At 44.3% G+C, this 288358-nt stretch overlaps 1 protein-coding gene across 2 annotated transcripts; it reads left to right on the top strand.

Annotated features, from left to right (window-relative positions):
• The first annotated feature begins 46171 nt into the window (after window positions 1–46171).
• On the top strand, window positions 46172–222364 carry COQ8B (coenzyme Q8B). Of its 2 annotated transcripts, none has more exons than XM_085625773.1 (15): window positions 46172–46413; window positions 95988–96173; window positions 98056–98415; window positions 99279–99345; window positions 103833–103910; window positions 109268–109390; window positions 117744–117829; window positions 139665–139805; window positions 159451–159532; window positions 167268–167361; window positions 167772–167913; window positions 182656–182763; window positions 212545–212610; window positions 214178–214264; window positions 221928–222364. In XM_085625773.1, exons 2-15 carry the CDS (start codon window positions 95991–95993, stop codon window positions 222246–222248), a joined length of 1938 nt encoding a protein of 645 aa, XP_085481899.1. In that variant the 5' UTR covers window positions 46172–46413; window positions 95988–95990; the 3' UTR covers window positions 222249–222364. The 2 variants fall into 2 exon arrangements, with proteins under 2 accessions (XP_085481899.1, XP_085481898.1); XM_085625772.1 differs by lacking the exon at window positions 46172–46413 and adding an exon at window positions 48019–48155.
• Window positions 222365–288358: the final 65994 nt, after the last annotated feature.

Genomic DNA, 288358 nt, shown 5'->3' with positions numbered 1-288358 from the left:
AGGGGGCTTCTCAGCGGCGCTCGGCTATAACTTTGCGGTAGGAAGGTGCCGGATTAGTCTCCCCGACTACCCGGTGGGCCTCCCTCCAACAGGTGCTATCATGTATATTGGTCCCAAGATGGCTGCCAACACTTCTTGGATGAAGTGCTGACAGCCAATCAGATCTCACGATGAGATGGGTGGTTAGGCTCCTCCCAGATACATATGTGATTTTAGTTTGATTTTCTCAGGAACTACTGAATGGATTTACACCATTTAAGCAAAAGGCACGACTCTGAACCAAGGTCTACCTTTCTGCCAAATTTGGTGTAATTCTGTTCAGCTGTTCGGGCTGTAGCTGCGACTAAAGGTCCCTATGGAAAATTGCATGGGGACAACACGTTTTGGGACCCCCCTTTTTTCTCAGCCGCCGCTTGACGAATAACCCCGAGACTTTCAGGATAGGAGCGGACCGGAGCGGGCCACGAGTTTTGACAATTTCGCAAAGATTCGTCAACCGGCGCCAAAGTTATTCTAAATAGAATGTTGCGGATTTCCTATGGATAATAGTTCCTAACTATAACCACCTACTGGCGACTGCCAGTAGGTAATATATATATATATATATATATATATATATATATATATATATATATATATATATATATATATATATATATATATATATATATATATATTACCTACTGGCGGTCGCCAGTAGGTAGTTCTAGTTAGGACCACGTTTCCATAGGAAATCCGCAACATTCTATTTTGAATAACTTTTGCGCCGGTCGAAGAATCCTCGCGAATTTTTCAAAATAGGTGGGGCGCTACGCTCCGCTCCTTCCCTGAAAGTCTCGGGGGGATTCGTCAAGCGGGGGCTGAGATAAAAGGGGGGTCCCAAAACGCGTTTTTCCCATGCATTTTTCCATAGGACCTTTAGACAGGGCTACAGCCCGAACGGCTGAACAGAATTACTAGAAATTTGGCAGAGAGGTAGTCCTCAGGTCAAGGAAGTGCCTTTTGTAGGTTTGGTGTAAATCTGTTCAGTAGATTCTGAGAAAATAGCCTTTAAATCAATATATATATCTGAGCCAGCTTACGGTGCGCTTACGGTACGCTTACCGTACGCGTACGGTGGCGTGCGCGAGCGCGATTCTGATTGGCTCTTAGATCTTAGTAAACATTCGAATCGGTCGAAACCAGGAAGCGGCGGCCGCCATTTCGTGTGTTTCACTCAGAAAAAAAAGAGTGATAACAAGAAAAGGGGGCAAGGAGGAGAGTTACAGACCCCCTAACATTTGTAAGGGGGTCAAAGAAGGACAGAAAAGTACAAAGAAAACATTTATTGATTTTAAAAAAAATCACGGGGTACGCGTACGGTAAGCGTACGGTAAAAAAAAAAAAAAAAAAGAAATGAAAATCAGATTTAAGTGTTTAGATATTAGGGGGCTCTAAAAAGAGCCGTTGTGTTTATGAAGTGATTTTTTTGTGGTACCTACAAGTAAGTACCGATGCAGAGTCTAAGGTTCAAGAGGAAGACTCTGTTCCCTTCATCATTGAAGTGTACACCATCTCCTCTATAAATGTCTTGCATGTCATAACGCAAGTTGTTGTGGTAAATGGAACCCATACCATAGTCACGGAGGAAAGCAGAAACAGATTTGTTGACGTGCTTTCTTGCTTTGTCAATCTGCGGACAGAAATGATTGGACCAGTTCCATTTTTGCCTTTGGCATATGTTAGAAAACACAAAGGCAGTTTTAGGGAAAAGTGAAAACAGTTGTGCAAAGGTCTCCTTCATAAGCATTTCCAGACCTACCCCAGTCAAAGTGCCTAGGTCATTGCCACCACAGTGCACTATTATGAGGTCAGGGTGTTGGATGTGCATGAAGGATTTCACCAATGGCATCAATTGGTGCCACTTTAACCCTCTCTGACCAATCCATTTAATGTCTACATTTGGCAAAGCAAGGTCTCTCACCATATCTGTTTTCTCTGCATACTTTTCACTCCAGAAGACATAGCTGTGCCCTACAATCCACACTGTGAACATCTTCAAAGGAGAACTGGATGCACTCAGGAGGTGTCTTTCAGTAGAATGGCAATATGAAAAGAAAGACAGTTTGGAAATGGAGGCATACATATTTTTTTCAAAAAAAAAAGAACTGATTGGCTGTTTCATACCATTCTAGAATAAAAACTAGGCTGTATGTGTAAATTAATAGAAGCATGTTTTGTATTGGTACAGAAAAATGTGTTACCAAAGAACAGTACTATGGATTTGCTGTTAGGTTTGAAAAGTCAAGCACTCTTGCTCTGTGGAATTGAAACATTGTTTGGCGAACTTCTGACCTGACTCCACACAGCAGTGTTCCATGAGCTGTTGCTATGGTAGCAGGCAGAAGTCAAGTTGGGGGAAGGGTACTAGGCAGAAGTCAAGTTGGGGGAAGGGTACTTTTGGAAAAGGGTTGGTTTTCAACCAATAGAAATGTGTGATTACATTTGAAAAAAAGGGGCAAGCACTGAGATTTGAAACTAACATGTATATGTGTGGAAAAAGAGAGGGAAAGTTTGCCATTATCTGGTTCTGCTGAGAGGAGAGAGGTGTAGAGAACAGAGATCCTGGCTCTGATAATCTGCTGTTTGAGTGCCACATTTCTTTCACAACTAACTAATTTTAAAGGTGAGTTTAGAGTCTGAGAGGGGATGTATATGGTAAATTAAGAAATGAATAATAGAAATGCAATTCTTTTTGTTGAAGTTGTGTTTATTATTTTCTGTTTTGGGAGAAATTTAAATGTGAGGAACATGTAAAATAATATGGACTATGTTTTCACAATAAATTAAGGTGTACTGATATAATAAAAGAATAGTTTAAGGGTTTGAGGTTGGACTCAGTAATGCAAATACATTCAGCATCACTAAGGCTGGTTGCCCTTGCTGGAGTGTAGGCAGACACCCAGGTTACAAATGATGCTGGTCTGAAAAAGCAGTTTGGACATGTGCTTTGTAAAAAATCTGAAAAGTGGATTCATAATGTGTCAGTCTGTAAAAGTGTTTATCACTTGCCAAAAAAAAGAGCACTAAGTGTGCTTTCAAATTGGCAAAGAAATTTCGTTTTGTGACTAATGTGAAAACATGACTCTGTGTGCAAATAGGAATTACAGGCAGAGATTTATTGCGTATTGCTCTGGTGATTTCACAGTTGCATTAGATGGAAAGGGGGAGACATTTTTTGGTGCAGAAGCAGACTCTTAGCACACAGGTAGCTGCTTACCATGTGGAATCATGCACAGTATTCACAAGCGAGTGGGGTTTGAGGTTTCAGTCAGTAATGCAAATACATTCAGCATCACTAAGGCTGGTTGCCCTTGCTGGAGTGTAGGCAGACACCCAGGTTACAAATGATGCTGGTCTGAAAAAGCAGTTTGGACATGTGCTTTGTAAAAAATCTGAAAAGTGGATTCATAATGTGTCAGTCTGTAAAAGTGTTTATTACTTGCCAAAAAAAAGAGCAGTAAGTGTGCTTTCAAATTGGCAAAGAAATTTCGTTTTGTGACTAATGTGAAAACATGACTCTGTGTGCAAATAGGAATTACAGGCAGAGATTTATTGCGTATTGCTCTGGTGATTTCACAGTTGCATTAGATGGAAAGGGGGAGACATTTTTTGGTGCAGAAGCAGACTCTTAGCACACAGGTAGCTGCTTACCATGTGGAATCATGCACAGTATTCACAAGCGAGTGGGGTTTGAGGTTTCAGTCAGTAATGCAAATACATTCAGCATCACTAAGGCTGGTTGCCCTTGCTGGAGTGTAGGCAGACACCCAGGTTACAAATGATGCTGGTCTGAAAAAGCAGTTTGGACATGTGCTTTGTAAAAAATCTGAAAAGTGGATTCATAATGTGTCAGTCTGTAAAAGTGTTTATTACTTGCCAAAAAAAAGAGCAGTAAGTGTGCTTTCAAATTGGCAAAGAAATTTCGTTTTGTGACTAATGTGAAAACATGACTCTGTGTGCAAATAGGAATTACAGGCAGAGATTTATTGCGTATTGCTCTGGTGATTTCACAGTTGCATTAGAAGGAAAGGGGGAGCCTTTTTTTGGTGCAGAAGCTGACTCTTAGCACACAAGTAGCTGCTTACCATGTGGAATCATGCACAGTATTCACAAGCGAGTGGGGTTTGAGGTTTCAGTCAGTAATGCAAATACATTCAGCATCACTAAGGCTGGTTGCCCTTGCTGGAGTGTAGGCAGACACCCAGGTTACAAATGATGCTGGTCTGAAAAAGCAGTTTGGACATGTGCTTTGTAAAAAATCTGAAAAGTGGATTCATAATGTGTCAGTCTGTAAAAGTGTTTATTACTTGCCAAAAAAAAGAGCAGTAAGTGTGCTTTCAAATTGGCAAAGAAATTTCGTTTTGTGACTAATGTGAAAACATGACTCTGTGTGCAAATAGGAATTACAGGCAGAGATTTATTGCGTATTGCTCTGGTGATTTCACAGTTGCATTAGATGGAAAGGGGGAGCCATTTTTTGGTGCAGAAGCAGACTCTTAGCACACAGCCAGCTACTTACCATGTGGAATCATGCACAGTATTCACAAGCGAGTGGGGTTTGAGGTTTCAGTCAGTAATGCAAATACATTCAGCATCACTAAGGCTGGTTGCCCTTGCTGGAGTGTAGGCAGACACCCAGGTTACAAATGATGCTGGTCTGAAAAAGCAGTTTGGACATGTGCTTTGTAAAAAATCTGAAAAGTGGATTCATAATGTGTCAGTCTGTAAAAGTGTTTATTACTTGCCAAAAAAAAGAGCAGTAAGTGTGCTTTCAAATTGGCAAAGAAATTTCGTTTTGTGACTAATGTGAAAACATGACTCTGTGTGCAAATAGGAATTACAGGCAGAGATTTATTGCGTATTGCTCTGGTGATTTCACAGTTGCATTAGATGGAAAGGGGGAGCCTTTTTTTGGTGCAGAAGCTGACTCTTAGCACACAGGTAGCTGCTTACCATGTGGAATCATGCACAGTATTCACAAGCGAGTGGGGTTTGAGGTTTCAGTCAGTAATGCAAATACATTCAGCATCACTAAGGCTGGTTGCCCTTGCTGGAGTGTAGGCAGACACCCAGGTTACAAATGATGCTGGTCTGAAAAAGCAGTTTGGACATGTGCTTTGTAAAAAATCTGAAAAGTGGATTCATAATGTGTCAGTCTGTAAAAGTGTTTATCACTTGCCAAAAAAAAAGAGTAGTAAGTGTGCTTTCAAATTGGCAAAGAAATTTGGTTTTGTGACTAATGTGAAAACATGACTCTGTGTCCAAATAGGAATTACAGGCAGAGATTTATTGCGTATTGCTCTGGTGATTTCACAGTTGCATTAGATGGAAAGGGGGAGCCTTTTTTTGGTGCAGAAGCTGACTCTTAGCACACAGGTAGCTGCTTACCATGTGGAATCATGCACAGTATTCACAAGCGAGTGGGGTTTGAGGTTTCAGTCAGTAATGCAAATACATTCAGCATCACTAAGGCTGGTTGCCCTTGCTGGAGTGTAGGCAGACACCCCGGTTACAAATGATGCTGGTCTGAAAAAGCAGTTTGGACATGTGCTTTGTAAAAAATCTGAAAAGTGGATTCATAATGTGTCAGTCTGTAAAAGTGTTTATCACTTGCCAAAAAAAAGAGCAGTAAGTGTGCTTTCAAATTGGCAAAGAAATTTCGTTTTGTGACTAATGTGAAAACAAATGTAGTAATATATTTAAATAAAATAAAGGAATTTTTTTTTAGTTTTTTTCAGGTATTGCTGAAGAGCAGTGAACAAAATTTAAGATGCCTACAAAATCCAGAGTAAAAAAAGAGCAGAAAAAAAACCTATATTTGAAGACAACTGGAGGACCTAAGTTAGTTGGAGATGCTCATGTTGGGAAAAAGAAAAAATCTTCTGGTAAGCAAACAAAAGATTTTCTAAGGAACATATTCAAAAAAAGGAAAAATGTACAAAATGTCTGTACTGGAAAGAATGATTTTAATCGAAAAGGACAGGAAAAAATTGAGAATTTAGTTAATGCAAATATACCTTCTGCAACTAAAAAGATAAACTTAAACAGAAAAACAGCGTTTAAAGAGATACGTAGAAAAATGTTTCAGAGGAGATTTATGTCCAATTTGATAAAGGATGTGAAGAAATATAAGCAAAAGGCAAAGTTTTATAAGAGAAAAAAAGAAATTGAAGCCATTGCAGCAAAGGCATTAGAATTAAAAAGGAAACTATTCATTTTAATTTTGAATAGGATGCGTACATTAGACAAAATGGTTAATGTACTGAAATCACATAGCAAAAGGAAAAGAGTAGTGAACAGAACAAACTTTTGTAAAGTGTTTTTAGGAAAATGGATGCATAGTTCAAGTAGTGAACCTTTTTTTAATGAAGAGAGTTATTTTCAAAGTAATAGTTTGCTGCATGCAGTTGACACCAGAGGTCGTGCTTATGAAGTGAAAAATGGTTGCATAATGGAGAAGGAGATAATGGTTCCAAGAGATGAGATACAAGTGATGGCGGATGAGGCTATGGGGAGACGTCCTAAAGCCCCAGTGTACACTTGGAATTGTAGTAGTATTTGCACTGTGCGTCAGGAATCTATTGATAAATTTTGTGAGTTTCTAAGAGAATATAGCAAAAAAAGTGTGAAACAGAAGATTAAGGTGCTTCAAAGTCTAGATCCATGCAGAGTGAGAGAGAATACTGGTGTGCAGGGTCATTCTCTGGCTTGTCTATCTAGAAAAGTGTGTAATAGTGTTTTCCATCATTTTAGGATGCTGGCTGTTCATCATACTGAAATGAGAAAGTTTGTGAGACGGTTGTATTTTGCTAAAAGTCCAGCAATAAAGTTAGATGAATTGAATAGGGCTCTGTTCCGTGGAACGGTATCAGATGTAGAGAAGGTTGTTGATGAAATTCAGTTTTGTTACTTTGGTCCTGAACAAAACAGTGCAGAGAAGGACACAGTAAATGAGGAAGAAGTGGAAGAAAATGTAGAACCCTCTGTAAGTAAGACATTTAATGATCACATAACAAAATTTGCAATAATCTCTAATGAAAGACCAAATATTACTTGTATTTGTTGCCGCAGAACTCATTATAGAAAACAAACCAGGTATGTTGATCTCTACAGAAAGAGTGAAAATGAAGATAATTATAAGTGGAAGGATTTTGCCACCTATATATTTCTTGAAAATTGTTTTGAATTGGGTGAAGTTCAGCGTATTTGTAAATACTGTTACAACAAGTTAGAGGAAAATAGAATGCCGACCAGAGCTGTACATAATAATTTAGAATTGGATGCTATTCCTGCTGAACTTTCTGAATTAAATACATATGGGTCTATACTCATTCAATGTGTTCATCCGTTCCAGACCATAGTACGTATGGAGCCCAAAACTGGTAAATTACCTCCTTCAGATTTACTGAGAGGTTTAAAAGGTAGAGTGGTGTATTTGCCCTTGGATTTGAAAAAAAATATGGAAACTATTGATGCCGATACTTTGGAAACTGAACCATTAATTATTCTGGTTAATGGTGTACCTACAAAGAATAAGAAGATTTGGCAGGAGCTGGTAGATGTACGGAAAGTACAAAGAGCAAATTTGTATTTGAAAAGGAATAACAAATGGTATGAAACAATTTATATAGAAGAAGAAGAAGAAGAAGATTTACAAGAAGACACAGAAACACCAACTGGACAAATTGAAAAAGTGGACAAGTCAAAGGAAGAAGAAATTTATGAACATTTTAGCATACATCCTCTTCATTCAAAAGAAGTTATGGGAGACAATATTGATCTATTTCAGATGAAGAAAGCAAAAGGAACTCCCGTGAGTGTATGGGAGGAGAGCTTGGAAGCTCGATGTTTTCCCCAGCTGTTTCCTAAAGGAAAAGGAGGACGATACGATGAACGTCCGGAACAGATTCCAGCTTCTGAGTATCGGACTACAAGACTATATGCTGAAGATCCCAGATTTCGACAAAGTATTCCTTATTTGTTCCATCTTTTATTTGAAAGCGACTTGTCTGCACTGTCTTATGCAGTAAATCACATTTTAAAAAGTGGAGTACATTTACAAAATGTGTCTGCTAAGGATTTTATGGAGAAAGTGCAGCACCGAGATGATCATTTGGAAACACAACTGATCAATCTGATGGCTTGTCAGCGTGGGACAAATGAATATTGGTACCGACGCCATGGTGAATTAAAATGCATGTTACGGAATTTAGGAACTCCAACATGGTTCCTTACCCTAAGCTGTGCCGAGTACGCTTGGGATGATTTACTGGATTTTCTACGAGAGGCAAATTCAAACATTAAAAACATCGAATACAAGACAGCAGGAGAACTGTGCTCATTGGATCCGGTTAATGTTTGCAGATATTTCAATCATAGATTTGAGGCTATGATGTCCTTCATCTGCAATAAAAAAAATCCACCTCTTGGAGAAGTAGTGGATTTCTTTTGGAGAAAAGAGTACCAGGCAAGAGGTGCTCCTCATATTCATATGCTGTTGTGGATCAAGGATGCCCCAAAGTTTGGAACAGATACTGATGAAGCAGTGTTATCTTACATTGAAGAATATGCAACATGTGCTATACCAAAAAGCACAGAAGAGAAAAAGTTAAAGGAGCAAGTTTTACGTTTCCAAAGTCATCGGTGTGGAAAATACTGTCGACGGAAATACAAGAGCAAAGATAAATACTACACTAAATGTCGATTTGGATTTCCTAGACCTGTTCTTTCAAATGGAAGAGTTAACAGTTTTATGTCAGCTGTGAGACATACTATCACAAGAAAATCACCTAAGAATACCTACAACCTTAAAAGAAAAGAAGAATCAAAAAATATAAATGACTACAACCCAGTGATTTTATCCATGTGGAACGCTAACATGGATATACAGTATGTAGCTGACAATTCCATTGCTGTTGCTCGATATGTAACGTCTTACATTACGAAATCAGAAAAAACAGAATTGAAGGAAATGTGGGAAGAGATTTCTCACGAGAAAACTGTCAGTAAGAAGCTGTACAGTTTCAGTTTGAAGATGTTATCGCATCGAGAAATTGGATCCTACGAATGTTCAGATAGGTTATCTTCTGCAAGTCTCTACTCGAAATCAAGAAGAATAATTTGGGCAAGTTTAGGCCTTGCAGCAATGAGAAATCGGGTACTGAAATCTGTTGGAGAAATTGAATATTTGGCCGAGAATGACCCAGAAAGTACAGATATTTTGAAATCAAACATGTTGGATACATATTACCCAAAGAGAAGTCATCATCTGGAGAACATGTGTCTCTATGAAGTGCTGCAGAACTACATTTATTCACGGAAAGCCGCAGAAGACATCAACAATGGAAAATATAAAGTCATTGGTGAGGAAGGATGTTTGGTGAAGCAAACAAAAGGAAGTTTGATAAATCACCGGAAGCTGAGTTGCGACACTACTGACAAAAAGGAATTTTACTACTTGGCTCTTTTACAGCTGTTTAAACCATGGCGTACAGAGGATGAACTACTGGGAGAATTTCAAAGCTATGAAGATTCATTTAATGCTTGCAAAGACAGCATACAATGCAGAACATTCACAACTTATCTGCAAATGTTAAATGAAGAAATTGAACAGGAAACTACAATTGCAGCAGAAATAGCTAGAGACAGTTCTCAGGACAGCCAAAGTTCAGGAACACTCAGTCAAGATCCCCTAGGACAACCAATCGTTGAAAATGAAGCATCAATAGCCATGAATGAAGTGGAAACAGCTATGAATCAAGCTCAAGAAGAATTTATAGACTTACAAAATTTGGAAAGACAACTGAATCAAGAGCAGCAACAAATTTATGAAGAGATCAGAAACAAAATTGATCACGGATTTCTACATGAAAAAAAAGAGTGCTCATGCACATCATTTCATCCAATCAGGATGTATGTAAGCGGACAAGCTGGAACTGGAAAAAGTTTCCTTATAAAAGTCATCAGAAGCTACCTACAGCAAAAAACGGATTCTACTTTGTCTTGTGTGGTTACTGCTCCAACTGGGTTAGCAGCATATAACATAAAAGGAATCACTTTACATCGTTTGCTAATGTTACCAGTGGAGCATGAGAACAAAATACAATACAACAAGCTAACTGGAGAAGCATGCTTGGAAGTTTCAAGAGTATTGAAGAAGATGCAAGTTCTCATTATTGATGAGGTGAGCATGGTATCAAACTTAATGCTTGCCTTTGTGCATTTAAGAATGCAGCAAATTCTGAAGTCAGACTATGACGTGTTATTTGGAGGAAAACACGTCATAGTTTTTGGAGATCTTTTGCAACTTACTCCAGTTAAAGGACAACCAGTGTTTAATACTGTGACACATGAAGACACGAAGAAGTCATTGGGAAGCATCGGTAATACAAATATTTGGTCCTTCTTTGAGTACAAGGAACTTACAACTAATATGAGGCAAGCAAACGATGAAGAATATGGAAGTATTCTGAAAGATATCAGGATTGGACTACTCACAGAAGCTGGCAAAAAAGCATTACAGACTCGGCTGCTACATAATTTATTTCCAAAGGAAGAAATAGTTGCAGAGAAGATATACAAGAACATTGCAGAAAACAAAAGTGTCATCTGCTTAATACCAACTCTACGTGAATGCTCAATATTCAATGAGGAGCTTTTGAAATTGGAAAAGGAAGATATCAGGAAATTGGAAGCAGTGGACAAAATTGAGGATGGAAGAATTACTGTCACATTAACAGGCACACTGAAAAATAAATTGGATTCACTAGAGAAGATGATTTCCAAAACAGCTGGATTAGAAAAAAATCTATATGTTTGCATGAACTGTAGAGTATTTTTAAGGAGAAATTTGGATGTTGAAAAAGGTTTAGTTAATGGAGCTATGGGAACAGTTGTGGGTTTTATTAATTATCAGAAAAAAGATGGAATTGAATGTTTAAAAATAAAATTTGATCAGATAGAAGAAGTTAAAGATATTTGTCGTTGTACAGTTCGTTTCATGCTTGTGAAAGACTTATATGTACGTAGGAAGCAGTTTCCGTTTTCTCTAGCATATGCTGTAACTATTCACAAGTCTCAAGGATTGACTGTAGATTGTGCATTTGTGAACATTGGTTCAACTGTGTTCAAAGAAGGTATGGCATATGTTGCTTTGTCACGAGTGAAAACATTATCAGGTTTATTCATGATAGACTTTGATGATTCAAACGTTAGTGCTGATACAAACTGTGTAAAGGAGTATAATAGATTAAGAAGAAGCTATGCTCCTCATTTAGGTCAGTATCCTGTGTTGGAGAAACGTGTAGTTTCTCGTAAAAGGAAAAATGAGAATATCTGTAATGAAGATGTAGAGAGGAGGAAAAAAAAGAGGAGTGATGTAATTGCAAGCAAAAAGAATAAGGAAAATGAAGAACAGGTTGTAGGATGTTATTTTGAAAATAGCTCTGGTGTCAACTGCTACGCTAATGTAGTGCTGAATGTTGCATTTTATCTGGAAAGTTTGCAAGAGCAGATAATAGTAAATCAGGGAAAAAGATTCTGTACTGTGCTGAGTCTCCTTTTTGAAAAGCTGAGTAATGATAAAACTCAAATAGAAAGTGCTACTGAAATTAGAAAAGTTTTAGATGTATGTTCAGGACGAACACAGTTTTCTCAAAATGTACAGCAAGACGCACAGGAATTCTTGATTTATTTTCTTCAGGTACTGGAAGAAGAAGGGGTTAACATTGAAAATGTATTTGGTCTCTCTTATAAATGGGAACATAGTTGTGAAAACTGTTATAATATATGTGGCTCTAATGTTGATTCTGAAAGGTTTATTTATTTAACATTGCCAGAGAGTAAAACAGTCACTTTTGCTAAATTAGTTAAAGATGCTAATCATAGCATGCAATGCAGTGAGTGTAAATCTGACATGTTTTCAACATTAATTTTAAAGGAATACAGACAGTATGTAATTTTAATGATGCAACGATGTAGAGCTGATGGTTCAAAATTGGATACTTTAATAAAGAAGTTTACAGGACAGCAATTATCAATTTCAGGAAAAACTTTTGTAACAGTTGCAATAATTTTCCATGATGGACCTACTGTAACTTCTGGTCATTACACAGTTTATCTTGAATATGAAAAAGGCTGGACACTGTGTAATGATTCCCAATTGATTTTTAAGCAACGTTTGCCTTTTGATTTAGCAAATTCCTATCTAATCTTCCTGAAACCTAAATTTTAGAGAGATTTGACAACATCTGGAGAAAACAATTTTACCATTTTATTGGATTACCATTTGGAATTTACAAATAAAAAGATTTAACAAATTATCATTTGGCCTAATGGAAAGGTAACCAATTGTAATGTGGAATTTTTCCATTTTTTAAGGAAACTTTGGAAAACCAAAAATTTAGAAAAAATCGGTAACATCTGCACAATTTAAATTTTGGAATGTTATTGGATTGCCATTGGAAATTTTTTCAAAAAAGATTTTTAAAATTACTATTTGGCCATGCGGAAAAGTAAACAATTCTATTGTGGACTTATTTAATTATTAATTAATCTTTCGGAAACCAAAATGTTACAGAGAAACGGTGACATCTGTACAATTTAAACTTTTGTTTTTTATTGGATTACCATTGGAAATTAAACAAAAAAAGAATTTTAAAATTACTATTTGGCCTAAAGGAAATGGAACCAGATGTATTGTGGAGTTATTTGACATATATTATTGTGATTATACTTCTGAAACAAAAATATCAGACGGTATTTTAAAGAAATAAGTATAGATATTAGATGATATTTTTTTAGAATATTATGCATTTCTTTAAAGTTATGTTTATGAAAAAAGAGATTCTGGGCTTTTTTAAAAACAATCTTTGAGATTGTTAATTTTTTTTTGCCTGCTGTTAAATGATGAATGCAATTGCTTTCACAATTTATAGTGAAATGCAATATTTTCTGGAAACAGCAAAAAAAAGGCAAAAATATTTTTTGAAAAATATGTAAATATGTGTACTGTATTATTAAATGTTTTATTAAATATTAATACTTTTTTCTTTTTTTTCAGATTGAGATAGAAAATTTTCGAAAACTATAACCATTTTAAAAGCAATTAAAAATAAATTAAATGAATAAATCTTTTTTTGAGTGGGTATGGTAAGTCAATAATGTCATGGTCCCTTTTTTCCACTTCTCTACAATCACATTTGCAGTTTTTAATTGTTGTCTCTCAAGGACCTTGTAATGTGATAATTGATTTTTAGTGTTTTTAAAAAAAAAATAAAAATTACGCGTACCGTACGCGTACGGTAAAAAAAAAAAAAAAAAGTTTAAAAAAAAATATATAAAAAATAGATGAAAGGTAAGGTTGGCTCTTAAAAGAGCCGTTGTGTTCATGCAGGGACAGAGGAAAGAAAGATTGGGAATATTAGACGGTACGACAAGTGTGCTGATCTATTTTACTGTTTACTAGGGAAACACTGGTCTCCCTATAAGTAATTAGATCGTGACAATGGGCGCACCGTACTTCAACCCTCGCAAACCGAGGGTTAATTTCCAGAGGACCAGAAAAAGGAGCTGCTCCCCCCAAAGATGAAGGGCTCACCTGACCTGCAGAAGAAGGACTCGGCTCTGCAGATGATGGTCCAGGCTGAGCTGCTGTGGATGTGCTTGGTTGATTTACTGAAGGGTTACCTTCAGTAAGTCGAGCATGTGTCCTTCTGTGTACATCCTTAAGGTGTCTCATCATGGTGTGATTCCCAAAGGAATACTTCCTGTCAGGATTACCTCTTGAAAGTACACGCTTACACAGCTTGCAAGTCACTAAGGGTGCATTTACCTTTTGCTGGCCTTCTGGAAAAGTAAAATAATCCCATACGTAAGAGGTCTTTTGTTTCCTCGCTCTCTGCCTCAAGGTAGTGCTGCTAGCCTCACTCTCAGAAGAGCTCTGCTGTTCTGCCATCGTATCACAAAGACAACCCAGCTCCTTCTCCTAAGGGATCACAAGCAGAAATGAGGGGAATGGGTGTGGTGTAGGAGAGTTCTAGAACTGAAAGTAGTTTCAACCAATCAAAAGTTGTGTTTCATGATCACATGACCTACCGTACGCTTACGGTACGCTTACGGCAAAAGTACGCATGCGCGTAAAAAAGACACATGCTTGCGCGCATGCGCATAACAGTCACTCCCCGACACTTCCGCGTAACGTGACCCACGCGGAGTACGCGCGGCTACGCAAATTGCGTAACTATACGCAAACAGCGTAGATAAATTACGGACATTGCGTAAACCGTACGCTTACCGTAAGCTTACGGTACGCGTACTAAAAAAAAAAGGAAAAAATGTATTACAAATAAATTTTACCTGTTTATTTTATAAAATATATTTAAAAAAACATATTATAGAATTTTAAAAATTTAACCATAGTCTTTAAAAAAGGATAGAAAATTAAAATAAAAATATGTAAAAAAAAAGAGAAGAAAAAAAAAAAATTAGCATTTAAAAAACCTTGCAAATTCACTGAAAAAACCATGGGTTTCACACACGTTATAGTTAGGAATTAGCATTTAAAAAACCTTTGAAATTCACTGAAAAAACCATGGGTTTCACACACGTTATAGTTAGGAATTACATTTAAAAAACCTTAGAAATTCAATGAAAAAACCAAAGGTTTCACACATGTTATAGTTAGCTGGACATTTCACTCGTAAAAAACCAATGAAATTCCCCCGTTATAGTTAGTTCAGCTAACTATAACTCGCGCGCCCGCAATGCACTACTGATGACGTCACATATTACATCACTCATGACATGGTCAGTGACATCACTCATGACATCACTGATGACATCTCAAATGACATCACTGATGACATTATCCTTGTGACAGAGTGGTAGACCTCCTCTCACCCTAATATAACCTTTGATACAAACATTCAAAAATAGACACTAAAATTTTCAAAACAATGGACATACCAATAACAGTTACAACAACCTATTCAGTAATTCTAAGATCCACATACACATCCACTCATCCACCAACAATCCTATACAGTCACTCATACATGTACTCACACATCATATGTACTCATACACCTAAACATCCTGTAACACAATCCCACTCATCCATAGAGTTACTCACACACATAGTCACTCATGCTAATAAAGAATCAAACATCCATTTACTTGCATATACAGTTATACACACACCAGCACACTTACTTTTACAGAAACTTACACATACTTAGTCTTTTTAACAATCACTTATAGAAACACATACTTATTCATACAGGAACTCTTCCAATCTCTCACTCTCACATATACTCACTTATAAACAACAATAGTCACATATACTAGTTTAAAACATATGTAGTTACTTATGAAGACACTATTGAGACAGTCATTCACTCACTAACACACCCATGCACACACTCATCCACCCATACAGTCCTGCACACATGCTGTCTTCAACACATACAAACAGTGAGTCACTCATTCATGCATCTATGCACTACGTAATACCCCCCACCGCACCATGAAGACACTCAGACACTCATACTGATACTCAAAAAAACAACTATTAACCTATATAGACACTCATGTAGCTACTCACCAACCCATGCAGCCACTTATATACAAAGTGAGAGACTGATACAGGTATTTACACATTTAAACATTACTCACTAAGCCATGTATTCAAAAAGATACACTTAATCAGTCAGTAATACAATCAATTTTTCAGAAACAAATCATCAATTTAGACACTTATATACTCATTTATTCTTCCATCGACCTTGAGATATACATATATTAAAACATATTTAATTTTCAGAAAAACACACATTCACTGGATGATGTCATCAGTGATGTCATTTGAGATGTCATCAGTGATGTCATGAGTGATGTCACTGACCATGTCATGAGTGATGTAATATGTGACGTCATCAGTAGTGCATTGCGGGCGCGCGAGCTATAGTTAGCTGAACTAACTATAACGGGGGAATTTCATTGGTTTTTTACGAGTGAAATGTCCAGCTAACTATAACATGTGTGAAACCTTTGGTTTTTTCATTGAATTTCTAAGGTTTTTTAAATGCTAATTCCTAACTATAACGTGTGTGAAACCCATGGTTTTTTCAGTGAATATATATATATATATATATATATCTATATATATATAGATATATATATATATATATATATATATATACCCAGCACGATCCAGCATTAATCCATCGAGAGGCATAAGCAGGAACGGACCACCACACAAACAAGTCTTGTTTCAATCTTGAGTGCTTTATTCCATATTTTCAGCCAGCATGACGCGTTTCGACCGGGGAGCCCGGTCTTGATCACATGACATGCCCCGACCACCCACGTGTTTAAATACAGGTATGGTTGAAAACCGGCTCCTCCCATGAGTAAATATAAACAACAGACTTAAAGACTTTAGAAATTTCTCATTCCATGGTCGCTGTTACGTGCACACATTTGAACCAACATATATTTTTTGCAATCAAGGAAAAATGTGTGAATCCAAACAAATATAAATATAAATATAATTGCATTTGAATCATGGTGGGCAAGTGCCCATTATTTAACATTTGTATATTTGTTTGTACCCAAAAGGGAGCATGTGTATTCATATTCATGAATCAAAACAAATATAAATGTAATTGCATTTGGATCCTAGTGGGCAAGTGCCCATTATTTAACATTTGTATATTTGTTTATACCCAAAAGGGAGCATGTATATTCATATACCAGTATTTAATTTTTGGTTTTTCTTAATTTTATACGTGTTTTTCCAAAATTATATCTTTGTAAAAGTAAAATAAATTCAAAGAACAATTGTTTTGTGATTTGATTCATTACAGATTAACCAAGTTTTTTAACCATTCATTTAGAATAATTTTAAAAAAACCCACTTTTTTTGTATTTAAGAGGTATACTGCATAGGTCCGCAAATGTATACTAATTCATTTTTTTCTGATTTCTTTCGATATAAAGTGCTAAGTGCAAAAACAATCAGTATCTTAGTGCAACAAATCGTGCGCTTCCCCATTAAAGTTTAACATTAATACTTAAATACCAATGATTAAATTCATAACAGTTTGTTTTAGCGAATATCATATTTCATACTCAGTTTTTTCAGTTTCTCTAAAGCTCCTTAACAGTACAGTACATAACAATGGTTTATAAATAAAGATAAAAAACCCATGTGCAAACAGCAATCAACAAAGCCACCCACCTCATAAATATCAGATAAAAACCAGTAAAACCAAGTAAAACTAGTTAAAATCCAATAAAATGAAGATCGTAGCTCATATAAAAAACCATCCACACACGATTAAAATATCAATCCTAAAACCATTGTCATAAATAGTTGTTAATAGACTTCTAATTTTTCGATCAAGGGTTTAGCAGCAAGTTGGAGGTACAATATTCATAGACTAATTTCTACACTTTCACTGAATCCTTATAAAAATACATAAAATTCTCCACAAAGTATCTACAAAAAGTTGTGTAAGTCTTCGCCAGTGTTTAAACCGTTTGGCATTTTAGTATCTAATTGAACAATATATTGGCTTTCCAGTTTTCGTAATTGTTTCTCTCTGTTACCACCCCTGATGGATTTCGGTACGGCATCTATTACAAAATATTTGAGGTCATTCAAATTGTTCTGATGCACTAATTTAAAGTGTCGGGCCACAGGGTATTTGGAATCGGAGTTAACAATAGCCCGTAGATGCTGAAGAATACGGTTAAATACTTGGAGTTTTGTACTGCCAACATATTTCAATTGACAAGTGCATTCCAGGACATAGACCGCATAATCAGTTTTACATGTAAACTGCCCTTTAATTTTACATGTGTTTGTGGAGAAAGCGTCTAAAAACTCAGTTTTGTTAATGCCAAATTTACAAGCCCTACAAGAGCTGCACTTATAAAAACCTGTCTTATTTGTTAACCAATTTGTTTTTTCTTGTATTTCTGGACTAGTCTTTACAAGTGCATCCCTCATAGAGGGTGCTCTTCTAAATGTAATTGATGGAGAATCCTGTATTTCTGATGATAATGAAATGTCAGATTTTAAAATAGGCCAGTTTTTAGTAATAATACGTCTGACCTGTTTGTGATGACAACTATACATAGTTATTAGTCTGACCGATGATTTTTCTTTGTTGGATTCATCATTACTACATAGAGGAATGACATCTTTCTCAATGTTTGTTATCGTTGTGTTTGCAGGGCTCTGTATTTTGGTTAAAGCAGTTTTTAGATCATGCATTTTGTAACCTCTTGCTAAGAATCTCTGTACTGATTCATTTAGGCAAATAGTTAAGTCTTGTTCGTTGCTGCAAATTCTTTTAATTCTAAGAAATTCCCCATAGGGAATACTCTTGATCAAATGTCTAAGGTGGGTGCTACTAGCATGGAGAATCGAGTTTCCCGCAGTTGTTTTTCTGTGTAATGTTGTGCATATAGTATTGTCGTTGATATATATCTCAACATCCAGGAACTCTACCCTCTCTTTGCTGATGTTTGCTGTAAATTCCAGGTTAAGATTGTTGATATTGATAGTATCAACAAACTTTTGTGCGGATTCAGTGGTGCCATGCCACACTATACAGACATCGTCAATAAAACGCCACCATCTTACTATGTTTGACATGTATGAATCTTCCAGGGTGTGGTTCAGGACATGCTCCTCCCACCAGCCTACATGAAGACATGCATAGCTGGGGGAGAAGCATGCTCCCATCGCCACACCTCGTAGTTGTTGATAGACTTCTTTGTTGAACAAAAAATAATTGTTATTTAGGCATATATGTATCATGGTTAATAACATTTTGTTATGTTCATTACATTTCAAACCCCTGTTTTCGAGATGTTGTTTTATAGCATTAAGGCCATCTTCATGATTGATGCTGGTGTATAGGGAGCATATATCCATCACAATAAAACAATACTCACTGTCCCATGTAATCTCCCTAAGTTTGTTGAGAAAGTGGCCAGTATCCTTTATATATGAAGGAAGCATTTCTACAAAGTCCCTGAGAAAGAAATCCACATATTTAGACATGGATTCCAATAATCCACGTTGAGCGGATATTATAGGGCGCCCAGGCACAGGGTTTACTTGTTTGTGTACTTTAGGTATAAAATACAACGTTGGAGTATATGGATGATCAGTTTTCAAAAAATTGTATTCTTCTTTACTAATAAGACCCATTCTTTTCCACTGTGCTAGTTCCCTAAAGACCCGATCTTTTACCGCTCTTAATTCAGGAAATGTTGCCTTCCTATAACATAATGGATCCCCAAGATGTCTGTAGGCCTCTTTTATATAGGCATCACGTGGCCAGAGCACAATATTGCCCCCTTTATCTGCATTTTTCACAATTATGTTATTGTGCTCATTGATTTTCTTAATTAATCTCGAATATTGTTGTTCATTATAACTTCTATGTTTATTTTCACACAGTATATTTCTGTTCAACGTTTTCAATTCATCAACAACACAGTCACTGAAAATGTCTATAGCATCCCGTGGCATAATTGGGATAAAGGTTGATGGGGGACGGAAAGGGCTGGTGGCAGGGCTGGTGCTAATAATCCCCATTTCACGAAGCTCCTCCTGTGTATTCCCCATTATTTCATCTGCATGGCCCGCTAATGAATAAACATTTCTCAACATAGGCACATCTGATACCTGGAATTGATTACTTGGTTGATTCTCTATATATCATTATAATTTTCAAAACTAATGGGGCGCTACGCTCCGCTCCTACCCTGAAAGTCTCGGGGGGATTCGTCAAGCGGGGGCTGAGAAAAAAGGGGGGTCCCAAAACGCGTTTTCCCCATGCATTTTTCCATAGGACCTTTAGACACAGCTACAGCCCGAACGGCTGAACAGAATTACTTGAAATTTGGCAGAGAGGTAGTCCTCAGGTCAAGGATGTGCCTTTTGTAGGTCTGGTGTAAATCTGTTCAGTAGGTCCTGAGAAAATAGCATTTAAATCAATATATATATCTGTAAGCGCGCTCCGTGCGCTTACCGTAAGCTTACCGTACGCGTATGGTGCCGTGCGCGAGCTCAATTCTGATTGGTGGTTACATGACTGTAAACATTCGAATCGGTCGAAATCAGGAAGTGTCGGCCGCCATTTTCTGTCTCTCGCACTGAGAAACAAAGGTGGGGAACGTGAAACGGGGGCAACGAAGAGAGTTGCAGACCCCCTAGTGTTTGTCAGGGGGTCCAAGAAGGACCCAAAAGTACGAAAAATAAATTTAATAATTTAAAAAAAAAATCACGGGGTACGCGTACGGTAAGCTTACCGTACGCGCACGGCAAGAAAAATAAAAAATAAAAAATAAAGAAGTAACAATCACATTTATTAAATAAATTAAAGGACCCACAAGGGAGAAAAAAACAAATGTTACTGCGTAAAAAAAGGCGAGGTGCGCACGAAGCGCACCGAGCGCCCACAGCGCGCGCACGGGGCGCGAAGCGCACCGTGCGCGCAGGGTGTGCGCATAGTGAAAAACCAGAAAAAAAAATACAAAATAAATACATAACTTAGCATTTAAAAAAACGTACAAATTCACTGAAAAAACCATAGGTTTCACACACGTTATAGTTAGGAATTATCATTTACAAAACCTTGCAAATTCACTTAAAAAACCATAGGTTTCACACATGTTATAGTTAGCTGTACATTTCACTCGTAAAAAACCAATGAAATTCCACGTTATAGTTCGATCAGGTAACTATAACTTGCGCGACCGCAATCCACAATGTGTAATTTCAGATGTCATCATTGATGTCATGAGTGATGTCACTGACCATGTCATGAGTGATGTACTATGTGACGTCATCAGCAGTTTATTGTGGGCGCGCAAGTTATAGTTACCTGATCTAACTATAACGTGGAATTTCATTGGTTTTTTACGAGTGAAATGTATAGCTAACTATAACATGTGTGAAACCTATGGTTTTTTAAGTGAATATATATATATATATATATAATGCTTTTCCTATGGAAACATGTTCCTAACTACCAGGAGGTAGTTAGATAGGATCATGTTTCCTTAGGAAAAGCGTTTTTATGACTTGCCTATATCTTTATTGCCATTTGGCAAATCTTCACGAAATTTCCACCAAAGAGCGCCATGGTGAATCTTGTTGTAGATGGAAAGTTTAGGGGCGATTCGTGAAGCAAGTGCTGAGAAAAATGGGGGTCAAAAAAGGGTGCGCTTGCAATGCTAATTCCCACAGGACCATGTCAACTCGCCTACTGCTCAAAACACTGAACGGAATTACACTAAATTTTTCCAGAAAGCTAGATTTGGTTACGCAGATCATGCTTTAAGTTATTTGGTGTAAATTTGTTCCGTAGTTTTTAGGAAATTAAAGAAGAAAAAGTTAGTGATATCTGTGGTCACGAAACCTTCGCGAAAAAAGACAAGCTTAAGCAAGGAAATGCACAGCTCTGATTGGCAGCCAACACTTCAACCAGGAAGTGTTGGCAGTCATCTTGGGACTCAGCTTCACCGAGTGCCCCCCCAAAAAGTTAAAATAAAGAAAAGGGGGCGAGGTAGGAATACCCTGGCTCAAATAATATAATGGAGGGGGTCCGTTGCGGCCCCCCAGCCCCAGGGGTCACCACCTTCCTGGGGCTCAAGTAAAGATTGGAAGGGGGCGCGCATTCCTCCTCCTGGAGCCATACATGGAACTGGTTACTGCCACCCCTCAAGGCCGGCTCCTGTGTTGTTCATTGAAACTTTTGGAATGCCAGCTCGAGCCTGGAATGTCAGGACTCTCATGGGAGTGTCATGGATCATTCATTCCGTGGCGGGCTGGCGAGCTGACTGTCAGTGGTTTTGCTCAAGAATACAAGAACTGCAAAAGCTACTCCGTTTCTGGAACTTGATACTGGTGATGAGCGACTACGCCTGATTGGGGACAGGCACCAAGAACCACCGATTCCCCTGCTCATAAGCATTGGACCCCTCCATTTTTGTCAGAGAAGGAGGAACCAATTCTTCCATGGAAAAGATGGAGGAATCTTTTTGACTAGTATATTGTGGCAATTGGTGGGGAGAAATTTTCTGCTTTACAGAAAGCAAGCTATTCTATCACACAATTTGAGTGTAAAAGCGAGGAACATCTATGATAGTATGGATGTAATACCTGTTGGCAGTGGTGATAGGGAACCTTCTTACGTTGATGAAATGTCAATGACTATGTTGGAATGATACTTTGGACCTCACATTAATGCAGTGTTAGAGCACCACAGATTTTACACAAGAGCGCAAGGGCTAGCTGAACGAGTGGGTAGTTATGTGGCATTGTTAAAGACCCTTGCACGTAAGTGTGAATTTGGAGAACTGCCTGATTCTCTGGTAAGAGATCCATTGGTGAGATGCACCAATAGCACCAGGGTGCAAGAAAAGCTGTTGTCTGAGAATCCGTAATTGGCTGACGCTATAGCCATTATTGAAGGAGTTGAGAATACATCAACTTGGGTAAAAGAAATGAGGTGATGTTCATGCTTTATCAGACACCGACAATCATCAATTGTACACTGATAATATTGCTAAAGTTTCTTCTAATGTTAAAGGAAAAGGGACTTTGAAGGACACACATGTTGTGCACAACTCTGAATGGTTTGCACAGTTGTTTCCTGAACGTGATATGCAACCATGGAGTTCTAATCGTGACTTTCATGAGAAGAGTACCAATGATTCTCAAAAGGCAAGATGTTATAGATGTAGGAGTTTTTCACATCTATAGAATAATCCAAACTGTTATGCTAGAGGGTCGGTGTGCAAGAAATGTGGTATTAAGGTGCATTATGCTCGGGTGTGTAGATCCTCTGGAAGGAAGCGGGTGACTGAGAAAGCTGCTGAGGCAGTACGTACCATCATTTTGAATGTCAATGATAATGATAGTGAGGTTGACTCAGGGAAGGTGGAATGCCAGAGTGTAACATTGAAGTGGATAGACGAGATTTTGGGGTGTTGGCTGATTCGAGCTCACCTTTTACCATGATTGGTAACAAACAGTGGGATGAAAGCGTAGGATTGAATAGTGTGGTGCTGCTTCCTCCTGATATTAATCCAGTCAGTTATGGGGGTTCATGCATCAATTTTCTTGGATATTGATGTAGTGAAAATTTAATTGAAAGGCAGACATACTTTTGGAAAGGTGTATGTAGCTTAAAGGGGCGACTTGTTTGGATGAAGACATCAGCGTGATTTGGGTATCATTTTGAACCCTGGTGCCAGTAATCCCAAGGACCAGGTTATGTTGGTTGATTACATGGGTGGAGGAGAGAAATATTTCAACTTCCAATCGCTTAGAATTATGTCTAGACAAGCAGACCCTCCCACATTGGACAGTTTCAAAGCTCTGGTGGAAATTCCAGTTGCAAGTCATGTGTACAGGATATAGTTAGTAGCTTACAGTTTGTTGCAAATAAAGAACGGCATTGAAGAAAATGCACGTTGATTCCGTTGCCGCTTGGAACGGAAATGGTTTCAAGTGATTCCTATGGCTTGACTCCAGGCGCTGATTTACATTTCGGGCACACCCTTATAAAGTGCTCACAGCAGAGACCGGTACAGTGCACCAGTCCCCTGAACAGGTAGACTCACACCTGCACCGGGGACAGCGCAGCATTGAAAGACAAACCATGGTTTTAAACAGAGGGGTTGGCCTCAGGTGAGACAAGCATTGGTAAAGCCAATAGGTCTCGCCTTTGAAAGGCAACAGCCAAACGTTTGGCTTTGCTAGTGGTTTTTGCTGTTGGTGAACAGCATCAGTATAAAAGAAAAAGAAAATGTTCATGGACGATGCTGAACAGCATCAGCCAAAATGACTGACAGAAGATTGATGATGTAATCATTTCATTTCATTTCATAAAACTTTATTCGGTTTTACAATGTAAAAACCATAAAAGTCACAATAAATATACACATCCCATAAATATATACATTAAAAAAGTTTAGAATTCACAACCTTGAAACAAGAAGAATCACAGGTAAATTATGACAGGTGCGGTAAGCAAGTTTCAATGCATCAAAAGGAGAACACACTAGAAACATACTTTAAAACTATGAGTACCTCCTCCCCCTAGAGTGACTAATATTCCAAGCAGGCCCTGGTTCTCACCAGCGATTTCAGGTAACCTACAATAAAAATTATACATCCTGGTTCCAGCAGCTGCAAATACAAAAGTGCTGGGCGAACCTGGTTAAAATCAAGCCTCTTGAGAAGGGGGAGTATAAAATGTCTCCGAGGTACTTCATAGAATTTGCAGAGGAACATGAAGTGTAGCAGATCCTGTGGAGATAGGTTGTCGCAGCCACAGGGTGCTAACACCTGACCTCTGCTACTCCCTTTCGGGACGGCAATTAAAAGATGGAAAAAATCAAGACGAAACCTATACAACAAAAATAGCTCATATGTGGTCAGTGTTCCCAAGAGGTATGGCTGTGTCAGTGGGTGGGTTTTTAGGGTCAACAATTTACAGATGCTTGGTTTACATCGTTCCTGCTCATCCCTTTCAAGTTTCCTTGTGCAAATGAATGCTTTTTTGACCAATTCAACATCCTTTTTTGTTATGGTTGATGTAATCAGGCAGGCGCAGGTATGTGTCATCACGCTATGACGGTCATTGTATTTAATGTATTTTGTCAATGCTAAATAGCATCAGTAATAAGAAAAAATGTTGCTGGTATTCACTAAAAGCTTGGCGTGCATATTGATGTTTTTAGTATGTGGGCTGGTTCATTTTTCATTTTAAAGAGGTAGAAGGTCTGGTTGCAATATCGCTTCGCAAATGACATACATCTGTATCTGATTAAGCTTTTATCACCCATTCCTCACATTTTAAGTAGCACCTTGCGAAGTTAGCTTGTGTTTCTGTTCTGCTACAAGAACACACTGTTGAACTTTGCTTTGGCAATAAAAAGAGTTTAGTTGATAAACACAGAATTGTGTGAATGTGCCATTTAGTTTGTAAAGATTTAAAAAGTGCAGGTCAAATTAGCATGACACTGCAGTAAAAAAAACACATTCCTCTTGGTATTGACAGTGCTTAACATAATTCATATAAAAAAATTATGAAAATATAGGCGACCACAGGAAACAATAAGATATAAATAACATAGATAAAGAAAATATATTCACAAACGCTTATAAGGTGCTTCAGCACCTTGTCACTATAGAAAGCGCTATATAAATGAGACTAAAGTACAAAACGTAACAATTTGAAGTAAAGCATACAAACAAATCATCCACAACAACCTATTAGCAATATAACATAAATAAAAGTATGCATGTAATAACAACATAAAGCAGCAGACACAGGCAGTGTTGTTGTCTACCTTTAAGCAAAATGAAGGACTAAACAGTAACCCACCACCTGGTAAATTTAAGATAAAAACACATTCATATTATACTCTAGTACAAATGAAGTAGAAGTGAAAATAAACATTAAAACTGTTTCATTAACAACAGATTCGCATCAATGAAAGACAATGCCAGTGTTTGTTGGTTTTTAGGTAAAAGACGTTAGGTTGATAACAGTTGATTTTTTACATATGATCTGTAGTGATTATTAAGCTAACCGTCTAATGTATGGTATAATGTTCCTACTCTATCAAAGAGTGAGATGCATATTGTGGGATTTCAAGGGTTGATAACCACATCTTGTATGATTGTTCAAATGTAAGAACAATAAAAGCAATAAACAGTTCTTTAAAAAACAACAGCTTTGCATACTTCAGAAAGTGTAAAACATACAATACATTGCTGTGCTATCATTAAAAAGGGAAAATAAAAGTCATGTTGATTCCATACTTGGGGGCTTATTATGATGTCAGTAGGAAAGCCTGTCCGACCGAATCGTCCTCGGAAACATTCGAAACCGACTTGCCCGTGAGCTCTCCGACTGCCATATTATGATGAATAGCAGGTAAAACTCCAACCGATTCAGTTAAAAACCATTCCGCCCGACCGCGTTGGTCGGAAACAAGTCTGAACTGACCGAGTCCGTCGGAAAGTGCAAGTCATCCCCATCCTAAAAAAAAACCACTCTGAATCCTGCAATTCAAGACAGTTTCAGACCAATCTCCAATATTCCTCTTCTTACGAAAGTGCTGTAGAAATGTGTGCAGCTTCAACTAAGCCAACATATCGTCAAATTCAACTTGCTTGACGAATTCCAATCTGGTTTCAGGGCTGGGCATAGCACTGAAATCTCTATCCCTCACATTGTAGATGACACTCTCCAAGCTCTTGACCAAGGCAATACCTGTCTCTTGATCCTACTGGATCTATCTTCGGCATTCGACACAGTTAACCACGAGAAACTAATTGAACTCCTCGAACACAGAATGGGTCTAGGAGGTACCGTCATCAAATGGTTTGGTTCCTTCCTCCGGAACCGCTCCCAGAGATTCTTAGTCCACAGTAACCTATCTGCTTCTCCCCAATAACAATCGGTGTCCCTCAAGGCTCTACTCTGTCCCCTACCCTCTTCAACTTCTACCTTGAACCGTTAGCTGAATTACTCCGCACTGCCAATATCCCCTTCCATATGTACGCTGATGACACTCAGATCTACATCAAAATCTCATCTCTATAGGAGATTACTTATCTGAATGACGCACTGAAACTGACTGTTCAATGGCTCGCCAAGAACCAGCTCAAACTGAATGCCCAAAAAACTGAGTTCCTTCTCATCTCCCCCCCTAAAAACACCAATGACATCCTGGAATGGACTAACTCAATCACAGCACTTAATTGCACACCGACCATAGTGGATTCTGCTAAATCTCTCGGTATAACCTTGGACAACAACCTGAATATGCGTGAACACATCAACTTGATAGCCCAAACTGCCAGATTCCACCTGAGCTATTTGAGAAAACTAAAACACTTCCTTGAAGCTGAGGACCTAAAAACCGCAGTTCAGGCATTAGTTATCTCCAGAATTGAATAAGGCTGTTCTACCCTATCCAGCCTACCAAAGACTTCCACGGCCTCTCTAAAAGCTAGGCTCTAAAACATTTGACCACATCTCACCACTTCTGAAGGCCTTAAACTGGCTTCCTTTTGAAGCCAGAATCCAGCTCAAACTGGCCTGTATCATGCACAAAGCACTATACATGAACTCCCTGGCATATATCGCCCAGAAAATCGTGGTATCTGGGGGATCCAGAAACTCCCGGTCCACCAGTGACCATGTTCTCCAGCCACCCCACTTCCATAAGGAAAAAACTTATAACCTTGCCTTCTCTGGGGCTGCACCAAGAATCTGGACCTCGCTACCGTCCTCCATCAGAAGAATATCTTCTCTTTCAATTTTAAACAAGCATTAAAAATGCAATAGGTCTCGCCTTTCATTAAGTTAAAGCCATTTGCTTTGCTATACAATACTATAAGCAAATGGCTTTAACTTAATAAAAGGCGAGACCTATTGCATTTCCCAGGGCACTATCCAGTCTTTTTGGGCAGTAGTATTTCTTGAATGAAACCGAAATATCCAGTGAGTGAAGTCGGCGATCCTCTCAAGAGGAATGCGTGTGTCACCAAGCAGTGCCTCGAGCACTGGAAGAGCACAGCATGCAGTCCACTGCGAGCCCCCTCATCCCGGGGCAGAGTGGCGGTGCATGACAATGACCTGCCCTGGCCTCTCCGCTGCGAGCCATCTGTCACTTTAAGCTGAGCCACTGCGGAGACAGAAGCCGCGGAGTTTAGGCTGAATAATTTACAGTTTTACCCTGGCAGCAGCTTACTATGACCCCGCTTCAGGATCATAACAATGCTACTGTATGTGGACTGGGAAAAACGAAAAGGCAGACATCGATGTGCTACACTCGGTGATCCACTCACCCAGCCTGGGCAAGACACTTGTTTAAAGAAATACAGTGAAAAGCGTGCAATAGAAACCCGCCAGTATAAGATGAGCTCTCCCTCCGCCAATCAGCATAGTAGACAATCTGTTGACTTCCAGATGAGGGTGAAGTGATGAGTATAAGAGAGAACCTTTTAAGCTGAAAGCAAATGAACAGTTTTTGGAGGCCGATAAAAGGTCCGAAAACCGAAAAGAGGGTGACCTATTGATGTCTGTGGTGTGGATGCATTTTGTCAGTATGGTGAATATGTGATGAAAGGAGATGGCACTTGCCGTATGCTGTTATCGTAACCATATAATTCTTTCAATCTGAACGTTCAGTGCAAGAACCTAGTACATGCACTGAGGTGCAAAGACAACTCCAGTTATCTTGGAGCAGCGCTCCTCAGCAGCAGCAGAATCCGTGTGAAAGTTCACGTCCCATCATTCGCGACAACACTCAAAGCCCAGGGGTGTGTAAAATGACACCAGCTCGGTGATACTGCTTACTTCACCCTGTTTATTAAGCACGCGCAAGTCGACATAGGATTACGTTATTTCCATCATTTGAAAAGGTTCTTATTGGACTACCCTTGAGCTCAGGTCTCCAAACGCACATGCCTCATTTGCGATTGCACCATTGTGTATTACACAATAACTCGTGTTTGCATGGCTTATAGGGCCGAATTGTCCTATTGCAAAAATTATAAAAAACAGACTTTACAATTATGCAGTATATGGTTCTCAAATATACAGAGCGAGGAATGATAGAAGGCTGGCTGCAATGTCAGGATTCAAACTCATGGCCTACAGATCCCTTCCTTCTGTGAGTTACCAACTATCAGTCCTCACACACAGTGAATGAGAAGGAAAATACAAAAAATCAAACGTTTCCAAAAAGTAAAAGCGTATGTGCAAGACAAGGCTCCTACTTGGCCTACTATTTAGTTGGTCATATTTTTTAGAAAGATCACTATCTCATTTGGGGTTACCACAATAAAGACTTTTCTAACATTAACACAGTACAGCATGCAGTTTCAAAAGACGTACTATTCAATACAGTCACAGTTAAAAATAATTTTTATTAAAAACATTTATTATAGTTAATAAAGTGCTATGTGTAATTTTCCTCCCATTAAAGGTTACAATCTAATATTAAAAATGAAAACATCATTAATATCAGCAGTGCGCATCCTTGGAAGTAAAGCGTCTCCTGAGGTTAGGCTGACACGTCATGGAGAGCCGTTCTCCCGCACAAAATAGAGCTGGGAGGCATTTCTTGTCTCCGGGCTGGAGTATCTAGGAGACCGGGGCGCCAGCTATGCAGGGCAGGCCTCTTGCAGTAGGCTTCCTTTGGCATATGTCACAGGGCACTGGAAAGGTCGGAGGAAAAGCTCGAAGAGCGTGGAATCTGGAGCATGGGGGCTTCTGAAAACTAAAACTGCTGATATATAATGAAGTTAACAGCACATACACCATCAACGCGTATGGGAGGCGACAGAAAGGGCTGTCTTGCAGAGAAATACAGAATTTGAATGCAAAAGCCCATTCATTGCCCGGCATGACCCCTCAGCAATCCATTCAACAATACTACCCTAAGAGGTAGTATTGTTGTATAGATTAAGCAGGGAGTTAAAATACTTGCTTTCCAGAACCATGACTCTCACATTCTCAAACAGAATCACGCGTTCAGGGTATTAGAATTGGAGAAAAGTGAAAGTAGAATCACTAAATCAACAAGTGCTCGCCAGGCAGCCTCTGTTTATTTTTGCATCGCGCTTTCACTTTAAAGTGAAAGAGCGATGCAAAAATAAACACGCGGCGCCCTGTCTCCTTTTGAGATGGCCCATCCGGACTGGCCCTCATGGCTTGTTTATCTAACACGCCTCCTAAAGATAAGAAATTGCTTCGCAACAGCCAGAAAGCAGAAGAGCCAGTCTGGATGGGCCGGACCAAAAGGCGAAAGGGCGGTAACAAAGAAGCCTCATTTTCAATGGAAGGCCACCATTTATCATAAACAATGACGCCTTCCAATGAAAATGAGGGGCGGGGCTTCAAGCCCTCTTCTCAAAGTCCTCCTTCACAATAAATCTCGCCGAGCAAGCAGCGCATGCATGCGCTGCAACGCTAGGCGAGACCTAAAAAGGAAGCTGATACCTTCCTAATGAGCAAATTCCTCCCATAACTCTCTTTTGTCGCGCACACCGCCTTGTGCCTTTGCTTTTCTTCCTATGCATAATTTCCTGTTCTGCTTGGTTGCCCTTTCCTTGTACCGATTTCTTATTCCTTCAAAGATTCTCTCTGCCTTTTGCTGTCCTATCTCCCATCATATATAATTTTTTTTTTTTTTTTTGAAAAACCTTTATTGACATTTCGACCAATAACAAGTATGGGCCTACAACCCCCGGGGCCGGCCGCTAAGCAGTCAGAGTAACAAAAAACAATATTTATCACAGGCGGCACCTCGGGGAGCAGAATTTCCATGCTGGTATACTCTCGGCCACTAAACAGCCCAAGTAGGAGGCCATGATACAATAGGTTTTCATTTTATAATAAGGGAGAATGGAAGGATCAGGTGCCAAACAGTTTCCCAGCAGCAAGAAATGGCAGGCAGAATAATAAACGTCCACGATAAACAGCAATTTATCTAGTCAATGGCGCTGAAACAAGAAGTTCAGGATGTGGAGGAATATCACGGCCATTTGCAACTGCAGTCCCCTGCCCTAAAACCCAGAAAACACCACGGAAATTGTGGCACACATGAAAACGCAGCGATTAACGACGAAGGAGTTCTACCATGCTGATCCCGGAAAAGAAAGACAAAGAAGAATAAGAGAAGAAAAAGGAGGCCATGGAAAAAAGGAGGTTAAAGACTAAAGGATCCCCTCCCCCAACCCCCAACCCTGCACCTCTGCAGATGAGTACGGCCCCCCCCCCCAGCAGCGTGCCTGTCGCCCCGGAACCAGACCCGAAATATAGAAGAAACAGAGAAAGAGGAGTAGGAAAAGAAACCCCACCAGACGGGGGGGTAGAGAGAATATTAATAAACTGGAGGAGGGCCTTCAAAACATGCCCCCGGCTTCTCCCTCCCGCACAATTTGTTTTCCCCTAAAGCAAACATTAAGCAACACAGAATCGACCAAGTCAAAGAAGAATGGGGAGCATTATGCGCCTAGTACACTGACAGTTATGCCGTGAGAGCACGCAACCCCTGAGCCCGCCCGCCTATTAGATGACTACCTCTGAAGGATCAGCCTTATCCTTGGCCACTCTTTGCGAATCTACCCGTGCATACCCATCGACCCAGTGCCATGTCCAATGCTACAAAGAAGAGGAGCGTCCCAAAGAGAACAGGAAGCGACACACACAGGTAGGGTGGAAGTCTCTGGTCACCGACACAGTCAGCAGTATGGAGAGTCATCTTTCCCAGTGCTGCCCCAGGATCTGCACCGCACACAGGGTCCAAGAAAGCGAAAGCAGCCAGAGCAGGCGACCGTTGCTTGAATGTTGCCTGGGTTTCCGGAGGCCGCGCACGGGACAAGGCCACCACCCCCCTCTCAGATCCAATACCTCCGGAACAGACCAGACCCACAGCCAGCCGATCACACGTTAAGATACTGTCCGGAGTTTCCAGCTGGTCACTATCCACAGGGGCGGCCACGACACTGTCCTCTTGTGTGCGGTGTAGGAAGTCCCTGTGTACCTGGGGACAGGCAGGGAGCAACTGTTCCAATGCTGATGTCACCCCATCAAGCTTACTCCCCAATACCCAGGCGCCGTGAACCAAGGTGGAATGGAGGGCACCGAGAGCTTCAAGAAGATCACCATACCCCAGCACAGCTCTCGGCGCTCGCACCGCGATGCTCCTCATAGGCGCACACTTCCAATCGTGCTGCGACCCAGTGTACGGGATAGTAGACTTCGTCCTGTCAAGATGGCCGCCGGGTAGGTCCAACCCAGATTGGGACCAGGACTCAGGGACAAGCGCCTCAGGTTCCATGTCACTGGAATCAGGGTTTCGGGGGCAGGCAAAAAATATATCCGGCGTGTGGTCACGGGCAACAGTCACCCCCTCCACGGACCTACGCCCGCGAAAATCCGAGAGCAGTCCGCTAAAATCCGGGCTAGTTACGGGCGGCGGCCGGGCGGCTCGCCGGCGAAGGCAGAGACAATCACCGGGGAATCGTGGAGTAGTCACCTCGGGCATGCACTCGTTCCGCTACGCTTAGTGGTAGGAACGACCACGGCGAAATGTAGGCCGATATTCACACCGCTCCGGCTAGGCCGACTCCACCCAGTCATCAAAGGCCGCTGTTGTTGAACTGCCGCCCGGCCATGTTGTCCACTCGAGGTCCCGGTTCCAGGGTTGCACAGGCCGCAAACTTCAACTGGACATTTCTCCGGCGATACCGCCGCCAGAAACTTCGGAGTCACACGATCGGTTGCCGCTATCATTCACCAACACGGGCATATAGCGCAGGCTAAGGATCTCATGCAGGATATATGTACGGGATGCGGAGGTTCACAGAGCCGGGAGCCTACGCTGCCGTCCCGGTCGCCATCTTGGCTCCTCCTCCTCCCATCATATATAATTGCTGGTTTTCTCATTATATCACTTACATGTCGCTCTGCTGATTATTGTATTGTATTTCTTATTGTATATAACCCTGGTCTTTTTCCTAATGTAGTCATTTCCCTTATCCCTATCCATGTGTGTTGCCCTTGCCTATCCTGTACGCAACGTGTTATCCCTGTAAAGCGCTCTGATACCCTAACGGGTCACGTTTGCACGCTATAAATCCTCAAATAAATAAATAAAAATAAATAAATAAAAGTCTGTCCCATAGGCATCCCAGTTACGAACATGCATCGGTTGTCCCACCGAACAGATTACGATGCATCCAACGCGGTTGCAGAACTGTGTTGCAGAACCATGTCAGTTTGTGTTCCACATGGCAAGTGTAAAATACAAAAATCTGTCACAACAGTAAGCATCATAGGCAGCGCAAAAAAAACCCATTTAAATATTAGGCACGCCCAGCAATCCACCTTTATAGAGACCAAAGAAATGACCATGATCCTTTGATCATACAATACTGTTGGTAGCCCAAGAGAGGAGTCCTTGTCTATTCCCTTCTCTCAGCCTTGCACACACTCACGCACTGCATCCACCCCACTACTTGCACATATCACTTTTTTTCAAATCCTTTTTTCAAACACACCCTCTATTTCACATTCATACTCACCCTCACCCTCACCATGCCCCAGAGAAAGCAGCCACGTTTTAAAGATAATGAGTTGATAGTGCTTGTAGATGAAATCATCAAAGTAGAGCCACATTTATTTTTTAATCACAGAAGGAACAGAGTCTGGTAAGTAGTTACTTCACATTCCACTCAAGTTAGCAATCACACTTCTGCAGACATCTCTGTAATGGACCCAGTTAACTAAATGAACGTTTTTAAAATAAAAAAAAACAATGGTCAATGAGCATGTGATATGTATGTAATATCGATAAACCACATACCTGCAATGAAAATGAAAAGGCTTAAAACTAATGCCATGTACACACTTCTTCCAAACTCACAACAAGGCGTTGTGCTCCAAACACCAGTCCCCTGTGTCAGCCATCTTGCTAGTACATTTCCACTCACTCTCAAGAAAGCAGAGTCCCAGGTAGGTTGGTTGGGATGGGTGGGAAAGAGTGTGGATGACAGAGCCTGATGGGAGAGGTAGTCAGGGCAAACACTCCTCCTCCCACCCAGTCCTCCAAGCCCACCTGGAAGCCTGCTATCCTGACAGTGAGTGGAAATGTACTGGCAAGATGGATGACACTGGGGACTGCTGTTTGGAACATAAGGCTATTATGGGAGTTGTGGTCAAGTCAGACACCAGGCACCAGTGTCGGATATCTGGATAGTACACTTCCCCTCATTGTCTGAGCACCACACTTCCTGGTTCCCTGGTTGGGCTGGGTGGGAGGAGGAATGTTTAATTTGACTCCATCTCCCATCAGGCCCTGTACTACACACACTCTTCCCACCCTGCCCAAACAGCAGCCCTGGAACTATGCTTCCATGAAAGTGAGTGGAAATGTGCTGCCGAGATGGCTGACACTGTGGACTGCTGTTTGGAGCACAAGGCAATGAAAGGAATTGTGGTCAACTCAGACAACAGGAACCAGTGTCAGACATCTTGCCAGTTCACTTTTTCTCATTGTGAGGACACCACTCTTCCTGGTGGCCTGGGTAAGCTGTGTGTGTGTGGGCCCAGGCCTTATGGGAGTTGTAGTGACAGCAAAGACTCCTCCTCATACCAAGCTGGTGTGTGTGGGCTGGGTAAGGGTGATGGTAGGGGTCGTGTGGATCCACGCCGTCTAGCAGCTGGTGCTGCTGATGATCACCCAAATCCTCTCCCGAGTGATCAATGTCTATGAGGGTTACCAGGGAGAAATGGGCCAGGTAATAGGAATCCTCCGGAACATTGAGCAGCTTCAGGCAGCCAAAACCAATGGCTGGACACATTTAACAACAAAATTGATGACATGACTGGGGTGCTGTGGATATTGGAACCAGCCTCTGCCAGATTGCCAATCACCTGACCAGACCTCCCTGTGTGCCCACAACATCTGTTGCCTCAACATCTGAGCAAGCCACAGGGAGGGACGTGGATTCTGCGGAGACTCCCCAGCACCCCAGGAGGTAGTAGCTGTGGGTTCCCCACCCAAATGTGGGAAGGGGCTTCTGAGGAAACATCAGTGAGAGTTGGATGTCAATGCACCACCCCGAGGAAGTGAAAATGTGCTCTTGATATTATCTAGCGTGTGCCAAGGGTTCACTTTGTTGACTGTCATACATAACTGCCCTGCATCGGATGGGGGGTCAAAGTTGGACTTTGGACTCAAATAACTATGGCTTGTCTTCAGTGAATTTCATCTACAAACACTATCAACTCCAATCTGCAAGTTCTTTTTTTTAATGTGCGCACACCATCATTGAGTGGCTTCATTTTATCACTATGTGTACCAAAATAAACCAGTTTACACAACAATACTTGCTCATGTCTTGACTTTGAATCCAAAATGTACATATAGTAACCACCTCTAATCACAATGATGAGTGTCGACAACATAGGTAACCAATTACTTGTAAGTAGTAAACGAAGTGCCAGTGAGTAAATGAACTTTGGCACAGCATGATAGATACACACAACCACGTTATCACACACACTGTAGTACACAGTACATATTCATTGGAAGTCAGTTGTCTACACAACTATCACTATTTGCCAGCCCAGTCTACAATCATTTTTAGCAAACAAGTTCATTGTGGTCAAACTTTGATAAGAAATCTTTTTGGATGTGTGCTATAAGACAAGGCACACCTCAATGTGGAACACATGTTTATTCTCCAGATACAACCCGGCGCCTGAACACAAAGTCAAATCACATCACACAGTACTGAATGGCACTAAAAACAAAATCAACAGGCTGTCAGGTCGGAAGGAAGTGTGTGCCAGGAAGTTTTGCAACATTTCCATGTTGGTGTCTGTCATAGCATTATGTGTCTGGTGAGGTCACAAGTTGCAAGTCTACTCTGCAGATGACATGGAAATGTACCCTGGTAAAAAAACCCACAAAGAACAGAGTTAGGAAATCAGGAATAAGATAGCACAATTCAGCAAAGTATGTTCTCTAAAGCACACAAATGTCAGTGTGAACACTAGCTATGCTTTATGGTAACACGGTACATGTTGACCTGACCGTTTCAAAAACCACTCTTAGAAAAAACATCTGGACACTTATCATACACTCACAAGCATAGATACACATTGTCCACCTGCAACACTACAAATAATTGTGGTTAGTCACCTCCTCTCATTGCAGTCCTACTTTCATTTGAAAAATTTGTGGATAAGCTGTTGTCTCAAATCAACATCACCACTGCCATCATGGCCCAGGCATGGATCCTCTATTGGTGGCACCTGCTGTTCTCCACCGTCCACCATCCGAGCTATGCCCTTATGTATAGCCACGTTGTATAGAATGTAGCAAGCCGTGATTATCTGGCACACCTTTCCTGGGGCATATTGGAGGGCTCCTCCCGTCTTATCCAAACACCAAAATCTGGACTTTAGGAGGCTAAAAGTCTTCTCCATTATCCGCCTGGTCCGGCCATGGGCCTCATTAAAGCGCACTTTTACTTGGGGTGACTGGGCTGCGCAGTGGTGTCAGTAACCATGGCTGGTTGTGGTATCCAGAGTCTCCTACACTGAACACAGAAAAGACTTCAGTTGTCTGACAACAGACCACTATCTGACATACAACCAACACACACTACAACATAGACATACAACATGGTGGGACGACTTCTGTAAAGTAACACAATGCTATAGCAAGTTGTATTATTTTCATAAACAAAACAAATACAATGATGTTTTTTTAAAAAACATAGACATACATCAGCTACCAACAAGCCAGGCACAGTCAGGTTGCAGTTGAGCCATCAAACGGGAGATGATGCTGTTACGCAGGGTATATGCGTCATGTACAGAGCCAGGGAAACGGGCACAGACCTGTGAGATGATTGTCAGCCAAACACGCCACCTGGACATTGATGGAGTGGTAATGTTTGCGGTGGCGAAAGACCTGTTCATTGGCCCGTGGTGGGATCAAAGCAACATATGTGCCATCAATAGATCTATTTACATGGTGTATCTGTCCTAAGGCATAGAAATCACCCTTGATGTCAGACAACTCTCCTGGTTTAGGAGACTTTATGTAGTGGTCCAGGTAACAGATCATTGCCTGGAACACATCCCGAAGGACGTTGCTGAACAGGGGCTGGGGAATTCCACTCAAGGTTACCACTGTGTTCTGGAACGTTCCTGTGGCAAAGAAATGCAATGCTGCGATTACCTTCACCTTGAGGGTTAGTGCTGTTGGATAAGTGCGACCAGGCTGCAAATGAGTTGACAACTGCTGGCACAACTCATCAATTGTTGCCCTTGTGAAACAGTATTTATTGATGATGTCCTGTTCTTCCAATGTTTGCAGGTCTGGAAAGGGCCTTTACACTGGAGGCTGTCTGCGGCACCTATGTGTAGAGTGTAAACACAGTTGGTGTTATCTCACAATGTACCAAGCAACATGCACTTCGACAAACAGCCAATAAAAAATGACCACACCTAAAACTAGATGTCATTGGCAATACACATTTCAGTGAATAAGGTTGACCTTAGATACATATCACAACATTCTGATCCTTGCTAGACATGTTTTAAAGGTTTGATGACCCAGAAATTTGAGTACAGTAGTGCAAACTCCACTAGTGTCCATGATTGTTTATGTTAAGCAAGCAGGACATACTGCACAACTTTTAGGTTTGTGAGAACAATCCTATGGTTCATATGTACACAATATAATCATGTAATGCATATTTGGGACACCACATACACACAGAATAGCACAGTGTATATTATGCACACTGCTGACCACAGGGTGGACACAGTCATTTTGTCATGTCTGCATAACACAAACCATTTCATACACAAACCATTTACTATGTAGAAGTTCCATAAACTGCAGTTGTCCACTTAAGTTTAGCGCACAAAAATACATTAGAAAACCACAGATCAAAGCTAAGCGTATGTGGCTGCTTAATGTCACAGTATAGTTATTCATTGGAAAATGCTGTATCCAGTACTTGAAACACACACCACCTTTCAAGTCTCTAATCACACAGATAGCACACTGGGTCACACTGTCCTGTAATGCAATGACTAGGCAAAGAGCGTTCTTGATATGCCCCAAAAACACATTTTGACTGTGATCAACCCTAAGAGGTTTTGACTGTATGAACTGAAGATCGCCTCTGCAGTTTAGATATCAGTCTGACGGAACCAGAGAGAGTGCACTTGCCTGCACTGACTGCATGATTCCTGGACCTCCCCAATTCTCTGCTGCTGTCCACATCCTCTGGGAGCTACTATGGCACGCTATACAGAGCGCAGGGCCCCAACATTCACAGCAGAGGAGAACCAAATGCTGATGGACATGCTCCTGCCTCTGTACAGGCAGCTCTGTGGCAAACTAGAGGAGCAGGTGAGTGATGATCACACTGCATTGTCATTTGAGATGTGCAATGACCATGCACTACTGGCATTAGAAATCTTATAATCAAGCATGTAAACTGTGTTAGAAATGTTTTAAAGTATTTATATAACTGTTCTTGGCAAGTACTGCTGCTGTAGAAGTGTATGTACTGGCGTAAACATCATGTTACTGTTCCCATGGAAGTGAGTCATCACTGTACACTGGTGAAGAGCACAGAATGCCACTTTGCTCACCTTTAGACAGTGTGGGCAAGCTGCTCATGACCTATGTTTACCAGTATGTGTTTCTGTACATGTTGCATGTGAACTAAGGGTCTGTCACTATGTCATCCTTACAGGTCAACTCCCATCAGAAGGCCAAGCTGTGGAGGATCATCGCCTGGAAGGTGCGTTCCGTGGGGGTCGCCTGTCGGCGCAGTCACCTTTGCGGGACACGACTTGAGAGGCTGGACCAAGAAGATTACAAGAGTCCAGCTGGGCCTGTCACCTCCAGGCAAGAGGGGTGCGTGGCGCACCATGACCCCCCACACGCTAAACATCCTTGCGGTGGTCTTCCCTGGCCTGGGTGGGATGTTGAGAGGCAGACAGCAGCAAGGAGGGGTGAGTGTTTGCCATTTTCCACAACATTTTAACCCATGCTTTTCTTTTTTCAGGTTGTAAGACACACAAAACCACTGTTCAGTGTTAAAAGATGCATATGCACAAGGATAAGTGGATGCATGGTTATGCCCCTTCCATCTGGAACATGTGAGGCTTATATGCTCTGGGTAGTGACAGTAGTGCAATGCCCATGTGATCTGAATGCATTACAACAACATGTAAATAGGGATAACGTGATTGTTCAACATGTGTCAGCACATTGACTAATATCTGAACTGTTATCTGTGTGGTTACACCAATCTGTGAAGTATGTTGTTATTGGAGCTCTCTAGTGTAAAGCCCATGCTATACATCCAGGTAGCAGGTGATATCTATGTTAAGGCCTTGGTGGGTATTAATGTGTCAGTGTACCAATGTTTGGTCCCAGCCCTGGTGCCCAGTGTAGTCCAATGTATTCCATCAGCTAATAACGGGTTTGCTAACTCATGTCACCTATCACACTGGCCTATCACATGATTGGGTGTAAGAATCCCTTCTCTCTATTCCAAAGAGTGAGTCCATGTGTCTACTCTGTAATAGTGACAACACATGACATTCTGTGGCTAACAAAGTTGTTCACTGGTAGAAACAGGCCTTGGATTTTAAGGAATGACATTAGATACACATTCACAACAGTTCCTATGTGTGTAAATGCTCTTCACTGGTCATACTTGATGTCTTTTTAAACCATGTGTTTGATGCATCACTGTTAGATTCAGAGATGTCACATGTGCATAATTTTTAAGTAAGCTAACAAAATGAAATGGTGTTGCTTTTACTTTGCAACATGACAAACTGGAATGCACGCAGTGTGAGATAAGTCAGGGCAACTCCTGTCCTGCCTCCTCTGTTGCTTAACAACAACCCAGCAGATGCTGATGATTAGGGATCACCTGCCCCAGATCCACAATAGTCAGTCAGCATCCATGTATCCTTCACAGTGTATTGTTGTGGCCTATATATCTCCCCATAGTCTGAACGCAAGGTAGATGTTTCCTAATTCCTGACTGGATTGAATCTACCTGTACTTGATCTGGCAGCGGGTGCAGTGATCAATAACCCATAGGCTGGTGCAAAAGATAATCTGAGTGATTCTGCACCCAGCCACGTTGACCACTCATGCGTTGGACAGCCTCCCGCCCATTCTCGATAAGGCCTATGAGCTTGTACTTGCCCACAGGTGACTGTATCTCTCTCCAGCCACCTTGAGTGATTGGAAACACCCACAATCCATGCGGCAATCAATTTGATGTACATTGTTAAAATCCAACAGTGACCTACCAGAAGTGATGGCCTCACTCTAAATCGTTTCTCCATGCTTGCAAGGAATTGTTAATCCTTAGTACAGTAGTGGCGCATCACCTGATGGTGCACCAACAGCATCTAGTGCATGATGTCCAAAACCTTTCTATCCCAGATGGCTCCACAACGCTTAACATTCATATGCAAAATAGGGTGCTGTAGCTGGTCCAGGGGAGGTGTCCCTATGTAGCCTGCTTAGTGCTGGAATTAGTGAAAGCATTCACTACTGTTGATTGTGTATACATGTTTACCACTAAGTCCCAAATCGGACATTGCAGGGCATCTGCAGCAACACATATGTCTTTTTCATACCAAGCCACCTACTCAAGTCAAGTGTCACCCTCTTTTAGATTGTGCAGGGGGACTTGTCAGGGCTCTCCCCTTTCCCCACTACTCTTTGCCTCGACAATGTAGCCACTAGCCCAGCAAATTTGTCAGGGGTGTTAATCATGGTGAGTTTATCTGGGCAATGAGGTACATGGAGTATCAATTGATGCAGACAACATGCTGCTCTATATTCAGTATATCTGCAGGGACATTCCAGATATTTCTATGAGACAATCAGATTTGCAGGAAGTGTTGAGTTTGTGTGTTAACTGGGCCAAGTGTTGTGTTTTTGCCCTCTGTGTGGAGTATCTTCCACAAGAGGTGATGGCGGGTGGGCAGAGTGTGATGCGTAAGATTAATGATTTTTGGTACTTAGGGATCTGTAACTCTCTTGATGCAAAGTATCCCATGTGCGAAACTTAGCAGAGCCATATCCTCATTACGTCCGCAGATGTTTTTTTAATCACTCTCCTAGTTTCAGGCCAAGGATGGATTTCGCTTTCTAAGTTGTTAATGCTCCCCTGCATCTTGTATTTTTGCCATCACCTAGCAGTGGCTATGCCTCGTGCCACCTCCAGGGATTTGGACAACATGCTGCGAGGGTTGATCTGCAATAGCGGCATGATTAGTGTGGCTCTGTGGAGGCAGCATCTACCAGAGTGAAGGATGTCCAGGATATGCATTTTAAGAGGAATTCTATCTGGCAGAACCACTGCAATAGCCGGTGTGAAGTTTGTTTGTGAGGCTGTTGTACGAAGTGGGCATGTTACCAACATGCAAGACACATGAGGTTGCGTAGTCAATGTTGTTCCCTGAAGTGGAGCTGACAGGCTGGTGAAAGTGCATTTTTGGGATTATAGGCCCTGTGGCTCCTGAGGGACATGAGCCTGTAGTCTCCATCTGTTATTCTGCACTCCCTAGCAGTTTTCCATGGAAGGCATTGTTGGGAAGGACTAAAAACATGGAGAGACATGGGATTGAGCTCATTGGGGGACCTATTCAGGGTCCAGGAGCACATTACCTTTGGCCATTTGAAGTGAGATCCTGACATTCCATGGGGCCACTTCTTGACAAATGGCACACTGATAGGTAAGAGTCACAGACACTGAATCAGCACATTGCCCCTGACCCACACCCTGCATGACATGGGTGGAGTTCGGAGACTGGTAACCTTCTTTGTTGATGTGTTTGAACACATAAATAATGACCCACAGTCACCTGCTCGCTGGCTATGGGACACTGATGTTTTACAAGCCCTCCACGACCGAGGAGTATCATTACACTAGGCACTACCGATGTACAATATCTTGTGATGCCAAACTCAAGTTCATTCAATTTGACATCTGGCACAGGGCATGTCTCACTTCAGATGTCTGACCCTGAAAGTCTGTGTCCTGCCCTTTGTGCCCACAATGTAATGCACCTATTTTGAATTTGATACATATGTTCTGAGCATGGCTGTATGCTGCAAACCTGTGTTCCCGAGTTACAGATGTACTTGGAACAGTGAGGGTTTGGTTCAACCTCCTTCCATTGGAGGGGATGCAGGGAGGGATATTCCTGCAGATGATTCTTTTAAAGGTATCCAATGAAAAGATGGATTTGTATATGCTCATCAAACGCCATGCCATGGTCGAGGTCACAGACACGTGGTCATAGACCTATCAGAGGTGGTCCGGACATGGCTAGATGAGCCAGCTGCTCTGTCATGTGAGGTAGACTGGCTGCATGATATTTCTTCCTTTGTTCACATGTAGGAGTGTCTTTTAGAGTTCACATACACTACAATTACAATGTTGACAATGGCTACTGTACTAGAGGCCATGGTCTCACCCTCATGTGTCGGTTGCTGACCTTCTAAATGCACTTGATCCCTATGTGCTCTTCTATCTTGTTATGGGTATTTTGTTGTTTAATTGTGTACCATATGCTCCTGTTCAATGATGAATGTTTGTTATGCCCATCTGGCCAAATCTGCATTGCCTGCTTAATAAACGACGATTTACATCCATTCCAGTGTGTGTCCAGGACATGATAATGAGCTGATAGTAAGGTTTTGGTTTGGATGTTGAAATTGCTTGACACTTGTGTGCAGGGACATTCATTGTGCCATATGCCAGCAAACACATTTCCCTCTCTCTGTCTTTTGTATGTGAGAAATTGTCTTAGTTTGAAGAGTGCGGTGACTCCAAGTGGGACATTTTGATACCATGTCCTGACTGTAAAGGTAGGCATCCTCTCTCATGCCTTGGTGGCTGGCCTCAGTGAACAGTGGTGGAGGAATAACATGGGTTTGTGTAAACCTGGCCTGGCAAAGCATAGGGGGGGGCCAAGATAGTTGGGTCCCAATGTATTTGAGTGCGGTGTGCATGCTAGCAGACCTGGGTGCATGCTAGGGATTGTATGTAAGTGATTCATCTATCTGAATCTTGCTCTGGATCTGTGCTGGATCCTTCACATGTTGTTATTCCTGTCACATCCAAAATCCCATTCTGGTTGTCACTCCCTATGTTGACCTAGCTATGTGCCCTGCAGTGAGGCTGAGATAATGGTGGAGGTAGGCTTTGGTGGATACCTGCTTGGACACTGCTGTACTCATCAGGTCACAGGATGTGGGGCTGCGCGATTGGGCTGATGGGGGAGTGGCAGGCCAGGTTGGACTGTAGTAGTCAATTTGGTGTTTAGAGTCATGTATTGATCTGTCAACAATTGGTGCATCAGGTAAAGTGAGGTGTGAGATGGTAAACAAGCTAGGCCTAGGTTTTCCATCTGATTGGCTGGATGTTTTGTATTGCTACTTGGTAAATCAGCCATATATTTTGACTTAATTTTCCTGTGTGGTTAATACATGTTGTTGGTTAATTTCAAGCTATACAAAATTAATGATGTGGTCTTGCTGTGGTGTTTGGAAGATGGAAATGTAATTAGGATAAATGATGTCACTTCCTGCAAAGTGACTTCCTAAGACATAAGATGTTGTGGTCTCTATATGCGATTCAGATATTTGGGTTCTGCCCAGGGAAATGATGCATGTAGGTGCCTCCATGGTGCCAGTGCATATGTCTCTGTGGACATGCCTTTGTGAGTGCATTGACGTTTTGTTGCCCTGTGATGGTTTGTTGTGTGCTGTTGTATACTCATTCATTGATTTCGTTATACATACATATCTGTATCTATGGGTATTCCTGTTCCAAAGTAAAATGTGTGTTTCTCCCAGTATTTGGCGGTCTGACTGTAGATACCTGATGGTGACATTCTCAGATTTGTCATGCACAACATGCTACGTAACATTTCTACTCTATTGACTTTCTCAGGGTAATTAAGTTAATCTGTAGGGGTAGGTGTCTTACATACCGGCAACGACGACCACTTCAGTTCGGGTTGTAGTAGTAGTCATCTTAGATGTATAGGAGAGGGATTACATGTGCAATGGACTCAATAACTGCACATCAGAGGTCGCAGGAAGCATGTTGTAACGAGCTTCAGAGTTGAAATACTCCCCTTCCACCGGCTCTGACGAGGTGGTTGGCCCGACAGATTCGGCACATAGGAAATACGCATCGTAATGGGGTGGCTGGTTTTAGACTCAGAAGTCGCTCAAAGCGGCTCTCTTCAGCATTTCCGAAGGCTTTGCTGTTGGATTTTCCGGTCGGAATCGAAGTAACCGAGCCGGTCAGTAAGTAATGGATTTTGGGCATCATAATGCATCGGTCGGAACAACTGCATTTGAGGACGAGTCAGTTGGACTGACCACCTCTGACAGGCCAGCTGATGCCCTTTCGAATGACATCGTAATCCCTAATGTACATTGTTTCCGCAGTCGGAATTATGAAGTTGGTTTCTGACAGGTTTTCTATGTTGAGCTTTCGACATGGAAAGCCTGTCGGAAAGCAACTTTCAGGGGCCCTAGCAGGTCCTCCTTCTCTCCTGGCCCTCAGGTTGTGGGCCTGGGGGGCACCTATGGTGCCCACCTGTAAATTCCTGTACCGTGTGGCAGGCACATCACGGTGCCTGCCTCATGGTGCAGGGATTTGCAGTAACTCCCATTTCTCTATGGGAGCTTGTGCTGCGCTGGTTTTTGACCGTCACATAAACTCTCATTGAGAAATGGGAGTTTGCAACCGCACCAGGGGGCTCATTACAATGTCGGGCGGAAAACCTCCGCCTGACTCGGAATCAGGACGGACTGACTTGCGGTCAGCGGTTCTGACCGCCCGATTATGATGCGGTCGGATTCCCATTGTTTCCTATGGGAGCCCATCTTATGCCCAAGTACAGGACGTAACACAGGCTCCTATGGGGAAATGGTGTGTGTGTGTAAAACCCTGCACCCTGTCGCAGGCACTCCATGGTGCCTGCCACACAGTGTAGGGTTTTACAGGGAGGTACCTCAGGTACCCCCCTCGGCCACCAACTGCAGGCCGCAGAGGCTAGGAGGCCCTGCCAGGGCCCCCAAAGTCACTTTCCGACAGCCTTTCCGTGTTGGACAGGCCGATGCAGAAAGGCTGTTGGAAATCGACAATGTAATCCAGATGTCGGAAACACTGTCCATAGGGGTGGACGATTCTGTTCCGACCAACACGGATACTTCACGAGTTGGTCGGAACCGATTCGGAATAACCGCGTGGTTTATGTTTGGACCGCGAACATTGTAATCAAGGGTCGGAATGTAAACTGACCGAGGAAGTCCGAAGGGCCCTGATGCGGTCAAGGAGATTCCAACTGTTGGGAAGAGGCTTTCTGCTTACATCGTACTCGGCCCCCATCTGCGGCTGCATCGTAATTGCGACTGAAGGCCAGCCGGTCCTGCAGCCACAGAGATGTTGGTTGGAGGCAACTCTGACCGACATCATAATGAGGCCCTTAGATCCATCTTGCTTTTAAGTTGGATGCTTCAGACACTTTATTCTGGTCATGTACCGAATTGAAGCCAGAGACAGATCAGACTGAGGGGAGGTTAGCCCAACTCAGACACAGAGCCATACCACACCGGTGCCTGACACAGAGATTGGTGAGAGGCCTCACACCTGAGAGAAAAGTATGACACTAAGCAGGGGAACACAGATGGGTGCTGTCACAACCGCCCAGTCACAAATATTCAGTTTTAGACTACGCCCTAGATGATCTATTTATCCTATTCATGAGAAGGGTTCCGCCGCCAGTCACTGCCAGGGTTTTTCTATTGTTCGGTTATTACTTTATTTTATTATTCTGCTACATTCCATCAGTTAATACTACGGAAAATACTATTGCATGCAACAATGCGTCTCGAAAAACAGGGTGGGGTTTGTACATACTGCAAACTGGTCATAATGTACCCACAGTTAGATCTAGAAAAGGGACGTATGGACAGATAAATGGATTGCCAAGATATAACTTGCAAGCAATAGCCTATCTATAATATACTATACCCTGTAAATGACAAATGCGTGATATGATCTCTGTTCAATGTAACAAATAAAGACAAGTTAAAAAAATAATTTTATTTCGTAAAGATATTTTTATTTTTTATTTGGTATTAAGGTCTTCTCATAGATTCCCCGTTCCTCGTTTATTTTACATTTGATTATCTATAATTATTACTCTCCCACGAGGTTGTAGTTACCTGTGTTGACAGCTGATGGTAAGATAAACAAACCAGCCCCCTTTAACGCTTTACAGAGCCCCTAACTGAAGGGCGCTATTAACTTTTGACAGGCGAATTTCTAGGAGCAGACAGCTCTGCTCCGTGCTCTGCTACTTCTGTCTGCCCGTGCCGAGGCAGAGTTGGGATGTCTCGCTCCTTGAGGGGGCGGGGCTATAGAAGAGGGGTCTGAGCTGGCCAATAGGGCAGAGCTCCGGAGATTGTCGAAGAGCAATGGGCAAACGACCCCAAGGGGATAACAAATACTACATAACACCGCACACTGCGCAAGCTCCCTGTGCGTGTCACGTTACGTGCAACCGGCGCCGGAGCGACAGGCAGTTCCTGTAATGGAAAATGGCACGCTTGCTGGAAGGTCGAATATATAACATCCGGAGATTATAGGAAGAGTGTCCGCACGTTGTGACTGCCTCAGCCGCCAGTACTTCTTAAGCAGAAGGGCTGCACGTGAGTCCGTTTATTCTGCTTAATACACAGCGGCGAGGCATTCGAAATGTAGTGCTTTACTCGTGAAAAAGGGTGAAGCCGTCTCGACTCACTGCGTTGTACATCATTGAATTAGGAACACTAAAACTAGTGGACACCCCCAGAGTTTTAAAGAGTTGCCACGCCTATAGGGGAATTGTACATTACCTCGAGCGCATGCATTTAAAACCTTTTCGAGAAGGTTGGCACCGGTCTAAAACACAGGTCTCTTAGGGGAGCGTCGAGCCAGGGATTTGGTTTGTATTATGAAAGAGCGCAAACTGAGCCATTAATAGGATTATGTGACATCTGTGGAAGTTTAATGAACATCACAAAAATCGCGTGCTATAAGTTATGTTTATTACATATTATGTATACATCAAGACTTTACAATGAAAGCATTTTTGAGCAGCTATGTATTGTATAAGTAATCTAAAAAAAGCGCAACACATTTCCATTACGGAAAAAAGTGCTTTCCGTGCAGTTATCCAAACCGGTACTTAAAATCGTAAACTCAAAACTAGAAGTTCGTGAATGCTGTGTGGTGTTGTTTAAAAGGCACGATTGGCTCAGCGTATCGTTTCCCTTGCTATTACCAGAGACACATTTCAAAACACGGCAATGATTTTTAGGTCTCGCAAGAGACATTTTATATGTGGGATTTTCAAAGTGCTACCCACTGTTTTGGCTGGCCTAAACCTTGAGTGCACGATCACATGCACGTGCACAGCTGCTTCCACTCCCCCCTCCCTTCTCTATAGCTTTGGCTCCTTTGAAGCACTTCAAAGGGTCCGCTCCCCCGCCCCAAGCGCTCGCGCCCACGCTCCGCCGGGCTTGTTGACATTGTTGTGCACTCGTGCTTTCAGTTTTCCCTTTCTCCTCCCACCCTGCAAGTCTCTGTCTTGCTGCCCCCGCCCGACACCCCTCCCCACCGTCACCGCTGGTTTAAAAGGTAGGCTCCTTTCAGAGTTTTATTTTATTTATTGACATTGTTGTGCTTGTACGTTTGAAACCCAAGTATGGAGTTTCCCCAATCCATCTTGCCAGAACGCATGCCTTCATTTATATGTTCACAGTGTGATTTACGATTTTTTTTAATTTACTTGAAATGTTTTGTTTGTGGCGCTGCCTTTCTGCCCTCTGTGCCACTCGTTTTCCATCTTTTTTTGTTCCTTTCTGCCCTCTGCTCCTCTCGTTTTTGTGCCCGTCTGCCCTCTGTTCCACTCTCGTTTTTGTGCCCTTCTGTCCTCTGTTCCACTCGCAAAGGGTCCGCTCCCCCGCCCCAAGCGCTCGCACCCACGCTCCGCCGGGCTTGTTGACATTGTTCAATCCATCTTGCCAGAACGCATGCCTTCATTTATATGTTCACAGTGTGATTTACGATTTTTTTAATTTACTTGAAATGTTTTGTTTGTGGCGCTGCCTTTCTGCCCTCTGTGCCACTCGTTTTCCATCTTTTTTTGTTCCTTTCTGCCCTCTGCTCCTCTCGTTTTTGTGCCCGTCTGCCCTCTGTTCCACTCTCGTTTTTGTGCCCTTCTGCCCTCTGTTCCACTCGCAAAGGGTCCGCTCCCCCGCCCCAAGCGCTCGCGCCCACGCTCCGCCGGGCTTGTTGACATTGTTGTGCACTCGTGCTTTCAGTTTTCCCTTTCTCCTCCCACCCTGCAAGTCTCTGTCTTGCTGCCCCCGCCCGACACCCCTCCCCACCGTCACCGCTGGTTTAAAAGGTAGGCTCCTTTCAGAGTTTTATTTTATTTATTGACATTGTTGTGCTTGTACGTTTGAAACCCAAGTATGGAGTTTCCCCAATCCATCTTGCCAGAACGCATGCCTTCATTTATATGTTCACAGTGTGATTTACGATTTTTTTAATTTACTTGAAATGTTTTGTTTGTGGCGCTGCCTTTCTGCCCTCTGTGCCACTCGTTTTCCATCTTTTTTTGTTCCTTTCTGCCCTCTGCTCCTCTCGTTTTTGTGCCCGTCTGCCCTCTGTTCCACTCTCGTTTTTGTGCCCTTCTGCCCTCTGTTCCACTCGTTTCCCTCTTTTTTGTTCCTTTCTGCCCTCTGCAACTCTCGTTTTTGTGCCCTTCTGCCCTCTGTCCCACTCTCGTTTTTGTGCCCTTCTGCCCTCTGTTCCACTCGTTTTTTTTGTGCCTTTCTGCCCTCTGCTCTTCTCGTCTTTTGTGCCCTTCTGCCCTCTGTGCCACTCGTTTTTGTGCCTTTCTGCCCTCTGTGCCTCTCGTTTTCCACTCTTTTTTTGTGACTTTCTGTCCTCTGTTCCACTCGTTTCCCTCTTTTTTTTGTGCCTTTCTGCCCCTCTCGTTGTTTGTGCCCTCTGTTCTACTCGTTTTTTTGTGCCCTTCTGCCCTCTGTGCCACTCGTTTTTCCTCGTTTTTTGTGCCTTTCTGCCCTCTGTTCCACTCGTTTTCCCTCTTTTTGTGCCTTTCTGTCCTCTGTTACACTCGTTTTCCCTCTTTTTTTGTTCCTTTCTGCCCTCTGCTCCTCTCGTTTTTGTGCCCTTCTGCCCTCTGTTCCACTCGTTTTTGTGCCCTTCTGCCCTCTGTTCCACTCGTTTTTTTGTGCCTTTCTGCCCTCTGCTTCTCTCGTCTTTTGTGCCCTTCTGCCCTCTGTGCCACTCTTTTTTGTGCCTTTCTGCCCTCTGTGCCACTCGTTTTCCACTCTTTTTTTTGTGCCTTTCTGTCCTCTGTTCCACTCGTTTCCCTCTTTTTTTTTTTGTGACTTTCTGCCCTCTGGTCCTCTCGTTGTTTGTGCCCTCTGTTCCACTCGTTTTTTTGTGCCCTTCTGCCCTCTGTGCCACTCGTTTTTCCTCGTTTTTTGTGCCTTTCTGCCGTCTGTTCCTTTCGTTTTTCTGTGCCCTTCTGCGCCACTCGTTTTTTTCCCTTTTTTGCCCCTTTTGCCCTCTGTCCCACTCGTTTCCCCACCGCTGTGCCCCCTGTGGACCCCTTCCAACACTACATATTCACCAAAGGATTGTGTGTGTGGGGCTCGGTGTGTGTGCGTGTGTGTGTGTGTGTGTGCGCGCGCGCGTGTGCGTGTGTGGGTGTGTGTGTGTGTGTGTGTGTGTGTGTGTGTGTGTATAGATGCAATAGGTCTCGCCTTTGCTAAAGCTATTGGCATTGTAAATGACTATGCCATTTATTTATCTGTTTTAAAAACCAACCCATAAATAAAAAAGTTTGTCGTTTACAATACCAATAGCCCCAATTTATGCAAAAGGCGAGACCATTGCATTGTAAATGCTTTTTTTGATAATTCAGTAACTTATCAATGGTTTGCAACACCAACTGGTGTTACAAACCAAGCCATTGATACATCGTGTTTCACAATTGCGAGGGAAGCCCCTTTGATGCCCATTGCTATCGGCAATTCAGAAAGAGTCAGTAAAACCATTTTACAGTCTGGAAATGCTTTAATGAATTGTTGGCATAAACTCTGCGATTCTGAAAAAAAATGCAAAATGGCTTTGTACATCAGGCCCTTAGTTCTCTTCTAATGAGACTCTGAAAGACCGTTGAAATAAAGCCTCTCAGAAGTGCCTCTTTGATATCAAGCCGACACCCTTATAATATGTTCTGTCTATGCTAAACCCAGACCACACCCAGAAACTACTGGATTCATCATAACACACCTGGACTGAGGCTCTTCTTTCTAATCTAAAGCGGGGCGCAAATTGAACTCTTATTTAGATTCTGGCATGCAGTACAACATGAATGCAATAGATTGCAAAATCTCATCTTTCACCACAAAAATGGTTTGCATGTGCAGACGTCGGACACGGTCTACTTGAAGACTAGCTTTAGAAAAAAGCTGGTGTGCTGTACCATTCTCTCAGGGCAGCAGGGACATTAATCCACCCTGGGTAATACCTTAGTAGTGGGAATCCAAGCCAGCCTGCTGCTTCTAAAGTGTTAACAGAGGCAGATGCTCCTCTCGCCCACATGAAAGTACAACATGAGTACTCCTGCCAAATTCACAGCACTGTCTCCTTTTCAATTTTTAATAAATGGCAGTAGGTACAGATTGACATTAACAAAGATAAATACTGAATGGGCCTAATCTGTTTATTTACATAAACCCGAAATATCACAGGTACAAACCCACCACTCAAAGATTTTCTAGTTAACGACCGATGCACGTGATTGTCAAGAGTACTTATACATCAAGAAGTGCAAAAATGCTCTTAGTCAGAGGAGGAAAGAGAAAGCAGCATTCTGGTACTTTACGTTTCTAGCCTTATTTTACAAATGCCAACACCGAAGAGTCTTTATGTATCAAGGTCCAAAGGTGGTGAAAGCATTGTGCTTTGCCAACCAACAGGGAAAGGACAATCAGAATATCATTGATGCTAGAATGGTAAGCTGCATCTGTCAAAGTGATTGAAGAGCTGTAGCTGAAGAAAAGTAGGGTTTGACCCCCCTTATCATTTGGTTTCTGCACATTTTACACTCAGATTCCATGAGTAGATGGAAAGCTGCAGACAAATTTATCACCACCATCGGGACCGTGCCCAAATAACAGTGACCTGTAATAATGCCTACACATATACGCTATCATATGAATGTTCCAGGGAAGCTAAAAGCAGTAGCGGTTGCTTGGATATATTTAGGACAACCAGGGTATTTGAAACAGATGATGCAACCTGGGTCTGTTAAGATAGCACACCTTTTTTAACCACACCTTTAAACTACATCAGAAGGTCAAACATGTCCACCAAGGCCACCTTGACAACTACAATTCCTGGTGGCATCTAAGCTATCTGTGAACCTGGAGACCCTGTGTACAAGTCTAAGCCACGATACAGCGTAGAGGAAGTTAAATCAAGAAAGAAAGGCAGATGTAAACCAGCATTTGCAATGCAATAGGTCTCGCATTATAAAAGTGTGAGCATCTGGCATTGCTAAGAATAATGCAACACTAGCTATTGGCTTTTTAAATGATAAATAAATGCCATTATGTGTTTTTTTATAAAATAGATTAAAAAAGGCATTGTCATGAACAATGCCAATAGCTTAAACTTTTGCAAATGCGAGACCTATTGCATTGCAAATGCTTGTTTTAATTGCAATGATAGCTTTTCATTTTAGGCATAGGTCTGACAACTTGAAAAGTTCCAAATCGCTGGTGAGATTTTTGCTTCGTTAAGTGTGACTAAATGTTGCGTCAGACTATGTGACAGTAGAACTTGATGTTAAATGGCTATCGTCTAAAAGTCTGCAAGTATGCTGTTTACGATCAAATGGAGGAATACTTCGGAGAGCAGCTGAGTAATGGAGTGTCAACCAGTAGACCTCCAGACTTCTTGCTGAGCTGAGATACCACTGAATACATTAAAGTGCTTCAAGCTATCCCCTCCCCAAATGCACACTAAGGGGCATATTCTCAAGGACTTATCACCGAGTTATCGGCACTTTATCGCAGCCAAAGTCGCGATAAATTTATCACCCCATTCAGAAGCCGGTGCTAAGCTAACAGCCCATAGCACCAGTTTACCTGCGATAGCAGCCGCAAAAAACATCACCACAGATGAACCCGGCAACTATCGCTAATGAGATGCAGAGTAGGCATTCCCGTGCAAAAAGCTACGTCAACCCCACTTCTCAACATTCTCAACGACCAGCCAGATCAGCGATAAGTCCTCAAAACATGCGAAAAGGCGCGTTGGCTGCAGGAAATTAACACCAGTTCCGACCTGGTGCAAAGTCGGACGACAGCCTGCACCACAAAAGGGAGCCCAGCCCACAGCCACACATGAAGACCAACAGATTCCTTCGAGCCACTGAATATGTGGCCCGGACACCCAAGAGGGCCACAACACCCACCGCCACCACCCCCCCGCACCCCTCCCCCGACCAACACTGAGGCAGTGCAGACAAAGGCAGCGACCCCCTGAAAACGCACCAACCTCACAGACCCAACAGCAGAGAATGTAATTGCCCACTACATGCTCAAAGGGACAACCATCCTCTGCATCCTAACCACCATTGCCCACAGGCTGACAGTACCAACACAACCAACATCCCACCTCAGACAAAGCTGATGGCCGTGCTGCACGTGTTGGCCTCTGGTACCCTCCAACCAACATCCGCCTGAGAAGGAGGAGTCACACAGCTAGGCCAATCCAAGTCCCTCACAACGGTCATGGATGACACCATCAGCTTGGTACCCCACTATCTATACTTCCCACACACTGCGCAGGAACAGCGGGAGACCAAGCAAGGCGTGTACGCCACAGCTGGCTTCCAGCACGTGGGGGGGGGGCACACATGTTCTACTAGTGGCCCCTGGCAACACTGCACACAATAAGCACAACAGAAAGCACACTTATCCCACCAATGTGCAGGCAATAGTGGACCACCGGGGAATCCCCGCAAACGCCGTCGCAAACCACCCAGGCAGTGTGCATGATTCCTACACCTCCCGACAGTCCATCATCAACCTGCGCCACCAGGATGGCACCTACGGAAATGCACTGCTCGTTGGCCAATACCAAATGCACACACCACACACCTCAACTCCACAATCATACAACACAGGAAATGCACACGTCACAAGCTCACATACAACATGCACACCCACTAGACCCAACTGCACAACTCACTGTGGGAACCTGGGCCAGCCATGTACATTAGCCATCAACGGCATGGCACCTCTGCCACACAATAGCAGAATGTCAGAAGAGGTGGGGACAAGGCATGTGTGAAGGAGGCAAGTGACCAATGAATGAGACTGTACACAATACCAAGTGTGGTGTGGATGTGCTGGCCAGACTGCAGTATGCATAGTGCACACATATCTATGTTGACACACACCGCTGGTGTTTGGAGTGTAGTGGACAGTGGACGCAACCATTTCACCCCAGCCAGTGGGGAAGATCGCAGAAATGTAGCCTGTGATGTGTTCCCCCCCCCCCCCACCCCCGTAAGCGTGAGCGGAGTGGGCTGGCCCGCCGGACGCCAGGCCAGCGTAGGGGAGTGAATAAAAGACACGTAACTCTGGGCGTGGTCCTCTTCCGGAATGCCCAACGTCTCTGCCAGGGGGGCGCCTCTCACACGGCCACGAGGCCGACGCTGTTGCCGTGAGCGGAGTTTCCAGCGATCCTGTGCGCCTGCTGCACCTTGGGACGGTGGTCCCCGACCCAGTCCTGCCCGCCTCTGTGCACCCAGGCCTTAATGCCCACCTGCCAACACCGACGTTTGTCAAAGAGGGCCCACCACGTGCCGGTGCAATCTCCAAGCCCGAGCCCTGCGACCTTGGCAGCCACTCCTTTCCTGTTGACGTACCCCACCGGCATACAAAGCGGACAAGTAGGTCATACATTTGGAAACTGAGTCTTGATTACACCATGGCAGAGCACATTAATTATGTCTGAGTGTATATCACTATACACCCTTGGATGTGGTACCACCAGGTCTGAGTAGTACATCCCACCCGCAGATTCTGTGGGCCCACGCGGACTACTGCTCTCTGCCTATGCTGCGCTCGAGTAGGTCACAGAATTGGAACTGAACATTGATTATCCAAAGGCAGTGTCCATATCATTACCTTCAAGGAGAGGCGTAAGAGGATGACGCGTTGCATTTGGTAGGAAAAAAGATCATCGTTACGGAGGTGATCGAACACTACCTACAACTGCACTGGTGTCACTGACTCTGTGCATTGCGAGCCTACGACACGTGGCTGTGGCCCACTGCTGACCGCTGCCTCTAGCCTACACTGCGGTCCAGTAGGTGACAGAGTTTTGATTTGGCAATGCCGGAGTTCATATCAGTGTACCGGCATCATCGCAGACTGCAACCCCTCTCAGCCTCGGTGCCACTTAGTCTGTACCTCAACATTCATGGACACTCTCTGGCCGTACATTGGTGGCGTTTGAGTCTATGGACTAGGGAGTAGTTTTCATCCTCATGCAGCTGATACCGAATTGGTGGTGGCAACGAGACTGTCGCTTTTCACTTCTCCATTTGCTGCTTCCGGATAGCTTCTGCCCTCTGCATCATGCCCTGGAGGACACCTTCCACTGTCCCCCGTAACCCTCCTCCACATTCACCTTTGTCATCGATGAGGACCAACTCAGTCTGCGTGGCCCTACCTCAGTGGACCGCAAGTCACCGTCCCGTGGCTGTGTGCCTGTGCTGGCCGCTGCTCATCCGGGGCCACTAACTGTGCAGCTCAAGTCAGGGACCCTGTCTGAATGAATATTGGATGACCTCTGTGATGGTGGTCTTGGGGTCATCGACACCATGTGCATGTGGCCCTGCGCTGTCCGCTGCCTCCGGCCTCGACTGCGGACCACCAGGGCTCACACATCAAAGCGAGTCCTGACCGGCCCGGACGTCGCATCACTGCAGGAGGCACACGCCACCATCGCCAGGGCCAACTCCAACCACTATCTGCCAGAGTCGAAACATTGGTACTGGCAGACTAACAGAGTTGCTCAGACCTGTCGTGGATGCCATCATCTGCCTGATCCCCTGCTCAGCACTCCAGGTGCCATTGACTCAGTGCACCGTTACTGATTGAGTTTTGTGCTGTGGAGAGGTTGCGCAGCAATGTCACCTCAGGCAGTGTGGGAGACCTGGGACGTTGATGGGGAAGTTGTAGCAGGTCTGATATACAACACTGCATCTGCATCAGGCATAACCCAAAGGAACACAATCCTAGACATTTTTTTCACATGAGCGCGCTCCTCTCTAGTGCCCCAACCTCAGTGCACTGCAACTCACGGACACTTCTGTTTGTATGTTGGGTGACCTCTGTACTTGCTCCGGCTACCTCCATGTTGCTCCGCAGTTGACTCTGTTATGCAGGTGTTTTCTGTTTCCATTGCACTGGAGTCCACTGTTCAAGTTGTTGCCAGCGCCAAGCACTCCGTGCGGACTGGCTTATACTCACCCCACACACATCCAGCACAGGCGTCACTGTACATATGGTCCTACCAATAAAGGGGCCGGGCGCACGTGCCCGTAACCTAGTTCAACATAATCTCTGCATGTGTCCCTGTGGTCTTGTGGTATGCATGAGGGCCCTGGGCCCTACGACATTACATTGTGCTGTGTACAGCGGATGCAGACATGTAACCGCAGGCAGCGGGTCAGAGCTTGGACATGTAGCTTTGTCGTCACCCACTCAATTCGTAAGGGGAGTGGACTGGGCCGTCGTACGCCGAGCCAACGTGGGTATGTGACTGATATGTGCGTGCCCCTGGGCGTGGTTCTGTACTGGGAATGTGCATCTGCATGTGTCTCGATGGCAGTGTGGGTCTCCTTTGTGGGGTGTAGGTGGTCCCTGAAGGGTAATAGACACCCACGTATGTGATCTAGTTTGCTTTCCATGGGTTCGGGCCACACCCACACCTGTTCGGCCACCTCCTTTTGGCGTCGGTGAAGTGTTGTGAGCCAGCCGTGCTTGCGGGTGCTTCGTGCTCTGTGGTCTGTTGCAGTGGCTTGGTTCTCCTCTAAGTGGCTTGGCTGCCCTGGTCCTGGTGGTGGGTTGCGTGGGATGTCCATGGGCTGTTGTAGGGCGTCAGTGTCGGAGGTGTGGTGGTCCTCTCCGGCATCACTGAAGTGTGGTCTTCTGTGCTCTGCTGGAGGTGTTGTTTGTCCCTCTGCAGTGTGAAGGGGAAATGCATGTTGACATTGTGTTGACATGTATGTTGGCGCATTGTTCTTGTTTACATGCAGACTGTATGACAATGCACATTGTGACTGTTTTGGAGGTGCAGGATTTAGATGCGGGACAGTGTATATTTGGACTACATGACGGTTGTGAGGTTGTACGCGTACATTTCCATTTCACAGTTTCCAGCTCTGTCAGATGTAGTAGGCCTGTTTCTGCGCGTGTGCGGAGCCAGTTGTGTCCTCTGTTCTGCAGTGTCGGGGTTCAACATTGTACCACATTGTCGTCAATGTGGATGTGCTGTTATTGCTATGTGTGTATGCTGCAGTGTGCCACGGGGATGAGGGACATGAGCCTGGGTATTTGTGGGTGTGCAGTGTGCTACACATCGTTGTGCATGTGTGCCATTGTGCCCATCTCCCCCCGTCCCTGGTCGTTACTCACCCTGTCCTTGTTGCATCAGGTCCTCTCGTGCTGTGTCCGTGCTCCCACCCCCTTGCACCGTCTCCTCACTGATGGCTGGCCTCCATTTCCTCCAGCGCCTCCTGTGGCGCAGGTCTCCCACCTGCTGTCGCCGTTGCTGCCTTCCTGTTGGCAGTGGCTTTGGGCCTGGTTTGGGTTTTCACATCATGCCAGCGCCTCCTCGACACTTCGGCTGCATTCAAGGTAGTCTGATTGTGGGTCAGTTGCTGGTAGTGTTCTGTCACCACCGTGACGCTGTTCTTGTTTACCTGCGGACTGCACCCCATCTTCCTCTCCTCCTTGGCCTTCCCCGACCCCGTTGTTCGTTGCTGGTGGTCTGTGGGGCTTGTGAGGTTCGCGTTGGCCTCTGCGCTCGGTCAGGGTGCATCCATGTTGCTACGCACGTTTGATTGTTTCTGGTGTGATTTTCTTGTTCTGCTTTTATAGTCCATTTTCCCGCCAGACACGTGGGATTTGCAGGCCTGTGGCTGGTTAACTTCAAGGTGCTCAACTGTAGCCTGTTATAAACACCTAGAGGCTACTCAGTACAAAGCGAGCATCATCCAAGAGTAATATGCTGTGATATGAAATACAGAAACACACATGCTGGAAATAGCTACCACTCTAGGGGAATGCAAGATTAAGTAAAGCATGTGAAATATAAACAGGAACAAAATCAAAGCCATTGATTACCCTAACATCAGGACCACTGCAATTATGTGGCAGGAGAGGGCTAAATTATGTGGAAGGGTGAGTAAATTACATGGCAAGAAAAGGCCCATGCGGCATAATCTGGCACATTTTGAAATGGTATTACTTCATTTTTTTGAGTTTTTAAAACTTGGTAACACTGTTTGGGCACTGGTTACACCCCATTAGTACCAATTTAACACCCAAAATTAGCAGTGGGAAACAGAAAGTTGACTATTCCAGCTTTTCAAAGGGCCTTCCCACATGCAGCAAGACGCGTCGCTGCATTTTTAGTAACTTTTGAAACGTTTGAGATAGAAAGCAATTTTATGCAGCAGATGATCGATTATGTGGCAAAAGCATCAAATGCATAATTCTGCAGAAATCACCGCTGCTGTACAATCGCATAATGCCAGTGGCCCTGCCAAACATGCAGCATCAGACTGGGAAAGAAAATAGACCCAGTACCAAAATCAAAGGGCCCACTATTACTGAGTTAATTAGCTAGAAAAGTGTCGCATGTTAGCAAACTGGGGCACTTTTAAACTTGTAAAGATATGCTGCGTACATTTTTTGTAAGGTATGGAAGACTGCACTGATTTGAGTTTGGTGCAGGCAATGTTTGCTTTATTATCATAAAAATCAATAGTAAAAACCGTCTCACCTGACCATAAAGCAGGTCAACAACTTGCCAAAACAACGGCCTACATACTGACCTGACAGCAGGGCTTTAGATGGGATGAAACAAACTGGGGGTGTTTTACAAAGGGGAGTTGCTGATGTAATTAAGGGTGTGGCTTAAAAACATGTAAGCTATAAATCTGTGCTTAGCCTAGTCTGCCGCCTGACTGGTATTTTGCTGCCTCTGTCATTGCCTCCAGAAAAATATTGCAACAAATAAAATTACACCTACAACAAGCCAGGACAATTGGCTTTGTCAGTGGTTATTAGTTGCATAAGATGAATAGGCAACATCTACGGCTTCCTTGTATATACTATTGAAAATGCTCCAGTTCTGACATGATGGGACTGTGAAAGAATGATTCGCCTTGGCGAGATCTATTGTTGTGGGTTTTGTGTCCAAAGTGGGACAGGAGATGTGCACGCGTAGTGACAGAAGTAGTGCACGCGCACGGCGTCTCTTCCCTGGCGATCTCAGCTGCTAGTCTCGGACGATTTCAGCTGCTTGTGTTTTTTCAGCAGCATGGCTTGACCTTAAATTCATATGAGCGCCTTTTCTGCCATCTAGTGGCTCGATGAAGAATTGTTATTGTAAAATTAAAAAATAAATTCTTCAACATTGCCCTGGCGAATTCCAACGAAAGTTGCTCTTACACATTAGACACTCCCTGCTATCGAGCTAAAGACGGGTTAAGGGCGATGTTTGCACTAAACGCTGTTTATGAGTGCAGTAAACTCTGTCAGGCCACCATGGCGGAATCATATAACCCAGAGCCCTGCTGTTGGCGCATCCTGAAACAGGCCCTGGCGTGGTTCGGCGACGCATGTCTTTGCAACATTACAACTCATTAAAGAACAAGGACTAGAGATGCTATTTACATCTAATGCCCTGCTGTTGATTGATTGGCTGCTGTGATCACGTGCCGAAACAGACCCTGTAGTGGCACTGCGCCATCGCGCGTCTCTCCTGAAGGCCCCAAGGCCCCTCCAATAGGAGCCCGCCGAGCACGACACCATATGGGCCAGGAGAAGCCTCTGAAAGAAACCTGTGACTTCATGCTGCTAGATCAGTGCGTGCCTCACACAGCACCTGGGAGCACTATATGCGGAAATTACATATTTGCACTATTTGCCATTCCTTGTTCGCAAATGGACATTACTTTATAACCAGAACCAATACCTCATCCTAACTGCACTGTAGGCCCTATTTACTGGCCATTCGTAATGCGGACCTAGTAGCCAAATGTTTTCATCAACGGTGCATCGTCTTGGTCTAATGTTCGTCTGTGACATCTTTTTTTTTTCACTCGACATTTTAGGTATTACGAAGATGTCAACTAGGGATTCTTTTCAGTAGTTTTTGTGTAAGCAGCCAGCTTGTACATTAATTTGGGAGTGTGTTTATCTTGCATATAGAGGGGTCAGAGCTGGAAACAGAAACAAGCATTTGCAATGCAATTGGTGTTGCGTCTGCGAGATTTTGAGCTATTGGCATTGTAAATGGCAATGCTTTTTATTTATGTGTTTAAAAAAAGCTGCAATAATAAAAGGCATTGTCATTTATAATGCCAATAGCTCCAAAATCTCGCAAATGCGAGACCTATTGCATTGCAAATGCTTGTTTCACTCTGAGGATGACGGCAAAAATGGAGAGCGGGCCGGTCTCATTACCTTCTTTTCAGAACTTTCCTTCATTGTGCAGACACTGGATCAATGTTTTTGCAGGTGAACTTAAGGACATTAATATAGGGCCCCTTTTGAATGTCCATTTTAATTCACTACCGGATCTGAGACTCGAGTGATCCAGCACACTTTAAACCTGCTCCATCCACTTTGACACTCTGATTCTCTTCCTCTGCGTGCACCGCTTGTCTCACTGCCGTACACACACACTATTCAGTGTGTCTTACCCCTTTAATCCCCCTCTCTGCTCCCTTTCCACTTGTCCTAGGTAAACATTTTCCATTGTGCTGCGCCAACATCGCCATTCAATCTTTTGCTCTGCGCCCAGCAGGATATTCTGCTTTTCATTGATACAGGGGCAGGGCACCCTTCACAGCAAGGGCACTTCAATAAACTGTCTAATTGCTGCCAGCAACATGGAGATGCAGCCAATAGGCCCACAGAGACCGGCCTGCAGGGGAGATAGTTCAAGCAAAGAAAAAATTTAAATTCTTAGTGGGTCCCCTGGGCCTCAATAGTCTGGAGTCTTTAACCCTTTCGCCGCGGCGGGAATTCCGCCGCGGCGCTGGGGGGGTGCGGGGGGCAGCGCGGTGGCGCTGTGCTCATGACGGAGCCGCTCCGTCATGAGTCACGGTTGAGCTGTGCTCATGACGGAACGGTTCCGTCATGACTCCGCCCATTTGCGTTGTCCCCCCGCACAGGCGGGGAAACAGCGCCGCGTAGGCGGAGCGGCCGCCAACGGCCGTGACATGACGGAACCGTTCCGTCATGAGCACACGGCAACCGTGGCTCATGACGGAGCGGCTCCGTCATGAGCGGGGAAGGGGTTAAAGGTGCGAGGCCCCACGACTGCGAGCAGACGCGGGGCCCTGGGCAGCTGCCCACGCTGCCCATGCCTAGCGCCGGCCCTGCTCAAAGGAACCACCAGACATGACTGAATACAGCGGTTCTTAACCTGTGTTCTGCGGACCCATCCAGGTCCACCGTGCATACTCGGGGAGTCCAGTCCGTGTCTGTTTGGAAAATAAAATTATTTTAGCAGACTAGTAAGGTACGCACACATAAAAAAAGCAAAATATTAAAATGAACATTCTAAGTGATCTGTAAATGTGAAGGATTTAGAAATTCGAGGCCAAACATTAAGTTGAGATCCCTAGCTTGATTCATGGAAGCAAGGCAAGTGCAACAAACAAAATCTAGTTTGGACGATTAGTAGCCTCAGATGAAGCACTGGCATGCGCCGACAAAAAAAGAGCATGAATTTAGGACAAAAAAGAGAAAGTGGTATGCTAGAGTCTAGCATATCATATTTTCTTTTAGAAATGAAACCAAATATTGAAAAGTTGCAACCTTCCTATTTGGGTAATGGTTTGGTGTATTCGTGTTTGTCATTTTCTATATGGTTTTGGGGTTCACATCTTAGCGGTTGCTGAGATGGCAGTTCACTGCTGCCAGTAGTGACTCCTTGGGGAAGTCGAAAGGTTAAGAATTGCTAACCTAACAAGTAAGAGCTGTTTCTCAGTAGATTGAAAACCAAAGAATCGGCGCAAACAGCAGCTCTCTGACAGTAGCAGGATTTTAAGAATGCTGATGTCGAATTTTATCTGAGTGGGAATTATGCTAGAACTTGGATATTCACTCACTTTTTTGCCTATACATTCCTCTCAGTGAGTTACGCACCCGCTCTAGAGATCTGTCTGTAACCTAAATGACATGCATGCCTTAACTGTACATGTTCTGTGAGTGATCTTTGTAATTATCTGTCCCTTCTTCATGGAATGGACCATTGCATTTGCTGCCTTCTGTGAGACAGGGAAGCTTGCCTTGCTACTGCATGGCTGTACATTTTGTGTGAGGAAAAAAGCTTACACTATTGCTGCCTGACTTCCATGTGTCATATGGTAGGAAAAGCTTGTGCTACCCTAGCTGTACCCCCCTTTGAAGGAGGGACGCTTGCACTTTTTCTTTCAATGTGTACCTTCCTCTATGAAAAATGGATGCTTCCACACTGTCGCCCTATCTTATGAAACAAGCATTGGCATAGCCAATAGGTCTCGCTTTTGGGGCCTTATAAGTATTTAGTTATGCAGCACAATATCCTTGGTGCAACAACATCAACTGTTGCATGGCTAAACACTTATAAGGTCTCAAAGGCAAGACCTATTGGCAATGCCAATGCTTGTTCCTTTCAGCCATAGTTTGACATTATTCAGTGATTTTGACAGGACTCTGTGTCCGTTGATAAAATGTCTTCATCGGTGGCAAAGTGGAAGTGAAACCGCTGATACCTGGCCGCTAGGGGGTAGCGTTTGGTGAGCAGCGAGACAGGAACGCATGCCCCCCCCCTGCACATAACGGTGTAAAGAGCATGCCTTTAATATAACACTCTCCGAGATGTACCTGGGGCGGTAAGATAGAAGGGGCGGCGAAACTCCTTAATCCCACACACCCATTTAACGTTGGCAAGTGCCTGTTTGTTGAGGAAAATATGAATGTGATAAATTAAGTGATTAGCATAAGTAAAGGTCACCCCTCCCCCTTACCTAGTCACTAACATCAAATCCTTACCGGTGCTGTAAAAATACAAACTGCCGGGGAAAGCACAGCCATTTTTAAGCAAAACTAACCATTTGCACGCACTTTAGAGTTGATAAAATCTAACTGTTCTTACCACATTCCTGCATTTAGTTCATGTGTTATGTTTATACAGCACTCAAAAGGCTACTTTAAACGCTAGTATAACATAACATGATTACAAATGTAATGTACCACGTCACACATGTTTTTATGTGTCTGACATCAATAAGATAGGTTGAAATACAAATAAAAACAACGTAAGTAGCTTAAGCATGCCTTAATTTGTGTTTCAGCATGCCAATGAACATGTACACGCACTTATAATGTTAGCCTATATGAGTATTTTTTTTAAATATTCATACAGTATGCTTGTGTTTGTAGGTTCACTCATTGCTTTAAACATACAAAAATAAGTGTATTCACATGAATATGTCTCCTCTGTATGATTACAGCGGTCTGTTGTTTTGTGGTTAACTGTATACACTGTATACATCTACATGTATGCATGCATACACACATTATATACATATTTACATTGTTAAAATATGTAGCTTAACATGTACAACACTTTGATAATGTCATGCCTTGACCCTCCAAATTATCCTTCAAGGCACAAGGGAATGAATAAGTAGAACCATTGCATTTAATATAAGAGGAGCGAAACCTTAAAAGGTTTAGAGATATGTTGTGGGCAGAAACATGTGTGATTGAGGGTGGTAATATGTTTGCATTCAGAGATGCTGTAGAGTTGTCTGTCTGAAAAACAATCCCGGGTTTTGGCTGAATGGCAGCAAGGCCGAGCCTAATATCATCAATAAACAAAAAGAGTGCCAATGCTGCACTTAACTCTACTAGAAATTAAACAGTGAACTGAATGAAACAGTGCCACTAACAACCACTTTCATTAAATTGGTTCTCTATTATCAAAACATAATTTTAGCAAAGGAAAAAACCAACAGTACAACATTAACATAGATATTTTCATACTTTAATCATTTACGCAACACCACCACTTCCATATCAACCACATATAATTCTCAGACACACTCATCAAGCATACTCAGTGGACATCATATATAACAAAGCAATAATTAAATGCAGTAAATGGACATCCAGGCCATCAACAAACATAAATTGACATAATTGTGACACACTGCACTCTTTTATGTAGAATAGATTGGCCGAAAGCGGAAAGGTCTACGCGTTTCGAATCCCTCCACAACAGGGAGGGATTTGATGTCCATTTACTGCATTTAATTATTGCTTTGTTATAAATGATGTCCACTGAGTATCCCTGATGAGTGTGTCTGAGAATTATATGTGGTTGATTGTGATATGGAAGTGGTGGTGTTGCGTAAATGATTAAAGTATGAAAAACGTCAGTATATAAAAATGTCTATGTTAATGTTGTACTGTTGGTTTTTCCTCTGATTTGCTAAAATTATGTTTTGATGATAGAGAACCAATTTAATGTAATGTGAAAAAACATTTTGGATTAAATCCATCTGAAGAAGTGGTTGTTAGTGGCACTGTTTCATTCAGTTCACTGTTTAATTTCTAGTAGAGTTAAGTGCAGCATTGGCACTCTTTTTGTTTATTGTGGAGTTTTCTGTGGCTGATTACCAGTGCTTAATTTGTGCAGGTGTTTGCTTGTGTTTGGCACAGACACATGTTTTTAAAAAAAACTTTGCCACATATTCACGACAGGCTGTTCCAACCCCAGCCTATTTTTAAAAGAGCGCAGTAGCAAAGTGTTTGCAATCTGATATACATTAAAAATGCACAAAAATGCTATACAATATAATCAATTTTATTCCCAGACTGCACTGAATGGGATAGGCTGAGCTTAAGCACATTAATATTGTTTTCATTTAACCCCTTCGGTGCTCATGACGGAATGGTTCCGTCATGACCCACGGTTGAGCTGTGCTCATGACGGAACCATTCCGTCATGACCACACCCGCGCAAGATTCCGTCAGCACAGCGGCGGAATCTGCGCAGCATCGAAGGGGTTAATAAGTCTATTCTGGTTCTTAAGGCACGCCATAAACAAAAAAAAAATCTGTTTACAAATTAAGATATAGAAATAAGTCCCCGCAATCCAAAATCAGCTTCTTATAAGTGACCCGTTTACAGAATAAAACAAGCGCTGATGCTGTAGGGAGTGGGTCCGGGGAGCCCTTAGGCCACAGGTTAGGGGAGCACTGAGGCCATAGGGGTGGCAGGGGTTCAGGGGAGCACTAAGGCTGCAGGGGGTGGGTCCATACTAAAACATTAATCGGATGCATGCCATAATTTTCAGGAAATGTCTGTAATAGACAGCAATAAATTTTTTTGCAAATGCTTTTAGAAGTTCTTTTAATATTTGCGGACTATTAGGCAAATAGAATGATGTTTAATATTTGTGACGTGATCCGCAGCTTGCAAAAGCTAACGCTGTTTTCTAATTCGACGTAAACCATTCAGAATAGCCCACACTGTCCCTGAATCCAGGCCAGGTTTTGTGTACGGACACACATCTACAGGGACATGGCACCATTTTTGTGAAATAAAACAGAAGCAATAAGTTGGAAATCCCAGAGCAGCAGAGAGCGAGTGGAAGGCGCAGCCCTAGGTTTGCAGCGACTGTAAATTGTACTTTAGCGATCCCACTGGAGCCAGGGGGAAGAAAAAGTAAGTGTTAAAATAAGGCACGAAAAGTTGCAGCTGAGGGAGATTACAGCAGCGAGGTTTCAGATATCGAAAGGAAGGCATACACGACGCAATGTGGGCAGTGTGTCATTAAATGATGCTGCCGTTGTGCATCATAGATGCGGTACCAAGAGAGACGGATCGCAAGACAAACAAGTCTGGATTACAGGGGAAAGCAGCGGCGCCAGCAGTGCTGCTTAAAGTGTGCACGATGTGCGCGCGAGAGAGAGACAAGCCGGGAGTGGTGCGTGCGTGCGCAGTCTGCTGTTTTTGGAAGCACATACTCGTGCTTGTGGCGCGCTGTTGCGCACTCCCGCAAGCTGTATGCCGCCACAAGCACGAGTATGTGCTTCCAAAAAGAGCTGAACGACGACTAAAGGTCCTCCCAAGCAGTGCATGCACACTGCGTAGGCGAGACCGAAAATGGATATATTGAATGTGCATGTATAACATGCTCTATGTACCCGGGACTGTTTCACAATACCTGATGCCTAGAGTTCTGAGCCAGGGGGCCACTGTAGGAATGGTATTCATTTGCTGAAACATTTCTACTGAAAAGAAAAGCATGTCTGTTACTCAGCTCTCCTATTTTTAATCGTGTGAAAGGGAGTCACCAGTAAAAACCATTGTTAGCTCATCCACATACTATTGTAATATAGGTATGATAGTTTAACAGCAAGCATTTAGACTGAAAGGACACCATCACAAACAAACTAGGCACCATATAACAGTATAAGCAGTGAACAGTAGTGCTCTTGAATACTTCCCAGTGCTAGATGCAGAACCTACTGATGAACCATAACACGCTAGGTAGGGGAGGTTTCCGCCTCTTATGTAGGCACAAGAATATATTCTAATTCGATAAGAGATGTGGCTGTTTCTGTAGGTTATGTTTACAAAGAGTGTGCAATAGTTTATCTCCGCTCTCTCTCTGTCATTACGGTTTTAGCTACCAGAGCGGTTCCTATTTTATATGTTTGAGATAAATGTGTTATCGCTACTGTCACCTGTCCTTTACTCAGCGCACTAGAAATCTTTGCATTACTCAAAAAAATTAGCATTGACGATGCTTGTTTTGAGGCATGTCACTAAAACGGTAAACCCTCATAACACGAGAATAGTGTTTACTTCTGTGGTTTTGCAAAGCTAGCTGTTTTTCAAAAGGACTTGACAACTTTGTAAAATTTTCAAACATCGTTGACAAGTCCCTCCATTTCATTTATAACACCCTCAGCCGATTTCGGTATTTTAGCCAGCAAAACTTTGCATGCTTGGGTCTCAAGCCCAGTATCAGGAGCAAAACTACAAGCCCCGCAATTCAGTATGCTGTTAGCTGAACGACAGATAGTATCATATGTCATAGTGCCTTAGGTTACTTTTCAAATTTACGCACCACTAGTTATAACCTTAGTTTATAATCTAAGCACCACCTTCAATTTGCTACAATCTCGCACCTCTGTACAAAGTCTTATCACCTCACTCGCCACACTACATTAGTTGTAACTGGACACTCTACTATGTACTGTATTCTCTAAAATTGTCATTTCAGATGTTATAAGTGTTGTTATTAATGCTATAATTTCAGATGGTATAAGTCATGTAATATGTGTCTAGGGATGTGGAATTCCTACAGCCTGACGCCCAGGACATATTGTTTGGGGTCAAGGGTAATACGTTTTAATGTGTATTTTGTCCTTGGGACAAGTAGGCCTAACCTCTTACAGCACAAACTCTGTCTGCCAGTTTACAGTAACACATTATGGATCCGGGAAGAGCAATGTCTGCAGTTAAGGTAATATTTTTGCCTGTGTGTTAATGCTGTTCACACTTGCATTTATGCTTCATTAATGTAAAGCCTTTATTATTAGGGAATGTTGTAAACTTGTACTGCCCTACTGACAGCGGTTCCGGTATAAACGTGTACACACGTTTTCACAGCTTAGCAGTATGAGGCTGTGTGTAATGCTCCCAGAATGCTCTCTGATTAGATACAAATATTTGTAGAAGCTTGACAGCAAGATTCTTTGCTTCAAAATAAAATGTTCACAAAAAATATGAAACTAGGAAAAAACATTTAGCTAAACTACTGTGAAAGTTTAGGTGGCATTTCCCTGCAGAGTCATTTATAAAATGTGTTGGTGCATGCTAGTATTTACAAAAAAGATTCCTAATGGAAAATCAGCTAAACCTTTTTCGACAAGATGATAGGAAACATAAAAATAAACAAGCATTGGCAAAGTCAGTGGGCCCAAAATTGGCGGTCAGCTTTTTGGTTTTGTCAATGCGTGTCTTGTTTTGGCATGGTTTTGTAAAACCATACTGGCATGGAAGCTGGCGGGCCCTTGCCATTATCACAAGCATTGGCAAAGAGAAAGGAAAAATATGGTCTCAAAAAGCACACATTGCCACATTACTTCCTGGCACGGAACAAAACTACTTTTTTGTGCCAATATGCTTCTTGTGAAAGAGCAAAATGCTGTTACTCACAGTGAAGCAAGCCTATAGAGAGAGAGACATAGAATTTTAATAAACACAAAAGGTCATGGTTCACACCAGACCTAATTAGGGGCCCATTATTAAAGAAATCTCAAAAGTGCACCCATGGTATTTGTCTTGGCATTCTTGCAGGTTCATGGTTTTCGTGAATGCACAAGAATTTACAGAAGTAGGTCAAGAAATCATAGTCCTAGAAAATATTTGGGAACTGCATTTTAGAATGACTAAACATGCATGTATAGATTTGTTCATGGTTTACGTCTGCCATTGTCAGGAGTAAATTTCCAACCTTTCTCAGTATGGGAAAAGATTACAGAAGAGCTGGTGAAAACCTTTGAAACATGCAAGTTAGTAGGTTTGCACAGACTCAAAAAGGCATTCCAATCCTGGAACAATCGCCTAGCACTACCTTCAACCCCAGTATGTAGATCTGCCAAAAGGTGGCAAAATAATGGAAATTGCTAGTTTTCAAACCCTACCATGGTATTATCCCTGAGATAATTGGAGAGGCTTTATCAGAGCTCTTTCTATAATGAGATTGGTGCCATAACTTGTCACTACACTACATGGCATGAAAGGGACAAGTGGATTTTGTTACAGGGAAAGTAGATTTATGAAGCAACCTGCCCCATGGACAAGTAGATATTTTATTAAATTCTACACCCCTGGAAGATGGTTGATTTTGGAGGTGGTTCACTGCCTTTGTTTTTGCCGATGACACTTTGTTGCTTTCCAAAACACACATGGGCCTCCAGACGCTTATGGATAGGTTCTTACTTGTTTGCAACACATATGGGCTAGAGCTAAAGACCAAATTCATGTTTAACTTTAATGAGAAGCAATTGGGTGGTGCTGTTGGATTAGGTGGTGCCCCTCTTGAGAGAGTATTGGAATTTAACTGTATGAGGATCAAACTGTTGAAAAAGTAGTCCTGGGATCCCCAAATCAAAAAGAGACACTCATTAATCAATCATAGAGCATTTGCCATCTTGAGGTTTACCAAAAGAACTCCATCATACCCGATCTCCCCTGTGACACAGATTCACAAAGCCCAAGTCAAGAGCGCTGCATTGTACGACGCTGAGCTGTGGCGTCGTAGCGACTGCTCGCTTCTTGGAGTGGGTGAGAGCGACTTTATAAGGGATTTTTCCTGTCTGGGCTGAGGGACTGCACTCCTGCCTTTCAGACTGGACCTCATCTGTAAGCCAATCACGGAGGAGGCAGGATTGTAACCCTTATTGTAATGGATTCGGGTATGACTAATAGAGGCCACAAAGCCAAACAGAGAAGTCCTAAGTGAGGTCATTGCCTTAAAAAGTTGACATAAAATCCCTTGGCCTGGTGTATGTCAAACAGACCCTTAACAGTCTAGGAGTCTGTGGAGTGCCCCCACAACCATTAACACCAAAGCTAAAAGCGTTGTCAAGTGGGCATACTGAGCAAATATTACACTTAGTGAGTCCGCCGACACCACAGGTAGCAGGATGAAAGCCTTATTCACACACAATAATGAATTTGAACTTCAGCACGTCCTGGATTACTTCAACCCGCTCCAGGTACATTCACTTTATTTGCAGTGTCATTATGGTGCCCTCCCTTTTGCTACCTAGATCTCACAATGGGCTTCCTCAACTGACAAGTCAATACTTTGTCCGGTCTGTTGTTGTATTTATGAGTCGGAGGAGCACGTCTTTATTTTTTTTGTATGGCATATTCCAGACTGAAGCTTAGGTGGATTGCCCTAGTGTGTTGAGCTTTGGGTCTAATGGAAAATTTTAATTCACTAAGTATATGTAAATGGCACACACGGGTGTCTGTGGCCTTTGGAGTGGATAGATTAATCAAGTTAATTATGAGAGGGGGACCCTAGAAAATGATGAAGGGCAGGTAATAACGGGGTAAGTCAAAGGTTCTGAAAGGCGCCTGAATTTTCGGCTCTTCGTTTCTCATAGTATCGTTTTGTCTAATCGGATGATACATGAGTCGACCACCTATACGACCATATCTGGACAGTTGTTCCATCTTGACCGGAATTTGTTTGTAGCATGTTTATTGAATGAATGTCTGTGTGTATGAGTTGAGCTATGTGTGGGACATTGAATAATTTTTAGGCTAATAATTTTGTTGTCTTCATTATTGAATGAATGTATATGTAAAAATTAACCAAAAGTATTTGAAAATATCCTATGTGTGTAAAAAACAAAATAAACAAAAAATATATTTTTGTATATATAAATCCTGTCTGATGCATTTACTTCTCTGTCCTGTTCGTTCTGCCCCAGTTTAGTGTTGTTTGGATCTAGAGACCTATCCTTTAGGCCCTTTTACATACCTTTGGGCGGGTGTTCCTTTTCTTTCAGAACTTTAGATTAATCAAGTTCACATGGCCGAAGCGTGAGAAGATTTTCGATTCTATTAGATCCTAGTGTTTGTAACAGGAAAGGTAGCTTATTAATTTGCTTAATTTGTAAGCTCGGCATTTGAGTATTTAGCAGAAGGATATTGCTCATTTGAACACTGCTAATATTTTATTTTTTTTATTGTTTTTAGCTTGATAATATGTGTGGATGATTGTATGTTAAGGCAATGTTGTAACTTTTGTACTTTGTCGATGGATTATTGAATTTGAACTGACAATACACTTGAAAAATAGATGGGCAAAAACTAGTTGTGACGGCTGATAAGGGGGCACCCAGCACCATGTTGGCTGACATAGCTGGTTACAATGTTTTCCGAAAACCTTTTCCTTGGATAAAGTGGATATCAATCCTAAAGCTTTTTGTGGATAAAGATATTGATATGATTGGTTATTTTTTGGGTCTCCTGGAATATTTGGTTAGAGAAATTTGCATCAAAGTGTACATTGCTGTGAAAGGTAAAAATATTGTTGAGTGAAAAGATCTAGCCAGGTTGGGCTTTCTGTTGCGACTGAGGCATGAGAATCCTATTTGCCTTGATAACATGCCTGTTTTGTTTATGGATGATCACGAAGATGTCTTGCAGGCTATGGTTAAGAAATATCCTTATGTATTAAAAAATAAGATAGGTACTGTCAGGACGTTTGAGCACTGCATCAAGTTAAGTCTGAAGCAACACCTATAGCTCACAAAGTACGGCCTGTACTATGCAGTGACCTCAAAGCCTTGCTTGATAGTCTTTGTGCGAAAGGTGTAATTCAGCGCATTAACTAGTCTGAAATGGGTTTCTCCCATTCTCTTAGCCAATAATAAAAGTGGAGATTTGCATTTGTGTGGACTTGTGTTTATTCAATCAGAATATTCTGGTTGATTGTCATCCTCTGTCCCACATACAAGAGATGCTGGCAAATGTTGGTGATTTGAAATTACTTTCCACCATTGATCATCATTTGGCTTACCACCAAATTCCCCTTGGTGAGGAATCACAAGATCTCATGACATTTACCACGCTGTTTGGTGCCTACCAGTGTTTGAGGCTTCCATTTGGACTGCCATTGACGCAAGCGCCTTTCAAAAGACTATGGTTAATTTCTTTTGCGAGTTGAAAAATGTACAAGCCTTTCAGGATGATATTCTTGTTTTCACGAAGGATAAGCAGGAACATTTAGTGGTTCTGGAGAGTCTGTTCAAGTCCTGCACAATAGAGGTATGACTGCAAAAAACAATGAATGTAAGCTACTGACTCGGCAGGTGGATTTTTTAGGGCGTACCATTTCAGCAGAAGGAATCAAGCCTAAGTTCTTTAATCTTGAGGTTATTCAGAAGGTTCCTCTGCCCTCAGACAAGGATGCTCTGCGCTCATTCCTGGGACTTTGCAAATGTACACATGCTTCGTCACAATATGCACTGGTTGTGCAGCCTTTGAGATCCCTTCTGAAAAAGGGGGTTAGGTTTGATTGGGTGTGTGAAGCATTTGAATATGTTAAAAAGTTGGTGGGTAATGCTCCTGCTGTCAGGCCCTTTTTTTCAGAAGGGAAATCCTTCATCACCGTAGTAACATATTTGATAGCATTGTCCATGAAGGACACATTGATATTTCTGCCACTTGTAAAAAGGTCAGAGAATTTTACTGGTGGCCATCAACAAATGCCCAAGTTAGAGCTTTTGTCAATGCTTGTCCAGAGTGCATTGTATCAGATAAACATTGGGAGAAAGTTTTACATAAACATTGGGAGAAAGTTTTACATCCAATTCCATTACCCGGTGGATCATGTGTCAAGGTTTTCTTGGGTTTTACAGAGCTGTTCCAAGTTTTATCCTCTGAGAAAAGGTATCTTATTGTGATGATTGATATACTTTTCTAATTGGATACATCATTCTTTTGCGGATTTACCGAATACTAGAAATGTACTACAGCTTATTACTGAAAATGGTACATAGTTTGTAGCCAAGAAAATGAAAGATTTTCTTAAACAATATGATGTAAAAAAAACATCTTCAGGTTGCTCTTTATAGCCCTGCAGCCAATGGCTTGGTGGAAAGAGCCAATCGCTTTCTCAAAGAAGGGGTCCAGGCAGCTATCTTAGTTGGTTTTAATGTTAGAAGGGTTCCTCAATGAGAACATTTGGTGGTTGTGTTCTTATCAAGAAACCCTTTAAGGTGATGAAAGAGATTCAAAATTCTCCCAACATATAAGAGTTCTTGAGTTGAGCAAAAGTTCTGTCTCATTACATCTGAAAGGTTGCTGGAATAAGTATCGATTAGTTCCTATTTCTGAAAATCAAGCTGAAATTTATGATTGTATGCAAAAGACTGGTAATGACCTTGGTGGTGATGCTTTTGTTCTGATGTTGTCCTCAAAACATTGCTCAACCAATACCATCACTCCTGAGGAGGACAAAAAGGAGCGTCCTTGCCACTCGCATCAAAGCCAGTTCCATCCGCAGTAAGGAACTACTCAACATCGTCAGCGAGTTTTCCAACCTCTTAGCCACTGGAAACACCATCACCCCCTCCCAGGAATTCTGCAGCACCCCAGTGGATTTCTACCACGACACGCTTTCCAACATGTACAAAAACATTGAGCCACAACCCACCACCGCCAACCTCCTCAGTCTCATCGCACCCACAGATGCCAACACCGACCACCTGGGACCAGCTCACCACACAAGGCACATTTGCCATCACGAGCTCAGTCCAGTCTGAAGCATCCCTGGACTCCTGTCGATACCACATCTTCAACCTCGGGAGCAAGTCGATCAGCAACTAACTCAACACCATCTTCAACACATCCATCGTCACAGCGAACTCCCCAATGAATAGATACACATGGAAGTCAAACCGTCAAACCCCTTCTGAAGAAGCTGTCCACCGACCCCAGCGATCTCAAGAACGTCTGTCCCACCTCCCTGCTCCCCTTTCAGAACCATCAACCGCCAACTCGCGTAACACCTGAAGAGCAACAATTTTCGGGACGTTTCCCAGTCGGGATACTGCACCACCACAGAACCAAAATCGCCCTTATTGCTGCCACCGACATCAAAGCCTTGATCCTCCTCAACCTCTCAGCATCATTCAACAACGTATCCCACCACACCCTTATAAAGAGGCTCCACCCGTCGTAATTCAAGCAGAGACCCTCAAACTTACTTTTTGAACAACTTATGCACACTTTTTTTTAAAGAATGCAGCTGCTGACTCAAGTCCAAATGGTATGCGTACAAACTGATAGCATCCTCGGGGGTGTCATAAACGTGATTAGAGACTTACTGTCCTTATGAAGCTTTATCTGGTGGTAAGCAGAGGACAGATAATTTGAAGGAAAGCACTCCATGCTGTTTGTCACCGTCACAAATTCATTAATTTTAAACAGAGAGTCTCTCAATTACAATGTTGCTGTTAAGATTCCCGAGATCCCCACACAAGTGGTTCTTCCCATTGGCGCGTCTGGCTACCACCAATGGTTCAATCGGTTCAGAGACCTCTACCGGTTCAATGACCCTTCAAGGAGTAGCGTCTCAATTTTGTTATTTACTTCTTCCATCAAAATCCACTGAGTATCTCTGACCTTTGGCACCTTGTGGATAGCATTTGTTTTAGCTCAATTCTGCACGAAACGCCTTTAAGTGTGCCAATCTTCCCTGTAAACACTTCTGGGTAAATTTCTTTGAAGGCTATCCTTTATGCTCCTCACCCCCCATAAGTAACACTTGATCATCACCGTTGGGGTCCAAAAGTATGTTTAGGGCCCGTGGTCAATCCAACCACGAACTAAAGACCCCTCTTCTACCTAGTAAAACTTGCACATTGCTTTTCTCCCTTTGAATTCAAATGACAACCTTCTAAATCCAATCATAGGAATGGAGTCTCCTGTAAGACTTTCAGGGGCTATATTTGGTTAAGATAATGAGTTCCCTAAAACTCCTGCAAACTTCCCCTTCCATACCCTTTTATCCACAACTTTGTAAGGAGAACCAGAATCCATCATACTAGGGATCTCTACCCGCCAATTTTTATGTCGCACACTGGTTTAGATCTAGAGTGTTTACAAAGGAAATTATTACCATCATAATGGAGACATGATCACCATCATAATGTTCTTTAATGCCAAGCACACAGTCTGTATGCTTATGGTTCGCCTCTGAATCAGACCCATCCGAGCCTGTATCAGAGTCTGAGTCCTCCTGTACTCTGGCTATAGTTTTAGTAGCTTTCCCTTTCCTACACACTTTGGCAAAATGCTCCTTTATACCACACTCTATACATTTTTGGTCTTGTGCAGGGCATTTGTTTCATCTATACGTCAAGTGGTCCTTACTCCCACACCTATAACAATGCCTCTCCTTATTTTCATTTACACTTTTCTTAGTATTATCCTAAACTTTGGATTTGTCCCGCTTGACCTTCTGTTTTACTTTACAGTCCATCTCCATAGACTCCTCCTTAGAAGTTGTCTCAGCCGCCTTAGTACATTCATAAGAAATTTCTGCTTTTTTAACTACTACAATCACTTCTGCTAAAGAAGCCTCCCCATATATCCATAACCTCTCCTGTATATACTTGTTGTTGACCTACATAATAATCTGGTTACGAATGAGCTCATCATGCAAAACCACAAATCTACACGTAAGAGCATATCTCTTAAGAGCTGAAACATAGTCTTCCACAGGCTCCAATTTGTTCTGCTTTCTCCTGAAAGAATTGTGGCTGTCAATCGCAATACACACTGATGTCGAGTGATATTTATTTTTATACTCTAATACATGTTTGAAAACATCAGAGTCCCTAGAGCTGCGAGGATTATTCTCCATAGTATTGTATACAATGAGCTCATGCGGACCTAGTGAGTACAAGCATATTTCCTCTCTTTTTTTTATTGCGACAACTCCTCTTCAATGGTATCAATATAGTTAAGAAAATACTCTTTCCACTCATGCCATTTAATGAGTGACTCACCTGCATTAGTTACAAATGGTGGTGATGGTGAGGTGGAGTCAGTGGAAAAGTATGAGAAGCACACATGATTCAACAATTGCCCCCACCATACACACAGTAAATGTGGTTATTAGCTTTGCAAATTGCAATTAAAGGACAGATCAGGGTAATGTCACTTCCAAAAGCCCCAACGTAAGGCGATCCTCTTGAGCGATGAAGCCCCTGTACTTGCTCTGCCACCGTAGAAGGTAAAACTGCACGCCACTGTCTAGCACAAGAATAGAGGAGCTGCGTACACATGGAACACACAGAGCATATCCAAAAGGTTGGTCAAAAACACATTCAAAAGCAAGGTATTGGGTCGTGCTAGAAAGGATTCCACATCTCCTAAAGACTGTTTAAAATCATACCAGCTGCAAGCACAAGGAGTAAACCGAGCAAAACACTCTACCCACTGCCGGTTTCCCTGAGAAGTAGCTGCTTTTGTGTATTTCTTTTCTTTTTTTAAATAAGTCTTGCTTCCTGAAAACTTCCTGAAAGCACCCATAGATGCACTGACTCTGCGTGCGTGCGAGTGCCTGCAATCTTCAACAGCCTCTGAGCTCCCAAACAACTGTGCTCCGATGAGCACCTGTTGAGATACTTCCTCGGACCACTATCCAGACTCTGCGTGCGTGCGAGTGCCTGCAATCTTCAACAGCCTCTGAGCTCCCAAACAACTGTGCTCCAATGAGCACCTGTTGAGATACTTCCTCGGACCACTATCCAATATGGAAGTCATGTTGTGTGAGTCAGACATTTGACGCGAGGAGTGGAGGACCACTGCTCCCACACTGCCCTGCTGCCTGCCAGGAGGCGTTGTCGCCATTCTATGGCGCCCGGAGGCGCATAAATCAACGCGCGGCTCCCTGCGAAGCCCGAGCCAAGGGCGGGCCTGTTTGAGCCCATTCGTGACCGGAAGAGGCCGGGCAGGGCCCACTCCCTAAGCCTGATGCTCCCATAACGTCAGTCCAGGAACAGTTTAACCAGATATATGGTATATTGTGGGAGAGGTGTTGTCATCTGGGAAAAATAGTAATCCTCTAAAGTGTTATTGCTATCCCCCAATACGTATTGCAAGAATGAATATGCGAGAGGGCAAAGGGAGAACTGTGCAGCCCTCCGGTATCCTGGTGGGGACTTTGGATCAATTCCTGATTAGAGCCAGCTCAGTCCTTGCGAATGAAATAGCATTGACATAGCGTCACTTATCACTTGAGCCACAAATGAGCAGACGTTCATCCTGGGGTGCCCTGGCTTCTGCTCGTACCCCTGACTGTCCTCCTCCTGCCATAGATATCGATATTACTGATAAAGTAAGTGATCTTGGACAGTCCTTACATGAACCATTGGGGGCGCAAGTTGGACTGGGACAACTTAATATTTCACCATCTGATGAACTGGTTGATGTGGCCATAGCAAATAATCGAAACAGTCCTACCCCACGTATTGCTACAAGATCTGCCTTCCATGGTAAAACTGACTCCTCTGCTATAACTCCAGATTCATCACAAAAGAGCAAGCGGGGAGGGGGCCCTCAGAGACAGAAACCTGCAAAAATCCAAAGGTTTAATAAAATCGGAGGAACTACATTATTGTCATCTCCAAAAATGGTGGACAGGCAGACATGTATGCCTGGTGATGTGATTTTGGATTTTTCTAGTGATTCCTCCGTTAAAGCTAACAATGCTATGTGGACTAAATTGGATAATCTAATTGTGTCATCTTTGTCCCCTATTATCCACAGGCTCTCAAAAATTGAAGAAAGGCTAACTACTTTCGAATTGAAAGTTATGAAGAATCTTTGTAACCTAGAGGGTTCCTTAGTCCCTAGTAACAAGCTAATGGCTAACACATCTAAAGAGTTGAATGATGTGGTAGCTGGAAATCCCCCGCCCCCCAAACCTTTTAGTATATAGGCAAAAACCATCAATGCCAACGGCATCAGGGGGGGCACGGGGATGTTGTTGGTACTCATGTTATTGCTGCAACGTACTGTTAAATGGTAGCGGCAGTTTCAGTCGATATCTTCCAAGTATTTTGCCCGGCGATAATCGCCTCTCATACCACTCGATAATTTACCAATAAAAGAGGCAGGCGCCGGAGACTGGAAGGCAGGAAACAAGGTTTTATTCCGTCGGAGCAGAACACATCAGATCAGACAGCAAGGTATCGTCACGAGGTGCTCTAACTGCATCTCTGAGACCTGGTCTCTTATACACTGGTTTATTGCTTTATTACACATAGTACATTCTTGTGATTCCCTTGATGTGCGGGGAAATATCCCCTGAAGCCCCGGTTCAGATCCGATCCCACACATAGATACAGTAGAAGTTCCCATCCTACCCGCAGTGGGAGATGGCTATCGCGCAGCAGGGAATTCCGCTAATTCCCGGGGGTGTGTGCAACTGGCCGGGTCTCAGGGGGTAGGGGCTTTGATTCTACTGTAATCCCTTTGATGTGGGGTGTTTCCTTTACAGTAGGGGCAATAAACTGCATCCGCAGGGCTAGGTGATGGCCTGGGACCAGTTCGGTCAATGGGGCGCAGAGGAAGGGGGTTATCAAAGGAGAGGCATGACCATGTATGGGTTTGTCGGTCGGAAGTGGTTCCGTAGCAGGGTCGCGCAGAAGGAGAGGGTTTATGGCCTGTATGAGAGAGCGGGGGTGGCCAGCGCGCGGGGGATGCTCGCAGCGCCAAGGGGACCGCGCTGGCGATTGACAATGAGTGGGGTGTCTAAAATGGCGGCCGTGCATTCGTTGCGCGTGGTGCTGGGGAGGGGCAAGATGGCGCAGATAATGTTCAGTTTGCGAGCTAAATTTCCACAGTCCTCCCTTTTAACATATCTCGCCAGCTTGTCCGGCCAATATTTGCCTTTGTTAGCCTTTCAGTTACAGTATCGTCAATGTTCGTCACACATTTTAAAGATACAGAGTCTTTAGGGTAGGCAGGAGTAATCTGACACATTTGTACATTGTCTCATACAGTTTGATGAAGCAGGCGAGGAGGAAGTACATTCAAAGTTGCAGTATAGTTGTGTACATGGCTGGTGTTGTATGAATGTTACTATACAAAGTTACATTTCCTTAACTTCTCAGTGTACAGTCGGAAGTGATTGATGCAACATCATGAAAACTTGATAAGAAGATAGTTAATATAAAAAGGTGGTTGGGAGAGGATTTTCGACTTTGACATGGGTTCTTCTTTCCAGTGTCCTTTTTATAAAGAGCTATCACTGGTAAGCTCTCATTGTTGTTCTTCTTTCGTTGGCACTGTTGAGCACCGGCGGTGGAGCTAAGGTCCAGCTCAAATCCAATTTCTCACGTTGCAGGGTGTGATCATTCATTGTTCTCCGATCACAGCCCTGTTCCTTAACACAGTTCACCATAGGCACTTTGAGACAGGGTACCTGCCTTTTGTTCTTCTGTGGGTGGGTCAGATTCATAATCCATATAAAAGATGGTGAGAGAGAGAAGGGTGTGACGTGCTTCGGGACGCCGAGGGAAGAGGGGGTGGAGTGGGGTCAGATCAAATATGTGGACCAAGGGGAGCAGAATCTTCCAGCACTGGGCCCATCAATCGGGCCCGACGGGTTGAGACTTCAGGCACGCTGGTCGGTGAGCAGGGGGCCTCGAGGTAGCCCCTCGCGCTTATCGTCCTGAAAAAGGTGTCTCGTCCCATGCCCTTTTTGCTTCGTAGCCTCCCCCTTGGTCGATGTCATAGATGTTCCAAGGTCTGCAGCCAGGCTGTGCGTCACGTCCGACCCCTCCCTTCCGATGGCAGCACGTTATCTTTAAATGGGTACAAGAAACAAAAGTCTTAGAGAGTTGGCAGGGAAGACATTTACATACTTCATCCTCTCTCCCAACCACCGAGTAGTTGCGGACATGTTTTTATCGGTTGCTGCATGATTGGTGTCTCTTAACTCTGATGATAGTGTGTGCGTTACTAATCTTATCAATTATTGTTGTGGTGCAAGTTTCTGTGGGTGTCCCTGTCCATCGTCTGGCCCCCTAGGTGTCGATTCCTGCGCCTGATACTGGTTGTAGGAAGCCTGACATCGGTCAACCTCCTAGTATATAAAAAAAGAAATTCGAACCGGCTTCTCCGGCAGAGGCTCGTTCGTCCCAACACAAGTTTTGTTACTACATATTTCTTTCCGAGGACTGCTAAGTTTATAAAAAGAAAGTGCGAGGTGCTACTGTCGCGGGTTCACGAGTATCCATTTCGGGGAGGAACATAAGCTAAGCATTATTTTTGCTGGTGACAATAGATAACCCTTTATCAGTTTAGGCGAGGTTTTATTAGTGAATAAGGTCATCAGCTGTGTCGTTCGAAATACTCTGAGGCGGCTAGTATAGGGCTGGGGTTATCTTTGGGAGAACAGGGTGCTTTAGACATATTACTTCGGGGTAATTGGGCGGGAGTAATTCTGGGTGGTGGAGATGGTGTCCTTTAAGAACAAAAACCACTGACATATAGTCCCCGTGTTGTGGGTCAGATTGGGGGACATCAGTCGTCTTACCTGTCCTTTCCTTCTCAGCCGATTAGGCTTAATGTTTGTAAAAAGGAGAGGTAGTAACGTGGTAAAGTATGGTCGTTTTTGTTTCTGTCAATTTGTTCGAACACCACTGTGTTCAGGCCAATTATACACTTACCAAAGGGGTGTATGTCGTTTAATTTATTCAAGAAGAAAAGAGGGCGAGAGAGAGAGAGAGAGCCTTTTGCGAGGGAGGGGGAGAGAGAGAGAGAGAGAGAGAGAGAGAGAGAGAGAGAGAGAGAGAGAGAGAGAGAGAGAGAGAGAGAGAGAGAGAGAGAGAGAGAGAGAGAGAGAGAGAGAGAGAGAGAGAGAGAGAGAGAGAGAGAGAGAGAGAGAGAGAGGTGCATCAAGTAGGCTATTTTGGCATACACACGACATAAAACGAGAGAGAGAGAGATGGGTAAGATAATAGGCCACTTGGTGCACATACAACATGGGGTAGCATGGGTCTGTTCCATGTAAGAAAACACAAGCGGGGAAAAGACATAAATTCGGTGATCATGTACACACAAATGTCGGATAGGGTATGACAGCACATGCAACAAGATGGAGACTCAGGGTTGCGTCGAGCACGGGGACCTCTCCTTTCCTGTCCTCTACTCCTATGCACGCTGCGTACCTTTAGTATTTTGTAGTTTATCTTATGGGTTGTCTGACCCTTTTATTCTCCTCCCTTTGATCGGTGGACGCACACTTCAATCATACAATGACGCTCTCTTCAAGTGACCCAAACATGAAATGCATACACATTCATATCGTATAGTCGTAGTATACACGCACAATACAGTTTTCCACGTTTCCAATGATGATCTGTAATTTTTCGCACTATCTCGCAACATTTGTCTATGGTTTCCCTGATATTGAACTTGGTGCGGTCCGTGTCCACTCCACCTTTCAGTCGGAACTTCGTCGTGACCTATAGAGGGGAAAATAAGAGGGGAGGGGAGGTGCAGTAGTAAAAATACCTTAGCGCGTGTAGACACGAAAAAGTTCTACCTACCATGTACCAGGCTAGCCGCAGGAGTGTGTGATACCACGGACTTATTATTCTCTAGGTCGATGCGAAGATGTTCTAGTTCATTCATTTCCTGAATTCGGGTTCCCTGGTCGTACATGTATTTCTCAATTGGTCGTATATTGTGGTGCAAGATATCATACCTTGCGTTCGGTATATACCTTATAGTTGATCATTGATTTGACAACTCTTTGAAAAGGACAGGCATGGTGGGTACAAATTCCGTAAAACAAAAATGTGTTAGGCAAATCGAGTTTGTATTATCGGCATGCTTTCGCTTAGGAGTAACAATCATTTGTTCAAAAAGGAAAAAACTTTCAACAACCTAGATGATTAGTCATGACACTGATTTCGTAATTCCTTTTTTTTTTTTAAGAAGCCCTTTATTTAAAACAATGTCAGTATGGAAATACGGGCCTACAGCCGCCATAGATCGGCCACGGTGTGAGAGGCGTCGAGCAACATGAGCAACACTAGATTAATATAAAAATTTGGTTCCCCCCTTTCCCCCACCATCATGTGTGAAAGTATCGCATACATATATATGTCTTTTTAACACAAATGTCACGTGGCTGGAACGCCACAAGGAGTTATAGGCCACTCCTACATCAGCGCCATCTTGGGGCGGGGTCGGGCCAGTGCACAGTCTAAGTCTTTCCATGAATTTAGCAGTTGAACCAGAATTCCTTTCGGTGGTTCGAGAACCTTCGTTAGCGTCAAGCTTTGCGTCAGCATGGCGTCACTGCAACCTTGTAGCAATGCCATGGTTCGTTCTTAGGGCGGGGGCAGCAGGCGGGTTCTTCCGCCGACGCTTTACTTTCTCACTGCACCAAGCGGAAGCAAGGCGGCTGCCGCCCGGGGGAAAAAGAGCAATGGCGGTGGTTTTGTCCTTACCGGAAGTCCGCAGGAGTCGAATGTCAAATGACTCCAACCAATTCTGCAAGGCTGAGGGGAGCGTTCTGTCAAGGGTGGGGCCCATGCCCTAGCAAACAAGCTTTTGAGTCCAGAATTGTCTCACGGTGGGCCAGGCCTGGAACCGGAGGGGTCGGCCGCCGGAGTTCAAGGGCAGCAGTAGCAGCAGCTCCTCGGTACAGTCACCGGAGAGGAGCCAGCAGCAGTAACAGTAGCAGATCGGGTGGTGCTGCCACCGGAGTGGCATCAGTTGCAGCGACAACAGCAATCCGGAGGACATCATCATCGGAGTGGGCCCCTACTTACTTGGCTGCGGGGGCCCACTCCCCGCGTCGGGTGCTAGCGGTAGTCCTGGTGAACCCTGTCCTTGGGTGGTTGCCTGGCGGCCGCGTGCAGGGGTGCCGGCTCAGCCGAACGGCGAATGAAGTGGCAGGGCGCAACTCAGCTGGCCGACGTGTGAAAGGCGTGGTTTGGGGTGCCCTCATCTGATGGCGAGCCTCCACCTGGGGAGGTGGGGGAGGTCCGTTCGCGTCGCCTCCCCCCGCCAGGGCACCCTCCGTTATTGAAGGAAGAAGTGACTGGGAAGACCCGCACAGCGTGCCAGGGTGAAATTCAGCAGGCCGATGAAAAAGATGGCTGGGTGCAGCTCAGCTGGCCGGAGAGTTAAAGGCGGTTGGGATGCCTGGCAAGCCTCCACCTGGGGAGGTGGGGGAGGTCCGTTCGCGTCGCCTCCCCCCGCCAGGGCAGCAGCCATAATTGAAGAAAGAAAGAAAACGGGAAGGTCCGCACAGCGTGGCGGGCTTCGCCTTGGTATTTGCCAGAACTTCGGCGCTTCGTATAGCCTCCGGCCTATTCGCACAATCGCTCGCCACTGATGTCAATGGATTTTTGCATGGTTTTTATAGCCCAAAGTCAACTAAGAGGGACCGCCCAAAACAGGCCAATGTTGCAATTTCGAGGAAGGAGAGGCGAGGACGGTGTCACGTGGACGTTAAGGCTTTGGGATGGAGGTTGCAGCAGACTGTTATGTAAATAGTTGTTTTTTTTAAAACGTGTTTTATCCTGTTCATTTTGCCGGAATGTTGTTATACTTGTAATTTATTAAAAAATGTTTGACCATACTATTTCGCTGGAGCGTTGTACGTATCAGCGATCTGGTTAGCGTATTCGGAAAAAAATGGCATTTGCTCGATTGCACGTGATCCTAATCAAGTGTGGTGACGTTGATGGTGGGTATCAACAAACTTCCGGTTGTGTCTATTGGGGTCCCTATTTTTGTTCAGTTCCAAATGGACCGGGCACTGGGATTTCCAGTGTCCGAACCCTCTACAGAATGCACATTGATTTCCATCTAAGTCTCTCCGTCCGTTGTAGGGTGTAGATGCATGGTCTCTAGGGGGTTTCTGTCCTGGTTCTCGCTGTTTATCTATGGTATCGAGTTGTACCCAGGTATATCCGAACGGCTCAGCGTGGTCAACTTTCCGGATTTGTTTCCACACATCAGCCGGCAGACATAGCCCAAAGAACAAGTCGATATCTGCTAACGTCATTATCGTTGAGCCTAAGGCTGTACCTAATTCAGTGTAGAAGGCAGTCGGGTTCTTTCTCAAGTCGGGTAGGGTCTTTCTAAAGGTCAAAATATCTTGCCGGTCCCACGGCTGGTAGACCCAGTTATATACAACCCTTCCCTTCGCATCTTGGTGGTTGATGTCGTCGTGTGTTCCCTGACCCCGTGGGGGGACCCAGTAGGGGGCAGCTTCTTTAATGGGCATCATGGCCTCGGCCCTTCCTCCCTGGGGCTTAGTTGCCATGGGGGTTTCCGTTGTGGTTGTCTGTCCATGTTCTTTAAGGTGTCGGTAGACCTCGAGTGTACGAGTGAAGAGGTTCGTTACATCGCCCTCTCTTTCTTCCCCAATGTCTACCTTCCTATATAGGGCCGCTAGGCCTTCGGGACCTTTATCGTGGTACCTATTCTCATATGTATTCAGGGTGCGATAACAGAGCCGTACGACGAAGTGTCGTCTGCGGCTGTCGGCATACGATTTATACACGTCCGTTATATACTCCTCACTTTCTTTTCGCTCCACCAGCGTCCCTACTATCTTGTCAATTCCTGCTCGTTCATCTTTAGTTAACCGATTCATTCTGGTGGACTCTTTCTTTCCTATCTCATGGTCGTCTAGCGTTGTAGTCGACGTTAGGTTCAGTACAAGAGGTTCAGCCGGCGCGGAGGCCGTGAGGGCCGAGGCCCCTGTACTGCTTTCGTTCGTGTTCGGGGGTTGTGGGTGTTGCACTACTGATTGGGAGGGTGCATACGGAGGGGGCATGTAAATGGTCGGGGGACCTAACAGTAATTCGTCATTCGTTTGCTGCCTGGAGGACAACACAGGGTAGAGCAAAGAAGGGGACCTAACAGCGTACTGGCCTGAGGTTTCGGGCTCCTGGCTTAGCTTAGTTTCCCTTCTCTCTTTTATGTCTTCTTCTAACTTTTTAGCGGCAAGGTGAGCTGCCTTTCGTAATTCCTTTTCTGCTTTTACTTCTTCCCTCTTTTTCCGTTGCGTCGCTTCTTTACGCCACATGCCAATACTGTCAAGCATAGTAGGCGTCGTCTTATTGCTACGCAGAGCTACTTCTAGCGCTTCTATCTTGCGATCGTCGAAGGATCCCATCAGTGGCCACTGACTTTCGGGCTCCTTCTTGGTATATTTATGCCACAGCTTGCTATAAGCCACGGCGACTAGTCCATATTTAGTGAACATGTCCTTATTAGGGGTGCCTTCCAGTGGAGCCGGGTGGTTCACCTCTAATAAGCGGTCCGGGCAGAACCAACTACCAATCAGTGGGGAGAAGATAGGCATGACGGGTTTCAACGGGGACAAAAGTCAGCACTACCTATCTTTTCACTGCTTGCAAAGACTAGACAGAATATCTCTATTCCTCGTTATTTGTAAGCAGAGAATACCTCCAAAGAACCAATATCGAACAACTAGTGTTCGGACAATCAATCAATCAATCAATGGGGAGATAAAGATAGGCACGACGGGTTTCAATGGGGACAAAAGTCTGCGTTACCTACCCTTCACTATTTGCAAAGACTAGACAGAATATTCCTATTCTACGTTATTTGCAAACAGAGAATATCTCAAAAAGCACTATTCTTCAAAACAATCAATGTTCGGACAATCAATCAATGGGGAGATAAAGATAGGCACGACGGGTTTCAACGGGGACAAAAGTCTGCGTTACCTACCCTTCACTATCTGCAAAGGGAGAGAGAGAGAGAGTATTTCTACTCCTCCCCGTTTGTAGACAGCGAATATCTCAAAAGAGAACAATCAATGAGCACAATCAATGAGCAATACTAGTATTCAATCAATCAATCAATTATTTCGCACTTTTGTCGTGTTTCACGACCTTACCCGGACCGCATGGACAGTTTCTCGTCTTCCGCCTCCAGCGCCCGATCGTCCTCTATTCTCCGTATTTGCCGCGGCACTCCTGATGGTTCCCAGTCAGGACCGTAGATCACTCGAGAGAGGTCTGCTCGGAACCAGTGAAGTTCGGATGATCGGCTGCCAGACGAGGGTCTATTGGGCAGGAGCTCTCCCGATCGTTGCAGTCGTTCACTCTGTCGTCGGGACCTCTCCCACTGGATCCACGTGTCGCTGATGGGCCCCACGTTTGGGACGCCAATTGTTAAATGGTAGCGGCAGTTTCAGTCGATATCTTCCAAGTATTTTGCCCGGCGATAATCGCCTCTCATACCACTCGATAATTTACCAATAAAAGAGGCAGGCGCCGGAGACTGGAAGGCAGGAAACAAGGTTTTATTCCGTCGGAGCAGAACACATCAGATCAGACAGCAAGGTATCGTCACGAGGTGCTCTAACTGCATCTCTGAGACCTGGTCTCTTATACACTGGTTTATTGCTTTATTACACATAGTACATTCTTGTGATTCCCTTGATGTGCGGGGAAATATCCCCTGAAGCCCCGGTTCAGATCCGATCCCACACATAGATACAGTAGAAGTTCCCACCCTACCCGCAGTGGGAGATGGCTATCGCGCAGCAGGGAATTCCGCTAATTCCCGGGGGTGTGTGCAACTGGCCGGGTCTCAGGGGGGTAGGGGCTTTGATTCTACTGTAATCCCTTTGATGTGGGGTGTTTCCTTTACAGTAGGGGCAATAAACTGCATCCGCAGGGCTAGGTGATGGCCTGGGACCAGTTCGGTCAATGGGGCGCAGAGGAAGGGGGTTATCAAAGGAGAGGCATGACCATGTATGGGTTTGTCGGTCGGAAGTGGTTCCGTAGCAGGGTCGCGCAGAAGGAGAGGGTTTATGGCCTGTATGAGAGAGCGGGGGTGGCCAGCGCGCGGGGGATGCTCGCAGCGCCAAGGGGACCGCGCTGGCGATTGACAATGAGTGGGGTGTCTAAAATGGCGGCCGTGCATTCGTTGCGCGTGGTGCTGGGGAGGGGCAAGATGGCGCAGATAATGTTCAGTTTGCGAGCTAAATTTCCACAGTACGCGGGAGACAAAGAGGGTGCGTCAGGGATTATTTCCAGTGGTCTCTTTCAGGCCAGTTCCTGTACCCAGGGAGGGGAGGAAAGTAGAACATCGGCAGTGACTGTGGATGATAACATCCCGAGTTCATTAGCGGGACTTCAAAGCCAAGAACTCCCACGGATGTATAAGGGAGTGGATGATAGCTTAGCCTTAAATTGTTCTCAGGCCTTACATCTCCCTCCAGCTGCCTCCCCCTTGGTAGTGGTCTTGCAAAATGTTCCAACTTTTCAGGATGGTCAGATTGAAACCACTGATCAGCTGATGGCCAAAACCATGCATTGGCTTACAACCCAACTGAAGAAAGCGGGGGTTCGGGATTGGGACATCTGTAATCAGATGATTATGGCTAGATGTTCTGCTTGGATAGGACATACTAGGAAGACTGGGAGAGGGGACTGTGTGGTTGCAAATTTTAATAACGGGCAGGTTGTGAGATTTTTGTTAGAATATATAGGGAATACTAAAGTGTCATTCCAGTAAAATCTCCCTTCTGCCACTAGGGTTCTTTTATAGACCCCGTCATTTAACTTGGAAAGGGTGGTCAACTCCCTGTAAAATAATTCACCAGAGAGTATTATATGGAACCACACAGAGACCACCCCATTTAAGCCTAGTTAACAGATTTGCTCCTCTGTCCGGCCTAGATGGCTGTGATTGACTACAGTATGTTAGTCCGTCCCTGTCAGAAAGTAGTTCTGTTTGGCCCCCTGTATTATCCGCGAGTAACATGGCCACCCGGCTGGATACTCTACATCATGTAGGGAGGAATTTGAACCAGAGAATTACTGCTAGCGAGGAGAGTATTGCTGGAGGCAGTATAGGGCTCATCAAGAGAGCTGAGTCAAACCCTGCAATTGATCTACAGCAGGAGCACCTACAGATAATGACATAGAATGTTGCTGGGGTAAGGAATAAATTGCAGGATGTAAACTGGCTCAAAAGTATCCAACAATGTGATGTGGTCTTAATACAGGAGACTTGGCCTACAGATAATTTTTTCGTGAACGGATTTAAGATAATTTCAACAAATGCTATCCCCTCAAAGGCAGGTAGGGCCAGTGGGGGCTTAGCAGCATTAATACCCTTGTCTTCTAGGCTGACTCTTAATTTTTTTTATATTAAGGCACCAAATTTCCAGTTTTTATTTTTTTCGGCAAAAGGTCTACAGGATATAATAGTGATAAACTTTTATAATATTTTTAATGCTTCGAAACATGAGGTTATCTCATCCTTAGATGAAGAATTGACAGACTTTATGAAGAGCACAGGCCCAGATTGTTCTTTAATTTGGGCAGGAGATTTTAATATTGAATCCTGTAATCTTATATCGGGAATTCAATGCGGTTATGAAGAGGAACTAGGTAGTGCCTCTGCACACTTTCCACATAATAATTATGGGGAAAGTATAAACCTTGTCATGTTTAAGCACAATCTAGAAATTACAGAGAAGGATAAAAATGGGAGTGGATGTGAGGCTAGGGGTTCTATTCATACTTATGAAGGAGCAAGATCATCCTCATGTATTGATCACTTTATAACTTCAATAAATCTCAGGTCTCTGACATTCGAATGTACAGTTTCTTCAAGTTTACTGAGTGATCATCACCCCCTGTTATTGACCCTAAACTCTCCCTCTTTTAAAAAATCTGTATTAAGCACTCATGCCGTGGATATAAAAACGCAGGGTGAAAATGGGATTTCAATTAAATGGGCAGGTGTTGATCCAGAAGTTTTTATAAATAGGATCTTGCCAAAAGTTAATCATCATATTATAACCTGCCTTGATAAATGCTCAAACAGTTCCGATATAGTCATGGCCTTCCTAAGTATTTCTAATGTAATTTCTGATAATTTACGAAGGAACTCGAAGACTAATGTATCGCATTTCCCAAGATGGTCCAATGTTCCAGATTAAATAGAGATTTAAAGACTGCCCTAAAAACTATTCAGCGTAATAGGGATGAGATTAACTCTCTTCGGAAATCATATAAAGAAGCCCTGACAGAAAGAAAATTGGAGATCAGGGAAAGTGCCTGGGAGAACCTATTTAAAGCCGCGGAGACTAAAAATTTGATTCTTTTTTGGAAAACTTTGGACCAACCATTTTTTTAAAGATGTCCAATCAGCAAGAATTGACACGGTAGTCACTCCAGCAGATTGGTTAACCCATTTTGAAGCAATATTTAATGAAAGACATCAGGACATCACAAATAATGAGGATAAAACTGCCATAATTTAAAAAAACACCAAAATAGAAAGCATAAGTAAAGAGGAAATAAGAACAGCCCTCAAGAACAGCGCTAGCGGTAAAGCGGCTGGCCCCGACGGGGTGCCAATAGACATATTTAAATGTAATATGGATTTTTGGTTACCCGTTTTGCATAAATACTTTAATGCCACAATTGACAGGGTGATACCTGCCACCTGGGCGGAAAGTTTGATAGTCCTCCTTTTCAAAAAAGGAAATATGAGTAGTGCTAGTTGTTATCGCCCTATATCTTTGCTTGATTCAACATCTAAAGTTATGGGCAGAATGCTGTTGGCCAGACTGGAACAATGGGTAGGAGCAAAAAACATTCTATCTGTAGCTCAGTATGGCTTTAGACGAGGCGTTGGAACAATTGAACAATGTTTGAATTTAGAACCAATAATAGGAAAATATACATCCGCAAGGGAGGGCTGCCTTCACATCTGCTTTGTTGATTTGTCCAGTGCTTTGACTTGGTAAATCATTCAAAGCTATGGGAGACGCTGGGAGGGATGGGTGTCCCCGAGGACATTATTGGTTTCTTATCTCAAATCTATGCTCGTCTTTCCGCAAAGATACGTTACGGAATACACGGAGAATGCACAAAGCACTTTAACAGTACACGTGGGATTAGACAGGGCTGTACCCTCGCTTCTCTTTTGTTTTCACTTTATATAAATGGTGTTGATGTTTTATTGCTGAACTTGGGGGGCAGATGTCCCCAAGATTGGTAATCGGCCTACGCCCCTTTTGAGGTACGCCGACGACGCAGTCCTAATCTCAAGGACAGTGAACGGTCTACAAATTTTAATGGACAATTTTACTAGTTTCATAACAGAAAAATCCTTAAAAATCAATTTGAGCAAGACTTTGGTCATGTCCTGTGGTAAAAAGAATATTAAAATTAAAACTCACTATATTAATGGGATACGGATTGAGAGAACATCTACCTTCTGTTATCTAGGTATCCTTTTTAACAGTAAGGGCACTTGGGACACACATATAACTTTATGCAAAATGAAATTTGTGAAATTAGTTGAGGCTATCTTCAGATTCTCCCATAAAATTGGCAATAAACCTGTACGGGAGATCCTGAAGTTATACGAAGCAAAATGTATTACAGGGAGTTGCTATGGGGGAGCCTTATGGGGTCAGGCAGATACGACGCCGATACACACCCTTGAAAACAAATTTTTAAGATGTTTGTTAGCCGTACCTGCCTCCACCCCTTCGATTATTTTGCATACAGATACTGGCACATCATATATTCATGATCTGATTAGTTTGGCTACTCTAAATTTGTGGCACCGTGTCTGGAGTAGGGAAGAAACTCATTTTACGAGGGATATTCTATTAGACTGTCTATCCCAAGACCGATGTAAGAAAATACCCTGGTTAAGTTATATTAGTGGCCTTCTAGAAGAATGCAATTTGGCATTGAATTGGAATCAACCCGAAGATATTCAAAAAATTAACAGGGTCGAATTAAAAAGGAGTCTTTTGAACGCTAGGACTGCGTCAAGAGATGTGGTTTCAAGTACTAAGATAACCATTGTCTCCTATTTTGAGGGGCCAATTGCAAAGGGTATACAGCCATACCTCGTTTTTAAAACAAATGTTCAGCATAGATTCTACTTAACCAGACTACGTATGAACACATTACATTATTTTTTTGCCTTTCCAAAAAGGGCAAAGTGGGGTGCCAATTTTCCAAACTGTCCATGTGATGGTATGTCCAAACAAAGTACCCTTCATTTTTTACTTTTTTGTAAAATTTTACATAGAAATTAGAAAACAATTTTTACGTCCAATTTTTAAAGAAAAATCCCTGTATTCCTATAAAGCCGCTTTTAATTGTTTACGAAATTTGGAAAATGTATTTGCCTGTAATGCAGTAATCTGCTATATAATGTCGGCAATTAAACAAAGGAATGAACTCGTTCACTTAGAAATTATGAAACAATATAAAGTGTATTTTCGTTATGATATGTATAATTATATAATTATGTGTATTTTAAATATGTAATTATGCTGCTTCTTTTTGGTTATAAATGCATTTTTATTGTATCTTATAGTATGCTTTCATGGACATTTTGTATGCTCCGATTAAAGATTGAGATTGATTGATTGATGAGTCGGGCCGCATCACCAGTAACCTAGCAACCCTTGTTCCTTGCGGTTGCCTCCTGTGAAACTGATGTATGCGTACCCCTCAAACTTCTCCACTGCCTCCTCAAATACTTTGCGGTGTTGCTGCGTTTTGGTCGGCCTCCTCCTGGTGCTCGAAGTCCCCACAGATCCACATGACAGGCCACCTCAGGAAGCAAACACTCCACCTCCGCTAGTGCCACTCAAATCCACCTCAACAGCAAAACATCGAAAAACAGGATCCCAACTCGTTACCAAACTTGTTGCTTAATAATGGTATTTATGCAGAGGTACATGTTAGCTTCTTTATTTAAGAAATGCGCAGAGAGAGGTCTACATGACCTTTCACCACAAAGTTCACAACCAACTCCCAACTGCAGCACTCTCCCCAACATTTGCTTATTTTAAAGACCATAACAACCACATGCTGTCTATCGTGATGCCGGTGTCAGCGCGTGGTTTAAAGTTAAACACAACAAACTTGGAATCTTTGGAGGATCTGCTTCTTGCTGAAGTTCTTCTGCATCTCTGATCAACAAACATCTCATAATACTCTGAAAGTTCTGGTTCCATGATGATGGCAGACATCACATAATATCACAAGTGATTATACATTTTCTTCGCAGTCTTACCTATCAGGTTCATGTTGCTTGACTTCATGATTCTTCTGCCAGAGCTTTACAACAGGTCATTGGATAGGCAGTTAGTGAATAGTCTTTTCTTCAAATGTTAACAGTAGCCATTCTTTTGGCCACATTCTTTGTTGAGATAATGCTTCTTTGCAGGCTAGAGGCTGACCCGTCTAAACTGGCGGGGGCAAGTAAGGTGAAGAAAAGAAGTTCCTTTTTGTGCTATTGATATTTTATGGATCTAAACCAGACACAGAATGATCCATGCCTACACCTTTCCCCCTATTTGGGAAGTAGACTTCCAGTAATTTTGTTAAACATTTTTGTAACCAAAATGTTTATATTTAGCCACAGAACACTTTAGATACATGCAGGTTCGACACACACTGCAGGCACACCTCCAGAAGGCGATCACCCCCTAGCCCCAACCCACCCCCCCCCTCCGAGTCCTCTCCTCTCGAGGACAGGATATTGGGCGGCTATCTGCCGACAAAAGCCATTTCGCTAACTTATAAGAAGCTGGTTAATCATTCCGGTGAGCCCCTCCAAGGCCTCAGAGAGAAATGGGACAGGGATGGCATTATCCTAGACGAAGAAGACTGGACGGTGGCAGTGGCCTCCCCGTGGGAGGTGGCTATATCCACTAGACTACGACTGGTACAGCATAAAATCTTGCACCACATTTACATAACAGGGCCATGCCTAGTGAAAATGGAGAGGGCGGAAGCCGGGGACTGTAGGAGGAGCTGTGGGGATGAGGGAACATTTCTACACATACTCTGGGAGTGCACACATATACAGCACTACTGGGGGAAAATACATGACATTCTCAGTGAAGTACTCGAACTTCCCATTCAGCCGGAGGCCAAGCGTTGCCTGCTGAATGTGTGGGAGCCCACAGACCTTAACAACAAACGCATAATATGAGTTACGTTAGGATTGATGGTAGCGAATCGCAATTTTGCCCAACTCTGGGGGGTCAGGCAAGCACCGACGGTTGCAGCATGAAAGAGGGACATGGATTAGGCATGTTCCGAGAAAAGACAGTGTTTGTAGCAAGGGGATGCCCCAGGAAGTGGTCACACATATGGAATGACTGAAATGTATTTCGAGGCAATATATGTACTCCCCCGACCACCCTGACTCAGGATGATCCACCATCGCCATAACTAAGTTACTAGCTTATAATCATAAGTTATGCACATACCTGATTCTAAATGTCATATTCTATGCATATTCTATACTATGACATACCTTGTAATGTCAATCTTTGTTTTGTTTGATAAAAAGAAATATAAAAAAAACAAAATGTTTATATTCAGTTTTTTCCTTTGTAACCCTTTGAAAATATGACTTTTGCACTGCATATCAATGGGTAACTAAAATATTGTCCCTTTCTGACTCGTTTATCTATTTTGGGTGTCTCCTGAACTGACATTTATGGTGAGTGATAACGTAAGTAGCCTGCTGCACTGCATACACATGCTGAGTTTGAAAGTGCATCAATTGTCAATTGTTTGTGATGTGTTGTGGTTCTCGTTGGAGGCGCATGCCGTAACCAGCAGGCTTAACTTGACAGACCTTGTGATACAGACAGTGATCGCACAGTCACAGGGGAGGGAACAACCTTTTTACTTTCTCCTTAGAAGCCACACCTGATGTCAAGTTAGTGGATCAGGAAATAATGCGCACTGCTTTGCAGTTAACTTGATATTCCGACTACCCATCCCAACTCACAAAGATCATCCCCCCCCCCCACCAAATGTATGGCAAACCAGCAAGGCTACCTCAGCTTAGAAATTGCAGTTCGCTCAGTTGTGTAGCTTTATCTCTAAAGCACAGAGTTGTACCAGTAGTTGATGGGGCTGCAGTAGGTACCGAGAATGTCTGGCCCATCCTCTGAGTTCTTCCAGAGAAATAGTAAAGGAGGAGTCCTCTGTGGAACCCAGTGGAAGCAGGGCAATTAGCTATTTGGGCTAAGGTACTTTGAATTTCTGACCCGGGCTGGGACAGGTAAAGGTTGTTTGGTTCTCTCTCCGTGCCTCCTTAGGTCCCGATCAGGGTTGCTGGACCGTGGGATGTTTTTGGGATCTATTGAGTCTTCCACCAGTGGCATTTTACAGGTGAAAGGACCTCAGTAAATGTTCTGACAGGTAGTATTTCTTTGTCATTCTACAGTTATACTGTTTTTCTGCCATTGCCAAGAAACCTGGATCAAAGGGCATTCCCAGAGTCTCTCTTCGGTGGCAGTCCATCACCTTCATGGAATCACCAGTTCAAACATCTGGCATTCAGATGCCTCTCCAGTTGTCGTGCTATTTCTGAGACGATCCAGTTTCTAGAGCTGGTATCAGAGATTCTTTTACAAGGGACAAAAGGGAGGGTATGGTTCTGCTAACCACCTGATGCATAGGGGTGGTGACGGTGTTGGTTACTCTGCCATTTGCCTGAGGAGTCCTCTATTGCAGAAATTATGCCTACATCCGTCTGTCGATTGGTTGCAATACAGACAACCTTTTCAAGGGTCATCATGTTGCACTTAGCTCCTGATTCCCTTATTGTGGCCTGTTGCATTGATGCTCAATGTCCAGGCTTTCCAGGTTACTAACCTGTTTATGACATTGGTAGGGTGGGCCATTGTGCATTTTGATATTTGCTGGTATTCCATGTATGTCTAGGATTCTGTCCAGCTTTGACTGCACTGCTTCAATGGCAAGGGGAAGGGTGTCCGGGCTGGTTCCTCCGGTTATCCTGAAGTATAATTTGTGTTCGTCTAAGATAAAAAGGAAAATTGCAGAAACCTACATGCACAGGATTCCAAGGAGTGTTGTTCGTCATTTCAATGATTATAGATGCATGCCTTTTGGAGGGCCCTCGGCCATTGAACTGGCTGTGTCCTCTTACTCCACTAGCGATCGTTCAATGGAAACCATAATTGCTCTCTACTTTTAGCTTTAATCTTTGTATCTCTCTTATGCTAGTGTGAGACCACCATGGTCAACCACTTTACAGAGAGAATCTGCATAACAAATTTTCATTATTGTCCCTAGCATGCTATTTAAGATCAAGGCCCGTTTTCTATTTTCCTCAAGGAGTGTCTTCCACTTGGTTTACCAGTGACTGTGGCTGATTGGTGGGAGGCTCTTGTTAGCTGCTGTCTCTTGATTGATTTCCTCAAGGTGCTGTATTATGTACGGGTGGCTGCAGTCGTCATTTGCACATGCTCCTCCTAATTGGCTCCCTTGTCGTCTTCCTCATTGGTGGCTATCCATAGATTGCGAGACAGTTATTCTGCTACATGATTCACTTCTGCGAGGAACGCAGAGGCAAGTAGATATGCTTGGAGGTATCCGCTTCTCAGGGCTAATTACTGGATTTGGGCTCACCACCTGGATGAAATATACCACAATATCATGTATTTGTAGTGCATTGTGTGAAACAAGAATACTGAAATCAGAATTCCTTTGAGGTCAAGAGGTTCTTTCAATGGCAGTTGCTGGTAGCCCCTCTCCTTTATAAGGCCTCTTCTTGGTGAGCTAAATAAATAATGGTTGAATACCTTCAAGATCCAGGTCTTATTACGGGCACTAAGTGAAAAAGGTAACTAGTAGAGGGGGGTGGTCAGAGCTACCAATGGAAGCCGATCCAGATTGAGGGTGTTGGCGTAGCCTCTGCTGTTGTGATTGAACATGCTGGAGAGTCCAGTGGGGCTAGTGTGGAGCCTGATCCGGGTGTGAAACAGTGCAGATGCGTCAGACCCAGTCGAAAAATCCCAGCAGAGATGGTCCAGGAGAAGTATGAACTTCACAAGAACGATTAGGCCCAGCACTGATGCGTAAACGACGCTGAATTCAGCACAGCTATTCACAGCCTATTTGTTGAGGCTGCAGAAAGAAGTCACAGTTCTGGAAGCTGACACGCAGGAGGAAACTTCATAAAAAGCCCTGTCTGAATTTGCTGATGATGAAATTTGAAACGCTGGGAGATATGCAACTCGAGTGTTTGGGCGCTGTCTATGCCTGACCCAGGGTCCCTCCAGTGCATCTCTCATTCCTCATTGGCTAACAATATATACACAAAATATAAGTTAAACTAAGTTACTGTAACTTTTATAACCCCAAATGACTGGGAGTGGATCTTCTTTAGTGTCGTTCAAGCCTAAAGTATGCCAAAGGATAAAAACAGTACTTTTTTGGCCTCTTGAAGTTATTAACTACTTTCTTCATCATTCTATGTATGGACGGAGGTTTCAAAACACCTGCACAGAAAGCAAACCAGTTTAGGCTTGAATTTCCTCTGGTGAATGCTGGGTAGTTGGTTGAATGCAGACCAGGAGCATCACAAGGCATGTTAGCAGCTCGATGATGTGAGGAGCATACATTTTATGTCAGAGGGACTCGAGGAGGGTGCTGCGCTTGTGATATTAGCTTTGTAGGCCACTGGAGAGTGAAAGAACCTTCCCCCTGAAGTAACTCGTAGCTGACAAGGAAACTATTATCTGCCTAGTTATCTGTCATGACTTTGGAAGTATGAACTGGTCTGTTGTAGACTGGGTCTCACTAAACATTGTTCCACCACCTTTTTCAATTTCAACTTCAAAAGGATTCAGTTAGTAATCATATTCTTTTCTACTGTTTACTGATCTGACACTTGAGATGGCAAAACTGACGTGGACTTTGTAAAGTGCAGTAAATAACAGTAAGAGGAATGCTTTGAGGAGAAAAGTTTACACATTTAATGCTATGCAACCCGTGTGCTTACGAACAGGTGTCCTTACCATATTGTTCTACAGTCATGTCTCTACATTGCGGCCCTTAATAAGTCTTGAAGACTTAACTTGAAGTGTAGCCATTAACCCTTATGTTAAGTAGCTGCTAAAAAAGTGGTAGCCGCTTTCAGTAATGGTGGACCTGGCCAGCAGCTTCTGAGGAGATCAAAAGTACCAGCATCATTCCACTTATATTGCAATCTTCTTTCTAACTTGTATCTGTAGTTTGTCCTGTTTGAATGATGGGAATTTACTGTTAACTGTTCTTAAGACTCAAACTTTCTTTGGCAGCGCCCCAGATACGACACTCGCAATGTCTAGTGGAGAATTCATGATTTCATTCAAAAAGAAATCTGTTCTGTGCCAGATTTCTGTACATTTGCTCACTGTTCCCTAATCGACCAATATTTTTTTAATTTCTTTCAGTGCATGAAGATGTGGCGTGAGGTTGGTTACATGGTAATGGGAGCGGCCCGCGTTGGGCAGGCTTTCGTGGAGACCCAAGGCGAGCACGTTCGTTTGATAGCTTGTAACTCCTCGTTTGGCGACGGACTGAGGAGTGTACAAGCTGTGACAGAAGGCTGCGTGAGCTCGTTCTTTACAGGCAGACAGGTAAGTTTCAAAACAGCATTCCACATCGTTTTAAGAACTTTGTTACTCCAGATGGCTCCTTCTGTTTATTCATCCTGTCCCATTTTCAGTAATTTCCACTGTACTCTTTTGGTAGGTAGTAGCCTCAGGAGTGCTGAAAATTAGAAAAGTGAATTGACTGGCCATCCCTTTACTGTGAATTTAGCAAGCAATGTGCCACCATCACATTTTATCATATCCATGCTGACCATTGGCCACAGCTTTAGATCCTCTCCTCGCAAACTACCAAGCTATCATTGTCTGCTTGTAGTGCTCTTTCTCTTGGCCAGGAAGGTAAACTAGAGTGTATATGCCAAATATGCCCTTAGAAAATAAAATATAGCTTTAGATATGGAAATCTTTCCACACATTCAGGAAAAGAATATGCCATTTGCGATTTTGAATGATCACAGTTCTCAATTGCAGTTGATCTGCATTGTAACTTTGCCAGTCAGTAGACTTTCTGAAATGGAATCGGTCACGTGCATAGTCTGTATTATTTAATAATTCTAGTCAAATGTCTTCCATGTATTTGCGAAATTGATTTTTCTTTTGCCCAGGACTTTGCCTTGGAAATTGTACTTTCAGTTTAAATTCTCAAATGACGCTTCATCACGTGACAAGATACAAGATAACTTCGTACACGGCTTGCATTACTAAAATTCATTTCTTAGAGGCGGTGGTGGCCCAGAATTGTGGTGTCATTTATTCATTAATTTCAGAATGACTTTGTTATGCTGAACAGCTGCATCGCCGTGTAGGGGGGTGGGAGGAGTAATTGCAAGTATTTTGAGAAGATAGGGGTTTATAGTCTGACTTGAAGAGCTAATATGCCATGGATTCACTCAGTTTAAGGTCACCTGTGATTGGAAGAAGTTGGATCAGATCACACAAACCCTGCAAAGTAACCTGGTATGCCTGGTAAGAGTTGGTGTATATAAAATTGTTTCTGCTTCCTGGTATCTCGAGCAAACAAATAATAGAATATAGCCAGCTGACGGATCAGCTGACGTACTGCTATAGATGACTATATGACGAAGGCTACCCAAACAAAATGCAAACAGAACACAAAAACAAAAATAAGATGTTCTGTACTTGTATCCAGATTTTTGAATCCGAATTAACAATGCCTATTTTCTTTCTGTAAAACTAATAAAAAAATGTTTATTCAATTAATTGGCATGCTTGTACTCTGCCTTTGTTCAGTAAAACGTAACTATGCACTAATACTTTGTGGTACTTAAACACAGTTCAGTACGTTAAGCATGCGGTATAAATAAATAATTAAAACATAAATAAAACAATCCTTGTTAAACATCAGATGCTCTGCAGGCATGTTACCTGCCTCATTGTAAATTAGAGGATCTTTTTTTTGCTTTGAAACTTTGTTTCCCATTAATCTCTCTCGCTTGTCTCTCTCGCCTCTCTCTCTCGCTTTGTCTCTCTCTCTCGCTTTGTCTCTCTCTCTCTCTCGCTTTGTCTCTCTCTCTCTCTCGCTTTGTCTCTCTCTCTCTCTCGCTTTGTCTCTCTCTCTCTCGCTTTGTCTCTCTCTCGCTTTGTCTCTCTCTCGCTTTGTCTCTCTCTCGCTTTGTCTCTCTCTCTCTCGGTCTCTCTCTCTCTCGCTTTGTGTCTCTCTCTCTCGCTTGTCTCTCTCTCTCGCTTTGTGTCTCTCTCTTGCTTTTTCTCTCTGTCTCCCTATCTTGGTCTCTAACTGTAAGTCTCTTGAATATCCAGAGTGCTGAGCGATCCTGTTGCAGTTAAGATGATTTCATGTTCTTTCAGCGTTTGCTTGTTAACGTGTAAATTGCAGTCTAACTTTAAACAAATACAGTAATGACAACATTGGTATGTGCTTTCCTTTCAGAGGGGCCACCAGAGAGTTAAGGAACCTTCATCGTTTGAGAAGGAAGATGTGTCTGTGTGGAGCATCACCTCAGAAGAACCTTCGTCAGGGGGAGATTTTAAGACCAATTGTGATTCCTCCTCTCTCAAAACTGACACTCCGGGGCAGTATGACCAAAGTGCAGAGCATCCACCGCCCATGGGCCACACACAAGGAACTAGTTTTAGCTCCAGAAATCTGAGTGGAACAAGAAGTGGACAGAGCCGGACTTCCCGTCATTATTCTACAGTAAGGGGACTAACAGCAGAGGATATCAGAAAAGCCAGGGATGCTAAGCAAGCCAAAGAGCCACAAGATCTGGTGAAGCCTGCCAGGCAGAAGGTAGCTGCTAACACTCACTATATTTAAAGCAATATATACAAGCTCTAGAAGCTTCAAGAAGTCTGTCAACTTGTTTTTTTTTAACTTGTTTCTTCTGTGTATGCAAGCTGCTTCCATTGCACCCTCTGCTACTCACTGTCAAACACAACAGGCCTGTTTCCTTTGGGAATGTTCCTGCATACAGCTGAGGCTTTATGTAATGAGTGCCTGCAACTTTCCTGAAAACACACTGCCTGTAGATTTATACACATAGCTTTTATAATGCAAAAAACTTTCACTTAGGACCAAAATTCACAGCAGCCACAAAGAGTAAGATCTCTACATGAAGTAAAAGAGTCCCTACAGGAGCGAGTGTTGCAAGTGTAGCTTCGAAGTATTTTAGCAGTGTGGGACCATTGTTGATAGTAAGTGGATTTTAAGCTAGGGTCCTCTACCATTTGAGTACATGTATTGAATATGTGTAGTAACAGAAATGGTCTGCACTCCCAAGTTGAAAAGTGTTGTAGAATAATTATTATTTCCTCCTGTAAATCCTCCTTAATTATGACTTTAAGGTGGTAGAATCTTCAAAAAAGTGATGTGATCTATGCGTAGTTTCTTCTCAAGCCTGCTTTGAAACTCTGCCATCACATTTTACTTCCTATATTTGAGCTATTATGGTATATTCAGTGCTGTTTGTGTTCTGTCTGGTCTTAGTTAGGGCCAACGTTGTTTATTGCTGGAAGATCCTTGCTTTTTAATTCACCAAGTAAAGGTGTGACTGGTTCTTCGCATGGAATACCAGTGTTTCTTGCTCCTTTAAGATGATTCTCTAGTCCCAAAATATGATAATCCCTATTGTATTTCTCCTTTCGATTCCAAAGCTGAGTGAACGAGCTCGAGAAAGGAAAGTACCTGCATCAAGAGTGAGCCGCCTCGCCAACTTTGGAGGTAATGTTTCTAAACAACCTTGGAATGTAATTCACAATTTGATAGCACAGCATCTTACAGGAAGACCATATGTTAATGTCTTCATTGCTTCCCTTTGCTTGATTCTTACTGCTTTTGTTTTTTAAATTAACATTTCTTTAACAATTGTAGGGACTAAAAACTCTGTATGTATAAAATATTAGGTGCAGTACATATATTTAGGAAGAGAGGGACGAATGCAATGTGCACACTAGAGTACAATTTAACCCAAAAAAACCCCCACTGTTTAGATATTTAAAAAAGAATGAGAAAATTACTTATGACTGGTGGAAAGTTGGAATTTGTTACTACTTTTTGTTAAATTTAAGGAGCTTTCTAAAGGGTTAAAAAAAAATCAAGCTAAGATATGTCATGGTTGAAGGTTGTGTTAAGGACCACAACTTTTATTTTGGAGGCATGTAAACTCTTTAAATAATAAAGAATGAAGAGTTGTACAGAAGGACTCTTTCAAGATTGAGACTGGATATTGATTTGTTTGGCTCTGGCCTTCTAATAAGCTGTTTACATTTTCCTCATTGCTAGTTTTGACCTTGGAAGTCTTCGGTTCTTTGCCATTTTTCAGCTGGTCTATGAGTTTCCTGTTGCGTCCCTACCTTTGCACCATGCAAGGTTCTCCTCTAAGTAGTAGCAATCTCACCAACCAGACACAAAAGCACCACTGCTTCCTTGGCATTTCAGTAATCCTGCCCACAGATGTTTGCAGAAAATAAAAGATAGATTACTATTTGCATTCACACCAAAACAACTGCCCAGCTGTGGTGCTCCGTAGAAGGCATGTATTTGGGCTATTGGTGGTATTTCTCTTCAAGACAAAGAGATTTATACTAAATCCTTAGAGACATTGTGGTGGGGTTAAGGTACCCAGCTGAGATATGGATTAATTACATATATCTATAAAAGTACATAGGGAGTACTGAATAAATGAATTAGTTAAATCTTTTTGTAGTTATTTACTAAACAACTGTGAAATGTAATTCTTCTTTAATATTGGTAGGCTATCTGGTTTTAAGTTTTAACCTATAATAACGGATAAAACCCCACCGGAAGGGAAATAGCCCTAACATATAAACACTGAAAACACCCCCTGCACAACCACAAACTAAATGCCATTCAAGGAAAGGAAAAGCAGAGTGAAGGAGTCATTTTTATTTCTTCCTGAAGGGGCCAATACAATGTAACTTTGTTCTATAAGGTAGCAGTAAGAAAGACTGGGCTAACATTATTCTGCTTGAGTTTTGTTGTTTAGGGATGTCACAAAAATATTTTTTTCTTCCTTTTTTCAGTTTTGTGGTCTCTGGTCTAAAGATACAGGAGTTAGAAGCATATTTTAGGTTTTGTTTATTTATTTTATAAACTGTAGAGAATCGGGAAATATCAAAATCATATTTGACTTTTTGGGCTATGTTTGAATCTTTCACTGTTAGGAAAAATGTAGGTTTCATGTGAATCTTTGCGAATATGTAACATCACATTTACCCACGGAGAATGGGTAAAAACCCTTGATACATCAGCCCCCTTTTCTAGTGAGTCAGTATTGATAGTAGGTGTATTGCCAAACACCTCAGGCTTTAAACATTCAATGCAAGGTATAGTGACAGGTATATATGAAAAGAGTACAGTCACAAAGCATCTGGTATACTGGTGAAAACATGAAAACCAGACTTTTGGAAAACATGGAATGCAGTGTCACTTGGAATGCTGCTGTAAAAAGTTCTTACCAAGTTCAACAAAGATTGAAGTGATTTTGTTTGTGTTTGCAGTGATTCATCTACATATATGAAAACGTTTGGTTTGACACTCAAAATCGATACCTGAGCTGAAATGCTTCCCTGTAAGAGATCCTTGCCACTTGTTAAGATGGTATGCTGAAAGCATCTTTACAATCTTCAGAGTTAATGAAGAATGCTATTGACTTTTTAGTCCATTCTGGTGCACTGTTTTGTTATGCACGGAAACTAAAATGCTAATTTTGTGCTTTGCGTGGGATCAAAGAAAGAGTCATCCTAATTGTGTCACTTAACTGGTGGTTCTCAGTCCTAGAGGCCATAAATGCTAGATTATCCATGTGGCAACTGTTTACAGAACTTTTGCTGAGTGATGATGCCAAAGGCAAGAAATGTGAGGATCTTTGGTCACATATTGATAGTGATTTGAAAAAAAGTACACTCTACTGCATTCTTAGATTTTTACAGGAAAGCATGACTGCTGTAGTAGACAAGATAAAAAAACTAGAGTCTGAAAACACCCTTGTCTACCAAGTGTTCGGCATAATTGGTGTAGATGTGAAACATCTCCTTGAGAGTAGTCTGGGCGACGCTTTTAATGACTTTGGCACTGCAACATATTCCATGTTAGAGTGCTTGCCACTTGGTAAGCAAAGAAATGTTGAGGAGCAATTCAGGAACTTTTATTTTACAATGTTTGAGAAATAGCTCTTCACCAACTATGGCATTTGAAGTCAATGAAGCCTCACTGTGGTATTCTGCACAAGTTATAGATCCCTTCCGTAAAGGGAATTTTTTGCCGGAGTTTCAAAAGTGCTGCCTCATTTCTGACCTCTTCAATAACTCTGAGGGCATTAGCGCCCAGGTCAACGCATATGATGCAGAACCTGTCGCAGAGAATCACAATCTTCAGGTGCGCCAGTATTGACATGGATAGCTATGTCAGTGGTCAGAGTTAGCAAATATTATACAGGCTATTTTGGCGTTGCCTGTCTCAAGTGCTAATGTTGAGAGGGCCTTTTCACAGATAAACGTTTACATGGGAAGGAAAGAGTGAGCGTGCATGACCAAAGACTCACTGAAGAAGTAGTGTATGGTGTACTACGATAAGTTTGATTTCCAAAGTTGTATTTGGACCTCATTTACAGTGTATGTACACTGTCTATATACCATGCACTATCAGTGCAGAAAGCAAGCAAATTAAAAGCAAAAAGTTCCATAAACACTGGAAAAACACTGTTTCTGTTGTTTTTAATGGCGCGAAAATGTGTAACCACTGATAACCACTGTTTTTTAAGGTATTGAAATCACATGAAAACACTGAAAACCCCCCACCAGAATTTATCAAAAATAGAAACTGAAAACAGGAAAGCCTAAATATTGGCCATCCTATCTATATACCATTTCCTTGTCTCCATTCCCTCCTGTGTATGGCTTTGAGTATGAATGATCAAACTAAGCTAGCACTTGCTGGGTTCTTTGTTTGTTCCATTCTCCTTTAGTGCCCTTCATTGGTTCTTAGTAGAGCAACAGTTTGGAAAGTTTGTGAGATCGACATAAAAGCTTTAGAAAACTGACATAAACCCTTACAAATAAAGTTAATCAGTTTGTGCGTAATGACAAACTTTTGAGTTTTGCATTTTACCTGCTGTACCACGATGTAGATCGAATAAAATGTGACATTTGTAGTGTGCTCAAGAGCTCTGATTCATGCCTGCTCAGTCGGTCCAGTTCTCCGAAGTGCTCACTTTGCTGATTTTTTTCTAAGTCTCATTCGACTTAGCTGTTGCAAAAAGGAGTAGGTTGAATTAGTTCCTCTCATAGCACTCCTAGATCTACTGCTGCTGGATTTTTCAGATTGGAACCATTTTGAAATGCCTTTTGCAACAGTAAATACATTAAATATTGGGATCTCATGGTAACTATTAACATGAACAAGTCCTGTAATTTGGTAGTGTCAATACCTGAAGATATATTTTGGGAGGAAAATGTTTCCTAAGACCTACATCTGTCACCAAGCAGCTGCAGTAGTGGAGACCTGGACTAGCCTCCAGATATGCCTTCACAGCCAAGGGATACCTTGTATAGCACTGCACACATGTTTTATTTTAACACCAAACAAACTACCCAGTGTGCCATATGAGTTGTATTTCAGGGATTGCCCCTGAACCTCCTCAACTGAGTGACATTGTGTTGCTTCGGACACACAACACTGTTTTGGTTGGTAGGTTGTGATGTCTGGGCTTGGGACAACCTAGATGACCACCTAGCCGAGTGATGTGTGCCGTTTGGCAGGGCTGCTTTTGCTGTGGATTGTTTTTTGTCAAACGTAGAGATTTGTGCTTCCCCAGGAGAGTCCAGCCCTAGATTGGCATGCTCACAATCCCTCGCACACTCATCGGCCCACAATAACACATGCAACCCCCCCCTCAGCTCCCAGTCAATGAAGAGGCACTTTCAGCTATAGGCAAGACCTACAGGATTTTCAAGTGCTTTATGGCTTGATACTTGGTATTTTCATTACCACTCTAATTGTGTGGGTTGTAATTGAAGGATTGGATGCTCTAATTGAAGGAAGGGCAGTATGAGTGCATAATATTAGATGGCTTTCCCCTCACTTTAGTTGTGTTATCTGTGCCGTCCTCCCCTTCTCCCACTCTACCCATAAATAAATGTTCATGTTTTTCCACGATCTTATTTATAAGTGGTTTTGTTTCTTTACAGGTTTGGCGGTAAGCCTAGGAATGGGAGCACTTGCTGATGCAGCCAAAAAGTCTCTGAATGGAAAAGTAGCCCAAAATGGTAAGATTGAATCAACATTAAAAAAACTAAATTAGCAAAAATAATTTGTTAGTGCCAAAGTATGGCTAATGGACTTTTGGGTGTCCATAATTGATCCCTAGATTCAGCCCTGCCATTTTTGTGGAGCTTCATAATGTTGTATACTCTGTGATGGCAAACACCCTCCTCCAGTGGCGAAGTACACCTCCTGAGACCATGAATGACATAGGGATGTGACCAGGTGCCCAGTTTGCTGGTAAGCACACCTGTCCCTGGATGTTAATGTTAATGTTAAGCCATTTATAAAGTGCACAGCTGCCCCGGCGAAGGGGCGTCCCGGCGCTGACAGCAGTTTCCAAGTGAAGTCCGGTAAGGCCATGGGAAAGAGAAAAGTTTTGATAGCCTTTCGGAAGGATATCAGAGAATCCAAGCTGCGGATCTTCAAGGGGAGGGAGTTCCATAGCTTAGCAGCAAGAAGACGGAAAGACCTACCCCCAGCTCTGGTTCGCTTAACTCGGGAGACAGAAGCCAAGATTAATTCTGATGATCGCAGTATGCGGGCAGGTACGTAAGGAGTAATCAGGCCCGACAGGATCTCAGGTGTAGAAAACTTTAGAATTTTAAAGGTGAGGCATAGGGTTTTGAATTCGTCCCTTTTTGAGATAGGGAGCCAATGGAGGCGGCGAACAGCATCCGTTCCAGAGCACGTTCTAGAGAGTCCAAGTAAGACTCGTGCAGCTGTATTCTGGACGCGCTGCAGACGGTTCAATTGCGCTTTATTGGCGCCTAGCAGCAAAGAATTCGCATAATCGAGTCTAGATAGAATGGTAGCCTGGACTATAAGTTGACGTATAGTCGAGTTAAAGAACCCTAGAACAGGCCTTAGACCACGCAAAAGACCAAAACGGGTGCCTGCGATTTTTTTTTTGGTGTGATCTTGGAAACCCAGGGTAGAATCGAGCCAAAGCCCAAGGTTCTTTACCACCTGCTTAGGGGTAGGGGCAGGGCCCAAAGAAGGAGGCCACCACTGAGTGTTCCAAAGCCCCTTATCCTTCCCCACCAGTAGCACCTCGGATTTACTGGCGTTGAGCTGAAGACAGTTCTCCGTCAGCCAGCCTGCAACCGTCTCGAGGCCCTTCCGAAACTGGGTGGCACCGTTGGCATGATCATCCGAAAGAGCCACCACCATCTGGGTGTCATCCGCGTACGAGACCAAGGTGAGGCCATGGTCGCGTGCGACTACTGCCAGGGGCTGAACATAAAGGTTAAACTGAGCCGGACTTAAGGCCGAGCCCTGCGGGACCCCCTGCTCAATGGGCTGGATGGAAGAAGCGATAGGGGTGCATAAACCTGAAATGATCAGTCTGACAGGAAAGAGCGGAACCATTCCAGAGCAAGATCTTTTACTCCAGCTTCCTCTAGTCGGCGCAGTAGGATCTGATGGGAGACCATGTCAAACGCGGCGCTCAAATCAAGCAATATGAGTGCAGCTGTTTGACCTTCATCTAGGATGGAACGCAGATGCTCACTTACCGCTAAGAGTGCTGTTTCGGTACTGTGGCCGGCGCGGAAACCATTCTGAGACCGGTCTAAGATCTTATTATTATTTAAAAAGTCAGAGAGAACTTTATTGACATGGGCCTCCGCCACTTTAGCAACCCAGGGCAAGAGAGAGATCGGTCGAAAGTTTTCAGGCTTAGTGGGGTCCAGTAGCGGTTTCTTTAGCAATGGAAGCACCTTGGCTTGCTTCCAGGACATGGGGACCAATGCCTTGCTGAAGGAGGAGTTAATGGTCAGTAGTAGAGGTGTGAGAAGTACGGATAAGCAGTCCCTGAATTGAGCCGGTCTCATGGGGTCAAGAGGAGAGCCTGACTTAACTTTGGTACTCAAAGCAAGAAACCCCTCCTGAGAAATGGAAGGAATAGCCTCTAGTATAGCGTTAGATATAGGTATTAAAGGGCTCTCTAAAACCATAGGGCAGTTAGGGAAGGGTTTATAGATGGTTTCTACTTTGTGAACAAAATGGGTGGCCAGATCCTCACAGTGTTTTTCAGAAGTGATGGAAGAGGTAGGCAGATCCTTCCTCTTTTTAAGATCACTGAGAATCTTAAAAATGCATTTAGTAGGATTGTTGCTAGATGCTATCTTGGTGATAAAGGCGGCTCGCGTTGACTGTATGGCTTTGTGGTAAGATTTGATAGCATCCAGGTACTGTTTTTTATCTGTGGGGCAGTAATTCTTCCTCCAGGCTCGTTCTCGCTGTTTACAGACAGTCCGCATGGCAGCAAGGGAATCCGTGTACCAAGGGTTGGAGCCGGAATCACGACCCTTAGACCATTTAGTGGGAATAAGAGAGTCTAATGCCGCATATATCCACTCACAAATAGTATTATAAGCTTGATCTGGGTTGGTATCAAGGATAGGGGGATGGGAAGCCAGAAGGGCCAACAGATCATCCAGCTTAAGTTTGTGCCAACAGCGTTTGAGAGTAGCCCTGGAGGAAGCTCTAGGCGTGGCCCCCACCTGGGGGAGGGAGATGGCTATGAGGTAGTGGTCGGACCAGCAAACTGGGCTGGGAGGTTGAACCTGGAGGGAGGGGATGTTGGAAAAAACTGGATCCAGTAAGTGTCCAGCCATGTGAGTGGGTCTCAGTACTAGTTGTCTTAGTTGACAGGCTTCAAGATCTGCAATCAAGGAACTGACTTCCGAGTCTGACAAATGATCAAAATGAATATTTAAGTCGCCAATTAAGCTAAAATTAGCTGTTCTCATAGCCAATGCGTGGACAGCTTCCATAATCGCTGCTTTCAATTCTGCTGAGGGACCAGAAGGGCGATAGACCAAGAGGCCCAAGATGGAAAAATTAGCGTTGAGTGAGAAGGTAAAGCGGGTGCACTCGCACCCTACCACGTCCTCCCTAACGAAAGTACAGTGCAGGGGGGATTTAAAGATCACCGCCGAACCCCCACCTCTGGTTTCTCTATTAATGGTTCGAATGGTCAATCCCAAGGGAAGTGCGAGGCCAGGTTCGATTACTGTGTTCTCATTGAGCCAAGTTTCGGTGACAAAGAACACATCCGGGGACTCGTGCTCAATGAGATCATAGATCTCGTTATAGTGCTTAACGAGAGAGCGCACATTCAGATATAGAATTTTAAAGGGGGTCTTGATCGCGTTGGAGGGTGAAGAGGGCGGTACGGGGTAAGAATTATACCCACACCTATAGCAACAGAAGGGCCCCTCCGTCGCTAATCTAGGTTGTGGATTGCAGGGGTATATACATTGGCCAATAGATATCAGCGATTCTCTGGTGTAGCTGAGCGTCACGGAAGTGGAACTGGCAGCATGCCTGGCGTCTGGCGACGTCCAGGCGCGGACGGGCGCAGACGGGCTTGCCTTGGGCGCACCTTCGGCGCGCCAGCGGCGCGCCCTTGTCGGCATCAGCTTAAGTGCTGCCAGGACAAAAAAAGACTGGTGCAAGGCACAGAGTTCCCCCAAGATGGCGTCCCCCCGGCTTCCGTTAATGAGGCTGGGGTGCCCAAGCACCCTGAACGACTGGCAAAGGTAAGCAAAATGTGGCGTTTTTGAAAGCACAGCAAGTTTAAGCAATCTAAAAACAACTGATCAGAACAGAACAAGTGAGCATAGGTAATTAAAATTTCAACATAAATAAAGAGCGCAAACACTACCTCCCGGCTCAAGCCTCAGGAGACAACGGTGCCACCATGACTCCTCTTTTACCTTTCAACTCCTGCCATGTCGAGGTTTAGGTTAAGGATGTTAACAGCTAGGAGCTCTTTACCAAGGCAATGTAAGGTCTGCGGTGTGAGCCTATAGCCAACGTGACAAATTTGTACTGTTCTTCACATGCAAGAGCTATTAATTCCCCTTAGCGTTTAATTGTCATAACTTCATGTTTTGAGTACCACACTGCCCTAGAGATAATGCTTTAAAACTTTCCCATAGATACCCATCACAGAAACCATAATTGTGTATAGCACTAAATGTAGGTGGCATATATCTCTAGAACAAAAGGGAATGCTTCAGAGTGCTTACGCAACTACCAGGCACGGGCAGATGTTCACCAAATACAGACCGAGTGACCACATGCTAGGAAGAGCACCCTATCTAGTTGTGCTCACTTGTTGAATGCTGTCGCTGTTTCCAGTTCAGAGTGCCAACGTTAGGGAATGGCTCAGATGAAAACTGCCTATGGCTGCATATGAATACCGAATGTGACATCAGAATGTACTAGGTGCAAAGTAGAACAGGAACCCCTCTGGGCTTTGGTCGGTGAGTTTAAAATCTGAGGTGAAATGGACAAAAGTCCTCTTTACCTCAGGTCACATCTTATATGCACTGAAAGAAATGTAAAAAAGAATGATCAGAGAGCAATGAGCAAATGTGCATCAGTTGGAAGAGCTGTAACTATGTGGCCCTGTATGCCAAGTAATTCGGGACACCACTATTTGCTTACATTCTGTGTAAAACATGGGGGCCTATCAGCAAAACATAAGAGGCAAAACTCTTTCATGTTCTGCAGAAAAGGTAGCAATTGTGTTGGCTGCACCATCACAAACAGTAAACTTAACGTGATAATGGAATTGGTTTGTTATATCATTATTTATCTGTTTGCTTTTCTGCCATTCTTGATTGGCTTGGCTCAACAAAATGTTTGAGTTAACAGAAGTGACGCAATTTGATGCCCAGTTTGATCACCCCTATCCTGGCATGGAGACATGCAAGGAGTGGCCACTATAGACTACAGACATGGCTCTTAGAGCACGGTTTATTTTCGCCTGTGGTCCTTGCTCTTTATATCATTGGTAGCAGTTGAAGTCAGTGTACAAGAAGCAATGTCAGGGATACTAGTTGCTTCCCTTGATTTCCTCCTGACTTGTTGCCATGGCTGTCGTGCCACTCAAGTATTAGTAGCACAGTCTATTATGCTGCTTACTGTAGAGATTCCACAGCAGAGCATCACAATAAATCAATTATATGAACCTTAAATATATATGGAAGCTGTTGAGCACCACCTGGCCAGCATTACAATTATTCTCTTATCATGTGTCATATATTTCCCCCTACTTTGTATATGGTCTCTTCGACTTTTTGTCTTCCTTGCTATTAAATATCCTAATTAAGTCAACACCTTATGGGTCATTAAGGAGGTAAGGATGGAACAAATGATCAAGACATTGGGTATATTAGATTATAATCTGAGCTTAATTTTGTGGGTAATGAGGGATTGTAGGAGTGGATAACAGGTCAGATGTGACTACTGCTTAAGGGAACACTCACTCTTAAGGAATTTATGAATGAGGTTTTATTGTATGAATTTACAGTGAACCAGGCATTGTTTCTTAATCCTTATGCAGAAAATGCCTCACTGCTGGATTCCAACCCATTTCTATCGGAAGCAAATGCTGAGCGTATTGTAGACACCCTCTGCAAAGTGCGAGGAGCAGCTCTGAAGATTGGACAGATGCTGAGCATCCAGGGTAAGTGGTAGCGACAGGTATTTTAACTGTTCTTTTTCATGTGTTGCACTTAGATATCATGTATGTACACATACAAGGTGGGCAAGGATACTGAGTCTGATCCTTGATCTAAAAGATTGTTGCACAGGTTGCATTCATGGCTTGCTAGATGTTTGTATGATGCTTTTAATGACTTAAAAACACTAAATGAAAAAGGCAGTATCGGGTGTTTTGGAGAGGTGAGCCTGAGGTAGGCTTGGGGGAGTGAAGGCACAACTATTTTTAGGTCTTGCATAGAGCAATGCATGCGCTGCCTCTACGAGGCATCAAGTAATTAGTATTAAGGGTGAAACTCCACCCATTGCATTTTATTTTGTTTTGTCCCTTGCCATTGGTTTAAATCTGGCATTGGTCTTTTTATCTCCCTCATTATTGGCTGGTGGGCCGATGCGTCACTTCTGGGTTTTTTCCGTTTTAGGAGGAAGCAGCATCGACCAACTATAGTTACCTTACGCTGCAGGGCAGTATCTTACAATGTAGGGACTACATTGTTGTTGCCTGGTGCCTCCCACGGGCCGGGTCTCCGTGGGAGGGGCGACCTGGCCTCAGTCAGAGTGTCTCACTCCTGTAAGCGGTGCGCAGGCCCGCCTCTACTCTTTCCTGGGTGTTAGCGCTTCCAGCTCAGAATCGCTCCCTTTTCAGCCAACTTTGGGGCAGTTTGCAGGCGCGGCGCCTAGAGGCCGAAGCAGGAGCTAGCTGCCATTCTGGGGCGTCTGCTCTGAACCCGCAGTTGGTGCCGGGCGTAGGATCCCTCCCGCTGCTCGCACTGGTGCTGTTGGGAAGTTTGGGACTGAGTGCTGGGGACCGGAAGCACTCAGGTGTAACAAACCTAGTCGCAAAGCAACCGAACATACAAAAACTCCCTCCCAGCTCTTCCTGTTTTCGAGGCTGAGGGGCGTGCTCTTGGCACCTGGTCGCACTGCCCAAAAGCCAGCCCTGGCAGTGCTCACGGCCCGTGGCAGTTCTGCCACTTGTGCTGCTCCGTGATGACATGATAGAAAGTGCCTCATGTCAGTTCAGATTGTGGTTTGAATTGCCCCTCGACCAAAATTAAAACCGTGAGCATTTAAAAAAATAATTATAAAATACGGTGCTGAACCGGTGTTTCACGACAGGAAGCTAGGATGCTGTTGTGCTCCTCGGAAATTGGAAAATCCACTGTTATTGTGCTGTTTGTAGTGGGAAATAGTTCAATTCCGTAAGAAAAGAAATATTACTGGTAAGAAAGCCCCAGGTGCAAGTTCAGGTTGTCACAAGTAAGACTAGTGCGGCGTGGTTCTCGTTAGGAAAAGCACCAGTCGATGGCTGTGGGTATTTGTTCCATAAAGCCTGACGCCTTGAAATGTCATCCTCAGATAGGTCGTGCAGACTTCGTGCTCCGTGCCTATCAGAATGACAGTAAGAAATTGCTTTTATACAGCAATTAATAGTACAGTTTTTTGCTTCATATTGTTCTTGTTTGGCACAGGGTACTGCCAATTCCTTTCTCATTCCTATCCTCTTGCCTAGTTAATATTTAGTCTGCTATCCTCCCATCACTTGCCATCCTCGCCACTAGCTTTACCTTTTTCCTTGATCTCTCCTGTATGTTGCTTTCCGTGCAGGTTCCTTCCTTATGTGCAGTGTTGCTGCAGCTGCACGTTCTCCACCTTCTATCTGCTGTGACGTCTCTTTTGCTGGTCCTACCACCTCCACTCTTTGCATACTGTTCTTTTCCCTGTATTTTTTCTTGTCTGTTGGCTGTCCAGTCTTGTTCCTCAGCTTCCAGTTTGGTCATCAGGTCTTTTGCTGCTTTTGTTCACCTCCCCACCTTATCTTTGTCAATTCAATTCAAAAGCTTTATTCGGTATGTAAAATACAACCATATAAGCAGAACAAAACACATAAAATACATAGCAAACTAAAGTATTTTGTACGCTGAACATGACAGAAAACAATATGTAAAAACATTATTAAAGTGCATAGTGCTTCCTTGAACAGTTCGGAATTAGACTTGGGAATTTACTAACAAAGCATCTACACTATATTTTTAACAAAGTACAGGTTCCATATAAAGTGTCTAATGTGTGCAGATGTGCAAAAAATGCTATGTATAGTATCAATAATAAAAATACAATGTTCATCCAGAATTCACTCAAGCTATAAAGTGCATATAAAAGTCTGGGCGATGCCTAAATGTGCAAAGTACATAACAAAATAAAACTAGACAACACAGACTAAAGACTTCCTTATATTTATGCATTTTAGCACATATGATGCCACAAAAAAACAGGTATCAGGACTTTCCAGAGTTGTTAAAAACTTCATTGCTGATTTGGTGGACCGAATCTTATGTTTTAAAAGGATAGGTTTAAGATAAAATTTCCTAAAATAACAATAAAATTTACAGAACAATAAAAAGTGACAGCAGCTTTGTTTTGAAATATTATCACAAGGACACAGCATATTGGATTTAATCTTCATATCTGGAAATGAGACTAAATGGTGCACAATCCCTAGCCTTAGGCGGGTTAGGACAAATCTGTGGGAGTTATAAGTCACAATCGCAAGATATGTCTGGAAACCTCTCCTTAAATTCAAATCAAGGTAAGAAGCAACGGTTGTTAAATTACTAGACTGATTCTCTCTAGCCGCATTCTTGTTTGCTAGAAACCTCAATTTTATATCTTTCTTTGGTATCAGTGCGGCTGCTTCTGGGTTCAGACGAATATTACAATCAAACAGAAAATTAAACCAGTAGTAAATATAGCTCAGCCATGGTATACGTGACAAATTATCAAGGTTCAAACAGTCCTTGATAATTGTTTGTGTGAATACTGTCTCTGTTTTGGACCAGATGGAGCGCCAAAGTAGCAATGGGCGTAATGCAGCTAGGTCCATAATGAAGTCAATACCGGCTTCCATATGAGTTAGAAAATTAGGAACTGAGGGGGGGGGGCACATAGCAATTTCTTCAAAAACTTGTTTTCATCGTTCTGTAAACTATTAACAGGATGGTGGCCCCATACTCCTGCCCCATACAAGGCGGATGAAATACACCTGGCTTTATATATAGCCAACATATCTTTCATTCTCCTTTGCCCTAATTTAGCCGCAAATCTAAAAATACTACTGGTGTTTCTATTCATCTTTAATCTCACATTCTCGTCCTCATTAGTCCATTTCCCATCTCCAGAAAATGTTATCCCCAAATAACAGAAACTGTTGACCGATTGTATCTTAACTTTATCAATAAAGAAGGAAGATTTGGATTTCACCTTCTTTCCACAGGTCATAACAAAAGTCTTGGTCTTATTGACTACCAGTTTCCTATCTTTAATAAATAGCACAAATCTATCTATAAGACGTTGTAAACCATTCTGTGTTCGTGATAAAAGAACCGCATCATCTGCGTATAATAAAATTGGGGTAACGCTTCCGTCAATCAAAGGGGCGTCTGAGGGCAATTTGCTTAAAATCGAATCAATTTCATTAATAAATAAGGAAAATAAAAACTGAGCCAAGACGCACCCCTGACGAATTCCTCTTGCAACTTTAAAAAAGGGTGTACATTCTCCCATAGGACCATAACGTACTTTACATGAAAGTCCGGAGTATAGCCGAGCCAAAAAGTATACACACTCTTTGGGGGCACCGAGATCTAACAGGGTGTCCCATAAGATATTGTGATCTACAAGATCAAAGGCACTGCTCAGGTCTGCGAAACAGAGGAACAGATTGCCATCCTTAGCAACAGTATATTTATGTATAAGGAGGTCTAGATTAACGCACTGCTCCAACGTCCCCAGACCTTTCCTAAATCCGTATTGTGCCTTTGAAATTATCGAATTATCCTTGGCCCAAGTCTCAAGTCTATTTAAAATTATTCTGCTCATAATTTTTATAGATGCGTCTAGTAGGGAAATGGGACGATAGTTACTTGCCTCGGACCTGGAGCCTTTCTTAAAAAGGGGAATGATTATAGACTGGCCCCAGGAAATTGGCATCTGTCCCTCCACTGTTGCGTTAAAGAACCTGGTCAGAATGGGGGCCCACAGATGTAACTCGGATTTATATAAATCCAGCGGGACCCCATCCGGGCCAGGCGCCTTACCACCTTTGCTGTTACTTAGACCCTCGTAGACTTCGTCCAGACTAATAGCCAAGGGTAATCTTGGCCAGGTAAGCTCATTATCCTGAGGGGGATCTAAAATTGACCTATCCGGGTTAAAAATATTAAAAAAATGATGCATCCACGATTTACAGTCAACATGAGAGGTTATTTCAGGCACTGTATCATTTTTCAAAAAGGGACTATTTATGGTATCCCAGTATAATTTACTATCATTTGTATCTGCCGCAAAACTGAGATTGTTCCAGGCCTCCTCTTGAAGAGCTTTTTTCCTCTTAATAAGTGATGTTTTGTAAACAACACGACAATTTTTAATTATTGTAGAGTTTCGAGGTTTGGAGCTCAAAGCGCGTTTTATAGCATGGAGAGCCTGAGTGCAGCTTTTGTCAAACCATCCAGTGTTGATTTCTTTTTTCCCCCTATAAGGTTTTGTAAGTAGGTTGTCGATTGTTTCATTAATTGTACATAGGTGGTTAAGTACAACATGCGAGTGTACCTCATCGCCAATACAATAATTTACCTCCATGTTGCATTTTCTTAAGACCTCCTCCAACAATTTGTGTGGGACAACCTTTGTCCATTTGATCCTAAACCCATTAGGTCTTACTGCCTCGATATGATTAATACAATTGTTGGCATCCATGTTTTTGTGACCCCAACAATGCAGTGATAAAGAGATGCTATTGTGATCACTTAAAGTTTGCTCATTAACACACAAGTTAGAATATGCACTATCATTAGAAAGTAAAATGTGGTCAATGTATGAATTGGCTCCTCTTCCAGTAAAAGTTGGACAGTTTTCGTTAGTACTATTTTTCGTGCAACTTAACATATCCAAGTCAAACTTAGCTAGCATCATATTTAGGGCCGTGCCATAAGCGCAATGTGGGAAGTGTAAACAATCGGTTTCCCCCGTATTACCACATTCCCTTCTTAATCCGCATAAATTACTCGTGGCAAATGGGCAGGGACTTATGTTAAAATCACCCAACCAAAGGACGATTGACTGATGGCCTGAAACTGCCTGTGTCCTCTCAATTTCTTTTTCTAACTGGGTCAGAATTTTACCTCTGTCAGCAGTGAATACATTATTATAAAAATTTATCAGCAACAAATCTTTTCCTTTGTCAAACTCTAGACATAATACCTGAGAATAGACATCCACTGAAACACAACTTTTAATTTTGCAGGAGTTTAGTTTAGTTGATATTAAAAGCAAAAGGCCACCTTTGGCTCTTCCAGCAGTCAAACTCACTGCATTCAAACTGTGTGCTGAGTATCCCTCAATAAAAATGGGTTCTTCGCACCAGGTTTCCTGAAGGCATATTATGTCATACCCTATATTAATAAAATCCCTCCAGAAAGGGGAATCTAATTTACTTTTCAAACCTGCAATATTCCACGTAACAACGCGGTAACCTGTATTAGGGTCGCAGTTAACCACTATACAATCGTTTAGTGGATCTACAGGGGAGGGATCTGAATTTAAAAGGGAGTCTGTGATAGAGGGCAAGGTTATAATCCGAGTCCGTTGGGTTCCTATGCTCTCCCCATCAACTTGCACTTTATTAGATTCAGGTACAGAGGGCAAGAGAACAGTCGCTGCTTTATTAGACAAATCACAGATAGCTTGTTTGTCGTGCGACTTCCTGGTAATATCAAACAGTCAGTCGTTTTCCTCCAATGAGGACAGGGCAGAATATCGGTTAAAAAGGGGGAGAGTATAATCCCTCTGCCTGCTAGGTGGCTCGTTTCCGTGAGTATCCCCACTATTAAAATACATCGTGGCTCTCGGTGGCAAGTTAGGAGGGCAACCAACCCCCCCCCTAATTAAACCAAGTTCATAATGCTCGTACTGTTGGGGCCGTCGCAGTTGTGTGCAATTCAAATGACTGTAAAAATAACCTAGAGGTCTAACAGAGACTAAATTAACCTGGTTGGGTAAGGAGGCGGCTCTTAAGAGGACGGTGGCCACATGTTGTGGGTATTTAAAATTAACTATAATACAGTCCCCTCTGGTAGTTTTCCTGCCATCCCCTATCCAGCCAACTCTGCGAGTAGATAGTATATCGTTAGAAAATGCCAGCGGAAAACCACAGTTTTTGTTAAGCCAGGCAAGTGATTTATTTTTTAGAGAATCGTGAGTTTCCTGCCTGGAGTTAAGCATACAAGAGTCGACCTCAGGTACATTAATCAATACCACTGTGTAAGGTGCACACTGTGGTGGGAGGTTAACAATATGGTTTCTCTTGTGTTTAGTAGGCCCAATGGCATCTCCCTCAACTACAGGCTTCTGAATATTCTGTGGGCGTGTGTGTACAAAATGTGATTTGCCTGATGAAGTGGCTATAGTAGATGATGAATGTACTGGTAATACAATAGATGACGCGTTTATAGGCCGACATAACTGGCTGCTATCCCCCGGGGCCATGGAAGCTCCCTTACTGTAAGTACCAGACGGGTGCAAAATGGGGTCCAGGACGCAATCTGTTGGATTATGGTCCACAGGGGCCGAAACGGCCGGTTGGGGGGGTTGTCAGAGAGGAAGGTCGAATTACATAAGAATCCAAAAGACCTTTTAATCTGTCTACTTCTGAGGAAACTGAATCTAACTTCGCCAGCAAGGGGCTAATTAAAGCCTCCAGTTTGGACTCTAAGATTGATACCAGGTGTCCTATTGAGGCTGTATGAAGAAAAACCCCCTCGGCTTTATCATTAGGCCCTAATGTTTCTTTTAGTGAGTCTGGTGTAACCCCCCTGCTTGATTGAGGTGTACCTTGCTTTTTTAACTTACGAGTTACCACCCTCTTCACTGGTGCTTTCCTACACGCCCGCACTCTTCTCTGCATAGGAGAAGGAGTTGGGGTGGTCTTTGAACAGGGTACTACAATCTGTGAGGAGGTTGAGTCATTTAGGGAAATAGGGTCATCCATACTTTCAGCATTATCCACATCAGGGGGTACATCGACGTTCGCGTCTGCAGTGTCAGTATTAGCCCTACGACTTTCAGGAAGAGATGTTTTAGTATTAGGTGCTAATATGTCCGCTGGGGATACTTCAGGGCTCAATCTACCCAATGAGAGTCTCCTATCTTTGTTGATCTTGTTTACGACTTTTACAAGGTAGTTATCCATAGTCCTCTTTTCCCCTGTGCCGGATAGGTTAGATGACTTGGACTTCGACATCAATGATAACAAATGCGACAACTTGCGGGACAGGTGTATGTATGTGGAACTGGTTACTTACAAGTCCGTAAATAATCAAGAATCTGGGCCCAGCCCGGCCTCTACCGGCCCCGGACGGCCACAGACGGTCCCGCCCTTGTCCCGGGCTTCTCCCGGCGCCGCCCGCGCGCGGTCCCGCGACGCGGGAACAGCGCCATGAATTTATGCGCCTCCTGGCGCGCAAGTCGAGGTCACGTGGTTCGTGACCGCTAGGGCTCCTGGGTGTTGTGGTCCGGTCCGGTCTCCCCACTGCGGCCGCGCAAGATGGCAGTGCGGCGGCGGGAGCCGGGACCGCTTCAGGCAACGAGGGAGCGGCGGCAAGCAGCAAGGTCCACGGGTCACCAGGGCCAAGGAGATCCACGTCTCAGGTAAGTTATCGCAAGGAACCCCTTATCTTTGTCATCCACACTGCCTTTTTGAACGTGGGCCACCACCTTCCTCTCAGCTTCCTGTTGCTGTTTGCGTGAGGTTGGTCCTGTTTGTTGTTTTGATCATTGTTCCGATATGATTTCCTGTTAACTACTTGTTGATTTTGCTCCCCAGCTTGCCATTTGAAGTTAATGCTAAAGTCTGATATAGAATCAGTGGTTGTTTGTCTTTGCTGAAATGAGCAGTTTTCTGACGTCTTACTAAAGTTATCCTCTCTCACTCCTCCGAAGATCTCTTGTTAGCAGTCTGAGTTATCTCATCCTGGCTTCTGATGAGCTTTATATCTGCTGTTGGAGTGAGGGTGTGTTATGTTGGGTCTTGTAGCAGTGGGTTTTTCTTTTGTTGGGAAATGATCAGGGAGCCTGGTAGATTGTGGACCGGGATGGTTTTCCCTGGCAGTTTGTGAATGGTGAATTGGAAGTGACTGTACTTGTTGATTGCTCTGATTTAGTGGACTTGAGCCACAGGGGAGAAGGGAGGCCATTATTTCTTTGATATTCTTGCTTGTCTAATCCCAAGATGTTCTTATAAAGGGTTTAACTTCTTGTAGATAACAGCTTCATCAGCCCTCAGCTCCAGAAGATCTTTGAGCGTGTAAGACAAAGCGCCGACTTCATGCCAGCCTGGCAAATGACAGTAAGTATTCCGCAAAAGATTTAATAGCCTGCATCTACTGCCTCAGAAGAGTTTAATATATTGTGTGTCTTGGATTTACCTTTCAGCATATACTATGCAACCCAATGCAGCCCTCAACCATGTATAACCTATGTGTTAATCCTAAAACAAATGCATTCAGAAATGAAAAATCATATCCGGAGTATGTGTTGGCGGTAGATACATATGCTTAGTATATCCTACCATCTAGTGTTGTGGCCGGACCGTTGCAAGTTGTTTTTTTTCGAAGAAGTCTTCAAGTCACAAGGTGTTGTGACTCCTCCTCAATTGTGTATTGCTCATGTTCCTTGGCTCCTTTTGTTTTTTCCCGCCATCGGGTTCAGACGTCGATATCTCATCTCTGAGACCGGAGCTCAATTTCAGCAGCGAGGCCTTTCTCAGTGCATCATTTCCTTCAACCACTGCACAGACAATCCTGTACACTGGCTGGTGTTACCAAAGTCTTAATTCGCCCGCTCTTGCCGGGCCTTTTTTACAGTCACCATAATCCATACACTCTACGGCAGCAAGGGATGGAATAGACGCCCTTATGCTTCTGCCCCAAGTGCCATGCCAAATACCCCATGCAAGACCCACACAACGTGTGCAATCTCTTTGTCTCCAGAATACAGCGAGAGTTTGTGTGCCTGGTGTTCTGTTCTAAAAAGACACTTCGATAGCGAAGAGAACATTGTTGGGCCCTCTCCACCTTGCAATGAAGCACAGAAGATCTGCCTAACATTTCTGAGAACCAGTCACCATATCCCGAAGAAGAATTGGAAGGTACTGAGGCACAGACTGTGCCAACAGACATTCCCTTACTGCTGGCTAGCATTTGCGACAGCTCTGACTCTGATCCTTATCTACAAGGGCACGTGAGTACATCGGGAAAAGCCTCCCAAGCCCCCACAAAGACTGGTAAAGCAGCTTTCGGAACCCCACTGCCCTCTGGCCATGGTGGTCTCCAACAAAAGGCTCAGGAGCATACCAAACTCACTCTGCCTGTAAAACAATCGATACGTTTAAAGCCCTAGCATGCTGCTCAGTACCAGCACCAACACAATAAGGCTTGGCACCTCTGAAACAATACAAACTGTTGAAGCCGAAGCAACAAACATCGGACTTAAAGCAACCTTCAGTGCTGAAAGATCCTCAAGCTCTACCGGCACCGAAGCACACAGAGAAGCCGTCGGTGCCCAAACACTATACACTGAAGCCTACAGCAGGGTCGGAAATCGTGTCAACATCCAAAGCATCTTCAACATTGAAACAAGCTAAAACAGGCCCAGAACTTAAGCAAAATCCAGTTCAGCCCATTCTGGAGACAAACTGGACAAAGGACATCCAGACAGAGGGAAATTGGGGACAAAATCACCGCCATATATATTCCATACACTTTATAAACGATAAAGAACTTTCGAAGAGGAGATTATGGGACCAGCACCACTTAAAACTCCCAAGAAGAACAAGCATTGGCATAGCCAATAGGTCTCGCCTTTGGGAACTTATAAGTGTTTAGCCAGAGATATTGACTTTGCCTATGTCTTTAAGCTGTGCTGTACAGAAGTCTGCAGCATGCTGAAGAGTTATAATAATGAAGCGTCAAAAGCATTTTTGTTACCTTAGATATGACCAAAAAAGCATTATGTACAACTGAACGACCATATTAAACAAAGGACGGTCTAACGGCACCCGAGCCCAGTCACAATGCACAAGTTAAAGGCTGGCTATACGGTCATCAAACCCACACTGCAGCCATGAAGACTCATGGATCAGCAACGCATGCAAGTAACCAACCATTGCTACAAACCACACTCTGTTTCCCCAAGGCTTGCTGGCATGGAAGGATGGCCACCATCAACCCGAACAGAGCCATTCACAAACCACAGGTTGAATGCTGGGTGTGTGCTTCCTGGACCCAACACATGGTCCCAAACCACCACACGGTGTAGTCCTGGGGGATCAGGAGGATCTCCCAGCAAACGAGAAGAGTTGCAGATCACAGACCGCTGTGCCCAAGGCTCACTCACTGAAAATAACGTCCATCACAAGATGTAGCCACAGATTAAATGCTAAAGGATGGAGGACTCGCGCCCAACTGACCTCAATCACAGGTGACAAGCCAGCCCCAGAGGCCCACAACCATCACCACACTGTTGGGCATAGATCCACTGCCTGGAAACAACCAGATTCAGTCACAAACCGTGCGCTAAACCTCTGTTAGCCACTACTCGGAGAAGTACGTCTCTCTGCAACCAACAGCAAAGGAACAGTAACACAAAAAAGTGGGACTGCTGGGTCACCTTCTGCGATGAGCGCCTGCCCACAGCCAGCAACAGAGCCCAATCACGTAGCCAGATCTAAAGGTTGCCCGCATCCTTTGACGTGTAGCCCCAGAGCACCAATGCATGAGGAGGGAGACCTGCAGTCACCACAAATCATAACTACAGCAGTCCCCACAAACCACGCCCACTAGTATCAGCAGCGCACGTAAACGCCTGCGACCAAACCAAGTTACCACACGCACACACTCCTGTTTTCATGCAGAGAATAATTAAAACACCCGACACCCCGCATCCAGAGTCTTTAATTGTACACCCCTCTTAGTCAGACACTTCTAGGACTGCGAGGATCAGATATATCCTCCAGACATGTCTGAGCGGTTTTATTAGACCAGACACCTCTCTGTGTCAGACAGACTTAAGTGGCTGTAATAGCCAGGGCTGTAAATAGACACCACTGCCATTCTGACGATACAGCATCTCTTTTTAGGTCGAGGACGTCCGGTCTGCCGAAAGGCAGAACCGGAAGTCGGAGATTTAATGACTTGGAGAAGAGGGGCTTGAAACCGCCCCTCTTCTCCCCTGTTCTCCATTGGCTGGCCTCTTGAATGCTGGCCAGCCATTGGAGAAGAGGTCAGTCATTCAGATTAGGCCACGTCCTTTTCGGATCGGGGGGCGTGTTTTTTGCAAGAAGTCTCAAGGAGGAGACAACAGCAAAACACGCCCCCAAATCCGAAAACGACGCTGCCTTTCTCCGAGGCATTTCTGCTCTGCCTCGGAGAAAGGCGGTGGTGTCTTCCGGTGCGAGTCCGTTGATCCGTGGGTGGCGAAGGGAGGAATCACGCTCCGTATTGCTGCTGTGTGTCAACGCCTTCTTGTTTCCTTCGATCATGCGAGAGTCACTTTAACATAATCCTGACTGAAAACCCATCGCGCCCGAAACTGTTGCCACAGAAGGGGGATGCTACAAAATATTATTTTCTTTTGGTTTAATGGGTTCAAGAAGTCGTGTTTCGCAGACATCCGACCAGAGCTTAAAACGCATACAAAAGCAGCGCTTAACCCGAGGCAGATTCGCGGCGCTGTGGTTGGTGGGAGCAGGTTTTTTTTATCCTTTGACAGGTTCAGTCTCCCTTTACCCATTTTGTAAAGAAACGTAAACACGTATCATAATATTTAGAATCAGAAACCAGCCCCCTGAACTGTTTTATTACTGCACACACACTGCGGGACATTTGCCTACTTTTAATTATGCGCTATCTTCCATCTCTGCTTTAATGACAGCCCCCCAACCCCCCACTCCCGCCCCTGCCCCAGAGAGAGGGGATCGGTGTCTTTTCACGGCGTCCCCTAAGTCTATAGACCAGCTCAGTTTGAGGCGCGTCGTTACAAGATTTCGGCGTTAGTGAGCCTTTATCTAAGCAGCAGACACTTTCACAACCCAGCACCCCTCCTCCCCGCGCCCCTTTTTGTGTTGTCTCTTCCCCTCCCGGGGGCTGTTTGACAAAGGCAGTGTGTTAACTAACGCTTTTGTTTAACTCCGCAATTTCTATTCAAAACATTCTTTGAGCCCGGCCCTGCTGCGTGCCGTGTTTGTTATTAGTTCTTAGAGGCGAGCTTACAAGGAAGCGAGGTGGTATTGGCTTTTTTAAAGGTAGGGTGCACAATTATCTTTTAAAGAAGTAACATTAACTCAAATAACATTATTGAGGCGCCCACTGTGCGTTCCCATCCGTCGCATTACAACGCCAAGAGCTTTAACTCTAAAAACAGGCAACACCTATTATTACATTGCGAATACTTTTTGAAATTTATTTATTTGGTTTTGAGTAAATATAGTAAACGTGTAAAACTTGTTTTTTATCTCTGCTGTTGGGCAGAAGGGAGGTGAAGGTGTTATAGTTGGGCTTCTGTTATGGTGCTGTTCTATTCTGGGCAACCCGCCCTTTCTCCTTGTAATGCGCAGTAGAATGATTCCACTCGAGTCCGTTGATCCGTGGATGGCGAAGGGAGGAATCACGCTCCGTATTGCTGCTGTGTGTCAACGCCTTCCTGTTTCCTTCGATCGTGTGAGAGTCACTGTAACATAATCCTGACTGAAAACCCATCGCGCCCGAAACTGTTGCCACAGAAGGGGGATGCTACAAAATATTTTTTTTTTTTTGGTTTAATGGGTCCAAAATGTGTTTTTACTGGTGTGTAACTTTCTGCGAAATTGTGCAGGCTGTGTGCAGCGCAGCCTTGGTGCTGCAGTCGTTGGTTTAGAAGCTCTTTTGGCGTGGTGTTTTATAGGGACAATAAACATGGAAGAAGTCAGAGTCACGGGGGTGCCAGGCCAGCCGTCCCACCCTTGTGTCAGTGCGGCGGTGTTGTGTGCCGTTTATAGCCTCGCAGAGGTGATTCAAGAGCGGGTGTGTGCTTTACTCCCCATTCTGCCAATGATTAAGCCTCATGTGCATTTACAATGCAATGGTCTCGGCATTGGTAAAGTTAGAGCTATTGGCATTGCTCATGACATTATTGTTGTTTATGTTTTTTGTTTTTAAAGCATTTAAAGAAACGGCATTGTCATGAGCAATGCCAATAGCTCTAACTTTAACAATGCCGAGACCGTTGCATTGTAAATGCTTGTTTTACCCATGCAAGTCTAAGGGTTGTTACAGATGGGACACCGCCTGTAGCCATATAACTTTGAAAAGCTGTCATACACCTACTATTCATGTGGGTACATTTGATGAATTGTAAACAGACACCTTCCTCAGTCGAGCAATCCCGAGAGGCTGCAAATGATCGAATAACTTCCTCATTCACACAGAAATTGAGGGACTAACAACAAACACTTAAATCACTGGGACAAGTCATATCGTGTTTTATAACGTGTATTGACGGTAGCTAGACGGGTATACAACCTGAAACTGTAGCTGAACAAACCCTCCCTAATTTACACAGTTTTGTTGAGTCTCTGAAAGATCTACAGCTGGCATACGTAAATGCACACAGGTATACAAGCCAGTGACTGAATCAATAACACTTCGAATACAAAGAATCTGAGGTTTTTTTTTAACATGACTCTACCTCCCTTTGGACTGGTGCTCAAAGGCAGAAATCTGAACGGGTTAAGGGGATACAGGGACCTCTCTCATGGGTGCCGCAGTGTGCAAACCCTTTAGGGGTTTTGAGGGTGAGGTGAATACAACTAGAGATCTATTTGGGTGACCAAACACAGGGTTCCTTCAGAGATCTGCTCCATCAAACTAGAAACCTCATTTAGTCCAGTCCACTTCAATACTTTGTCCTGGGAAATGCTGTTCAAGATTAGCTTCCAAGGGAAGACATAAGTAACAGTTTATATTAAAGAAATGGATGCAATATTCTTCTGAGAGACGTAGGATCAGTCAAATAATCAGTGTAGAGTGTGTGTGGGTCGCAGGCGAGGCCATATGTGTAACATGCATTGAATGGGAATGTTACACCCCGCCACCCCCCATCACCTAACTCTTCTCTCCTACAGCAACTGCCAGTGAAGGATCACGGAAAAGCGATGAGGGATCTCGGAGCCGCCGAACTCGTACCTGCCCACTCCAGACTGCATGCCTGAAGTCCTCCCTTTCCGCTGCGTCCTTACAGCGGCTTACAACCCCACACACACACACTCCTTCCAGCTATGCCCACTGTCTCTACCACCAAGCTCGGCTCCTCCTTCCAGAGCCACGCCGATTCCGTTCTGTTGCCCCTAGGAGTCCACATTACCTGGGGTTTCCTGACCTCGGCATCGGGACCACCTGCTGTGCACGAACCTCGCAGCCGCCCTTTCACCCACCGTAGTGACTAGTTGCCGCTAAGAGGAAAAACACTTCGCAACGGCGCTACATCACGTGACCATCACGTCACGAAACATCAACCCACCTTAAAAAACAAGCCTGCGAGTGGTGCGCGCGCGCCACTGCGAGCCATGGCCTATTGGTGTCTATTACGCGCACCAAGCGCGTAATAGACACCAATAGGCCATGGGCGGAGCAATGCGCCCGCCTTTGGCCAATTGCGTGGTCTTTTATAAAAAGACGCACACGAAGGCCAATCGCGTACCACAAAAGGAATCGCACACACACGAGCGTGTGCGATTGCTAGGTCAGCATGAATACCCCGTTTTTCACCTACTAAATGTCTCGCACATGCACCGCTAGGCGCGAGACCTAAAAATAGCTATTTTCCATATATCAAGTTTGTTGTTGGTGTTCGTAGAGAGTTCAGGATGAATTTTGCTACACTCTTGAAAAACGAGTAAACAGGCATTGTGGGGTATTGGCAAGCACGGATATGACAGAAATAAAATGTCAAATATAGCAAAATAAACCTTGGTAAGAGTTAATTATCATTCTGGGTCACATGATCTCTTCTGATATCTGGAAGTTTCTAGGGCATAATACAAAGGCCCAACTCCACCGGAGCGTCATTTGACGCTCCGTCTGCGCACAATGCTGAGCCATGTATATACAAGACCACACAAAGCCACTGTACGCAGCTTTGCTTGGGCTTGTAAATGTGCCCCCCTTTCACGCATTACTGTGTGAAAGGGGCGTTCCATTGGTGTTGCTGTGTGTGTTCCTATGCAACATCCATGGATTCTGACACATTCCAAGACGTACAAGATCTCGTAAACCTGGGAATGCGTCCGGTTCTAACGCTTCCCCAGGGGAGGCGATAAAGTAGTGTAACGAGGAGAAATACCTTTATTTCTCCTCGTTTTTTGCTCTTTTTAAGTGTGCTGCATTCTGCAGCACACATAAAAGGAGGACAACACCATCAATGATGGTTTTTGTGCAGGAAGGTCTTCCTTCCTGCACAAAAACAATCATCCCTGCAACGCAGGCACCCTTGCACCATGGTGCTAGATGGCTTGCAGCACTGCGCTGCGTCATTTTCTAGTAAATACACCCCTCTGCTTGATACAAGGCAGCCTGCTGAGGCGTAGGCTAGAGTTCGAGGCATGTGGGCTGCTGAATTCATATCTGTGCATAGATCGCCGCCTAGTGTTGGGTCCGGACGATTGCACATTGTTGTCCTGGAAGAGTCTTCGAAGTATCACGAGATAGGTGACTCCTCCCCTGGACCACAGTGCGCATGGGCATCCTCTCCATCCTTAGATTGTTTTTTTCCGCCATTGGGTTCGGATGCGCTTATCTTAGCTCAAGTTAGGAAAATTCAGTTTAAGGCCAAAAGGTCTTTAGTTATCGTCGGTACTGTTCCCGTTCGGTGTCGACTAGTTTCTTTAGTGCTTTAGCACCTTCTTCCAGCTTTTCGGATCCGCTTGGTCCGAACATCAAACTTCGATCGACGATGGAATCGAGGACTCCATTCAAAAGGTGTCCTTTATGCCACGCGAAATACCCACACATCGACGTCCACCCGGTATGCAACAAATGTCTCTCACCGGATCACGATGAGTCGAAATGTATGGCCTGTGCCAGATTCCGCTCGAAGAAGACTCTCCGGAATCGACGGGCAGCGAGATTGGAGGCGCAGCAATCGGCGCCTGCCCCGACCAACATCTTTAGCACCGAAGACGAGGACGCCGAGAGCGTGGAAGACGTAGACTCCAGCCCCGCTTCCGAACACGATTCCCGATCGGAAGACGACGATGAGGTGATCTTTCAGAGAGAAGAAGTCGTCGAAGAGGTCGGAGACTACGATGAGGCCTTTGGGGCCGAGGAAGATAGCTCCAGCGAGGAGCTAGGCCCACCCATCGATACGGAGGCCGAACAAATAAATCGTCATAAGGTTCCGGTCGAGGGATCGCCTTCGGGCCTTACCCGAGATCAATCTCACGGTTCTTCGGCCCCGCCTCGAACATTTTGCAAGAGCCATTATTATCGAAGACGACTGGATTCCATTCAGTGAAACCGAAACCATCCATCGCGCCAGTTCCATCGAAAACGAAAGTGAAACTGGTTGTGATCGGCTCGAAGGCCTCAAAGCCCTCCACTCCTTCTACGCCGGCAAAGGTCATCGGCTCCGACCGCGCAAAAAGGGATTTCGGTGCCGAGCTCACCGCAGCGGATACGGGTGCCGAGCCAAAGAAAAAGGCCCTCGGTCCCCACAAGGCACCTCGCCCTCTGGCACCGAAGACATCGGCCCCGACCACCAAGTCTGCGTCGACGTCTAAAACGGCAGCGCCTGCCAAGTCATCGACTCCAACAAGCGTCGATACCTCCCTTTGGATCGATGACCCCATGACTGCAAAAAAGTCGGGGGCCGCTTCGACGCCTACCTCCAAGGTGCCGACCGGCTCCAAAGAGCCATCTGCGTTCACCGTGCAACAGGTCTCGGCATCGTTGCAACGCATCAGAGAACGGGCAGCCCTCCACTCTACGTCGGGTCCCGACACGCACAAGGCTTCGAAGACACCCTCGGCGCCGACCAACATCACGTTTGGGTTGCCGCCGCCTACGGCGCCGAAACTGTTCGAGATTCGGACACATGTCCGCCAACCACAGTCCCCATCCACAGGACAAACAGATCTCGCGCCTTCACAGCCACGATTTATCGACGCCAACACTGGTAGGTTGATTCTCAGCAAGTGGAAAATCACACCAGAGAGGGGATTGGACTCCTACAAAATTCCTCTCAAACAATTGCCAGCAGGGTCGGAGCCAGTGCTTCATGAACACTTTCAACCCTTCCATCAGGATCCACCATCCTTTTCTACTACGCCTTCAGAGGCAGACGCAGTAGAGGACTATGTAGGGGATGATACCACCTACCCTGGGGATATCGATCCTGATGATCACCTGCAAGACCCAGATCAGGCATGGGATGACCCCACAGACCAGGGTACCGCACCAGATACCCATGACACGCAGCTTTATAACATAAAGACATCTCCCACAGAGGACACTGCTGCCTTTAATGCCCTCATAGAACGGGCTGCTGCCAATCATGGAGTAGAACTCCATTCTGACACTGTCTAAGAAGACTTCTTGGTGGACACTTTCGCCTCTTCCGAAAGAACTGTCAAAACTCTGCCCATGTTAAAAGGAGTTCTCAAGCCTGCAAAAGACATTTTTAAAGTAACAACCAGGGCGCGGGTGCTAAACCCCAGGATTGAAAAAAAATACAAGCCTGCACCCGGAGACCCTATGTACATTAGGGGTCAGTTACCTTTGGACTCCATGGTGGTTGCTAATGCTCTCAAAAGAGCCCACTCACAAACAACAGGTGATGCTCCTCCCCCAGACAAGGAGTCCAAGGTGCTGGAGACATCAGGCAAACGGATTGCAGCGCAAGCAGCGAACATCTGGCGCATTGCCAACACACAGGCACTCCTGGCCCGTTATGATAGGTCCCACTACGACACACTAGAGTCACTACTCCAACATTTGCCAGATGAATATAAAGAGGCAGCGGAGCTCCTCATCAGAGAGGGACAACTCCTTACCAATGCATCCATCAAGTGCGCACTGGATGCAGCCGACACAGCGGCGAGCGCAATCAACACAAGCGTCATGTTAAGACGGCATGCATGGTTGGGAATCTCAGGCTTCAAGCCGGAGATTCAGAACAATATCCTAAATCAACCGGTCAACCCAGACTATTTATTTGGCCCTGAAGTTGACACTACCCTCGAAAATTAAAAAAGACACTGACACTGCAAAATCAATGGGGGCTCTGCAGACGCAGCAGTTTCGTAGTGGCTCCTTTCGTCGCCCCGGGAATAGAGGAGCAGCTAGGGGTCAGGGTCACAGCAGCAGTACACTAAAGGAGGCACACAAAGTACCTATGATAAAACCAACAGAGGTGGATATCGTGGCTCCAGCACCAAGGGCAGAGGACGTGGTTACGGCAACACCAGGTCCTCCTCCAAAAACAAACAGTGACGCCCTCTCCCTGCCCCCCGACCACATAACACCTGTCGGGGGGAGACTCCAACAGTTCCTGTCAGCGTGGAAAGGCATCACCACAGACAGGTGGGTCAGGAACATTATCCAGCACAGTTACTGTCTCGAATTAACGTCCACTCCACCCAACATACCGCCAAAGCACCGTCCTATGTCCGTAGAGCACTTGGCATTATTGCAGCAGGAAGTGCTAAGTATGCTGCAAAAAGGTGCAATAGAGGTCGTGCCCGTCAACCAGCAGGGGACAGGGGTGTACTCTCTGTACTTCTTAATCCCAAAAAAGGACGGGTCGCTCAGACCTATACTAGACCTGAGACCCCTCAACCGATACATTCTCTCAGAGCATTTCCATATGCTCACCCTACAGCAGGTTCTCCCGCTACTCAGTCAGGGAGACTTCCTAGCCACACTGGACCTAAAAGATGCGTATTTCCACATACCCATACACCCTTCACACAGGAAATATCTCAGGTTCACCATTCAGGGGCATCACTATCAGTTCAACGTTCTCCCCTTCGGAGTAACAACAGCACCCAGGGTCTTTACCAAGTGCCTAGCAACAGTGGCGGCACATCTCCGAAGACAACACATTCACGTCTTCCCTTACCTGGACGACTGGCTTGTTCAGGCAAAGTCAGCCCAGCAATGTGCCAGCCACATGTCCCTCACCATTCACCTTCTTCACAGTCTGGGATTCTCACTAAATTATCCCAAATCACATCTCCAACCCGCACACATACGACAGTACCTGGGCGCGACCATAAACACTCTGGCAGCCACAGCTCAGCCAAATTTAGTGAGGATCAACAGCATGCAACTGCTGATCTCAAAGTTCAAACCTCAACACACCCTTCCTGCGCGAGTGTTCATGCAGTTGATAGGCATGATGGCCTCCTGCATTTTCATAGTCCCGCACGAGAGACTACATATGCGCCCGCTTCAGGAGTGCTTCGCACATCAATGGAATCAGGCTCACGGGCAATTAAAAGACCTAGTGTTGGTGAGCGGTCGGGCATACAACTCTCTGCACTGGTGGACTCCACAAAACCTTTGCAAGGGCCGACCGTTCCAAGAGCCTGTTCCACAAATAATACTGACAGCGGACGCCTCTCTCCAGGGTTGGGGAGCTCATGTACTCACTTACACAATGCAGGGACTATGGACAACGCAACAAAAGAAGATGCACATCAACGTTCTGGAACTGATGGCAATCTTCCTAGCCATGAAGGCATTCAAAGTACACTTGTGCAACAAAGTCGTGTTGATCCGGACGGACAACATGACTGCCATGTACTACATACAGAAGCAGGGAGGAACACACTCTCCACAGTTGTCTCATCTGGCTCAGAGCATGTGGAAGTGGGCCATTCAGAGGAACATATTCCTCATGGCGGAACACCTCCCCGGCAAGGACAACCAGATGGCGGATCTGCTCAGCAGACACAGCCACCAGATGCACGAGTGGGAGCTACATCCGTCAGTTCTCCAACCGTACTTCCAACAGTGGGGTCATCCAGAGATAGACCTATTCGCCACAAACGAAAACGCAAAATGCCAAAGCTTTGCCGCCAGGTTCCCACATCCACAGTCACAGGGCAATGCGATATGGATGAACTGGTCCGGAATATTTGCGTACGCTTTTCCCCCAGCGCCACTAATACCTCTAGTGGCACGCAAACTGCGACAACACTCACTAACACTCATCCTAGTTGCTCCCACATGGGCGCGCCAACCATGGTACACCACCTTTCTAGAACTTTCCGTGGTGCCGCATCAAAGGCTGCGGATCAAACCCTCACTTTTAACGCAGAACCATGGCGAGATTCAGCACCCAGATCCGCAACAGCTGAACCTGGCAATCTGGCTCCTGAAGTCTTAGAGTTTGGCTACCTAAACCTGCCCCCTGACTGTATGGATATCATCAAGGAGGCCAGGAGACCCACTACCAGAGCTTGCTATGCGGCTAAATGGAAGAGGTTTGTCATTTACTCCAACAACAATGACATTAACCCGCTGGACACATCCATTCAAAATATCATTTGTTACCTCCTACACCTATACCGATGCAATCTGGCATACAACTCAATACGTATCCATTTAACCGCGATAGCAGCCTATCTCCAAAACAGGCAGCACCTCTCTTTATTCAGAGTGCCTGCCATCAAAGCCTTCTTGGAGGGACTCAAACGAGTAATTCCCCCAAGACACCCACCGGCACCAGTGTGGAACCTCAATTTGGTCCTCACCAGATTAATGGGTCCACCCTTTGAACCTCTCCATTCATGTGAGATTCAGTTCCTCACCTGGAAAGTGGCTTTCCTAGTGGCAATCACTTCATTAAGAAGAGTTAGTGAACTCCAGGCACTAACCATTCAAGAGCCATTTATACAGGTTCACGCAAACAGGGTTGTACTACGTACCAACCCCAAATTCATGCCCAAAGTCATATCGCAGTTCCACATTAATCAAACTATCGAACTGCCTGTTTTCTTTCCAAATCCACAGAATGTCGCAGAGAGAATGCTCCATACACTAGATGTAAAGAGGGCCCTCATGTACTATATAGACAGAACTAAGGACTTTAGGAAAACAAAACAACTTTTCGTTGCCTTTTCTCCACAACACAAGGGCAACGCCATTTCCAAAGCAGGTATAGCCAGATGGATCGTTAAATGTATTCAAATTTGCTATCAAAAGGCTAAACGCACATTAACGATTCTCCCACGAGCCCACTCAACACGAAAGTTAGGGGCATCCATGGCTTTCCTAGGAAACATTCCTTTACAGGAAATATATAGAGCAGCCACATGGTCCACTATACATACATTTACCAAACACTACTGTGTAGATGTACACTCAAAACAGCAGGCAGCTGTAGGACAGGCTGTTCTCAAAACTCTTTTTCGGACTGCTGCAGCTGGCACGGGTAGCCGCCACTAATGGAGGTACTGCTATTTATTCTATGCACAGATATGAATTCAGCAGCCCACATGCCTCGAACTGAATATGCTACTTACCAGTATGCATCTGTTCTTGGCATGTAGGGCTGCTGACATTCATATCGCCCACCCTCCTCCCCGGCGCCTGTAGCGGCTGCAGCACTCAGAATTACTGTATAGCATGGTCATCACTTACTATATCTACTCCATCACTGCCACAATGGCGAAAAACAATCTAAGGATGGAGAGGATGCCCATGCGCACTGTGGTCCAGGGGAGGAGTCACCTATCTCGTGATACTTCGAAGACTCTTCCAGGACAACAATGTGCAATCATCCGGACCCAACACTAGGCGGCAATCTATGCACAGATATGAATGTCAGCAGCCCTACATGCCAAGAACAGATGCATACTGGTAAGTAGCATATTCAATGGTTAGGGTTATAAAATCGGTCAATCTTTCAAGGCTGATAGAAGCATGTTAAAGGATAATTTGTGTACTTGGATCGTAGGGCCTACAAAACAGGGACTTATAACTCTGACTTTATTTTAGGTGGTGTGCATTTGAACCCGTGCCCTAGCATGAGCTGTATTTCTTACCGTAGAGCGCTTTCTCTGTTTCTCTCCATCTGTTGCTCTCCCTTGCTGCCACAATCACTAGTCTTACAATAAATGATAGCGATACAAGTGGTGGAAGGCAGAGGGGTCGTGTATAACACCAGTAAACCATCACAGACTGACATGCTGACAAAACATTGGGCATACTTTTTGTGCCAGTTTTAATGTTTGTTTTTAAGTTAAGATATGCAATTGGCAATGATATGGCATTAGAGCACCTTCTGTAGTCCAGTATTACTTCCAGGTGGTTCAGATGTATCCATTGCAGACTGTCATTATTGTCCTATTGCTCCTTTTGTCCTGTCTGTCAGTGTGATGCTTGCTGCTGTTGCTGTGTACTGTGAAGCTCTGCAATGTCTGGTCTTATGCAGTTTATTGTCCCATTGCTCCTTCTGTCCTGTCTGTCAGTGTGATGCTTGCTGCGTTTGTTGTGTATGGTGAAGATCTGCAATGTCTGATCTTATGCTTGTTATCGTCCCATTACTCCTTCTGTTCTGTCAGTGTGATGCCTGCTACTGCTGTTGTGTACGGTGAAGATCTGTAATGTATGGCCTTATGCAGTTTATTGTCCCATTGCTCCTTCTGTCCTGTCTGTCACTGTGAGGCTTGCTGCTGCTGTTGTGTAGAGAGAAGACCTGCAAGGTCTGGTCTTATGCTCTTAATTGGCCCATCGCTCTTGCTGTCTTCTCAGTGGGATATCCTATGCCCCATGTAATGTGTTTTCTTTGGCTTTGGAACTTAGAGATGGCAGGACCTGAAATTGCTCTTATGAAAACATGCTCTTGGTGGGGTCTTCACATGCCCAATGCTTATGACTTCCCTAATTGGAGATCTGTGAATAAGATGTCATCTGAGCATACTGTGGACCTGCTAATCGCTGCGTTCATGCTTTCTACACCATTACACCAGCCTTGGCAGCATCAAGACATGCTGCATCACACACTATTGCAGTGTTACAAACACGCTTCTGTGTGATAATGAATATTCAGACAAATGCATGCCTACTCTCGATATTACATTCCCAAATATGTGTGGCATACATTTTCACAATGAATGTCAACAACAATATATTTGTGGATTTACTTGCCTATTATCAGGGTCACTGGAATTAGACAATTGTGGGCCACCACGTTTTAGCATAATTATGGATTTCCGCATTTGCCACATAATCCATCATCTCCTGCATAATCTGCAGAATTTAGCAAAAAAAATATATTTTGTTTCTTGCTCAAATGGTTCAACAGTTACTAAAACACAGCAACGCATGTTGCAGCGCAGTAGAAGGCCATTTGCAAAAATTGACTCATCACCTTTCTGTTGCTTATTGCTATGTTTGAGTGTTAACATGGTATCAATGTGGTGCAACCTTTGCCCACTCAGTGTTAATGTGTAAAAATAATGAACTAATTGAATCAGAAAATATGCCACATTATGAAGGATAATTTGCCTTTTCTTGCTGCATAATTTAGTCAACCCTGCTGCATAATCTGGCCCAAACCTGCCGCATAATTCCAGTGGCCCTGCCTATTGTTGTACAACACAATAATAAATACAAATGGCCAAGTTTTTCTTAATGCTGATATAACTCTCTGGGTGAGCAACAGAGAGGCACAGTCGGTGTTAGATCTACCAGTGAAATTTGGTCGTAGTTAACTCTGTCAGTAACCACAAACCGCCTTTCGAAAACAATCGATGTTATTAATTCAATAGCTAATAATTGCTCTCTATTGATTTTAGGTAATTGATAGGTAAAGAGACAGTTGACAATAAGTAATATATTTACATAATGTGGAGGGTTTCTAGACACTCCTAACAGAAGTTAATTATTGCCAAGTTCAATGGTCCTCAATTGATTGGACCAAAAAATATTTGAGCCTGTGACCGTCGGGTTATGCACAATTGATGCATTTGTCCACTCAACTATCTGGCCAGCGAAGTATTGTCCAGTTCTCATAACAATGCAATTTTCTTTCATATTTATAAGAACAATTATAGTGCCTTCATCAACATACCTTGCACAGACAATCCCCTGACATCTAGGGTCTCAGAATTGAAGCCGTCGCAGCTTTGTGTTGGGCGCCTCTATTGCCTGGAATATACTTCCTCATGATATTAAAACGTTGCCAAATCTCCTTGCCTTTAGAAAATCTCTGAAGACCTAGTTATTTAACTTTGTATGATCTGTTAATTTGGTCTCAACAGCACATGGTAGATAGCATCAAGACACCTTTGGGTATTTGTGTGCTTAACAAATTCAACCAACATAACCTATATCTGCAGAGTACTCCAATTTCAAGGTTTGTACCCAAATGTTACACTCTGCTAGTTGCAAATGACAATTTTTGATGCGCCAGTGCTCCGTCAACTTCTGCCTCACCCAGCTACTCTGCATAGGCCATAAAACTGCAGTTTGAGGGGGCGTGCTGTGCAGGCTTTCCTCTGCAGTGTCTGTCAGTAGCATCACACTTAGTCAGTGAACCTGCTTTGGAAAGAAAGACCCGACAACCAGGTGGTTAGGTGAGAAAAGATCCAGGATTGTTTAATGACCCCTTTGTGTCCATTAGGGCTTAGTTCTCACAATATCACACCCCCAAAAATTAAATCCAATGAGCTTAACATATACTTTATCGGATGGTTTTTCCTCCTAGAATCATGCAACCTATATCACTACAACAAGTGCATAGCAAGTCATGAAAATGTTACAGAGAAGCAAAAAAAATGCAATGCAGGATTGCAGCTGGATTAGAGCTCTGAATCTGCAGAGACTGAACGCCGTTCCTAGGTGACGGGCGCTGTCGCTCACGCACATCAGTTCTGATGTTAAGCAGCTAATAGTGCACCTAGAGGGATAAAGTGCTCCTCCTTCATGTAAAGGGAGAATATACCGCAGGATTTTAAATAATGCGCCCCCGCGTTTGGGTATTAGCCGGAGGAAGCAGGTATTAATCCAATTACTTGATGAAAGGAGTGCGCGGGGCTCCGTGGAGGCGCCATGGGTCGCGCAACTGCTCGCCGCGGCGTCGGAGGCCGTGTCTGCTCTTCCAAAGAGCGTGGGAGGGTGCTGCCATGCCTGCTAGATCAGAAAGAGGCTCCCTCGTGTGACCTTCGGTGAGCGACTTGCATACCGTGCACACAATCATACCGAAGTCGCTGTTGCCTTTGGCTAGCCAGGTGTAAGTTTTAGATCGTATGCTCGAGAGCAGAGAACGCCCGAGGCCTAGTTGTTTCTCCACATTTACCTTTAGTCGAGCGCACTCGGCGCTCATGTAATCCGATTAGGCAGGAGAGAAAGAAAACAGAACTTTTCACCCCTTCAGCAAGAAGCGGTGCCATTGAGCTGGCAGCAACGGCGCTCCCCATAGAGCACGCTCCAGCGTGACATAGACTGAACACAGCGTCCTGCTGCGGAGGGGCGCGTGGCAGCAGAGGGCTCACAAACGAGCCTTTCTTTCCTAGATTGCATTGGCCAGGTCACAACCCTCTAAAATAATAAATAGCCCCTTCCATCCGAAACGGGAGAGATAAGCACTACTCGGCACTCAAGCTGTGAGCATTGTCTGCAGAAACTAAAGTTGTAGTGTCTGCTGAGGAGCACACTTGCTTGGCGCTCCGTTAATGTGTGCATGGCACCCCAACCCTTGAAGTGCGCAGACGAAGGGAGCACGAGCGAGCTGAACATACTGACGACCACAAAAATGCGTAGAAAAGACCCAGCCTTACTAAACCTCATCCTTATTGTACCTCACATCAGTGATTTAATATATCGCTCATCACGAAAGCGGACTACACAGTTTGATTTTGGGAAGAAAAACGGTGGCAAATGTATTAATCTTAAATACTCACAGGTAGGGATACAATCCCTGCAGTCCAGGGGCAATATTACAGTGAAGCGCATTTTCATGGATTGCGCTGGGCGCACCTTTGGAAAGGTGTGTCCAGCGCAATCCAGGAAAATGCACCGAATTATGGTGAATAAGCTGCCTCACAAGAGCTTTGCCCAGACTGGTTCCAGGCTGCTCCTGTATTTTTTGAACTCTCTCCATACTGATAAAGGTGCATGCAGCCTTCGCCATAAAAATGCAGCTGGAAGTGGGGTTAGAGCTGCGAGTGTCCTGACAAGAGACCGGAGGCTAAACCACAAAGGGAACAAGCACGGTCCGCTTTCACTTTCGTCCGTTGTGAAAGCTTTCTTGTCTTTATGGGGCCATGTGTTTGAAACACATGGCCCCATAAAGATAAGAAAGCTTACACGACGCACGGAAGGCAGAGGTGCCTGTCCAAATGGGACGGCTCAAAAAGCCAAACAAAAACATATTGAACAGCTCTTTTCCAATGGCTGGCCACCGTTTAGTATAAACGGTGACGCCAGCCAATGCAAAAGAGGGGCGGGGCTTAATGCCCTTTACAGAAAATACCCCAAATCATTAAATCTCGCCAGCAAGACTGCGCATGTGCGCAGCCCACGCCAGGCGAGACCTAAAAAGGACAGAGGCACCTATACATTTCTTTCTCCTTCTCCAAAACTGGTACCTCCACCTCCTGCTTCACCTACACTGCCATTACCACAACCTCTGCCAGTCAATCCACACTCCCCTGAACACCTGCCCTCAGAGCAGCCACATGTCTCACCTGCGCATTCATCCACAGGTGATATAGATCCTGGGGAGGAGGTATCATACACCGCGCCATACTTTCCAGACCCATGAGGGCATCCAGATAGCATATAGGACGCATGGAACATATATGACGCAGATTTGGTATATGACACTGACCCTAACCTATTTCCCTTAAAACCATCACCACCTGATGATATAACCTCTTACCACAACATTAGATCTACATACACTTGAGCATGAGCAGGATTTCTGGGTAGAAACACTGAACTGAGCACAAAAAACAGCACAGTCTATTGCACACTGCTACAGGACAAAGTCCAAGATCTCCTTCATAAGGGAGATATAGAAGTAGTCCCAAAACAACATCATAGACATGTGGTATACTCACTATATTTCCTCATTCCCTAAAAGGACAAGACCTTAAGACCATTTTTGGACCTAAGGCCACTCAACAGTTACATCTCCTCAGAACACTTCACATGGCCACACTGCAAGAAGTGATACCATAGCTACAACACAGATTCCATGTCTGCATTAGACCTCAAAGATGTTTATTTCTACATTTCCGTACATCCAGCGCAGCGCCGCGCCGCTACCTCCGTTTCCAAGTCAACAGGCAGCACTATCAAATCAAGGTCCTACCATTCTGAGTAACTACAGCCCCAAGGGTCTTTACCAAATACTTAGCGGTGAGAGAAGCTCATCTCAGAGGTGGGGGGGGGGGGGCATACATGTTTTCCCCTATCTAGACAACTGGCTCATCAAAGGACAACCAAACAGCAAAGCTTTCTCAACACCCAACAGGTAATCAATCTTTTACACAAATTTGGATTTTCTCTCAACACACCAAATTCTTATCTGCAACATCTACAGGTGCAACCCTTCCTAAGCGCAACACTAAACTCAGTCGCAGCCACAGCGTATCCCTGTCCATAAGGAACACAAATATTCAAAATAACATTACCTCGGTTTCAACGACAACCTCCGCTCTCAGTGAAAACAGTAATGAGCGTTCTAGAAATGATGGCGTCCTATATAGCCATAGTACCAAATGCTCACCAACTTATGCGCCCCCATGAACGCACTCTTCAGTCACAATGGTCTCAAGCAGAGGGGCCTAAATTGTATTTGGTGTTTGGAAATGGACTATTGGAAAGGGAGCTTGACACCCTAATAATTGTCATCTGCCAAGCAGCCACACAAACGGTGTGAGAAGGAGAAGACAGCTGCTACACCGATTAGTTCTTTGCCCGTGTGCAGATTCAAGTCGGTGACCCCCCCCCCCTCCTAACTCCCCCCCCCCCCCCCCCCCCCCCCCACCAATATGCCAGGATAGGGCCGCCATGAAGATAGCTGTGGCAGGTGTGCCATGCGGGGAGATCAAAGTCGGTGCAGCACCACTCTAGCAACCCTGTATTCTAGGAGGTGCTGCCGTGGAAGTTACTGCTTGATAACGAGGGCCAAAGCCTGTGCAAGATAGTGGCAGTGACCTGTCTGCCAGGAGGGGCTGCTGTGCTACCAACTACCATGCGGTGGGGGATGATGCCTGGGTTGCAGCGGTTCACCAACCCCATATGCCAGGAGGAGCGGCCAGAAATAATTGTGCTGTAAGGATCAAGCCGAAGCCCAGTAACTGTGAAGCCATGATGACCCGTTGGTCACAAGGAGCATTGAGGACTGCACTAGACTTCACTCCATGAGCTGAGTAAGGACGCCATGGATGCATCGCCACATCACCGGGACCCACATAAGGACCATCAGAATCAACCCACCAAGGTTGGGGAGTGCAGAACATATCATGTAGGAGGAGTGCGTGAACACCTCAGATTGCTACCAGAGATGACCTGTAGGCTCGGAGGAGAGCATACGCTTGCCAAGTGCTGCTGTCTTACCGTGTGCAGCTGACTCACCTAGCAGAACCGGAGCCTTGCGGGTGCCTACGGATGGGGCGCCCACAGAGACGCCACACGCTTCGTCTCTGCTGGAACGGGTAAGACTAGTAACGAACCTACCAGCCTCCGAGGGACTCGCTGCTAAGAGCGCTGTGGTGCCAAGACTCTTGACTATTTTCTAAGAGTCAGAGTGGACTCTTGAGTTAAGGCCTACTAGTGAGCATTCCCTTGATGCGGCCACCAGTAAATGCAGAATAACCCTGATCACATTGCGAGGAGCGAGTGGGACAGGGACTTGGCAGATCAACACTAGAGGCCCGACCTCAAGGGGGTAAATGTCTTGTTGTCTATAAATGTCATAACCTACCTTTGTATGTGTAGAGGTAGAAATAAAACACATCTTTATATTATGAAAATAAATATTTGACTGGACATTGACTTATTGATACTGCTGTGCGCCCTTTGAGTTATCAGTCATTGTCACTAACCTCTATCCACACAGCCCTCTCCAAGGGAGCCCTTGATTGCTCGTCCACAGCTTCCAATGAGAGTCAAGTGCAATAGGGTACTTGGCCCAGATGTTCAGGCTCTATAGTAGGCCGGGTCACGGGACATCCGGAGTAAAAGGCCCCAACCATAACAGTTGGGCCTGGTAAGCCCTGCGTGCCACTTGGCCTCTGAAAGGGCTTTTGACACTTTCGAATGAAAGATCTATTTCTTATGCCGAATAACTCACTTGGGTATATGTAAAAATTTAAATATCCAGTTATTTCTGACTCTTGATACCACTTACTAGTATATTAATTAGAATTTTTTTTAAAGTAGCTTGCAAACAAATTATGACGCTCCTATACTGTGGTTTGCCTCCATGCAATTCCAAAAGATTTGTGCGTCCCTTTGTGACAAAGGCTACTGTGCTTTGCCAATTTTCCTCTCACGCTACTCTGAACATAAAGCACATTGCTCTGTAAAAAGTAGACCTTGAAGGACACTAGAGAGAAGCTAGCCCCAAGCTCTATTTTGGAAGTGAAATGACTTTCCTGGGAGAGAGGCTGGTGTTGTTGGTTAGGATAGCACTCTACTCTTCACTATTTTGGATCCCGAATGGCTTCTTATTTGAAAGCTATTTAGCAACTCATCTGCTAGCTACTAAGCAATTGTTTAGCGTTACATTTTGTCGGTGTGGGTTAGGACTCTATTTAAGCCTATCCGTTTACTTCAGCTTTTTCATGACGTTTTAAGTTGCATTTATGTATTTAGAAATATAAAATGTTCTCTTTTCTATGTTTACTTAGTGTACAAATATTTCTCTGCATGGAATTTGATATTTTTTTAATTGTTGTTTAATATACTTGTAGGGCATGGTTCTTTGGTTCAGCTTCATGTTTTTTCTTGTAAATGATGGATTCTTTGGCTGAAATATACATTAAAGTTTCCCCTAATCCTCACATGGTCCTTTTACTGGCATTTCTCATGGTCTTCCAATTCTTTCTGCACACTATTGACTCAGGTCTTTGACTGCAAGCCATAAAAGCACTGAACAGATTAACTAGTTGATCCTCCCTGGTTTTACAGAAAGTGCTTGTGGAGGAGCTTGGCCCAGACTGGAGGGACAAACTGCTCCTTTTTGAAGATAAACCTTTTGCTGCTGCCTCTATTGGGCAAGTCCATCTAGGCAGACTGTATAGTGGTCAAGAGGTGGCTATGAAGATCCAGGTGAGTGCAGTTTATTATACAGTTTTATTTGTTTGGGGCTATGGTAAGCAATGAGAGATTGTATTTTGTGGTTCAAGATGGAAGGCTGTACTGTCTAAAGGATATTCTCCAAAGATTGGCACAAGTTTCTGCCTGGGATATCACCTTGAAAAAATATGAATCTAGCAGTGGCTATACTGTTGAATGCTTCGCTCCATTTTACATGTTCTTAAGCATCTCTGCTACAATCATACCAAGCCATGACCTCTATAAAACAGGAGTGACTGCAATATATGGCATTGCTTATTCAAAAATGTGGATCAGAGAAGTAATTGTTATATCTAAGGCATCATACTGAAATGTGCATCATGTAACATAGACCAAAATTAGTGGGCAAAGTCTACACTTATGGGGTCTGAGGTTATGATAAGGACGAAACCCCATGGCTTGTTTTAGCAGTTAGGGAGTGAAGGGAATTTTGATATACTAAATTAGATCCGAAATGCATTTTGAAATCCAAGTGTAGCGAGAAGACAGCAAGGGAGTGGTGGAGAGTGGTAAAGAGACCCATTCCTTTCCATAGTCCAAAGATCTAAGGAGGAGATACACACAGCTAGCTTCCAGGAAATTGTCTAATGCAGTCTAGCTGATAATTCCAGGGCTGCCCCCCTATCTTTTAAAGGGAGTACCAAGAGTCTTAAGTAAAGTGATGCCTCTCAAGCACTTGGAGTGTCTGTTATTGATATCGATCAGTCCATGACTTGGGCATCACTGCATATATTCACAAAGCACTACTGCCTAGATTGCCAGTTCTGTTGGGAAGGGGATTATGTCCGTTTAGTCCTGCAAATCTTTTTAATATGAGCCATCCACATTCCCATCACCTTGGGAGGTACTGCTTTGGTATCTACTCTAAAGGTGAGGAGTCTGTGGTTAGAAGTAATCGGCAGCAGAACAAGTTACTTACCTTCGGTAAGGCTATGTTCGAGGCATGTGTGCTGTAGATACACATGCTTGGCATACTCCTGCCATCTAGTGTTGGGTCCAGATGTTTGCAAGTTGTTTTTCTTCAAAAAAGTATTTTCACGTCAAGAGGTAAGGTGACTCCTCCTTTCGGTGATAATGTGCATGGTCATCGACTCCATTGTTAGATTGTTTTCTTTCCGCCATCAGGTTCGGATGTGGTTTGCAGCCCTCCTGTTCGAAACTGTTCTTCAGGATCCCCTCAGTGCTTAACCCACTGTACTTTCATCGGTATTGTTTTCGTACGCGTTTCACTTTTCTGCTTGTGTCGAATAAATCGGAAAACTCTCCATCTTCGGTCAAGAAGATCTCATTGGCCGTCTTCGGGCATAGCCGCATCGGTTGAATTCTGTACTCTGTGCCACTCCAAGTGTCTAAGCACCGACCTGCATAAAGTCTGCACTTGTGCCTCTCACCGGAGCACAGGGAAGAAGAGTGAGACACTTGTCGATCATTCCGATCGAAAAAGACTTTGCAGTATCGTCGGGCTTCACGAAGGGACATGCAGCAACAAAACGTTGAACATACTCCGGATATCTTCAGGGAAGGCACCGAACATGAAGAAATTGAGGCGGCGGCAGAAGAGGAGGCCGCCTTCTCTATCCAAGAGTCGGATTCGGAGCTGTAAATCGAGTTAGAGTCCGAAGACGCTCCAGCGGGGCAAGGTGCCGTGAGTAACAAAGCCCCTTTGCCCCTCAAACTCTCTTCGATTAAACAAAAGGCTTCGGACCACCACTACCTTCTGACCATGGTTGGCACGGAGGCACTGCTTCCAATGCCCCACCCTCTGGCTCGGCACTGAAACAGACAGTCAAACCTTCTGGCTCGGGACTGAATCGAGAAAAGACACCTTCAGAACTGAAACCTTCAGCTCCAAAAGACAAAAAAGACAAGTCCAGTTCGGCACCGAAATCAAAAGATCCCCTTCAGAAGCCTCTGAAACCTATCTTGCACATTATGAAGGAGAAACTTGACCCTAAGCAAAAGAAAATGTATATTAATCCAGATACTGGACATATATTGGCTAATGGTATAACACCTTCCAAGAGAAAAAATATCCCACAGGACATTAGCTACAAAATTCCTCTAAAAAAGAAAAAGGACATGGCTACAAGTCCTATCTACATGAATCCTCAATCCCCTCCACCATCTTCACCACTACCAGGCTCAGATCCTTTACACAAAACACCTCCGGGTTCTCCACATACACAGCCTGATATAGGGGATGAGGATGACAACATTACACCACCAACAGACCCATGGGATGACTATAATATTGATCCACCAATGGATAATGACCCTGATTTATATCCTGCAAAACCATCATGTACTGATAACAACGTAGCATATCAAGAGTTGATCTCCAGTGCAGCATCATACCATGGTGATACATTATACAAAGAATCTTCAGAGGAAGACTTTTTGTTTGAAACCCTAGGTTCTACACATAGAACAACTCTAAGTTTGCCTATGGTAAATGGCATGATGAGGCATGTCGATGGAATTTTTAAAGACCCTGTACGTGCCCGTAAATTAACACCTAGGTTTGACCAAAAATACAAACCACCACCGTCTTACTCCATTTTTAATAAGGGACAGTTGCCTTTATATTCTCTAGTAGTGTCTAATGCTCGGAAAAGAGCAAGCTCACAGACTTCAGCAGATGCACCTTCTCCAGACAAGTAGTCTAAATTAATAGGCATCAGGCAAAAGAATAGCTGCTCAATCCGCCAACCAAGGGCGCATTGCCAACACACAAGGCCTATTAGCCAGATATGATAGGGCCCACTGGGACGAAATGGAGGAACTACTCCCAACAACTCCCAGAGGAGCATCATAAAAGAGGGCATGAGCTAGTGCAAGAAGGTAAATTAATATCCAATTCCTCCATTTGATATGCTTTAGATTCTGCTGATACTGCAGTAAGGGGAATTAACACCAGCATTCTCCTTAGACGACATGCATGGCTCAGGATTGCTGGGTTTAAACCAAAGGTTCGGCAATCCATTCTCTTTTTAAAAAATATATATATTTTTTTTACTTTTATCGATTTCCAAAAGAAACAGTACCAAAAAGGCAAAATGCGTCACAATATAGTATACAATAACTTAATGGCACCAGTCACAAGGTTTACATAATTTTTTCACCCTATAACCTAAGGAAATAAAGCATGAATGAAAAAGGGCACATTTCAGGCACAAAAAGCCAGGCGGAAGTGTGAACGTATTACTCGGGGATCAGAGGAGCGAGGGGGGTGGGGGGCAGCAGCAGTGCAATCAGTAGGGGACAGTGAATTACTGCTTGGGGAGCCTGGGGAGGGGCTGGCTTCGGCGGTTGTTCAATGTAAGAAATGAGGGGAGCCTAGATGTCAGGGGGATGACTAGCTACAGGCATCAGGTCCCAAAATTCACCCAATAATGTTTGACAGTGGGCAGCGTCGTTTAGCCAAGGTTCAGCAATCCATTCTCAATGCTCCTTTTGTCAAACACCACCTTTGTGGACCTCAAGTTGATGAGGCACTTGAAAAAATGAAAAAAGACAGGTGCACAATTGATGGGAGCGCTTCAGTCACCATCTAAGAGAGGCTTCTTTGGCCGTTCATTTTTATAGAGGAGGATCCAAGGATAATTCCTCAGACCCTAATGTGCCCTTTAAATTAAACACACAACCCTCTCCATCTAGAGGTTTCGATAAAGGCGGGTACAAAGGAAACACTTTCAAGGGAAGAGGTAAAGGCACACCAACACGTACCTCTCCATCTCCCAGTAAACAGCCTACAATTCCCCCGATCACTTTACACCTGTCGGGGGAAGACTTCAACAATTCTTTCCTATTTGGCAATCAATAACATCAGACAAATGGGTATTAGACGTTATCCGACAATGTTATTGCCTGAAGCTTACTAGCAATCCTCCCGATATTCCACCTTGCACTCACAAAGTTTCATTACAGCACCAACAGCTCCTCAAACAAGAAGTGCAAGCTCTTTTAACAAAAGAAACTATAGAACCAGTTCCATTACAACACCAAGGGTCAGGGGTTTACTCCCTGTACTTCCTAATCCCCAAAAAGGATGGGTCCCTACGACCTCAGAATGTTAAACCTGTATATAGTGTCAGAACATTTCCATATGATTACGCTTCAGCAAGTGCCTCCACTTCTACAACAAGGCGACCTTATGTCCACGCTAGACTTAAAGGACGCATACTTTCGCATTCCTGTTCACCCAGCACATCGCCAGTATCTCAGATTTATGATAGCAGGAAATCACTATCAGTTCAACGTACTCCCATTGTGAGTGACTACTGCACCCAGAGTGTTGGTAGCAGCTCATTTAAGAAGACAACACATTCATGTCTTCCCATAGCTGGACGATTGGCTCATCAAAGCCAACACACAACAGAAGTGCTTACAACACACTCCGACTACAATAGACCTTCTCCATCAATTGGGATTTACTGTCAATACGCAAGTGGCTTATCTTCATCCCTCACAAGTGCAGTCCTATCTGGGAGCAATGCTAAACAATCACACAGCTCGAGCCTCTCCCAATGCAGCCAGGATTCAACATTTTTAAACTCTGTTACTACAATTTCAAACCTACCAATTCCTAACAGTCAGGGCCTTTCATGCAGCTACTAGGGATGATGGCATCATGCATTGCAATAGTGCCTCACGCAAGATTACATATGCATCCTCTACAGGAATGCTTAGCACGTCAGTGGAATCAGTCACCGGGTCAAATAACAGATCTAGTGTTGGTAGATAGCAGCACCCATCTCTCTGCAGTGGTGGAACACACAAAACCTATCAAAAGGGCAACCCTTCATCAACCCTATTCCACAAGTTGTACTAACATCAGACGCATCTCTCACAGGTTGGGGTGACCATCTACAGAATCTAACAATTCAGGGTATCTGGGACAACAAGCACAAAAGTCTCCACATCAAGTATCTGGAGCTTCCAGATGTATATCTAGCAATAAAAGCTTTTCATCCTCAACTCGTAGGGAAAGTTGTCCTAGTCCGCACAGACAATATGACAGCCATGTACTATGTACACCAATAGGGAGGGGGGGACACACTCTTTACAACTGTCACGCCTCTCTCAGGTCATTTGGCTTTGGGTGATACATCATAAAGTTCATCTTCTAGCAGAACACCTGCCAGGTTCTCCTTCCATACTTCCAAAAATGGGGATCCCCATGAATAGATCTCTTTGCCACAGTGTTGTGCCTGCCAGCCCTGCCAATCCCGCCACGATTAGTGTGCAGGCTTCGGCAGAGGAGGATTATAAAGCTCCCCTGCTGCCTTACTAGAACGCTTCACGTTCTAGTGTTTTAGGAGTTCTTGAACCTCTGCTTCCGGGTTACTCACCGCGTTACAACAAACAATTGATGGACGGAATGCTTCCGGTCCATCATGGAATCTCGGCGTCTCTCCTCCATTCCTTGCAGTTTCGGCGATTTCTCCTCCACAGCCTCCTGCATCCTGGTCACGACTCTGCTTCCTGATCCCGACGCAGCTCCTGCTCAGATCCCCATTGTGGTCCACGCTGCCGTCCCGTTCAGTTCCATGTTCCGGTCTTCGCTCCGGTCCCCAAAAACCTAAAAAGAATAAAGAAAAACCAACAACCAGTGATTCCGCATTTACAGCAACAGTGCTTCCATCAGCTGTTAAGTTATTTTAAAAGGCATATAGAATGAACACTTATCTCAGTACTGGTCTTCCGTCCCTAGAGATCTGTCTTTCTTTATTTTTGCTCATATTGATATTTCTGTAAAGATTAACATAGAATACCCAGTCACTCTTCCTGAAGTCAAGTATAAACCGGGTATTCACATTTAAAATTAGTCGGTAAGGTGTTATTTTGTGTACCTGATTACAGAAGGTCTCTCCCAGCCTAACTTAGGTGGGTACTATTCTATGATTTGTATTCATTTTATTCTAACCTTTCTGGGCATTGTTTTCATTGGTATTTTTCTTTTCTCCATAGCCAGAACATATTGATCTTTTTTAAGAAACTTTAAGTTGCTACATAAGGAAGAGGGAAATCACTCTGGTAGTAAGAGAGATGCAAAACACTGATGAAACATTACAGTCTTTTTTACTTTATCTTATACTCATATACCCCATTTTGTTTTGTCACATTAGGAAACTTTCCTTATTGACACACAGCAGAGAACTTAAAATGCCCACATTTCACCTCCAGGTTCCCACCCCCTCTATCCAAAGGCAATGCCCACTGTATGAACTGGTCAGGGATATTTGCTTATGCTTTTCCGCCTCTCCCTCTCCTTCTGTTTCTGGTTCAGAAACTCAGGCAGACATCACTCACAATGATTCTATTGGCTCCCACATGAGCTCGTAAACCATGGTTAACCACACTGTTAGAATTGTCAGTGGTTCCACATCAAAAGCTGCACCTCACTTCCAGCCTTCTCACTCAGAATCATAGAGAAATCAGACGCCCAAACCCCAAGGAGCTCAACCTAGCAATCTGGCTCCTGAAGTCAGAGTTTGGATACCTAAACTTACCACCAGATTGTATGACCATTCTTAAAGAGGTAAGAAAAAACTACCACTAGAACATGTTAGGAAGCAAAGTGGAAAAGATTTGTTATATATTGTAACAACAACAATATTGATCCGCTAGATGCATCTATACAAAGTATTTGTTACCTTTTGCATCTACAGTGAGTTGGATTAGCCTATACATCCATTTGGCTACACCTTGGGGCAGTAGCCGCATATCTTCAAAACAGACAACACTTATCATTATTCAACGTTCCAGTAATTAAAGCCTTTATGGAAGGCCTTAAAAGAGTGTTACCACCCAGGGTCTCACCTGCACCATATTGAACCTTAACATCGTTCTCACGCGGCTCACGCGTCCACCCTTTGTGCCATTATATAATTGTTCATTACAGTTTTTTTCGCGGAAGGTTGCCCTTCTAATTGCTATTACTTCATTAAGGAGAGTTGGTGAGCTACAGGCATTTTAACCATAGAAGAACCCTTCTTTCAACTTCATAGAGTGGTTCTTCGTAAAAAACCATAAGTAATTTCTGCTTTTCATATTAACCAATCTGTTGAGGTACCTGTATTCTTTCCACAACTTGATTCAGTAGCAGAAAGGGCGCTTCACACACTTGATGTCAGAAGGGCACTATTACACTATACTGAGAGGACAAAAGTTTTTCTTACAACAAAGCAACTTTTTGTTGCATTTGCTCCACCTCATAAAGGCAATCCTATATCTAAAACTGGTATTTCTAGATAGATTGTTAAATGTATCCAAACGTGTTATGTTAAAGCTAAAATTAGTTTAGCTCTAACTCCTAGAGCGCATTCCACTCGAAAAATAGGAGCATCTATGGCCTTTTTGGGTAACATTTCCATAGCCGACATATGTAAGCAGCAACATGGTCTACACAACACACATTTACTAAATATTTTTGTGTGGATGTGTTAGCACGTCAACAAGCTCATGTTGATCCAGCAGTGTAAAAACACTTTTTCAAACAACTGCAACACCTACTGGTTAGCCACCACTTTGGGAGAATACTGCTATATAGTCTGTGCAAAGCATGTGTATCTACAGCACACATGCCTCGAAATTATTGTTACTTACCCTGTAAGCATCTGTTCTTGGCATATAGAGCTGTAGATTCACATGTGCTCTTTCTCCTCCCCAGACATCTGTAGTTGTTGCAGTTCTTATTATCTAATTACGTACGCATAGACATCTCTATACTTCACTTACTTACTCCATTCTGGCCCTCTTGCGGGAAAACAATCTAACAATGGCCCGATGACTATACGCATTATCATAAAAAGGAAGAGTCACCTTACCTCGTGACTGGATAAGACTTCTCCGAAGAAAAACGACTTGCAAAACATCCGGACCCAACACTAGATGGCATGAGTATGCAAAGCATGTGAATCTACAGCTCTACATGCCAAGAACAGATGCTTACAGAGTAAGCAACATAATCCTTCTGGTGGACACTCCATCTAACCACTAATTGTTCACTGCCCTCGCCCTTCCCCAGTCTGAGGACTGGCCTCTATGCCAATCTTGAAAGGTCCCAATTTAGGAATATGCACACTGGTACCTGTGATTATTGTTTGGCTCATTGTGTGAGGGTGCGGATAGAGTCAAGAAAAAAGCTGTCTGCAGTTCCACTCATCACTTCCTAGGCTAAACAAAATCTGCACAGATCCAAGCGAGACCACATAGCATATGGGAGAAATGCTGTTTTAAATCTTCCAATTCCAGTCTGGCGTCAGAGGAATATTGTCAAGCTGAGGAATCTGCAGTTCGAGTATCCATCAGAAAAATGTTACTGAAGGTAAGTAATGTTTAAAAATATATATTTTTCAGTATCACGGCACCACAAGGTACATCTCGCTGGGATCAGAGGTATCTGCAACTTGAAAAATATATGTATTTGTTTTTACTTTAGACTTAAGTTGGAGGGCTCGTATGTGACTTTTTATTTTTTGTGGAGGACTCTGGGACTGAGTCCTGTAATGGTTGGCACAACCATTCTCCACGTTGTGGCTAGCCAATCATGATCTGCCCATCCACTTTGAATGGGCCAATTAAAGCAGTACTTGCTATACTTTGCAGAACCACAACCCAATTTTTAGAGTGACAAACGTTTGCGTCCCACCTAGCTTTAATGGACATGAGACGGGTGATTTCTTTCAATGTAACTAAAGCATTGTGTGGAAGCACACGGTCAGTTACAGAAAGCACATTTTCCATTGAAGTGCCCACTAAACATGTACATGCATACTGGCTTACTGATAAAACTATATTCAATCAATCCGAATTCTGTAAAGCGCAAACTACTCACCCTTATGGGTCTGAAGGCGCTGGGGGCCGTTGTGGAAATTAAGTGAGCTATTGCCCAGAGTCACACGGTGCTGAGCTGTGCTGCCGCGGGAGCCGGGGATCGAACCGTGAGCCCTGTGCTCCGAAGTCAGCTGCCCTGGCCGCTGAACCACACCTCTTCCACTATTCCATATTGCACTCAAATGATAATGTGTGTAACTAGGGTTCAGTAAATAGTTATCATTTGTGCACCTGTTCCAGGCATGTGTGCTGTAGATACACATGTTTTGCATAAGTCCGCCATCTAGTGTTGGGCTCAGATGAGTACAAGTTGTTTTTGTTCGAAGAAGTTTTCTTCGAGTAACGAGGCTGTGTGACTCATGCTCTTGGAAATGCTGCGCATGGTCATTCACGCCATATTGAGATTGTTTTCAGGAACGAGCCGCACTCCATCCGGTGATTAAAAGGTTTTATTTCAAAGGTGGCATTTCCTTCCTAATGCATTTCGGTCACATCTTGACCTTCGTCAGAGGGGAGCCACAGCAACTCGAGGTAAAAGCAGTGCACCAACACGAAGCTTGCCTTTTAAACAAACACTGTTTTTCCCAGGTGGGCGCCTCGTTAAGCTGATTTTAGGCATGCTGGTCCATGTAGTCAAGTCAAGTCAAATGGTCTTTATTCGGATAAAAATATCCATAAAAGTACAAGTCATCACCGCCAATAGGATAAAAATACAGCATAAAAAGGTAAAAACATGATTAATTACATGGTGATGGTGTTGAAACATAGGCAGAAAGTGCAGGGTGACAATAGAATGCAAGTAAATTCACTTATATAAACAAGCATCTCATCAATGTCATAAAAGTTGTGCAAACTAGCAATAAAGTGCTCACAATTTCAATATGCACACTATGCATACGGCAGCCAAACTGTAACCATGTTCAAATGAGCAAGCTGTAAGCAAAAAAATGACAGGAAAAACAGGAATAATACTACTATGAGGTTTCCATTGTTTTCCGTGAGCGAACCGCAGAATATAAAAAAGAACTTACTCTAAAAATCATCAAGTCACTTCCTAACCGTAATATTTCATTATATGCCGTTTTATGGTCAGTGATAGCAAGTGACTTAAAATAAGGGATAAAATACTGTTTAGTATAACTATTGTAAAAGTTACAGAAGAGAAGGAAGTGTAGAGTTGTTTGTTTTTGGCCGTTCCCACAAGGACAGAGTGAATGCTCTAAGTTTTTAGTAAAGCCAAGAGGGAAACAAAGGGAATATTTTATGCTTCCATCCCTAAGGCGGAAGAGCAGGCTCCTATTCCATCTTCCGATATTCTTTTTAAGATATTCTTGTAGTGTGTCTTTCTTGTAACCTAAAGTAGGCAAGAAAGAAGTGTATCTGATTATTGAAGGTTTAGGAAGCTCTGAACGTTCTCTTTCCCTTCGGTATAAGTCAAATAATGCCTCTCTCAGTGCCTTAATACTCATGCCCTCTGTGTTCGAACGGTCAGAAAAGATATGTTCCAACCCCACACTAGCTAAACTTTCCTTCACAGCGTTAAGCCACGGAATGGAACTGCCCCTATCGCATTTGAGGCAGTCAATGATTATTTCCTGTGTTAAAATTGCAGCCGGATTTTGCCATATCTTCAGCCAAAACAGAGCTGGCCGAGACTTGATAAAATCTTCAACATAATACAGGTTTAGTTCGTTATGGCATATATAGGTAGGAGAAGAAATTTGAGCCCCCAGAATCTTTCTACAGAATCTATTTTCTTCTCTTTGAATGCCACTGCTATTTGTGTACCCCCACACCTCAGCGCCGTATGTTGCGGTAGGTAGGCATTGGGATTTGTAGATCTGTATTAGGGGCACCATAACCTCAGCTCTCTTTGGCTGTTGTAAGCTAATAATAGAATTAACTGCCTTTGCGAGTTTGTTTCTGCCATGTGCTGCATGAGCAACCCATGAACCAGTGTCTGAAAAAATCAGGCCCAAGTATGGAAAAGTGCTAGTGCTTTTTAAAATGTTTTCTCCTGAGACTATGTGATTAATGCGATGTTTAGTTGGACCGCACGACATGATATATGATTTTTTGAAGTTAGTGCATAAGTCCAAACCAGCCATAAAGGAGACAAAGCCCGTGATTAAAGTACGTAGTGCTTTTGGTGTGCGGCCTATCAGGACCGCATCGTCTGCGTATAACAGTACTGGGAGTAAGTTGCCATTAATTTTCGGCACGTCGCATGTGGATTTAGAGAGGGATTTATTTAATTCATTTATGTATAGAATGAAAAGCAGGGGGGCCAGGACACAGCCTTGTCTGACCCCCCTGCCGATTAAAATATCACCAGAGACCTCTCCGTCATTGTTTATCCTAACACGAGCTTTGAGGTCTCTATGCAGATGTGCCAGGAAATAGACAAGTGACTCGTCTAATCCATAATTCAGGAGAATCTCCCATAGTTTTGAGCGATTGACCAGGTCGAACGCTGAAGATAAATCCATGAAGCCCAAGTACAGGGGGACTTTTTTAGCGATAGTGTACTTGTCTAATATGAGGTTTAAATTCAGACATTGTTCCACGGTTCCCACTTTACTTCTAAATCCCAGCTGGCAGGAATGTAAAATTTGGTTATCCTCTGCCCAAAATCTGATTTTATTAAAAATCACCCTACCCAAAATTTTCAGTGTGTTATCTATTAAGGATATAGGGCGATAACAGCTGGGGTTTGATCTATCGTCCTTCTTGAAGATAGGTACGATAATGCTGGTCGACCAGGTTTCAGGGATTTTGGTGTTAGACAGTTTGTTAAAAACGTTACAAAGCAGTGGGGACCAGAAATCTATTTCAGATTTTATAAGATCGATGGATAGGCCATCTGGGCCTGGGGCTTTGTTACCTGCACTTTGTGTAATTGCATCTTCTACCTCAAAAATAGATATGTTAACCTTTGGTACAGGGCAAGAGAGAGCGATAGTTGTTACAGGGGCTGCATATATTTTCGCGAAGTGCTCCTCCCATAATTTACTTGATATGTTACAGTTAATGGGGGTTAGATTGGATCCCATGGACCTCAGAGCTTTTACCTCGCCCCAGAACCCTGTAACATCTTTGAGCGCGGCAGTGCATGCCAGTGAGTCCCACCTCTCCTTCAGGATCTCATCTGTGCGTAATTTGATTGCTTTTTTATATCTATTTCTCAGGGCCGAAACCAGCGTGGTGTTCCGAGGTTTTTCGGCCAATGCTTTGCGTAGGTCCCGATTTGCCCGTGAACAGGACCTATCAAACCATCTTTTGTTTTTGCTCTGTTGTCTAATAGGTTTTGAGATTTCCTTTTTAATCACAGAGCACAACCCAGTAAAGGCCTCGATAATCTCTATATCTTGACAGTCGCTGGACAAGCACGTTTCCACCATTAAGGGATAGAGTTTTATGATTCGCGCAAGTAATGCTTTATTATCTATTCCTTTCCAAACTACTCTAAGTTTGTCGGTGGATGCGGCCAAGTCCCTAGCCCCTATTTCTTGTCGTTTAATAATTTTATTTACAAATTTAATGATTGTCAATATAGGGTTGTGTTCGCTATAACTAGTTGGCAGGACCTCAGCCTTAACTAGGCAATTCTCAAGGGCTGATGATATAAAAACATAATCAATGATTGAAGAGCAACCACGACCTATAAAGGTAGGCGGATGCTCAATATCGAGTGTACCACCAGCTTTTTCCATCACATTGGTTAAATCCCTGGAGGATAGATGGTTAAACAATTCTTCTCCTCTTTTACAGGAAATTGTCGTAGAAGATGAGGCTGTAATATTATACGGTTTTTTGTACAAATGAGCATTAAAATCGCCCCCCAAACAAATTCCATCCAGTTTCCCAGACCCATTACCCTCTATCATGTCATCAATAAAATCAAATAAGGAGATAAAATTCCTATTTGGCAGTGATTTAAAATCATTATTATAAAAATGTATAAAACATATCGTGATCCCGTTTGAATATATTGTAGCTTGAAAATGACTGTCATTTGTTACCAGAGGTTTTATACTACTTCCTGAAGTAATTTTTATCCAGGTGGATAGGCCCCCACTGGGTCTACCAACATCAGGAATAGAAGCAGTGCTATTAAAGCATACGAAACCCTCAAGTAACAGGCTAGTAGTACTCCATGTCTCCTGGAACATTAAAACATCAAAGCTACTGACCATTTGTGTCCACTCTACTATATTCAACTTTGATTTTAGTCCTGCGATGTTCCAGCTTAAGATTTTTAATTGTTGGTCAGGGGAGATGGATTTACAGATGGCCGGTTTCATGAAAGGGGGCTCTGCCGGACGGACTGTTTGAGTGTTCTTCAATAGGATGATTTTATCCATAGGTAGCTTAGCTATTAATGGCTCCCCTACAGTATTTAAAGATTTGCCCGGGAGTCAGTCCTGACCCTCTAAGTCCGTCAGGACGTTGAATCGGTTTTGTACAGGATATATTGGAGTAACGGGATGGCGATTAATTTGAGGTGGTCTATAAAAGAAGCCTAGTGGTAAGGAAGTTATAGCAGTTACAATGCTAGGGTGAATAAAATTGTATTTTAATATGCTTTTTACCAGGGAGGGATACCTAAAATTCATGACTATACAGTCACCTGTGATGTTTTTTATCGAAGGTCCAACCCAGCCCACCCGTCTCACCATCAAGATTTCATTAGCAATCCCCATATTCATCCCCTTAAACTTGCATAACCAATCTATACATTTATTCTTGAGTTGGTCCCAAGACTCATTTTGATTTTCCTGCAAAGGTGGTACTCCGGCCAAAATTAAAACATAAGGACATGCTTCCGGAGGCAAATTAAGTACCGCACTAGCATGTATTTTTGGCCGGGTAAGGGGTATGGGCTCATGATTTGTATGTGACGTTGGATTTAAAGGTGCTATCTCCAAGGGGGTGGGAGGGACAGCCCCTGAAGATGGGTTGTGACGGGAGGATTCGTTGGTCACAGGGGCTCTTGGGAGGGGTGAAAAGCTGGCCAGATTATTCAAAGGGGGGCTGTGGGGCAAACTCTCCTTACTGCCATTACACTTAGCGCGTGCAGTATCTACACTAGTTGTAGTACATTTTCCACAGCCGCCTTGTGTGCCCCTATTAATAGCCTCCATGTCCTTTAGTAAGCGTTCGCCCCTAATTTGATCAATAATCGTGGTCCCTTTCCTCTTGGTATCTTCTTTCTTTACTAGGCTCTCCAGCCTGTCTAGGCGTTTAAAAATAAGATTAAACTGTTTGTCCATTAGACTTTTCAGTTGTTTAAAAGTTGAGTCCACAATAGTGTCAATTAGGTTCTCAGTAGGCCTTCCCAACATGCTATTAGCAGTTATTAGCTCAGTTTGTGTGCATATGGAGTTCGTTTCAGCTGCGATTATGATGACATCAGCAGTGCTTTTAGTTAGGCCATGAGAATGAGTGTTTACACTGATAGGTTCCGCATTTGCAGGTGTTTTCCCTCGAGACCACATACTTTGGGGTGTTGGTTGGCTTTTGGTAATACGAAGAGGTTGTTTTCTTTTAGCAATAGGTGCTTTAGTATTGCCATTTTTTCTTTTTCCCCCGGAAGGCTTGTTATTTAAGGCCGGTTTAGCGGTAAGATGAACATCTTCAATTACCGGCTGGGAGTCAGCTATTTCAACGGTGGGGGTAATAACCTCTGTGGCCTCTGTTACCCTGGGGGAATTTCCACAATGGATCGGGTTAACAACTGTTATATTAGGTGTTAAGGGCACAGAAATTATGGGGTCGATAGCAGCGGTACCATGAGATATTGGGGATGCCAATGTAAGTTGACCCGAAGATAGTCTCCGTTCCGTGTTCTCAATTTCGGAAGTGACCAACATAAAAGCATTCTCAAGCATGTTTTCCAGGGTAGACGTAATTACAGGGGGGTATCTGGGACCCTGTCCGGGAGCTGTGGCGGAACGTTTCCCCATGATGAGAGTGTGCACTCACCTTGGGTCGAAACAGGATTCAATAGTATGAACCGAAGGGGGGAGGCCCAGCCCTGCCGCGGTCTGCCCCGGACGGCCACAGACGGCCCGCCCTCTGCCCGGGCTCCGCCCGGCGCCGCCCGCGCGCGTCCCGCGACGCGGAGGAAGGGTCGCGCTTTTCAGCGCCTCCTGGCGCGACGGCGGGCGGAAGTGCCCCGTTAGCGCTTGGGAGGCTGGGAAGTGTAGTTCCAGGGTCCCGCAAAGCCGTAGGTTTCGGCAGGCAGCAGCAAGGCTGACAGCGTGGGTGGAAAGAGAACGCTGCAGCAGGTCCCCGGTAAGTACTTTCTCCTCCGCCTCTCACTGCTCACTCGCTCCTGAGACCCCCGCTCCACCGAGGGAGGGTCGCGCTTTTCAGCGCCTCCTGGCGCGACGGCGGGCGGAAGTGCCCCGTTAGCGCTTGGGAGGCTGGGAAGTGTAGTTCCAGGGTCCCGCAAAGCCGTAGGTTTCGGCAGGCAGCAGCAAGGCTGACAGCGTGGGTGGAAAGAGAACGCTGCAGCAGGTCCCCGGTAAGTACTTTCTCCTCCGCCTCTCACTGCTCACTCGCTCCTGAGACCCCCGCTCCACCGAGGGAGGGTCGCGCTTTTCAGCGCCTCCTGGCGCGACGGCGGGCGGAAGTGCCCCGTTAGCGCTTGGGAGGCTGGGAAGTGTAGTTCCAGGGTCCCGCAAAGCCGTAGGTTTCGGCAGGCAGCAGCAAGGCTGACAGCGTGGGTGGAAAGAGAACGCTGCAGCAGGTCCCCGGTAAGTACTTTCTCCTCCGCCTCTCACTGCTCACTCGCTCCTGAGACCCCCGCTCCACCGAGGGAGGGTCGCGCTTTTCAGCGCCTCCTGGCGCGACGGCGGGCGGAAGTGCCCCGTTAGCGCTTGGGAGGCTGGGAAGTGTAGTTCCAGGGTCCCGCAAAGCCGTAGGTTTCGGCAGGCAGCAGCAAGGCTGACAGCGTGGGTGGAAAGAGAACGCTGCAGCAGGTCCCCGGTAAGTACTTTCTCCTCCGCCTCTCACTGCTCACTCGCTCCTGAGACCCCCCATGTAGTGCGCTGTAAACCACACGATTTTAACCCTCCAGTGGGCGCTGCTGTATGCTCCATTTACCACAACCGGAGTCCCCAAACAATTAATTTTGAACATTGCTGGGGCACCAAAACCAAAATCCATTTCTTGGCGGCACCAAACACCTTACGTGTTTCCACTTCCACAAGCAAGGTCCGTTGTCGGGTGATTACTGGCGCTCTTGTGAGGCGGTGCGTTGCTCAGGGCTGGACCAAGCCGCTTTAACATCTAACAAATCCTCTACCTGAGAAAGGAACGAGCCGCACTCCATCCGGTGATTAAAAGGTTTTATTTCAAAGGTGGCATTTCCTTCCTAATGCATTTCGGTCACATCTTGACCTTCGTCAGAGGAGAGCCACAGCAACTCGAGGTAAAAGCAGTGCGCCAACACGAAGCTTGCCTTTTAAACGAACACTGTTTTTCCCAGGTGGGCGCCTCGTTAAGCTGATTTTAGGCATGCTGGTCCATGTAGTGCGCTGTAAACCACACGATTTTAACCCTCCAGTGGGCGCTGCTGTATGCTCCATTTACCACAACTGGAGTCCCCAAACAATTAATTTTGAACATTGCTGGGGCACCAAAATATATATATATATATATCTTGACGGTATTGTTTCGATCGGTATAGTATACATCTCATACTAGTCTTTGTAGCAGGTTTTCGACTCGTCTCTTTGGCCTACAGGCCTCGCCTGGCCGGGAAACACTTCTCCATTTCGAATGAGACCGAGAATGACCTGCTAATGGAACGCATTCCGTTCCGTTTATGTCACAAGTGCCACTCCCAATACCCTCACACCGACCAAAATCCCATTTGCAACTTCTTTCTCTCGCCCGAACATAGAGAGGACACCGGTAAGGCCTGTAAGTCTTATCGGTCTAAAAAGACTCTTCGAGGTCGAAGGGCTAGACGACAAGATATGTAGCGCAAGTAGACGGATGATGACTCTGACATCTTCATTCGACAAAAAGAGGAGGAAGCGGCTTCAGCTGCTTAGGAATAATCCCTTTCCATACAGAACTTCGAGTCCTAGTCTCACTCAGAAGAAAACTCTTTGACTTTATCTAATACACAAGGAGGGGTACAATACTTACCACTTCTAAAGGGAATGACACTTTATGCAGATGACATTTTTAAACAACCAGTCAAAGCAAGAATAATTACCCCTCGCATTGATTAAAAAATTACAAACCACCACCTTCAGACCCTATTTTTATTAGAGGTCAATTAACTCCTGACTCTTTAGTAGTATCCAATGCTAGGAAAAGGGCTAACTCCCAAACCACTGGAGAAGCACCACCACCAGAAAAGGAATCCCAAATTATGGATGCCTCTGGTAAAAGAGTTGTGGCACAAGCAGCTAATCATTGGCATTTGGCGAAAAGCAAGCATTGTTGGCAAGATACGACAGGACCCACTGGGACGAAATGGAGGGGCTTCTCCAACATCTCCCAAAGGAGCCCAGAAAAAGAGGTCAAGAGATTGTTAATGAAGGCAAACTTATCATCAACAACTCTATAAAGTGTGCATTAGATGCAGCTGACACTGCTGCTAGGAGTATAAATACTAGTGTCTTTAGAAGAAGACCTGCATGGGTAAGGGTGTCCGGTTTCAAACCTGAGATACAACAGACCATACTGAACCTCCCGTTTAACAAGGAACATGTCTTTGGCCCCCAGGTGGACACAGTCCTTGAAAAAATGAAAAAGGAGACACGGGTAGCAAAATCAATGGGAGCTCTACAAACTAACACCTATAGAGGTTCTTTTCGGAGGCCTAATTTCAAACAAGGGGAAAGAACAGGTTCCAAAGATACCTCTTGTTCACAGTATAAAACAGACCTCAACAACCAAAACCTTCTACAGAGGTAACAATTTTAAAAAAAGAGGCAGAGGGAAAATTACACGTTCCTCAAATGCCAACAATAATCAATGACTCCTTTAAATTTTCCCCATAACCAGTGGAGGGTCCTCCGCTAAGGCGGAGGAGAGTCGCTCCCTGCTTTTAAGCAGTGTAAGAAAGGAAAAATAAAATGATAATAACAACGTTATTCTCATTGTAATTGTTTTCCCGCGTTTGGGGCTGTTAAGATGAAAGAGCAAGGCAGAGGAGGAGTGGTTTGCCCACTCCTAAGTGCGCATGACTGTTTGGCTTGCCCTTTCGGGCATTGCAGCATTGTAATTGGTCAGGGGAGCCTGGGCGCTTCCCAATCACAAGGATGTGCAAAAAAGAGATTGATTACTGACACAGGATTGGGTGAAGGGCCCAAAATTTGTATCCGCTCGCACTGGTCATCCGCAGACATTTGGGTGCAGGCCTTGTGCTGGCGGGGGTTGGTCATATGTAATGAAATGGACTCTGGGATTAGCATTGCACATGGATTCCGGAGCGTGAATGGCTGTGATGGAAGTTAGATATATTATCCCCGCAAAAAAAACGAACAGTCACTGAAAAACGTCAATAAGGGTATGGTAAGAAGTTATAAGCAGAATAAACCAATAGCATGCCTTTCAAAAGAAAAGGTTTGCTCTTTTCTTCGGTGTTAGTAAATATTAATATGAATAAAGATCACTGCACAGAAAAGAAAAAGTTACCTGTAACACCAAGTTGCTTTTGAAGGTAGTTCATTAAATGTATTAACTATTTTCAGCCCCCCCCCCCCCCCCCCCCCCCCCCCGGAGGCAAAGAAATGGAAACGCTAATCTGGTTATAATATCTTATGTCTTTGGCCAGACTGTTGGATAGATTGAAGGACTAACTCTTATTGTGCTGCTTCCTGGGTTTGTGGTTGTCTATGGGCAGCCGCAGAGCAAGATTCCATTTATTTTCCTCTTTAGGAGACTGCATGTCTATGACTATGTCCCTCTTTCATGTTTTTCTCTCTAGAAGAGGAAAACAATCAAAAGGTTTAGGGCAGAAATGCTTCAATATGTACTTTAAAGCCCGTTTTAAATTTCATAATGAAGTTTTCCTATGTAATTGTATTTGTGATAAATAAAGAATGTGGAAAGCAAATGTTGACTTTGCCCGAGTGTTTCAACTTATTTGTGCAATTTTTCACTCCGTTTTTAAAAGTGTCCCCAATCCTGCAGGTGGCCGGGGTTGCTCACTGTTTATTCATTTAATTGCAGAAGCTTTGCTAGGAAACTGGTGTTTCAAATGAGTAACATTTTCTGCCAGCCCTGCGGTGGAGATCATTGGTTTATGCTAACCTGACTTGCCAGTTCCTCCCGGTCTCTCCTCTGACAGATTCCTATTAATGCTCTTTTCTTTATGGACTGTAATGCGGCCCCAAGTGCTCGCCAGTGGCTGAAATAAATTCAGGTATTCCTACTAGTCATAAAGTGTGACAGTTGTGTCAAAAGATGGGTCTTGTGCTCACTGTCCCTCAGGACTCCAGTTGTACCTCCCCCATGAGGCTTATGTTGACCGAAACTGGTCTAAGGTTGCTTGTGCTCCCAATCCGAGGAGCCTGGCATGCCAGTTCGGCTGAACTTTCTTTTTGGAGCCTGATTTGCATATGGCTGCTCTGTCGAGAATGTCATAGTGGGTGTAAAAAGTATGATGTATAGTACGTCCTGAGCGATTGCCAGTTGTTAAAACGAATTCATGCATTACTTTATACCTTTTGTTGTTTATTTTTACGTACAGTGGTTGGACATATTGTCGTTCTAAATTGTCGATTTTTACTTCATGTTTCTTCTTTCTCAGTACCCTGGTATAGCCGACAGCATCAGGAGCGACATTGAAAACCTGCTCTCCATCCTTAAAATGAGTGTTGTGCTCCCGGAAGGTGAAGTGCTAGCTCTTTCACAGCTCTGTAATGTTCCTCTGAAATTGCTGTCTTTACTTTGATTGCTGCCTAAGCACTCCCTTGCTGTTCACTAATCACTGATTTTAGGCTGTTCCCATTTCTCAGACTAAGGACAAAGCACTAGCCCCGATTTGCCAATGTATTTGTGTTTGTTAACCTATATAATGCACAGGCCTGCACCCCAAGTGAAAGTGTGGCTCATTTCATCAGTTGATGGGCAGAATGGCCAGCTCCCTTGCATATGCATTCCAAGAGCTGGTGACACATCTTGTGTTCTCCCAGGGTCTGATGTCCTCTGCATGGAGTTTAATCGAGCTTAGACTAGGTGGGGATGAAAACACAGATTAGACAAGGGTCATTTTGGACTCCTGTCTGTCCAGGTATCCCTGATGTGCCATTACCACATACCTTAAGTGTCGGTACACCAATTCTAGAATATGTACCTTTTTATTAGGGGACGGAATTACAGTTGTAGCATTATAGAGAAGAGACCTTTATATTCTTGCCCTATACGATGGGCTCACAGTACCAAAGTGAATGCTGGGAAACAGCCTGTGTGGTTAGCAGACCAGGGCCAATTGTTACACATATAAGGAGCATAGCTGCTCTGCACTTGTGCTGTGAGCTTTGTCCCCACACAACATACTGGTCCTTTACCAAAGGACCTGCTTGGCGTGTCCCTTCCGTCACAAATCTGCACAGCAGCATGATGCTTCCTAGATTTATGACCATTGATCAGTGAATCCACTCGCGTGCGCCATTATGAGTGCGCCTCTGTTTTCAGTGGGGTCAGTTACTGGATGGTCAGAATGACATGGGGTGCGGTTTTATCACAGACAAAGAGTTTTCCTCACGAGGATTACACATGCTGAAAATCATTTTGAGGAGAAAATGAAAAATTACCAGGAAATCTAGCACAGAAGTATTAATTATTTTAGTAATTACTAATTTCGTAGAAGAACCTATGGGTTGCAATAATAATACTTAGGGGCATCCGTAGAACGATGCCACAGTAGCTCTCAAAACACAAGCTTTCGTCATCAAACAAAACAACATTCTAGAATACTTATTCTTTGGGATTCTTCGTGATAAAAGGGACTTCTGTTTCATAGTTGTCTTAGAATTCGTAAATGAAAGGTTTCGTATAGTTGTATACAATGTTATGTTTGTGGCGTGTAAGGCTGTAGATGCAGTTACTCTTCATTTTGCTGCCATCTAGTTTAGGGCACAGACGTTTAAACATTGTGTTTTTTTTCAAAGAAGTCTTTAGAGTCTTGAGGCATGCTGCGACTCCTCCCTTTGTTAGTTTTGTGCATGGGCACCGGCTCCATTGCTAGCCGCCATCGGGTATCAACATTGCCCCCGGGCTAGATGTGTTTGCTGCTCAACATTCACTGCTCTGGGAAATGTTTTTTCCATTTCCATTGCTAAAAGGTTTTGCTTAGATGGTCATCCCTTTCCTCTTCTCCCTTTCCTCTTCTCCCTTGACGCAGTCCGGACACAGTCACCAAAGACTGGATCCCTGACCCTCGGATGCCCTGCCCTCTGGGTCCCTGCCACCTTCCCTACCAACTCCGGAGAATGAAGAGACATAGAGGGTGATGGAGCAGATGCCGTTCAGGAAATGTCCACACTGCCACTCAAAATACCCCTAGGGCGACCTCCATAGTGTCTGTAACCACTCCCCAGAGCACAATGACACACGCTGCATCTTCTGTTTGGCCTTCAGTTGCAAGAAGACCCTTCGTCAACGGAGTGGCAGATGTTAGGCCCCTTCCAAGATGCACCAATTGACAGAGGAAACACCAGACATCTTCAGTGAAGTGGACCCACTTGGCGCTGAGGAGAAGGAAGATGCCGCGTCTTTAGATGTTCCAGCCCAGCACCGAGGTGTAAGCTCAGAATCTTTTGAGCTGGAAGAGGGAGAGGCAGACAAAATTGCTCTGTCCACCTCAGCGACACTGTCCCTCGTACTAAGAGTCCTGTGAGAATGGTGAGTACAGGCGAAACCCAAGCTCACAATACACACAAGGGTACACGTCGAGGCTGAGCCCCATACCCAGTGGAGTCAGGCAACAAGCCCAGTACGTAAACCACCTACAGGTATACCAACACCCTCTGGCTCCAGTCGGGACCGAGATGGATCAGAAATGGCATCCAGCCAAGAGCACCAAAACCATCCCCTCCTCCTCTGTACTCTTTCATCAGTCTTTGAGTCCGAAGAGGCATCTTGGCGCCGGGATGCCCAATCACATGGCTCCGTCAGTGCCTCCTTCCCTGTCAACTCAAACTTGAGTCTGTCCCACCACTGCCATCCACAGCCAGCTTCAAGCACTCCGTAAGGCTCTTCCTCGAGAAGCTTCAATAGGAGCTCCACGAAAGGCAAAGTTGGATCATTATCCACCTCACACTGGCAAGCTCTCCGATACCCCTGGACAACTTTGCCTATGAAAACTTTAAAGATATTCCATAACTTGATGCCCCTCCACATCAGGTGTCTCCAGAAAACTCAAGGACAAGCTTACCAGTCCTTCACGACCTCCTAGTCTCACAACCACTCCACTACCTCCTCCTTGTTCAACACTGGGGTCACTGCACTCCTATTTGTACATAGGCAGCCCTAGCCCCTATTCCAACCTAGAGGAAATTGATGCCCCTCTCTATTCACATCGCACAGACAACCCATGGGAGGATTACGGTGTAGAACTGCTGGGAGACCATGGGTATTTCCCTGTTATGGTGTCCTATCCCAGACATCACCACCTAATACATCGGGTTATTCAGCATGCTGGTGCCTATCACAAGCAGACCTGCCAGCTCTCACAGTGCCACCGAATTTCAGCTCCCTTCGCACGTCACCCAGTGAGGAGCTGAAATCACAATGCGGCAGGGAAGACTAGCTGGAAATCACTGCACAAAGATTTTCCGCCAGTAAAAGTTTGGGTAGTAACATCCAGGAAAGAAAAGAATGCTAAACCTTTTACATCTGACCCTCTGTTAAACAGAGTGCACATCCCCCTGGACTCTCTGCTGGTCTTCTCTGCCACTAAGCGAGCTGCGGCACAAGCTGCAGGTGACGCTCCTCCTGACCAGGAGATCAAGCCATTGACAGTTGGCAATAAGATGGCAGTCGATGCTGCCATCCACTGGCGCATCACAAATTCTGTGGGCCTCCTGTCACACTATGACAGGGCCTAAAGAAAGGCGATGGACACGCTACTGCAGCATCTCCCTGATTAATACTGAAAAAGAGGGAAGAAATTGTAGAGGAGGGGGAAAATTATTTGTTATGCAACCATATGTTGTTTTTTGGAATCAGCTGACACAACCGCCAGAGGGGTAAGCACCTCCTTTATCCTACGCTGCCACTCCCAGCTACGTATTTCAGGCCTCTAGCCAGAAGGTAAACAACACCTCATCAACCTGCCTTTCGACTAAGGGAACCTCTTTGGCCTGTGAGTTGATGAGATATTGAAAAAATAAAGGACACAGACAAAATCAAGGCCATGGGTGCTCTTCAAATCCCGACGACTAGAGGTCCCTTTTGAAGGCAGCAGGCCAGAGGAAGGGCCAAAACCACCTCCACTGACTAAACTCAGTCATATCAGTGACAGCAGCAAGCCTACCACCTGCAGTATGATAAAAGATATACACGCTGTACCTTCCGGGTAACAACTCTAAGGGACGAGGCAGAGGAACTCCAGCAAGGGAGCCTCCACCTCCAAAATTTGTTTGCCCACATCCACCTGATCACTTACTTGTCGCAGGGGAGACTTCAGGAATGTTTTCCCTTCTGGGATTAAATTACTTCAGATCGGTGGGTTATAGCTATCATCGAACACAGCTACTACCTCCAACTCACCTCAGTCCCATCAAACATCCCACCTCACGCACACACCCCTTCAGCCCAGAACACTTGCTCCTACTACAAGAGAAGGTTCAGGCCTTCGACCTCAAAGTGATCATATAACCAGTTCCCCCTCAGCACCAAGGCAAGGTGGTCTACTCCATATACGTTCTTATCCCCTAGGCCGATACTAGAACCCAGGCCCCTCAACATGTACATGCTCTCGGAACATATCCACATGACTTCTGTTGGACCTGCCACTTTTGCATGGTTATCCCCAAACTTATTGCCTTCTTTCTCCTATTTTTTTTTTACCTTTTTGTAAGGTTTAGGACTCTGAGCACTTGACCACTGCTGACCAGTGCTGAACGTGCATATGCTCTCTCACTAAAATGTAATGCTATTTGTTTCTCCCAGGATTAGTCTATTTGATTTACTAGTAAGCCCCTGGTACAGTGCACCAGGTGTGCCCAGGGCCTGTAATACAAATGCTGCTAGTGGACTTGCAGCACTGATTGTGCCACCAACATGAGTAGCCCTGCCAACCTGTCTCAGACCTGCCGATGCAGTGTCTGTGTGTGCAGTTTTAAACTGCTGTGTCGACCAAACCTTCCCTTGTATTACATGTAAGGCATCCCTAAGATAGACCCAAGTAATCCCATGGGCAGGGTGCAGTGTATTTAAAAGGTAATTAATGTACTGTTGTATTACATGTCCTGGTAGTAAAAAAACTTCTAATTTCGTTTTTCCCTACAGCAAGGCCTATCTCTCCCATAGGTTAGCATTGGAGCTGCCTTTTAACATCTTACGAGTGTATTGCCAATTGGAAGCTGATAGAAAATTGGGGTTTGGTGTCTTTGGACTCACAATTTTAAAACACCTCTTTTAGTGGTTAGTTTTTAAATTTCAGGTCTGAAAATGTCACTTTTAGAAAGTTGACATTTTTTCAATTTTAACCATTCTGTGCCTCTTCCTGTCTCTGAATACCCGTCTGGGTCAGGATGGCAGTTGGGCTGTTTGTGCATTCACTCGAGACAGTCACACAAAGGGAGCTCAGGTATGCCCTGCATATCCTGATGGCCCATCACCCGGATAATGGGTCTTGCTGAGGTTGAGTGGTGGGAGGAGTTGACACTGACACCTGAATAGGGCTGTGCCTCTCCTCACACAAAGAAGTGTCCACCCCTGCACTGTGTCTGGAGCCAGGGCAAGGAAAGGCATGGTCTTGTGCACTACAAAGACCTTTCTTTGAAGTTTGCCTACTTAAAAGGCCGAAATGGGTGTAAGTACTGGACTGTGAAACCATATAGTCATAACACTTCTGGGTTGAGGACATTCTGCCAGGAAGAAGAGCTGGATTGCGGTCAGGAGGAACTGTAACTTTGCTCTTTGCTTTGCTGTGTTGGCCTACTGCTTCTGTCCTGGGAGGGAAAGGACTGGTCTTTGTTGTCTGCATCCTGCTTCCAAGGTTCTCTAAGGGCTTGATTTGAGCTTGCCTTCTGTTAAGAAGTCTCACGGCCATCAAAGATATCACCTGGCCTCTGCTGCTGTGGGCCCCACTCTGCCAAGTGGTGGCAAACCCAGTTCCTGGGCTCTTGGAAATGAGTTCTGGTGATCTAAAGAAGAAGATCCACACATCAACTCCAAGCGTAGTTTGGAATTGGTGCAGCACTCCCAAAACTCAACGCATCACCGCTGCCTGCACCGGAGCATGGTCCCCGCTTGATGCAACGACTGCGGCTTATAATGAAGGCCCCAGCTTTTCGTTGCAGCGCCTCCGCAGAACTGCTACTGCGTGAGTCTTGAGCATCGCATCACCCCAACGCAGCCCCTGCTTCAATGCTGTGGAATCGACGCAGCGCAACTTGACTTTCGACGCATCGTCCCTGGGTGCCGATTTCTTCATTGACACCGCACTGCAGTTTTGAACCGAGGTATCGTACCCACAAACGACGCATCACCTCCCACATCTAGCAGTAAGGAACAGACGCATCACCTGCTTTTTCGACGCTTTACCTCCCCTGTACATCACATCGTCTTTGATTTTTGACGCATCTGAGGTACTTTCTCCTGATCAAGCACATCCATTGATTTTTAAGATCTACAACTTAATTTAATTTTTGAAAATTCATATCTTGACTCGTGTATGTTGGATTTTTTTCGTTTTGGTTGTTTTATTCAGATAAATATTGGCTATTTTTCTAAACCAGTATGGAGTTCTTTTGTAGTGTTTCGCTGTGTTACTGTGGGTGTGTGTTTGCGTGTGTTTGTGTGTACAAATACTTTACGAATTGCCTTTGAGATAAGCCTGACTGCTCTGTGCCAAGCTACCAAAGGGGTGTGCAGAGGTTATCTCAGGTGTGTAACTTACCCTGTCTAGAGCGAAGGTACCTACTTGGACAGGGTGCAGACCACTGTCAACTAGTTACCTCATTTCTAACAACCAACTTTCAGGATATCCTCCTGCTGCTGCAGCAAGGCCACTTCATGATTGCACTAGATCTGAATGACGCCTACTTCCACATACTCATCCATTCGATCGCCACTTCTTCCGCTTTGTGATAAGTGGCCAGCATTATCAATTCAAGGTGTTACCATTCACGGTCACCACAGCTCTCAGTGTGTTCACCAAATGATTAGTCATGGTAGCTGCCCACTTCGGAAGGGGGTGCACTCACCTGCTCCCCTAACTCGACGATTGGCTGATCAAAAGCTCAGGCATCCGTGCCTTGCCCACACCCAAGCCACCATTTCCCTTCAGTACCACTTCGGTTTCACCATAAATGCCACCAAGTTCCATCTCCAGCCTCTTCAGATTTAGCATTTTCTAGGTCCTTCCTGAATGCAACCACTACCAAGGCCTACCCTGATCAACAAAGGGTACAGGCATTCCAGCACCTACTACCTCTTTTCCACCCACATTGTCAACTCGCAGTCAGAAGGTTGATGCGCCTCAAGAGGAAGATGGCCTCTTGTATAACCATAGATCCCCATGCCAGAGCAAATGGATCTACAGCCACACGTGCTATGAACACAATATGTTACCCTGTAAACATCTGTTTGAAGCGTGTAGTGCTGCAGATTCACGTGCGCCCACACGCTTCCCTGGGAGCCAGTGGTTGTTTCAGCTATTTTCTCAAACGTAGCTCCTAATACCGTGTACACAACATCAGCATGGTCACCATATTGTCTCTACTTGCTGCTTCATCCGTATGCTCATCTGCTGTGTGAAACAAAATCTAACAATGGAGCTGGTAACCATGTGCATTACTAACTTAGGGAGGAGTTGTACCATACCTCATTACTCAAAGAAATTTTGAAGATAACCAAGTTTTAAACGCCTGCACCCAACACTAGATGGCAGGAGTATGCAGAGCATGTGAATCTACATCCCTATACACTAGGACAGATATTTAAATGACAAGCAACCTATTCCCATCTTAGATTTTATAATGTCTTCAATGTATAGGTATAGTAATTTGTGTTTGGTTTGAAAGAATGCTTTTGTGTTGTATTATTCCCTAATATTTCTTGTATCTTTTTGATTACTCATCTTTACTCCTTTGCCACTCTGTCAAGGCACACCTAATACTCTTGTATGTGGCTTCACCGATTGAGATATTTTGGTTTAGCACACAAGCTAATCATTGAATGAAATTCAGAAAGCAGTGTTTGCACTATACATCACTGTTGTTTAAGGGGCTTTTGTGGAACTATTTATTTTAAAGACCACCATTTTGTTAAATGTAATAGTCAATAGAAGGAACTATTCAAACAAAACATCTTTCATGGATCATATATTATGGCACTTGTTTCAGTAGTAATGCTGTTTAAATGCTTATTTGCTCCCTGTCACCTTTCCTGTAGGACTCTTTGCAGAGAACAGTATTGAAGTTCTGCGAAGCGAGCTAGCTTGGGAGTGTGATTACAACAGAGAAGCCCGGTGTGCCACAAGGTTTAGGTATGGACTCTTAGATGGGTTTAAAGTTGCATCAAATATAAATAATGCTCTCGAGTACGTTTTATTTAAAGCAGACCTGCCGCCTACCTGAAAGGACACATAAATATGGGAAAATTGGAACCTGTAGATTACATCATTATTTCATGTGGTGTGCACAGATCAAATGTTGATAAAATTGTGAAACTGATGCACCCTTGTGTTGCAGTAGAAATACTTTTGGTGCAATAGTAATACAGGCTTCCTAAATTAATATTTTCGCAGGAGGGTGTATTTATAGTATCAATGCGATCTAGTGACATATAGGTCTCTCAACTACTTTGTACTGTTGCATGGAGCCTGCATTCTAGGGGTGCTCTAATTCCCTTGTTGCTCCCTTCTGCTGTCTTCCCCTTGCCAATGTTCATGTGAAGGCAGCTGCTGCAAGATGACCCCTTCTTCCGTGTACCAGAAGTGATTGATGAACTAACCAGGAAGAGGGTCCTCACCATGGAGTTGGTGAGTGGCGTGCCGCTTGACCGTTGCGAGGATCTGGATCAGGAGGTCCGCAATGAGGTCAGTTCCTTTCATACATGGGTAGATGGTGACAGGGGTGTATTGGAGCAGAATAGTTTATGCAGTTTTTATCAGGGCTATTGAGTTCTTTCCAAGAGTAATTTTATTAATATTATATAGAAGTTAAAAGTGAGACCAGGAGCATTCCATGAAACGTAACTGCATTATCCACATTAGCAACAGTTATGGTAATTGCCGGTGTGGATGTTTTTGTGTCGCTTTTTACTGCAGTGAGAATACTCAGGAGTTTTTCAAGTAGTGTCGGTAAGGAAATCTGATTAGGTCAGGGAATGATGTCAAGGGATCCAGAGGTTCACGGAGAATGGGTCATGCTGTCACTGTGGTTGCCCCAAGGGAGTACACATTTGTAGAGACCTAAAAGACGCCTAGCAGGGGTTCTATTTCCCCCTCTGCAGCCAATCCCTGTTCACCCTTTTTCTGAGGCGGCTGGGACCTTACCGATGACGAGGCACAGAGTCAGACAGACTGGAGAAGACCTTAGAAGGATGGTCACATGCAGAGATGGCCTCATTGCCTTTGCTTGACCCGTGCCAAAAATCCCAGCTCACAATATTCCCAAAGGGCGGGTAGAGGCTTTTGGATGATGGCGAAGAGCTATTCTTTATTTGTTATTCTACCAGGTAAAGTTGGATGTTCTAAGGTAACCACCAAGGTTGGTGCCATCTGCAAACTCCAGTCTGGAGTTCATGAAGTTTAGTTGTCCTTCTGGAGGGCCCATGTATCCATGACATCGGTGAAGCTTTCCTAGTTAGTAAATTCTAAAGTTTCTCTATTCCATCTCTATTGGTTTCTGTGAGGAAAAATCACTCATGACTGTCATTAACATTTTGCTTCCGCCCACCACAGCATATAGCACGACCAGGGGATGAACCCACTTCATCCATTGGCTGTTCTACATTGTGAGAGGTGGTATTTTGCCTGATCACATGTGCACAGCGACATGTTGTCTACTGCACTTCTATCCCATGGCTGGGGTGCCTGGGCTACTGTGTCACTCCTTTATGTGTACATTGTTTTTGTTTGTCAAATTTTCGCATGTGATTGGAAAAAAACAACAACAAAGTGAACGCTTACCTAGGCTGGACTTGTTGGCTTTGCCAGATCTTGCTATTCTTACGATCAGATCAGACATCATGCCATTGGGTTTTACCCTTTTCTCCTCGAGGGCCCCTAAATGTAATTTTTCACACTGCTGCTTCCTTCATCTTGGTGTGGATGAACCTGAAAGTCTATTTTCTTGTCTTTCGAACTCATTTTCCTAAATCACACCAGCCATCTTTCTTTTCTTTTTTTAAATTGTGCTCATATTTAGCAGAAGGTAGTTTTGTGTTTTGTGATAGTGCTAATGTTGTAATGAAAGTGCATTTCCATTGAAAAAAGGAGTACGGTCTTGCTGATTGGGAATAGCCACCGAATACTTTAAAAGGCCAACAGTAAGATTTATTTCCTCTCGAATAGAGCCAATTAATCTAACTTTCTGAATACCAACACTCAGCAAAAATAATAGATCCTTGCTCTGATCTAGCGTGCATAACCGCAACATCTGATGGTGGGGCCACACAATTAGATATTTTTTGCAGCCAACTATTCTTCCAGATGGAGACTGATAGCTGGACTGCTGGTTAGGCCATCTCTGGATTTCATACACTGTATTTATTGTACATTAAGGTGAGGAAGATGGGATATACTGTGCAAGAGTAACAGCGATAGCCTTTTTGTGAACGCACCAGTTCAGTTTCTCAGATCTCGAAGAAATCTCTCTGGATCTATAATTAGACATTCTCTATGCGAGACTCTCCTCTTCACTTGCTGAGAGACTTGCTTTACCAGCAAGTCCTGAATTTGTGACGCTCATTCTTGAAAGGCTAGATAGAGCATAACGTACCTCACCATTCCAAATAAGTGATGGATGCATTGTAGGATATTTTCCATACACTTTGTTTGGTGTACCAGGAAATCCTTTAGTCATTTTGCTTTTTGAGTACATCTCCAGCATATGACTTGCACTTGCCTAATTCAGGTTTGACTTTCTACGTGACTGCGATCTTTCTATATATATATATATATATAAATGCTATATCAAGACAAAGAGAAGCACATGATAATGTTCCCCTTGACCTCATTATCGTGGTCAAAGGCTTGATGGAAATCAATAGAATGATGTTTAACAAATTTGAGGTCTATGCCTCGTGTGGTCAATGATGTAGCCTATTCCGACTTTTATGGTCTGAAATTGATCACTCTGAAGTTCAGGTTTTAGTAAAATCTAACTCGGGGGAAGTTGAGGACAGTGAGCTTGGACCTTCACATTCACGAGTTAGTTACTTCGTAGTTTGTTTTTATTCAAAGACAAGATGCTCATAACTTGTCCTCGTTTTTGGCTAAGGGATTTCCACATTTTCTTTTCAGTCGGCCTTTCAAATGGTCATTGATTTTTCACAGGCTGTAAGGTGAGATGTAAACCACTACACCCACCATTGATATCTACAGGGTCATTTATTCATTGGTGCAGTTGGAAAGCAGTAAACAGGAAATGGAGCAAAGGGAAATATAGATCCGGATACTTGATCACTGCACAAAACACCAATATAATATAACAAATGGTCATGAGGCTGATTATCTAAGGAGAATTTCTGCCACAGGGTAATTTGGTATTACTCCCCCATTTAGATTGCTTCCTCCTGCAGGCAGTGAAAGGTTGACAGGCTTCAGCGTAACCTTCATTGATTTAGTTTGACAGCAAGCGATAGTGTTTTCTCTGAATCTTTAACATCTTTTAACAATGAGTCAATCTCTGAATCCTTCGCCACAACAGATTTCAGACCCTCTGTGTTTTTGCTGCGAGTCATCTATTGAGTGAGCTTGTTGTGACTTTGATGAGGGATATTTTTTTCAGTGGTAGATGTGATTTGATTGCACCTCAAACGTGGTTTTGGGTAAGGGACTTCACTGGAGACCGGCTGCCCCAGTCAGCATCCACAATTTCTCACTCAAGCAACTCCTTTCATCATCTGGACTGATGATCTAGATACGATAAAAGCCCTTTTGCAAAAGTGTCTGGCCAATATTCATTTGTGTGCTTAGCCAGTCAAGGGCCATGAATCTCACAACGAGGGCTGGCGATACTATTTCGCAGAACAAGCAAATTCCTCTTTTTTTATTTTTTTATTTGTCTCTGGAGTGAGATCAGGTACAAAATGTGCCCGTATTCATTCTGCAGGCCAAGCTGGGAAACCAATGGATTTTGGGTGTTTTTTGTAGTTTGTGCGCCTTTGAGGGGTTCTCCCTGGAGACCGAGATTCAGAGAAACCTCAGGAACGGGACATTTCATGTGTGTCTCCCTGGACCCGTTTACTACCGGGAAAACGGCTTGAATTAAACAAACCTAAGTGTTTGCATACAGTGTAGCCTTTTTTCCTTCCATAGTATGTGAAATCAAATTTTGCCGAATTGTCGCAATTCCCTTTCACTTCGGTGGAAACCAACACTACAAAAACAAGACCCCTTCTATTTTGGCCTCAGGGCCACTGTGGCTCTAGAGTCGACCCTGCCGTGAGAGCAGAATGTTTTCTGCTGTCCCAACCTACACAATTTTCTCATCTGAGTAATAACATGGTGGTAGACAAATTTCAGTCTAATCCTAACCACCGGGACCTAATGCAGTGTTGGGCTATCAGTGGAGAATCCTTGGTTGATCATTCCCTGAGCAATGAGAGCATGTTAGCCGAGTGTAGCCTAGTGCCTTCAGAGGCTTCTAAGACTACATGCATTCTTCATAGGCGTGGTACCGCCTTCAGTTCTCGGCAGGCATTCATTGCACCTTCAATAGAACACGGAGACCTTCTTTTTTTTAATTTTTTTTTTTATATATACAAAAATGTTTACTATTATTTCAGGTAATACTCATACTAATTACATCTGGTATGTATAAATCAATGCTTTGTTGGGGCATCAGACAAAGTATATGAGATGGAAAGAGCTATATGCCAGTTTGGAACCATTCAGCATCTTATTGTCTGCATATGAGACTATGTACCATTTCTGTCCGATAATTGAGCCTATTATATATGGCATTTAATTCTTTGTAATAATCTGTTCGTCGGTTCCACTCTTACTGGTAGTACTATTACAACTTACAAATGTATTAACGCAACACATAAATGCAAAACTTAACAAACCATCAACCAACTGCGGAGATCTAACATGGACCCATCGTTTCCAATATTTTAATTGGAACAAATCTACAATGTACAGAGTAGTGGGGGGGCACGGAGCATGTAAAAGAAAATCAAATACTGCACAATGATTGAGTATCCCACTCGACACAGAGAGGCCATTGGTGTCCACCTTTCTGTTTGGAAATCCCTCTCCTTTCGTTCACTTCCCTTGTCAGGCTTAATTGACTGCCGGGAAGGTGTGGCTCCCGCCGGTGTCATCATCCACACTTATTAAATCCAAATTGCGCTCTCATGCTTTAGCAAAATCCAATTTTCCTTGTCCTCTTTTGGCATCCGGCAGCAGTAATATAGTTCCATATTCTGCCCTAAATTTTGGTGGTTTAGATCATTTCCTCTCTATTTTTATCTGTCTTTTTTGTCAAAATCGAACACGGGTCTATCAATTTGGACACCATTCTACATTTTGGGGTTTGGGGATATATCTCAAGGATTCCCATTTCTTGGGTTGTCATTATATTCCTGTTTGCGGTTTCATTAATAAATGTAATGATATCATACAAATGTGTGTCAAGGCTAGAACAGACCCGAATCATGTGGTACATTTCCGTCCGAGTTCCCCACATCAAAGGCATGTTGCCTGCACTTGGAAGAATTTATTGATGTGAAATACGCTCTGTAAATGAAATAAAAATGCATCAATTTAAAATGTGCATTTTGGGAAATTTTAGAGGCATTTTCCAATATTTTCACATACTCTGCGTCCACAATTGGCTTTTTGAATATCTTCTGCAAATTTGTCCCTTAGGGAAACCAAGGGTGTAACAATGTCACGTCTCAGCACCTGACAAAGCAATGTTATAGACTTGTGTGCCAGTGGTGGAGTTTATAGTATGAATTCCTCGGTGTACAATGGGTTCACTTGTATATGTTTTCCACAGATGCCGTTGGTGCACCATATAGGAAAAACGGTCCTGCAGGAAGGCCAAATCCTGTCCTTGAGTCTTTGTAACTGAGACGTTTACATCTCTGAATAAATCACCTATCCTTGCATTTCCATATTGCATCCATCCATTTCTCTTCCAATGACCTGTGTGTTAATGCATTGAAATACTATAATGAAATATTTGGTGAGTAGGGGACTGATGTTCACATTTCCTGTAAGCTTCCTCCCCAACAGAGCCTAATCACTTATAAAGATCCTTAGCATTCTAGTCCTTTCCTGTTTGGGTCAAGCAGGAGCTGTGTCAACAGCTGCAGCAACATACCATAGTTCCCCCCTCTCGTTAGTTTGTTCTGCCACTCATCTAGTGGCCCATTAGAGCTGGGCCGCAGGGGAATAAGTCTCAAAATTGTGCCAATCAACTTTATGTTTTTTGGGAGTTGACATTTCAGTAATGCCACTCTGTCTTTTTTGACCCCAGATTAGATCCGTAAGTAGGCGATCTACTTCTCAATACCTCCCTCTGGTTACCACCACTGGCAGCGCATCAAAGTAATATAGAATTCTTGGTAACACGACCATTATAGCGGTTGCCTCTCTCCCAGCCCCTGACACTGGGAGCATCTTCCAGAAGGCTATCCCAGTTTTCATCTCGTCCAGGGTGGCCACTATGTTGTCTTCCACTAAATCTGTTTCAGATCTATAAATTTGAAATCCTAAGTATTTTATTGATGTCTGCTCCCAAGTCAAACCAGTAATGTCTGGCATTAGGAGCTGGGTCTGCTGGCTTAGTGAACAGGTTCAAATCCCGGTGGGTCCACTCAGCCTTTCATCCTTTTGGGATCTATAGAACGAGTTCCATTGAGTTGAGTAACAATAAACATCTGTTATTCAGCGCCAAGATGCCTATGGGCGAATGTGCGCTTAGCAAATGCACGTTATGTTATATGGACATCTCCGATTTGGGGTTGTTTAACCTGAAATATGCTACGTTTTTGCTAATTAATGTGTAGCCCCAGTATATCCCCAAATATATTCAGTAGTTGGATTTCCTTTTCTATATCCACCCGTTAAGAAATAACATGCCTTCCACATACAGGGATATGTAGTGCTTTGTACCTTTTATTAATATTCTCGATTTGCATGCTAGTGGTTTGACTGCGAGGGCGAACAGCAGGGGTGACAGCAGGGCATCCCTGTATTGTGGCCCTTTCTATTGTATACCCTTTCGAAATTACTTAGCCCGTCTTTACCCTGGTCATGGGCATGGTATATAAGAGTCTTTTTTTTAAATCTCGTCTTAGACCTAATTTGTTAATAACAGCATATAAGTATCTCCATGCCAGAATGTTGTATACTTTTTCAATGTCTACCATCATCTGTAGGGATTCTATATGCATAGTTAAGGCGTTAGTCAAGAAAGTTATATGTATCTGTGTATTCTATGTTGTATTATAGCCAGGTATAAATCCGGACTGATCCGGCTGTATAAGATGAAGCATATAAGGTAGTAGTCTTGTAGCAAGCACCCTACTCGATAGGTGTGCTGTCACATCCTCTTGGTCTCAACTGGTTTTGTGTAAGGGGTTCACTAAGGCTTCTATAGTCATCTGTGGGAGAATCTTGTTCTCCCAAGCAGTTTGATATACTGTCTCTAGTTTAGGGGGCAACTGGTTTATATATGTTATGTAGAATTTGACCCTTAGGTGATTGGATCCCTGTACTTTTCTGTGAGTCAACCCTTTTATTGCTGCTCTTATTTTTGCCAGTTATAGCACTCTTCTGGTGTCAATCTCAGCAAAGGTAAGTCACTCAACAATTCTGTGAGTTCATCCCCTGGATCCCCGCATCTATCAGTGTAAAGCGTTTTGTAATAACGTGTAACCGTATTTTTTTAATATCCACTTGTGCGTGAACCCTGTTACCCTGTTTGTTTCTAAGTCCCAGTATTTGCAAGTTGCCCTGATGCTGGTTCACCAGCCACGCCAACAGAGCCCCTGCTTTATCTTTCTTCATGCGCCCATACCACATACTGTTTAGAATCAAGGCAGCGGAGCACTTCTATATGCTTTCCCATCCGCCACACAATTGAAACGACCTCCAGTTATAACTGATTGTGACAGCGAGGTATCTGCGTGGTTGTTTACGAAACTCTGACCCAGAATTAGGTCTATGAATGATTTAGCACTGTGTCCTGCGAACCTGCGGTGCTCTAAGGGCGATGGAGGTGGCCCCTTCCATCTGTGCTCTGGTTCCCAAGCGAGCGGCTCTACGCACCAACCCAGAGGCCGGCTGACCCACCCACCAGAAGCTCCTCTGCATTGTGCTTGGCTCAGAGGGTGACTTTCGATAGATCACAGTGAGGTAGCCAGAAAATCCAGATAAGATTGTCAACGCTGACTTACTGTGGATTCGAGAGAATGACCTCAGGTGGAGAAGTTCAACTAGGGAACAGAAGGAGCTTATCAAACCCATAGGTAGAGCTCATGCAATCTTGTAGACTGATTTTCGTATGGAACCGTATCCTGGGCTGTTTTTAAATGCTTATCATTGGTTTTAATTGACCCTCTTTAGGCTTAATGAGTTCCATTGTCTTTATGGTTTGCAATCCCTCTGAGCCTAATAGACACCCTGTCCCTTGTGGATGTGATCATTCCTCTCCCCAGACACTATGAACCTTATGTTTCGTAGATATTATAAAATGCTACACAAGATTGTTTGTTGCTCCTGCTAACGTGGTTGAATTTTACACAAGAGTGCCCTGCCCTGATGTATTTGCAACTATTACCGGATATTTGTTTTTCTGTTGCAAGTTTTTAGCAGCTACTGTGAAATCTGTTATGTATTTGTGATAAATTTTAGCATGGAGTTCTTATCTTATTTACCGGTTTTGAATGTTATATGCTCTTGTATGGTTATGATCTTATTAACCGAATAAAGTTTAATTGTTGATGATCCTGATTGTGGCATGAAGGGCACTATTAAGTCCTATTACTCCTTAGCTATTGCCTTAAAACACACACACATGCACACACACTGATTGGCTTCTTTTTTCACAAAGGGAACTGGTGAGGGTACACATACTTGTAGGGATCGGGGATTTCAGAATATCTCAAACGATGCCAAATGCACAGTACCGTGAAAAAACTCTAAATTAGCAGCGTCAAGACCAATATTCCAGTCTCGTCATTAGTTGTCAGAGTACCCACAAGGTTGATCATTGAAAAAAGTCAATGGATTATGAGCAGCAGTCACCAGAAAGGTAATTTAATTTTTATCCTTCATCTACACTCAACATTCCAAGAATATATTGTTTCTATCTACTGTCTATCCCAGAAAAGCTAGCTATGAGCTTTTATGTCATTCTTTGAAAGAAACTCTCTTTTCACCCATCTTTACTGTCAATCAATCAATCAATCATGGAACTTATATCGCGCACTACTCACCCGTAAGGGTCTCAAGGCGCTTGGGGAAGGGGGTCTGCTACTGCTCGAACAGCCAGGTCTTGAGCTGTTTCCTGAAGGCCAGGTGGTCCTGGGTCATCCGCAGGTGGACGGGTAGGGAGTTCCAAGTCTTAGCTGCCAGGTAGGAGAATGACCTTCCTCCAGCGGTGGCTCTCTGGATGCGAGGGACGACGGCGAGGGCGAGGTTAGCGGAACGTAGCCGGCGGGTGGGCGTGTAGAAGGTGAGGCGGCTGTTGAGGTACCCTGGGCCTAGGTCGTGGAGGGACTTGTGTGCGTGGGTGAGGAGTCTGAACGTGATCCTCTTGTTGACCGGGAGCCAGTGCAGGTCTCTCAGGTGGCACGAGATGTGGCTGCGTCGGGGGACGTCCAGGATGAGTCGGGCGGAGGCGTTCTGAATACGCTGAAGTCTTTTCTGAAGCTTGGCCGTAGTACCGGCGTAGAGGGTGTTTCCGTAGTCTAGTCTGCTGGTGACGAGAGCGTGGGTGACCGTCTTCCTGGTCTCGGTTGGGATCCATCGGAAGATCTTTCGGAGCATGCGGAGGTTGTGGAAGCAAGCTGAGGAGACGGCGTTGACTTGTCTGGTCATCGATAGGGAGGAGTCCAGTATGACGCCCAAGTTGCGTGCGTGGTCCGTCGGTTCAGGTGCGGTGCCTAGTGCCGGGGGCCACCAGGAGTCGTCCCATGCGGAGGGTGATGGTCCCAGGATGAGGACTTCTGTCTTGTCCGTGTTCAGTTTCAGGCGGCTGATGTTCATCCATTCAGCGACGTCTGTCATCCCTTCGTGCAGGCTGGCTTTGGCGGTGTCGGGGTCTCTGGTGAGGGAGAGAATTAGCTGGGTGTCATCGGCGTAGGAAATGATGTTGAGGTTGTGTTGGCGTGCGATGGCAGCGAGGGGTTTCATGTAGATGTTGAAGAGAGTGGGGCTGAGCGACGATCCTTGCGGGATGCCGCAGATGACTTCGGTGGCCTCGGAGCGGAACGGAGGGAGGCGTACTCTCTGTGTTCTGCCGGAGAGGTATGAGATGATCCATTCCAGAGCCTTCCCTTGGATGCCGGTGTCGTTGAGGCGTTGGACTAGTGTGCGGTGGCAGACAGTGTCAAATGCTGCGGAGAGGTCTAGGAGGATGAGTGCCGCTGTTTCGCCGTTGTCGAGCAGGGCTCGGATGTCGTCGGTGGCTGCGATGAGGGCGGTCTCGGTGCTGTGGTTGGCTCTGAATCCGGACTGTGATGGGTCGAGGGATCCGTTCGTCTCGAGGAAGGCTGCCAGTTGCTTGTTGACGACCTTCTCGATGACTTTGGCGGGGAAAGGAAGGAGCGAGATGGGGCGGAAGTTCTTGAGGTCGGTCGGGTCCGCTGTTGGTTTCTTCAGCAGAGCGCTGAGTTCGGCGTGCTTCCAGCTCTCCGGGAAAGTTGCTGTGTTGAAGGAGGTGTTGATGATGTCTCGGAGGTGGGGTGCGATGGTAGAGGCTGCCTTGTTGAAAACATGATGGGGGCACGGGTCGGTCGGAGATCCGGAGTGGATGGTGTTCATCATGCGTGACGTGTCTTCGGGGGTCACCTCGGTCCATGTCTGGAGGGTGGCGGCGGGGTGCGAAGGTACGACCGATGGGTGCGGGGGTGAAATGTCGAAGCTGTTGTGGATGTTGGCGATCTTGCGGTGGAAGTACGAGGCGAGGGAGTCGCAGAGGTCCTGTGAGGGAGTGATGTCGTTGTTGCCGGTGCTGGGGTTGGAGAACTCCTTGACGATGTTGAAGAGCTCCTTGCTGTCATGGGCGTTCTTGTCCAGTCGTTCCCGCAGAGATTTCTTCTTGGTGGTGCGGATGAGCTGGTGATGTCTGCGAGTGGCGAGTTTCAGTGCTGTTCTGTTGTCGGCGGTCTTGTTGAGGAGCCAGGCCTTCTCGAGGGTGCGGCAGGCCTTCTTGGAGTCCTTCAGTTCGTCAGTGAACCAGGGGGCCTTCTTGCTTCTGGGCCTGGTGAGGGGGTTCTTCAGTGGCGCGAGGTCGTCGGCACAGGAGGTCAGCCACTGCGTGAGGTCGAGGGCAGCTGTGTTAGGGTCCGTGGTCCTGACAGGTGGGCTCTGGCTGAGGGAGGTGGCGAGCTGGTCGGCGGTGATCTTGCTCCAGTTTCTGTGGGGAGCCTGCTTCGGGTGATGGTGGACCGTGTTCTTTCTGAAGCTGAAATGGACGCAGCTGTGGTCGGTCCAGTGAAGTCCGGTGGAGTGGCTGAAGGTGACGTGCTTGCTGGACGAGAAGAGTGGGTCGAGCGTGTGGCCGGCGAAGTGGGTGGGGGTGTTGACCAGTTGCTGAAGTCCGAGGTTGGCGAGGTTATCCAGCAGGGCGGTGGTGTTGCGGTCATTGTTGCTCTCCAGGTGGAAGTTGAGGTCCCCGAGGAGGATGTAGTCGGCGGAGGGGAGGGCGTGAGGGCTGATGAAGTCGGCGATGTCTTCGCAGAACTGTGCGCGTGTTCCCGGGGGTCTGTAGATGAGGGTGCCTCTGAGGGTAGTCTTGGGGTCGGTGTGGATCTGGAAGTGCAGGTATTCGGCGGCGTTGAATACGTCGATGGAGTCAGTCGAGATGCGAATGGTGCTCTTGTGTACGATGGCGATGCCTCCTCCGGTCTGGTTGACGCGATCCTTCCTGATGATCTTGTAGCCGTCCGGGATGGCAATGGCGATGTCGGGGGCTGAAGAGTCGTTCATCCAGGTTTCCGCGAGGAAGGCGACGTCTGGAGATGCAGTGTCGAGGAGGTTCCAGAGTTCCACGGCGTGTCTGTGGACGGAGCGGGTGTTGAGCAGGATGCACTTGAGGTGGTTGCTGTTGTCCGTCTTGGTGGGCGTGGTGCTTGTTTGGAGGCAAGAGAAGTTGCAGGATCGGCAGGCGAAGGGTCCATGGGTGCGTCGCGGGGACGCTCGGTAGCAACCGGGGGCTCGGGCGGTTTTGAGTGCGATGAGCGTAGCGAAGTCGTAGGTCCTGCGGGGGGGCTGGCGGGCGCGGGAACCAGGGGGTCTGGCGCTGGGCGCGGTCCAGGCGCGGACGGGCGCAAACGGGCTTACCTTTGGCGCACCATCGGCGCTCAATCGGCGCTCCCGCTGCGCGCGTCCGCTGCGCGGTCGCTGAGGGGGCGTCATAAATAAGGAGCCGGGAGGGAGGGTCAGCGGGAGGCGGGAGCGGGGTGGCCAATGGGCAGGGAGGGGGGGCGGGACTCAAGGAGGAGGCGGGAGTGGGAGTGTGCGCCTGGGGCAGCGGCGCCGAGAAAACGGCGGGAAAATCGGCGGGAAGCGACGGAGCCCAAGGAGTGACCAGGTAAGTGGCGGTGGTCAGCGGGCGTGAGGAGTGAAGGTAGCGGCGTGGATGGCGACCAGGAAGCAGCAGGCGGTACCTGGGAGGCGGCGGAGGTAAAGCCTTGTTTAGGAAGATAGGCAAGTCATTTAATGGCTGCTTGATAGTGTCCTACATCTCAGCTACTGACCCCAAATTCTTCCTCAGTCTTTTAGCTTTCCGAGGTTGGTCGTTGGAGTACTGTTATTTTTTTTGTTTTAAATAACCAGGTTAGTTGCAGCATAACGAAATGGTAAGACTGCAGAAATGAGCACTATATAAATGTATTTTCTATTGTGCTCGGTCAGATATCAATAGTAAGTCAGATTCATACGCCTCTGAGAACTATGTGCTCTTTCTTTAAAGGACAAGACTGAGACTGGGCAGGTACTTCTTCTAAACATCTGCCCGAGTCCATTCTGCAAAACATAACTCACAATTTCTTTTTTCCCCTTGTTTTCATATCTTTCTATGGTTTGAGAATGAAGCAAGCCTGTTTCAGAGATGGCTCGCACAGCATACCTGTGGTTTGCTTTTCATTATGGAATTGTAAGTTAGCTATTGCAACTTGTTCAATGCTGGAACATAAACAGCAGCCTGCTGGAGGCACTTTTTCCTGCTGTCGCCTCCATCTCAGGTTGATGCTGCAATCTGGTGTGACCCGTTCCTCGATAGGCCTGATGCGAAGTCATTTTCTGACCTATAGTGCAATACCTGTATTTTTATAGGATCTGATTGTCAATCTTATCTTAGATCGTGAAAACAGTGATGGAAATAACAGACACTAAATCAGCAATAAGACAATAATGGCATCACATGCATCAGTGCAATTATTCTATTGATAGGATATATTTAAAATGTATAAACCATCCTGGAGAGCAGGTGCATAGGGTGCAGATATTTCTAATATTTCTACATGTCTAAAACATTACACTCTCAATGAAAGAAGTGAAAGTGACAGAACAAGGCCAGGAATGGAAATAGTAGTCTGAAAGGATAGAAAGATGGAAATAGAAAAGTCTGAACTAAAACTGTCACTGTTAAGATATATGTATGAGTCCTGTGTTCCTTCTTTCCGAACAAATAATTAGTAAGCCAAGGGTAAATCCTTATTATGACGTAATATGGTGATCCCAATATATTTATGTCGAGGAAACTGCTGTTTTCCTTTTTTTGTGTTTTCAAATGGAGATCATTTGAGCGCAAGACCACTAAACCTGTTTAGCCTTGAGAAAGCCCTGGCCTTATCTGCCAAAAAGGGCGAAACACGTGTCGGCTGTCCTTTCAATTCTCAAATAAAAAACTCTTTTATAATCAAACTGTGTGTAATGGACTAACTGAACGGTGAATGAACACAAAAAAATGAAAACCTCTGTTTCCTCGACATAAATATATTGGGATCACCATATTACGTCATAATAAGGATTTACCCGTTGCTTACTAATTATTTGTTCGGAAAAAAGGAACACAGGACTCATACATATATCTTAACTTGTTATTGTAAAGCTGGAATGGTCCAGAGCTTTGAGTTAAGTTCCTTCAATATCTTAGGAATTAATATCTAGACCCAGGATCCCTGGACCTGCTGCCTTTTTGGATCTCATAAAACTGTCACTGTGTTGACGACAAGCTATAGGGCGTGGAAAGCAGAAAAACGTATGCTGACCCAAGGAGTATGAAAGAATAAAGTAGTTCCTTAAATGTAAACTGGAAGGATACAATTTTTGCAATCACAAACATTGTAAAACAGCTATGCTCCAGCAGAAGGACAAATACAGAAAGGGGAATAAAAACCATCAAATAACTAACAAACAAGCAAATGAGATAAACAAGAAAGCAAACCAACCATGAGCAATGGGCTATCCCAAATCCCACTGCAAATATTTGTATTGAGCAAGTAGGGCTTTTGACAGCAGACAGCTGAAGCTGTCTGTAGGTGAGACCGAAAAAGCACTAATCATATGATCATCTAATGGCTTGCCAGGCAAACCTTACTATAAATGTGCATACTTATTTCTCTGTCTTTTGTTTCACAGTCAGTGACAGAATGTAAATAGAGAAACATGGAGGGTCAAAATGACTTTTAAATAATGAGACTTTCATTCACAAAATATTTTGACCTCTTATAAGACTTCATTTTAAGTCATGAAATAAGAATAAATGTGAGTGGCATGGGTTGAATGCTTTTTCGTGTATTGTTCTTTACACATTTTTGAAGTTAAAATAGTAGCATCCATCATTATCAAACTTAGATTTCAACTGCATGCCAAACAAGCTTATGGCAGATCTAGATCTCCTATTATAACAAAGCATGCCATAAAGAAGGCCAACAAAGTCCACAATTGTGCACCATAGACTCTTTACAACCTTTCCTCTTGGAGGTTTTGTTTCTGTTGTGAAAACCTAATGTACTTTGGGTGGCAGCAGTGTTTATATGTGGCGTTCCTAGTAGGCAGTTATCTTCATGAAAACACCCCATCACAGCCATGTGCCTTGACAGTTTTACCGAAGAGGTCAGAAGGTGAGTGGTCGTGGTAAAGAAGTTTCCTTCTACCAGTCAGTGGTGTGTTGAAACCTTTCAGTCAATTGGTTATTCGACTTGAGCAATACCAACACTTCTACGCCGTTTACAAACTAGCATCTGAATGTAAGCATCCCTCCCTAAATGATGGATGAAGGACTTTTCTCTGACTGCTCTACCTCATTTTTTTTTCCATAGATGCCTTTAAATGCCTGTGCCACAGATTTGCACCATGTACACCTTTGAAAGCACCATGTGGATCACCATGCCTTGCCCTGATTCTCCATTGGTTTCCTTGCAGATCTGTCAAAACATACTACGGCTCTGCTTACAAGAAGTCTTTGAGTTCCGCTTCATGCAAACTGATCCAAACTGGTCCAATTTCTTTTACGATGCAGAAACACATAAGGTGGGTTTGTTTGTATGTACATATGTGCAGGCAACTTGTAGTAGTTTAATTTAAAATAAGATTCTCTTGGGTGTAGGTTTAGTCCATCTTCTTACAGTTATTGCCATTAAATCCCGGCTTTGTGTGTGTGTGTGTGTGTGTGTGTGTGTGTGTGTGTGTGTGTGTGTGTGTGTGTGTGTGTGTGTGTATATATATATATATATATATATATATATATATATATATATATATATTCACTGAAAAAACCATAGGTTTCAGGCACGTTATAGTTAGGAATTAGCATTTAAAAAACCTTGGAAATTCACTGAAAAAAACATAGGTTTCAGGGGCGTTATAGTTAGCTGGACATTTCCCTCGTACAAAACCCTAGAAATTCCCTTGTTATAGTTAGTTCAGCTAACTATAACTCGCGCCCCCGCAATGCACTGCTGATGACGTCACATATTACATCACTCATGACATGGTCAGTGACATCACTGATGACATCACTGATGACATCTCAAATGACATCACTGATGACGTCATCCATTGAGTATGTGTTTCTGTAAAGTTTTAATATGTTTACTATATATAGGGAAAGGCCTGTTGAAGAATGAGTGGGTGTACAAGTGTGTGAATGGATGATTTTGTAGGTGTGTAACTGACTCTATAAGTGAGTCATTAAATGTATCTTACTACAGACTAGTGACTAAACTGTGTGAATGTCTGTATGTGTCTGTCTGTTGGTGTATAAGTGGCTGCATGGTTTTGTGAATAGCTATATGAGTGTCTATATGGGTTATTGATTGGTTGTCTGAGTATCTGTATGGGTGCCTGAGTGTTTGTGTGCGTAGGCTGTGTGTGACTGTGCATAGATGTGTGAGTGGGTGATTCTATGGGTGCATGGTTTTAAGACTGCATCTGTGATGAACTGTATGGTTGAGTGAGTGTATGTATGGGTGTGTTAGGGATTGAATGTATATCTCAGTGGTACATTTGTGACTAACTACATATGTGAAAGGCAGTATATATGCGTGTAAGAGTATATAAGTGGGTATATGTGAGAGTGTGTGATTGTGTGAGTGGCTGTATGGATGAGTGTGTGCTTGTATCAATGATTGTATAAGAGCGTAAGAATGTAGTACTATTTTTATGAGTAAGTGAACTTGAGTGTGTATAACTGCATAGGTGAGTAACTGGGAGTGTAATTAATTATTTGCATGACTGACTAGGTGTGAGAGTACCTCTATGGATGATTGGTGGTGTGTGAGTGTCTATGTAGGTGTATAAATGCATATGATAGTCTTGTACGGAGTGACTGTAAGTATGAGTGACTGTACAGGTGAATGAGTGGAGGTGTATGTAGACCTAAGAGTTAATAAGTGGGTATGTAGTTATTGGTATTGGAGTATCTATGGTTTTGAGAATGGGCGTCTGAAATTTTGAGTCTGTGTATCAACGGTTAAATTAGGGTGAGAAGATGCAGTAATTTATCACATGGATGGCGTCATCAGTGATGTCACTGACCATGTCATGAGTGATGTAATATGTGAAGAGGCTCCTCACTAAGCACTGGAAGGCAGATACCCCCCCACATGTGAAAGCATGGCGTAGCTCATTCCTAGTCTGGGCAAAAGCGGAGGAAGTGGCCCTCCAGAGGGAGGAAACATTGGGGCTCCGGATGACACCCATCGCATCCCAGTGGGGGGAGATGCTGTAATCCCTGTTGCAATTGGGTGGGGCTGACACGGAAGACGATAGGGGTGAGCTGAGGGAGCTGAGTTAGTTGGCAAGGGACTGGCTCGCCTGGTGGGGTATCGCGGCGCAGGGTACTGCAGCTTTGACACAGTTGGTGAGGCACAGGAACACGCGGGCCATTGTCGACACAACGCTCTACATAGGGGAGGCGGGAGCTAGGGTTAGGGGACCTGGTAGAAGGGGGATGGGGGGGGGCACCTAGACACATGTTGAGAGCTGCTGTTGTTCTTTTAGTTACTACTCTGTAGAGGAGACAACTCCCTGGCTGCAGAGATGGGTTATTGCTAAATAATTGGTTATCTGTCTTCTGGAATTGTTGGAAAGAATGTGCATACCAATAAGGCTATTACTTTATAGTCTCCACATAGGGTACGACATCACAGCATGCGGTGCTGCGGTGGTTTCACTCGCAGCCACAGGGGCCTTTCATATAAGACAGTACTGAACGCCCGCCCCATTGTTACAGATTACAGCAATTGATTGTATACTCTCATGAGTCTATGCCGTGCGTTAATTGTGACTGTACGCTAAGCTACTACATTACGTACTGTATCACTATTGTTACAAGTTCAATAAACAGATTTCTAAATAAATGAGTAATGTAATATGTGACGTCATCAGCAGTGCATTGCGGGGCGCGAGTTATAGTTAGCTGAACTAACTGTAACAGGGGAATTTCTAGGGTTTTGTACGAGGGAAATGTCCAGCTAACTATAACGTGCATGAACCCTATGGTTTTTTCAGAGAATTTCAAAGGTTTTTTAAATGCTAATTCCTATCTATAACTTATCTCTAAAGATATCATGAACAGCATTCTTATTTAAAAGTAGGGTGCACATTAGTTTTGTGGAAAAGCATTTTTGTGATTGGTTAAGAAAAAGCAGTTTCAACGTGGAGTACATATCATAGGATAAAATTTGCTCAGCTCAACCACACCTGCTACTTGCATTTGGAAGGCACTGTTCGAACTTAAAACAATCATCAACTTTTAACCTGCATGTGTCGTTAAATGTTCAAGAAAATGTTACAAAAAAATATCGTTAAGTTTTAAAAAATTGATGAACTTTTAACCTGCACGTGTTGTAGAATGTTCTAGAAAGTGTGTTGATAGAATACGTACGCTGACTTCTATGTGTTGTTGAATATAAAAAAAACGGTTCATATGGAAAATTAAAAAGAAACCAATAGATAAGTTTTGAAACCTAAAAGAATCAAGGAACTATTCTAATTTATTGTTTACATGTATTTATGTGTGCAGCAACAAAATTATAGGCACAACAGCACTAGGAAGAGGAAGAAGCAGGGAGTGGGGGGAGGAGGGGAGATGGGCAGAATGGCACACATGCACAATTAAGTACAACACATATATAGACTAACAATGGCCAAAATGAAACACACCAACAAGGAGCACAAGTCACACAACCCGCCAACATCACACCACTGAACGAGCATAGAAGTGAAAACCACGCTGCATTCATACAGGATGTGTACAAAGGCCAGTCGTTGATGTTGTGGGATGTCTGCGACCGTGGTCATCATGGATGAGATGCCCAGCATGTGGCACATGGTCGAGTTCACTGTGTGTTATGTTGCCAAACGGCTGCTCCTCCCTCCCACGAGCCCCCAGACTTTTGTATGGTGCGCTGTTGTATCTCGTGCACTCGTACGGCACACCATTGTAATGCCGATTTGCGCATGTCCTGCTACATTCCAACTACAACATCACAGTGCCGTTTGGAGGTGGTGCATGCCACTTTACAACATCGACTGCTGTGGCTCTTGTAGCAGGCCACACCAGAACACAGAGACACACTTACCGCACTTCCTGTACACGGACATGTCTGAGACACCCCGTTCCCCTTGCCGGATAGGCACACCCCTGCACTGACCTGTGAACCCCAGACCAGCACACGCCAGTTGTGCATGCAGGAGGATGCGTGCGTAGCCACACATCCAGGCTCACTGCCAACACTGAGGTGACAGCACACTGTGATGTTGCAGGGCTCGTGCCTATCATGCTAAGACAATGACCGCAGGGACACACTTACTAAGATGTGGGTTTGGGGGGCATTGGCGGTCCTGGAGTTGTTGAGATGAGTCTTCTGGCCCTCATGGGTATCCCTGTATCATGCTCATTGACTCTATGGCACCTGTGGGTGTTCTGGTGTGGCTCTTGGCTGTGTTCCCTTTCATGGTGCAGGTAGTTGTCCTGCTTAACACCAGCAGAAAGCAGGTGTAAAATCCCTGGTGCTAATGTGTCTTATCGCCGTAATTTGTTTCGCATTGCAGTTGGTGTGAAAGTCGTGATGTGATTTTTTTCGTGTGCAGAACAATATACGAACTGAGCAGTGTATCTCGTCAAGATCCAGCACCTGACTCACTATTCCCAATCAATATAAATACAATGAGATTTCATAATAGATTTTGTGTGTACACTGTAAGTGCAGCCAATACCTCAGTGCAATTCAATACAGGATTTTAGTATTTAGAATAAATCGAAAAGGTGCACCTCGTGTCTTTTTGCATGGGAACGGCTACTCTCCATTTCATTATCAGCACTTTAACGGAGGTAAAGTTGAGATAAATCTAACACACTATTCCGAAGTTGGTGCAAACTGCAGATATCACCAGTATTCCAGCGATAAGTGCCCCAAAATTTAACACCATGGTGGACTCCATCAAATAACAGTAATAAGAACAAGAAAGAGTCACACAGCAGTTAAGAGAACAACCAAAAACGTTATTAATTTTTTTTCAAACTTTATTTTTTATAATAATAAATATATAAACGATAAACTATTTTCAAACTTTAATTTTTTTTATTAACATCTATATGAACAATAAACTAATAAACAAAATGTAACAACAATAATGCAAAACAACAAGGTGGAACACTCCTGTGGGGACCATGGATGTCGACGACAGACCTGGAAAATCAGAAAGATTGTTAAAAAAAAAAAACAACATGGTATTCTCAACAAAATACCACAAGAAACAAATCACAGATATATAAAATGTATACAGCTAACAAAATTTTATAAGTTTAACTTACAAAAACTGTAAATGTTACCGCTTTAAAATATTTACGAATCTGAGGAACATTTTTTGCAGAAAGCACCACGCCCACAACGTTTTTCTTCCGTGGTGAGGAAATTTTTTACTTTTCCCAAGGGGCAAACAAAGATCAATGCCACCTTTGTCACTCGCAAGATTTGCCAAAGAGTTCTGTTACGAGGGGATCCTAACAAAAAATACTCGTGCGGCACAGCAAGTATGATGAAACACCTAAGGACCCTTTATCCAAACAATCTTGCACGAGAAGAGTGCAAACAGATGAGAAACACTCCAATTCTGTATCTGTAAAAAAGAATCACAAATAAATGTATATTAATAACTTTCAAATGTATACTATTCCATTACTGTACAAACACACTTTATATAAAAACTGACTAAGAAACTATAGCCCTGAACCACAAGTGTGACGATCGTTAAAACACTACATGCATAGTGCACACTACTTTGAAGCAGTTCATGCCCTAAAGCCTACCTCACTAAAAGACTACATGCTAACTGACTAAATGATTACAGTACTATAAGGAGACACACTGGGTGAGTGACAGGGTGTTTGCTAGAAGAGTATGAATACTAACTAGGGAATAGAAGGTGTGAAACACAACTGTGTAGGTGATTAGAGGACTGCATCCATACTGCATAGGCATTTAAAGCAGTCCATGTGCTAAGGCCTGGCTCACTGCTTGACTACTTGGGTACTGACTGAATGATTAGAGTACAGCAAGGAGAGTGCCTAGGTGAATTAATAAGTGCTAGGCTTTTCGCACAGGGAATGGATTAGTACTTGGTACTGAATGGGTCACTAGAGGAGTGCAAAGGCAGTGACAAGTGCTGAACTGTATGGATACTGACTAGGAAATTGAAAGTGTGAAAGACAAGTGTCTAGGTGGTTAGAAGACTGCATGCATAGTGCATAGGGGTTTGAAGCAGTCCATGTGCTAAGGCCTGGCTCAGTGTATGAATACTTAGGCACTGACTGAATGATTAGAGTACTGCAAAGATAGTATCTTGGTGAATTTATAAGTGTTTGGGCTTTAGCACAGTGAATGGATTAGTACTTGGTACTGAATGGGTCACTAGAGGACTGCAAAGGGAGTGACAGGGTATTTCCTGGAAGTGTATGGATACTGACTAGGGAATTGAAGGTGTGAAAGACAATTATGTAGGTTTTTAGAGGACTGCATGCATAGTGGATAAGGGTTTGAAGCAGTCCATATACTAAGGCCTGGGTCACTGGATGAGTACTTGGGTACTGACTGAAAGATTAGAGTACTGCAAGGAGAGTGTCTGGGTGAATTTATTAGGTTTTGGCACAGTGAATGGATTAGTACATGCTGTTGAATGGGTCTCTAGAGGACTGCAAAGGAAGTGACAGGATGTTTCCTGGAAGTGTATGGATACTGACTAGGGAATTGAAGGTGTAAAAGACAAGTGTATAGTATGTTAGAACACTACATGCATACTGCATAGACATTTGAAGCTATCTATTTGGTACTTAGAAACTGACTAAATAATCAGACTACTTCTAGGACAGTGCTTAGGTAAACCTTTTAAATTTTCAGTTCTGCCACAGTGAACAGAATAGTACATGGTACTGCACCTTAGTGTCAAACCCTGACTCATTTTATCAACGCATAAGCAAAGACTAGCTTCTAATGCTACTAAAACTTGACAACATGAGAGGTTTTAAATTAGTTATCTGTCAGCAAATACATGATGTTACCAAATGCTTCTCTCACAGTGGTTCCCAAATGCACACAGACTCACAGTGTGATTCTAGACAACAACCACTATACCTAGGAGTTTACCAAAAATCATTCACTACTGTGGAAGTGGTAAGGGAACTGCACACAATCTTCATATTTCAGGACTGCACTTTGGTGTCAAAGCCTGACTCATTTAATCAAAGCATAAGCAAAGACTGGCTTCTAATGCTACTAAAACTTGACAACTTAGCTTAGCGCATTAGCGTGCAGCGCTTGATTAGTGTACAGCTACTGCTGTTTTAAAACTCCCGTTTTTTGTATCTTGGTTTTTTCTTGTGTTACTGTATCCCCTGTTTTTAATTCCAGCCTTGCCTACCAGCTCAGTGCATCTGCGTATAGTTTAGCGCATTAGCGTGCAGCGCCTGAACAGTTTACAGCTATTGCTGTTTTTAAAATCCCCGTTGTTGTGTTTTCGGTTAGCGTCTGTTTTGAAAGTATTCCCGGTGCATAATAACTGTCCTTGCTCACCTGCACTGCTGTCATCTTACCTTGCACTTTAAAACGGACTATTTCACCGCTTTTTTGCGGGCCCCTCGCCCTTGTCACGGTGGCCGCCATCTTGTGCGAGGAGCGATCCATCACGCGCTCTAGTCTTCCTCTAGGAGGCTCGACCTCCATAAATGGCAGGTAACTTCAGGGCTCTTATCCCAGCTTAGCGCATTAGCGTGCAGCGCTTGATTAGTGTACAGCTACTGCTGTTTTAAAACTCCCGTTTTTTGTATCTTGGTTTTTTCTTGTGTTACTGTATCCCCTGTTTTTAATTCCAGCCTTGCCTACCAGCTCAGTGCATCTGCGTATAGTTTAGCGCATTAGCGTGCAGCGCCTGAACAGTTTACAGCTATTGCTGTTTTTAAAATCCCCTTTGTTGTGTTTTCGGTTAGCGTCTGTTTTGAAAGTATTCCCGGTGCATAATAACTGTCCTTGCTCACCTGCACTGCTGTCATCTTACCTTGCACTTTAAAACGGACTATTTCACCGCTTTTTTGCGGGCCCCTCGCACTTGTCACGGTGGCCGCCATCTTGTGCGAGGAGCGATCCATCACGCGCTCTAGTCTTCCTCTAGGAGGCTCGACCTCCATAAATGGCAGGTAACTTCAGGGCTCTTATCCCAGCTTAGCGCATTAGCGTGCAGCGCTTGATTAGTGTACAGCTACTGCTGTTTTAAAACTCCCGTTTTTTGTATCTTGGTTTTTTCTTGTGTTACTGTATCCCCTGTTTTTAATTCCAGCCTTGCCTACCAGCTCAGTGCATCTGCGTATAGTTTAGCGCATTAGCGTGCAGCGCCTGAACAGTTTACAGCTATTGCTGTTTTTAAAATCCCCGTTGTTGTGTTTTCGGTTAGCGTCTGTTTTGAAAGTATTCCCGGTGCATAATAACTGTCCTTGCTCACCTGCACTGCTGTCATCTTACCTTGCACTTTAAAACGGACTATTTCACCGCTTTTTTGCGGGCCCCTCGCCCTTGTCACGGTGGCCGCCATCTTGTGTGAGGAGCGATCCATCACGCGCTCTAGTCTTCCTCTAGGAGGCTCGACCTCCATAAATGGCAGTCATACTGACGCGCAGCGTCATCGCGCAGCGGGGTCGCCGGAGTTACGCCAGAGTTCAGCCCGTCTGCGCCCGTCCGCGCTGAGGACGGGCTGCAGGTCGGGCTGGACCCGGATTACGTACCTCCGCCCTCTGGTAAGACATTCATGCGTTATTCCTCATCTGCGCTGTGGGCCCTCAGACCTCCCACATGCCCCTCCTTACACTGTTGGACTCCACTGGGGTTATTATATTCCCGCCGTTGTACTGTTTGTTCTTCCTCCTTTCATCCCCTTGCCACTCGTTCTACTAGCTTATGCTCTTCCTCTTCCAAGCCCACGGCTTTTCATAACACTGGGTTTTTACTAAATGCGCGCTCGCTAATTAAACACAATCTTGCTTTCCACGATTTTGTGGACGAAAGGCAGCCAGACTGGGTCCTTATCACGGAGACCTGGGCCACTGACTCCTCGGGACATGACCTTCTGCTAGCCATTCCTGAGGGCTACTCTTTACATCGGCATGACAGACCTAAACGTAGAGGAGGAGGTATTGCTATTCTTTTTAAATCTTCCCTGTTATGCACGATTAATTCACTTTCCTCGCCCCAAGATTGTTTTGAAGCTCTATACTTCTGTATTACTTGTGCCCCTTCAGTTTCTTTTACGGGTATACTGATCTATAGGCCGCCTGGTTATAGAGCTAACTTTGCCTTGGACTTGTTGAGAATCCTTGAACCGTATTTTGGAAAGCCCTCCTTCACCATTTTAGGTGACCTCAATTTCCATCTTGATGAGGTTCACTCTAAGGATACCATATCATTGGTTGAATCACTTGCAGCCTGTGATCTTATCCAGCTTGTTACCAACGCTACTCACATAGCTGGCCATATCCTTGACGGGGTGTTCTCCAATGATACAAGACTCTCCAGCGGCATACCTTTACCGCTGGTGTGGACAGACCATTTTGCTGTCCCTCTGCAGTTAGCCTTTTCTCTTTCTCATGGGATTAAGAAAGGGACTACCCCTTTTGTCTCCAGAAGAAATTTTAGAAATCTTACGAATGAGGCTTTTGCCCCTTTTGTTCCCACACCAGAGGCTCTCTCCCTAAAAGATGCGGCTGAGGCAGCACATGATCTGCAGGATTCTATCACTAATGCAGTAGAAAAATTCGCACCTGCATCCCTGCGATATGTAGCCCGGCGGAAACCATCAGCGCCATGGTTCTCGGACCATCTCAGAGTACTACGACAGGGTTGTAGAAGCAGTGAGAGAAGATGGAGGAAATCTTGGGATCCCATGGATAGGGAGGCCCACAAGTCTGCTCTACGGGAGTATAAGCAGAAAGTGATAATGGAGAAGCAGGAATACTTCTCCAACCTCACCAGCTCACTCACCTCCTCTAGGGAGCTTTTTAAAATTGCTGACTCGCTGTGCTCCCTCCAACTTCCAGACCCCGTAGTCAGCTCTCAGCGTCTTTGTGACGATATTGCAGACTTTTTCTATACTAAAATCTTAGATATTCATACTTCCTTGGAAGCACAACGTCTCTCCTTGACGGAAAATCTTCCTTCAGTCCTTCCCAGCCTCCCTTCAGTCCCTCCCAGCCTCCTTTCTGTTTTTCCCTCTATGTCTCTGGAGGGTTTGAATGTCCTTTTGGATAAGATCAAATCCTCCTCTCCTCTTGATCCATTGCCTCTCAAAAAGTTAAGAGTGTAGGAACAGCCTTCTCCCTCCCTTACTTGAGGTGATGAATAAGGCAATTGCTCAAGGCACTTTTCCATCAATATGGAAGAAGGCCATTGTGAAGCCGCTCCTTAAGAAGCCTTCACTTGATCCCGGCCTCCTGAAAAATTTTAGACCTATTTCTCTGCTCCCTGCACCTGCAAAAATTTTAGAAGCTCACCTGAATCGCCATTTATCCTCTTTTCTTGAAGCCTCGGAGTATCTTGACATTACCCAGCATGGATTTCGAAAACACCACAGCACAGAATCTGCCCTCACCTCTGTAGTCGATAACATCCGACGCAAGGTTGATGCTGGACAAACTACTGTTCTTGTGCTATTGGACCTCACAGCCGCATTTGACACTCTGTCTCCTGCCATTTTAACATCTCGGCTTAGGGAGGCAGGTGTCACTGGTTCGGCCCTGAGTCTCCTTAATTCCTTTCTCCTTGATAGGGAACAGAGAGTGATGCTCGGCAACCACCTCTCCCCTGCAAAGTCTTTGCAATGTGGGGTGCCACAGGGGTCGGCACTAAGTCCCACCCTGTTCAACATCTACGTGGCCCCCCTTGCTAGGCTAGTAAGATCGCAGGGGATGGAGGTGGTATCATACGCCGATGACACCCAGATCATGGTCTCACTAACTCAATCCTCTGTCATAACATCTGCCTTTAGCTTCAGGTCCTGCATGCAACATGTTGCAGACTGGATGGTTACCAACTCCCTGAAGCTAAATGGCGACAAGACTGAGGTCTTGATCTTTGGGAAGGACCAAGAGATCTGGTCGAGTGAGTGGTGGCCCTCCTCTCTTGGTATCTGCCCGACTCCATCTCGATCTGCCAGAAATCTGGGTGTAATGTTCGATACTTCACTCTCGATGTCCTTACAGGTGAATCGGACTGTTTCGACCTGCTGGGGCGTGATCAGGACGCTCAATAGAATTCGCAGCTATCTGTCACTTCAAGCTCGCAAGCAGATTGCAGTCGCCCTTGTTGGTTCCAGGTTGGACTATTGCAACTCTCTTTACATGGAATCCAACAAGGGCCTTATACATCGACTGCAAATCGTGCAGAACGCTGCCGCACGTTTTGTCCTGGATCTCTCCAGGGCTTCTTCTGCTACTGCTGCGAGGAGAGACCTTCATTGGCTGCCTATTCAGCACAGAATTTATTTTAAAATTCTGTGTTTGACATATAGAGCACTTGAGGATGAATCTAAAGGCGCGATCAGCTCTCTGCTTACTCGTTACCACCCCTCAAGGCGTTTGCGCTCTTCGGGGTTATTTCAACTTGTTGTCCCTCGCTTTAAGCTCACCAGATGGGGAGCCAGGGCCTTTTCAGTTGTTGCTCCACAACTTTGGAACAACTTGCCGATAGAGTTGAAGACCTTGCCTTCTTTAGCGCTGTTTAAAAAGGCCCTAAAAACTTGGTGCTTTTCCAGAGCTTACACAGGTTGAGCTGCAGGAGCTTTGTTATGAGCTGGATTTGGAATTAGGCGCCTTGACGCCCATTGGGCTATGTTTGCGCATGACAAGATCCCTTTTATTATTATTATTATTATTACATGACCGGTTTTAAAACAGTTATCTGTCAGCAAATACACGATGTTACCAAATGCTTCTCTCACAATCCTTACCCAAATGCACACAGACTCACAGTGTGATTTTAGACAAGCAACACTATCCTAGGAGTTTACCAAAACTCATTCACTAGTCTGGAAGAGTTAATGGTACTGCACACAATCTACATATAAGTACACCACATCAGTGTCAAAGCATGACTCATTTAATCGACGCATAAGCAAAGACTGGATTCTAATGCTACTAAAACTTCACAACATGACAGGTTTTAAAACAGTTATCTGTCAGCAAATACATGATGTTACCAAATGCTTCTCTCACAGTGATCCCAAATACACACTAACTCAGTGTGATTCTAGATAAGCACCACTATCCCTATGAGTTTACCAAATCTCATTCACTACAGTGCAAGTGGTATGGGAACTGCACACAATCTACCTATTTCACAACTGCAATTTACTGTCAATGCCTGACTCATATAATGAAAGCATAAGCCATAACTGTCTTCTAATGCTACTAAAACTTGACAACATGACATGTTTTAAAACCGTTATCTGTCAGCAAATACACGATGTTACCAAACACTTCTCTCACAGTGGTTCCCAAATGTACACAGACTCACAGTGTGATTCTAGACAAACAACACTATCCCTAGCAGATTACCAAAACTCATTCACTACAGTGGAAGTGGTAAGGGAACTGCACACAATCTACATATTTCACGACTGCACTTTAGTGTCAATGCCTGACTCCTTTAATCAACGCATAATCAAATACACGATGTTACCAAATGCTTCTCTCACAGTGGTTCCCAAATGCACACAGACTCACTGTGTGATTCTAGACAATCAACACTATCCCTTGCACTATACCAAAACACATTTCTTCATCTAGAAGTAGTACTACATTTTAGTATAGAAACATAACATAACTCATTTCACAAATTCATAAACAATGACTGGTTTCTAATTCTACCAAAATATAAAAACAGCACAGTTATCTGTCTACAAACACATGAAAAACACAAATGCATATCACAGAATGGTTTCTATATGCACACACATTGTAGAGAAAAAAAGTACTCCCTACACTTTAGCAGGAGAAATACATTAGTCTGATCAAAATAGTCTACATACATCCCCTCACAATTAAATAACTCATCTTTCAAATTCTTTTGTCGTTTAAGAAGTATATCAATCACTCACCATATTTTCTTTTACAGAATCTCTGCACTGTGCACCTCTCAGCAAAAACAAAGAATGGAAAAGTTTCCCTTTCATTTTCCACACATATACATGTAAACATCAAATCACAATCCTTCACACATAAACTCAAAAGCAAACACACATTTCTATTGGTTAAACATTTCAACCCTTTCCAACTGAAATACATTTCAACCCTTCCCCCAATCTGCCTTCTGCCTGTTACCATAGAAACAGGTCATGGAACACTGCACTGAGCTCACTGGTCACAAGTTCAGCACACAATGTTACTAAACAAGACAGGAAGTGTGCTTGACTTTTCAACATATCAGCTTATCATATATAATGTTCCTTACAATCTATTTTTGTTAACCAATAAGAATCATACCTTTAAAAAACAGAAATATACACCCTACCTTTCAGTGTAGAAAGTAGTCATACAACCAATGATTTCTTGTCTTTTTTCAAAAAACATTGCCGTGGATCCGCGCACCCAACGCGTGAGAATCCGTGCACCCAACGCGTTTGGATGCGCGCACCATGCACAAGGGGGGCCTCAGGGGGTCCTTCTGGGACCCCCTTACCACCTCTAGAGGGTCAGAGTATTTCCACTCTGCCCCCTTTATATGTTTTACACACTTATTCCCCTTGCTTCTTCAGCCTCGCTTCTACCGAGGCAGAAAATGGCCGCCAACAGTTCCTGGTTTCGAATGTAGAGAGACACTTGACAGCCAATTAGCATTCAGCGTGCGATCGGGAGGGTGCGCGCTCGGTTCGGGGAGGGTGCACTTACGGTGCGGGTAGGGTCCGCAGATCCGCCCCGGCCATAGATATCACTAACTTTGTTACCCTCATTTTCTCAGGAACTACTGAACAGATTCACACCATTTATGCAAAAGGCACAAGTCTGAACTGAGGACTACCTCTTTGCCAAATTTGGTGTCATTCCGTTCAGCGGTTCGGGCTGTAGCTGCGACAACAGATCCTATGGGAAATTGCATGGGGAAAACGCGTTTTGGGACCCCCCTTTTTTCTCGACCCCCGCTTGACGAATCACCACGAAACTTTCAGGGTAGGAGCGGAGCTGGCCAAAAGTTTGGAAAATTTCGCGAAGATTCGTCAACCAGCGCCAGACTTATTGGGAATAGAATGTTGCGGATTTCCTATGGAAAATAGGTCCTAACTATAACTATCTACTGGTGACCGCCAGTAGATAATATATATAAATACTCCGTCGTTCCTGGCTTGACTCGCACAGACGGAAACGGACCCTTGTATTGTGCTATACGTAAATCTTTATTGCTGCTTCGGCCTGACGCGTTTCGGCTCCAAAGTGAGCCTTGATCACATGACACGGAGGGAAGTACTTTTCTCATTTTTTAAGTGACAGTGCTTAGTGATGTATACCACGTGATATTCACAACATCATAGACATAAACGAAATTTTCTATGTTTGGATACATTTCGTAATTAATACTTATTAAAAGTCCATTATAAAAACGCAATACAATACCATATAAATCATTTTAAAATCAATTTAAAACAAGATACATTTTATTTACATCCTCGGTAAATGATTATTATTTTGGCCACAATGTCAATAATTTTTTCTCCTTTTTACTTGGTCCCAAGTAGCTGTATACATAATATCTTATATGTGGCCTATCTCGTATTGGCACATAATGGCTGATGACTTGTCAAATACGTGTTGTGAATAAAAATGTGAAAGGTGATTACGTGTATGGTGAATAAAGTGCTAGTGTCTTCACAGTATAATATTCAGTTTCTAGTCAGGAAAGATGTTAGTGTGTTGGCATAATACTAGTATTAGCCTTGTTGCGGTAAAATACCCAGATGTAAAATCTGTTGCTAACCGAATATAAAATCAATTGTGAACTATGTATGGAGTGTATATATATATATATATATATATATATATATATATATATTCAGTGAAAAAACCATAGGTTTCACACACGTTATAGTTAGGAATTAGCATTTAAAAAACCTTAGAAATTCAGTGAAAAAACCATAGGTTTCACACATGTTAAAGTTAGCTGGACATTTTACTCGTAAAAAACCAATGAAATTGCCCCGTTATAGTTAGTTCAGCTAACTATAACTCGCGCGCCCGCAATGCACTGCTGATGACGTCACATATTACATCACTCATGACATGGTCAGTGACATCACTCATGACATCACTGATGACATCTCAAATGACATCACTGATGACATCACTGATGACATCATCCAGTGAATGTGGGTTTTTCTGAAAATTAAATATGTTTTATATATGTATATCTCAAGGTCGATGGAAGAATAAATGGGTATATAAGTGTCTAAATGGATGATTTGTTTTTGAAAAATTGATTGTTTAACTGACTGATTAAGTGTATCATAGTGAATACATGTTTTAGTGAGTAATGTTTAAATATGTATATATCTGTATCAGTCTCTCACTTTGTGTATAAGTGGCTGCATGGGTTGGTGAGTAGCTACATGGGTGTCTATATAGGTTATTAGTTGGTTTTTTGAGTATCAGTCTGAGTGTCTGCATGGTTCGGTGGGGGGTATTACGTAGTGCACAGGTGCATGAATGAGTGACTCACTGTTTGTATGTGTTGAACAGACCACGTGTGCAGGACTGCATGGGTGGATGAGTGTGTGTATGGGTGTGTTAGTGAGTGAATGACTGTCTCAATAGTGTCTTTATGAGTAACTACATATGTTTAAAACTAGTATATGTGACTATTGGTGTATATATGTGAGTATATGCAAGGGTGAGAGATTGGAAGAGTTCCTGTATGAATAAGTATGTGTTTCTATAAGTGATTGTTTAAAAGACTAAGTATGTGTAAGTTTCCGTAGAAGTAAGTATGGTGGTGTGTGTATAACTGTATATGCAAGTAAATGTATGTTTGATTCTTTATTAGTACGAGTGACTATGTGTGTGAGTAACTCTATGGATGAGTGGCATTGTGTAACAGGATGTATAGGTGTATGAGTACATATGATGAGTGAGTACATGTATGAGTGACTGTATTGGACTGTTGGTGAATGAGTGGATGTGTATGTGGATCTTAGAATTACTGAAGAGGTTGTTGTAACTGGTATTGGTATGTCCATTGTTTTGAAAATTTTAGTCTCTATTTTTGAATGTGTCTCTCAAAGGTTATATTAGGGTGAGAGGAGGTCTGCCACTCTATCACAAGGATGATGTCATCAGTGATGTCATTTGAGATGTCATCAGTGATGTCATGAGTGATGTCACTGACCATGTCATGAGTGATGTAATATGTGACGTCATCAGCAGTGCATTGCGGGCGCGCGAGTTATAGTTAGCTGAACTAACTATAACGGGGCAATTTCATTGGTTTTTTACGAGTAAAATGTCCAGCTAACTATAACATGTGTGAAACCTATGGTTTTTTCACTGAATTTCTAAGGTTTTTTAAATGCTAATTCCTAACTATAACGTGTGTGAAACCTATGGTTTTTTCACTGAATTTCTAAGGTTTTTTAAATGCTAATTCCTAACTATAACGTGTGTGAAACCCATGGTTTTTTCAGTGAATTTGCAAGGTTTTTTAAATGCTAATTTTATTTTATTTTTTTTTTTCTAACGTATTTTTAATTTAATTATCTTACCTTTTATAAAGACTATGATTAAATTTTTAAAATTCTTTAATATGTTTTTTTAAATATATTTTTTAAAATAAACATGTAAAATTTATTTGCAGTACTTTTTTTTAAAAAAAAATATTTTTTTAGTACGCGTACCGTAAGCTCACGGTAAGCGTACGGTTTACGCAACGTCCGTAATCTATCTACGCTGCTTGCGTATAGTTACGCACTTTGCGTAGCCGCGCGTACTGCGCGTGGGACGCGTGCGCGCTTACGCTACACGCGCACGTTACGCGGAAGTGTCGGGTAGTGACTGTTATGCGCATGCGCGCAAGCGCGTGTCTTTTTTACGCGCATGCGCACTTTTGCCGTAAGCGCACCGTAAGCGTACCGTAAGCGTACGGTAGGTCATGTGATCATGAAACACAACTTTTGATTGGTTGAAACTACTTTCAGTTCTAGAACTCTCCTACACCACACCCATTCCCCTCATTTCTGCTTGTGATCCCTTGGGAGAAGGAGCTGGTTTGTCTTTGGGATACGATGGCAGAACAGCAGAGCTCTTCTGAGAGTGAGGCTAGCACTAGCAGCACTGTCTTGAGGCAGAGATTGAGGAAACAAAAGCCCTCTTATGTATGGGATTATTTTACTTTTCCTGAAGGCCATCAAAAGGTAAATGCACCCTTAGTGACTTGTAAGCTGTGTAAGCGTGTACTTTCTAGAGGTAATCCTAACAGGAAGTATTCCTTTGGGAATCACACCATGAAGAGACACCTCCAGGATGTACACAGAAGGACACATGGTCATCTTTTTGGAGGTAACTCTTCAGAAAGACGAGCCAGTACATCCACAGTAGCTCAGCCTGGACCATCATCTGCAGGGCTGACTCCTTCTTCTGCAGGTCAGGTGAGCCCTTCATCTGTGGGGGGAGAATCTCCTTTTGCTGGCCCTCTGGAAATGAACCCTCGATTTCGGAAGGTTGATATTCATTGCACATTTTGTAAAGATCTAATTTGCCATAGGGAGACCAGTGTTTCCCTAGTGAACAACAAAATAGATCAGCACATTTGTCGCTTTGAATAATTTTCCCATGCTTCCTTTCCTCTGTCCCTGCATGAACACAACGGTTCTTTTAAGAGCCAACCTTATCTTTCATCTTTTTTTTACATATGTTTTTAAAAACTTTTTTTTATTTTTTTTTTTACCGTACGCGTACGGTGCGCGTACTTTTTTTTTTTTTTTTTTTTAAAAACACTAAAAATCATTTATCACATTACATTGTCCTTGAGAGACTACAATTATTATTATTGACTTACCATACTCACTGAAAAAATATTTATTCATTTGTTTTTTTTAAAAATAGTTTTAAAAATGTTTGTAGTTTTCAAAAATTTTCTATATCTATCTGGAAAAAAAGAAAAAAGTATTAATATTTTTAAAACATTTTATAATACAGTACACATATTTACATTTTTTTCCCAAAAATATTTTTGCCTTATTTTTGCTGTTTTCAGAATATATTGCATTTCACTATAAATTGTGAAAGCAATTGCATTCATCATTTTACAGCGGGCAAAAAAAAATACCAATCACAAAGATTGTATTAAAAATGCCCTGATTCTTTTTTTACTTAAACTTAACATTATAGAAATGCATAATATTGTAAAAAAATATCATCTAATACCAATAGTTATTTCTTTAAAATACCGTCTGATATGTTTGTTTCAGAAGTATAATCACAATATTATATCTCAAATAACTCCAAAATACATCTGATTTCATTTCCTTTAGACCAAATAGTAATTTAAAATTTTTTTGGGGAATAAATTTCCAACGGTAATCCAATAAAATTCTAAAGTTTAATTTGTCCAGATCTCACCGATTCTCTGTAACATTTTGGTTCACGAAAATTTTTTGAATAATTTATTAAGTCCACAATAGAATTGGTTACTTTTCCACATGGCCAAATAGTAATTTTTTAAAACATTTTTGAAAAAATTTCCAATGGCAGTCCAATAACATTCCAAAATTTAAAATGTGCAGAAGTTACCGATAATCTCTAAATTATTGGTTTTTCAAAGTTTCATTAAAAATTAAAAAAGTCCACATTACAATTGGTTATCTTTCCATTAGGCCAAATGATAATTAAAAAAATCTTTTTTTTACAAAATTGCAATGGTAATCCAGTAAAATGGTAAAATTGTTTTGTCCAGATCTTGCCAAGTCTCTCTAAAATTTAGGTTTCAGGAAGATTAGATAGGAATTTGCTAAATCAAAAGGCAAACGTTGTTTGAAAATCAATTGGGAATCATTACACAGTGTCCAGCCTTTTTCACATTTAAGATAAACTGTGTAATGTCCAGAAGTAACAGTAGGTCCATCATGGAAAATTATTGCAACAGTTACAAAAGTTTTTCCTGAAATTGATAATTGCTGTCCTGTAAACTTCTTTATTAAAGTATCCAATTTTGAACCATCAGCTCTACATCGTTGCATCATTAAAATTACATACTGTCCGTATTCCTTTAAAATTAATGTTGAAAACATGTCAGAATTACACTCACCACATTTCATGCTATGATTAGCATCTTTAACTAATTTTGCAAAAGTGACTGTTTTACTCTCTGGCAATGTCAAATAAATAAACCTTTCATTATCAACAATAGAGCCACATATATTATAACAATTATCACAACTATGTTCCCATTTATAAGAGAGACCAAAAAAAATGTCAATGGGAACTCCTTCTTCTTCCACTACCTGAAGAAAATACATCAACAATTCATGTGCATCTTGCTGTTCATTTTGAGAAAACTGTGTTCGTCCTGAACATACATCTAAAAGTTTTCTAATGTCAGTAGCACTTTCTATTTGAGTTTTATCTTTACTCAGCTTTTGAAAAAGGAGACTCAGCTCTGAACAGAATCTTTTTCCCTGATTTACTATTATCTGCTCTTGCAAACTTTCCAGATAAAATGCAACATTCAGCACTACATTTGCGTAGCAGTTGACACCAGAGCTATTTTCAAAATGACATCCTACAACCTGTTCTTCATTTTCCTTTTTCTTTTTGCTTGCAATTACATCACTCCTCTTTTTTTTCCTCTTCTCTACATCTTCACTACAGATATTCTCATTTTTTCTTTTACGAGAAACTACACGTTTCTCCAACACAGGATACTGACCTAAATGAGGAGCATAGCTTCTTCTTAATCTATTATACTCCTTTACACAGTTTGTATCAGCACTAACTTTTGACTCATCAAAGTCTATCATGAATAAACCTGATAATGTTTTGACTCGTGACAAAGCAACATATGCCATACCTTCTTTGAACACAGTTGAACCAATGTTCACAAATGCACAATCTACAGTCAATCCTTGAGACTTGTGAATAGTTACAGCATATGCTAGAGAAAACGGAAACTGCTTCCTACGTACATATAAGTCTTTCACAAGCATAAAACGAACTGTACAACGACAAATATCTTTAACTTCATCTATCTGATCAAATTTTATTTTTAAACATTCAACTCCTTCTTTTTTCTGGTAATTAATAAAACCCACAACTCTTCCCATCGCTCCATTAACTAAACCTTTCTCAACATCCAAATTTCTCCTTAAAAACACTCTACAGTTCATGCAAACATATAGATTTTTTTCTAATCCAGCTGTTTTGGAGATGTTCTTCTCTAGTGAGTCCAATTTATTTTTCAGTTTGCCTGTTACTGTGACAGTAATTCTTCCATCCTCAATTTTGTCCACTGCTTCCAATTTCCTGATCTCTTCCTTTTCCAATTTCAAAAGCTCCTCATTGAATATTGAGCATTCACGTAGAGTTGGCATTAAGCAGATGACACTTTTGTTTTCTGCAATGTTCTTGTATATCTTCTCTGCAACTATTTCTTCCTTTGGAAATAAATTATGTAGCAGCCGACTCTGTAATGCTTTTTTGCCAACTTCTGTCAGTAGTCCAATCCTGATATCTTTCAGAATACTTCCATATTCTTCATCGTTTGCTTGCCTCATATTAGTAGTAAGTTCCTTGTACTCAAAGAAGGACCAAATATTTGTATTTCCGATGCTTCCCAATGACTTCTTCGTGTCTTCATGTGTCACAGTATTAAACACTGGTTGTCCTTTAACTGGAGTAAGTTGCAAAAGATCTCCAAAAACTATGACGTGTTTTCCACCAAATAACATGTCATAGTCTGTCTTCAAAATTTGCTGCATTCTTAAATGCACAAAGGCAAGCATTAGGTTTGATACCATGCTCACCTCATCAATAATGAGAACTTGCATCTTCTTCAATACTCTTGAAACTTCCAAGGATGCTTCTCCAGTTAGCTTGTTGAATTGTATTTTGTTCTCATGCTCCACTGGTAACATTAGCAAACGATGTAAGGTGATTCCTTTTATGTTATATGCTGCTAACCCAGTTGGAGCAGTAACCACACAAGACAAAGTAGAATCCGTTTTTTGCTGTAGGTAGCTTCTGATGACTTTTATTAGGAAACTTTTTCCAGTTCCAGCTTGTCCGCTTACATACATCCTGATTGGATGAAATGATGTGCATGAGCACTCTTTTTTTACATGTAGAAATCCGTGATCAATTTTGTTTTTGATCTCTTCATAAATTTGTTGCTGCTCTTGATTCAGTTGTCTTTCCAAATTTTCTAAGTCTATAAATTCTTCTTGAGCTTGATTCATAGCCGTTTCCACTTCATTCATGGCTATTGATGCTTCATTTTCAATGATTGGTTGTCCTAGGGGATCTTGACTGTGTGTTCCTGAACTTTGGCTGTCCTGAGAACTGTCTCTAGCTATTTCTGCTGCAATTGTAGTTTCCTGTTCAATTTCTTCATTTAACATTTGCAGATAAGTTGTGAATGTATTGCATTGTATGCTGTCTTTGCAAGCATTAAATGAATCTTCATAGCTTTGAAATTCTCCCAGTAGTTCTTCCTCTGTACGCCATGGTTTAAACAACTGTAAAAGAGCCAAGTAGTAAAATTCTTTCTTGTCAGTAGTGTCGCAACTCAGCTTCCGGTGATTTATCAAACTTCCTTTTGTTTGCTTCACCAAACATCCTTCTTCACCAACGACTTTATATTTTCCATTATTGATGTCTTCTGTGGCTTTCCTTGAATAAATGTAGTTCTGCAGCACTTCATAGAGACACATATTCTCCAGATGTTGACTTCTCTTGGGATAATATGTGTCCAACATGTTTGTTTTCAATATATCTGTACTTTCTGGGTCATTCTCGACCAAATATTCAATTTCTCCTACAGATTTCAGTACCCGATTTCTCATTGCTGCAAGGCCTAAACTTGCCCAAATTATTCTTCTTGACTTCGAGTAGAGACTTGCAGAAGATAACCTATCTGAACATTCGTAGGATCCAATTTCTCGATGCGATAACATCTTCAAACTGAAACTGTACAGCTTCTTACTGACAGTCTTCTCGTGAGAAATCTCTTCCCACATTTCCTTCAATTCTGTTTTTTCTGATTTCGTAATGTAAGACGTTACATATCGTGCAACAGCAATGGAATTGTCAGCTACATACTGTATATCCATGTTAGCGTTCCACATGGATAAAATGACTGGGTTGTAGTCATTTATATTTTTTGATTCTTCTTTTCTTTTAAGGTTGTAGGTATTCTTAGGTGATTTTCTTGTGATAGTATGTCTCACAGCTGACATAAAACTGTTTACTCTTCCATTTGAAAGAACAGGTCTAGGAAATCCAAATCGACATTTAGTGTAGTATTTTTCTTTGCTCTTGTATTTCCGTCGACAGTATTTTCCACACCGATGACTTTGGAAACGTAAAACTTGCTCCTTTAACTTGTTCTCTTCTGTGCTTTTTGGTATAGCACATGTTGCATATTCTTGAATGTAAGATAACACTGCTTCATCAGCATCTGTTCCAAACTTTGGGGCATCCTTGATCCACAACAGCATATGAATATGAGGAGCACCTCTTGCCTGGTACTCTTTTCTCCAAAAGAAATCCACTACTTCTCCAAGGGGTGGATTTTTTTTATTGCAGATGAAGGACATCATAGCCTCAAATCTATGATTGAAATATCTGCAAACATTAACCGGATCCAATGAGCACAGTTCTCCTGCTGTCTTGTATTCGATGTTTTTAATGTTTGAATTGGCCTCTCGTAGAAAATCCAGTAAATCATCCCAAGCGTACTCGGCACAGCTTAGGGTAAGGAACCATGTTGGTGTTCCTAAATTCCGTAACATGCATTTTAGTTCACCATGGCGTCGGTACCAATATTCATTTGTCCCACGCTGACAAGCCATCAGATTGATCAGTTGTGTTTCCAAATGATCATCTCGGTGCTGCACTTTCTCCATAAAATCCTTAGCAGACACATTTTGTAAATGTACTCCACTTTTTAAAATGTGATTTACTGCATAAGACAGTGCAGACAAGTCGCTTTCAAATAAAAGATGGAACAAATAAGGAATACTTTGTCGAAATCTGGGATCTTCAGCATATAGTCTTGTAGTCCGATACTCTGAAGCTGGAATCTGTTCTGGACGTTCATCGTATCGTCCTCCTTTTCCTTTAGGAAACAGCTGGGGAAAACATCGAGCTTCCAAGCTCTCCTCCCATACACTCACAGGAGTTCCTTTTGCTTTCTTCATCTGAAAGAGATCAATATTGTCTCCCATAACTTCTTTCGAATGAAGAGGATGTATGCTAAAATGTTCATAAATTTCTTCTTCCTTTGACTTGTCCACTTTTTCAATTTGTCCAGTTGGTGTTTCTGTGTCTTCTTGAAAATCTTCTTCTTCTTCTTCTATATAAATTGATTCATACCATTTGTTATTTTTTTTCAAATACAAATTTGCTCTTTGTACTTTCCGCACATCTACCAGCTCCTGCCAAATCTTCTTATTCTTTGTAGGTACACCATTAACCAGAATAATTAATGGTTCAGTTTCCAAAGTATCCGCATCAATAGTTTCCATATTTGTTTTCAAATCCAAGGGCAAATACACCACTCTACCTTTTAAACCTCTCAGTAAATCTGAAGGAGGTAATTTACCAGTTTTGGGCTCCATACGTACTATGGTCTGGAACGGATGAACACATTGAATGAGTATAGACCCATATGTATTTAATTCAGAAAGTTCAGCAGGAATAGCATCCAATTCTAAATTATTATGTACAGCTCTGGTCGGCATTCTATTTTCCTCTAACTTGTTGTAACAGTATTTACAAATACGCTGATCTTCACCCAATTCAAAACAATTTTCTAGAAATATATATGTGGCAAAATCCTTCCACTTATAATTATCTTCATTTTCACTCTTTCTGTAGAGATCAACATTCCTAGTTTGTTTTCTATAATGAGTTCTGCGGCAACAAATACAAGTAACATTTGGTCTTTCATTAGAGACTATTGCAAATTTTGTTATGTGATCATTAAATGTCTTACTTACAGAAGGTTCTACATTCTCTTCCACTTCTTCCTCATTTACTGTGTCCTTCTCTGCACTGTTTTGTTCAGGACCAAAGTAACAAAACTGAATTTCATCAACAACCTTCTCTACATCTGATACCGTTCCTCGGAACAGAGCCCTATTCAATTCATTTAACTTTATTGCTGGACTTTTGGCAAAATACAACCGTCTCACAAACTTTCTCATTTCAGTATGATGAACAGCCAGCATCCTAAAATGATGGAAAACACTATTGCACACTTTTCTAGATAGACAAGCCAGAGAATGACCCTGCAAACCAGTATTCTCTCTCACTCTGCATGGATCCAGACTTTGAAGCACCTTAATCTTCTGTTTTACACTTTTTTTACTATATTCTCTAAGAAACTCTCGAAATTTGTCAATAGAATCCTGACGCACAGTGCAAATACTACTACAATTCCAAGTGTACACTGGGGCTTTAGGACGTCTCCCCATTGCCTCATCTGCCATCACTTGTACCTCATCTCTTGGAACCATTATCTCCTTCTCCATTATGCAACCATTTTTCACTTCGTAAGCACGACCTCTGGTGTCAACTGCATGCAGCAAACTATTACTTTGAAAATAGCTCTCTTCATTAAAAAAAGGTTCACTACTTGAACTATGCATCCACTTTCCTAAAAACACTTTACAAAAGTTTGTTCTGTTCACTACTCTTTTGCTTTTGCTTTGTGATTTCAGTACATTAACCATTTTATCTAATGTACGCATCCTATTCAAAATTAATATGAATAGTTTCCTTTTTAATTCTAATGCCTTTGCTGCAATGGCTTCAATTTCTTTTTTTCTCTTGTAATATTTTGCCTTTTGCTTATATTTCTTCACATCCTTTATCAAATTGGACATAACTCTTCTCTGAAACATTTTTCTACGTATCTCTTTAAACGCTGTTTTTCTGTTTATGTAAATCTTTTCAGTTGCAGAAGGTATATTTGCATTAACTAAATTCTCAATTTTTTCCTGTTCTCTTCCTTTTGTAACATTCTTTCCAGTACAGACATTTTGTACATTTTTCCTTCTTTTGAATATATTTTTAAGAAATTGTTTTTTCTGCTTACCAGAAGATTTTTCTTTTTCCCAACATGAGCATCTTCTACTAACTTTGGTCCTCCAGTTGTCTTCAAATATAGTTTTTTTTTTAGCGTTTTTTGAACTCTGGATTTTGTAGGCATCTTAAATTTTGTTCACTGCTCTTCAGCAATACCTGAAAAAAACTAAAAAAAAAATCCTTTATTGTATTTAAATATATTACTACATTTCTTTTCACAATAGTCACAAAACGAAATTTCTTTGCCAATTTGAATGCACACAAACTGCTCTTTTTTTTGGGCAAGTGAAAATCACTTTTACAAACTGTCACATTATGAAACCACTTTTCAGATTTTTTAAAAAGCCCATGTCCAGAGTGCTACACTCCAGCAAGGGCAACCAGCCTTAGTGATGCTGAATGTATTTGCATTACAGACTGAAACCTGAAAACCCCACTCGCTTGTAAATACTGTGCATGACTATACATGGCAAGCACATGGGTGTGTGCTAAGACTCTGCTTCTTCCCCCAAAAATTCGCTCCCCCTTTCCATCTAATGCAACTGTGAAATCACCAGAGCAAGACGCAATAAATCTCTGCCTATAATTCCTCTCTGCACACAGAGTCATGTTTTCACATTAGTCCCAAAACGAAATTTCTTTGCCAATTTGAAAGCACACTTACTGCTCTTTTTTTTTTCGGGGCAAGTGAAAATCACTTTTTACAAGTGAAAATCACTTTTACAGACTGACACATTATGAAACCACTTTTTTTGATTTATTTAAATGCACATGTCCAAACTGTTTTTTCAGACCACCACCATGTGTATTCTCGGTGACTGCCTACACTCCAGCAAGGGCAACCAGCCTTAGTGATGTTGAATGTATTTGCATTACAGACTGAAACCTGAAAACCCCACTCGCTTGTAAATACTGTGCATGACTATACATGGCAAGCACATGGGTGTGTGCTAAGACTCTGCTTCTTCCCCCAAAAATTCGCTCCCCCTTTCCATCTAATGTAACTGTGAAATCACCAGAGCAATACGCAATAAATCTCTGCCTATAATTCCTCTCTGCACACAGAGTCATGTTTTCACATTAGTCCCAAAACGAAATTTCTTTGCCAATTTGAAAGCACACTTACTGCTCTTTTTTTTTTCGGGGCAAGTGAAAATCACTTTTTACAAGTGAAAATCACTTTTACAGACTGACACATTATGAAACCACTTTTTTTGATTTATTTAAATGCACATGTCCAAACTGTTTTTTCAGACCACCACCATGTGTATTCTCGGTGACTGCCTACACTCCAGCAAGGGCAACCAGCCTTAGTGATGCTGAATGTATTTGCATTACAGACTGAAACCTGAAAACCCCACTCGCTTGTAAATACTGTGCATGACTATACATGGCAAGCACATGGGTGTGTGCTAAGACTCTGCTTCTTCCTCCAAAAATTCGCTCCCCCTTTCCATCTAATGCAACTGTGAAATCACCAGAGCAATACGCAATAAATCTCTGCCTATAATTCCTCTCTGCACACAGAGTCATGTTTTCACATTAGTCACAAAACGAAATTTCTTTGCCAATTTGAATGCACACAAACTGCTCTTTTTTTTGGGCAAGTGAAAATCACTTTTACAAACTGTCACATTATGAAACCACTTTTCAGATTTTTTTAAATGCACATGTCCAAACTGTTTTTTCAGACCACCACCATGTGTATTCTCGGTGACTGCCTACACTCCAGCAAGGGCAACCAGCCTTAGTGATGCTGAATGTATTTGCATTACAGACTGAAACCTGAAAACCCCACTCGCTTGTAAATACTGTGCATGACTATACATGGCAAGCACATGGGTGTGTGCTAAGACTCTGCTTCTTCCCCCAAAAATTCGCTCCCCCTTTCCATCTAATGCAACTGTGAAATCACCAGAGCAAGACGCAATAAATCTCTGCCTATAATTCCTCTCTGCACACAGAGTCATGTTTTCACATTAGTCCCAAAACGAAATTTCTTTGCCAATTTGAAAGCACACTTACTGCTCTTTTTTTTTTCGGCGCAAGTGAAAATCACTTTTACAGACTGACACATTATGAAACCACTTTTTTTGATTTATTTAAATGCACATGTCCAAACTGTTTTTTCAGACCACCACCATGTGTATTCTCGGTGACTGCCTACACTCCAGCAAGGGCAACCAGCCTTAGTGATGCTGAATGTATTTGCATTACAGACTGAAACCTGAAAACCCCACTCGCTTGTAAATACTGTGCATGACTATACATGGCAAGCACATGGGTGTGTGCTAAGACTCTACTTCTTCCCCCAAAAATTCGCTCCCCCTTTCCATCTAATGCAACTGTGAAATCACCAGAGCAATACGCAATAAATCTCTGCCTATAATTCCTCTCTGCACACAGAGTCATGTTTTCACATTAGTCCCAAAACGAAATTTCTTTGCCAATTTGAAAGCACACTTACTGCTCTTTTTTTTGGGCAAGTGAAAATCACTTTTACAGACTGACACATTATGAAACCACCATGTGTAACTACAACAAAAACAATTTCCATTTCTATTATTCATTTCTTAAGTTACCACATACATCCCCTCTCAAACTGTAAACTCACCTTTAAAATTAGTTAGTTGTGAAAGAAATGTGACACTCAAACAGCAGATTATCAGAGCCAGGATCTCTGTTGTGTTCACCTCTCTCCTCTCAGCAGAACCAGATAATGGCAAACTTTCCCTCTATTTTTCCACACATATACTTGTAAGTTTCAAATCTCAGTGCTTCCCCCTTTTTTTCAAATGTAATCACACATTTCTATTGGTTGAAAACCAACCCTTTTCCAAAAGTACCCTTCCCCCAACTTGACTTCTGCCTAGTACCCTTCCCCCAACTTGACTTCTGCCTGCTACCATAGCAACAGCTCATGGAACACTGCTGTGTTGAGTTAGGTCAGAAGTTCGCCAAACAATGTTTCAATTCCACAGAGCAAGAGTGCTTGACTTTTCAAACCTAACAGCAAATCCATAGTACTGTTCTTTGGTTACACATTTTTTTTTACCAATACAAAACATGCTTCTATTAATTTACACATACAGCCTAGTTTTTATTCTAGAATGGTATGAAACAGCCAATCAGTTCTTTTTGTTTTGAAAAAAATATGTATGCCTCCATTTCCAAACTGTCTTTCTTTTCATATTGCCATTCTACTGAAAGACACCTCCTGAGTGCATCCAGTTCTCCTTTGAAGATGTTCACAGTGTGGATTGTAGGGCACAGCTATGTCTTCTGGAGTGAAAAGTTTGCAGAGAAAACAGGTATGGTGAGAGACCTTGCTTTGCCAAATGTAGACATTAAATGGATTGGTCAGAGAGGGTTAAAGTGGCACCAATTGATGCCATTGGTGAAATCCTTCATTCAAATCCAACACCCTGACCTCATAATAGTGCACTGTGGTGGCAATGACCTAGGCACTTTGACTGGGGTAGGTCTGGAAATGCTTATGAAGGACACCTTTGCACAACTGTTTACACTTTTCCCTAAAACTGCCTTTGTGTTTTCCAACATATGCCAAAGGCAAAAATGGAACTGGTCCAATCATTTCTGTCCACAGATTGACAAAGCAAGAAAGCACGTCAACAAATCTGTTTCTGCTTTCCTCCGTGACTATGGTATGGGTGCCATTTACCACAACAACTTGCGTTATGACATGCAAGACATTTATAGAGGAGATGGTGTGCACTTCAATGATGAAGGGAACAGAGTCTTCCTCTTGAACCTTAGACTCTGCATCGGTACTTACTTGTAGGTACCACTAAAAAATCACTTCATAAACACAACGGCTCTTTTTAGAGCCCCCTAATATCTAAACTCTTAAATCTGCTTTTCATTTATTTTTTTTTATTTTTTTTACCGTACGCTTACCGTAAGCTTACCGTACGCGTACCCCGTGATTTTTTTTAAAATCAATAAATGTTTTTTTTGTACTTTTCTGTCCTTCTTTGACCCCCTTACAAATGTTAGGGGGTCTGTAACTCTCCTCATTGCCCCCTTTCCTTGTTTTCACTCTTTTTTTTCCAGAGTGAAATACACAAAATGGCGGCCGCCGCTTCCTGGTTTCGACCGATTCGAATGTTTACTAAGATCTAAGAGCCAATCAGAATCGCGCTCGCGCACGCCACCGTACGCTTACCGTAAGCGTACGGTAAGCGTACCGTAAGCGGGCTCAGATATATATATTGATTTAAAGGCTATTTTCTCAGAATCTACTGAACAGATTTACACCAAACCTACAAAAGGCACTTCCTTGACCTAGGGACTACCTCTCTGCCAAATTTTGAGTAATTCTGTTCAGCCGTTCGGGCTGTAGCTCGTTCTAAAGGTCCTATGGAAAAATGCATGGGAAAAACGCGTTTTGGGACCCCCCTTTTATCTCAGCCCCCGCTTGACGGATCCCCCCGAGACTTTCAGGGTAGGAGCGGAGCGTAGCGCCCCACCTATTTTGAGAAATTCGCGAGGATTCATCGACCGGCGCCAAAGTTATTCAAAATAGAATGTTGAGGTTTTCCTATGGAAACGTGGTCCTAACTATAACTACCTACTGGCGACCGCCAGTAGGTAATATATATATATATATATATATATATATATATATATATATATATATATATATATATATATATACAGCAGACAGCTGTTCATATCTTTATTCTTTGGTTCCATCTTGTCCTTGTCTTGTTATTGCGGTCATTCACTGAGCACCACTCTATTTAAGTGCATACAGATGAGTCTGTAGTGGTAGAGTGAGGGGGGGGTTATGAAGTGGATGCTTGAAGTGCCAGCACTGTGCTCAAGCAGCAGAAACATAGTGAACTTCAGCTTTCCCTGCTTTATGTCTGTCACTAATCTGTGAATCACTACTGTCAGCAGCACAATTCTAGTTCACATAGAAAGCTAAAGTGTTTCGATGTGTATATTTTATTTTTATGCAGGTTACGCTACTGGATTTTGGAGCGAGTCGCGAATTCAGCAAGGAGTTTACAGATGACTATATTGAGGTAGGCTGGGAACTACCTAAAAATGAAAACTGATGTAAATTGGAGAAGCAGAAAAGAAATCTGTCGACAAGTAGACTGCATGCATCTGGATATAGTGTTTAATCAATGAATTTATTTATGTAGGTCTTGTGTCACTGGCTCTCCAGGGATATTTAAATTGCAGTACGTCACATAAGAGCGTTTCTAAAAAGATGCATTTAGAAGCAATTAATAATGAATAATTTTTCATTCCTGTTTGTTTATAGTATTAAGATTGCTGTAATATTAAATTATATATCACTAGATTTTGAAATATTATTATCCTTACTATACCGAAGTGATTTCGGTTACTGTCCCAGCCTTTTATACCTTTCATTTCATTCTATGATTCCTTGAAGCAATTAGCAAGCACTATGTAGCACCTTCAAATTCTCCAATGCTTAAGTCGATTACTACCCTCAGTGTTCCCTAGACATTCTGCTGAGGCACAAACTAGTTAATTTGTGAAAGGGCACGTATGTCGATACAGTGTTGTGAAGGAATGTTCCCCCTGCCAGCAGCTGCTAAACTTGGACTCCAAACTAATTTCATGGATCCCTTCATCCAGATTCTGGGAGATTTTTCAATTACCACCCAATTCTAATCAGTCTTCTGATATTAAAAATAAAACGATTCTACACTTCTTAGTATATTTTCAGGCCTTCATTATCATCCAGAACATGCTTGATGCTTGTACAATGTACTGTAAATGATTTCTTTTCTAAATCTTGGTCTTCTTCAGTTTGCTTGTTTTCTGCTGAGCAGTGGCCAAAAGGGGCTTATCCACAAATAAGCAACTAAATAAGTAAATCGTAGAGTAGCTGTGAAGACCCGTCCATATCAGATAGTCATTTGCTCAGACTACACGAATTTTGAACTGACGTTCCTTTATCTTGATTCCTACATTGCTGGTGCTGCCAAACTGTGCCCCTGTGAGAGGAAAACCAATGGTTACTCAGAGTAGATAGTTTATAGATTTAGGTGTTGTTGTAACATGACTGGATTATTGACTTTTGTGTTACACTACGTACTCTTCAACCTTAGTTGTGAAGTGAGCACTAAACATTTACGCCTTTTCCTCTGTCATTTGTGTCTTGTCATGCATTTTGTCCACCTGCAGTTGATGCAGTGTTTGTAATGTTTTCCTTTCATCAATATTCTGATGATTATTGAAGTCATGATTCTGCATTGTCAAAAATCAAGTGTGCTTTCAGCTATAAGGGATGATACTTTACAATATATTTCTAAATGTGTGTTTTCCTTACCTCTGGGCTGTCTGTTTTTCTTTAATGCCTATTCATTGTGATCCTCTGTGTAACTTCCTCCCCCCCCCCCCTCCCCCCCACTAGTTCTTTTCGGAGATTTTAAGAGGTGATGATATTGCGTGTGATATGTGGCTAAAAGAAGGGAATCCTATAGTCACAGTTGTGTTGTAGGACAGTAATGGAGAAGAGAACCTGCTGAGGTAGTTGGTATTGCTTTCTCTTGTGGGCACTCTCAGTTTTGCGTTTCTAGAAGGCATGATCTCTGCAATTTGTAATCCCTGCAGGTGGTGAAAGCAGCAGCTGATGGGGACCGGGCAAAAGTCCTCCAGAAATCTCGAGCCCTCAAATTCCTTACTGGGTTTGAGACCAAGGTAAGTTTGCCTTTGGAAAATGCAATTATCTTGGACACATGCTTACTCAGGAGGATCGTTATTTCAAGAAAGAACATGGGACATGATGTTTCGTAACATTAGGTTTGTGTCATATGTAGCTGTAGATACACAGGCTGTGTTTACTCCGGCTTTCTATTGTTGGGCTCGGACGTGAGCAAGTTGTTTTTCTTCAAAGAAGTCTTAGAGTCACAACTTATAGTGACTCCACCTAATGTTGGTAATGCACATGGGCAAGGGCTTTATCGTTGAATTCTTTTTTCCGCTGTTTGGTTTAGACTTGCCTCACTGAGCTCTAGGTCAGTTCCTCGTGGTGTTATCGCTGGGCCTGTTTGGATCTTCTTGACTCGTCTGTGTAAGCAATCGTAGCATCTCCTCTTTTTTTCAAAGCGTTGCACATTAGTCGTATGACTCCATGACCAAGACCTTTCCCCAGTCCGTTCGGGACTTCGCCCATCCAGGATTCTATCTACATTTCGACTTCCGAGCATGTTCCATCCATGATGGAAAGAACTCCATTCAGGTATCACCCCAAATATCCGTGGACAGACCTCCATCAGGTGTGTAATCTTTGTCCTCGGAGCATGACTATACATCCTGTTCTGTGTTCCTCCCCATCCATAATAAATAGACCTTGTGTTACCATTGGACTTGACACATTGCATCCGCTTCCATGGCACACCACTAGGGCAGTGACACTCCGGATCGCTTTGACGAACAGGACATCAAAGCCGAACCGCAGCCAGCGACTTCCATCATGGAAGGTCAAGTCACCTTGAAAGAGAGTTCCGGCTCTGATGCAGAAGTGGAAGGAGCGGCCACTTCCCCAATGTCATCCATTGAAAACTGCTGCCATGAGCAAAAAACGTACAACCTCCTCCACATCCCCATCACCGTACGGAGGCCAAGCATCGCCTTTGAGGGGGGCGAGCTTTGAACCCAGAAGCCTGCCAGGAGGCTTCCTGTCCACCACTGCCAGAAGGCCATGGTCTGTACCGGCATGCTGTTCAATCTCTGCACCCTCCCAGGTCTCGACGCTGAAACCTGTACAGAAGCCATAGTATTCAGCTCAGAGGAGCAAGATCCGCCCATCCTAAAACGCCTTCAGGAATAACTTGATGCCTGCCAGCAGCTGGTCATGATAGACCCCTAGATTTGTTGGATCCTCGCTCAGCCTCTCCCAAAGGCTCTGCCAGGCGCGTAGCCAGGGGGGGGGGGCGGTGGGGGCGGACCGCCCCAGGCGGCACTATATTTAGGGCGGCGGCGGCCTTTTAATTTATTTAGGGACACAGTGTCACTAAATAAATTATAAAGTCCGCCGCGGCCGGGCAAGCAGCGCGCACTAACCTGTAGTGCTATGAGTGCGCCACCATGATGACCGTTAATCTCTCTGCCCGCGGCGCCGCCCATCCCAGCCTGCTCCAGGGCCGTCAATCTTGGAGAGCGCGCGCCAGTGCTACCAATGACGGCCCTGGGCTACATTTTTGCCCGGCCCTCGCGATGAGAACGTAGCGGTGACGCGTCACGCGCTTCACCACTACGCACTCTCGTGAGGACCTTGTGGCCTGGGGCAGTCTGCCTGCTGCGTGGATAATTCGTTTTAGTGGAGACTGCAGTAGTAGGTAAGAGAGTGTGTTTCTTTTCTTTTTTTAAATATGCGCAGGTCCAGCAGGACACGTACTTCGTGTGCGCTTCATTTAAACAGTTTTTAATCATTATCATGGCCGATGCAGGACAACAATAAGACAATAAAATATGCCCCAATAACGCTGGTGATTAATGATTTGCTTGAGAGCAATTATTTGTCTGTCAGTAGTTTTTACATGCAGATGAACTGTATTTTGTGTGGATGCTCAGTGGGTTGCTGCCTTTGCCACGGAGATCCTTGTGTTACTTGCAGTTCAGAAGGTTTCCTTAAGGATTGTGAAGGATTCCGTGTATAAAGTGAAATTGACCATAACTGAAATCTCGCTCGAGCCTACTCTTGGGTAGGATGCGTTGTTCCCTATAGTCCTTCTTTCAAGCAGTGATTACCTGGCTCAGCATGCCCTGGTATTAAAATACTTTTGTGTGTTACAGAGTAAACAAGGCAAGGGTTCAAACTTTACCGTGGCAATGATGTGGTGCCTGGGTCTATGCGCTCTGAACCTCGAACCCTGTCAATAAGGTTGCAGATGTACGTCATGTCATGTCTGTATTTTTCCTGCGGGGTTCCTGCCAGTTCTAGGTTTAGTATAAAGCTCTGTGCCCAGCCACATTACTATTTCCAGGATGCCAGTGTGCAGTGTCACAAAGACCTGCTGTCATTGACCTGGTACTGGAAAAGCGGCCGGGATGCATGATCGGCTGAAGGCCATGAGAAAAGGAGGCGTCAGGTAATTATATGTTTTTGTAGGACGACCCTGCAAACACCTGCCTCAGATGGGATGGCTGCCTCTAGGCGCTTTCAGCATCTTGATGAGCAGCTTGTGTCTCGCATCACATTTCACATGAAAGACACAGTTGACCACTTTATCCTTATATGCCTGTTTGGCTAGGAATCTCCATTCTCTATCACGGGGGGGGGGGGTGTACTGTTTATTTTATACTCCTTGTGAACAAAGAATGGATACCATCTCATGGAGCGAAAAGAGGGGGGCAACAAGTCATATAGTTGATACTGAAGTTTTTATCATTATCATGGCCGATGCAGGACAACAATAAGACAATAAAAGATGCCCCAATAACGCTGGTGATTAATGATTCGCTTGAGAGCAATTATTTGTCTGTTAGTAGTTTTTAAATGCAGATGAACTGTATTTTGTGTGGAAGCTCAGTGGGTTGCTGCCTTTGCCACAGAGATCCTTGTGTTACTTGCAGTTCAGAAGTTACAATCCTAACATAGGACAGTGACCAATGAACTGAGTCTGTCACCAAAGAGCTGCATACAAACGTGAATGGTATAGATTTGTTTTGTGATCTAGTTAGAACTTCCTCAGTCTTTCATCATTCTAATGTTGCTAAAATGAGTATGTTTGGGCAGAGATACATTTTTATCAGTAAAGCTGACCCCATGGAATACTCTTTTAAATCCTAAGGTTGTGTTTCCCCAGACCAAACCCTCTCAAAATATACTGCCCACCAGTATGGATGACACGGACCTACTTTGAATACAGTGCAGCAAAAGCTACCGGTAATGCTATTAGGTTTTTGCAGCAAGCAGGAGTGTGTGCAGTTGAAATAGCATACACATAAAGCAACACTTGAAGTGTTTTGCTGCGAATAATCTTTTATTGGGGAGGTTTTTAGAGACCTTTCATAACAAATCACACTTTTGCTTCCCTCCTCGGCATGTTTAATTCCATTTTGCTAACATTACAACGAAATCATTTTATCTGTAGCAATGAAACAAGATGAAAGAGGGTGTGGATGAATTGAAATGTGAGCGCTTTGCAGAGACAAGAAAAGACAAACAGGGGCATATTTATCAAGGTTTTGCGTCGTCGCAAGGGCACAAAACGGCGTCCCAAAACCTAAATGAGATTTATCTAGTCCCGCAAGGCCACCTTGGTTTGAGGAATCTAGAGTAACACAAGGCAGCGCAATCGCTGCCTTGCGTTAATCTGCAGCAGGGAGGCATGCCTCAGGTGGAGTGTAGGTGTTCCAGCACATTTAACCATGGATTCTGACACATTCCCAGATTCACCAACATTAGTAGACCTAGGAATGTATCAGAATTGTACGCCTCCCCACCAGAGGCACAACGGGGAGAAATATCTTTATTTAAGGTTGTTGTGTCCTCTTTCTACGTATGCAGCAGATTCCTACACCTTGTAATCCTCATTGGCTTATGTGACATTCCCTGTAGTCTGATTTACATACTTGTATGATTCATTGTCTCTGTATAATGTGTTCGTGGTGTAAAGTGCAGACACACTACACTGATATGAGTAGCGCTAAACAACAAATGCATATGAGAGAGGGGCTACGGAGCGATGAGGGGCACAGGTGGAGGGTGGCAGTGAGGTAATCTGAGGAGGAGGTAGTTGGAGGGGCTGTGCAGCGATGAGGGGCACTGGTGGAGGGTGACTGCAGGGCTCGAGTCGGGGTACCAGGCGGGTGGATGGCGTCCCCTCACTTATTTTCACGGGAGCTCGATTACTGGAGCCACACATTTACTCTTTGGCCTCTCTTGGGCGAGATCGGAGCTCATTCAGAACGCTGCTCACGCGCTGGCTTCTCTGATGCAATGGCATCTAAGGGGTGAGCGAGGGGAGGCAATGAGTCTGATGGTGCAAGCCACCTTTCGTGACATCACTTGCTGTTGTGACGTCAGCGTCCCCCCCACTTCTTTTTTTAGGACTTGTGCCCTGGGTGACAGTGAGGGAATCCGAGGAAGAGGTCATGGTGTGGAGGGGGAGCTAGGGTGAGATGAGGAGCACTGGTGGAGGGTGGTAGTGAGGGAGTCTGAGGAGGAGGTCATGAGGGGGAGAGGCTACAGAGAGATAAGGGGCACTGGTGGATGGTGGCAGTGAGGGAGTCCAAGGAGGTCATGAGGGGGAGGGGCTATGGGGAGAAGAGGGGCACTTGTGGCGTGAGGCAGTGAGGGAATCTGAGGAGGAGATCACTAGGGGGGCCATGGAGGGATGAGGGGCACTGTTGGAAGGTGGTAGTATAGGTATTTATGGAGAAAGAGGTTATTAGTGTGGCGCCAAAAAAGACTTTCGCATCAGCGCTAAAGCCGGCCCTGTTCTGGCCTTTCTGTTTTTGTTTATTTAATTAGCAGTCGGGTCATAAGGGCTACTGTGGAACATACTTTAAAGTGCATGCTAATTATATTTACTGCTATATTCAATGTTTTAAGTTTGAAGGTGATTTTACTAATGTTTTTACCGGGAAAAAGCAAGGTGGAGCCCGATGGGGCCTGATATGGGGCTGGGGGCCCAAGGTCAGCTGTGAGATAAGGTGCACTGGAGAGAGGAGTAGTGGATAATCAAGCCTGTAAGGGAGAGCGTTGCCGAGTCCGGGGTCAGGTGGAGGTAGTAATGAAGAGGGATTCTCCCTGAAGGCTCGCACAGAGGGAGCCTGTAAGGGAGTGCGTTGCAGAGTCCGAGGTCAGGTGGAGGTAGTAATGAAGAGGGATCCTCCATGAAGGCTCGAACAGATGGAGCCTGAGTAGTATCACTTGCCTGATACTCCCACATCAGAAACCTCCTCTTCCCATCAAAGGAACATTACATGGAAAGTGATAATATTTAGAAAGAGATTTGGAAAAGAGTGAGTTTTACTGGTCCTATTTTTCTGGTTTCTTCTGAATATTCAAGGAGTGCCGCAGCGCCGGAACAGTATGTCCCGGGTCTTGGATAGAGTTGAACAAGTTCCCATGGCCCCCACAACTGTGTTTAAGGATTGTGATCATAATGTGTCGCCCCTCCCTGTATTTTAGCTTTGGGCCCCCAGGCAGGCTGTGCACCATGTGTGTGCTGAGGCTGCTGTGAAGAAGAGATGCACTATTACAAGCTGGTTTTGGGTACCAAGAGCACATGTCTTTTCATTCCCAGGGAGTTGGTTGCTGCTGCTTCGAAGTAATGACAGGGAGCGACCCCTGGTTGTTGCCTTTGGGCCACCAGAGTGGGCTTTGTATCTGGTCTGTGTTGGCAAGGTGGAGCTGACTGACCCCTTTGTGCTGCGTTTAGTTTTAAGGGCACACAGTGAGTCATTCCCTGTGAATAATTAATTTGCTGTTTTTGAAAGATAAATAATCACAGGCTTTGACACTGTTAAGTTGGTTTTGGGTCCACAGAGCACATCACGTTTGTGCAGGTCCCCACTGCTTTAATGGGGGGGGACCATGATGAATGGTCATTTAATGTCAGCTGTAGATGAAGGTTACATGAACAGTGTCATGAATGTGCATGTTTGCATTGTGTTGAGGGGATTACCAGGTAATTGTTCACGCAGCTCTCTGATGGATGTCACATGCAGTTTTTCTGAGTCCCCAGATAGATCATGCAGTCTGTGTGTTCTCTTTTGTACTGCCAGTCACCGGTGTTTTCAACTGTGTAGCCTTGGACCATGTCATGTATGTGCATGTAACTTGCATGATCAAGGTAACTATTAGCGGCTATACTACGTGTCTCTCGGACCTCTTTGAAGTGCATGCCCCCCCCACCCCCCCCTCCCCCCCCCCCCCCCCCCGGGGGGGCGGCAATCTGAGGGATAGCCCCGGGCGCCACAAGCTCTAGCTACGCCACTGGGCTCTGCTCTCCACAAGAGGAAGTTGACCTTTGAGGAGGCCCTTAACCAATCACTGGAGCTGGCACCTAAGATAGCTTAAAGCCATGACAGAGTCACTAGGCCACCTCATCCTGTGCCTCGTATCACTCCCACACCTTTCTCCGCATTTGCCTTCCTCGCCACCTCCCCCTTGCCCCCTTCACCACTACCACTTGCTTACCCTTCATTTCACTCTCCACAGGGGGTCACCTAATTCTGGGTTTGGTGGAGACAGTCCTGGGTCCTTCTGTTACCCTTACAACATACCCTTAGACTCACACCATCAAGATGACCCATGGGGCGACTATGACATCAACCCTCTCCCCACCCGCCAGAGTCTTCCTTGCCCCGACGGCACTATCTCCTACCATGAGCTCCTCCAAAGTGCGACCATATATCATGGCCACATGCATTACTGGCAGGAGGAGTCACTATACCTCTTGATTCAAAGACTTCTTTGAACGAAAATAACTTGCACCAATCCGAGCCCAACACTAGATGTCAGGAGTATCATGTGGATCTACAGCACACCATGCCACAAACAGATGCTTACAAGGTAAGTAATATTTTCCTTACCTAATTTATTGGACCCCCAAATATTTTTTCTGTGTGAGATCTCTGATCTAAAACAAAATTGAGGAGATTTGTGATTCTTTTTTTATATCAGTTTGGGGTGGATACTAGGAGGATTGAGCAGTGAGCCACCAACTGAAGCAAGGTACGTCCAAGAAATTACAGGAGAAAATCATACAATACTCCTGCTAGGATCCTTGACATAATGGGTCAGCTTTTATTTTCTATCCATGAAGAATATAAACAAAACAAAAATACCCTTATTATGAGCTGACACAACTTTAATAAGATGGTAGCATTTGTATTAAAGTATGAGGATAGAGAGGCTGTGTGGTATTTGTCTCTTTGTATCTGATTCTTCTGTTCCATGTATCTATAAGTGGCCATGTTGAAGCAGTAAACTCTGGGTAGGGGCCTACTAGGGATTTATCAAGACGTTGGCTGAGTCCATACGTATCGAAGGGGCCAATCTGTTCAGAAAAATACAATGAGCATACATTCTCATTGTTGTAAGGGTGTTCACTGTTAGGTAGGCCATAAAGGACACTAGTCTATTAATAAAAAGGTTTACCTCAAGAATCTTAAGCATCAGGATGTGAGTAGAGAGATCATATGATTAACAACTGTGCGAGGGTATGTCCTAACTTCTGCAATAGACCACATAATTAAGTTAATGGCATGATGAAGAGGTCAAGATATATAGAAAGGGTCATTAAATGTTACTAATCAATTGTTTGAATGGTGCAATATTGTTATTCGACCTCACAAGGCTGCACCCACTTGTGACTTGAATAAATATCAACATATTTATCAACAGGTGTTTGAAGAGGCGCACGTCGATGCTGTGATGATCTTAGGAGAGCCCTTCACCGCCAACGAGCCTTTCGACTTTGGCAAGCAGAGCACAGCCCGGCGCATCCACAACTTGGTTCCAGTAATGCTGAAGCACCGTCTCACTCCACCTCCTGAGGAGTCATACTCGCTCCATCGCAAAATGGCTGGTTCGTTCCTGATCTGCGCCAAGCTCAAGGGTGTCTTCTCCTGCAGAGAGATGTTTGAGGAGCACTACAGGAAATACTGGGAGCGGGAGAGGCGGAATCCCATGCCCAGCCCTACTGCTCTAGCGGAGAACCAGTAAAAGACACACCCTCTCTACAAGGATTATGTTTCAACTGTGTGCAAGGATCTTAAGATATGTGTAACAATATGTAAAGATAAGCGAAACACATTTTATAAAAAAATATATATATATAATTTAATTGTGGTCTTGGATAATTATACTTTATAAACTGCTTCTGCGCATCTTTTCCCGAAGAGAAATCCTGTCCTAAGCTGCAGGTATTTCAGTCATCAAGAATGGAGCTGCTCCCTACGTGTATGAAAAGGATCCCCACTGTTCACAAACCAAATCAGGAGGGCTTTGTCTAATGTTCCTTCCTGGAAGGAAGTCCGTGGCATATTGTTGAAGTAATTTCTGCTTGAAAAATTGTCTTCCAGGCCTCATTGGTGTGCAGGCGCTCACCAGTGAGGAAAAGCCTCTTGAAATATTGGACTGGTCGTTGAGGTTCGGAAATAGGAAACTTGGGCATCCTGCGAAGAGTGAGCTTGACAGAATGGGTTAAAGTGTTACAAGGATTTGTTCAACTTTCTAGCCGTCGCAACAGTGTTACAAAGAAACAATAGTCGAAAACAAATATTCCTCCCAGGATAGGAAGCATTCCATATACAAGCTTCATAAGATTCCCAAGGTAGAAATAAAGGTGGTTTATTACTTTATTCAAACACCATCCCCACTTCAACTCCATGATTGTTGTAGATGTTTGCAGGAACTGGTCCAAAAACTGAGGAAAAGAACTGACTTTCAGCTTTTCACTCCTAGCTTCCAGATAGGACGCTAAGTTCTGGACGGAGGTCCGCATTGAAGCAAAGCCTGCACTTCAGTCGGAAGAGAGATGAGAGGTGAGGGCAACTCTTGATACAGTTGCCCTTGGTCTCATGACTCAAGTGTGTCTTTGAAGTCCACTTTACTTGGGGGGGGGGTAACAGCCAGGGGAGGAAGCCCCAGGTAATGCCAGGGACTAATGGGAAACCCTGTGCTTGTAGTTGCGCTCGAGACCATCGCCAAGTTCAGCTACTTTCAATATCTGTATCAGCTGGCAGTCTGGTCCAGCCAACTCCCTGGGTCTGATGTACCATTAGTGTCGAGCAACCTTCCAACAAGGCTGCACTATGACTTTTGGCTGGCCCAAGAGGGAGCTTCAGCTGGAAATTGTTTTTTGCCTCCTGTGATCAGGCAAGATGGGTGATAGGGCCTCCTTTGCTTCTTCTTGCAGTGATGCTTTATGCTTGCTTACCAGGTTGTCCCCTATACCCTCTACTGCAGAGTACATGAGCTGGCCTCAACCGCAGGGGTGAGGAATAGTCAGGAAATGGACCTATCAAATGACTGTGTCACAGACTGCCCATAGGAGGAGCCGAGCTTTAGCACAACACCGCTGGATGAAGTCTCAGAAGGCACCAGAGCAAAGTGAGCCTTGGTTAATTGGCCAACATGGTAGAAAGGACACTTACTTGGTGTTCAGTGCCTGCAGTTTGCACATTTAGAAGATGAACTATCTCGGTCCCATGATGCAGGCTGGCTTCAGACCACAACACCCATTTGCTGAACTAGGCTTGTGCTTTTGGGTTTTCGAATTGACTGAGTGGAAGGTGCCCTTGGGTTTTGTTTCCTGCTCCTTCTTAGGTCTCGCCTAGCGTTACAGTGCGCATGCTCTGCGAGGCCTCTTGTAATCAAGACAATTTCAGAAGTGGAGTCTAGACTCTGCCCCTTTTTCCCTATTGGCTTTCGTCATCATGTATGCTAAACCCTGGTTTTCCATTGTCGGTGAGGCTTTACAGTCCCTCCCTTGTTTCCGCCCTGTCTCGTTTTGGCTCCGCCCACCCAGACTGGATCTTTTACTCGCGGCGTAACACTGTGTCTTTTAATTAGCCGCTAAACACTTTTTTCTTGTCTCTTTAGCCCTCAAACAGGCCTTTCCTGTTAACTCCCCTCCACTGCAGGCACGCCTCTGGCCTTGTGGTGCTGCCCGCTTCACTCTTGCTCACATTCGGCCATTGGTGACCTCTCTCGGCTCACCTCTCCCTCTCCTGTGCCCCAGGGCTTCTCCGCGGTGCTGGCCAGCCAAAGCTCCTCCATTCACCTCCAGCCACATGCAGCCTCTTCCCCGGCTCATCTCTGCTCTCGCCTGGGCCACTCCTCTTGGCTTCTCAGTTGTGCTGGTGGGCTGGAGTTTCTCCATGTGGTCACCCTCTTCGTGGCGTTGCTCCACTCCATGGCGCCTCACACAGTAGGGACTAGACAATGCACAGTCTACCATGGCCTTTGAGCAGGTGACCTCCGTCCTTCACCCCCGCCGTGTTGGATGTCACCGTAATCAGGCCATACCTCGCAGCTTTTTAAAAAAAAAATTCCACTTCTACCTACAAAAATGTTGCCGTGCTATCTCATATGCTTCCCAAATCATACCATTTTGAGTCGGCACAAATGATTAAATGTCAATCGAATTGGAACATGAATAAAGAATTGTTTACTAAAAAAAAAAAACAAGCAGACGCCCTCGGTCCCGTGTGATGATGTCATTGGGCGGAGCAGGGTTTGAAGTTGTTGTGGTCGCGGGCCGACGGTGCTCTTCGGCCGACCCTGCTGACTGTAGGCTGCGGGTTCGGGATGGCGGGCGACCCGGTGCAGGACGAATTCACCGCTCCAGGGTCTAGGGATGAGTCGCTGGAGTGTCAAAGACCGAGGCTCTCAGGACAGGGGAAGATCCCTCTGCAGTCACAGCAGTGCCCCAGTCCCGGGAATCATGCAAGAGAGGTCCCGGGGATCTTCTGTGGGACTGAACAGGCAGCCCTGCTGGGGCCGACCGGAGGGGCTGCGGACAGAGCTGCTTTAAGCTGGTATGGGCTTCTCGGCCACGAGGCTCCTCGTGCATTGCATACCTAACCGCCCTTCAGTGACCCCCTCACCCCCTGCGGACACCCGGCTTAGCCAGGCTTAGTTGTACCCTCTTCACCACCCTGCACACACTACTCGGCTCTGCCACATTTGGTTGTACCCCCTTAAAACCCTGCGCACACCCAGCTCTGCCACCTTCTTAGTTCTACCTCTTACCGCCCTGCTGTGCCACCCATCGTTCACTGCCAGTCCCTGAGCATTACTGAAATCGTCCCTTCCCTCTGATGTCTGAAGCCCTAATCCCTCCACTCCCAGTGGACACTAGGCCCTGTTGCCTACAGTCCTATCCCCTTACCCCCTTGTGCACACCTAACCTTTACCGATATGTGCACACCCGGATTTGCAATCAATGCACAACCGGCTATGCCACCCTTAGTTCTACCCTCTTACCGCCCTTTGCAAACCCGGATCCGCAGTCTATAGTTTAAGCCCCTCTCCCGCTTGTGCATTCTTGGCTCCACACTCTTCCTTGACTCCCCCTGCTTGTGCTCTCTCGGCTCCGCAGTCTGTAGCCTTTGATTCCCTCCTTGTGCACTTTCGGCTCCGCACACTGTAGCCTTAACCCCTCCCCTGCCTCGGCACTCAGTAGCCTTGCACTGTATGTTTCTAACGCTGAACCCCCTTATCCACTGTCCATAATCGACTCTGTGGTCTGCAGTCCTAAACCCCTAACCCCCCACCACACACACACACACACACACACACACACGCGTGCTATGCTTTGTGCCCATAGTTTGAACCACTTACTCCCTCCACCCACTCGCCTTTGCTGTTCCAGCCTCTTACCTTCCTTCGCACCCAGGGCTCTGCCGCTGTGTCCAATCATAGCATGTTTCCTCCCTCTAGACACCTGGTTCCTAGCCCACACACCCTAACAGTACACTACCCTCTCTACTCTACCCGTCCCAACCGTGTTCTCTCGTCGGTGCCAGTACTTGGGGTTATTGCTCGGCCGCCAGCCCTCCAGGACAGAGCTTCTGCCGGGCTATAGTGCTGTCTTTCCCACTGACCCCAGAGGTTACAAACACATCTCGGAGTAATGCAGCTTGGCTTTGCACTGGAGCCCCCTCCTTCTTTCTGCTTTCTAGAGTTAGTTAATGGCATTTGTTTAGCGCTTACTGCCATAGTGATGGCATCACAGCGCATGAAGTGGTTTGTCTGGTAGCGGAGGGCTCCACTAAGGCAATCCTTGCTGGAGCATCACAACCTCTCACCCGCTATGCCTCCATCAATTCCAGAGTTTTTCTCGCCCACCTCCATCCTCTGATGAACTGATCATCGGAGTAGGGAGTACCTCCACCCATATCCAGCTGTGCGTATCCCCACCACCACTGCCCACTCCAGCTGTGTTCCCCACAGGAGTACCTCCACCCATCGCCAGCTGTGCTTCGCCCCTCCACTCCGACCCCAGCTGTCATTCTTGATGTTTCCCCTCCCGAGATGTGCTTGTCATGAGAGCACATTAATAGTGCACTCCTCAATGCACCTCTCACAAGAGAGCGCTGGACGCCCCTTGTGCCCATTACTAGTGCACTCCCATGTACCTCTCACATGAGAGCGCTGGACGCCCCTTGTGCACATTACTAATGCACTCCCCATGTACCTTTCCCAACAGAGCGCTGGATGTGCCTTGTGCGCATTACTAGTGCACTCTCCATGTACCTCTCACAAGAGAACGCTGGACGCCCCTTGTGCGCATTAGTACTGCATTACCCATGTCCCTCTCACAAGAGAGCGCTCCAGTCCCCGCTGCTTGTTTTTTTATTTTGAACAGTTGATCCACACATATGAGAAACCTCGCTCCCTCAGCTTTTACCTGTATTTTATTGCCTACCCGCCCCCATCCCTGTTGCTATGTGTCACCGCGCTACACTGTCGGGGACACGGACAGTCCACCCACAGTGACCACGTGCACTCATGGAAGTTTGACAGGATACTGACTGTTTAACTCTTCATAAACAGCAAAGGTTACAATCAGTAACTAGAAGAGCAGTGCCCAGTCTACCGGGGAGCAGCCCCCTTTTGGAAGTCAAGCATGGGATTGAACTGCAAGGGAAACAAATACTTGTGTTTGTTGTGCCATTTTAAAAAAACTATTCAAGTGCCCTTTGCTTGTTTTCAGTTATTTTTAGTGTTCGGGGTTAGATGCACTTTTTTCCTAGGTTAGTGATCCAACTTCAAACTTAAAAGCATAAATGCGAGACCAATTGCATTGCAAATGCTTGTTGTATATTTGCCACTGGAATGGGGTCTTTGGAACCAGGTACTTTCACATTAACTAAGATTACAACCTTTGTAGTTAGCCAAGACCTTTTGATTTTACAGATATTAAATGTATAGCATACTTTCAGTCAACCTTCGTCGATTCCTCTGTTCGTGTCATTCGTTTTTTTCTTCACCACCGCAGCATGGGGTAGAGGGCAAGCCCACATCAGGCACTTGGAGTGATGGCATTCTGCCCTTTGACAAGGAGTACATCCCTATATTAGGCAGATCCTATAAGTGCTAGTGGCAACTACTATGCAATGGATTCTTTTTGAGACACAAAACATATTTTTGGTTTCAGCTTGTTTTCTTTTTTTTTTTTTTTAGATTGAGTGCCCAGCAGCTTCGTCTGCAATCAGTGTTTGGAGAAACAAAGCCAGCATTGACAAAGCAAAAAGGTTAATGGCCAATGACCGAAATATATTGACTTTGCCAACGCTCGTTTAATGTAGGAGGGGGTAGCGTGTCTTCTACTGCACTGGCAGGAAGAGTGATCAGGACTACACCTGGCAACCAATACACTGTGTATTCACCTTTAGACAGTTTCTCTTGGCCATGAAATCCAGTGCCTTGTGGGAGTGGTGCTTCCTTCTCAGTCCTACTGGAGTCTCATCCTACTGGCATTGGCACACACACAGCACTGGCATACTCAAACAAAAGATGCAAAATTATTCATGCCCACTGCTGCAAATGGTCGGGAACACAATGCGCATGGATTAAAGTCAGACCCAGTGGCATTCGCTGCCTGAGCTAGACATAGCCGGATTAAAACGGAAACAAAAAAGAATAAAAGATTGACGTCAAAGTTAAACATTTAGAGCTCGGAGAGGTAGCCTTCAAACGCAGCTTCACTTTTCTTGTAAATTGGTTGATCCTTGCTCACTTTGCCACTGGATTCAAGCTAACCTGGCTGATGAAGGGTATTAGCCAGAAACCGGTCCCAGGATGCCTGTTTCCGGTTCAGTGAAGACCTGGCTTGGCAGTTAGGGCTGGTCTGTTCCCATGAGGCACAGGGTCAAGGCTGATTTGCATATAGCTAGGTCTGAACTGAGGTGACGAAGTGAGCTAAAGAATGATGATGGATTCAACCCATATCTGTGACTAAAGGTGAGTGTCTGAAAAGTTTCAGCGCTCAGTCCATTACCTCCTCGTTAGTCTTCCTCGCCACATGACTAACAAAGTGAGCTTCAGCTCCACAACAGAACCCTCCAAAGCAAAGCAAAAAAGAGTCAGCATCCCATGCCTCCCATCCCTTCCCAATATGGCCGACCCAGTCACCCATGACCCCTATAAGAGGCGGGCCGGCCCAACCCAACAGCCTGTTTTTTTTGTTCTGCACTCTCTCCAGAGCGCATCAGGTGAGTGGTGCCTGCTGTAGCAGGTGCGTGGGTCCAGTGTTGGAGGTCCTGCTCTAGCGGACCCTAGGGGCTTGGACTCGGTTTGTTTTCCCTCTGCTGTTGGCCCCTGGTATGGTGGTTGGATTTAGCCTTCCTTTACTTCCTCCATATGCCGGTTTGGCTCTGCTTTAGCGAGCCGTGGGTTTTTCGGTAGGGGCGGGGATGCTTGGGGGCAGTTGTTTACATGCCCTTTTCTGTGTTTCCCTTGGCTTCGTAGTCGGCTTGAAGGACTGTTCGATCGCAGGTTGTTTCACGGCATTCTTCAGTTAGTGGAACTTTAAAGAGTGGCACTTGCTGCCTAGTGGATAAATGCAGATTAAGCCTCCAAGTTTGGATCTTATTCTTTCAAAGTTGATGTCCTTCTGTGCTCGCCTGCGACAGCCCCTTATGTGGGCGGTCCCTTTGTGCTTTTTTCGGTGTCCGCCGCCCGCCTTTCCTTGTGGTGCGGGCGGCGTCTGTAGGGCATTGTCCGTGCCTCCCCCGGGTCTCTAGATCGGGCGGGGGGTTTTCGTGACTGATTTCGGCGCTTCGGCGCAGGAGGCGGCTCTGCATGTCGGGATCCGAGATCGATGCCTCTGAGCCCAGTCTGAATGCAGCTGCGGAGTGAGATTGTTTGTCTCCGATGGTTCTCTCTCAAGAGTTGTGTTTTCTGCGGCTGCTACACACCCATCATTGAACTGTGTTTTTTTTCAACACTGCGTGGCGGGCGGGGGCTGGGGGACCTGGCTTACTGTATTTCGTGGCACCGTGCAGGTCCCCCGTGAGTAGCCTCTCTCTCTTTGCGATTACGTGCTCTGTCCCGGCCCGTCTCCGTTGCGGTTGCTGCCTGCTGCCTGGCGGTGATTCCCCGCGCTTTCCCCGCTTCCCTGGGGTTCCCTAGGTTTCGCTGCAATTGCGCACGTCCGCGCTCCCGTTTACCGGTCTCCCCCCACTTACCTTCGGGTGCAGGGGCTGGTGCATTCCTCGGTTGGCCGATCCTTCCGGGGCCGGCTCGGGAGTTTCGCGGGTTTCTTTACTTCGTGGCTCCGTTCATTGGGGCTTCTCCTCCTGGTTTCCGGCAGGCGTCCTCTGGTCCGCCTCTGAGGGGCGGGGCCTGGCTCCCGCGACTTCGGTCCCTGTGCGCGCTTGGTCCTCGGGTATGTGTGGGCCTCTCTTGTTTGCACTGCTGTTCTCTGCTGGGGTTTTGCGTGTTGGGACCTCCTTGTCTACTTGTGTGCGCCACTTTTGTGTCCGCTTTTGTTTTTCTCCGGTCTTTCCGGGGTTTCCGGTCCTGGGCCTCGCTCTCTTCTTGTAAGGTGGATGTCGCTGGCCTGCCTTATTGTGGCAGGCGCATGTACCCCTTCCGTGGTGCTCCCGTTCCGTTGGGTCGCGGTCGGGTGTGGGGGCTGCGGGCGCGCTACTCTCCGCCCCGGTCCCGGGAGTGGCGTCCTGTCGCCTGCCGCTAAGCCGGCTCCCTTGGCTGCTGCGCATCCGGGACGTGACTCTTTGGGTTTTTTTTGGCCGACACCGGTGAAATCGTTTGTTGCACTCCAGTGCCGTGTGTTCTGCACCAAGGGTGTCCTGATGCGCCAGCTTGCTGTGCTCGCTGTCTGAGATTATGGCGGTATTTTTGTTTTTCCTGTCATGCTCCGCCTCACCTTGTACGGTGTGCGCTTTGTGTCTCCGCTTCGCCTTGGCGCTTGCGGCGCTGGCCCGCTCTGTTGGTTTTGCCGCGGTGCTCGCGCCTGCTCCCTGTGGTTCCCACCGCCCCCGCTCCTTGGGGCGTTTTTGCCTGGCACTGGCTGGGGGGGCGGGATGGGCGGGGGTGGGCTTGCCTTCCTGGCCCGCTGCTGCCGTTGCCTTGGTGGTTCCCAGTCCCAGGGGTTGCCACATGTTCTCCTGTTCCTGTGGCCTTCGACTGTGCTGTTTCCTGCTCCGGACCGGCTCGTTGCCCCGGGGGCGGGGTTTGATTTGTCCCTCACTGGCTCTCCTTTTGTTTCGCTGCCTCTTCTCTGCCGAATCGGGGGGGGGGGGGGTTTGCTGCCATGGTCTTGTGCCTCTGGTTTTCCGGGATCTCCCGGGTCTGGGTTCAGGTCCCGCGTGCACTTTGTCGTTTGTGGCATACTTCACGCTCTTCTGGGTCCGACCTGGTGCGGTTTCTCGTTGTTACGTCCGGTGCCTTGGGTTGTTTCGACTCTCCGGTGGAGGGTTTGAGTCCCGCGATCGCTGTCAGCGGGTCTTTGGTTTCAATACTTTCATTGTCATCTTTGTTTTCGCGCATTTGCTGCTAGGTGTCGTCGTTTTACTGCCTTTCTTGCTCTTTGCTTCAGGGTGGAGTTTGTTGGGTGCTGGCCTCGCTGCTTGCCTTTTCGCGCTGCGGCTATCCCTGGACTTACATGGTTTCGTCCCTCTGTGGGTGTTGTAGTTGTTGTTTTGTCCTTCTTCTGGGGCTTCTCGGTTTCCATGGCTTGCTTCTCTTTGCTGGTAAGCATTTTCTGTCCTGGTGGTTGGGGGTGCTGGCTGGGTGCTTGCTCTTCCTCCTCCGGTTCTGTGTTGCTCCGCTGTCATCCTTCCTGCGCTCAGGCAGTTTGTTGCCTTCTACTCTACCCCGTTTGGTTGTGGGTGTCCCGGGTGGTGGCCCGCCTTGTCGGGCTCACTTTCTCGTTCCCCCTCCTTCTGGCCCTCGCGGCCCTGCCCTGCGCTCCCCCCTCCCCCGCCGCCTTGTGCTTGATGCCCTGCTCTAGCGGGCTCTGGGGTTTGGGTTTTGACGTTTGGCTCCCCCTCTCTGTGGGGGCGGCTGTGGGCTTCTCTGTACCGGTGTGCGTGTGGGTCACTCAGCCCCCTCTGTTGTGACTCCTTGCCCCTTCGCGGGCTTTGGTTGCCTTTCGGCTTGCCAACTGTGTCCGCCCTGTTGGTATCACTCTGGCCTTCTGGTTCAGGTCTTTGACTCTTACCCTGACGTTTGGGCTTTCTTTCGGTAAGGTTGGGAGATGTGTTTTTGTGTTCCCGCGGTTGTTTTGCAGGGTCTGTCCCTGTCTGTTGCTGCCCGTATTCCGGGGTTTTCATGGGGCTGTGGGGCTTTCGGCGTTGCCTCCCTGTCTGCACCTGGCCTAGTCTGCTTTCTGCGAATGTGCAGGGTCGGGTCTGGTTGGTGCCCGGGTGGGGTGCCCCCTGGGCCTTCCGGGTGCTGTGGACTATGGGGTCCTTCTTGGACTCGCCCTGTCTTATTCGGGTCTGCGGCTTGGCCGCTCCTTCCTCGTTTTTGTGTTGCTCGCTGCGGCTTCACGTTTTATCCGCCTGGTGCGATTCTGTGGCGTTTGGCCTGGTCCCGACGCAGGGGTTACTCGCACTTTCATGTGGCGTCCCATGCAGTCTTGTTGCCTGACTGTTTTTCTTCTGCCTGTTGTCTCTGGTCCTCCCTTGGTTCGGTTTGGCCCGGGCCCTTCCCGCTCCTGTCCTGGTTCGGCTGGGGGGATCGGGCTCTGGTGGCTCTCTGGCCTACTGCGTCTCCTGCGTGGGTGTCCGGGGGTGCTGGTGCCTCCGGTTCTCTGCTCCCTGGCGGGCTCGTCCGCTTCCGGTTTGCTTGTTTCCTCGTCTTTTGTCCCGGGCTTTGGGGTTCCAGGGTCTATTGGCTCTGGTGGCTCTCTGGGGGTATTGACGTGGCTCGGGTTCGGTTTTCACCCTGCCCTCCTGTCCCTCTCGCCTTTGGTGGGTGCTCGCTTCAGCGGCTCGCTTGGTTCCTTTGGGGGCCGGATCGGTCCGTGGCGCTGCCTTTTTTTTCCCTGCCTTCTGTGCTTGGGTGGTCTTTCGGGTTCTCCGCTTTCTGCGGTGGCCTGGTTGAGTTCCCTTGGTGGCCGGGTCTCTTCGGTGTCGTTTCCGTCCCCTTCCTGGGTCTTTTTGTTCCCTTGTTCCGGCCTGGGTTCTCTCCTTGGGGTCGCAGTTTCTCTTCCGCGCCCCTTTTCCTTGTTACCTGGAGCTTTAGCTCAATGGTGAGTCTTGTGCCTGTGGTCATGATGGATCTCACAGGTCGAGGGTTCGAGTCTCGCAACCGCTGTCTCAGTGTCATTTGTTGGCGTGCGGTCGCGCTCTTCTTTTTAATGCGACTCTTGCCGGTTTGCTTCCGACTGGTTCCGCTGCCCCGTTCCTCTGGTGGTTTCGGCTCTCTCGCGGGTGGTGTTCTCCCTTGCGGGGTGGTTGTGTTTGTCACACTGCGTCTCCTTTTCTGATGTGCCTTGTCTGTTGGGTCGCTGTGGCGAGGTTGCCCTCTGTTCCTTCGGTTTTCCTTTTTCCTGAGGGGGGTTTGATGCCCCTTTTCGGGATCTCCGTTGGCCGTTCCTGGTGTGTGGGTCCGGCGTACTGTCTGGGCTCTGTTTTCTGTGGCGTCTGGTCCGGAGCTTTTCTCTGTCCCCCTTTGACCTTTGCTGCGGCTGGTTCCTGCCGGCGCCTCGTGTCTCTGGGGTCCGGGTTTTTGTTTTTCCCGGTGTCGTTTGGTCCCGGGCTGGTTTTTCCTGCTCGTGGTTGCCTCTCCCCTGGGTGGTCCTTCCGCTCGTTCTGACCTGTTGGGTTTTGCCCTCTGGTCTGTTGGTGTCTTGTGAGTTTCCATGACGCCGTTTGGCTTTGGTATGTGCTCACTTTGTTAGTCATGTGGCGAGGAAGACTAACGAGGAGGTAATGCCCCGATTACTCCGAGTAATGACTTCCCATCCCTCCCTCCCTGTCTGGCTATCGGCTTCATGTTTTGCTTGGTAGTTTCAGGCTGTTGGGTTGGGCCGGCCCGCCTCTTATAGGGGTCATGGGTGACTGGGTCGGCCATATTGGGAAGGGATGGGAGGCATGGGATGCGGACTCTTTTTTGCTTTGCTTTGGAGGGTTCTGTTGTGGAGCTGAAGCTCACTTTGTTAGTCATGTGGCGAGGAAGACTATACTTGGAGTAATGAAGATTACCGGTAAGTAATCGGGTCATTATCTCCTTGTGTTTGCTTTGTGCGCCCTGATCCTGGGCAACCTACTTTCTTTTCCCGTTGACCAGTACTTGGAGCACACTTTTATGGTAGTATGCGCCATCAAAGTGTACTCACTGCCCCATTTTATTTAATTCTCGCATCGTATGTTATCCCACACAGCTTCAATGCTGGTTGCTCCCATGAATAAAACTATCACAAGTACAGCGGGTACAGTGGCACCAATGCCCGTGACAGTGATTGGCCCGCAGCTCCTCAATAGTGCCAGTCATTTACTGTTAAACCCACTTTCCTTGTTTAAATTGACACCACTGTTGTTCCTCTGGTTTCAGGTTTTGCTGCATGGCAAAAGGATTCGCCACTTTTCAGTGAAAGTGATGGTAAACACGCAAAATAATTTATTATATATTTCAACAACAGAAACACCGTTTCTTTTCACTCCTCCTTTACTGTATATTATGCAGCAGATGCTGCACCTCTCCAGACCAGCAGAGGGAGCTGCCGCACCTTAGAATATGTGGCTGGGGCTAAAAATGAAAACAAAGGTCATTATTTGCTGCAGTATTTTCGATCGTTTTCCTTAGCTGGAGCCTTCATCGCCGCCGCCTTTCTCCAGTTCTCATCCTGCTACCTCGAAAGCACCGCCTCTGTTCACAGCTATACATATACCAATATTCATAGCCCTGAGGTTTAAAGCATCAGCCGACCAAACTATGGTATACATGACACTAACCCTTGGCGTAGTGGGGCTACGTGGAGCATCGCGTAGTGTGGCCAAATCTACGCACACTTGCGCGCTCCGCGTAGCCCCACTACTCGCCGCCCGCCTCCCACCTGCCCTCATTTTAAAATAAGTTAAAGTATTTTAAAAGTAAGTAAAATGCCTTACCTTCGGTGTGGCGTCCCGGGGCTCCCTCTTCCTGGTTGACGGCAACTTCTTCTCCCATATGCGCGGACGCCCACGAACGCGCATTTCTCGCCAGAAATGCGCGGGCGCATGCGCATTTGTGAGAAAAAGTTGCCGTCAACCAGGAAGAGGGAGCCCCGGGACGCCGCACCGCAGGTAAGGAATTTTCTCTGGCATGTAAGAAACAAAAAACAAGACGACAAACTCTTGACGTTTGTATTGTAATTGCGTGTATATATCACCTCCCACCCTGGTTGAAGCGCTTTATGATGCTTAAGCACTCTACTCTGTAGCCCAAAGTTAGTGGTTATTATTAGCGATTGTTGTTTGGTTGTGGGTTAGTTTTGTGCTCTAAGGAAACTGAAGAATTTCTTTTCATTTTCAAATGGTGGTGTATTATGTTAATAGGAGTTAGATGTAATTATTAGTGAGTTGATACAAGTAGAAAAAAGGCGAGTAAATAGGATAGAGTTTTTATCAGTAAATTGCATTAAATCCCTACTTTAGGGGTGCGATTTGGTCATCGGAATAGGTATTATTGATCGCATTTGATAAAATTCAATATTGCAGGGTTCAGAATTTATTGAGTGAGATAGATAGCACTTATGTCAAGTTTTGGGGGAATAACATTCAGCAGCAGGATGGTGATCCCCAAGCAGAGATCCACCCAGAGGAAACCAGGGATTTGGTTTGCGGGCAGCCCACCTAGGCATTGAGCCAGGGTTTGCAAGAGCTTCTGGGTAAGAAAACCTGGTGAGAGGCACACAAGTCATGCCACCCTGGACTCTACTGGGTGTCTAGTGTTCAGAAATGTCTGGGCATGGTAGGTTTCCCTGGATGGTGGCTAAACTAGGGCTCAAAATCTCACATAGTTTAAAAAGAAAATCTTGGATTCTCCTCTGTGAAATATGATGTATCCAGATTGCCTTTTGTGTCGCAGGGACTAGGCTCAGCCACACAAGTGGAGTACGGATTTTATCGTAGGAATGCAGAATAGTAGAACATTTGTCTGTACCATTTGGACTTCTCTGCATATGTGGCCTCCAAATATAAGCCATGGTGCCAAAAAAAAGACATTTTGCGAAATGCCCTTTGATTCACATGCTAGTATGGGTATTAAGAAATTCAGAGATGTACAGATAACCCAGACTCCTCCAACTAGCAGCTCTCCAGCTACCTCCAACAAAAATGCATGCATTCTCAAAACTTATAAACTTATGTTTGGTGAAAAAAATGGTTGAATTTCCAAAATATCTTCAAAGCTGATATTTCAGTGATAAATCATGTGGCATTGGAAAGATTTATTATCAATATTTTGACTGTGGTGCCAGGGGCATTGCAGCTATGGTTGTTAAGTATTACCCATGTAGTGGCATTTCACATTGACAAAGCCTCTTTTACATTACTGTTGGCTACTATGTCTGATGAACTGAGGTTATCACTGCTTGTATCTTGCTTATGGTGGCTGCTGATTAATTGTGTCTGGTGATGTCACTATTACAGCACTAATAATATTAGTAGCCCAGTGTGATTTTCAGTCAGCATATTAGCTCCTCTCAACGAAAATGTTGCTGGCCCCTGAAATAATCACTGCTCCTAAACTCAGTATGTGGTGTACATTTCAGAAACGCATAGGTTTCCTTCATACCCATGTTTCCCCTCTTTATATTTTACTATAATAATTGCTCTATACTCTACACAATGAAAAAGCATAGTAAGATGCAGCTCAGTGTTGACTCTAAGTACCACAGGTTCTTGGAGAACCTATATATACCGTCGATCAGAAGGGTCTAGCAAACATATATTTATATTGCTTTTGTAAATCAGCCATTGTGATGAGAAGTTACAAATACAAATGTCACAAATTTTCAATCTTTTTTATTTCAGCAATTAGATTATTTAGGAAAACCTTGAGGGAGCTACACAAATGGCCACTTGTTTGGTATGTCTTTGAAAAATTCAAAAACGTTGATACTTTTTTTTTTTTTGAATCGGCTCTGCTTGTCCTTGAAAGATGGGAAAATGGCGATTTTAGCAAAGCAAACTTTTTGTTGATGCCATTTTTAGTGAAAAAAACACACACTTTGTTGTGCAGCACATTGTGCTCCCAAAAATAAAATTTTGCTATTTATGGATGTTTTCTTCCACCCCTCCTTGGGAATCCACAAACCATAGGTACCCTTAGAATCCCCATGGGGTTGGTAAAAATGGACACAAATTTGGCTTGGATGCCTTATGTGGGGAAAAAAAGTTATGACAAAGTACCCCAAATAATCAAAAAAAGGCCTCAGCTCTGGGTGGAAAGGCCTTGGCAATTAAGGGGTTACATGTCTGATAGGTAGTACTACATAAGCAGCAGTCAGACCTATCTTTTCGCAGTCATTCGTTGGCCCAAAAAGTCATGGTTTTCACTTGCAGAAGCGCTGTAAAGTTTTGCAAAAACCTTGACATTCGATGCATAAAACAATTTGCAGCGTCCCATTCCCCTAATGAATAGTAGATGTCCCAGGGTATGTCATAAACTTTTGTTCTGTATCATGCTCTTGTAATGCCAGGGATGCCCGCTCATTCAAATGTAGCTGCATAAAAGATTTTGTCATTGTGACACATCTTGACTCAGACTTGAGCAATATGTCATAAGCGGACACCCTCCTGCCTTTGCTTCCTCAATCTATTCTCTTGTCTCCACAAACACCTTCACTCAGTTCCCCAGCTGTCCCACATCATAATAGACAATAACAACAGTGATTCTTTCAGGGTCATTCAGTTACACATTTCACCATGTTTAGGGGATTCACAAACACATTCAGAAAGGATTAATTCAGAGATACAAACCAAATCCAAACATTTCTAAATTATGTTATTTGGTATATAAAGAATTAAGCCCATCATAAACAAACGACAAAAGTCTCTAGAAGGCCAGCCGGTATTCGTTGCATGCCACCTGTTTAATTATGGCTGGCGCCCTGCCTCCTGTCTTACATTTGGGCAACAGGACTTGTCCACAGTCACTTCTTACCTGCCATTCCAAACTACCCACACTCTGGTTAACTAGTGACAACCTTGTGTTCTGTTAGACCGCTTGCATCAGTTTCTAAGGCAGGTACATACCTGTTACTTGCACTCGCTGTGGCAGATCATTAAGCACTGCAGTATGTATTAATCAATGCTTTGTTTTGGATAAAAACATCAGAATAATTAAAAAAATATTACACATGCATACCTAGCTCATGATAATAAAAGCAGCTAGAAAATATAAATGTTTGTAGTACATGTGGCTGTAGATACACATGTTCTACATACTCATGCCATTTAGGCAGTGGGCTCGCATGTCTGCAACTGGTTTTTCCTCGAAATTGTGACTCTACCCTTTGTCCACAATGCACCAGCACACTGACTCCACCTCAGATTGTTTTCTTCTGCTATCAGGCTTGGATGTCCTGGAACACTGCTCTGAGATCGTTGCTTTAACATTCACAGGCCTTTCTTCTCAGTTCCAGAGGCTACCCCCTCCACCACCAAAACAGCACCATCAAAAGCCAAGACTTTGGATCTAACGGTCGGGGCACTTCTTCACATGGTCGCCTTTAGCTGCCACCCTCTTGAGTCTTTGCTAATGCTTTTCTGAGAATGCCTCTAGGGCAGCATGATGGAACATACTCCCTTCCACTTTTGCCCTAAGTATAATGCCAAATTTCCCTGGAGCAACCATCACAAGGTCTACAAACACTGCCTCCGCCAGAACATGTGGAGACTTAGGCAAAGTATCCCTCTCCCTCCACTGCAAATGAAACCACGAGACACTGGAGGGAAAGAAAGTTGGTTGACAAGATGCAAAGGCAAGCCTCTTTGGAGATGTCTGGTATTTTTAAGCTGAAGATATGGCAGTCACCATGAAAGAGGAAGTGGGTCCTCTAGAATTCTGGTAGCTCAGGGAGTGGAAAGTCCAAAGGTCATCTTCTCAGAATGCTCCGACTTTGAGGAGGTCAAACTCCTTGACCCAGTGTTACAGCACGGGCCCACATCAGGACCAAAGACCAAGCCCACACCACCCGCCTCAATGGTGTCCCAAGGTCTGTGTCTATCACTGAAATGCCCTTAGACTGAGACAGAGCATCACCCCTGCTGGAGCCTCATGTCAAACCCCAAGTGGGATTGATAATTGTGGAAACCTTCGGGTTTTGCTCTTCCAGCCAGGGCTCGAGACGTAGTCAACACCACCAGCAATGACCCCATCCAAGTGAACCAAACCGCACTTCCCAAAAAAACACACTCTGACCTGAAATTGATACAAAACCTCTGCCACAAACTGGGTCAAAGCCAACACAGAAGTACCCCTCACTGCTGAAATCAAACACCACATAGGGGTCGATCTTTGAAAGGCTCTTGGAGGTCCTTGAAGCAAAAGAAGCCACAGGCAAGATCCTAGCCAGATCTCCTGCTTAAGGACTCGTGTGCATCCCAAACGCCAACTGGCCTTCGACAACGGATCATTCCAGACTACACATCTCCAAAAGGATCAGAAACTTGGCCACCAGCCCTATGTTTCCCCCCCCCCCCCCCCATTACCATCCACACACTCTCTTGAGCTAAACAACACTGACTTAGAAGGCAGTTCTGCACCTTCCCCTCATCCGGTACATGATGAAGATGAGGAGGCAGGTGTTCATGACCCTTATCCTATAGGCACTAAACATGACATCCTAGAGACGTCAATCAATCCTAATGTGAAACCTCTGCACACACCAGACCTCCTCACTTAGCATCAGGGTCATCTCAGACACCCACGTTCCAGACACCTGAACCTCTCGATCTCACAGCTAAGATCCTGTAGTGTGGTTACCTGTGTCTCCCAGAGGAATGGATGGTTATCCTGCGGGAGGCACAAAAGTTTACTTGTCATGGCTGTAAGTGAAAAGGTTAATACAATCCAGCATCTCCTAATAGTTATATCCCTTTAAGATTTCTGTGCAGGAGATTGTCTCTTTTCTCCACCCATACAAGACCGGCCTTGCCTATACTGCTATATTCTTACACTTAACCACAGTGGTAGCATATCTTCAAAACAGACGTTCTTCCCCGTTTAAAATGTCAGTCATCAAAACCTTCATGAGGAATCTAAAAAGAGAAATACCCCCAAGGGTACCTCTGACACCGGTCTGAAACCTGTGTAGTTCTCACTGGACTCATGGATCCTCCTTTTAAACACCGACAAGTCAGTAAATTCTTGCTTGGACGGTGGGTTTCGTAATCACAATCGCCTCCCTCAGACTCATTAGCTTGCTCCAAGCTTTTACAGCCCAAGAACTATTTATTCAGGTTCGCAAAGATAGGGAAGCCCCCACCCCTCACCACCACAAATGTATGCCCAATGTTGTCTTCCACATAACCAAACCATTGAGCTGCCCATATTCCATCGACAACCAGAAGAGTCCGTAGCAGAAAGGTCCCCTCATACTTTGATGTCATGAGAGCGCTTATGTACTACATTGATGAAACCAAGCCTTTTAGAAAATCTACTCAACTTGTTGGTGCCTTTGCTAAAACCCTCAGGGGACACCCCATCTCCTAAGCTGGCATTGCCAGGTAGGTAGTTAAGTGTATCCAGACTTGCTATGCCAATGCTAAGCGTCCACTCAGCATGCCCTCTAGATCTCACTCTACATGCAAACAGGATGCAACACTTGCCTTTTTCGGTTATATTGCTTAAACAAATATCCTCAACAAAGCTACTTTGTCGATACCACATATCTTCACCATGTATTGTTGTGTAGACATACTTGCACATCAACAGGCTTCATTTGGCCAAGTGGTGTTAAGAATTTGTTTTCAAACATCTGCATTGTCTGCTTCCTAACCACCATCTTAGAGAGGGTCTGCTATATTGTTTTATAGTCTATGCAGAGCATGTGTATCTACTGCCACACATACTGTGAATGGAAAATGTTAATTACTCTCTAAACATCTGTTCATAGTGTGTAGGGCTTTTGATTCAATTTTTTTTTTTATCAATCTTCCAAACTCCAGTAATAATCATGTGGCTTAAGCTAAAGCAAATTCGTATGACCTTCAACTAACCACTATTATCCCAACATGGATGTGAGCCTGTTAACTACAGGTTGTATATATTTCAGTAAACAAGAAGTAAATATTTGAATGTCCATCATTCATAAAAATACAACTAATGGTCAAATAAATCATTAATGAACAGTATATATCGTGACATAATCCTCATTATTTGACTTTATTCCCATAAAGTGGCTACGAATTCTGAGTGTGTGAGGTAGTGTGAAACAACATATATTGAAGCTCTATTTGGTATTTTTATTTTTATATTATCTGCGAGCAAGATTGGCTGTCCCCTCTAGGCCGTGCCACCATGTTGTCCAAAAGGTTATTTTTGGGAGTTGGATAGGTGTGCGTCTGTGTGAGCTTGATCATGTGTTCCAGCTGCTTAAGTTATATTTTTTGGAGACATGCTTTTGTACACTGGAATGCTGTGTCTGCATTCCAGTGTATTTAAAGGAAATATGTTTTTGTGAGTCAATTGGTTCTCTTCTTCAAAAACTGAAAAAACAATGCATATATTACATTATATTAAATGAAACAACAACCTTGTGTGTTCCTTATGTTTTTTGTATTTTACCTCTTCATGGACAACATCCCCACGATTTAGCATGCTGGTAAACCCTGTTACCACATTTTAAGAACCTGTCCTGAGAGTGTCATAAAGACTGATGTTTTGCATAAATTCTCCTCCTCTGCCATATTATCTCATCTACTCTACAATGTGCCCTCCTCCAGGGCCGGCTTTAGTACTGGTGGCGCCCTGTGCGACAATGTTTGTTGGCGCCCCCCTAATCATCACCTTTACCACAGATTCCCTCACTACCACCATTTGACAATGCCCCTCAAGTCTCCATAACCACTGTCTCTTAGATTTGTTTCGTTTTATGGCGCCACTCATGCCAGTTTAAGATGTCAAAAAACTTTACATCACACATGCATTGCACAGAGACAATCGATCATCGCTGTGAAAATCAGTATATAGGAAATGCTACATAAGACAGAGGCCTACAAGGGGTAGGAGACACATGCCATCCATACTGGTAGGCAGTATAGTTTGAGTCCTTGGACTGGAAAAGCACACATTCAGAATTTAAAATTTAACACCATTGTTAGGGGTTTTCTTTAATAAAAATAATTGATTTCTACCCAAATGAACCCCTTTTGCAATATTAGGACAACAAAAGTCAGGGCAAAAATATATTGCTTTAATCTTTTCCTTGCAGTTTGCATGCAGCTTGTGATGGCAGTTAATAGCTCACTGCTCTATTTTAAGATTTTAACTTATAAACTGCAAGTAAGAAAAGGATCTCCGCCAAAACCGGTAACCCATTGACCTATTTATATTATATGCCCTTTGTGATGTTAATGAGATACACTCTTGTTAACCCTTTGCCCTATGATCAGTCAAAACTTTCAGTAGACAAAGCTCCGGACTCTCCCCAGGAAGAGCATTAATCACTGGAGTTGTCATTTTTATTGCGGGGACAAAGTACACGGCATCCGGTGCTTTTAAAGCGATGAACATGGTACCCCCACCCCAAGTCAGCGCCCGTTGCGGTGGCACCGATCGCACCGCCCTAGAGCCGGCCCTGCCCTCCTCAACTGTAGATCTTCATCCTCTCTGCACCAACACCCCTGTTAGCACAGTGATAGTGTCAAGGCTTTATTAAATTCCTCTTCTCACCCCCCCTTATATAGACCACCTTGTCCCCACAAACTGTTCCGCATCAGATAGATTCAACTTGGTAAAACTGGAGGTACGGTTGCAAACACACAAAGGTATTTTGTCTCAGCTCCCCCTTATCTTTCTACTCCTTTCTGCCACCTTCAGTAGACCTCCCCCTAACCACTATGACCAGATTCAGTCTGGTATTATATCACCCTTAAGAGGAAAACTCCACTCTAAGTGTGTTCACTTAATTCATTACCTTACGTCAGAGTTATGGAGAGTCACTAAAATGTTTCTATACCTTAACCATCTACAATGAGAAGAAAAAGTCCCAAGTCCTTCATACTCCTATTGACTGTACAATGCCTAAACTCTCAAATCAACATTTCTAAGAACTGACTGAAGAACTTGTTTGATATCAAATCACAATGTAATAAAAGCTCTGCTTCTAGTTCTGACATACCCTGGTGCAAAAAGTTGGTCTCCCTCTTTGCTAAAATTAGCAAAATTAGAAAGGAACTCTGTTTCGCTAATAGCATCTCCTATGCTCATGTCAGAACTCTTGTCCACTTTAATCATCCCATTCTCCTTCTTTCTCTAAACAAAACCTTTTTCTCTGCTGTTTCTATGTGTGAGGAGATGGGGTGTATTATATGGTGTGGTTGTGTTATGTCACCGTTTATTACACTACCAACCCCTTTAGGACCAGTTAAGTTTCGTTTGTTAAAGTTTCGCTCAACCCTGGGTAGCTGTGGCTCTGAGCCGTCAAGCTTAGACAAAGGAACAAGTATAAAGCATTAAAACAGAATCAAAATGATTGAAGAAGAAAGAAACCAGACACTCCAGAAATCCAACACCGATTTATGAAAATAGGTTAGTTTTTTGTATTAATTATTTGGCACCAAAATGAAAAAGATCCACCAAAGGGTTCCGGGGTTACAGATTTTACAAGGCACAGTAAATTACAACTTTTCACTGAATTGCAAACAAGCATTGGCAAATTCAGCAAATTTGACACTTGGAAACATTTTCAAGTCAAACTTGAGAAAGTGATAATGCGGTTACTTTGGGTGACCTCCGGTGGGAAGCCAGTCAAGGGGACCAGCGAGGTCCAAAGAAACCGTTAACTCAACAAGAAAAGTAGTCTCCAGTCCAGTTCCAGTGTCAGTGGTCCCTTGCCATTGACTTCTGTTGGAGTGGTCCTGATTAAAGGGATGCAGGATGCTGAAGATGCTTAAGGATGATAAAGATGCTGCACAGTCGATGGGGATCTTCCTGAGGCTGCTATTCAGTCTAATGGCTTGGTGAATCGATCTTGGCCACAGGGTTTGATCTCCCTTAAAGTCCTCTCTAGCTTGGTAGAAGTCCAGTCACCATTAGGCTACCAGTAGTGTGGTACAGCGGTTTCAGCAGTTATCTTCTTTTGGTGGTAAGTTCCATTCTGGGCAACTTAGCTGCATCCCACGACTCTCGTGCGTCCAGCAGATTCAAGTGCAGCTTCGGAGCATTAGGTCTTGGTCCTTTAGGCTGCAGAGGTTCGAGGAGTGATGATAGGGAGATTTAGTCTACCAACTCGCCAAGCAGGCTACCTCAGTTTTTGTGGCCCTGGGCAGTGAACTGGTGGCCAGCCAACGGGCCATTGGACTCACTTGTTTCTGGCTGGGTTCAGGAGTCAGCTTCTCCACAAGCAGGACATAGCAGACACAGTATTTTCCTTTCTATCCCCGAGTCGCAGTAGGTGCAGGTCAACTTTGGTATAGCCACTCTTGGCTGGGTTGTTGGTGCAGCAGGGCAGTCCTTCTGCAGTCCTCTTCTCCAGTCCAACAAGATCTGAGTTCGGAGTTCCAGGGGTGCCCTTCTTATGCTCAGAAAATACCTTCAAGGGAGGTCATGGTCACCAGCCAATGGGCTATCTGGTCCCCTCCTGATGTCTAGTTCCTGTGAAGCGTGGCATCTAGCTAGCCCAGGAGGCAACATTCTGCCCACTTCCACCATGGCAGAACCCCTCTCTTGAAGTGCAGAGCTTGTTAGCCCAACCCAGATGGATGGCTACCGGAGGGGCTAAGTGCCCCTGAAAAACCAGTTTGACAATGGTTATTCCCCCTCTGTCCCCAGTGCTGGCCTGTCTGCCTGAACAATGGAGCAGTCCCTCTCCCAAGTGTTTGCGATTAGCCCTTCGAAAATGGCTTCCAATTTGAATCTCACCTTTTGGGCCAACACCTATGTAACTTCTTACCAGGGAGAGGTAACACTTTTCCCCTCCCAGGATTGTGTTGTGTCCTTTCCTCTGTGTCGTTTATATGTCTCCCCAGGGGTGCAGAAAGTTGCCTCTGGGACAGACTCCATTTTGAACTGTATTCAGGCACAGGAACCTTTGGATAACAGAGTGGTAACTTTTAAAAAGTTGCCCATTGCAACAACTTAAATTAATTTCGACTTGGGAAATCAGGCTAATGTAACAAACTGCTTGATAACTGCTTGATACCTTGAACACCAACTTTGGTAGCCCCATTTAGGAGTTAGCAGAGCTGAGGGATCAGCATGTAAACTTATATTTGCCAATGGGGATACCAGTCCCTTTCGCAGTAGAACAACAATTTTCATGTTTTTACAGCCACAACATGTAAAACACATGCTCTGCCTTTCAATATGCTGCACCCTGCCAGAGGGCTCAATAGGCCTGCTGTAGGGGTGACTTACACGCAATTGGAAACAGAGGTTTGGGATTTACCATTGTTTTAAATGGCAAATTCGAAACAGCAGTGAGCACGGCCCTTCCAGGCTGCAATAGCAGACTGGGATACACTTATTTCCTTTGTCATACCCAGGGTGGAACAACCAGTGCTGCAGTCCCTGGGGTGACCCTCTAACTTAGCACTCGGTATCATATACTAGGGACTTAAAAGTAAGTTAACTTTCACCCATTGGGTATAAGCCAATCATACATGCGCATTTTAAGGTCAGGGCACTGAGATCGGGTTAGCTACCCCCAGTGCACTGTCAGAGTAAAAAACCAACAGCATCAGTTCAAAACCTAGGGAATGCCCATACAAAAAGAATCATTTTCTTACAATATGAAACCCTCCTTATACTTGATCTGACCCTTCCTTCCATTGTCAAACACCCTGGTGAAGTCTTTCTTCCTCCCTCCTAGTTTGGCTCCCACTAATATATCCCTTCAAAATAGTACTGTAGCAATAGCCTCAAAGCAGCACATGATTCTCCTCAATAATAGACCTTTACGTGGGTCTGTGGGAAATGAGTTATGACCCAGGTAATCCCCTGGATGTTTGCTTTTTGGACTTCAATGAGTCTCACTCACTCTAAACTCTGGTAAAGTGGATAGTTAACAGAGCCTGTCTTTTAAAACAAGGTCTCCTGCTACACAGCTGGTGTAAGAGGCTCTAGGTTGGCTGCATATAGGCACGTATGCATTTGTGTGTTGGATGGGTGAGTGAAGCTACTGCCCAGCTCAACCAGTTTCCTCCCACAGAAGGGGCGCTTCTTGGATTGGTGCTGACCTGGCAGGCCTTGTAATGTGAGTGGGCCATCATAGTGTAAATCTATAGTAAGCTTGGGCGGGGCAAGCAGAGTTTCACTGTGGAATTCCACAGTTACTGGAAAACTCTACTAGATTCTGCAGAGTTCCTCTAGCGGGTGGAGTATTACTCAGCCACCTAAACCCCTTCCACCATTTCTCATTTGCCCTCGGTGTGCAACGGTGCACAAGTTCCCTGTGCGGCACCTATGTATTTATATGTGTGTGTGTGGGGGGGGGGGGGTAACATTCTCATTGCAGCTGCAGGGGCTGCTCAGCATACATTCCTTACCTCCATCTGTGGCAAGGTCGCTGTGCTCGTAAGGTGTTTACCACATCACTGACAACCTCAGCGCAATGTCACAATGCAGGGAGGGGACACAGAGGCGAAGTACAGTTGGTCAGCTGGGCTGTATAGTAATATAGGTTGGGAGACTGCACCTAGCAGGATGGGCAATGCAGCGTGTGCAGGGTTTCTTCCATGATGTGGCGAATGTTCAGCGCTGGGATTGAGCACAGCTGACTGCACACAGGAAGCAGAATCATACTATGTAATAAGAGAGCTCAACTTGTAAACCAGTTCCGGACATTATTCCACATAATGGGATTACCAGTCCACACATAATGAAGACTTTATGTGTTGAGTTAATGACGTTGACTGTAATGCTATAACCTCATCCTCACTCTAGCCTGGTGTTATAACCCCTGTTCTCCAGTTCTCTTCTTTACTCAATTGCTTGGGTTCCTCCATGTGCCCCTTTACACTCTACATCAATGAGAGATCTAGGACAGAAGCTGTCACTTGAGAAGGTATGACTGTGGTACCGCACACATGTGCTCGGCATCCTAATGGTACGGTGACACCTGACAAGATCATCTTTGTTATGCTGCATCCTGGGCCGGGTAGGTGTTTCTAGCTTGCACCATGCTTGTTTCATTTCGGCAGTTTGGAGAGAAGCAGCTTCCTCATTAGATTCTTTATGGCCTGGTCCCCTAAGCAGGATCTCATCACTTTGGCAGATAAAGTTGGTGAGGTAAAAGGCAAGTGCCATGTGATTGAGATAAGGGAAACGTTGCACTGTCTGATCTCATGCAGTTGAACGGACAGGCATCACATCAAACTCTGCTCCACTGGTGGTTGCAGAGGTCTTTTTTTTTTTGCCAAACTCTTCGTTCCAAGCAGAACACGGAGTGGCGAAACTCCGCCAACTCCTGCGGCAGAGCGAAGTTTACCGCCCACCCCTAGTCTATAGTTCTTCACTGAAAAGTGTATTTGATTCACTGTAATGCACATTATAAGCGAGATTTGCACCAAAAAACAGCTTTGACATAGGCCAGGAAACTGGGTTGACACACAAATGTTATCGTACAGAAGGGATCTCAAGTACAGATTTAAAGTTAATTTTGACATATCTGCACTACTTCTGGCACTTAAAGATTTATCATATTTTTAATGACTGTTCCTAATTACATTTCTGGCTTTGTATCACTCTGCTTGTCCAAATTAATTACTCTGCTTTCCAACTGTGAGAATCACAGTGTTCTCAACACAAAAGACCTATTTGCCAGTGATTATACCTGCCCCTGGTAGATGAAGAGGAGGGGGGAATCTGCATGTAACAATGACCTTTTCATACTGCATCAAGCCAGGGAAGGCTCATCCCAAGAAAAACAAATGACAGCCAGACATTTGGAACCAATGACGCAGGGGTCTCTTTGCTGAACTATGGCAGGTAGGGGTGTCGTTTCAGGCTTCCGGAGAGGTCTTGAAATACGTAATAATTCAACGATGTCAACCATCCTAGACCAATTCGCCCCCCTGAAACAAAACAAAAGATTAGAGCTACTTCCTTGCAATCCTAGTTCATCAAAGACCTAAATGCTGAAAGAAGACAATTTAGAGCTGCAGAAAGACTTTGGAGGTCCAAACCTTCCACAACCCACCTTCAACAGCTCAGAAGAGAACGCAAGAAATACAAAAACCACACCGTAAAAGAAAATGAAGCATTCTTCTGCAGTGCGCTAGATAAAGTACCGCCCCCTAAAACTTTTCCACGTTGTTAAAAAACAAACTTCAAAACCAGCAAAGCAAATACTCATGTCACCAAAGAACATTGTGACAAATTCCCAAAAATTCTTTAATGACAAAATCATGAAGATCAAACTCTCCAATGACCTCCATACCCTGCCTTCCACTGGAAACCCTTCCCTCAAAATGGAGGGAATCAACACACCTTTGCACTCTTCGAACTCCCAAGAAGCTGACACCCTCCCGGAGCCCTCAGGGTGCATAACATTCCTAGGTTCCCCCTTCAACTCACATAGGAGCTGGAGGACGTTCAACTAGCTCACTGATGAGGACATCTCAAAGATGACTGCGAACTCCAAGCCCTCTTCTCATCCAACTGACCCTCTTCCAGCCTCCCTAGCGAAGAGTCTAAACCATGCCCTAACACTTGCTAAAAACAAATAATCGGGTGCTGACACAGATGACCTCAGCAATTTGAGGCCCATCTCCATCCTTCCACTCCTGGTGAAAATTCTTGAGAAACGCGTTTTCGCCCAACTCAACCACCACATTGACTCCAACAATCTTCTTGACTCACTCCAATCGGGTTTTACGAAAGGATGCAGCAAGATAACAGATATACTTAATATTGCAGGTGACATACACAAATCTCAGGACACGGATAGATGCTGCCTCCTTAGCCTCCTAGACTTATCAGCGGCCTTCGACATGGTCAATCAAAAGCTGCTTTTATAATCACTCCACAAACGGAGTAGATGGCCTGGTTCTGAAATGGTTTGCCTCTTATCTACACAACCGCTCCCAAATAATAAAAATAAAACAACCCAACCTCAGATACCGCTGCCATAATCATAGGTGTACCCCAAAGGTTAAGTCTTCTCACCTACACTGTTCAATATCTACATGGAACCTCTTACCACCATACGCAAACAAGCAAACATCCCACACCACTTCTATGCGGACAACACCCAGCTCTACCTAGAACTATCCTCTCTCCAGAGGACTTACGTCAGTTAAACTCCACTCTCATCAAAGTCCAAAACTGGCTCTCCCACAGCCACCTGAAACTCAACCAAGACCAGACAGGAATCATTCCCCTTTCCAACATAGAACAAACCACCCAGGTCCAAGAGTGGCTAAATACCATTGATGCTTTAAACTGCAAACTGACTTGCTGACTCTGTCAAATCTCTGGGGATCACCCTGGACCAAAGTCTGAGCGTGAGCCTACACATAAAGAATACAGTGAAGAGTGCATTCTGCAACCTGAATCTCCCACACAAAATCAAGCCCTTCCTCCCTCCAAATGAACTAAAAATTGCCACTTAAGCGATAGTCCCGTCTAGACTGGATTACGGGAATGCCACCCTCACTGGCACTGCGAAGTTGCACTTAGCTCCCCTAAAAGCCACACCAAATGCAGCTGCAAGGGTGGTCACTGGAGTAAAAAGACAATCACCTTTGCCCCTCCCTAAAAAATCTAAAGTGGCTCCTGATTGAAGCCTGTAGTTGGTTCAAATCTGCCCGTCTCACTCACACTGTCCTTCACACCGGGAAACCAGTCTGCCTTGCCCCCAAACTCACTATGGATGGCCTGACGAGAAATTTAAGAAGCATAAACACACTGCTTCTCGTCCCACCAAAAAATCAGAAACAAAAACTCCTTGCATTCTCCTTCTCAGGGAATGCCCACCAAATCTGGAACTCCCTCCCAGTTCACATCTGGACAAACCCTTCCATCATTAGCTTCAAAAGAGAGTTAAAAATCTTCTCCTCAACCAACACCTCAACCCTCCGGACTCCAAAACCTAGCACACTACTGGAATCTCCTCCTCGAACTGTTCTGTTTCATCTCTAAAAAGATTGCTCCGATTTGTCTTTCAACTAGTTTCTCACTTTGTAATCCATGTCTTCTTCCCCTGCCTTGACTATGTCTGTAAAGCGCTATGATACCCTCTGGTCTTGCCAGCACTATCTAATACTCTTTAAATAAATAAAAAATACATTTTGTTTCTTTGCCGACCCAGAGACAACGTGGGCACCATTAACGGCTTTCAGCATGTTCAGGGGCATGTTAAGAGCGTGGCCGCCATCCCATCTCACAGGAATCCCAATTCAAAAGGCACCATAGGTCTCCCAGGTATTTATTCACATGACATCTGCATACCTTGTCAGTACGTTCTTTGCTGTATGTTCTTCAACGTTTGGGTGGGACAAGTTTCCTCATACTCTTCTCTGACAATATATTACCTTACTCAATATTTTCAAGCTGCAGTGCACAAGGCCTTTTATTAAACTATCAATACTATTTCTATAAAACAAACTATTAAGAAAATGATATTTAAGCATTATAGTTGAATTTGCTATTTCTTGATAAAAATGAGTTAATAACAGGCTTTGGTCTTCTGTTGAAGCTGCCACACAAAAGATAGAAGTAGGTTATTAAACCAACGGTGAACCTATGTGTTTTTCCAAAAAAATGTAGATGCATTAATTTCCTTTGCTATTTAAAACCACATGTATTAAATTGACATTATCATGTGGATTCAACCATACCAAGAATTAAGTAAATAGTGAGATGGCAGAGTGGATAACCTCTCAAACCCAAAAAAGAATACTTCATTTCCTAAATGCTGTAATATATGATGAAAGCAGGGTACCACCAGATATGACTTCTTATTGTTTAATAGACTTACCCGATTGATGAGGTAAAGCCCAAATAAACGGGACAAAATGGCAGACCTATTAGGGCAGTGCTCCATTAAGGGAGTATCGAAACAGTTTATATGCAGTTTTGTAATCCATTTAATCAGAAACATCATCTTCACCTAGGATCTACACACAAGCTCCCAAGCAGGACAGGTACAAACAAGATGTTGGAAAATAAATGGCAACACCCAACCCAAGCAAGATGCAATCTCCAAAAACCTTGAAACACTCCTTTCAGGACAATTATTAGCAATATCAATCGGTCTAGCTTCAATTGAATGTTGTATGGGAATATGAAGCATTGCACGTAAATAGCATGGGAAAGGGTATGTATTTGCATGGGAGCAAAATACTGTAGAATAATATTGGTGTAGATTAAATGTCAGGTGACGATGGCACTGTCAAGCCAGACCTAAAAATCCATGTAGGTTAAGGACTACCCTTCAAAGAAAAACAACATAAATCATTAGGTTATCTGAGACACATTAATAGCATTGCAATGTCATGTGTGTGTCCCTTAAATTTTAAGCTCAGGCAGCTAAATAAATAAACAAATTGATCACAACTGTGTAGACGGCAAGCTCCTTTTTTGTGGAAGCACACGTCTGCCCAATCAAAACATGTACTCCTGGCTCCCAACATGTGGGCGGAGCCAAAGCCCCTCTCCAGGTGATTCCCACATAATTGTCTGGCAACAGCTGCACTGTCATGCCAGATTATTAAAAAAAAACCTCAAGAATGTAAATGTAATATTTTGCAATATGAGAAAGTGAAATAATAGGGCAATGTATGACATCAATAACTTGGGGGCATTACTTTATGCTCCCAAACCGCTCCTTGTCCATATCAAAAGATAGAAGTTGTACTCTATTGTTCACTAACAACTTAAAAACTAGCAAGGTAGATCCCTCATTTAGTTCATCTCCCAGATCCAGTTCTCTCAATGCTAGAGCCGAATAAAAATGGTTGTGTTTTCTTTAGAACCTCGCTTCCCGTCTGTTTCCTACCACAATAGTGGCGTTATAATGTCACTCATTACCCTCCGGAGTCTGAAAATGAAAGCAAGATATTGGCCCATTACCCATAGCGTTATTTTTGGACGTACAATTTCTTGTTTGTCACTCAGTCCATAAAGATGCAATGGCTACAGCCTATACCCCATAAATTGATTGTTAAGCCACGCACTGTTCCTATGTATTGGGCGTCCTGCTACCTGTGATTCCTATAGCCTTACACTTTTGCAACTATTCCTCCTCTGTCTTCCCGAATTTTCAGGGCTGTTTCTACCATTAGGCAAGACTAGGCGGCCGCCTAGGGCGGCAAAAGGGGGAGGGCGGCAAAAAACATGAGTTTGGGAATATCTAATGCATTAATTCTTCTAGCCTGGATGACAGGGGGAGAGAGTGATGGTAGTAAAAGGGAGGGGGCGGCATTTTTCAATTCTTGCCTAGGGCGGCAAAAAGACCTAGAAATGGCCCTGCGAATTGTCAGTCTGTTTTTAGCTGAACTATTACTGTTAAGTCTTTCGAATGCAATGCCGGTGTCAACATGTATATGCTCTGCTTATTGGCTGGTGCATTGCACAGGGGAGTGCTACACTTCTCACTAACCTGTCAGAATGACAAAAAATATGTCCGCTCCCTGCCCTGACTGCTTCAGTGCCTCGTTGTAACCCAGCCACACTCTTGACTAACTGTGACTAAAATGTGATTTTAGGTGGCATCGCTGCGAATTGTACCCATGTCTTTTGCTTTGATCCCTACTGTGCAGTATGCAACTGAGACCTGTTGTGTTTCTGGCACACCTTTGTTGTATTTATTTCATGCAAACGTTCTAGCTCTGCACACTTAGGATTGCTGCTCTCCATTATCTGCTGCGACAAATTTTGAGGGCCAACTTCTGACCTGTTCAGTGCTCTGAAACGCACTTCGGTGGAGTTTGCACTTTATAAGACAGTAAATAAATAAATTTGGGGCGGTGCGTCCATTAGGGCGCTTGGGCGTTGCCCCTGTGAATGTTGCTGTCACTCTCTCTGACTCTCACTCACACAATGCAATCTATCCCAGGCCGCCTGAGGCAGTCGGCTCAGTAGTGTCTGATTGACATCCACCATAACAGGTGGTCGGCGAGCGCACACCAAGAGTGTGCATGTTCTGTTTAGGGCTTAACATTTTTTGCTACCAGTCCGAACTTGCGCACTAGGCGCTGCTCATTAGAAGAGCGAGGGTTGTTCCATGTCGCTCTTCTAATGAGCAGCCTAGTGCGCATGTTCGGGCTGGTCGCAAAAAATGTTAAGCCCTAAACAGAACATGCGCACTACTGCTCAAGCCAATCCTGGCGCTGCTGCTGGAGCAGCGTCTGGATTGGCTGAGACTCAGGTGGTAGTGCTGCTTGCCAAGGCGCCAACGCCCAGGAGGACTCGCCCAGGCGGCGCGGACCCGGTAAGTTTAGTTTTCTTAATAATGCTGCTTTATTTTAATCTCCCCCCCCCCCCCCACCCCCCCCCCACCCAGTATTGGAGCGCGAGCCGCGACTGACTCCGAACATTGAAAAATGGCATCTTCCACCGGGTTTTGTGTCACCTTTTTGCTTAAAAGAACTATAGCTGTCTGGTGGTTACTGCTTTATGTGATATATTACAGCATTTACGGAAGTGAGTTTTCTCTCGTGGGGTTGTCTGCTCCACTGTTTACTTCAGTCTTAGTATATTTGGATCAACGAGATACCCTCAGTTTAATATATGTGATTTTAAATAACAAATCAAATTACTGTTTCTTTTCTGACATTGATCGTGGAATCGATCTCTGTATTTTTTTTTTTTAGGAAAAAGATGTAGATCCACCGGTTGGCTTAATAACTTACTTCTTGTAAAACACTCTCCAGCCAGAAGAATTCCTGTTGGGCTCAGTCTGAATGAAACCCAGAAACAAGGCCTCTATTAAAACTGAATTATTATTGTTGTTGTGGCTAAAGCACTTGGGTTTTGAAGTACACTGTAGTCAGCCCTGTTTGTACCACTGCTCCAAAAACAGTTAAGCTATATTGGCATTGGCAACTGCTGCGGGTTGAGGGGCTTTGCCGCATGGTTGGCTCTCTTTAAAATAGCAGCTTTACTTCGAGCGCATGTTTACAGGTGCACCTTTTGGTATGGGGTCTTTACCCTGGAATCGCAGACGGTGCACTATGCAGGGCCACTGGAATTATGCAGCAGGAGAAGGCCAAATTATGCGGCATGGTTGACTAAATCATGCGGCACAATGCGGCACATTTTGAGATCGCATTATTATTATTATTTTTTAAATGTTATTCTTGTTAACGCTCTCTGGATTTATGTTGCACCTCATTACTATCAGTTTAACACCCAACTATAGCAACAAGTAAAAGAAAAGTTATCAGGTAACTTTTGCAAAGGGCTGTCTACTGCGCGGCAACACGTGTCTCCGCGTTTTTAGTAACTTTCTAACCATTTGTGCTAGAAACATAATTTTTGGGGTTAAAATATGCAGATTATGCGGCAGATGGTGGAGTATGTGGCAACTCCATAACTATGCTAAAACAAGCAGCACAATCGTATAATTCCAGTGGCCCTCCCTATGGGCTCGCTTCACCCTCTGTGAAGGTGATAATGGCGGCAAGGTGAGGGTGTAGTAACAGACCTGAGAGGGGGGGGGGGGGGCATGTTACTTAAAACGAAGTGCAGGGCAGCGGCGCATGTTGGATGAAGGTTTCATGGCTCCACTGTGAATATTGGTCTTTTATTTTAGACAAGGTTTATGTCAAATTGAGGGTCGCTGGGAGAACTGCATGAGGTATCTGATCTGCGATTTACATGAATCGTTTTGAGAGGAGTTTCAGTTGAGGGGCAGCATGGCGAGAGCTGTATGTGTGGTCTCCGGATGAATCCACGAGGGTGTCGAGTTCTGTGGGATCAGCTGTGTGTGGTCTCAGAAGAAGGACCAGCAGGGGTCGCTATCCCTCTGCCTGGAGGTCCAAGGGAAGGGCTGTGTGAGTTGGCGGCCTTGACTACGAAAAACACGCGGAGGCTGGTACTGCTAGGTGTCGAGCCCCCCCCACCCCCTCACGGTACCCAGTGCCATAATAACTAGAGGCGGTGAAGGGTCAGGCAGGATTGCTGTGCACCGAAAGAGTCCCTTATCTCGCCTGACTAATTGGCCCGATAATTACTTCACGGGCCGCCTCCAATCAAAAGAAACCCACACCGGGGATGAATGGCTGTAAGAGACAGTTTAGAGGACACAGCCGCAGCCGGTGTCGGGGCGGAACTGAAAAGCCATATGCGTGGGATTGTAACTTCGACTGTAAGGACCTGAGGTCTGGGAAAGACTTAAGTTTGGCTCTTGGGCGGTGCGACCGGTGCCACCGCACCGCGTGCTGACTTCCGGTCGGGGCGCTGTGTTTGCAAGTATATTATGGTTTTAAAAGCAACTGCTGGCTGCTGAGTTCTTTTCCTCCAGCAATTTTCAGGCAACAATAAAAATGTCAAACTAGCCGGTGATTATTGTTCTTCCTTGAGACAGATTGGAGAAAGTAGGCAGAGGGTTAATGTGACTGCCGCAAAGAACGTGCATGATGCAGATCACAAAGTGCATATGATTAAAGAGGTCAGTGGGTTATTGCTTTTGTCAGAGAGATCAATTTAGCACCTGCAGTTTATAATCTGAAACCCTAATATAGAACAGAGTATTAACTGTCATCAAAGAGCTGCATTCAAACTGCAAGGTATAGATTGGAGCGTTATGATTTTTTTGCCCAGTCTTTCATTATTCTAATGTTGCAAAAAGGGATGCATGTCGTTACAACGCACACTTTTACAACGCATGCACTTACAACGCATTTTTTACAACGCAAAATCCATTACAACGCATTCCATTACATAGCATGACACTACAACGCATTTTTAAAAACTACCTTTACAACGCATTCCATTACAACGCATACTACCTTTACAACGCATACCATTACAACGCATTATATTAAATTGCATTTACGGTAAGTATTAGATAGTATAGGGGTAAAAATTACTTTTCTAACTCCAGGGGGTGCAACAGTAGGGAAAGTGTTGGATAGTATAGGGGTAAACATTACTATTCTAACTCCAGGGGGTGCAACAGTAGGGAAAGTGTTGGATAGTATAGGGGTAAACATTACTATTCTAACTCCAGGGGGTGCAACAGTAGGGTAAGTGTTGGATAGTATAGGGGTAAAAATTACTATTCTAACTCCAGGGGATGCAACAGTAGGGTAAGTGTTGGATAGTATAGGGGTAAAAATTACTATTCTAACTCCAGGGGGTGCAACAGTAGGGAAAGTGTTGGATAGTATAGGGGTAAAAATTACTATTCTAACTCCAGGGGGTGCAACAGTAGGGTAAGTGTTGGATAGTATAGGGGTAAAAATTACTATTCTAACTCCAGGGGGTGCAACAGTAGGGTAAGTGTTGGATAGTGTAGTGTAATATTATGCGTTGTAATGGTATGCGTTGTAAAGGTAGTATGCGTTGTAATGGAATGCGTTGTAAAGGTAGTTTTTAAAAATGCGTTGTAGTGTCATGCTATGTAATGGAATGCGTTGTAATGGATTTTGCGTTGTAAAAAATGCGTTTTAAGTGTAGTGCGTTGTAAAAGTTGCGTTGTAAAGGTTGTTCCCCTGCAAAAAGGGTTCATTTGGGTAGAAATCCATTATTATTAAAGAGAACCCCCAACCATGGTGTTACATTTTTAATTCAGAGTTTCTGCTTCTCCTGACCAAGCTCTCTTAAACTATACTGCCTACGACTATGGATGACTTGTGACTCCTACACCTTGTAGTCCTCCTTTTTATGCAACATTTCCTTTACGCTGATTTACACACCTATGATTGATTGTCTCTGTGCAATGTGTGTGTGATGTAAAGTACTCTGACACCCTACACTGGTATGAGTGGGGCTATAAAACAAATTAAATACTTCTGAGACAGAGTGGTTATGGAGACGTGAGGGGCACTGTTAAAGGGTGGTAGTGAGGGAATCTGTGGAGGAGGTGATCACTGGGGGGCATCAACAAACGTTGTTGTACCGTGCGCTACCAGTGGTAAAGCCGGCTGTGTCAGCCATGCAAGCATGGTGTAACTCAAAATTAACACCCGCCTACCACTGCACAATGTGGTGCAAGGCCTCTGAGGCCCACCTCTCTCAGATATCAATAGAACTGAAGCTAAAAGAGGGGTGCGTGTTGCTCTGAAGGGGGTTGCTTTACGCAGCTGAAAGTGAGGTTCCGTTCATAGGGTACAATGGCGGTCATCCCTGAATAGAAGAGGAGGGGCAGTTTGAGAGGTTGCCAGGCTGGTGAGGGTGATGCAACATGTAGATGAACAGCAATTCTGAAGTGCTGTGTAATAAAAAGGTGTGAAGGAAGCCCAGAAACATACCTCTTGCCAAATACCAAAATGGTTTGACCAGACCTGTAGACTCACCCTCATGTAAGTGGTGCCACCCACTCTTTAATTATATTTAGCCTCCTAAACCCCAACATGCTCCGGCAGATGTCAGCATGCAAAACTGTATCTTATATACCCTATTGTGCACGTCAATGGCTTGGACCAGGAGCAGTGTAATCCCCGCTGGATTTGTCTCTTCCTTCGTTAAACCCTTACACATAGAATAATAGAAGCATCGCTGCTTAAGAATGACAAAAGAGTAGGGGTGGCAGAAGAATTCCTCTCCGCCTGCGGAGTTTTGCCCACTGCACGCAGAGTATAGAGTTCTGAAAATCTTCACAAAGCAATGCGGTGTGGAGTTTTTTGTCTCGCATGGCTCGCCAACGTTAAGTTAGCGAGCGTGAGTGAGAGAAATCTCATGCTAGACCACCTCCCGCTGAGATTTCTGAATACAGGCGGTCACTGCAGGTCGCTACCTCTCGCTTTGAGGAAGCTGCCGCTCGAGTTTGAAATCTACTCGAGCGGCAAAAAGAAGCTGCGCACTATGGCGCTCCTTGTGATGCCGTTCGTGCTAATTTTACAATGTGGGAGAAACATTTGGTGCTAAAAATCATTATGAAATGCGCAACGGACTAGACTCTGCTGCTCGCAGAACACCAGGTAGCGCAGCAGAGCTTTTTCAGCACTTCGTGGTGTTTCACATAGCGCAACTCTGCGAACTCCACCCAGGCCTAAAACGAGGACTACGGTTTAAAAGTTTACTTAAAGAATATCAGATACAGAAATGCATAAGCTGAGCCATCAATTAATTAGTACAATATGGACCTAAATCATAAGAAGTGCAGCAAAGAGCTAGCATAGTTCTAGTAAAATCCTGCACAGCTTTTTCTTCTGAGAGTGGGGAAAAGGAGGTCCCCTTTAAAGAGTGATCATATCCTTTTAAAGGTGTTCAAACAAAGGATTTCATACATTCATTACACGAGTACATGGTTCACAGATGCTTAACCAATGAGAAGCAAGCAAAAGGAAACTTTTTCAGAATACATTCAGTGATTCTCTCACCACTCTACTGCATTAGACTCGGATGTTCCCAGAGTCCGTACATGTGAGATTACTTGCTACATAGTCAGTTGTTCAGTCTGAGACAGTTAGGTTAGCCTTGGGAAAGCACATTTCATGTGGTTCAGCTGGAAAAGTAATAGTCTTTTCACAGCAAGACTAAAATCCTTTATTGCAGCAAAATAATAACAACAGCGAAATCATGTGGGATGCTATGATGTTGCATCCAAGATGGTTGCCAGAACAAAGTTACCCTAAATGTATTGTAAACTTGATTTCTCGTGTTTAAAGCGATACCAATGGGGATGATGGACGGAGCGCTTGAGCAAATCAAGCACTCACCCCCAGTCAACTGATCTGGGTTTAATCCATCATCATTCTTTAGCTCACTCCACAACCCCAGTTCAGACATGGCCATATGCAAATCAGTCTGACCCTGTGCCTCATGGGAACAGTCCAGCCCGAACTGCCAAGCCATGTCTTCCCTAGACCGGAAACCAGCATCCTGGGACCGGTTTCGGGTTCATATCCCTTATCAGCCAGGCTATCTTGAATCCAGTGGCAGAGTGAGGAAGGGACCCACGTCTGGGCATACCCTGCCAACTTAGGGCGAACAAAGCGATACCAAAGGGGATGATGGACGGAGCGCTTGAGCAAATCAAACACTCACACATAATACACTACAAATGAAAAACAGATCTCACACAGACATACTCATGGTGTAGCTGTTTTAATAGAAATGCATAATCATATTAACAGTATGTGATTAACATAATGAATTTGAGCTATATTATTGAGTATCTGTGCTTATTTTAGCATGAATAATGTAGGCCTCGATTTCAAAATGCCTGTTGTCAGCTTATTCCTTAGTCATCTTTGTCTTCCACACTATGCGCTCACCGCAAACAATGATTGAAACACAATGTCATTCTCCCATTCACAACATGATGCTTCGTTATGAAGCGTCATTCTCATGCCGTTTTAGCATAACGAGTCCTTTATCCAGACCTCACATATTGGGACCACAATGTAATTTTTCATGTGAACCTAACTTTGACATATTTTTACGAACTATAAGGAGTTACAGGAGCATCAGGGATGGGAATGGGATTGTAAAAGCCTGTGGGACAGTGCTGGCAGAGGTGATTTTAAATTTGCACTTTCACATCAAAATGTATAGAGCCTTTTATATTTTACCCTATAAAATGGGCTTCTCCCAAAGGGAATTGGGCTCACTTTACCCTGATCTTTAGGAGGCGGCACTCCCTGGGTCTGATCTCTCATTTATGACTTGTTTACTGAGCTGCATTATACTCTGTTTTGCTATTTCATGATCTGCATTTCATTCCAAAATTCTTGCTTTATATATCTAACTGACAGACTTTGCCATTTATTTGCTTTCTGTAATGCATTTAGACTTTTAATAAATCTTCATGGTTTTCATTTTAAAACTTGCCAATCTTTATTGTAAAGCCCAATGGGCTTTACGTCTAATTCTGAAATGTTATTTGATATTGAACTCACATGTTGACCATGTCCAGTTGTGGAGCAAAAAAATCCCAAAGGCGATTAACACCTCTCCCAGTTCATCAACAGCACTTAAGATTGAAGAGCAAGGTAAAAGCGCATGACAACGATTTGCCTAAAAAATGTTGGTAAAGTCAGGTATATAAGAGGATGATCCAATAAAGTCAATGGGTAATAAACACTGCTTGGAAGGTAATAAAGTTTTGAAAAGGGGATGGCTCCTTTTGAGTCTATGGAGCCATTTTGTTTGATAGGCGGGTGAATGGATGTAAAACACAGTTGACTTGTATGCATAGACTTACATAACTTGGCCTGTTTGCGAGCCTGCATTACCCTCTGACATTTTTTTCTCCATTTCTCTAATGGAATCACTGTCTTCAAAATCTGACTTCATCGCGGTGCTTTAGGTGGAGCGGGTCCTGCCGGGTCTCAGACTTGGCAGTAATTAAAAACCAACTGAAATGAAGCATTTCAGGCCCTATATTCATGTCCTTAACTTTATATGCAAAAACACAGATTGATTTCTCTACCATGACTGTAAAAACCCATACGGTATTCCATGTCAGCAAGGCAGTGCCTGGATACATTTAATGTTTTACTTCATCTTATATTCCTTAAGAGAATTTGCTTTATCCAGATGTCTTGTTTCTGTAGCTTCGTGTCATACAAAATAATATTCTATGTCAGAACTGGAGGCAAGGATTATGCCTTCTTTCTTCACTTTCTTCACAATAGCAGCATCAAGTATTAACAAAACTACGTTTCCCATGAACCATAGGGAAGGGTAGCAGAAAAAGCAACACATAGCAACAGCCAATCCCAACAGAGAATACGTGTCCAATCAGGGGCTTCCCAACCCAACATAGTCCTTTGCTAGTGTCCCCACTTCCTCTTTCTTCGCTGCTATGCAGCCAGATAAGTGCCCTTCAGTTCTTTTACTGCTTGGTGCTCTGTTTGCGTTTATTTTTTATTTTTATTTTTTTTTTTTTGAAAACCTTTATTCGTGCATATTAAAAGAACAAATACGGGCCTACAACCTTCAGGCCGGCCACGATACGGTTAAGCACTGATACAAACATTACGGCCCCTGTGCTTCAACGGTCAAGATTAGCAACGATTTATGAATTATACACTGGAGAGATCCTTGACACCAGGGGGAGGAGAAGTGAAGGTTAATTTTAAAGTTTTTCAAAATAATTTTATCAAGGAAAAAGTCAGTAAGGATTAAGAACCAAGGAGATTCGAGTCCGCGCGATATCCTCACCACACGGGAGAGCAGCAGCATCATTAAAACAGCAATGGAAGTAAAATCTCAGGCAGTGAGGCAATGCAGTTATATAACAGGGTAGTCACATGAGCAATTACGCACCCCTCCAGTGCCGCCCCCACTCAGTCAACCCCACACCCGGACCCAGAATCGAAACAAGTATAGCGCAGAAACAGAAAAAAGAAAAAAGGCCCATAGAACTAATTAGAAACAGTAAATTACCCCCCCCCCCACCCTACACCAATGCGGAGGCTACGGCCTGCCCCCCCCCCCCAGCATAGTGCCTGTCGCCCAAGAAACCCGAAATATAGACAAGAAAGAGAGTAAGAGTAGAGTAAAGAAAGATAAGAAAACAATACACCTATGATAAAGGGGGTGAGAAAAGAATAGGACTATTCTAATCTAAACTCCCAAAAAGAAGAAGGTGGGGAGGAGCCTACGTATCATCAGAGCGCCCTAAACCATCGGCCATCTATGGCTTCCACACACTGAGAACCCACTACGCCAAAAGCGGTCGTATGAAAATGAATTGTCACAACAATTTAAATGAAGGAAGACAGATCGCGACGAGTGCGCACAACATATACATACAGTTCCAGTCCCAGCCCAGCCCATCCGTGAAACCCTGGCGATATAAATCAGTTTAGCCCTGGCCCGATCGCGGGCTAGAGATTAAGCCAGCCCCTACGTGAAGGCCCCGCATCCCGTGCAGACAAAGACAATATGGCCGCTTGGGAGTAGATGATGAAGTAGAATCACAAAATGGCCGCCGACCATCTGTAGAGGTCCCTTTGTACACCACATAAAGTCCAGACATGGCATGTAAAGTACAGGAGTTCCACAAAAAAGAAGCAGTAGGCCACCGTGTACGATTCCTCGAGGATGTTAGGTGTTGCTCAGCTGGATACTCTTGCAGACGCGGTGAGGCAGGCAACAATGAAGCAGGCAGCAATGAACGGGGAAACAAAGTATCCGCTGTTGAGCTGAAGAGCAATTGATCCTGGGTGCCGGGAATGCCAGATGCAGGCACCAGTGTAGCACGATCGCACACAGCCGTTGCGTCCCCGCAAGAGGACAAAAGCACTGGCAGACCCACGCCGTGTTGATGACAAACAGAGCGCTCACGACCCGCAGCCGACAGCATGGAGTCAAACCGCTCACTCAGCGCCTGCAAGCGAGCACACATTTGTAGACGAAAGTCCCGCAGGACAGCCAGAACGGAGCCGCATGTCAGCGGAGGCTGCGCCCCCACATCGGCAGCAATCCGGGACGGCACTGCGGAGCTGGTGTCTGGTGGAGGGAGGGCGAAGCGGGCAGCGGGCAAGACCGGAGTATCACCCCCCAGCCGCGAGCAGGCAAACAACTCCATGTTTTACCGCCGGACGGTACAATAGCCAGGGGGGGGGGGGGGCGTAGCAAGGAGTCAGTTCCCCTCAGGTCTGCACCGCAACAGGGAAAGCCAACAGTCGCCTCCCTTCCCTCGGGTTCTCTTTGCAGCCGACTAGGCAATAGAAGAAGGGGGTCGGCAGCCTCCCACAGCGCGGTCCACAGATCGGGGCAGGAGACCCGCCGCACCGGGGCTTACCTTACAGCCCCAGCCCTTCAGGCGCAGGGTGCAGGAGGTGTCTGGCCGTCCCTCCCCAGGCTCATCTGGCGACAGTCCGTGGTGTGAGGTGAGGTCGGGACCGCGTGGCTCGGGTTTGCGCTAGCGGGTCCGGTGACTGCGGAGCTTCCAGGGGGCCGGCAAAGGCCACAATGGAGCAGGGGTCCAGGGCGGAGAACAAAAGCACCAAGAACTCCGGCATCCGGGCGGGCTGAGACTTCGGGGAAGCGGCGGCGTGGACAGCGCGTCGTCGCACACGTTTCACCTCGAGAATCGGCGAGGATAGGAATCAGGATGATAGTCCGAGGCCAAGGACCGACGGAGCCGGGCGCTCAAGCGTCTGCTCCGATCGCCATCTTGGCTCCTCCCCTGCGTTTATTTTTAAATGCTGTTTCGCGTTTTATGTAACGTTGAGTTTCATTGTATGATTTCATGACTGCATGTTCGCGCTGTTCACGCTTTGTTCCTCTCGGGATTTGCGCTTTGTTATTGGGCGCGTATTGCCTTGATTTATTTCGGCTTTTATCACTACTTGTTGTTTCCTCATTATTGTGCTTTGTTTCCTTGTTTGCTGCCACGGCAACGGTTCCCGTTCCTACGCGGCGCTGTGCCGGTTTTCGGCTCTGCGGTCCTCCCGCCACCAGGGGGCGCAGGAGGCTGTGTGGGGAGCGCCACGCGGTTTGCACTCTTTCACGAGTTCAAACATTGCGTGCGCATTCCCCACCGGAGCCTCTGGTCTAGGGAGACGCCTTCTAGTTGGTAGCAGTGAGCGGCCCTTTACCTTCTGCCGACCGCTGAGACTTTAAGGAGACTAGCCCAGACCAGCGTTTTGCCCATTTGCAGGTGCTTGACGTTTTTTAGGTCTCGCCTGGCTATCGCGTAAGCGATCGCCAGGCGAGACTTGTGTAGGGGCTTCAGAAAATGCTCCCAAAGGCTTCCCAGGCGGTTCGGATGGCGGTTAGGCGCACAACCACGCGCATTCCATTTGCCACCAGCTACTTCCTGCGCGTGTGCCGCCTTACGCATTCAGAGAGATTTAGTAAGGGGCACAAGATCTTAGGAATGCGGTTTATGGCCAGTGCATGTGAGGCATTCAAGCGCGAAGCTGGCATCTGGCATCTGGCATCGGACTTGAAAGCAGCAGACTGCTTTTGCCAGCGCGCGCTCGGCCTCACTTCCTGCATCCCTTCTTACAACAATTAACTTTCGTTATAACTCACACCCCATATGCTCGTTCCCTCCCACCCTTCCTTTGATGTCCGCTTTTCTTGTTAAACAAGCGCTTGTTTTCAGCCGATCCTAGTTTAGTTTGCAAGTGCTTGTGTTTTCAGATGATCCTCGTTAGTTGCATGCAAACTAACAAGGATCAGCTGAAAACACAAGCACTTGTTTAAAAACTGCTTTCTACCCAAATCTGATTTAATATGCCCAATAACGTGCATGCATTGCAGATACCCAAACATTCGTGAGCTTTTACCAGCAGGAATTTTGACACAGATTCGTGGATAACTTGCTCATAGGATCAGGGAATCCTTCATGGTTTCTGTTTTTTTTATTTTTTAATCCCCAGATTGAATCCATTTCTGTGACGAACTAATATGCACCGTGTGGTTGGTTTAGCCAGCGCATTGCCTCATGGTGCGGCGAGTTCCTAAGGGGATTTCATGTGGCAAGCTCCACTTTTGCATTCTGGAAAGCTGTAAATAAGAAATGTAAATATTGCCTAGTTTATTGGTACTCAGCAGTACAAGGCGAGGTGATCGTAAGCCAAATAGCAAACAGCAGAACAAACCAGTTCAAATCCGAGCTTTCCTCTTAAACAGGATTGTGGGCTACCTAACAAAATACATCCTTTATCTGCGGTGTCACAGGTCCGTTAGCTGTCGACATTAGTGGCTTTTGAAAGCCCCTGAATTAAATGACTTATTAAAACTAAACATTTTACATCTATAACAGGCATAAATAAACTCAGGGTAGCAGTGCTTTCACATATCGTGGTGGCAATCTGACGTGCACTCCAAGGTGTGTCTGTGTGCCAGGGCCACCTGCTAGTAGTCGCATAAGGAGCAAATCGCTTTCTAGTCTCATGCCTTTATCTTCTCTTTCTTCATGTAGACGGCTTTGGTTACAAATATTTAGAGCCTGAGCCATGCTGGTAAAGATGGTTAATTGATTACTCCCTCTGTATTCCCAAAACACTTTAAGTCTGTATTAAACTAGAGACTATGTTGCAGAACCACTGGTTTGTTCTAACTTAACCATTCCCTAATCTACATTGACATCCCTAAAAGAAGCACAGATTATCTGGAAGGGCAGACTTGCCATTTGGACATGAGATGCAACTCTGGGGGGATCTACTTTTAAGGCTGGATGGGCACCAAAAATCTACTTACTAAAGCACCAATTGCCCTTTTCTTGCAATAACACCTAGTTGTTCCTTTCACAAGGTATTTCATAAGATTTTGCGGGCCTGGATCTCATAGGAATTCACCTCCTTTCTTAATTAACTTATTAAAAAATATACATCATCCAGGGAAAGAACAAGGCGGCTCCAGCATCTGATGTCTTCTCGTTATGAAGTTGTGTTCTTTGCCTCATTAAGAAACGGCAGGCTTACTTCAAAATATATACATATATTTTGTAGCATGAAGCCCTGAAAAAGCGTGTGGCTTGGGGAATGTCTAGGATTACTTGCATCTAATCTTTATTAATCTTTAGTCCTAATGTCCTCGTACAAGTCCTTACTCCATGAGGTTGTCACCACCCTCAGATAGAAAAGGAAACCTGGAAATGCTATAAATTGAGCCCTGCCTATGTCATCTGGGCACTATAGAACCCCTGATTTTAGCATCCTCCTATTCTTTCAAGCATATCAAGGACCATTGATTGGGTGGGAAGGCTTGGATGCAATGACTGATATGAAGGTGCTTGGAGTACGAGTAATAAATATTACTATGCAGCCCTCGACAATACCTCCAGATCCTGTGGCTTCATCCCAGTCATTACTCCTTAAGGTATATCAAATCAATGCAGGTTTTAGTTTCACACGATTACATAAATCCAGTTATATAAACCAAAAAGCAAGGAATTTATGCATCACCCCGTGTCTTAGTGAAATACATATATGCCTAACCTATTTATTGATTTAAGAAAACTAACACCAAAACTTATCTCAAGGCAATGCTACTGATGAAGTCGATAATTATGAACAACAGTGTTAGGAGCTGTCCAAGTTGCTGCTTTGCCAATGTCTGCAATAGGTACCAAATCCACTCATGAAGCAGCCAGACTCAGTTTCCCTCCCCTGAATAGGTCTGATAGAGGTGGTTCAGCCATTCGGTATCGCAAAGAAATTATTGATCTTATTGTCAATGATGAAGCCCTTTTTCCTTGGCCGGAAGCACAAACGTGTCAAACAGGGAATCACACTTCCTAAAGGAAGGCCTTAGAATACAAATTACCAGGGCCCTTCTCACATCCAACAAGTGCAAATTATTCCTTCTGAAGAATGAACATTTATACGAGTTTGAGCTATTGGCATTGTAAATGACAATGCTTTTTATTTAAGTTTTTTTTTTTTTAAACATAAATAAAAGGCACTGTCATTTACAATGCTAATAGCTCAAACTCTCGCAAATGCGAGACCTATTGCATTGCGAATGCTTGTTTTAGATTTCTACACGGCACTGAAGTCCCCTGGGGCTAGAACCCCTTGAAATTGTGGTTTAACCGCCCCTAAGTGCAGGTTTCCACCCAGCCCCATATATATTTGGCCTTGCTATTGGCCTGGTGGAGTACCACCCTAACGACCTACTGTACCTCTAATCCTCTGGTTGTCTCAGTATGGAGTCATATTACTATGACGATTTCCAAGAGGAGGAAGACCCTCTTGCTGATATGCCTTGGGGTGACGCTTTTTACAAAGCGGTAGACACATCTATTTATCGGGCGGTGGATCAGGCCATTACTCCCTTGGAGGACTGCCTTTCCCGCCAGATTGCCCAGGCATTTGACAAACTCGCGATTCAACAGGCTTCGGCCCCGCCGGCCCTGGTCCCTTCGGACCCAGGAAATGTTGGTTCCCCACCTCCTAAGCGCCCCTGAGATTCTGGATTGGATTTGGATGCCTTCGTGCGGCTAAAACTAGCTTTCCTTGATAGCCAACCTGCCCTTCTGTCAGGGTCCACCCCTCCTCCTCCTCCGCCGGCCCTTCCGTCTACTGACCCCGGCACGGTGGGAGGTCCTGATCCCAATCAGAGCCCTTCTATACCCTGGCTCCCGTCACGCCCTTCCCAAACCTCCCAGGGCACGTCCGACATGCTTGATCCTAAGGAAATAGTCCATCCCCGCTCTTAGGAGTGGACCCCAAGTCATATATGTATGCCCCTGGAAAAGTAGGCCCGTAACTGCCTGCGAGCAGAGTGCCCCCACCCTTCTCTGGAGTGCAAAGTTGCCCTGCCCCCTGACATTTACCCCCGCATGGCCATCTTCCTACAGAAGTTTATCAGGGATCCCAAAAAAGGGACAAGCTCCTGGATGCTCTCAGCCCCATAATCAAGATCCTCAATATGGCTGAGGAGGCCAACGAGTCGGGCTCCATCATCCCAGCGGTGTCACGCTCAGGCTGGTCCCAAAGGGCTGTAATATTTTTGGGCAATGCGAATTGCGCTCTTTCCACCAAGAGGCGCCGGTCCCGCCTCATTACGATAGATCCAAAACTGGGTGACCTGGCAGATTCGGGGGCGGGCGCCGTTGCTCAGGGGGGTCTGTTTGGCGAGCTGTTCATAAAGGAGCTCGGCTAATTTGTGAGTACATTCAGGTCATTGGACAAGGCCCAATCCACGATTAAGAAAGTTTTCCTTCTTGTTTTACGAGGGGCCGGCCAAGGCAGGGGCTGCTCGGCCAGTCGTACTCCCCACCAGAATAATCAGAGAGGCTCCGGACACTACCAAGACCAGCCCCGGTTTGGGAACTTTTATCCGACAAGAGGACGCCGTGGGAAAGGAAAAGGTTTCCGAGGAGGAGCTGCCCCCTCAAGTCCCGGTGAGTGTTCTCCCTTCTTCCCCACAAGAATTAGGGGGCGGCTGGCAAGTTGTTACCATGCTTGGTTGTCAATAACGCACGATGCGTAGGTGCTCCAAACAGTACAAGGGTTTCACATAGAGTTTGTAGGGGACCCGGTTCAGAGATCCACACCCAGGCCCATTCAGTCTTCCACACAAGACTCATCCCTTGTCGACGAGGAAGTCACATCCCTCCTCTGCAAAGGCGCTAGCACCCGTACTTCTCTCCACCCCAGGGGATTTTTAAACATTGTTTTATTAGTGGACAAAACCGACAGCGCCAAACTGCCGGTCATCAATCTGAGCAAGTTTAACCAATGGCTGGTTTATTGCCATTTCAAAATGGAGGGGATTCATCTCCTGCGGGACGTCCTGCGGCCCCTCGATTGGATGGTCTGCTTAGACGTCAAGGACGCCTATTTGGTGATCCCAATTTTTCCCCCTCACAGACGGTTCCTCCAGTTTGACTGGCGGCACCACATTTACAAGTTCACGGCCCTTCCATTCGGGCTCTCTTCAGCGCCCTGGTGCTTCACCAAGGTGCTCAAGCCAGTGGTAGAGTTCCTGAGAGCTCAGGGGTCAGGATGATCGTGTATCTAGACGACCATCTCCTGATGGCTTCCTGCCCCTGTCGACTGAAGTCTCATCTTCGGATGGCAGTGACCTTTCTCCAGGACCTTGGCTTTATGATCAACGAACAGAAATCACTGTTACAACCAGCTCAGTCCATTACATTCTTGGGGTTCATGATAGACTCCACAACCTCTACTCTCAGTTTTCCCTCCAGGAAGGTCGCCAAGATCCATCACAAGTTGCGTCGTGTTCTGACCAAGCACCAAGTGTCTCTTCGACAGCTGGCCCGAGTGGTGGGCCTCTTATCAGCTTCGATTCAGGTCATATTCCTGGGCCCGCTGCACTACAGGGCCCTTCAACGCCTCAAGGCATACTTCGTCCGCAAAGGCTTCCCATACTCTGACATGGTTGCCCTGTCCGCCGAGGCGAGGGCAGAAATCCATTGGTGGCTGGACCATATGGAGGCCTGGAATGGCCAAACGATCTTCGAATCTGCACAGGATCTCGTTATCGAGTCCGATGCCAGCAGGCTTGGCTGGGGTGCCAGGTGCGGAGAACTCCCTACGGGAGGGTTGTGGTCACCCAACGAACAGAAATTCTGGCGGGGTCCTTCACAGTACAGTGCTGGACAAGAGACTTGGTGCAGTCCTGCGTGCTCCTGAAGATTGACAACATCTCAGCGGTCCGATATGTGAACCACCTGGGAGGCACCAGGTCCAAAGCCCTCTCGGACCTTGCGACGAGTTTCTGGCAGTATTGCCTGGACAGTCAGATATCGGTCACAGTGGAGTATCTGCCCGGGAGAGACAACTTGGAAGCGGACTTTAAAATGTGCAATTTTCGAAATTCCAGTCTCTGGAAACTGGATCAGTCGGTTTTCGCGACATTGCAGGACCTCTGGGGTCCTTTCTTGGCAGATCTGTTTACATCCACACTGGATCATCAGATTTCACGGTCCTTCAGCTGGACATTCTAGCGGCGGCCACGGATGCATTCCTCCAGGATTGGAGTCTGGAGCAGGGGTATGCATTTCCCCCCTTCGTGATGATCACGCGGTCAACGGCACAAGTCCGCCGTCAGTCAGTGGACCTGGTGATAGTCACGCCAGTTTGGAAGTCGCAAGTTTGGTTTCCGGTTCTTCTGGAACTTTCTTGGGATTTTCCAATCCTACTCCCCCAGTTTCCAACTCTCCTTACAAGCCCCGAAGGAACTCCACATCCTCTGGTGTTGACGAACTCTCTGTGGCTCATAACGTAGCGGATTTCAGGGGTAGATGGGAAACCCCAGGACTTTCGCGGGAAGCTGCATCTCTCATCTCAAAAGCTTGGACGGACAGTAACGTCAAATGATATAGGTTCGCGTGGGGCAGATGGTCCAGTTGGTGTTTGCGACGGGGTCTCGATCCCATGGTCGCGGACGTGGTTCACGTTGTGAACTTTTTGGTGCAACTGGCTTCAGACTGGTTGGCTTATAGGTCTATTAACACATTCCGGTCAGCCATTTCATCTGGCCATGTTCCTGTTAGCGAGACCTCCATGGGCGAGCACCCCATGGTTTGCAGGCTCCTACGTGGCATTAGACTCTCATTGCCTCCGGAACCACGTTACTCCGCGCTCTGGGATGTTAATCAGGTTCTCAACCTTTTCTTATCTTGGCAGCCTAACAGGTTCCTCTCCAGGAAGGAGCTTTCTGAGAAACTGGCTATGCTCCTGTGCCTGATTTCTTCCAGGCGGGTCATGGATGTTCGAGCCCTGGTTGTCACTGGTCGGACGTTTACTCCTTATAGGGTAACTTTCACTTTGCTCAGGCGCACAAAATGTCATACCAGGGTAATTTCCTATCCGGAGTTTCCGGACTCTCCGAAACTTTGTGTGGTTAGATGCCTCAAAGCGTACGAAGAAATGATGGAGGAGTTCCGGTCCCCAGGAGAACGCCAACTCCTCATTGCGCTCCGGAAACCGTTTAAAGCGGTTTCCTCACCTACCATCGCCAGATGGGTTCACTAGGTGATGCAAGAGGCTGGCATAAGCCTCTGCCCTTCGGGGCGCATTTCGCTCGGGGTGCCATGGCTTCCAAAGCCTTCGGCTTAGGTGCCCGCTTAGAGAAAATCCTCAATGCGGCTGACTGGTCTTCGGACTCTACATTTAAGAGATTTCAAGCCGGTGCTTAACATGGCTCATTTGGTTATGGGCAATCTTTAAACAAGCATAATCCTTGCATCCAGTCCTGACATAGAATGAAAAATTTCCTAGCTAACGTAAAGAAAAGTTTAAATTCTATTAAGGACTCCGAGGCAAGGATTATACCGCCCTACGCTCCAGGTGGAGACCCCTCCCCGTACTACAGTAAGTACTTTACTTCAGTTTGACTGCATGCACTATGGTTACGATGTTCAAGTTAACTGCTTCATGCTCCTTTACAGGCTTGAGCGGTCTGATTTCTTCAGTAATGTGTCCCTGTCATTTACAGGCTCCGATGCTTACAAGCAGGATGCCTGAAGAAGATCGAGATGCTGTCTTTGCGCTTCGAAAGAGGAAGAGGAGACACTAGCAAAGGACTATGTTGGGCTGGGAAGCCCCTGATTGGACACTGATTCCCTGTTGGGATTGGCTGTTGCTGTGTGTTGTTTTTTCTGCTATCTTTCCTTACGGTTCATGGGAAACATAGTTTTGTTAATCCTTGATGCTGCTATTGTGAATAAAGTGAAGAAAGAAGGCATAATCCTCGCCTCCGACTCCTTAATAGAATTGAAACTTTCCGTTACTTTAGCTAGGACATTTTTCATTCTTCTACAACGATTCCTGTGAAATGAATATTCTCCCTCCATGGTTGACTTGAGGTTGTGGTTGGGTATTCATGACAGGAGATGATTGAGAGCTCTGGAGCTGAGGTTGAAGGCAGTGCAGGTTTCTCACAGTGCCTGTCAGTGGATCATAAAGGTGTTCAGACTATGCATATCCGATCCTTAGCCTCTCCCCAAGCACGCTGAGTGATGGCCATGTATGTGCCAATTTGAATTGTGATTCTTTGAGAAAGTGGGTGCAAGAGGTCCACAGCTGTGTAAATATTTGCTTCACGAAAAAAAAAGCGAATGCATTGCTTACAGGTGCATCGGTGGGTTGTGTGTTTGGGGGTGGTTAAGTGGAGGAGATGAAAGGCGGTACGTGAAGAAGGAGAGAGTGATAAGATGATGCTGAAGAGGAAAGATATAACGCCTAAGTTATGCAAAGGGAGATTTCAGAATAATGTGAGGCAAAGTTTCTAACAGCGTAAGAGACGGAAGAGGAAAGATGTGTGAAGTGGAGAACTGGATTGACAGAGACACTATAAAGACCACTATTCCTGTTGCAGTCCTTAATAACGTTTAATTCTCAGACTCATAGTTTTAGAATTAAAATATTTTTAACAGTCCCCTCACCTTTTTCCTTAAATAAAGAGAGTCTGTCAGGCTGGGGAAAGGTCAGCCTGACAAACACTCTTTGTTTTCAGGTCAGGCAGCCAATAGCAAGACGTGCTAAATGGACAGGCTCCTTGCTGCCTGAGCGGAACTTTTTCAGGGCGAAAATGTCACAGCTCCTATGGGTGTGACCGCTTCAACCTAGGAAAGCACCACGAGGCCTGCCCCCTCGTGACAAGGGGACCGTCACTGATTGCCTTGGACCTGGGAGCTTTAGTTTTGAGCCCTGAAGTGCCCAGGGCTGAGTGCCAATCACTGCCACCTCGTCACAGAGTGGGGTTGGGTCAGCAACTTTTACTGACCCCATCCCACTCTGTGACCAGGTAGGGACTAAGGTCAGCCACTGAGAGAAAGCTGCATTCCCGACCCTCCTGGGACCTCGGAGGCAGAGCTGCACAGGTAAGTGTGATTTTTTAAAAATGTTTGTTGCATGAGTGCGTGTATGTATGAATAATTGCGACTGAGTGTTGTGAATAGATGTGTGTTTGTGCCCACATGCTCGAATGCATGGGTATGAGTAGTGTGTATGTGTGTATGTGTGTCCCATCTTCTCCCCTCCCTGCTAAAATTACCAGCTACCACCGATCTTCAGTTCTCATTATTACCAACAAAATCACCGTTGTTACTAATATATTTGCTATTGCTAATAAGCAGTGACAAAGCCACTTGGTCTAGCTTGCCTTTGGCATATTTCGATGGTTGCTTGAAATGTTTGGATGCAATAACCGAACATTTGCAGACAGGTGCGTAAATTCTGGGCAGATGGCATTCTGAGTGTGGTGCAGATCGGAGCTTCCGAATCCCCTCTACTTCCACGGACAGAATGATTCCACAGTCACACACGCATACACACATCACACGCTGGTGGGGCCCATTACACCAACATTCACCCTAAATCATCCTATCCGTGCCTTGCAAAGGAGAAACACTTTCAAAATACACCTATCCGATCTGTCTATACTTTGAGGTCAATGCGACCAGCTAGTTGCTTGTAGATCTAGTAAAATACATTTCAGAGAATACACAATAAATTCAATAAACATGACAAGAAATAACCACCCGAGACAGAAATTCAAACAGATTGTTCATTTATCTAAAATTGTAAGAAATGCCAATTAAATGCAAATTCATTTTCTCTCATATTTACCTATTCTGTCTAAATGTCAGATCCTAAGTCAGAACCGGTCCTCTGTAGAAGAATTAGAGTTTTCTGCCGTCATGTAGAGTCATCGTCCTCTCCGTCAGCATAGGGACCTCGCATCATCAGCTCGGGAAGAAGTGGCGCTAGACCTCTCTAGCCTACTATTATTTATACTAAAATTTTACATTCTAAAAGTTACATTTCTTTATTCAGAGCGGATGATTTGGCGGAAATAATGTCATCTTGGTACTTTTTCGATATTGTGCGAGATTTTCTCACGCATAGATTGTCCCAAATAATGAATAACAGAATTGAACGTCCATGACTAATTCGATACTTTTACGGATGTCTCTACTAGGTGAATTTGTTTCAATAGTGGGTTCAAAACAAGTTCGTATAGTCAATATTTCCACTTTTGTAACTTTTCCGTCTTCCAGGGGCTTTTGGCAGATGTCCCGGACTTGTCATCATGCTTATGGCTTTTCAGTTCATCAGAGGTGCAAGGTCACAGGCAGAGCGAAGCCTTTTTGTAAATTTCCAGCAACCCCAATTCAAAATATCTTCTTGTTCATGATTTAGACCCTTGTTTCCATCTCATCTCCCTTTTTAGTTTCTACATACATGCTTTCTCTTAGCTCTTCTAATTCTATTTCTTGTGGATCTCTTTCTGGTTTCTTTTGTCTCTTTTTAACATTTTCTTTTGTGATTTTCTTTTTATTTCTTCTATATCTACAACACATACATCCTAATCCAAGGATCAATAATGCAACAATTACACAGGTTAATGGAAATAATATCTTACCAAAAATGGTACTACCTATTTTAGCTATGAAATTCTTAATAGCAATCATCTTATTAGCCATTTTAGTCCAGATACTTTCAGCTTCCAGTGGTACTAATTCTTCTAGCAGATCAGTAATATTTTTGATATAAACTTTTAGATCTTTACTTTCGTCAGGAATGTAAGTGCAACAATGTTGAACTTTCAGCATTCCACAGACTCCACCCTCTTTTGCCAAAAGAATGTCAAGGGCAAGTCGATTTTGCATTGCCATAGCGCGTAAAGCAACCATTTCAGTATTTACCACAAGAAAGCCTCCAGCGGTGCTTGCTGACAAGCGATCCACTACTGTTGTCAACTTCCGAATGCCAAATGCATTTAAAGAAATTCCCACTGCTGGAATTAAAGCTCCAAAAATATCTCCTACAATTTCTGTCCATGTTTCTCTTCTATAACGTGTTAATGTGTTAGAATGTTCAGCATCATCTACTCTATCCATGTGAAAAATCTTTGGAAAGACCAGGCCAACATAACATGTACCAAACCAATGGTCAGGCAAACGGTAATGAGCCTTGTTCCCACAAATATAATACACTCCCGGGAAAACTGGATCTTCTCCTCCTCTAAATCCCCATCCTGTTGCAATAAAGTATGTATCATGGCACTCACTTGTCCCTATGAAATGATAATCATACTGGGATCTCTTCCTGGTAATGCACAGTTTCCCTTTCTGTGGGGCATCTATAGCCATAGTTGGACTGGCTCCATTCTTCAACTCCTTTTCTTTCTCAATATCCCACATTGTGTCACTCATTTTATGCCCTTCTGCTTTCTTGTGCATGTTCAATCTTCTTCTCTCAACCATGTCTAGAAAATTCTTCTCTTCTCCTTTCAAACGGCAAGTTAAATTATTTCTAAAAACATATTCTAAGGTTAATTCTTTGGTTTCTAAAAAAAATCTCTCCTAAAGTGTTAGCTTCTTTTGCAGGATTCAGTGCTTTATTCATAGGCAACTGCCCAAGAATATTATCTATATTATCTATATTAGACATATTGTAATCTAATTTCCCTAACTGATAAAATATACTAATCAACACACTACAGGAAATTCCATACGTAGCCGGAAGATGATGATAAGTTACTCCTTCCGAAACAGAGTCCATTGTCCATTGTCTTTACGTACTCATACAACAATTTAGAAAAAACATTGCTCGAAAAATCATTAATTGACCTATCCTTATGTATATGTACATTACTAATTCTAGTCGGTACTATTTTCTGTGAACTTTTCCCTATATTAGTTTTGTTCTCAGTATGACCTTCTAAAGTGTCTATAGTGACTCTAAATGAAATCAATAGAGCAAGCACGCTCCAGAGCAGCATTAATAAACCTGTACAGCAGCAGCACATCTTGCACCATCTTTTCAGAAAGGTACATCGACTTTTATTCTCAGTGTTAGCCATTTTGTTAATTTGATCATGTCTTTTGACTTAGCCTCTTCTACTCCACTACCGAACCTTTCAGGGCAGCAAGTACCCACCAGATTATTACAATCTATTAGTTCTTAATTTTACTTCTTCTTTTGAATCTATTCAATTTGGATTTTCATCACTTTTCACTGTTTCTTCATCATCATCAAACTGTATCAGGTCCTGAACATCCGTCCCTTCTCCTATGTCGAACAAGATAACTCTCAGGATTCCCACAGCTTCTTCTTCAGCAACCTCCTTCAGTAAAGCCTCCTCTGGACTTTCTTGACTGTCTGCCTCTTCTCCTTGTTCAGGCAGTGCCACATATGTCCATTCCGGTGACTTGTACCTCTGGTTTGGTTTTCTTATTCTTTTTGCTCTCTCGGGTATCTTTGTTTCTTCTTCTTTGGTTGGATTTTGACTTGACACTTCGTTCACTTGTTCAGCTTTCGAAGAGTTAACTCGTGTCAGTCTATACCTCAGTCTCTTTATCTTATTCGGCCAAAGATCTCCTTTAGCATTTCTCTTTTGTTTTCCTTCTTTATTGTGTCTTTCTCCAAGCCAAGTTCTCTTTCTCAGAACTCGTCCTCCATGTATCTCATTGTCACTTTCATCAGATTTTGTCTCAGTTGCTTCTGGTTCATTAACAGTTTTCTCTTCTCCAACAACTCCCTTTTCTCCAACAGTTTCTTTTTCCACCAATTGAGATTTCCCTACTTCTGTCCCTCCTCGGGTCTCTGACACGCAATCTTCTTGCTGTCTACTTGTCCCTTCACCTAGCTTGCTGGTGCTGTTCCCTACACCTCCTCGGGGTTTTTCCGCAATCTGTACCTCACTGTCTTTGTCTGTCCCTCTTTCTTCAATATTTATCTCAGGTGGAATTTGTCCAATTTCCTCATGTGATTCAGATGTCTCTTCTGTTGGAATGTTCTTTTCTTTTCTTTCTTTCTTTTTGTGTTGGTCACTGTCAATTGGAGCCTCAGGTAATTCTTCTGAGTTTGAACTTGCTTCTGCAGTTTGCACTGTTCTCTTCAGAACTTCTTCTGGTGGGATGAAAATCTCCCTTGACTCATTTTCCCCACTTTCAGGATTCTTTTTTCTTCTTACTGCCTCACTGTCTGCATCATCACTGGAATCTGATTCTTCAAAGTATTCTTTTCCAGTACCATCTCTTGGATTTGGAACTCTCAGTGTGTGACTTGCATGTATCCAATTTTTCACACCAGCACACTTCACAGCAGTCGTTGTGGTCAAGATGACTTGTCTTGGCCTTCCCCACCTTGGAACCAGGCAATTCCTTCTTCTGTGGACCTTTATCCTTACCCAGTCCCCTGGGCTCAGATCATGGGCTGGTTTCTTTTCAAGTGTGGTGGCGTCTTCTCCAACCTGGTGAAACACAGAATGAACTGCGTCAGCCAGGCCTTTGCAGTAATCCAAAATCATGTCATCAGTTATAGTCATCAGCTTGTTCACTGGTACATATGCATGCCTCCTAGCACGTCCCATGATAATTTCATGTGGACTCAAACCTGTTGTTCTGTCTGGAGTAGACCTAATGGTCATTAGGACTAGAGGCAAGACATCGGGCCATTTCATTCCTGTGGCTAAGCACATTTTGCCAATTCTGTTTTTGATGGTACCATTCATCTGTTCAACTACCCCAGAAGCCTCTGGTCGGTAAGCACAATGTAACTTCTGCTGTACACTTAATGCTTCACAAATTAGACTCATGATTTCATTATAAAAATGTCCTCCTCTGTCTGATTCAATGGTTACTGGGAACCCGTACCTTGGGATGAACTCTCTTAACAGTAATTTGGCCACTGTTATCCCATCATTTCTTCTGGTTGGATATGCCTCCACCCACCTGGAGAACAAACAGACCACCACCAGGACATACCTCAATCTGTTGACTGGGGGCATTTCAATGAAGTCTATCTGCATTCTTGTGAAGGGTCCTCCCTCTCTGCCTATTGTTCCTAGGCTCACCATTGTTTTCTTTCCAGGATTGAATTGCTGACATATCAAACATCTCTGGCAGAGACTTTCTGCTATCAGTCTGAACTTGGGACTGTACCAGGTTTGCTTGAAGGCTCTTATCATAGCATCCCTCCCCAGGTGTCCTTGGCCATGATACATCCTTGCCATTTTTGACAACATGCTGTTTGGCATGACTGGTCTTCCATCCCTATAGACCCACACATGATCTTTTTCTCTAGGTGCACAACCTGCTTTCACCCAATCTCTCATTTCCTCGTCTCCTGCCTCATCCTGCAGCTGTTTCACCTCCTCCCATGTTCCCACTTCATTAGTGAACATTAAGGAACAAGAAGATATTTCCCGTTCTTTACTCCTGTTAATTGAGTGATTGTTTCTTGCACAATATTGTGCTATGTCATTGGCAAACTTGTTTCCCACAGTTACAAAATCATCACCCTGACCATGAGCAGCACATTTTACAACTGCTAGTTCCTTAGGCAGCTGTATCGCCTCTAGCAATTTTCCAACCACTTCAGCATTCTTTATAGGAGTTCCACTTGAGGTCAGAAAACCTCTTTGTAGCCATAGCTGGCCAAAATCAGGGACAACTCCAACGCCATACTGGCTGTCAGTCATCACAGTCACTCTCACACTCCTCCCAATCTTGCAGGCTTTGGTCAGTGCCACCAATTCTGCCACCTGAGCGGATTTAACTCCTTTCAAAGGTGATGCTTCCACAACTTCCGAGACTTTGCATACAGCATATGCAGCACTCAACACTCCTTCATCTGTTCTCAGACAAGATCCATCCACAAACACTACATGATCACTTTCAGGCAGTGGCAGATCTTTAATGTCGGGCCTTGGCTTTGTGCAATAATCAAGTACATCCAGGCAATCATGATCAACATCATTTCTCACTCCCACACATTCAGCATCAGGTAACAGTGTCGCTGGATTCACATTCACACATCTCTCCAGGCTTACATTGGTTGCACCAAGAATGACTTTTTCATATTTAGTCAGCCGACTATGAGACATGAACTGTGTCCGGCTCCTTGTTAAAAGGATAGCCACATCATGAGGTACGAATACCCTTACAGGATATCCCATTATGATTCCTTCACTTTGTTCCAGACTTTTGCAGGTAGCAGCAACTGCTTTCAGGCAACCTGGCAAACCCACAGCTACTGGGGCAAGAGTTGCTGAGAAATAGGCAATTGGCCTCCTCAGACGTCCATGTTTCTGGATTAACACTGAAAGTGCACATCCATTTCTCTCACTACAGTACAGCTCAAATTCTTTTTCATAATCAGGCATTCCCAGGGCAGGAGCTTCACAAAGTCTGTCTTTTAACTCTCTGAATGCTGCCATTTCTTCTGGGTTTAGTTCTAATGGATCTTTCACCTCACTTTTGGTCAATTTAATCAAGGGTTTGGCAATCAGGGAAAAGTTACTTATCCACTGACGACAGTAACCCACCATTCCCAGGAATATTCTCACCTCTCTTTGTGTCATTGGGGCTCTCATTCCTCTAATGATTTTGATCCTGTCAATGGTCACTTTTCTCAGGCCTTTCTCAATATTATGTCCCAGATACTGGACTTCTTTCTTACAGAACTGCAATTTGGCTGGAGATACTTTTAATACTCCATATGCCAAGTGATTCAGCAATGCAATGGTGTCTACTTCACAAGCTTCACGTGTTTTTGATGCCACAAGTAGGTCATCAATATATTGGACCAGGACCGAATTTTCAGGCATTGTCAGACTTTCCAGAGATTTTTTAACAACTGATTAAATATTGAAGGGCTCTCTGTATACCCCTGTGGAATTCGGCACCATGCTAAAATCCGTTCTCCAAATCTAAAAGAAAATATTGGCTGGCTGTCATGATGTAATGGGATTGAAAAGAAAGCATGACATAAATCAATTACTGTATACCATTCTGCATCATGAGGAATCTGATACAAGATCACTGATGGATTTGGCACAATGGGACAACATGACACAACAATCTTGTTAATTTTCCTCAAATCCTGTACTATTCTGAACTTTCCATTAGGTTTCTTCAGTCCCATTATTGGTGAATTACATGGGCTGCTCAATATTTCTCTTAACACCCCTTGCTGGATCATTTTTTCAATTAAGGGTGTTATTCCTTCAATTATATCAGGTGTCAATCTGTATTGCGGTATGTTTGGGTAAACCACTCCCTCTTTCACAGTAATCTTTACTGGATCTACATTTCTCATCAGACCCACATCTTCTCCAGTAAAATCCCAAACTGCTGCTTTCATTGTCTGTTTCAACTCTGGGGGTAATGCATCAGGATTAAATATTGCATATGTTCCCAAAGCCTCACATTCTCTGTTATCCATAGTCATTCTGTATAGAACATCCTCATCAGGTGTCTCAAAGGTTATTCCATCTGGAGTACAGAAAATAGTGCAATTCATCTTGCACAGCAGATCCCTGCCTAACAAGTTCACAGGACTCGTGTCACACACCACAAATCGGTGCATGTCTGAAAATTTCCCTATCCTAACCCTTACTGGTTCAGTAAGTAAAGTCTTAATCTGTGTGTTGGACACACCAACCACTTGGATTGCTTCGTCCGAGAGAGGAAGATTCTTTATATCAGCTGACCTGACAGTTGATCTCGTGGCCCCTGTGTCAACTAGAAAAGTGACACTTTCACCATTAATTTTTCCATCTACAAAAGGCCCTGCCTGGTCTATTTCTAGAGTTGCGCCAAGTACGCACTCCTCTTCCTCTCTTCGGCAACGTCAGAAGTCTCCCTCGGAGTCACTTCCCTCATTCTTCAGCCAGTACTGAGAAACTGCGCTTGCGCGTTTTGGTTTGATTACCTGCTCTTCATCGTAGAATCCTGACTCTTGGCTGTACTTCTGAGATCCTCTTCTCTGTGGCAAGGGTGGTTTTGGCACCTGATTCTACTGCTTATCAGCCTTCTGCTGTTGCCGATGCTGACCACACCCCTCACTCTGCACCTGTGAATTCAATGAGGGATTATCTTCATTAGTAGACGGTGGATTCTTACACTCGGATTTCCAGTGCCCCAATTTTCCACAGTTGTGGCAGGGAAACCTTTTCTTGGCTTCCTCAATGTTTCCTTTTCCTTTTCCCGGACCAAACCTGGGCTTATTTCCTGGGTTATTTGCCTGTTCAACCAACTGAGCTTCCTGTCTTTCTGCAACTTTCACCTGTGCCCACATCGCCTTTTCTTTTAGCTTTCTCTGCTTTGCCTCAATCTCATCACTGAAGTATTTTGCATGTCTCAGAATCTCATCAATCTTCTTACTTTGCCAGTCTACGGTGTGCTGCCGTATCATTTCACTGATTTCAGGCTGCAAACCGTACACAAATCTATACACAAAATGACTCAGATCCTTGTCACCCAAGTGTTCATCTCCACTGAACTGCTTAAAAGCTAGTATCAGTCTTTCATAGTAAGCATGGACTGATTCTTTCAATTCTTGATGTGTTCGGTCTATTTTAACCCAGTCTGTTTCCTTGGGGGGTACTTTATTTTTCAAAAAAGCCATAACCTGCTCGTACTTCTTCATTACCTCCGGGTCTGGAGCTCCTGTTTTTGGGTCTCTCGGGTATTCCTTAGTGGGCCAGTCTATGACTATTTTACATTCTGCCCACAAGTCTGCTGGTACAATTATATCAAACAGACTATTCAGGTCAATCCACAGTACTTTTGACAGCTTTACAAATCTGTCGACCTGTCTGTACCACTCAACAGGCTTTTCTCTTAGACGAGGGAAATCATTCGTAAATGATAAAATATCCTGTCTGGTCCATGGGACATGTACGTACCCACCTCCTGGAATCTCTCTCATGGGGTAAGCTGTCACAGTTTTTTCTTTTTCTTTCAGAGGAAATGCCGAGTAAGTTCTATCTGGCCCATCCTCTCGCTTTCGATACCATCTGTCTTTCCATCTTTCTACATCTCCCCATTTCTTCAGCAAGGCAATCATTTCCTTAATCTGTCCTGTTCGGCCTGCATTGTTCAGATTTTCAATATCCTTGTCTGAAAAATCCACTCGGTAAGACTTTTGTAAAGCTTTCACCTTATCCATGTCAATTCCCAATTCACTGGCTATTCCTTTTAACCTGTCGTGTATGTTCTTTGCTCTCCATGTGACGCTCTTAGACAGGAAGAGGATCTCCCCTTCCTGATAATCCTTCAGCGTTTCTATAGGTATTGTTCCTACTATCATCTCTTCCATTTCCATACGTAGTCTAGCTACATCAATTCCCTGTGACTCTTTCTCCTTTTTCTGTAAAGCTTTCAGCCAATCATTCAAATCCTCAGCAGTTATCACAGATTTTTCTGCACCCCCTGGTTCTGTCACTCTTTGCGGTTCTAAAATTGATCCTCTGTTCCCTTCCATACATCCAGAATTCAAAATTGAGTTAGTCTGCACACTCAATTCTCCTCCACATATGGTATGTCTCCACTGATTTTCTCCTGTTCTCCACTGAGTTTCTCCTGCTCTCATTTCTGCCTGCTCTGGAGGAACAATCAATCTATTTCCCACATATGGTACCGTCAATCCATTCTCACCCGTCCTCTGCTTGTCAAAAATCGGCATAACCGGGCCTATTGTCACTGGCACTGTAACTGCCTCAAGATTTTTAGTCAGTTCTCTGATTTTCTCTGTCAGTTCAAAGGTAGTTCTGGCTAGTTCTCTGGTCTTTTCATCCTCAAGTTCATTCTCTCTTTCTATCTGTCTCTCTCTTTCCCTCTCTCTCTTTCTCTCTTTCTCTTTCTCTTTCTCTTTCTCTTTCTCTTTCTCTTTCTCTCTCTCTATTTTTCTCTCTCTCTCTATCTCTCTCTCTTTCTCTTTCCGCCAGAGAACAACTGCTTTTCAACCCAGGGGTGGTACCCTCTGTTTTAATAATCCGCAGGGTGTCTCTCATCGGGGTCACTGCTGTCTCTACCTCTGGTTCTCGTCTATACGGGGGTGGTCTTTTATAGAGCATGTCCTCTAAGACATCATCATCAGACTCATTTGCCCCATATCTCCTGGGTTCTACATTATGTTCTTTCTCTGTACACTTTCTTCCTCCTGATTCCTCTACTGTTCTTACGGGATATAATCCCTCAGTCATACTGGCATCATGCCACCTTCTCATCCGTTCATGATGGGTTTCGCGATCATACTTTCGCCCAAACAAGTACCTGTAGTTACCCCCACTCCTCTGCTTTTCTCGCTCATGTACTTCATCTTCCCATTCCACCAATGCCTCGAATTGCGTCGGCCTAGGCCGGGGCTCTAGATTCATCATCTTCTCCCGTAAATTTCTTAACACGGCCAGATTAAATGAGCCATGTTCTGGGAAAGCCAAAACCTCATCCTCTCTAGTATACTTCGCCCAGTTGTCTAACCAAATACAGGTATGATACCCATATTTTGCAACCATAAAGGATGCAGGGGTTCTGGTCGGAGGAAGTAACTCTCCTTCCCTAGTTATAATATCCTTATCCTTGTCAAACCAGGTCTTTACTTTACTGAATAAGGACTTCTTTTTCCTCTCTCCATTATGGTAATACATTTTCCTGTTTTTCGTAACTCTTAGTCTGTTCTACATCTGTACGATGTCTTATCCAATTGCAGCGCAACACACACTAACGCACCAATCTGGAGCGTTTACGTCACTTACTCAGTCCGCGAATCCTAGCGCACCTCACACTAACGCACCAATCCTGGAGCGTCTTCGTCACCCTGTATGTCTCCCAATCCTAGCGCGGCGTTCACTAGCACACCAATCACCGTGCTTCCACTGCTCTAACCCACTGTCCAATCACAGCGCGGTCTCCCTGACGTCAGCAGTCGCTGCAGTCACTTCTGCTCTTGTCTCCTGTTTCTTGTCTACCCCTCCTTTACAAGACTACTTAGTAGACTTTGTTTCAACTTCTACGAGTTTATTAGTTACAACATACAAACATCTCCATTGTCTGCTTCGCTAGCCACAGAACAGCAAAAGACCTTTCCCACGAGAATTCTGCCTTTCCCGAGAGCAGCGCTTACCTCTGCCCTACTACAGAATCGTTACTTCCGTTGATAAAGTAGCACATCCCTTTACTTTACCCTTCTAACAAGCATTAATTAACTGTTTGCCTCCGGAATACCCCTAAGAGTTCCACGATTAACCGGAATGCCTGCTCATTCACGCACTTTCATACCAGAAAAATGTAGTACATTCACACAGAATTCTGTCTTTCCCGAGAACAGCAAACAGTCTGTCCTACTACAGAATTATATCACACGTTAACAAAGCAGCGCTTACCTCTGCCCTGTCCTTCTAACAAGCTCCGTGAATACCTATTACTTCTCTAGCGGTAAGCTTTAACGGAATCCCTTACGGATCCCTGGGACCTAAGACCAGAGTTTCACAAATAACCTTCGCTATCATACACACTTCTTTCACACAGAAATACGTTTCTAATGGTAACACTCGGCGATGCTACCTCATCGAACCCAGACAATGCGACGTGTAACTTCAATTGTCACACGTTTTCCCCTGTCTGCATACAGGGCCAACAATCCCGCCTTTTTCCGAGAGCAACACTCCCTCTGCTCTACTACGGAACTGTCACCGACTTCCTACGTCCCAGAAGCCATTCACAATACATAGAACTCAACACGACTTCAACATATAGTGTTAGTACAAATATCAATCAATAATCAACAAGCCTATATACACGCAATTTCGCCAGATCAAGACAATAGCTAACCATCATTCTGCTACCAAGAAACTGGTGCAGGTCGGAGCTTCTGAATCCCCTCTACTTCCACGGACAGAATGATTCCACAGTCACACACGCATACACACATTGTAGGAGAGTAGGGTCTGCTATCCTATGGTCACCCCAAATTTTTGCTTTTAGCTTCACTGGTTTTTGACACATTGAGGCTGTGGGCCTGCCAATCAGACCCCCAGCCTGCTGTTCTCTCTACTAAATTAACACTATGCACCCTAGGTGCATAACCAATTGGAAGTGGATCACCCTGTCAGCCCCTGTACCAGTGTACACTAGGTACCCAGGGCATTGGTGTACCCAAGGCCTGCCAGGAGCTGAAGCATGTATTATGCCACCCCAGGCTTGGCCTAACAATTTGACACAACTGGCTGATCACTCAGCTGGGGTAAGTTGGTGTAATCACCTCTTACTTAGGTGTAGTATACCTATACCTAACCTTAAATGGGACACCTGCTAACCTATAAGTCACTCCTATGGCAGGTCTTAACAATCCTGAAGGCAGAGTGCTTGGTTCCATGTGAGATGGTGCTCTGGCATGAGCTGAGCCTGTCTGCAGTGGTCGGAACAACTTCCTTCTACTGGTTCCAGATATCGTCATACCATATACTCTTAAGTGCATTATGAACCTCGCGGTTAAATGCTATCTTTGGTTTGGCTTTATCAAAACATGTCGAGTAAGGTGTCATACGAATTGGAATACTAACCCCTCGCCAATTCTGGCGACGGGGTTAGCATTCCACCCTTCTAGAGGGACACGACATGTACAGTACCTGAAACCCGGGTAAAATCAGACATAGCCTCAGCTCCACAAAATGGATGCTGCCACCACAGACACAAGTCTGCCCTCCTGCTGCTGGGAGTCCTTCCAGCTTGGGAGGTGTGGACAAAGGGTTTCCTGCCAGGGGAGGTGCGTGCACCACCCCAGACAGGATTTTGTGTATTGGTCAGGTAGGGCTTGAAAGAAACCAGACATGCCTGTGGCTCACAAGGAGCCTCGGTGCATATGCCAGTTCAAACCGGTCCTGGGGCACACCAGTCCCGGGCCTGGGGCGAGCTGGACAAAGGATTGGGGGTGTAACCACCCCCCCCTTCCTGGTCCCACCCATAGGGAGGGACCTAGCAGGTAGTCCGGCCCCTAGAATCCGCTTAAAGGTAGGAGCTGTGTCCTAAGACTTCAGACATCCTGGAATCAACTTGAAACTAAGAAGAAGACGGGAACTTCGACATTCTGCTGCACAGAAGACTGAAGGAAATCTCCCCTGTGGTCAGGGAGTGACCACCTTGCTAACGCAAGCACCATCCAGCGAACCAACGTCTGCTTTGCCGCCGCCTCCCGCCGGAGCCCGAGCCCAGAGACTGACAAGACCTGGACCTCCAGACCTCTCACCGCCCGATCCACAGTCCCTGAAAAGAGGAGACCCGTGGAGGCACCGAGACACGTGGAGCCAGCCATCTTGGAATGACGACGACAAGCTGCAAGCGCAACAACCGAGGCTCCCTCCAAGTTGTGCTTTGGGATCTGGGAAGCCCAACCCTCGAGCAGCATCTGCACCAAAGGTGAGCCCTCCAGCATCTCCACGATCTGCGTGGGGCCCTTCTGCATTTTGCCACTCGACGCGCCTAACCGGTTGCTGGCCCGCTGGCTAGTGGCCATCTTGGCGACGAACTTCAAGAAATACACCGCTGGTCTGGTTGCTCCAGACTGGCCCTTGCTCCCCTCCAAAGGAGCAGTCCCTCTGACCTTGCTGGTCAGAACAATCAGCTTATCTTGTTCTCCACAACAATTGCTTTTGCCAATGCTTGTTTACTTCGATCAAGCCGCCGACACCGCCGACAGCGAGAGCCTGCGTGGGACAGCTCGTGAACTGACTCCTGGATGTCGTCGACCTCCAGGGACCACGTGGCTGCAGAGACAAGCTACACCTTTCTTCCTGTTTGCACCCGACATTGCCTGGTACCCACCTGGTGCCACGCTGGTCACTGGCTAGTGACTGTGAACACTGTCCCCTCTGCTTACAGGTCTTCAACATCTCCGATCCACTCTTGGATCCACCGCATCTCTCCCGGACCGACCGCCTGCAGCATCTTTGTCCACAGGCTCCACGGAACAGATAGAAGAAACCCGACGCACTTCGAGGCCTATGCACCCGCTTCCTGTGGGTGAGGTAAAGCTGGAACTCCTGTGCCCAAGTGTAGTATTACATCTCTAGTGCCTGTGTTTCAAATCTTGAGTTCCTAGTCCATCCGGAAGATCCTTTTTGCAGTAACTTTGTACTTTTTACGCACCCATTGAAACCTATGGGTGCACGCGTGTGACTATTTGCTCTGCACACGCCACCCGTGGACCTCCTGGTCACTAACTGAAGTTATCTCCTTGTAGGCCCAGCGATTCTAGAGGCCCTAGGCCTTTTCCCTTTTCTGTTCGTGGTACTTATACCACTATTTTAGTATATGGTTTGAGCGGCCACCAGGGCCTATCCATATAAAGTGCAACTTCTGTGTATTCTACTGTAATCCTGTTTGACGATTTGTGCTCCTGTGCTCATAAAGAGACTAGGGGTTACTTTGAGAAATAAATACATATATATTTTGAATATATATCTGTGTGGTGTCCTTTCATTGGTATAAAAGGGGGTTACATTTGGTAAAACAGCTGGCTTAACACGCTTCACGAGTTTAGCCTCAAAGACTGCTTAGCCTACGCTACCACTAGGGCAGCTAGTCCGAAAAGGTTGACTTACAACCACACCATAAGGGTTGCTTGGCATGGTACAAGGTGGTCACTTTAACTAGTGAACATCATATACCAGGCCAACTTCTCACATTGGTGAGCAGCGGTTGGATTTGAGCTTGCTGTGTTTTACCATTGTAATCTCTTGGTTAACAATTGAAAGATCACATAGGTACCTGTAGGTACATATAAAACAAGATTAGATATACTTAAGTTCTACTGAACTTAGTTGTTGTAGAGCAAAGGGAGTAGCACACCCTGACTACAACTACTAGATAGGTTTAGTAGGTAAACCCAAGTGTAGGTAGATTGCAACACATCCACCCACACTTAAGAGCAATGGCTGGGGCAGAGGGGTCCAATGTACCTATCTCTGTTGAGAGTGACCCCCAGAGGGCACCATCCATCTTTGCTACCCTTAACCAGAATGAGCTCAGGCATTTGGCAACTCTTAGAGGCCTTAAACAGCCCAAGAACTCTACCTCTGCTGAGCTCAGAGAACTCTTGCAAAATGATGAAAATCAGAGAGAGCTCAAGAAAGCTTCCCAGTTAGCCCCCTTAGGGACAGGAACAGGAGGCCCCCCTTCTGAAGATGTTACTGAAGTACCCCTTTCCAATAGCCATCCCTTAGATGAGAATCATACTACAGAGGAGGAAAGTGGTGAGGATACAGAAAGTAGTGAGGATGAAGGGAGAACTAGCCCAGTGCCGAGTGTTATACTTGGCCCAGCTAAACTAAGGCTATTGGGGACTGACAATGGGACCATCCCATTGGATCCCCCCAGTGGACTTAACCAGGGGCTTAGGAGGCAAAGGAATCGCTCAGGCGACTCTAATGCTTCTCATGCCTCTAGAGGCTCTCGAGGTCACTCCAGGAAAAGGATGACCACCCCTCAGAGGAGGGAACATGAGGCCAGAATGCAGGAAGCCCAGCTGAGGATCAGGAAGCAGGAGCTAGAAGTAGCCCTGATGGAAGAGAAACTGAGTAAGGCTAGGCAACCTAGAGAGAGTGGGTCTATACCCACTGGTGGCAGCATTGTCCCTAAGGACAAAGATAGGGTCTTTGATAATAGGAACCTGTCTAAGGTTGTGCCCCCCTACAAAAGTGGGGATGATATCCACAAATGGATAACTGCTCTTGAGAGAGCCTGCAAAGTACAGCAGGTTCCTGAAGACCAGTGGGCAGCAATCCTCTGGCTCTCCTTTGAAGGAAGAGGCAGAGACAGACTCCTCACTGTTAGAGAAGAGGATGTCAGAAATTACAGAGTCCTGAAGAGTGTCCTAGTTGATGGGTTAGGCTTAACCACTGAACAGTACAGGTTAATGTTCAGAGACACCCAGAAGACACAGACTCAGGACTGGTCTGAATACATTGAATGTGCCACTAAGGCTTTGGAGGGTTGGTTGCTGGGAAGTAAGGTATCTGATTTTACAGGATTGTATAATTTGATGATGAGAGAACAGATTTTAAATAACTGTCAAAACCAGCAACTGCATCAACACTTGGTTGACTCTGATCTGACCTCTCCCCAAGAATTGGGAAAGAAGGCAGACAAATGGGTCAGAACCAGGGTTAAGCAAAAGAACCAGAACCAGGGCCAAGGGGGTGATCAGAAGAAAACAGACCAAAAGGGTGGAGATCAGAAATCTAAAGACCAGAAGTCTTCAACAGGGCCCCAAACTACTGCTAAGGAGGGTGGGTCCCAACAGTCCAAAAAGAAGAAAGAAGGTCAAAAGAAACCCTGGTGCAATCATTGCAAGAATACAACTCACTGGACCAGTGATTGTAAGAAGGGTGGAGCCCCCAACACTGTTGCCCCTAAG

Source organism: Triturus cristatus, chromosome 9 (genome assembly GCF_964204655.1).
Source record: "Triturus cristatus chromosome 9, aTriCri1.1, whole genome shotgun sequence".
NCBI classification, from domain to species: Eukaryota; Metazoa; Chordata; class Amphibia; order Caudata; family Salamandridae; genus Triturus; species Triturus cristatus.
Note: the sequence above shows the minus strand (reverse complement) of the source record. Positions and strands in the feature narration are given on the sequence as shown.

Excerpts from the sequence above, each read along its gene's own strand:
- COQ8B (XM_085625773.1), top strand. The coding sequence starts at position 95,991 with ATGAAGATGTGGCGTGAGGTTGGTTACATGGTAATGGGAGCGGCCCGC. Across the intron at positions 117,830-139,664 it reads TGCCAGCCTGGCAAATGACA|AAAGTGCTTGTGGAGGAGCT; the intron begins GTAAGTATTCCG and ends CTGGTTTTACAG. Across the intron at positions 139,806-159,450 it reads AGGTGGCTATGAAGATCCAG|TACCCTGGTATAGCCGACAG; the intron begins GTGAGTGCAGTT and ends CTTCTTTCTCAG.